This window comes from Pteronotus mesoamericanus, unplaced genomic scaffold (genome assembly GCF_021234165.1).
Source record: "Pteronotus mesoamericanus isolate MK-2021 breed Mesoamerican mustached bat unplaced genomic scaffold, CSHL_Meso_final contig_78, whole genome shotgun sequence".
Taxonomy (NCBI): Eukaryota; Metazoa; Chordata; class Mammalia; order Chiroptera; family Mormoopidae; genus Pteronotus; species Pteronotus mesoamericanus.
This window is the reverse complement of record NW_026555258.1, coordinates 20,912,039-21,200,396: the sequence shown is the minus strand read 5'-3', so window position 1 is coordinate 21,200,396 and position 288,358 is coordinate 20,912,039. Positions and strand designations below refer to the sequence as shown.

Genomic DNA, 288,358 nt, shown 5'->3' with positions numbered 1-288,358 from the left:
CATTGTGACAGCTTTCCAAGGCTACAGCAGCTAACTGGCTGTTGAACTGAAAGCAAACGTGTCACCTACTGGAACCACAGTTTTGTTTGCTGTCAAATAGGTTTTCAGGGGTACTCTGAGGAACAAATGTCAAGGTTCCTTATATACTTGCCAAGCAGGACAAATGTAAAAGATTGTTGTTGTCAATATTATGATTGTGGATTTCAGCACTTTTATCAAGGAAGATACTTGGAGATAGAAAGAATCTCACCCACCTCAGAGACTAAAACAGCTTATTTGGTGAATATTGCAATGAACAGCAGGCTCAGGAAGACGATGCTCCAGAGCCGAAATGCCAGAGATCACATGAGCCCTTTCTCCCCATCCCCTGCAGTACAGAGTGGTTACACTATACTTAAACCTGGGCTCTGACATGCAGCCTGACTGTGGAAGGCCTTTCTAAGAGGTACATGTGGCCTTATTTGCCAGTCCCTCCATTCCTTTTCCCTAATAAATCTTTAACAGTTGTTTTTTAACCCAGGTCCCTTGAATCCTTGAGCCATTTCTTTCCTGAGAATCCAATATGGGTTTACAGGGACATCGTCCTCAGATGACTTCAGGCAGAGGCACCTTTCTATGGTGTTCCCTTCAGGTAGCTGAGTGATGGGGAGCTGGGAGTAGAGCGATCTGAATTTGTTTACTCATATACCAGTGGGCCCTGTCTGTGTGTTTCTAAGCCCTCTTGATAAACAGTGGTAGTAATACAGCATGGCTTTGGTGGGAATGGCTAAAGACCAGTCCCATCATCTCTGCAACACCTCTCTGTCCCTGTCAACACAAATAAATGCACATGGGGCATCAGAACAACATGCTTGCAGAAAGAGGTAGCATTATACATCCTCCTGCTTCTTAAGCAGTGAGAATGCCACCCCCTGCCCAGCTCTGTCTACACAGAAATCTGGAGCTACCCCTTAGGACAGCCATCTCTAAACAGTCAATGGGCTGCAGTTTAGAGGAAGAAATGGAGCAGACTGGTGTGGCCCAGATTTAAAATTTCAACAAATGGGTGGAATTTTTCAAGGGAGCAATTATGGCTCCTCCTACAGGATGAGGATTTCAGCAAATCAGGTTGCTGGGGAGTATAGACACAGAGATTGTTGAGTATGGTTGGACATGCACTTCACATTTTATCAGTCACATCTGAATATGTTTGGGAACTTCTCCCACACAGAGCCAATTTTCATGGAAGAAAAATTCATTTAGGGAGTGTGATTTCTTTTAAGCAGAGTATTCCACTATTTCTAAGGCCTGGGAATGAACTACAAATGACCTCCACTTTCCTGTAGACAGTTACTGTCCTTGAAAGGTCTTTGAATAATATATGAAGGATCTTCATGGTTCTTCTCACTTGTACCACAGGTGGTTGGATGGTTGTGTTGATGATAATGACTCTTTTATAAATGCTGTGCACATGCACGCGTGTGTGTGTGTGTGTGTGTGTGTGTGTGTGTACACAAAACAGTGGATGGATTTCTGTTGTACTTAACTGCTTGGAAAAATTTTGTCACAACTTATGAAAAGATACACTTCCTCTTATTCTGACAGTCTGATAATGACAGAGAGGTCACATTCTGTTTCCTTTTTCTGTTGTTGTTGTTTGGTCTTGGCTAACAAGAGTCTGCTCGATTTGATCCTCATCTGTAGCAATTGCCTGTGAATAAAATTTTGTTAAGATTGTTCAATTTTCCCTCTTCTCCAAAGGCTTCTGGGTAGAAAAATTCCTATTGGAAATCTGGCAGAAATTGAATGGATAAGTAAACCAAATAAATAATGAAAGGATAAATCACATATAAAATGTTCTACTGAGCTGGTCTCTCAGAATTCCAAGTTTTATGTTGGATGGCTTTACTGGATTGTTGCCTATTACAGTTGCCTAAACTAATAGAAAAGGTTGATATGTAATTCAAATTCATTTTGTCTCAGTTTAACAATGGTAAAGTAGGATAATAATATCTGTACTTTCAGAGTATATAAAATATTGTCAGATTCAATAAGTACATGTTTACAACCCTAGATTATACATATAACTTCTATTATACATTTTCTTCTGTAGGGTAAAAATAAACATCCTTGTTTCCTGAAAAAAGAAACACCTTCTTTTATTTTTTCATGATGAGTAATAAGCATGTCAAATGTTCAATAAATTTGTGCCTCACAGTCTTTGTTGTCAACATAAAATTTTGCAAGGCCGGATACAAATTTTGCAGTAGCTTTGTGAAAGAAGATGGGTGTCACTTTGGTCAAACAAATCAATTTGTGTAATAAAACATTCTATGTTTGATAAGCCTTTGTCACCAACACATCTTGATTAAATTATCATCATGCAAAACATGACCTGGCAGTGCCAATGCCAATATTGATACTGACCTCACCTTGGCCCTCTAGCACAGAAGAAATTTTCCCTTTTATTTGACTTGCTACTTTTTTTTTTGTAAACATGGCCCTGTACATATTTACTCTTTTACTCTCCAACACCTCATACCCACAGATACTGAAAATAATCAGACAATCCCATTTCCTCAATATTCATCCAACTCTGACTAACTTATTTATAAGATATGGCATTTATGTGAACAAATCCACTACTGACAAATAATGATCATGCAAAAAATTAACTTTCAAAATCACCTCCTGTTGTATTCAGGATGGCTTCCAAGACCAAGAGTTTAATTGGATGAACCATATGATCGGACAACACACACAACATGCACACATACACATGTGCTGTAAATTTGTAGATAATTTTCTCATTTGATTGATCACTGAAGTAATAGGATTGGTAAAAAATTGTATCCACTATAAATTACAAAGGGCAGTGTTTTTAGGTGGGTTATTTTATTCAATTTCAAATAATTAAGATTCATATTCATGAATACTTGTAATTTAAATTCAGAGAAATTATGTATCAAGATGAATACCTACCCAAAAAGAGATTCAGTTGTATTTGCCCCAATATAATTTCAGGATTCTATTGGCCAGAAGATTAAATGCCAATTGCTATGCTTGACACCACACACAATTTGTAAACCATAGACAGCCAGAGGTTATTTCATGGGATGTCATGAAGTGGAACAATGTCCTGTCACCAGAGGCACAACTATAAGACACTGACTCAAGGTGAAACTATGGACTGTAATTGATCTTCAATGGTCTTGAAGGTAGAAAGCCTCAAACAGTCTTTACAAGTCTTAGGTACCTCATTTGTAAACTGTGTAGATTATATCTACTACATGACTGTGGTGATCAATGAGAGTGTGTTAAATACTTAGTACCATGGTTGTCATATAATAGTAATATAATACATGTTATCTTCCTTTCTTAATTAAAGATTTAATAGACTCAACATGTCTTACCGGCCTTCAAATAGACAAAAGATCTCTTCACAGGTGGTCTTAGTACAAAAGGCACCAAGCAAGAAGCCTGAGTCCTGGGTCCTGGCTCCAGATTTTAACTTCTGTGAGAATGGGATCACCTCACTTCCTCTCTTTGAGTTTGTTTTCCCATCCATAAAATGTGACCTCGACAATGTCACTTTTTCCATCTGGTCTGGTCATTCTGGGCCATTCATTCTGTGTTCCTGAGAGTCTTCCCTAGAAAAGAGTGTGATTGAAGTGGATATTCTGGTATTGTCTAGCCCCAGCAGAGTTCCTTAAAAGAATTATTTGCCCTGGCTGGTGTGGCTCAGTGGATTGAATGCTGGCCTGAAAACCAAAGGGTTCACTGGTTCAATTCCTAGTCAGAGCACATGCCTGTGTTGCCAGCCAGGTCCCTGGTTGGAGGCACGTGAAAGGCAACCATGCACTGATGTTTCTCTCCCTCTCTTTCCCTCTCTCTAAAGATAAATAAATAAAATCTTTTAAAAAAGAATTATTTACTACCAGGAAAATTAATATCCAAACATCTTTATCTCCTCTGGAGTTTTTCAGGAAAACTATGCTGAAATTGTGTAAGTCCTAGGAGCAGGACAGCAAAAGACTAAATCTATTATCTGCTTAGGTTTGTTGTCCATCATTCATCCCTAGTCCTCTTCCTGGCACCTCCTTCCATATCTTTGTTGTCTGATAAATCCTTTTGGAGCTAAACTCTAAACTGCATTATAAGAAAAGAAGGTATTCCTTCTTATGTCTCTCATGCTATGTTTGCTATCCCTTCATCATCCCACACCTAGTGCCTGGTCTTTATTAAGCTTTCACTGAAAAATATTACATAGCATTGGACAAGTAGTATAATCAGGTTTGTACATTAAAATGATTATTTGGGTGGCAGTATTGAATAGTACCTGAGTAACAACCATCTGCCCAGTTTTCCACTAAGCACTCAGGGTAAAATGATGACTAGCCAAAGTCTCTGCTCTCAAGGAGCTCCCAGTCTGCTGAGAGATCAGGCATCCTCAGATAATATGGGGGAATGCACCGAAGAAGAGGAAATTCTGTAAATCACAATGCATTCCCTATCCTAAGCAATGAAAACTCATTTTCCAAGGAATTTTTTCCTACATGATCTGGTGTGCTGCAGTGATTCGTGAAGTCTTTATTGAGCCTAGAAACCTTTAGTCAACCAAAAGTTTAGGTAGAACAATAACAAAATAGTTAAGGAGAAGCAGAAGTAGTTCTGATAGTTCTGAGGTAGGATAAAGAGGCAGAAATCTATCGTTCCACGATCCAATCCCAATCCTGCCTTCCAGTCTGAGCCTGCCCTTGCTCCCGGCTGACGAAGGCAGTCCTGTTGAATAGGATCTGGCTGAATTTAGTTACAGGCTATCACAAGCTGCATTCTTTAACAGACTTGACATTTTTACCCTTCCTGTAGCAGCCCATGGACTGTCTACCTGTACGGGCAAATCACTCTCATCACATCTCAAAAGATCCTTTTCTTTAAGTTCTAGTATTTTATGCTGTCCCCTATATACTGACATCACTCCTTGGTTAAATGCCCCTTCTTCTGGAAGAACTTTTGTCATTCCATAAACTGGTATAAGTATTTGGGTGCACCTCTTATTTCCTGAACCTTCCAGCACCATGACATCCTTTATATTTTGTCATTTCTGGTTTGTTGTTTTTTAGTTTTTGAGATAGACAAGCAAAGAAGCCATGTCTTGAACACGTATTTGTTTATCCCTAGTATCTAGTACATTATCTAAAATGTTAAAGGCTCTGAAATATTCATTTTTTTATTGAATGGTTACTGAGTGAATAATAAATAAATGAAGACGATAACAACAAAGTATTTACTGGCCATCATCCAGACAGCTTTAAAATTTCTCGACTCTCTTTGGAATTTGGAGGAAAGGAGCTGAACACTGTGCATGTCTTACCTTATTGATTCTTGGATAAAAGCTCGAGGGTGAATCTTTCTATTGAAATGGGAAAACTGAGGTGAAGCTCACCCTTTGAATCAATGGAAGAGCTGACATTTCAACCTGCATCTCATGGGCTTGAGGTTGTGTTCTCTCCACTCACGACATCACGTTGCCTCCCTACTGGTGAGAGAAGAAATAACAATGCCCTGTCCACTTGTATAGTTATTTAGAGCATCAAGGCACTTTCACAGCCAGAACCTCCTTTGTGCTAGCATGGCAGCTGTCACTTGGGTGATGTGCTGAGCCCTCTGCTCTGTGACAGAGCCAGCTGCACAAGGCACAGCCAACAGCTTCCAATCAAAGGAAATCCTGAAAAAACAGCTTCAGGGATCTGCTGTGGATTCTCCCCGTCACAGTGCTTGAAAATAAATAATACATGAAAAGAGATCGGCTCATGCCAAGGTGGACTTCAAAGAGGGTCGGGTAGCAAGGTCGGAACTCTGCATTTGGCGTCTGTGTTGTCCATCCATTCCAGAAGTTAATTCACAGAGAGCGGGATAAAGGGAATGCCTCCTCCCACTTGGCCCCCCCTGCCCTACTGATTCGTGGGAACACTGTGCCTGCATTAAGAGGAAGGAAGAGTAGCTTGCTAGTCTTTAAAGAACATTTTCTCAGCTCTAAGCCTTAGAGCTAGGCCTTGAACCGCTGCTGTGACATGTGTTCTGAGCTAGTCCCAAACAAGCGCAAACACAACAGCCTCCACTGATCTATGCAGCAGGACTGAAGGATGGAATCCAAAGCATGAGCCCTGAGAACAGAAAGTCCCAGTTGCTCGCTCTGTGCAAGCTGCCATGAGCTCCAGCCACACATCCTGCAGCCAAGGATGGGTGGCCCCCGAGCAGGAAACTCTTTGGCAGCCTCTGCTGCGTGCTTTGCCTGCTGACAAGAGCACACCCTGGCCTCAGTTATTGCCCTTATAAAACAGCTCAGAAAGGACGTGAGCCAAACGTTTTAAATGTGCCTGGAAGAAAAATGTTAACTATGAATCCATGTGGTAGAACAGTACAGTACAACTGCAACAACACGCAGCGCTGCTCTCCGAGGAGGGCTGAGGAGGAAAATGCAGCTGCTACCCAGGCAGCCTCTGGCTTCCCCTTTTCCTTAGGCAGCAGTTGCTGGGGACACAGGCTGCCTTCACATATGCTCTGCAACAGGATCTGAGAAATGGGTCCTTTTCTGGCTCTGATTAGAGAGTCATTGAATTTTCAGAATTTTCCCAATCAGGAAAATTTGCTTGTAAATACAGGAGGAAATTGAAGTCCACAGAAGTCAGCAGCAAGGCCTGGATTTTCTTATTAAAATTCATTCTGCAGATTTCCCATCCACATTTTGCAGAGCAAAACTGCTGTGGACAGGATGGCTTCCATGTCTTGCGACTACTGTCAACCAGGTACTGCCCTAGGTACTTTTCCCATATCTTATTGAATCTCCAATACAGTCTTATAAATCTCCAACACAGTCTGAGAATATTATTGCCTATATTTTATTTTATTTTTTAAAGATTGATTTATTTTTAGAATGAGGGGAAGGGAGGGACAAGAAGGGGAGAAACATCAATACGAGAGAGAGAGAGAAAGAGAGAGAGAGAGAGAAACATCAATCGATTGCCTCTTGTACATGCCCTCTTTGGGGACCAAACCTGCAACCCAGGCATGTGCCCTGATGGGGAATTGCACAGGCGGCCTTTTGCTTTGCAGAACAATGCCTGACCAACTGAGCCATACCGGTCAGGGCTGTTGCCTAAATTTTAAAGAGCAAAAAAAACTACAGGTGTTTGTGCAAATTGTCTATCCAGTAAGGGCTGGAACAAACATTCAAACCCAAGCGCCCCTGACTCAAAAGCATATGTTCTCTCCATTGTACTAAAAGGCCACTCATATGGCATAAAAGGTGCCTGGTATATTTATGGGCTATGGACATGCATTTTTTTCTAATAATTTAATTAAGATATTCAGAGGAGGTAATTGGAACAATCTCTGAGTACCTCCATGAGGAGAAAACCTACTTTGCCCTACTTAATGGTGAAATACCAGAAGCATTACAAAGAAAAGGACAAGGATGCCCATCTGTGACATTAATACTTATTATTTTTCCAGACATCCAAAACAATAAAGCAAGAATCAGAAAAATAAAGCAAGAATCCTAGGGAATAAGGAAATAAAATGATTATTTTTTAAATAGTTGACTATATAGTGTCATTGTGACATTCATTTGAGTTAATAAAGCATATGTAATACTATAATCATTAAAACAGGATCATAATGTCATAAGATTAGACAACTGTATCAACAGAACATTACAGAACATTACAGAAAGTTCTGGAACAATCTTAAAATATTACATATAGAACTTAATATACAACAACAATGGAAGTAGCTTTAAAATACAGTGGAGAAAAGATAAAATATTCATCAAATGATATTGGGGAATGTGACTAAAAATATGGGGAAAAATTAATCTCAGTGATTCTCATCTCACATATCCACCAATTCAAATTCCATATGTTTTATGGATATACATATATATGAAAACAAGGGAAATTATTTAAAAAATAAAAATAACAGTAAATGTTTAAATTATCTTGAGAATAGGGCATACATTTTAAATAGGAAAGAAATGAAAAAAACCATGAACAACACATTGAACGCATAATACTAAACATTTTTACACAAAATGTATAAAAAAGAGAAATAAGAAACTGGAAAAGCATGTTCAACAAATATAAACAACAAGCGTTTTACAATTAAAAAAACTATAAAATATTTTATAAATCCTTTTTCTCTAACACCACTAGGATAATCATGATGATAGCAACACAACAGTCCACTCTCACCAAGCACAAATATTCATCTCATTGCTCTGCATCCAACCTTTCATCTATACTTCACTCTGTGGAGTAGGGGCTTTTATTCATGTGTACAAAGTGAGACTATCGAGGCAAAGAGCAGTTATATTATTCACACAAGGTCACACAGCTAAACAAACAAACAAAACAAGACAAAAAAAACCAAACATATCTCTATAACATCCTGATAAAAGTGGCCAGAGGCAATGAACATTTACTTCACAAAGGAAGAAATATACTTGGTCAATACATATAATAAATACTAAATCTGCTCGTAATCAAAAACATATAGGAGATACCATTTTTAGCTATCAAATTGACCCAAAAATGAGAAATAAGAAGAAAAACACTCAGTGTTGGTGAGAGTAGATTCCTTAAAATTTACAAGTCTTTCTGGAAGGGAATTTAGCAAGATGAATCAATACTCTTACCCAATGACTCCACTTCTAGGAATTTGAACTGAGGAAACCATCAGAGAAACTCATAAAAATGTTTTCGTTTATCAGGAAACTCACTGCAGCAGTTTATAAAATGTAAAATAAAGACTTACAAGTAAAATTAAGTTGTGAAACATCCACACCATGAGTATAGTAGGCTGAAAATGTACCCTCTGCTCCCCAAAACCATGCAGATCCTAATCCTTAGAATTTATGAATATGTTACCTTACCTGACAAACAGAAATTTGCAGATAGCATTAAAATAAGGATCTTGAGATAGAGAGATCATCCTGGATTATCTGGTGGGTTCAGTGTAATGACAGTGGTCTGTGTAAGAGGGAGACAGTGGGTCGGAGACAGTGGAAGCAGAGCGGGAGGAAGCAATATGATGATAGAAACAAAGGTTGGAGCGATGTAGGGCCACAAGCCAAGGAATGCAGGCAGCTGGAAAAGACAAAGAAACAACTTGTCCCCTAAAGGTTTCAGAAGAAGCACAGCTCTGCCAATGCTTTGATTTGAGCCCACTGAGAATGATTTAAGCCTTCCAACCTCCAGAGCTACAAAAAAATAAATTTGTGTTGTTTAAGCCACAAAGTGTGTGGTAATTTGTAACAGCAGCAATAGGAAACTAATGCTAATAAAAAAACACCATTAAAAATCATATTTTCAAAACCAAATAATGATACAGAATAACTATCAAGATAAACGCTATTTGAAAACAAGGATTATAAAAGCTGGCATAAATGTTAAATCGTGAGTTTCAAGTGTCACTAGATTCAACAGATACAACATTTAAGTGAGGTACTAAATCAAGATGAAAATTTCTAGAGGAAATAGTTATAAAAACGGTATGTGACTCTTTAATCCCTCATCCACATCTCCAATGTGAAAAGTTTCCAGTTTGAGAAGTTAAGAAAGAAGAATCAGGGCAAATTTCTTTGGAGAAAACCATTGCTGTGGTGTACCTTCCATGCCATGTCCACAAAGTGTTTAAGTGTGGGGGGGTTCATGGAGAAGGGGAGAGTGCCTGAAATTTATCTCAAACTGACTGAGAAGAATTAAAACAAGACCACCCAGAAACTTGAATGATGTTTCCTGAACTGGGGAGTCACCAGTAGAAAAAGCCAGCTTGGCCACCTCTTCTGCTGGTGGGAGTGAAGGAGAGGTAGTTGTGTTGGATGACAAGCACTCCCACAGGAGCAAAGGATGTGCATTTCCCACAGAACAAATAGCAGCAGAGGGTGAGAGAGAACCAGTGTGGGGTTAGAGTCGCAGACAACAGGACTGCTGGAGGGTAGACAGTCCCCACTGGAGAGAAGCTGGAGGTAGGGCTGGATTGCTAGGGGGCTGAAAAGGAGTAAAATGAGCTGGAGAAGGAGAGTACGTCGCCAACATCCAGAGAACTGCAGAAGGCTTGATGTGGGGGCAAGAGTGTCTTAAAGAACATGTTAAAGGTCAATGAGAGTGCAGACTTTGGACATCTACCTGGTCCAAGGAGTGGGCAGCCCACCTTGGAGGGTGCCAGTCACTACTAAAAAACTGCTAGCTCCTCCCTTGACTCTAAGTCTGGAAGGGTCAGAAATTGACAAAACTAGGGGTGGAGAGCAAAAGCTGAGGGCAGAAGCCAACCATATCCTTTGCCTTCACGTTTTCCCGTGCTGGCCAGCTTAGCTGGGGAATTGGAGAAGCAACTGTAAATCAAAATTTTCATTACTGTAAGAGGCAGGGGACTGTAATTTTTAAAATGCAATTGTGTTTGTTGAAAAAGGAACCACTGGCCCTCTTACCACTTAGGCATGATCATAGGAGTCAGGAGACTCTTAGGGCAGGGGAAGAACTCGTTCTTCTAATTCATTTTAAAAAGACAGTGGAAGAGATGAAATAATTTTGCTTTGTGATTCTATCTCAACACTTGTTCCTTCCAAGACACTGGTTATATTATATTTTTAAAAACCTGTGGAAAGAAAAAAGAAACAAAGAAGGAAGGAAGGCAGGGAGGAAGGAAGGAACGGATGGTGGAAGGGAGGGAAATATACCAAAATGTTAATAAAGTTCTTTTGAGTTGGTTCGGTGATGCATGAATTTTACTTTTTGTTGTCTCCTCTTTTTGATATTGTTATATCTGTATAATGAGACAAATATTTTTTGCATGCATCCACCCTCCCATGCAAAAGATCTCATCGCTGGTATCTACATAGCATATGACTTTACTAAAAGAGAGTTCCAAAGATGAAAAAGTCTTGGTTGGCCATTAAGGAACTGGATGACCTTCATATCTAACTATCACAGTTTCAGATCAGTGTGTTACAGGAGTATCTGATGTTGTAGAATGCTTAATATTAGATTGATGCTCATTACAGGAAGAACCCACACATAGTGGGCAGGAAACAGTTGAACAATAAAATACTAGTTGCAAAAAAAAAAAAAATCTGGCAGTTTTTAGCTTTAGTCCATAAAACCAGGGTGGCATTACTTAATGGGATTCAGAAAATACCCAGAGAGAAAAGAACTTCTGGATAACAGAGAGACAGTGTCTTCTAAGTAAACCAGAGTGTTAGAGTCACATTTTTTTTATTCACCCCACGATAACTACAGCATCCACCCTAAAACACCAATGTGTAGAAATGCAAGCAAGAGCTGAAATATAATTTGGTAAACCCCTACCTCCAACAGGATTCTTGGGATGGTAAAGTGCAGAATATATTTCCAATCCAGTGCTTATCTCACTGTAGGTGCTTCATAAAAGTTAGTTCTCTTCTCTTCCCCAGCCCCCTCCTCCTCCCCAGCCCCGTCCATAAACATATGGGCACCTCACTGGGGTGGTTTGGCACCAGATGTCTCCTCCTCTCTGCTTTCTTTATTCCATTTCAGACTCTTGGGTGAATTGTCATGCCTGATATGGTTGATTTCAAAGCCAAGTTTAGACGATGTGAATAATTAAAATCATGAAACTTAAACTCTCAAATGAAACCTACACACAGAGGAAACTTGAATGTTGAATTGGAAAGGAGAAGCCAAACCGCAGCCAAACGAAAAAGGCTACAAATCCAGCATTTTAGGTACCACAGAAAATTAAGCACAGCAGGCAGAAAGGCAGCAAAGTTTATCTTGAGTCTGGGCCAAGAGTGAGCCAGGAGGAAAACAGGCAAACAAAAACTCTCCAGTGAAATGTATTATCCAACTAAGATTCAGTGGATGCCTGGTCAACCTTTGAGTTGATCTCAGCGAGGCAATGATCTGTCTTCCAAGGCCACTGAGCAGATGAGCATTTGCAGATACGACTACGCAAGGGCATGCATTGTCTTTAAATACAATAAAGGTCTTTGTAAATTAAAGGTCTTTGGGGAGGCCCAGAATAGTTCACGGAGGGTTCTGTGGTTAGACTGGTGCCTACACTCTTTAATTCTGCAAATGCATGTGCTGAAAACGTAACAAGGATCCCTCCTGATAGGCATGTGGCTCTTGTGGGATCTAAGAGCTCCTTCCATCAGAGCAGCACATCCACAAGGGAAATACACCCACACTTACCCGCACACATGCACACATGCACACAGACCCGCAAGTTTACTCCAGCCAGGCGGGGATCCATTTACACGTTCTGGTACACCAACATTCATGTACACAAGGGCACATACTGGCATATACATGAGATTCAAAGAGGAGGTACAGAAATTCAATGTTAAAAATAAAATCCAAGAATTTCCTGATTAACTTTTAAAAAGTGATCTGAGGAAAAATCTGATCATAGCTTTAAGTGTTCTCCTCCCCCCACTTTGGTTCCACCCATTGCTTCAGTGCACTTTGCAGTATTTAGCATAATGGCCTCTGTTGGAACTGGAAAAATTCAAACACTTATGCTCTGGAACTGCATTTCCAGAAACACAACTCAAGAATGTATGTTGGAGTAGGTTCAGAGTAGGGTTTCTCATCTATTAAGTTTACTCCAACCAAAAAAATAAAATTAAATAAAATTAACTTCAGGCATGATGTCTATTATCTCCAGTGGCTAATGAAAAAGGAAAAAAAAGGGAAGATCGTAGCACAGTTGCCAATAATCTTGCTTCTTTAAGACAGCCAATGTCTATTGTACGGGCTACTGCATCAGAAGGTCTATACGACAGTTTTTGGAGTAAATGATTCTTTGAGGGCTCACTTATTCAATATCCTAAATGTCTTCTCTTCATGGTCGGTCTCCACTGTAGAAGCTGCAGGGTCTTCCCTCCAGCAGCTCACTATACACTCTCATCCAGAATATTTGTCCTTACAGCGTTTACCAAGGATGAGAAAGAGGGATTGCTATTTCCCCTACTTGGCAAAAGAGGAAATGGAAGTGAATCACTCCGGAAGTAAGAAGATTCAAAGGCATGTTGGAACTGGCCTAAAAGCTCTGTTGGAACAAACTGTTCTTGCGCTGTGCTAAGCTCTCTGTACCACGTGCAGGACAGAAATACTCACTTACCAGCTGGAAAACGGCCTGGAAAGTACATGAGCTGCCTCGTTAGGCTTAACCCTCATGGCTTCAGCAGGGCTTCACGTATCCAGGACTGGCACCACTTTAGAACTGTAACCAACATTTAGTTTTTCCTCCCCTTAATCAACCAATACAAGATGTTCTGTGGTTGGGCTGTAAAACTACACAGTAAGGCTGAAAGGGGTGCTTCTGATTTCAGCATGGGGGCCCACTGTGAAGACTTGCGGCAGCGCTGGTCACTCTGAAGCAAACGGGTGGTGGCAGCTGGAGGACTCTGCCTGGGCGTCGTGCTCAGTGGGATCCCCTACCCCACATCCTGGAAGAGGAAGCTAATGCACCCAGCATTGCCCTGTCCTTCTTCTCATGTGCTTACACAAGATAAAATCGAACTGCTGATTCACCTCCTCAGATAGATCTCAGGGAGTACTCTATATCACCAATAGTATGTTCATTTTTGATGCTTAGCTACCAGGTTGTTTCAATATGGTCCCCAAAGCCATGTCTTAACCACAAACTACTAAATCTGTATGGTCAGTCATAATTTCATGCCTGAATTCCAGGCTTGTATTTATAACTTTATGCTAAACATCTTCACTTAGAACATTCAATAGGCACCACAAACTCAGTACATTAACAAAGAGAAGTTGTTTGTCCCAGCTTCTACCCCAACATCAAAAAAATACCATATTCTGTAGAGCAAGATTCACCCAACATCTTTTTGTAAAATGCTAGTCCATTTTCTGTCTCTGTAAGCCATATGGTCTTTGTCACAACTCCCTGACTCTGACATTATGGTGTGAAAGCAGCCACAGACAATATGTAAATGAATGTATATGGCTAAGTTCCAATAAAAATTTATTAACAAAACAAGGAGTGGACTGTCTTTGAACAGTCCATAAATCACCTACTCACAGTCACTTAAACCATAAACTCCTAAGTTATTCTCAACTCATCTTTTTCCCTAATCCTTCACACCTTCCAATCATTCAGTAAATCCTACCAGTCTGTAACTCTTAAATACATTTCAAAGCTCTTTTCTTTCATTCTACCACCAATGCCTTAAGGTTAATTACAATAATTTGTGCTATTTTGAGCACAGCCAACAGTTATGGACAAAAACAAAGCATAAAGTACGGCCACTGCCCCATGGTCACCATTGTTTTTACTTTTTAACTCAGGAAATATTTACTGAGTTCCTACTATGTACCACACATTATACCAGCTGCTGAGGGGTCAGTGACAAACAAGGAAGGCGTACTTCTAACCCCCTATGGAGCTTCTATAAAGTAAAAGGAATATTATTTTAAAGACTATAAAATATCACAATCAATCTCTGAAAGTGGCTTGATTCTGTCTACATATCAAAAAGTTCTCCCAAATTAAAATCTAATTTAAAAAGAAAATTTGTCAGTAACTATGTATGGTGCCAGGTGGGTACTAGACTCATTGTAGGATCCCTTCATAAGTTATATTTATGTCTAATCACTATGCTATAGATCTGAAAATAATATAATATTGAATGTTAACTATAATTTAAAAATTTTAAAAAGAATTTGTCAAATATTTACTGAAGAGAAATAAACTATATATATACTATATTTGTATATAAACCAGCTGTTTAAAGTAAATAATATGAAATCAAAACCATCGTACTTATCAAAAGAGTAAGGTATTCTTTATCCTGTAGTAATTTCTGAAGCATGTGTTAAAGGATTTGGGAATAGTCTAACATCACCTCTCAGCATCTCTGAGTATTCTAAATATCAAACTTAGTTTGCATTGATGAAATTGCTATATGAATTTAATTCACCATAGAAAAAAATCATGCTGTCTTATTAAATCTCAAATAAATTTTCATTTTTTGAATTATAACTCCAGCAGTCTAAATAAAAGGGGACGGCTGAATAATAATATACAAATCTTTTTTTATTGAGGATAGAAGATTCAGAGTACCATCTAAAGAGAATATTGGGTTGTTTCTCTAGACCCAGAAAATTGGGTCATTTGGGTCCTAGAGAAGATAAGAACTAGAGGGCCATACCCTTATATTAAAAAATTAGGTTGGCCAAAATGTTTGTTTGGTTTTTTCCTGTAAGATGGCTCTAGTAGCGCTCAGTTGTCTTTAACTTCATTCAAAACAATTATGTTAGATTGTATTGTGACAGCTGCCGTATCAGCATGCATTCAAAAAAAAAAATCAAAACTGGTGAATTTTTGTGTTGCCATTTTAATATTGAAGATGTAAGAAAATACACATTTTTGGCATATTATGCTTTAATATTTTGAGAAAGGTAAAAATGCAACTGCAATTTAAAAAAAAATTTGTGTAGTGTATAGAGAAGGTGCTGTGACGGATCGAACACATCAAAAGTGGTTTGTGAAGTTTCATGCTGGAGATTTCTAGCTGGGCAATGCTCCATGGTCAGGTGGACCAGTTGAAGTTGATAGCAATCAAACTGAGACATTAATTGAGAACAGTCTACATTATACCATGCAGGAGATAGCTGACATACTCAAAATATCCAAATCAATAAAGTTATTGGTGAAAATGAAAAATTTGTCTTTTATTTTATTGTAAAAACTAAACAGACTTTTTGGCCAACCCAATAAAAAGCAGGGATAGATAGGTAAGTGTATAGAGTTTATTATGTTACATATATGACCATATATAATATGTAATATATACTACACAATGCAATATCCATAAACAATAATATATAAATAGTATATAAATGGAATATAATACATAAAGGATATTTATGCTTGTATATCACATTCTTATATATGTATATATTTTATAAATATATACAAAGGATTACATTTATTTTAAAACATAGCCCCAAGAAAGGAAGATTTGGAAGAGGGCTTCAACTCCAGGCAGACCCTTCCAGCAGTCAGAGCTGTCCATATATGGATGCTCTCCCAGGTAGGAAATTACCAACAAGAGGCTGTGGCCTCCTGGTAGGATTCTATAACAAGGATGCCAGGATGCCAGGACGCCAGTATTGGCAGGGAGCTGACTTTGCTGTACTCTGAGGCTCTGACTTCCTTGGGAGGCTATGAGGTCTCTAAGATGTTTTTATGTACAAGGAGCATCAAGTGACTCTTCTACCCAGAAAGAGATGGTGTGCAAACTACTAATGTGCTAGTGGTCCCATGGAGGAGACATTCAGTGATGCTGTGAAATAGCTAGCCTAAAAAGTGTGAGTGCATGCTTAACACAATGGCATTCTTCACAGAAGCAAAAGAACAGATTCTCAGGTTCAATCTGGGTTCCAAGGACATTTCCTAGCATCTGATCACCAAGAAAGGAAAGCAGATAAGTTGAGTGTGTTTGCTTTGGAATCCCACTGAGTTCAAATCCTGCCTGCAAAATTCACTTGATCTGTTACTGTCCACAGTAGATTACATTTGTTCAATATATACTAGGCCTTCCCTGATGAAGTTTCTCACTGCCTGCCTCCTTAATGCCAGGCTTGGTCATGTCATTAGCTCTGGTCAATGAAGTTGAGAGGAAGTACTTGTGTCCCTCCTCAATCTGTAGCTTTAAGAGCCATTGTGTTTTCTACTGTCCACATATTTTATCTGCTAGGACAGAGGTAGGTGGTAGATTAGGGCTACTCTTCCAGTGTGGTTCCCAGAGAAAAGAACCGACGTCAACTTACAATGCATGTATGACATGAGAAAGAAGGAAGTAAAGCTTTACTGTTGTAAGCCAGTGAGATCTGGAGTTGTTACAGCAGCATCATTTAGCTTATACTGTCTAATATACAGTGTAAAAAATCACTCTCAGCTTACCTCTGTAACACAAGGGTAATGAAAAAATATATTTTAGAAAGCTGTTGGAGAAAATGAATGCATTCATGAAAATCACTTGGAACAGAGACTGGCACTAAATAAATGTTACTTCTCATTTTAACTGAACTTCATAAAAATCCTGAGATTAATGCCCACAATTTCTCCATGCGTGTTTTCCAATAATTGTCTGCTACACTAGGAACAATCAGCAGTAACAAGGACTATCTTACTAATAGATTAATAGACAGACAGACCTGACTCAGATTTTATAAAAGATGTTTCAGCCCCAAAAATAATGTGCAAAGGTCATGGGTACCACTACCCTGCCGGGAATGAAGCAACCCAGGCGTCAGACCCTCCCACTCAATGGGCTTCAGTTTCCTCCTCTTTGAATAAGGGGGTTGGACTAGATGGTTTCCAATGCCCTGGGAACTTGTAAGTCCAACTGCATTCTAGCAGAATACATTTCAACATTACAAACGACACATTCAGAGAATGAAATAGTAGAAGGCAGCCCTGGGGGACGATTGTTTATTCCGGTTCAGCAGTGGTGGAAATTTGAATTCCAGGTGTCCAAGCAAAGTTTTGGAACCCAGAAGGACTCTATAGCATGCCCAGAAGAAGCCCTTCCTTTCATGGGCTCCCAAGCCTTGCAGGGGATGGCAGGCAAAGAGCCAGGCCTTTGTATTCCAGCTTTGTCGACATTTTGTGGCCGAGTCTTATGGGAACTCTGGCTGACGTGTTTGACAAACATATTCCACTCATTTGGGTCCCTAAAGCACTGGCATGTGGGTAACAATCCAACACCTGCCGCAGAGGGATAGATCAAACTAAAAAAGCCACTGACATCTCCAATTTTTTTTTTTTTTTTTTTTTTTGCTGTGATTTCATAGTCAATCTCTAAGAGTTAACAGAATAGCAGAGTGGTTACTTTTCAGCCACACTTCAATTTAGAGAGAACTTCCCTTAAGAGTTTCAATTTAAAAGACATGAAACAACCTATTCTGCTAAGTTTGTAGTGAAAAATGGCTTATGAAAATACTGCTGGTGGCAGTATAAATTGATAAAAAACCTTTTTGGAAGCAATTTTAGAATATCTACCAAGAACAGCAAAATAGTTCATTTCATTAGACCGAGTGACTCAACTATGGGAAATTTATTTTAAGGAACTGGTTCCCTTGAAGGGTAGGGGGAGGAAACTAAATGCAAAATTAAATTTATCGCAGTGCCTTCCCTAATGGTGAAAAATTAGAATCAACTTTAAAGTCCCCCGTTAAGAAACTGGTTAAATAAATTGCACTATATCCCTTCAAATGAATCTGATGCAGCAAATAAAAATGTAATTTAAAATACGACATATTCACAGGAAATGTCTATGACCTAGAGTTAAGGGAAGAAAGCCAAATATATCATGACTCCATATTAAAAAGAAACATTTAATGTACTTGATTTACTCAAAGGGTAAAATAATTTGTGATTCTCTCTTTTATTAATTTATTAATTTCTGGCTTATGCTATTAGATATTCAAGAAATAAATCACCATGATTAGAAAACATTTAACTGTCACATTGTTCTAGTCTTACATTCAGGGTGTTCCTTGCCCCATTGCATTCAAAGCTTATACTTGTGTATTTTCTCTAGGGAAAACTAAAGATTTTAGTACTGTATGTAAAGTATTACAGAACTATGGGTTTTTAAAATGCATTTGGTGTTTTTCTGCTTGCAGTTTAATTGTACTGCAGTTTGAGCATTTTAAATAATCCAACACCAAGGCAAAATGGTCAGGATTTACAAAATGCATAACAATGCTTGTATACATAGAACCCTGGGAAACATCACACAGGCAGAAGGAACCATCGAATAAAGGCAAATTGTGTCACGTAATCTGGGGGTGACCATTAGTTTCCATGTGCTGTGAAGAAAGCAACCTTGGCCAAAAGCAATGTCACTGGCCAAGCCAGCCTCACAGGGCACTTGCTTTTCCAGGCGGGGTGTGGTTCAGCCCATGCTTGCCTCTTGCAATTCGAGACCCTCTTTTTCCTTTTTCTGCCAATTCCCACTTCCTGAAACAAATCCTCAGTTTCAATTTGCAGCCGAGATTCCCATTCTCTTTGCCAAGAAACCTGTGAGAGCGATGCTTTTATCTTTAAAGGAATGTGCCTGTGCAGGAAGCCAACACCCATCAGAGTAACATTGACTCAGTTCTATTCAAATTTGCAAACACACAGAGGAGGCGTGGCATGGTGGAAGGGCTTTCTGGGTTACACAGACAGGGGGTTAAGCTTGCAGTTCTGCCCCTTGTTGGGTTTTACAGCCTTCACCAGAGGCACTTACATCCTCTGAGCCTTAGTTTCTTCTCTTGAAAAATGGTAATAATTTCAACCAAGTTGCCATGATGACTGAGCAAGATAACATATGCAAAGCATCTGACTCAGTAACACTGAATAAATATTGTGTTATTATTATCTCAGGTATTTTATTTAGCAAGCATAACTAGTGCAATCTACCTGTTAATATATATATGAGCCAACCCATGTGACCAAAAAAATATAAACCGCATTCATTGCTTCATTTTGCCTTCTTTTTTCCCCTAGTGACTTTTATTGGCCAGTGCGTAGCTCTTTATATAACATACATATGTTGGAAATTACAAGGACAAATAGGTACAGAAGGAGGAGAAGAAATAATAAGAGGGGAGCCCTAACCTGTGTGGCTTGGGTGTTGTCCCACAAAGCAAAAGGTCACTGGTTCGATTCCCAGTCAGGGCACGTGCCTGGGTTGAGGATTCCACCCCAGTCAGGGCATGTATGAGAAGCAACCAATCAATGTTTTTTTCTCACATCAATGTTTCTCTCCCTCTCTTTCTCTCACCCTTCCCTTCTCTCTAAAAATAAATAAAATCTTCAAAAAAATAAGAGGGGAGGTGTGAGACAGGTAGCTTGTAATTTATCAAGATAAGATGTGAAACTGGAATTTTATTTTTTAAAAAATGATCATAAAATTAAATGCCACTTACTTTGCGACTCGAAGCAATGTTTCTGTTGGTTTTGAGTCACTTAACACTTTTGGATGTCCATTTAATTCTGGTATTTGAATGTTAATCTTTTCTCAAGACATAATTGATGTATCGACAAGTTTTATAGGTAAATGTATTTGGGCTGCCTATCATTCAAATCTCCTTTCACTGTGGGAAGTGGGAGGTGAGGAGCATTTCCTATTGCATGTTTTCTTGATAGCAAATGAAGGGAAATCTCCCTGTCCCTTTGGCAGCAAGGGCACAAGCACAAAACCTAGGCTAAGCCAAAGATACCTTCCGACCAGGAAATTGGAAGGGAAAGCAAGAGATGCCAATAAAGAAGCAAAGTTGGAACTGGTTGTGGTATCACAGAGCAGCCATGGTGTCCAAGGTCAGTGTCCAGTAGTGGCAATGATGACCTACAGTGCAAAGCAATGTCTAACAGCAGTGGGAGCCACAAGTCGTGGCTGCAGTGGTGTCCAGCATTGGTGGTTACGTGGTCCTGGTCAGGTTGCTATTGCTGCCTGGCTTCCAGACACTCTTTGAATCTTGTCTGCTTGTCAAATCTACTTCTTCAAGCTTCCATGAATTATAAAAACTCTCTTATATCCCACAGGAGTTGGGCGCTGTTGTTTGCAACCGAGGAGTCTGGCTGGCACACCATTCTTCTCCTTGGGAGCCATCTCTAACACCTGCGTCTTCATTCCCTGTGGATCCTGCCCAGCCCAGATTCTTTATATAACAACTTCAGCCTGGTCTCAGATTTCAGTCTCTGTTGGCCTCTCCTCTTGAAAATTATGGCTGTTAATTTCACTTAAGGGGCTGCTAAATGGGCTGATTAATTTTATATGTTGATCTTTACCTGTGCTTTCTCTAGACCTAAAGGCTATTTGGCTCTGTGTCTCTTCACTTACAGTGCTCTATTTGTCTCCACCCACCTGTTTACAATTCCTAACTTCTACTCACATGTACCATGTTTGTTGTGTACTAGGGTTTAGTTGTGTACACTAGGGCTAAAGCAAAATTCTTTTAGGGCATTCAATGTACAACTTTGTTATACATTTGCAAGCATAGTGCACATAACTTTTGGGGGAGTTTTGTTTCAGTTTTGCAGAAGTCAACCATCGTGCAGTACTTACCACATGTGGCCACCCTGCCAGAATGAGCGTAGGACTTGTCCCTGTGAGTAAACACAAAGACCATAGTTCAAAATGTCTGATTGACAAGAGGTTCCAAGTGGGGCCTTTCATGAATGCAACTGAGTTTAATTTGGTGGAAAATGATTCTTAGAGATGCTTTCTGAATTCTCTACTCTGATCTATAACCTGGGATATATTATTCACTCAAGAATATTAGAAAGTAGTTCCCCTACTCTTAATTCTATACCTACAGCTTCCACCCCTAACCCCAGGGAGCAGGAAAGACTTCTCTGAATAGCCTTAGGTCTCTCCCCGCCCCCCTGCCCTGCGTTGGTTAGCATCAGCTTCCTAGTAAAGAAAGGTATATGTGGATCAGGGCCCAGCGGTAGATCTGGAGGCCCAAATCTCTCTGTTCTTACTCTGAGGTCTTTCAGGTATGTGGTGGCCATGTTTTCTTGTGGCTCACCTGGCTGGTTAATTAAGCCTGCTGACTGAGCTAAGGCAGCTCTTTCCGAAGACTTGAGGACAAAGAGGAGGAAGCCTGCTCAAGCCACATTCTCTGATCCAGCATTACCAGCAAAAGAACAGTTATATCATCTCCCTCTCTGACTTCTCTCTCAGTTGGGTTCAAACACAATGTGTAGGCATGTGGATATACACATGCCCTGTGACCGGGGGAGAAGTATAGTAGAAGATTCAAGTAACTTGGGAGTATTAAATTTCAATTCTGGGTAGAACTGTGTAGATGTCATTCCAAACTAAGAGAGGAAAAAACAAAAATAGAGCTTTTGTTTTACTTTTGGTTTTTAAAAATTTGTTCTTTCTTTCTCTGCAATGCCAAAAATTCTATTCTATTTTCCTGCATCATTTGAGCTGCAAGAGGACTTTCCTCAAATGACATCTATTAACATCATTTATTTAATTGCATTTAATGTTTAACTCCTATCTGCACCAGGCACTGAAGGGGACTCTGGCACTGTCCCTCAGAATACAAAGCTGGAGGCAGAGCAAAGTTTGGGCTGGGAAGGAGGAATGGACCACTTAAAGACCTTAAGTAAAGGACTGCAGCACGTTGGCCGAACCCAGAAGTTACTAGCTACTTGATATCTCAGCCACCTACTTAGTAAAGCAAGTCTGTTACCTGCTGACACTCAGAGCTCTGGGACGTCACAGCTGTCGCTGTTACTTATGAGCCCATCAGTGTGAGGGATAGGCCAAGAGGGCTGTGAGCCCTACCAACTCCAATCAGTCACCTGAATTTTATATTGATATGGTGCATAAGAATTCTTCTGAAGAAAGGACATTTTGGCTAAACCAAGATAAAAACCAAAATTTTATTTTTAAGGATAAAGCTAGCGATTTACAGCACTTCTATTGAGTACCTAACGGTAAAGATTCAGCTTAGTTTATATGTAAGAGTATGAATCTCAATTTGTACCTCCAGATGTACAAGAAATGGCACACTTCTGTCTCTTCTTTAAATCAAATTAAATATGACTCTGACTTGTCATTCTACCAGGTCAATCTCAGTTATGAGGGGTAGCCCCTTATTCCTAAAAGGCACACTAAAATCTGGAAGCCTTTTTTGGTTCCCCCAGAAGAGGAGGGCTCTCTAATTTTCAGTCAATTATAGTCACTATGAACACCTTCTAAGCCTAAAGTAGCCTCTTGAAGTCCAGCTGCTTCCAATGCCATGGATGTGGGCTCTTTGCCACCCCAGTGCTCCACTTCCTGACTTCCACTCATACCAAGCAGCCAGCCACTCTCAGGTTTGGTCAGCCTCCTAGAGAGCAAATAGGGCAGGGCCTGAGGCTGGGCTAATCATTGGACCCATCCCATTTCCCATTGCTTCCCCGCCATCAAGGATACCTAGCACAATGCTTTCACTTAAGGCTTCAGCAAAAAGCAATAAACCAAAACAAAAATATTATGATCTTCTAAAGGCTTTTGCTTCCCATATTGCAAAGTTTCATGAAATATGAAATTAATTAAAACCTGCTACCTGTTTAAAATAGAGGTTGAAGAAAACCTAAGGGACACCATTGCATGTTAACACTTCAATAATACGAATGCAGGGTTTTGTATTTAAATAACTTGGTAAAATGTTGATTTTGTCTTTCTAATTGCTGACTCCTCTTCCTGGAAAGCAATTCTGAATAGCTGAGGAAATTACTTTGCTCAGCATTTAGTCACCCTAGGGACTTGTGACCTTTTCCTTTTCCGTTTCTAACAGGGACAGAAGTCATCTGCCCAAGGGAAGCCTTCACAAAACTCCAAAGGCCGAGCTAGCCTGAGGCCACACTTTGCGGTTTAGGAAGGGGTCTCCCTCTTCTTTGATCCAGGGCTCTGACAGGCATTGCATGAGGCTGGGGGGCACCTGAAAGTCTATGTTATTCCAGTTCCTCACAGGCTGGGTGGGAACTCAACCAGCTGTGACACTGTTCTCTTCTGGGATGACATGGGGGCTTGAGTTCTCAGCTGTGGAAAGGGGTTGGCTGGGAATGGCCTGCCTGCAAAAGCATAAAACCAGGAATTATGCAAAAGCCCCATTAAGAGGCGAAGCAAAGCATCAATACAAGCTGGGCAGACAGGAGGAAATCAGGTATGAGACAGCTAAAGTAACACCACCAGGACAGGATGAGCGGCTTCAGAATGCCCGCTGCCTTTCCGTTGGGTTCCCCGCGTACGGGTTGGCCGAGAAGGCTGCAGGAACAGGATCCCGACAGCGGTGGGGTGGTAAGGTCAATGACTCCAGGGACAGCCACAACCTGGCTTTAGTCAGGGCTCACGTGTCACAGATTGTGTCATCTTGGATGTGGGCCACCATGAACACTTGGCTCTTGCCTTGTGCCTCACTCTACCTAATGAACCTGGGGCAAATGACCTCAATGGTGAGCCACAGCCACTGATCTCAATGACTAAAGCTAATTCTCTCAAATATCTTAAAGTTGTCAAATGAGGTCTCTTTCTTTATCTATCTCCACATGGACTAGTGTGAAGGAGGCCTGAGGCCAAACAAATGCCTTTCCCTGTTTAAAGGAATTGCCTCCAAGAACAACATGACAGAAGAGTGAAGAATGAATTGCCAGTGGTTTCCAGCCAATCCCAGGGGCTGAGAGAAGTGCCAGGATCATCAATAAACAGTAGTTGCAGTATTGTCACTTTATATGTGACTTTGTTAGTCATTTTCAAGGAGAGACTCCCAAGGCAACATTCGTACAAAGAACACACGATTTGCAAGGGAGCATAGCAAATTCACATATATTAACAATCTTCTATGTACCAGGGTCTTTACCTTTACCTTGTCTCATTTGAACCTTAAAACAACCCTGCAAAGTAAGCCTTATCTCCATTTTTACAAAGGAGATGGATGGTTTACTCAATATCACTGTATGGTAAATGACAGGGCTGAAAACTGACACCCAATACTTCTTCTTAAAATTTTTAAATTTATTTTCTACTTTCAAATTATAGTTGACATATCTCAAGGATGCTGTCATTTTTATATGTGCATTCAGGTGTGTTAATAAGAAGAAATCAGTCCTACTGATTCATAGTCACACTTTATAAAAATGTTCTAATTCCAGCCAAGAGCCTGGAAACATAGGGACCAAGCTACTCATCATCAAATCAAAAGAAGGGCTTATTATATCTCTCCCAAAGAAGAAGAGAACATGATTATATGGCTGCCTACTTATTCCTCAAACCCCTTTTTGAGAGTTGTCTTTGAAATTGGTGCAAACTATTTTTAGAAAAACCCCAAATTGCTCCACTCTTGGCTCGAGGTTGACAACAGGACACAGATGGGCAGCACGGCCAGTTTGGGTGGTCAGCCTTCCCCCTGGTGGCCTGTAGGCCCAGCAGCTCGCCTGTGGCCCACTGAGCGGATGGCAATTCATGATGTCACTGCTTTTTTTCAACCTCTGGAACCACAGGGACACATGAGTTCAGAACAGAAAAGACTGTATGACCACCAGAGAGAGTTCTTCCCCAGGGACTGCAGAGAATTTGCTGATTGACATGAAATTAGAGGCAGCCAGAGAATCACAGAGAAGGGTGTCAGCATTTTCCCTGTGGGCAGAGGGTCTTCAAATTTCCATGTCATATTAGATCAGATCTACGATGGGAACATGAGGATCCCAAGGGAGGTGATTCATTCTCCATTCATTCATTCATTCATTCATTCATTTTTCCTATACTTTCAGATCATTTGTTTGTGCTAGCTTCTGAAAGTATTGAGACTGCAATGAACAATACAGATGAGCAATATATAGTCACTGCCCTGAGGGTCTGGCACATAGGAGGCACTCAGTTATTATTTACTGAATGAGAGAATGCCTTTAACAAAGAACTGTAGTATTTTAGAGAATGCTACGGAAAGAATAGACTATTTGATTTGTGTTTTGAAGGATGAATAGAAGTTTGAAAAGCATACGAGAGGAAGCGAAATCTAGATAAAGAGAATAATATGTACCCAGACATGGAGGTGGAAAAGAGGATGGTGTGTCTGGTCTGAATGCCTACCAGCATCCCTGTGATACAGGATTGTGCATGCATAGGGGCAGTGAGTTCTGCAGGAGTTGAAGCTGGAGAAATCAGCAGGGGCATACTTCTAAGCTAAATACCCTGGACTTACTCTATAGATAAAGAGGCAGGGAGGCCGTCTGACAAACATATGTTGGGGAATGCAGCTTCAGAACAAACATGGATGACTCAGCACACTCTATTAGCACTCCCAGAAGCCATGCTCAGCCCTCTCCTTGTGCTAGTGGGTGGGCACAGTGTCTCTGAGCAGGAAGACCACCCGCCTGGTGTCATCGCGCACACATCTGACTTCCATGGGGATTTTTCTAAGCCCCATGACATGAGGAAAACTTATTCAGAAATCTGGAAGGCAAAATTCTCCTCTGCTTTGACTCATACTTCTGTTCCTTTTTTCCATTTGGTTCACATTCTTTTATTATTACAGTCACAGAAAGGCTTCTTTCTGCCTCTTCTTTAGCTCCCCTACAGAGTCACTATCACCCTGAACATCTCTTTCACTAACTGGAGGATAATTCTATCCACACTTCAAAGCTCAGTCAAGCATCACCATGCTCTTTGTTCAGCAAACATTTATTGGGCATTACCACAATGCCTCCTGACCTCAGCGCTGCCACAGAGATGGGCCATTTTCATCTGATCCTCACATTGATCCCTCCCACCAGCCACTCCACACCCACCTCTCTCCAGACTCATACTGTGGTTAATATCATCACCAAACCTTCTCCACAACACCCCCACCCCACATTCACCTTTACATGCTATGCATTGTCTCAAACTTTGATTAAAGGTAGCAAAAATATGAAAGGCAAAAACAGAAAGAATAGAATAATAAGTACAAAGAATAGCAACCAATTATTCTGTGCTAACTCTGAGGCATCCGTTGCTCTAAGAATTTTCATATTTATTAACTCCTATTGGGATAGACAGCAAAATAGAGGGGCTGAACAGGAAGAAGAGGATATAGGAAAGAGAGGTGCCAGCTCTCGGCATTTCCTTTCCATATCACGTAGCCTACCTAAGCCTCTGTGCAGTAATGGTCTCCCATCATCTTCCATCTACCAGGATTTTGTTTCCAGTGTTTCTATTCTCATTCCTCTTCCCTACCAGAATCTGGAATAAGGGGGAATTGAGTTCATTCAAGGTTTATTCTGCTGGAAATGCCCATCTTAAACAATACACATCTCCTTAAAATGAATCTTGAAAGCAAGCGGAAGCCACCAAAGTTGTTGGGAGAGGGAGTAACATCTGCAGGGGGTGTTTTAGGATTTGTGGCAGAGGCTTTTGGTTTGCCTTGAGCTTCTGGCTTCACCTGCTGGCAGAAAATTCTACGGGAGAGCTCAAAATGGTAAGAAAACAACTGCAGCTGGCATTGTTCATAGAGTCCTATGCACGTAGGACTCTGCCATAGAGTTGGCATCACGCCTGTTCTGCAGTGAGTTTGAAAGACTGCAAGCTCCTTGAACCAAAACCAGTCTGCCCCATTGCCTCCCCATCTCACCATCTTTCACCAGACTGGTAGTCAATCACAGGCAATCAGCAATTTCCCAGCTCACTGAGTGTTTGACGTGGAATTGTAGCAACTTCCCTACACTCTCTTCAGCCCACCCTGAACCTTCTTGTCCTCAGTCCTAGAGCCATGCTGTGTCCTTATGAGCACCTAGTTGTACTGAGCCAGCCAGTGGCCTCCTTCATCCTCAGGACCCACTGACTTCCTTTGCTGACTGCCCCTCCTCCTCTGGCCACTCCCTCCTCTTGTCAGGCATTCATTCAACAAATGACTATTTAGCACCCACTGTGTTCTGAGCGCTCTGCTAAAGGACCAGGATACGACTGTGAAAGTGGTCTCAGAGATCCTGCCCCCATGAAGCTCAAGAAGAAAAGTAAACAAACAGATGTGTGGAAGGGGATGTGATGGGGAAGAGCTAGGAGGTATGGAGGCAGAATGTCAGCCTAGCATATCATCAACTCCCCGCAACATGAGAACCAGAGATATCACAAAGTTTAGACAAAAACTCAGCAGATACCATGAGTGTGAGTGTGAATTTCATGGTCATTTGTCTTCAAAGAGGGGTGAAGCCAAAACTTTAATGAAATTTAATTAAAATCATGGGAAATTTAGTATTTTTTTTTTAAATCTGTATTTGGCCAATTAAAGATCAATACTTGGTCAGCCCAAGGTTTTCTCTTCCTCTCTTTTTTTCTTCCTCTCCCAGAACCATTTAAGTTGAGGTAAAGATGGAGAAGTGTTGGGTAGCTGCCCAGCACTGGTGTGGAGCCATATCTGAGCCATAGCCTCGTCCCTGCCTCTCCCCTGCCTCTTTGGTTGCCCACCTCCTGCCATGTTGCCGGGTCCACTCCTATCACACCTGAGTCTTCTCTTCACTCTGTCTCATAGGGTCCCAGACTCTACATTCCTGGATTCTCTACCTCTAAAGAATATAGAGCATAGTTAACATTCAAACAAGTCTTTTCCTAATCAGGACCCCTTTTTCCTTATATGCAGAGCAATTTATCTTTCTATTTAGGTCCAAGGTCTTATATTTGAATAAAAGTAGCCTCATCAAAATATTTTTTACAGCAAAACAGCAATATGCCTCCAAAGATGAACTCAGCCATAATATATAAATAGGTACCGTTCTTTAAAAATGCGTTTTTCTTTTATCCTGCTGCTATATGTAAAAAAAATTAGGTTCGAAGTCTATTCTTTTCCCCCTGAACCATGTAGCCTTTCCAAACACAAAGCCCACTTTTCTACAGAAGGATGTTGGTTTTGTTTGTTTGTTCAGTCGCCCCAGGTTCCAAGGTGACAAAAATAATTGCATGAAATATGGGAGTAAATTTGCCTACAGATCCTTAACAACAGTTATGAAAAGACTTCATCATACATAGACTATTTCGCATCTTTCCAGATGTACATGTTTTACCAGTTGTTCCATTATCACAATAAATTCAAAATATCAAGGACTCGAGGGGCTACGTACCTTGCTGCATTATCCAGACCTCTGCTTTTCCCCTTCAGCATAAAAAATGGAAGTTAGCTCTCTCTTTACTATTTTAAGAGAGCATCTCTTCAGGGGCCTTTAACAAGCTAAAGATCAGTTGACAATATAAATAGAGGAGAACTCAAGACCTGTCTATGGCTAGTTCTATGGTTAGTTTAAAAACAGAAGGCATTGATCCTTTTTGGATACATCCTCTCACAAACACATTTGGGCTTCAGAATATACCCATTGATTACATTTCAAGAGAGGTGCTCTACTTCCAGTCCCACTTGCACAATACGTATTCAGGATGAACAGGTTACGCTGGGAATAGGTAAATCAAGGTGAAGAGCTGCTTATAAAAACAACTCTGGGGTGGAAAGGATCCTAAAACCAAGGTCAAAGAGGGAAGGATGTTGCCCAAGGCAGGTTGGCCAGGTTGTTAAGGTTTTGACCAAGAGACCAAAGGCTTTCTGAGCATCAAGACAAAGACGGAACAGCAGATCATGTAGTAAAATCACAGACCATAAGGTATGTATGGATTGCTGATGAGGACAGTGCCAGGGTAAAGACACTTTGCTGATCTCTAGTGAGGCCTGGTCTAATGTTGGTGCCACCGAATACATTCTGCTGGTGTGCCCGCCCTCTAGGAGCCAGGCTAATATGTGGTCTCTCCCAAAGGCATATTGAAAGGCCAGTCCAACTTTCCAATGAAGAAACAGGGAAAGCACATCCTACATGTATTGAGCATAAAGCCAGTTGCATTGTTAGGGCCATGTGGTCCCCATCACTCCTCGTCCCTCTTTTCCAGGGCTGTGCTGAACTATAAATTTTTTAGAGAAAGATTCCAGATAAACACAGGCTCCTTGTTATTGGTGTAAGTTCAGAGTCCCTTTAAAAAACGGCGAACAAATTATTTCCTTGTTTAGCCGCACAAAACTCAGCAGTTGTACTCACATTTCAGGATTGCAAACTGAGGTATGCAGGCAGTCAAACCAGGCTTTGATGTGTGCCCTCAAAACAGTAAAAGTTTATACTCCACCTTCCCAGAGGTAACTGGTATTCTGGATGGGAAGCAAAACATCCCTGAAACTCCTTTCCTTGAGCCATGGGCCCCAAAACATTTGGTTGTGCCTGAAACTCATTTGCCCTTTATCATTTAAAGAAAGAAAAGGGAGAGGGGGAGGGGACTGTACCACATTCATAATCTTATCTATTTCTTTCAAAAACAGGAATTGTAGCAGTATAATCATTATAAACCCATTTTATATGTGATTCTTCCAAGATCACACAGCTGGTGTTCTGGATTTAAAATTTAAACCCAGATCCCCAAACCAAACATCTCCCATGCATTATATCCAAAAAGTCCTGCCAAAAGGAAGGGAGGGGGAGGAGAATGGGGAACATGACATATTTGCCAAAGTCCTGGGATATCAGGATTTCACAGATTTTCAAAGATGGTGCTAGAATCTTTGGTAGAGTATTTGGTTCTTTTGAAGTAGAGCCAGGGTAATGGAAAACACTAAATTTACTTTGTTAGAACCCCCTTTTCTTTGGCTCTTCCAAAGTGCAGCTTTTTCAAATAAAGTGACACATTAAAAGCATTTTTGCTTTGCTGAGTCTGAACGGCCCCAGTGCGGCAGCAGCCAGGAGCATGCTGGGAAGAGGCAGTGTTCCAGGCTATGCCAGTGACCAAGCATTGCCTCCATCCTGACCAGGACCTGCTGCTGCTGAGGCTAAAGATGAGTAACTCTCCCTCCAAACCAAACAGTAATTGAGAGAGGATGCATTTTTAGACTGCGGAGGTCTGGTACTCTGCTGGCAGCCTTTGAAGGTTGTCAGAGTTCTGTGAAGGGAAAAGGGAAGGGACTATCATTCATTGGTTGAATGGCTATGACAGACTGGGCACTGTGTTAAGTGATCTGCATACTTGGGGACATTCCACCTTAACAGCATCCCTGTAAGATAAGATTCTTTAGCCTCACTTTTTAGGATGATGATAATGAGGTTAAGAGAGAATGGACATGCTCATCAGCAAGTCTCCTGAGCTGGGTCATACAGCTTCTGGAATTTAACTCCAGATCGGTCTGACTTCAAAGTCTATTTTAATTTTACTATACCAATTCTTGGCAGGCAAATTTTAATGCCCTTAGAATTTTTCATGTGCTCTAGGTTCTCATTCCTCAAGAAAATAGATGAAATCAATGGAAGGCCAGGCATTCCATATTAACAATGCCCAGCGCATGTTTGTTCTTCACCATTCAACATGTGTCTCTTCCCCTTCAGAATCATGGGCCTGCCTTGAAATGGAATTTGTGGACAAGACTGTCTGTACTCTTCCTGAGCCATGGTAAGTACAGAAATTGTAAGTAAAAGTTTATAGCTACTTGACCGAGTCATTTTGTGCAGGGAATCAAATAAGATATCTGGGCTTGCATTATGGACATCTCATTTTATTTTATTTGTCTAGTAATTCATTTTTAATGTGGCTTACAATAATACCAGTATGTAAAGAAATGAAAATTAAAGAAATAAAACTCGTTCTTCACCTCAAGTCTGAGAAGCACTCTCAAAGTTTGAGAGATCTTTGAAAGCAGGGACTGTCTTTTAGTATCCAGTAATTGATGTTTTTGTTTGTTTGTTTTTATTCTCACCCAAGGACATTTTTTTATTGCTTTTAGAGAGAGATGAAAGGAGAGACAGAAACACTGATGTGAGAGAGAAGCATCAGTTGCTTGCCTCCCATACTCACCCAGGCCAGGGATTGAACCCACAACTTAGGTATGTGCCCTGACCAGTTATCAAACCTGTAGCCTTATGGTTATGGGATGATGCTCCAACCAACTGAGCCACACTGGCCAGGGCTAAATGAATGTTTTGATGAAGGTCTGGATACCTGTGGAATCTCCCTCTTAACGGATGGCTTCTTGCTGAAAACTATTTCTGACTGATACCACTCACCACCTCCAGCTTTTCTGATCTGAAGGAAGGCAAACCAGTGAGGCTATTAGAAGCAAGGACAGAGGAGTGAGAGGACATTACACTTGAATCCCGAGTTGACAGCTTCACTGTGTGATCTTGAGTAAGTTAGTTTTACTGTGACTCAGTCTCCTCCTCTATAAAAAGAGAGACATACATTAGGGAAATGCAAATCAAAACCACAAGAGGCCAATTCACACTCATTAGGACAAAAACAAATGGATAATAATAAATGTTGGTCAGGGTGTGGAAAAACTGGAAACTTGTGCATTGCTGGTGGGAATGTCAAGTGGTACAGCAGCTGTGGAAAACTGGGGGTTCTCTACAAAGTTACACATCGAATTACCATATAGTCCAGCCTCCCACTCCTAGGCTTACACCTAAAAGAACTGGAAACAGGGGTTCCAACAGATACTTGCACACCCATGTTCACAGCAGTGTTATCCACCATATATAAAAGGCAGGGGAAAAAAACCCTAATGTCCATTGATAGACGAATGGATAAACAAAATGGGATATATACATGCAATGTAATATTTTTCACCCATGTTAAAAGATAATGTGAGGTATATTAAAAATGTTAAAAGTTCATCTGAGCCAAAATTAATTTAAAGTGGACAGCGCCAAGTCGTAGATGATTAGGAGCACTCCGCAACAGTAGCAAGGGGGCTTTTAGGGAGAAGGTATGGCAGTGAAACAAGGAAATTATTTGATTGGCTATAATTAAGTGGTTGTCGCATTTGCGAAAGGCTGGCTGGCTATTGGTGAGTGGCTGTGCTGAGGTTTTGATGCCGTAACTCTGAGGCATTTACAGGCTTAGGTTCTGGCTTGCTTACGTAGGCCACCCAGGCATCTGAGTGACCCTGGTCTAATGACCTCCTTGTTTAATGAATTCAGCACCCTTAACACAGAGGAAAAGTCTGATACTTGCTACCACATGCGTAAACTTTGAAAACATTATGCTAAGTGAAATAGGCCAGACACAAAAGGTATGATTCCTCTTCTATGAGGCACCTAGAATAGCAAATACATAGAGATAGAAAGTAGAATTGAGGTAACCAGGGGCTGGGAGTGGGGGAGAATGAGGAGTTAGTGCTTAATGGGTATAGAGTTTCAGTCTGGGATGATGAAAAAGTTCTGGAAAGGGATAGCAGAGATGGTTGAACAGCATTGTGAATGTACTTAATGCCAGTAAATTCTATACTTAAAAATAGTCAAAATGGTAAATTTTGTGTTATGTATGTTTTGCCACAATAAAAAGAGAGACAGAGACGGCCTTTTCCCTTCTATCCTACTTACTCTTAATTGCTGTCAGCATGTGAGTCGTACTGAGCAGAGATTGGAGGAAAATATGCCAAAGCCCTCAATGGGGGGCTTTGCAATTTTCTGTATTTTCCAAATGTTCTTTAGTAAGTGAGTATTCCTTTCATGGTTGGGAAATAAAGAATATGTAAAAAATCTTTTTCTGTTGTTGTTTGAAAGTAGGATTTAAAAACCAACGCTCTCTCTCGTCAGAACTGAGAGAGCTTTGTCTTTGCTGTAGGATCAGGCCACTGCATGGCTATTTTTAGAGGCATCCCCACAAGCAGCTAACCCCAGCCACATTTTGTGTGTGTTCAATGTCTTGGGCTATTTTTCAGACATTTAGATGATTGGTGAAACCCCAACGGCGCTTGTCTGGAAGATTCTGGCTCTTAATTCCTAAGGTAAATTCAAGGCACATGTATTACCGTCTCTTTTCAGCCATCTGCCTTTGAAGTGGGCTTGCCACTGAGCTTAACTTCAAGGTTTCCCCTGACGCTGCCTTGGTCTCCCTAAATGACTGCGGTTGGTGGCAGAATTGCAGGCAGCATCGGGAGGGTGCAAGTAGACGTACTCATTCAGCAAATTCTAATGAAGCAGCTATGGGGTCCCAGGCGTGAGGGGGGCAGGGAGCCCTCAGTGAGGTTTCTGCTGATGAGGAGCTCACAGTCGATGGGGAGAGACAGACAAGGGAGCAAATGAATAAATGCTATGTGACGGGCTGAATGACGGAACTAACCCAGGGTAGTAAGAGCGCAGCCAGAGGTGGTACAACTCAGGAAACCTTCCTGCGGACCCGCCCCATCTTTCTCTCCCACCCCCACCTGTCACTCTATGACGTATCCCCTGTGTAATCACCTTCATCATTAAAAGCTCATATCACCCTGTTCTGTGGCGTCCATGGAAATGAAAGCTCTGGGAGTAGGGGCACCTAGTCACTCTTGGCCATCAATGTATGTCTGTTATCTGCAAGACTGCTCAGTGCTAGACAGTGGCATCTCCAGAGTTTCTACCCAGGAGCTGTGTAGGGACAGCAACCTGTGTGGAATGGGAACAGGACTAAAGTTCTGCTTTCAAGCAGCCCTATGTTGCTTGTTTCAGCGATCACACGTTTATCTGGCATGGCTTTGGAGGGGAGGCTGTTTAGGATTAAGGAAAAGCAGCTCAAGACACCTCCCTCCTGCCGCCCCCTGTGACACCACTGCCCTGTGGCCTCTTAGAACTCCACAGGGCCCATAATCATTTATTTTAAGTGTCTAATATGATTTAAAATGAAGCAATGCCAGAATGAGATTACAAAAATCAGGCCGTGTTTTAAATGCTTGCATGTAACAAATGACTGTTTTAAAATCACAATGCAATGTTATTCTGTTAGTCACAGAATAACTCAAGTATTTTTTTTTAAATTGAGTTATAGTCCACCTTGGATAATGTGTTTCAATAATGGGACAAAGATTCTGAACAGTATGATAAATGAGATGCCTTAATCCTGTTGGTAACCTCACTTGGAGAAAATGCCTCAGGCCTCAAGCTATTCACCTGAAACCCATGCCAAGCACTCCTCAGGCCCCAACCCCACTGCACTGGGCTCTGTTGGCCCTTCCTGGCACACAGTAACTGCTCACCAAGTGCCTTATAAATAAATGCTACATGAATGCATGTATGAAGAAATGAATGAATAAAGTCAGAAAAGGAAGGTACCTGGGTCAAATCTACAGAGATGGGCAGCAATCCCAGAAGCATGGTAGCAGAAAGATAAAAAGCCTTCAAGGCTGAGGCAACAGGTGCGCAAAGGTGTGACACTAACAAAAAAAACCATGTGTTCTGGGAACTGCAAACAAGACAGAGCTGCAAATGTAGGGGGTAGAGTGTATCCAGCGTGAGAGCTGGCAAGGGGCCAGATCCACTGGACTTTGGGAAGAGCTTAGAGCTGATGGGGAGGCACTGAATGTCTTTAAGTAAGAGAGCAAATATGATTCAACTTGCTTTTTAGAAAAGATCACTTTGGCCCCAGCATAGAGCATGGGTCAGCCAACCATGGCCTGTGGGACAAACCTGGCCCTCCACCTGTCTTCATAAGTAGAGTTCTATTGGAACACAGCCATGTTCATTCATCTGTGTATTGTCTGTGCTGCTTTCACACTGCAACGGAGTGTTGAGAGGCTATGATGGAGACCACTGGGCCCACAGAGCCAAGAATATTCACCACCTGGCCCTTTACCGAAAAAAAAAAAAAAATACTTAACCCTTGGCCTAGAAGAAGAGGTAGAAGAAAATGAGTCCCAAAGCAAGGAGAGCAGTTAGGAGCCTGCCAGGAGCCAGTAGAGTGAGGATGGAAAGGAGGGACAGACACGGAGATGTTCAGGGAATAGAACTGGCAGGAGTCGGTGTTTGGTGGGGGACAAAGGAAGTGTGCTCAGAATGCCTCCCTGTTTCTCTCTTGGGGAACCAAGTGGATGTTGCCTCATTCACTGAGAAAGGAAAATAGTTCTTGGGACAAGGGAGGACGATACTGATCTTGGTTTTCAACATGTTGAGTTTAAGGCTCCTAGGGAATACCTAGGTGGAAATATCCTCCAGGCAATAGGATAACCAAGCCTGGAACAGCCTGGTGCAATGAATCTGGGAGGCTGCAGTGTGTTACAGGAGGTGCAGTGTGTTAAAGCGGTGGAGAAGCATATGTAACCCTCCACAGAGAAGGGTTGTAAACTGAGGTTGGAGCTCCGAGAACCCCTCAGAGCTCAGCTGGGGGCAGACAGAGGCATGAGGAGCCCAGGGCCCTGGGAAAGGCTACCTCCTACCAGGAAGTCCAGTGCCCCACTTTCCCTCCCTCTTCCACCAAGAAAGAGTGGGGCTGGGGCCTAGGGGGAGACTTCCTTCACATCCCAGCTCTGGGAACACCGTCATTTCCAACTTAGAATAGCCGCATCCTCAAACATCTATGGGAGTCAAATCATTCTCTTTTTATTACCCCAAATATTGCTCTCAGGTCATGTCAAAGCGATGCCAAGAACCGGGAGGAAAAGTGGATTGTTCCACAAGGTGCTTGGAAGCATGAGGTGATGAACCAGGCATCTCCCTTTATATCCAGGCAAAATAACATTGGTGGGCATGTGCTCTATCAATGCCCAGTTAAGAAACTATCTATACATTTTCTTTCAGAGACATTTCAGTCTGGTCCCTGTCATGAGCTCATGACGTTAGCTGTGAGTTTAGAGGGATCGTATATATGACATACATACACATAGAAATGTATGTGCATGTGATATATATCATATGCAAATGTATGTCATATAACATATGATATGATACACACACAAACAACACACACACATTTTTTTTTAATCCAAATGGTAAACTGATGCCAAAATGGGGAAGGTGTGTGCAAGTAGGCCAAGAAGTTTATAGCAAAGGTAAAAATATCCCCTGTCTTCTGACTCTAATCCTGGTTTCCCCTCAGTGTTCCATAGGCCTCAGCCATCATGACAGGGATTTGCAAGCTATTCTCTCCTTCCTGCATCTTGCACTAGAGCCACACCTTGTCAAGGAAGGTGTCACATAGGCACACAGGCATAGTATTAAGGCTTCAAGGAGTAGAAAGCTCATCCTTCACGCTGCTGAATTTCCTGGAGCACTTGGGCCTCCTGCCCTGCCCTGATTCTTCCTTCAGGGACACCGTGAGTCCCCTGGTCGGTGGGACAGCTCTTGCTGCATGGCTCCCTAAGGGTACCTTCAAAATGCGGAGCATGGGGATTTGCTCAACTTCCCTCCTTCACCAGTGACTGTGAGGCAGGGAACATGGCTTAGTGGGTCTGCTCCACAGACTCCAACTTTCTCACAGTTTAAGTGTTCCAAGGCCAGGATCACTTGGCTCTCACACTAAACCATGCACTCCAACAAGGTTTTATCATGTTGAAAGCCATCTCTTGATGTCCATTATGCCGACTCTTGCATTTGCTTCTCAATCTGTGCCAACTGTAGGTGGAAATCAGGGGGTTATCCACTTTTCAGAACAGGGAGGCAGGGGTTGTCAAAACAAAAACAGTGTATCTGTGTAAGGTGTGGAGAAGTGGGGTGGGTTGGCTCTGATGATTTGTCTTTGTGGTAATTTTGGGAGACTCACGTGCTTCACCTCTCTGAGAGAGAGGAGGTCAAGAGCTGAAGATGCTGCATTTGGTTGGGAATAAGGCCCATTACAATCTGGCTCTGCCTATCCTGGCAAATTCACTTTTCCCTCAAACATGATCCAAACCTTTCAGCCTCCTGGCCTTTGTTCACATGCATCTTCCCACATCTCCACTTGCAATCTTAGTTTGAGCCTCTGAGCGAGAGACTTTGAACCAGGTCTGGAGGAGACATAAATAAAATGAGCAGCCCTGGTTGGTGTGGCTCCCTTTGTTAAAGTGTCGTCCTGTAAACCAAAAGGTTGTGGGTTTGGTTTCTAGTCAGGGCACATGCCTGGGTTGATGATTTCATCCCTGGTTAGGGTGAATACAAGAGGAAACTGATTGATATTTCTCTCTCACATCAATGTTTCCCTCTCTCCCTTCTCCTCCTCCCCCCACCCACCAAAACAGCAACTGGTCCTGTATGAGTTTCCTGGGCTGCCCGAACCAAGTACAACAAACTAGGTCACTTAGCAGAAATGTATTCTCTCACAGCTGTGGAGGCCAGAAGGGTGAAATCAAGGTATCAGCAGGGCTATGCATTCTTTAGGAGATAGAACCCTTCCAAGGATTCCTAGCTTTTGGTGATGGCAATATTTGGTGTTCTCTGGTTCACAGCTATTATCACTCCAATCTCTGCCTCTCTTGTCACATGGCCTTCCCAGTGTGTCTACAAGAGCCAGTCATATTAGTTTAAGGGCCAACCATAATGAACTGAACTTGATTGCAACTTCAGAGACCCTATTTCCAAATTAGGTCACATTCACAGGTATACAGAAGTAGTATATCTTTTTGGAAGACTCACAGTTCCCATTCATTTTTCAAGGCTTGGTCTAAGATCCTTAGGACCTGTTCCCTTATGCCCTAACCAGATAAAGCCCATTCTTCCTCCACCATCTCAGGAATCACTCTCCATCTTCTGGGGCTCATCTTATACTTCCTCATAGGAATGTTAATTTGGAGAAAATGACCCCAAAAAAGGGGGGGGGCTGCATAAGGAAAAGAAAACGTTGATTTGGGCCCAAGATACTCTCATGCTTGCATAGCCTCTTCTAGACGGTAGAGTTTCTGCATTCATTCTGTGGCCTAACCTGAAACTGCATAATGATCTGGCCTGAGGAAGCTCCTGCCAGAGTGCAGGATTGAGTGGGGACACTGGCACCCACAGACTACAGCTCCCAGGAAAGCCCTGGCTAACGGATACCCCATGATCTTTCTGTGGCATGCGCCTCAGCCTGCCTGCCAGCCAATGTGTCCTCTCACTGATTTCTCTGGGTATTGCCGAGTCCAGAAAGCAGGCTCTTCAGGGGCAGCATGTGGCTTGGCTGAGTCAGAACCACTTCCTTTCCCCACCCTGGTATTCTTCACTCCCTGCAGCAGCCCCACTGGTAGGCCTAGCCTGCTTCTAAGCCTTCATTGCTAAGCCACCGAACCTGGCCAAGGTAAATACCTGCAGACTTTCCTCCAGTGCTGGAGGGAGGTTTGCTGCCCCTAGAGAGTCCAGCAAGTAGACCTGGGCTGAATTCTCAGTATCCACAAACCTCCATGTTGTGATGATCACAGGGCCCAGGCCACAGGACGGGATGACTTCATAATATAGAAACCATCAAAATGAGATACCCCTGCATTCCAAATCCCAGCTCTGTCCTTTAGGAAAAGCTCTGTTCTTGGACAAAGTCATGGAATTCTCTAAGTCGCCGCGATCCATCTCATGCTGAAATGGGTTTAATGACAATTTCCTTGCAGCACTATTGAACGGCAGCCCAATGCTTATGAACAGCGGTTCTGAAGTCAACAACCAAAATTCAAATGCAGTCCATCAGCTCGGAGCAAATCACTCACCCCATCAAGCTTTAGTCTCTTCAGCTAGGCTATTATTAGTCAGGACAACTGTATTCCTTTCCAATGGCAGCTCTAACAAATTATAAACTCAGTGGCTTCAACGACACAAATTTATATGCTTATGATCCTAGAAGCCAGAAGTCTGAAGACCATTTTCCTGAGCCAAAACCAAGATGTCAGCAGGCTGTGTTCCCTCCAGAGACTCTAGGGAAGAATGCATTTTCCTGGTATTTTCAGCCTCAGGATTTCCTCACCTCAGATTGTAGCCACTCTGTCCATCTTCAAAGCTGGTAGCGCAACACCTTCAAACCTCCCTCTGCTTCCACCCTCACATCGCCTTCAGCCTTCTGTGTCCAATATTCATTTGCCTCCTGCTTAAAAGGACACTTTTGATGCCACTTAGTTGGTTACTCCATAATAATTTCCCCATCTTGAAAATCCTTAAACTAATCACATTTACAAAGTGCCTTTTGCCGTATAAGGCAACATCCGGAGTTCAGGGATTAGGACGTAGACTTCTTTGGGAGCTGTTAATCAGTCTATCACTACAACATTAAAAACACGTATCAACCAGGATTGCATGGCATAGATCCCTCAGAATGGTCCCCAGCTTTCCTGCTCCATGAGATGGGCAGAGGCATCAAAAGGGTAGGAAGCCTCTTGGGGATATCAGGTCACACTATTCACTAGCAAGATTTGAACTATTTTAATATTTTAGCAGCCAGACATAGCAGCTAAATATGAGCTCTTCTATTAGTAAATATTGGGTTGGACAAAAAGTTTGTTTTTGTTTGTTTTTTTCTGTAAGATGGCTCTAGTAGCACTTAATTGTCTTTAACTTCATTTGAAATAATTTTGTTAGGTGATATTGTGACAGCTGTCATGTCAGTATGCACTTAAAAAAATTACCGAAACTGTTGAATTTTTGTGCAGCCATTTTAATATTGAAGATGGAAGAAAATACACCACATTTTTGACATATTGTGCTTTATTATTTCAAGAAAGGTAAAAATGCAAGTGAAAGACACACACAAAGATTTGTGTAGTGTATGGAGAAGGTTCTGTGACTTATGAAGTATGTCAAAAATGGTTTCCAAGGTTTTGTGGTGATTTCTTTCTGGACAATGGTCCATAGTCACATACACCAGTAGAAGTTGATAGTGATCAAACCAAGAACAATCAACATTATACCACATGGGATATAGCTAACATACCCAGAATATCCAAATCAATAAAGTAATTGGTGAAAATGAAAAATGTGTCTTTTATTTCATGGAAAAAACTAAACAAACTTCTTGGCCAACCTAATACTTCAGAGAGCAATCAACATGATTGGATTCTACAATCCATGTCAATACTCAGTGTAATGCCTGGCACACAATATGTTCAATAAATGTTAGCTATTAATATTGCTATTAATAGTGACATGGTGCCTCCAAGAGGCCTGAACTCTTGGGAGTCGACTAATTCCACCAAAAAACAAATGCCCTCCCAGTCTCTCGGCTGTCCCTTCCGGTAACAAATAACGCCAACATTCCTGGGTGCCAGTCCTCTAGGATTCAGCTCTCCCCATCTTTCTCAACTTTCTCTACCCTTTTCCCTGAACTTGCTCTCACTTTCAGCTTCCCCCAGATTCAGAACTCAACCTATCTTGTGCAGCTGGCACTCCAATCAGAAAGTTGGGTCAACATACCCATTCATCAGCTCTCAGTTTGCCTGAAGAATAAATTATGCTTCCCACTTCCTCATCTACATATTATGTACTTGGCCAAGAATGTACTGGAAGCTTCCCACTGCCTGGGGGATGGCCAGACATCCTGGTCCTGGAGTTTGTACACTGGAGCCAGACTCTGACAGTTGCAAGATGTCTCCTGCTCAAAGAGGCACTCCTCTGAGCTGATTGATTGGCTGAGGCTGGAAGAGGGCCCGGCCACACTCATCCCTGCAAACTGACTTTGTGCCTGCTCACAGGCCCTAAGGTAGTTGCCTTCCCATTAGGTTGAGTAAATCCCAGCCCAGTGGAATCCCTTCTACAAGAGGAAAGGCTCTAGGTTTCCCTTGGTGTTCAGGGCTAGCTAATCTTTGAAGTTTAGCTCTCCAATTACCTTTCTTATCTTTTTCCCATCGGATACTTAGAGTGCCCTCAGGACCTTTGCCACATTCTAGAAGTCCAAACCCAGTGATAGTAGTTACTGCCTATGAAGTGCTTGTTATGTGCTCATGTGCGTGCGAGAAGCTTACACCAACCTTCCAATTCTAATAAGGTGATTAAACTGAGGCTTATATAGGTTAAGTAATTTGTAAATCCTATTGCCATGTTTCAACTCAGGGTGTCAAAGTCATGTTTTGTTTTGTTATTTTCTACAATACCATATTGCCTATGAATAACAAACAATCCTTGCACTCAGAAGGTTCTCTGTAGTGGCAGCACATTTCATAATTAAATAACCACCCCCTCCTACCTTCTGAGCAAGAAGGTAGGAGCTTGGAAAATAGAGGACCTCTGTCCTAGGCCAGAGGATGAGCACCAGTAATGTCGTCAGAGACCATCTGATTTAAACCCCCACTGGACAGATGGGGAAACTCAGTCACCGAGATGGACAAAAACATCCTTCCGGAAGGCCTCTCAGTGAACAGAGAGAAAAGCTAGGACTGGAGTCCAACCTCCTGCAGCCCAGCCCACACACCTCTCCCACTGCCCCTTCCCACTGCCTCGGCCCCCAGGGGAAAAAGGAATGAGAGTTAAGGTGGGCAGATTTAGTTAAAAGCAAAACACGGTGCCCAGCTCAGTTTGAATGTCAGATAAGCAACAAATAAATGTTTGTGTATGTATATCCCAAGCAATATTGGGGACATACTCATACAAAAAAAAAAAAATCCACTGAGTATATGGAATTCAAATTTAACTAGGTTTCCTGTATTTTATTTCACAACTCTGGTTGGAAGGGATCCCTGGGCATTCAGGGCTTTGGGAAGGGGAGGGAAGAGAGCAGCATCCAGCCCTTGGTTGATTTACAGCTGATTATGTGAAATTCAGAGAAATGATCCAAGAAGCCAAAACAGGAGGAAGGCAAGGGAGAGTTCTGGGTAATGCAGCATCAGAATCCGCAGCATCCAACCAATCAGAAGATCCATATCACAGAAACCCTCCAGGGAGGGATGGCTTAAGGGACATGAAGTGACTGGCAATAGGAGCACGAAGGAGGCAGCTCAGAGGAGGAACAGAGGGGCTCTGCCAGGGTGGAGGACTCCTGGACAAAGGAAGAGTTCTCAGAAGAAGCAGTGCTCTTCTAAAAAGTGGGGTTAACCAGGAGGATGGGGTAGACGTGGCAGAGGGCAACCCAAGCAGAAGGAACAGTTCAGAAACGCCTCCTGAATTCCTTATTCCCTGTGCTAGCCTTCCTAGTGTCTGGTAGCTTGCTACAGTAATAATAATTTTTAAAAATCCAAGATTTATCTTAAGAATTTCCAGTCGCATTAGCACCACTTCACAGCTACGTGACCTGGACACGTTTAGAGAGCACTTCTGAGTGTTTTCCTTCATGAAATGAGATTCACAGAGCTGTTGTCCAGATCAGATAAGGAAACGAGGATACAACTTGGTAGGGTTGGTATAAACGCTAGCTGTTACTGCACTCAGTGCTCACTCGGTGTCTACAGAATGTATGAATGCTGTTTTTGTATTTCCTCACTCTCCCCATCAAAAACACGTTAGGATCTTAAAGCAAATCCCTTTTGTGAATTGGGTCCTCCGCTGCTTTATCATTCCCTGCTCTTCCAGCTTGAGAAGAGAATAATTGAATGATTTGAGGCGTAAAGGGGCCAGGTCCCCCTGGGCCCTTGGTTTGCACTGTCATTTTGAAGAGCTGCCTTGGCTCTCAGCAGTACACGGGGCACTGTTAGATAATTTCCTGGAGCAGTTCGTAGGAAATGGCTCCTTAGTGCGTAAAAGTTTTGGGAATGAGGTCAAGGATTACTGGTGTTAAAAAGGAATTATGTAGAAAGACAGGGGTAGGAGCTGAGACAATAGGGAGCCAAGAAAAGGAGGGAAGAGGGGGAAAGAGGTACAGGGGGAGGGGAAAGAGATAGACTGTTAGGGTCTGGTTTCTCTCTGTTTGCAAGTTGGCACCTTTGGGACTAGAGCAAATGATTGGAGCTCCCCTAACCATTTTCCTGACATATAAAAAGAAGAGACTGTACTTACATATGTATTGAGCTGATAGTTATTGGAATACATGGGACATTTTGCTAATGTTTGTGTAATGCCTATTGTACAATATAGTACATTCTGATCGATCATCCTACTTGAATCTCAAATGACAGGTGAGCAAGATAGGAACTGTTGTCTGTGTTTCACACTGAGACCCATGGAGATCGAGGATTTTCTCAGTATCGTCTGGCTGATAAATTGCACAACTGATTTCTGTTGGACTAATTGCTATTCTCAGTGACTGTGGTGTCCACAGAGCTGGGCCTTGTGGTATGTGCTGAGAGTGAGATCAGCCGAACCAACCTCTTCCCTGACTTCAAGGGGCCTACCATCTATTGGGGAAGACAGACATTAAGTAAATAACCACGCAACTAAATATGCAATTACACACTACGGTAAATGACACAACGAAGTAAAATAACAATCTCTTAGAGAGTAAAACGGGGGTAAAACGGCTATGTAACTGAGATGAGGAAGGGTGGAGGAGAAGGCCTCTCTGCTCTAGAAAGTGTAGACTGAAACTTGCAGTGTGAATGTGATTTACCCAGGCCCAGAATGAGGCATTCCAGGCAGAGGGAAGAACATAGTTAAAAGCCCTAAGGTATAAAACTGCAAGGACTCTGTCATGATCAGAGCATATTTTTTCAAGGAGGAGAGAACTGTAAGATTGGGTAGAGTTAAGAGGGTCTCCTAGTGGTCCTTCATTAACTAGGAAAAGGGGCAGAAGTCATGGTTTCCTGCTTTCCTGAGATTTCCAGTGCACATCCATTTACTAGATGGCTTTGAGGTGCTAAGAAACTTGTTTTGTCTATTACTGCACTTTTAAAAAAAAATCCGTGTTTGTTTTCTAAATAAGATAATTAGTTAGAAAGGCTTGACATTGTATAATTCCATAGATATTATGTTGCTCACTAGTTACAAAAATAATTGAGTATGCCTCATAAAGATGACTTAATTTTACAAATGAGTTGTACTCAAGTAAATATTTACTCCTAAATGCAATTTTGTTGAAAAACCTCTCAGAACACTTTCATTAAGCTCGCATGATGCATCGGCTATGTAGTTATTAAATCATTATTTAGAGGAATGATAATTTTTAAATAAAGAGAAACACATGCTTTCAATGCATCAAACACTTATATAGGGCTACTTACATGCCAAGTCTTGGGGTGACCGCAATAACCTTGCTTTCTGGCATTAGCTTCTCTCTCTCTCTCTCTCCCCCTCCATCATAGGCAAGTCCAAACAAAGCCATGATTTCTTACCTTCTTTCATTTCACTGCTCCAACCCTGGTCAATTAACTCACAGGGATCCCTGCAGTAGGATCCTAATTCATCTCTTGTCGCCTTTCAGTCCACTTCCTGCACAACAGCCAAGTGAACTTTGTAAAATCTGAACCATATTAGAACACTCACTCTTTTCATACCTTCCGATGACTTCCCAAGTTACTTAGAATGAAATCTAAACTCCTTACCACCGCCAAGAAAGCACCAGTCCCAGGACCCCATCACTGCCCACCTGCCTTGCCCTGGACACAGGGCTCCCCCTTTTAGCTCTTTAGCCCCCACCTGCATTCGACAGTTCTCGCTGCCTCGATCACTCAAGCCAGTTTGGGTTCTCAGGCCAGGCATTCTCTGCCATCACTCTCCCTTCTCCTGAGAATGCTCTTTCCCTACTTCTTTGCACACTTGCCTGACACCTTCTTACCATTCGGGCCTCAGGAGGAATCCCCTCCTCTGAGAGAGCTTCCCTTCCTTCCACTCACTCAACCACATAACTCCATTTTATTTTCTCACAACACTTCCCTCTCACTGTTTGTATTTAACTCGTCTCTTTGTCATTTATTTTTAATTGTCTGGCTCCCTTCTCCACCCCTTCTGGACAAATATCTCCATAAGAAAGGCCTGGCTCCGCCTGTGCACAGCAGTATCCCTGAGGCTTCAAGGAGATCCTAACCCATTATAGGTGTTCAATAAGATTTGTCGAATGAATGCACTGAGACACACGGTCATTCATTTGTAAACTTAAACTGGCTACAAGGCAATCTGAGACAAGCACTGCCACCGGGGTGAAGAAGTCCTAGCGCCTTCCCTTCCCCAGTGTTGTCCCCAACCCTTGATTGGAATGAGAAAGTCCTGAGGAGTCCTGCCTCCCTCCATTCAGTTTCCACAACGCAGCGAGTGTTCAGCCCTACCCGCAAGCTCTTTAAGGATAAAGTATTAACTCACTAGCATCCAAACAAGCTCAGTACTCCACTTCTGGCCTTCTCCCCCATGTGTCCTTCCATCCTCGGACACCGAAACAGAGATCCCAGTACCCTCGCTTTGCCTCTCCTTCACGGTATTAACATCCCATTCTCTCTGCCTCCAATCCTACTCCCCGCTTCTTAGCTTAGCAAACTCCTATTCCTTGTTCATGGCTCAGCCCAGGTGACTTCACTTCTGGAAAACCTTTGCTGTTTCTCCCTTTCCCCTTCACCTGCTATTCCAGCTGGTGTGGTGCCTCCTCCTTACTCCTGCATCTCCCTGTGCTCAGCTCCACCCCAGGACTCAACTACACCTGATCATTTTGGCCTTTTTATGTCTCTGCTTTTGCCATAAGACCAAGAACTGCAGGAGGAGTCTGACTTATCTGATTTATCACAGAATTTTCAGTATCTAACATAGTACCTAAGAAACATTTACAGAATAAGTAATTGAATTAATGAATACATAGAAGAAAATTCGCAGGGGCCAGGAAGGAGGGTGCACTAAAAAGAGATGAGGCTGACTCAGGGAGGCTTCAGAAATGTGGTCACTTATGAGCAATTAATTCTAAACCCCAAAGCTCTGACAACCAATAGTTTTCTTAACCCATTAGGTGGCAAAACCGCACTTGACCCATTTGGTAGCTTTATTTATTCCACTTAGCATGACTACTCCTATGTTTTCCTATAAAACATTAGCACATTTAAATGCAGGGTGCTGCCCTAAACTCCACTGAAATTATTTTGTAATAGTCAGTATATGAACTCTATTACATTTCTTACATGCAAAAATGTTCTGGATTCCAAAACACACCTGGCCCCACGGATTTTAGATAAAGGATTATGGCCCAGTAATTGAACTGTCCTAAAGAATGGATAGGATCCCAGTACAGGGATCCTTCCTGGACAGAACTGTACAGGAAGAAACAACGTGCAAAAGAACAGCAGCAAGTGGATTAGGAATGGTGATTTGTCTGGAGTCATCTGAGGAAAGAATGTCTGAGTTGATAGGGAGATAACACTGGAAAGACGCTTAGGTCTGATAGAGTCCTTAATACCAGGCCATGGAGACTGAACTTGCTTCTGTAATTGATGGGAAGCCAGCAAAGGATTTTTAGCAAACAAGTGAGGTCACGTAAAGCATCTCTGACAGTCTGGTAACAACCTGTATTCATTGTCTTCATTAGGCGGCAGTTAACTACTCCGAATGTCAATTGTTTCACCAAAAAAAAAATGGGGATACTTTGTTTTTTTAAAATAAACAAAATTTTTACTTCTAAAAAGATTTTATTTATTTATTTTTAGAGAGAGGGGAAGGGAGGGCGAGAGGGAGAGAAACATCAATGTGCGGTTGCCTCTCACACGCCCCCTACTGGGGATCTGGCCTGCAACCCAGGTGTATGTCCTGACTGGGAATCGAACCAGCGACTCTTTGGTTCTCAGGCTGGAACTCAATCCACTGAGCAACACCAGCCAGGGCAAAATGGGGATGATCTGAAATGCAAATCAAATGAAGACTGCATCTAAAATATTTTCTAAATTGTAAAGTTCTTTTAAGATACAAAGTATAGTTATTATTAACTGACAATGAAAACCGAAAGGGTGAGGGGCAGGGTTCAGGAAATCAGTGTTGTCCATGCTCAGTTTTGGGATAGCTCAGAAACAAAATCCGCTAGCCAGGTGGCAGGCACAGGAGTTGGGCATAAAAGCAAGTGTGGAATTTGTTATAACAATGCCCCTCATAGAATCAAAACTGTCCTGTTTTATTTGTATGAACTGTGACATTGTGTTCTCAAATTTTAGTTTCTTTGTAAAAAAGGTTAAGGAATTAATTGGTAAATGTATAAAAACATCTTTGAGAGGGTGTATTAGTAAGGAGCTGCAACACTGAAATCGGCAATCCCTTCATTGGGGGAGCTTTGGAGCTATATTATTTGCATTTTTTTGAAAAAAGATATTATGGGAAGTCATTGGGTAATAAAGGCACTGTTGGAATTTGTGTCTGGATTTTTTTTCTTACCTAAATGAAAGGACTAAGGGTTTGTTCTGCTTCTTCTAAATTATTTTTTCCCAAACTCCACCTTGGAGAACACTATGAAATTTCATAGACTATAGTAAGTGGAAGGATCATTACATTTAAACCCCATTTTATAGATTGAGTCTGAGGTCCAGAGATGGGAAGTAATCTGCCCATCATTGCACCACAGTCAGCCTAAGAGGATGGTCTGAAGGCCATCCAAAGCCTTTTCAATTTACAGCAGGGACAGAATCGATTGCATGGCTGGAGATGATGGCATTAGCCTGGACAGAGGGAAGCAGATTGTGTCAATCATCCCTCTCCCCGACTCAATGCATGGGCCAGTGTTTCCATTCCCCCACTCCCCCGGCTGTGTCTTCCAGCCTGACTGCAGCCTTCTCCTAAAGGGTGTCTCCAGTCCAGGTGCCCGTCGTTCCCAGATAAAGAACAAACACCTGACAGCAACAGTCTTGCCCCTAGAGGGAAAATTCTAGTGCATCTTCATCTCCTACCATCAAAAGAGGATGCGTCATTCTGCCCACACTACTTTGATGCAGGCATTAGACACTCAGGGTGGCATATGTGGCAATGAGCTGCTCACCCAGCACCGGGTGAGGATGGACATAGAGGGATCTGAGTTGTTCTGGGGGATAAACGGGTATGTCTAGTTCATCGGGGAGAGCACCGTCCCAGACCGGACTGATCCCAATCAGAGCAGTGTGTGAGAGCTTGCAGTGTGCAATTATGGAAAGCAAGTCTCAAGACCATGATCAAATGGCAATTCCAAGGAAGGACAGAGAACATACTCAAAGAGAGTAGAATGGGGAGAGCTCCTGGAGTTACCCCTGAGGTGGGCACCAAGCCTGTCAGAACACATGTAGGCAGATAATTCCGAAGAAGCACAGTGAAGGCTGGGGGGCGTGGCCAAAGGAAGACAGGAATGGGCGATGGCAGGATGGCTCAGAATCTGAACTGCCGGCTTTGGTTTGCTCTTTTTATGTTCCTTCTTAGGGGCCCTGACCTTGTTCTTAATGCAGTAGACCATTCCTGAGGAAAATGAATGGAAATCCATCTGTGTGTCTCTTTTCTCTCACCCAGTCTCCTTTTCAAGCAATGACAAAAGAAAGTCTACTGCAGGTACCTGGGGTGGTTTGAGCATACACTCCAGGTTACACAAGGAAAAAGGACTCATGGACATGGACACCAGTGTGGTGATTGCGGGCGAGGTGGAGATATAAGGAGACTAAATGGTAATGGAAAAAAATACAATAAAGATAAATTTAAAACAGTGCTTGACCAACCTATTATTAGCACCATGCTTTCAACAGCTGAGTCAATTAGAAGCAACCCTCTCTGAAAATGTGTTTGTTTCCATATATTATGCACATGACACCTGCTCCCAAACACTTTCTACACATGTGTGTATATATATTTTTCAAGTTGTATAATAAGTCATTCATTCATTCATTCATTCCATCAATGTGCATTTACTGAGACTTAACTGGGTACTGAGAATACCATGAGATGAATATTTACTATGCTATATTTCCATTTTGAAGAATCTTGGAGGGTTTTTCTTTATTGTTGTGCGCATGTGTCTTGTCTTGTTTTTAATCACCGTGATGGGATAAGAGAATTGAGCTCCTAGCTACCTACTGCTCTTTATTTCTTTGCGGCATTTCATAATCAGGCCCCTCAATTTGCCCAGAGATGGCTTAGTTTCACTTTTTCCAAATTGCTTTATCAGGGCTGTAATGAATCTTCCTTCCTTTATGGAAGTATCTGTCTCTTGTGAAGCTTTCCTTGCCCTTGCCCTTCTCAGTATCAATCATTAATAACGTCTTTCTCAATGCCCCATAACAACACCCCTGACACTGCATTTAACTCACTTGATTGAGATGTATTTGTTTCCATGTCAGTTGTGAAATTTAATTTCCTTCTGAGCTCCAGCACATAGCCCGGGGCCTGGTACACAGTGGATGCACAGTAAATGTGGTCCTGAATAAATCTAATCAGGCACAAATGTATTTGCCCCACTTAAGTCATTGTCTTATTCCAAAGGGCACACTGGAGAGTCTGGAATGACAGGCATATCATGCCAGCCTGTTAATCACCCCAAATGGAGGAGGTACGCCCTGCCTTGGTAAAACAGCCTCATGGAGATAGATGACCTACCAGCTATTGTTGCTTTGAGCCCCACTCTTAGTCACCATGGGGAGGACCCAAAATGAGCCCCAGATCTGAGTGAACAAACGGGAAGACATTAATGAGTGGCCTGGATGAATTAAGACAGGCCTGGTTTGCTTCATACTCAGCCTGATCCAGTTTCCATGCATCTTAGGAAAATAAGGACAAATATTTAGGTAATGCTGCAATCCAAATAAAACAAAAATGTTTTGTGATGTATGTGGGGATCAGTGAGGGTGCATATAGAGTGCATACTGAATGCCCGTCTAGGGAATCCTTGCAGGGAGAAGCGAGATGTCTTAGAAGACTTGGCAAGATGACAGCTGAGAGCTGTGTGCAGCCCATCAATGCATCACGATTCTATTTCTCAGCTTATTTAGCACAGTGGAAAGGGCCCCTCAGCTTCCTCGCGGAGGAGAGTACGGCTGACAGGCGTGAGTACGGATCATTTCAGCTCTGCTTATTATTCCTGCCACTCCTCATTGCTCTTCATGAAACCCACAGGCTGGCAGGTTGTTTACCATCTCACAAAATGAGGTCTTGCCAGAGGAGAGCAGTCTATGGCCAATCTAACAACTCGTTATCTTTACTGTGCGAAATGTTAGGAACCTGAAATACACGGGAGAACCAATAGCTTGGACACATATTTCTCCATCAACTCATTGTTTATTCATTGTGGCTCATTGAATACAGGGGGAAAATACTAAAAGTAAATAAAACAAAAGAGATTCTCCCTCTTCTCCTTCTCACCATTTCTTAGTACATTTATAGAAGCCTCAAGAAGAGCAGAGAAGCTAAAAGTATATTTTCTTGATTGCAAGGAAACACACTGAGCTGTTTTCAATTGTGGATTTGAGCAGCAGGCATGTGATTTCTTTTCTCTCCTAACTGCTATTCTTTTTACATAAATGAAGGGGTTTATAAAATGTTGTTGAATGAGTACCCATCTACCACTACCCAGGTGGCCTTCCTGATCATGACGCCCACCCCCGACTCTTACGGTAATCATTTTATTTACCTTCAGTGTATCACTATTTTTCCAAATCTCCTGAAACAATATACTCTTTGTCTGTTTTAAAATTTTATATGAATGGACTCAAGTTGTATGTATTATTTCGAGTCTAACTTCTTTGATGCAATATTATATTTTCAAGATTCATCCATGGTACTGTATGTATCTAGAGTTGATTTGTTTTTATTGCTATACAATATCTCATTATATAAATACTCCATGACATATTGATCCATTCTACTGTTGATGAATGTTTACATTGTTTCCAATTTCTGGCTATTTGGACCAATGCTAATATAAATATCTGTGTTGGAATTTCCTAGTACATATGTGCACACATTTCTTTATAGTATATATTTAGGATAGAGACTGCTGGATAAATGGTTATGCATATCTTCAACTTTAATAGACATGAAAAGCATTTTAATATAATATTGTATCTTTAATAATAAAAAGGATTTTCTTTAATGGGGGGAAACAGACTTAAAAGTTTCAATGAACAGATGATCTAAGCTTAGTCTGAGAATTTAGGACAAAAAGAAAAGAAGCACAATACCTATTTTACCATAAAAACAGTGGATTGCCCTTATTACGGTGATTCTCTTAGCCCCTAAAGCTAGGGGTTCAGGAATGGAAATGGGGGGTCATGAAATGGAAGGCATTCCTGTATTTGTTACTTAACTAAGAATATGTATTTCTCAGACTCAGGATGAAAAAAGTTAACATTAGTCTTCTAGTACGCATGCTATATTTAATGTTCTAGAATGAATGAAAGCATTAAAAAACTTGACAGATGGGAAATACTTGGGGGCGGGGGAGGATGAGAAGATAACATGTATTCTGGAGAAGAGATAACTCAGAGAAACAGGAGCCCAGCACTTCAGTCTCAGGGAAGAGCAAATGGTCTTACACAGCAAGACTTCCAAAGAAATATATGCATTCCTCTAACAAACGTGGTGCAGTGCTAATTCTCCCGGTCATTCTAGACCCTTGAAAGGGGTCCCAAGGAGGCCGATGTCAGGTGAATGTGCTTGCAATCGGGACAAACTGCCTCACCAAATGGCGATCCCTTGTCTCTGGAGATATGGGGGCTCAGGCAATGCTGGGAGCTATGTGAAATGATTCCCACACAGAGGGCAAGATTTGCTCTGCCCTTCCTAACTTTGTGGTCATGGGCAAGTTACTTTACATCTCTGGGCCTCAGTTTTACCACCTACAAAATGGGACGAGAGGGTTAACAATAGCGCCTTCCTCATAGGGTTGTTGCGTTACTGTGTGTACTTGGATATGTACATATAATGCTTAGCATGATGTTTGACTTTTATGTACTCAGTATATTAGCTGCCTTTATTTGCTATTGTTATTGTATCCGATGACTTCAGAGGTAACATATTCTGTATTTGCACTCACGTAGGGAACAGAACACTTTCTTTGACAAAGGCTGGGTCTGCATTCTGGCTGCTCCAAGTACAAGCTGCATGAGCTTAGGCGAGTTACCACCTTTTCTGAGCCTCTGTTCCTTCATCTGTAAAAGAGGAGTAGTCGTCGCTCTGCCAAGGGTGGCTGGAGTGATCGCTGGGGCAGTGACTAAAAGTGGAGCAGGAGTGACCGGCCTCTGCTCTCCCTGTTCCTTGGCCAGCTCCTTTAATTCCTCTGACATTTCATTTCCTTTTGGTAAAATTAGGATAACAATACCTGCTGCCATTTAACACAAGTCAAGTCCCTGGCCCAGGGCATGACCTGTAGTAAGGCCCCAAAGCCTTGCTTTCCTTTCTGGGATTTTGTTCACACTTCTGTGAAATGAGGAAAGTGGTATTGCTCTTTTCTAATGCATAGGATTCTTGTGAGGATCAAAATAAGATAATGGAAGTGAAAAAGCTTTTTAAACCAGAAAGTGCCATGACAATAAAATATCAAATGAGCCAGAACCTAAATTAGCAGGCCAGGACTGATAGTGCCTAGCTTTATTTGCTAAAAGAATATGAAAACAAATGTTTAACATTCAAGATCCTTCTAAATAGTGTATTCACTTATGTATTCAACATTATTTAATGAGTATGTGCTACATCAGAGTATTTTCCTATTAGAATTAAAAAAAAATTGTTCTGATCTAGTTCAAAAGATGATCTCATAACAATAATTGGAGAAAGATGGATAAAAAATAAAATGGGGAGAAATTGGGATTAAATAAAAACCCAAGGCAAAATAGTAAAATGAATCCAGAAGCAGGATTAATCCTTGAGAAATAAGATACAATTTTATTTTGTGATAAAGATGGGCTTATATGTTTTACTTATAGAAGACAAGGCATAGAGAAAAGCAATTGGTTACTGAGTGTTCAAAGTGCCTATTCATTGACCCGGTATCAGAATAATCAAGGTGCTTATTTCCTTTTTCTACTATCTGCTCACCTGAATTTCATATCCGCTCATTGTATCTGTGAACAGTTTACAAAAGCCCTGACACCTGTGTAAAGCTGCCCTACTTTTTGAAGGTGAAGCTATATGAAATGGTATCCATAGTCACTCCTGGAATTTTGGAAAATAATTTTGCAAATGTGGAAAAAATGCTAACCAATAATCAAAACTGTTACATATTTTCCTTATGAAAGTGATTCAACCAAAAGAAAAACAAAGGCCAAGGGAAAAGATGGTCATTGCAAGTCTATGACTGTTTAAATTGAAAACAACCTACTTATGAAAAATGAGGAAATAACAAGGTAAAGTATAGAATATCTTTTCCATTGATTACATTTTATGCTCTGCAAGAATAAAAATGATAATCATACTTTGCCAAATTGGCTCAATTTCTTCAATGAAACTTGGAGGGTGAAATTCAAAATGACTGCATTAATGCAAAATAGATGAACTGAAGTCTAAAAAATAAAAATCAAAACATCATAACGTTTTCTTATAGATGGATTATAGATGATTTTGTTTCACATTTTACTGTCTTCCATTTTACTTTGGTTTGGTTTGGTTTGATTTGGCTGTGTGTGTGTGAGAATGGGGCATGTTTATCATTTCCATCACCATGTATTATTATAAAAATTAAGAGTTAAGCTTTAATTATTTCCACTCCTCTCTTTCTAGGCAAGATGAAGGTGAGAGTAAGTAGTAAGGGGAATAGAAAAAACCTTATGATATCACTGAGAGAATCAAGAAAGGCCATGGAAACATAAATTCTGTTCAAGAAGAGTCACAACCCTCAACGTCGCTTGGATTTTGTTAAAGCTTGCTTTTCTTGGCAGATGCATTTATCAGCATATGTGAAAATATTATCCAGGGTGCTTTCTGTATTTTCAGAAATGTGACATGATAACATCCCTTAAAGAAAGGGATTTGGTGGTGAACATCCATCAATTTTCACTCATGGGACTCCCTCAGGCAAGACCTTCCGTGTCGTGTCAACATTTTTTCCTTCTACCAGCAAAACTGGAAGATGTAAGGAGAGATAGCATCTCAACATCTTGTCATCATTGCCTTCCTCACCCTCATTCCGCCAACCTCCCTCCCCGGGTACAGGCCAAAATGACAGGAGGAAAAAATGCTGCTGTTATTGCCTTTTTTTTCCTTTAGAGAAATAATGTCAATGATAAACAATGTTTATAGATTTAACCCAAATGTTAGTCATAAAATGATCTTCCAGTGCTTGGATGTGTAATAAGGCCTCTAGTGCCAAGTTAATACTGTCAACAGAAACCCCATCCAACTTTCTAAACTGTCTTCATCTGAACTGGGGGCAGCTCTCAGGATACCATGAGGGATAATTCTATAAACCAAGTCACAGGGCACATTTCACTAGGTTTTAGGCTGCCAGATGCTGATCTGAGCCTCTCCCGTTACAAAGGAGTATAGAGTTCTTTGGGCAATGGTGTCAGTAGAGTGGGGACCCTTGTTTGGGCTTCCTTTCCAGGAAGACTATAGCATTTGCATTGGACTGCTCTTTTCAAGACCAATACTCTCCTATCTGAAAGGCAAATGAAACTCTTCGTTTAACCACTAAAATATTGGACATGATAGTCATGTTCCAATCGATAACAGTGCCAAGAAAAGACACACACTGGGGACTGTGTTATGAGATTCCAGAGTCTCAATACTTCTGAACCTGGGGTGAGTAATGGGGTTTCATAGAAACTGGAATGTTTGCTTAGTTTTCTTGGGGCAGCAGCCTGAGCTTAAGTAATTATCCTTTCGCTGATTAGCCTAGCTCTCATAACTTTCTCCCCCATTCAAGAAAATTTCAGAGGCTCTATTTGCTGCCACTCAGTATGAAATATCTCAATTGGCCAAAGTTTCCACCAAGACATCTCTGAAGTAGCTTACCTCCCTACAGCTTATCTTTTCAATCAGCTAGGTTCAGGAGCAGGGTTTGTTTTTCTCAAAACATACTGGGGCAATCACAGTAGTTGATGTGGAAAATACTCAATTTAACCCTTATCCTAAGGAATCTGTGCATGTGGAATTTTGGGCTCCACACTCTCTCCCTAAAATCTCTGAATTCTAGGGTGATGGTTCTCTAGATCCAAAAGGGTGCTCGGATGGTTGGTTATGTTGCAGACTCTTCCATGCATGCATGTGAAGGCTCCCTGTCCCCTTTGCTGCACTGCTTATAAAACAGGAAGGGAAAAGGCTTGTTTCTCACTGGAATAGTGTGGGACAACTACGAAAACTTCTTAAAGTAATTATAGTAGTCATGCTGACAGCTTTTTGTCTTGTTGTGTTTTGTTTTTCATAGCACAGTAGAATAAAACAATTTAGCCAGGACAGGGCCAATATTTAAATGGATTTCTCTACTTATTGCTAGGACAAACCCGATGGGTAGAGAGAAGAATTTGAAAAGCTTTAGAGTCCTTCCCAATCCCCCCCCCGCAAATGGTTTTCAGTGGCTAATGGGAATGCCCATTTCTTTGTCTATTTCCTTACAGCATTCAATGCCCTGTTAAAATGCAAATATTAGCCAAAGATATCCGAATGAGATGGTGACTTCAGAAGAGGATATGACTTCTCCATTCCTACATCACTACTGAAATTATCACAAGATCTTTAAGAAAAAATTAGGAAAATCCTACATTTGTGCATCCTAAGGAACAACCCCTATATTATAGGGACCTCTGCTAGGTGGGACCAAAAATTAAAAGGAAGTTGGTGGGAACTAACTTGTCAATCCTACACCTGAAAAAGCAAATAAGTGCAAGAGATCCATGCAGACCCAAGACATTTCCAAAAGGAAAAGGGCCAGAAGACACAGGACAAACAGGAAGCTATTTTATGGTAATTATCCCAGTTTGGACCAGCAGCTTTGCCAGAAAATTAGCAAAGGAACAGACTTTTCCTTTATTCACCAGGCTGTGGTACCTGGCTATGGCCATACTGTGCACCTGGACAAGAAGCAAAATCAGATGGGAAACCGGATGCAGAAGGCAACTCTTAGAACAATGATTTAAACAAACATAGAGAACAGCACAAGGGAGATGGCTCAGAGTCCCAGCTCTCTTCCTTCTTCCCTCTGGCTGTTTAATCAATGGACTGGAAATAAACACATCCACTCACCCTCCAACCTATGATATGAAGAAGCAGGTGAAGAGTGAAGGGGAACAAGGATCATCCATTCACCAGCATTCAAGGATGAATGAGAAGCAAAGGCCGTTCATTCACCAAATGCAAGCATGAACAAATAGAAATTGAGAATGGTCCCAGTGAAATAAAACCTGTACTGACAGCAATGGGTCATATAGCACTGCAAAGAAAGAGTATGTATTTCGGAAAAAAAAAAAGTATTTCTATATAAAGAAGAACCATATCTCCTTCTTACTCTTAATAAAATTCTGGGAAAACTTGGACTATGAAGCAAAAGATAAAAGATAAGGTAATAAACAGTCAAGTATACTGTTCCTCATTTGGAAATGTTAGTACCCTACAGGGATTGCCTCCATTCAATTGCTTTCTCAGATATGCGTATAGAATCAGGCATAAATAAATGGGAGCCGGACAAAATAAGACGACCATAGAAGGAAATTAAAATGCTATAGCAGACTAAAGTTTGCTTCAGGAGCAGTAAAGGAGAATCAACATTGTATAAATTCCAGGCTATAATGTGGAAAGCAGAGAAAAAAATTTTTTTTTCAAAAAGGCAGAAGAAAATAGGGAAGTGGGAGAATGATAATTTAAAAACTAGATAACATATATAGGGCAAAGGAGAGCAATACTTTACTAGCATTTATGAATTTAAAAAGGAGCAAATAAAAGAGAATTGATTACTGAAATTATAACAAAAAAAATGAAGATCAGCAGCACGCTTCACCTGGAAAACACCAAAGTGTTTGTATAACTGAGGACATTTTCTAAGAACACAAATTTCATCTCATTTGTCCTAGGATAGAGTGGGATATTGGCTAGCAAGAACTGAAATGGAACAGTGGAATTGAAAGGAAAATGCCTTTGAGCACAGGCCTAAGTAGGTCACCCTGGATTTTGGTTTTTGTTGGTGATGTGGGATAGCAGACTATATAGTCATGGATTATAAAGCCTTTCTGGGCAAGAGAATTAAGTCCTATTGCCCTAAGTCATCTATTGCACATAGTGAATGAACTTCTCCCTGCATGTAGAATGAACTAACTAGAAGCATCTTTGGGGAAGTTGAAATAATGGCCATTCAAACCATTTTATATATTCTGTGGTTCAGATGGGGAACCCCAGTTAAGAAGGACTGCCTAGAAGGACGAGTTAATATCAAGGAACAGAGATAATGTGGTCCAAAAAGCCAGGCATCTGTAGCCAGAAGACCCAGTTTTGAGCTGTGTGACATAAACTTCTCTGAGCCTGTTTCCTCATCTGTTAAATAGGATAATCACACTACTGACCTTATAAAGTATGTTCCAAATGAGATGACATTTCTAAAAGTGATTTGTAATCCATCCAACATGGTACAGGTGTGAGCATCTTCTGTGAACTAGAAGAAATCTCCATGATTAAGCCTGACTCTCAGGCAAGTGTTTTAATGATAAGGAAAAACTCACACATCTTTTTTTTTCCTCTCCCGCCTAACAAGTCACACATATGCTTATATCTACACACATAATTGTACATAAAACCAAGTACTGAGAGCAAACCATGACAGATTGACCTTCTCTCTTGTTCAGAGAAGCACCAGGAATGGAGGGTGCAGGTTTACGTGCATATCTTGAAAGGTATGGTCCATTAATGAGCAGTCACTGTGTAAGTAGGCAGGAGTGGGGAGGAACTGTTCATTGCAAAGAGAAATCACAAAAGGCAAGGCCACCAGACGAAGTTAATAAGTTGTATCCTCCATAAGGGTACTCAGCCAAGGGTGTGAGAGGACGCTGAAAACAGTCCATTTTCCTCTTGCCAGGCCGCGTGCTCTAACTTGGGGCCAAATGTTGCCTTTTTCTTTGCACAAAGATGCAGCCTGTTAACTGAACTTTATCCTTGAGGTGGTGTGGTTCATTCAGTGAGGGGAAGAGCCATCGTGTGTGTGCGTGTGTGTGTGCGTGTGTGTGTGCGCGTGTGCGTGCACGTGCGCGCGCAAAATATGGGCTATACCCCTGACAAAAGGCAAAAATAAGAATAAAAGAGAAAGTTAGACAGAGACAGAGAGACAGCAAAACTCCAAAGAGTTGATGGCACATATCCCTTCTCAAATCCATGTTCAGTGACCAGGATGGTGGTTAGAAATCAGCATAGTGGAAGTATTTTTTAAATTAATTAATTTGTTTTTTAAATGTTTATTGATTGTGGAGAGAAAGGGAGAGAGGGAGAGCAAGAGAGAGACAGAAAGAGAGAAACATCGATCAGCTGCCCCTCATTCATGCCCTGACTGGGGATCAAACCTGCAACATAGGTATGTGCCCTGACTGGGAATTGAACTCTGAATCTCTTGGTGTACAGGACGATGTTCCACCCACCTGAGCCACGCTGGCCAGGGCAGCACAGTGGCACTTTTTACAGCATGGAAACAGGGAAGGCTACAAATCAGGGCTTCCCCTCCTACCCTTTGGAGAGACAGTTGTTAAATATTTACTACCACTGGATTAAGAAACAAGCTTTAAGAGGAAGATGAGGTCTGAAATTTATTAAGCACCTTTAGCATGATCCTTGATACCCAGGCAACCTTGTGACATAATTATTACCCTACTTTGTAGAGTAAGTAGCTGAGTCTTCAGTTAAAGTATTTGCTCAAGTTTCCACCCAGCTAGAAAAGAGGCAGACCTTGGACTCAAACCCAGCTTTGTCTAGCTGACTGCAAAGCCCGTGGTCTCTCCACCGCGCTATGCAGTCCTGCTCAAATCCGAAGTCCGTGATTCTGAGATGGCTCACTGACAGTACTTGCTTGTCACATTAATTCTCCTTAGCATTTTTATTTCCCCCAGTGACACTCAGGCATTTGAAAGGCCACTGCAGCACTTCCAGCACATTCATCAGCCTTGCTCCCATGGCTCCCAAGTCAGCCTCCCCATTAAGATTCTTCTTCAAAGAAACCATTCCAGAGGCAAGTGAGTCGGAGTTCAGTAACCACTCTGCATTTTCTGACATGGGGAAGATATATTACCACACTCGGGTGACTACAACATTTAGAACGGCTTTGAAAGAGTATTGTATCAATTATATTATCCCTCTGGGAGTCTTATTAACATTAAAATGTCTTATGAGACCAGCTAAAGACTTGAACAAAGAAAACCTCTCCTACAAAGGCTTCCTCATATTTTATAGTTGTTAAGGAACAAAAAAAAAAAAAAAAATCCACCTTGCCTCTCCCTTTGCACATGGCATTAAGACAGATGATTCTTCTTGGACTACTTTAAGCAAATTATCTTAGAAAACAAGGGCCCATCTCAGAATAAATTGCTTTAGACCAAAAGCAACTCTGTGTAGGAGGGGATGCAGAGACAGCATGGGCAGTAGTCACACATACCTGGGTTCAAATTCTGGCTCTCCTACGTAGAATATTAACACAACAACAATGATAGTTATAATTTACTGAGCAGCTATTAGGGGTCAGGGGCTTTCTATAATCCATTTTGCTTAATTCCCACTTCTATGGGATGTGGATATTTGTCTTACTTTAAACCTGAGGAAACCAAGGCTACAAAGAGGCTAAGTAAACTCAGCCGACTCAGGCAGGTAGTGTGGTAGGCAATTCTGAAATGACTTCCAGTGGCTTCCGCCTCCTGGTAGTCACATCCTGTATAATCTCCCTCCTTGATGTGTGGGCTGGATCCAGTGACTTTCTACTGGTAACTAGAATACAAGAAATGAGATAGGCTGTCACTTTCAAGTTATAAAAGACTGGCTTCCATCTTGCTTGTGCTCCCTCTTCACAGGCTTACTTGATGGAGCCATACGACCTGTCCTACAGAGAGAGACCCATATGGCAAGGAACTGAAGGCAGCCTCTAGCCAACAGCCAAGCCCCAGTCCAGCATCCCACCAAACAGACAAACAGACACCTAAATGCTACCATCAGCTAATGAGGGAGGTTGGAAATAGATCTCTCCTCAACTGAACCTTGAAATGACCATGGCCCCCGTCAATACCCTGATTACAGACTTATGAGAGACCCCAAACCTGAAGACCCAGTTAAACCCTGCCTGGATTCCTGACCCACAAATGCTGTGAGCCAATAAGTGTGTGTTATTTTAAGCTGCTATATTTTTGGGGTAATTTGTTATGCAGCAATAGATAACTATTCCTTCCCCTGGGATAACTGATTCCTTAAAAGCCACATGACCTTCAGCAAAGCACTACAAATCTCTGAACTCATTATATACATGAATAAAACAGAAATGATGCCCACACCACAGTGCACAGAGCAGTTTAAATCAGATAATGTATTTAATGCCTTTGGCTTCTATGTCAGTTGAAATATGAAAGAGGAGAAAACAATGCAAACTTACCAGAGTCTCCTTATACTGTCTTAATAATTCCAGACAGTATATAGTGGTGAGGAGCCTGAAAAATAGTTATAGTACAGGCTTTGCAGACCAGCATCTTGGGAAACACAGCAGTTACATGACTTCAGTCCAGCCATGTCACATCTCTGATGCTGTTTCTCATGAGCTCAACAATAACAATGCACATTTCATGGGGGTGCCCTCCAGATTTAAATGAGATCATGTTTGTAGAATAACTGGAACAGAACCTGACATATAATAGACACTCTATAGAGTCTAGACATTTCTATATTACTTTTCTAGTCAGTATTATTTTAACTACTAATGATGGCATTTCAGGGACCTGTCCATAGGTAAGTGAAGAAGAATTTCTGCATTGAGGCCTTTTCAGTAAACCTCCGATATTTTGCAGTTTCTCTCTACTCCTTGAAAGCATCAGTTAACTCCAAAAACCCACACTGGGTGCTCCATTGCAATCTCCTGTCCCTTTTCTGTTTGTCAGATCCTATAGTAGGTCTTCTCCACCAGGAGTTATGCCCTAAAAGAGTAATTAAAAAAAGAGAAAACCACTATCTAAGATATGTGCTTGATTTTCTGTTCATAAATTCTTCTGAGTGATTCATCTTCAGTCATCTGGTCTACTCAAATAATGATGTCTCTATAGAAAATATGTAAGGCAAATAGTAGACACTCACAGTGACCTACTTATCTGTAAGAATAATAGCAGAACCCATATCTATCTTGTTTATTTTCAATGCCCCCAATGTCTAGCTAGCACAAGGCCTGGCTTAGACTAGCTAATTAATATTTGCTAAATTAATGAAAGAACCCTCTTGATTTTTAGTTATTGTCTTATGTCCTGGTAAATCTGGTTGAAAAACACAGGAATTTCCCTCCCATATACAGACTTAGTATCTGCTCAGTTTCCCATGAAAAGAAAATAAAGGAAGACAAAAAAGTGAATGAACAATAATAGCAATAACATGTATTTTGTTGAGCTAAGTGTGGGGGTTTACTTAGACACTGAAGCTACACAAGACAGTGTTAGCCAAGACACGTTTCTGCAGCAACAAAGGACTATTTCACTGAAGGCATGCATGCCTACTTGCCTTGTTTTTAAATCTCATGGATAATTTGGACATATTTAAAGATGTAGTATCTCATATCATTAATCTGACACTAAATAGCCTTATGAATTTATATAAATCACTAATACCACTCTAGTCTCAAGGAAGTTGATGAGAAAATTCATTGAAACTGAATTGTTCGTGCAACCCATTATTTCCCTCAGATCAGTCATCAAAACAAACAAATATGTAAACCCAAACAATTTATGCAGATGATCTAGATATTGTTACTTTATAATGGTCGCAATTTCACTTATTCCCCCTTTTTATGCATTTGTTCAATGGGACAAGGTTGCTCAGGAGTTAAAGAAAGAGAAGATTTATTCAGTTAGAAAAACCAGCAAGATGTGAACCACATTTTAGAATTAGAAACAGCAGTGGTATTGTAAGAAAAAAAAAAAAAACCCACTAGACCTAAAATTTAAAATGTGTGCTTATAATGTATGTGCACACACATGTTCAAATCCTTGGTCTCCTCTAATTGGCTGAGTAAATCTGAATAAATCACTTCACCTCTTTGAGACTCAATTTTGTTTTCTGTAAAATGGACAAAATCATTCTGACCTCACTCTGGTCCTGTTGTGAGGTTTAAAGAAAACATTGCACATCAAAGTACCTAGCATGGTCCCAGGCAATGAGCAGACATGCATTAAAAGTTTGTTAAATCTCAATATAAATGGGAACAGCTGGCCTCAAATGAATTCTAATTAGAAAATAATTTCATAAGCCAAATGTTTGAATTGTTAATAATGAAAATAAAAATATATTTTTCTCTTCTGTTCCATTTTTCATTTAACATCAACTATTCCTTCAAAATTAAGGGCCAGAACACAGTGAACATTACTCCTCTAGAAACAAGAACTAGGTTTCTGCCCTGGCTGGTGTGGCTCAGTGGATTGAATGACCAGTTTGATTCCCAGTCAGGGCACATGCCTGGGTTGCAGGCCAGGTCCCCAGTAGGAGGTGCATGAGAGACAACCACACATTGATGTTTCTTTCCCTCTCTCCTTTCTTTCCCCTCTCTGTATAAATAAATAAATAAAGAAAGAACATAAAGTAAAAAATAAATAAAGAAGTAAAAAAATAAATAAATAAACATTAAAAAAACAAGAGCTAGATTTCTAATAACAATAATGATGGTGAAAAAACAGTTATTGCATTCACAATGTTCATGTCATTTAAATTAAACTCCAATTCTGAGGATTTTGCTTAAAAAATATTAAAACTGCCCACTCCAAGAGCAATTTTATCTTTTCAGGATACTTTTATGTTCTCCATTGTTGGACCCCTTAGCATTAGCACACTCAGATAAATGATGGTTTATAATAACTTTCACAGGTCCTTCTGCCTACTGTTTTTCATCCCCAAAGAGAAGTTGATCCATATTTCTTAGAAGACAGGGCAGCTGCAGACTATAGAGGTGACCTGGTGTTCCTGGGCCCTGCCTCATGCAAAGCCAAGTGTTTTCTAGGAGTCCCCCCTGCTCCGGCAACTCATGCACACTGCTGTACCACGTGGGTCTGTCTAGGACTCTATTCTCTCTTTATATGCTTTGCTTAACCCAATGGTTTTAACAGCCTCTGATATGCCTATGTATTCCAAGTCACCATCCTGGCTGTCATCCCTCAGGCACTTCCTGTGTGCAGCTATGACAGACACTTGTGCCATGTCCCATCATGTATGAAACCAACATAACATAGCTTATCCTTTTCTTCACAAACTCTGGTCCCCTTTCTCCAGGAATGTCACCATCATCTACCCAGGGAACATGAGTCAGGAACCTGGGAGTAGACTTAAACTCATCTTTTGCCTTCCCCACTTCCCAGATTCTAGGCTTACTTATCTTATCTTCTAAATTTTCATGAATTAGACCCATCCTCTCTCTGTCTACTATTACTGTCTTGCTACAGGACCACAGAATCTTTTACCTGCTTTACTGCAGTATTTTCCTAAAAAGTCTTCTTTTCCCTAGGCTTTCTCTAGATAGATATAGATATAGATATAGATATAGAGATATAGATATATAAATATAGATGATATAGATATAGATATAGATAGATATACATATATATATCCTCACTCGAGGACATTTTTCATTGCTTTTTACAGAGAGAGGAAGGGAGAGGCAGAACATTGACACAAGAGAGAAGCATCAGTGGGTTGCTTCTCTTATGCACCCAACAGGGGAAAGTACGCACCCAAACCAGGGATTGTACTTGCCTGGATTGGGGATGGAATCCTCAACCTAGGTGTGTGCCCTGACCCCTGACCAGGAATCTAACCCACAAACTTTTGGTTACGGGGTGATGCTCCAACCAACTGAGCCATGCCAGCCAGGACCATAGTGACATTCTTCAAAAGCAAGTCTGACCATGTCACCCTGCTACCTACAATCACTCCACATTACCTCTGAGGTTGCAGGCTCTGTAACTTAGTATCTTATACATTATATATATTCCTACTAGGTTCTCTATCCCTTAGCTTCTACCACTCTCCTTATTACAATAATGCTCAAGTAATACTAAATTCCTTAGAATCGTTTTCTCTACAGTTTCTGCTACCTCACAATCACACGCTATTTTGCCTCAAGGTCCTTGACATAGAATGTCTTTTCCTCTTTTAGTATTCCTTCAAGACTCAGCTCAAGGATTGTTTCCTTCAGGAATCCTTCAATGAACCTGCAAACTCCTGCAACATCACATGACCACCTTCATTCCAGAACTAGTTAGTAAGAATTAACTTTCCATCTGCACTACCTGAGGTCCTTTGAGAGCAGAAAGCAAAGAAGCATGTGATCTTTAAGAATATGGGCTCTGAATTCAGAACTGTGGTTGGAATCCTGTCTCTACAAGTTATCAGTCAGTTTACAAGCCAACTAGACTACTTGAGCCCAAGTTTCTTTATATTTTCAGAGCTGATAATAACACTAAACTCAATTAATAATTATCAAAATTAAATGAGCTGAGACCTGATGAACAAGAAGGAGGTGGCCATGCAAAGACTTGGGGATGCTCCTTTAAGGGAGAGAGAATAGCAAGCCCCAAGGAACAGCAAATAACACTGGGCACTGAATAATTGACAACCAATAGCCCCATCCCTCCTCTAACATTCACTCGGTGAAGTTCCTAGAATTAGCACGCGGTGCTTTGCAGAATGTTAGTTCATTTGCTTCATTTCTCCTGCCCTATCTGGATCCTTTCCAGACTGTACAATCACACTTAAACCTTGGGTGAGACTTTGAAGCCCTCAGACGTGGTGAGAGGGCCACATTGGCAGGGCCCACGGGATGAACACAAATGCTGAGTGCAGCGCTCCAGTAAGAGAAGCTCCATGGTGTGCCTCTGGTGACCACTGCAAAGCACAGACATTCCAGGAATGTGGACTTCTTGTCAAACTTGACAGCAGGTTTATTTCAGCACGAGATGCATTTGCCAAATGACCAGAGATTCAAAGATCGCACTGGTTTTAAAAATGATTTTTGCTTTATAGCAGAGAAATAAAATGATTTATGAGTTTGTCAGGGAACGGATGTTGCCTTTTGGAAAAAAAAAAATCCTCCCCTTTCCAAAGTGTCATGAATTGCAAATGAACCAACGGGTGATGTGTATGTGTATGTGTGTACGTGTGTACGCACACATGTATTTTAGTGCTTGTCCTCTCTCTTCTTTGCCTCTGCGGTTTGGAAGCCAACTCCACTGTGTGCCTTCACTGACACTGCAAGCGAATTGTAATTATAATGTTGAACGGTCATTTCCAAGACAAACCAAATCTGTGTTCCATTAAAGTCATGGAATAGTTAAACATTATTTTTTTTTTATTCCCAACCATAATAAAAAACACGTTCTCATTCCATCTGATGCTCCATAAGTCAGAGGGTTCCACATGGTCCCTTCCATGATATTTGGAAATAGATTCTGATGGTGTCCCAGGCATAGCAGCAGGAGGTCAGTTTAACTTATGGTATATCGTGCTCACTGTGGTTTGGACAGTGCTTTGTGGAAGTCCTGAAATGGTAATCGATTTCCTCCCTGAGATACTAAGCCTGCCTGCCAACTACTGAGCATATTCCCTCAGTGTGGAATCACAGAAATGAGAGCTATACCTTCTATGGAACTAGGGATGAGGAAATGCTGCTCTTTGGGAGTTCTTGCAAAAGGAAAAAGAAATAATGCTTGAGTTTTTCTTTTCATCAGCTTACAAGAATCAGTCTGATGATGATTTTTGTAAAAGTGTCTTTGAAAGGAAATCTTTCTAATTCACCAGTTATTGTATCCCAATGCTCTAAATTTATGTGCATTCAGGATGTATTTTAATGGAAAGTAAGTCTTTAAAGGATATTTGGCTCTGATTGGTATGGCTCAGTTGGTTGAGCTTCGATTTGCAAAGTGTAAGGTCACCGGGTTGATTTCAGGTCAGGGCACAAGCCTGGGTTGCAGGTTCAGTCCCTGGTTGGGGCGTGTTCAAGGAGCAACTGATCTGTGTTCCTCTTGCACATCAATGTTTCTCTCCTTCTCTTTCGCCCCCACCCTTCTCCTCTCTAATGGGTAAATAAATAAATAATCTTGAAAAAAAATTTGGGTTAAAAAAGTGTTCCAACCTCCTCTAGCAAACATTTACTTCCTATAGAAAGGCTAGCTTTTGTTCACTTTCTGCATTCTCTTCAACATTTTGCAATCCTGTTGAAAATCACCAATAGATTTAAAATTTCACTTTAAAAAGGCTGTAATCTTTCTGCCAGTTGGTCACTCAGATTCATGCTACTCCTCCAGAGTGGGGGATCCTGCTCTATTTTGGCTTATAAAGATTTTCCTAATTTTCTAACAAGCTCAACTGTGCATTTAAGCAGTGGGTTTCACATTCTGAGAGTGACTCACATAAACATACACATTTTATATTGCAACCCAGTACACATACAAACTTATAATTCATGAAATAATATTTACCCTCACTACCTAACATACCCTGTAATATTTTTTCTACCCTATCCCATCCCATCCTATCCTATGCCATTTTTAAAATGCTAGTCACAACCCACTAAATTGATTAGACAGGGCTTGAAGTTTCAAAACCACCAATTCATCAATTTAAAGGAATGTTTCTCCCTCTGCTACTCCTTCTCCTTCTTCAATATTTTAACCAGAAGTTTTATAGATCTTGTAGCATAAGGATCTTCAGGTTGTCTAAGTTACCATGTTGACTCTTAACATTTACAAGGCTCTTTATCCTCATCTCTAAAATGAGGATAAACATAAATAGTATCCATAAACAGGACTATTGTCAGGAGTAAATGAGATCACGTACAAAAGCACTTAGCTCAGTCCCCGGCACATAGAATGTTCCCAACACGTGGTCATTAATGAATCCCTATGGCAGACCTCTCATCTTACCCTTTTTGCCCCACAACAAATAACTCTAGATATGATCAAAAGAGAGAAAAATTAGTAGAATAAGCCTTCTAGCTCTCCAGTTGATAGTTTATACTGATTAATATTCTTCCCTATTTTGTACTCCACATAGGGAGTGAGGCCATCACTCTCAGAAACCACTGAGCTCCCCTCACCAGTCTAAGTAATGTCTGCCAGTTCTTTTGGTGAAGTAATTAAATAGCACAGTACAGCCTGAGGAATGTTTGACCAGTTATTTATTAAAAGGGTCTAAGAAATAGCCAAAAATTGTGTTGAGTGGGCCTTGGCAGAACACTTTAGAACCTCTCTCTTGTCTCTATCACTCTCCCGCTTTCTGACTTCCATCTTCCCCTGCACGGCCTCTATCCGCTGCATTTTCCCACCCCCTTTTCTTAAAATGTGATGAAATGGTCCCAAACCTTTATGGCTCCTTCTTATGTATTTGAAACTCTGCAGTTCTTTCTTGGCAACTCAGTTTCTGCTGGATGGTGGCTGACTGTGAGGGATGCTTTCATTCCAGTCTTTTGGATGGTTTTCTCTCAATTCTCTGATTTCAATACAATATGTAACTGAGGATTGAGTGCCTTCTGTAAACCACCTTGTCTAGTTGACATGAGCCTTGCATAGTCCTCCTTTAGCATGTCCTCGACTATATTCCCTAAGAAACTATAATCCTGGCTTTAGGATGCTAAAGGCTCCACTGCCCCTTTCCTTCCCGAGCTTCTCTGGAAAAGCAGCAATGTCAACGAATATGCCTCTCTCTGCCATGAAGATAAATGACATCATACTCAAACAATCTCCATGGGGCTTCTTGGTGCCACGTGGAAGGGCTGATTTTCTTATCATGGCTCCCAAGGCTTTTATGATTTGGCTCCTGCCTAACTTCCCCTCCTTATCTTCTGCCATAGTTGTTCTCCTCATACAGCATTTATTCTTTCTGTTTCTCTATTTCTGGCATAGGGACTGATTCACCCTGTTTCCAGTTTGCTAGAATTTCTGGTTGTCATGCCTTTGTCAAAGCTGCCCTCTTGCATGGAAAACTTTCCATCCCCCTCTACTTACTTCATCTGATTATTGTTATTTATTCCTCAAAACTCAGCTCACATCTTACCCTTCCTTCCTTGACTCCCCAGGCTGTGGCAGGTCATCCACACCACACTGTGCACCTTTTTTTATTACAGCATTTACCAAATAGTATACAACAAGCTGTTTCTCCCAATATCATACACTCCTTTTCATTTCTAAATTCTGAGAAATGAAGAATGGGTATTTAGTGGATATTGGTTGGGCAATTAGTTAACTTATTAATTAATCTCAAGTCCAGCCTCTTATGTTGCTCTCAAGGATGACTCACTTGAATTCTCTAGACCCACAGAGGCAAAAAAGGAAGCCCCTTTCCTCTACCCCATAAAACTTTCTTGGTGTTCCTTTGCCTCAGAGTCAGTTTCCTGTCCCATCAGAGAGAATTCTTTCAGTGACATTCTGGATTGCTTCAGTGTGGTCTGAATTTGAATGGATATGGTTGTGTGTGTACATGTTTGATATTGCTGCTTAAAAGAGTGTCTCAACTTTTTTTAAAAAAATCTCTTTTTTCACTTTATTTTTATTGTTGACACTTTTGTGGATGGCCCCCTTTCCCCTCCTTTGCTCACCTCCACCCAGCCCACACTCCCCCTTCCCTCTGGCCATCACCACACTGTTGTCTGTATCCATGAGCTATGCATATATGCTCTTCTTTCTTCTTCACCTTCTTTCATCCGGTGCCTCTCCACTCCCTTCCCTCTGAGAGCTGTCAGTCTGTTCCATGTATTCACACTATTTGCTTTTAGATTCCTCAGTTTGAACTCATGTCCAACAAGTCAGCTTATCACCTCCTGAAATATTTATTGACATTTGAGGCAAAGGAATGTGATCCAGATGGGGTTTCCAACTAATGCGAAAAGTGCTTTTTCAGGAACTAGACCAGAGTTCCAAAACTGGAACCTGTGGAGGGTGCAGAATTCTTCAGCTGTCAAAGAGGCTGGCTCACTAGCCGTCATTAGGTGGGGTCAGACTCACAGACTACATATCCATTCACCAGTCATTGAGTGTGCTGCAAGGGTAGTCAGACACAGGTCTTACCATCAAAGAGCTCAAAGTCTGTTGAAGCAAAGACTGGTAAATAAATCATTAGGATGCAGTGTAATAGACAAAGGTATAACTAGACTTGATATAAGGAAATAGAATGCAATAGGTCAGAAAAGAAGTAAATACTTTTCCAGATAAATCATATGAAAAGTGATTTGGGAATACTCAAAGTTGATGAGGATCCAGACTTTTGTCCCTATTGGTTTGATTGCAACTTGAAGCCAAACTGCTTGATACAGTCTGGGGAATCAGCTGTGTGTATCAGCTGTGAGGACAGCTGAGCAGGTTGTAAAGGAATTCAGCATAAAGGCATGAATGTCTATAGAATAAACTGCTACTTGGGAGACTTCCTTGTTCACACTACAGGCTGCATGTTGACGCAGAGTGAAGGGAGTTGAGCAGAATTCAGGCCCAGTACTTTGGAGCAGTAGCTAGAAACCATTCCTATTACTCTATATCCCCTGGTCTTCCTACTTTCACCATGGAAAAAGTGGCAAATAGGGTGGTGAAGATAGAAGCAAGATGACTCCCAAAGTTGCTGCCGTGTAGTCACTACAGTAAGACCCCAGTCTGACGTCAGGACCTATTTTGTGGTGATGAAGGGGAAATTTTCAAAAGCAGAGAAATCAAGATGGGATGATCTATGGCTCTTGATAGACCTGAATCTGTCCAGCAATTGTCCTAAAATTGTCATTGATCTTACTATTATCTCTTGAAGAGTCCTCAAACATGGCTTAATACAGCTTGGTCTTGAGGCCCTCTCTGGTTTCTTTCTTCTTTGAACATGGCCTTCTCTTGTGATCATTCATATGACAATTTCTACTTTGAGTTACAGGTTACCTGAGCTGGATGCAACCCCTCACTGCACTCAGGTGGGACCTTAAACCCAAAGAAAGTTAGTAGAGAGGTACTTGACTAAGACCACACAGTCAGGGGCAGGCTTAGTCCTCCCAATTACATTGCCTTATCTCTTGAAGCTAAGCTTTCATTTTAGGAGATCTAGTCTACCATCTTTAACATCCCCGTCTCAAAGATGGCAGGACAGAGGCTGGGAGAGGGCTTTATACCTTGCCTGTGATCACACAAATACTAAATAATAAAAGGAACCATTGAGGCCAGGAATGTTCAGTTGTACTTCTACTATTTTTTTCTCTCTCTGCTGTTGTATTGGGAAAACCTAGGGAGAACAAATCAGTGCTAAGAATCACTCATGTCTTCTGAGGGCTCAATTGTTCACATTTGAAAGCTGGGAGATTTCTCACATGTTTCTGCCATTTTGACAGTTTCTGGATTGAAGTACCCAATGACAAGCAATACTTTTGCTTCCCTAACTGGCATATCATGGAGGGGGGAAATGGGAGTTTCTATCAGCCATTAACTGGATAGAGCAGAGGATGGCTTAGATGACTCTGTTGACAGGGTCATGAGGCAGGGCCATAAAAGAATCTTACCTGAATATTGACAGGTCACAGGAAGGCAGAGGCTGCTGTCATTGATAAACTCTAGGCACCAGTGAACTATTTAATGTCATATCTGAATAAGAAGGAACTTGGAAGTTCATCTAACCCTGAATTGATTTTAAAGTTGAAGGAGACTTAGGGCTGATGAGAGTCTTCTCTCAGGTTATAAAGAACTGACAGAATTTAGGACTTCTCTTGACCCAAAATATGGGTCTCTGGTTTAAGCATCTGTATGGGCTAAGTGGGGTCTCAGTTACAAAGAAGTAGCTGAGGCAATAATCTCATAAATTGTGCTTTCACAGGATTTGCAAACAGTTCTCTTGGCTCAGGTATGCAAACATTGTTGACTGTCTATGTCAACTGCCATACCCCACTTCTCCTTGGCTAACAAAACTCTGAATTTATTCATGTGATCGTGTGCACAAGCCCAGATAATCAATCATGATTGATGTGAACCTGTCAGGACAGTCCCATTTCCTTTCATCAGTGATTTACTCAGACAGAGTTCAGTAGGCAACCCAGTTCTGGCCAATGAGACAAAAGAAGCTGTCACTGGGGAGCACATGACACAAGAGTTGAGGCAGCCACCTTGTGACCATGAGGATAGACATGCATATAAACTAAGGATGGTAGAAACAAAGGCCCAAAGGACCCAGAATCCTTGATCGCACAGTTTAGCTGGCAACTGAACCTGGGTCCTCATACCTCTGGATGGCATGCTCATCCAACAGCACATGGCCTTACCATTTAAGCCATTCGTGCTGCTACTTGCAGATGCCCTTATTTTAAAGACATATTAAGGAAATTTCCAATCATGCTTGAAATTTTGAAAAATAATTTATTCATTAATGGGACAGTATACTCTTCAAAAGTAGGGGCTGCTAAGTCTTTCATCCTTGTATTTTCAAGGCCCAGAACAGGGTCTGTCTTCATGTGTATGTACAGTAAAGGTATGAAGCATGTATATATACACATATGTGTATATATACGTGCATGTGTGTATACACGCATGCGCACATGCATGTGTGTGTGTACATACACACACACAAACACACACACCTACATAGGCAAACAAACTGCAGGGTAAAGTTTGGACGGGTGTGAGTTCACTTGAGAATTAGCATTTGTGACAGCTAACAAGCCAGCCCATATTCTAGTGGCTTTTCCAGTCCTTGAGTTACCAAGGTCAGTATGGTGAGCTGTCTACCCCAGGTATACACAATGGGGGGGGGTGCCTTGTCCATAAAAGATTTAAAGACAATACTAAAAACAGACTGAAAAATCTGTCTGCTCTTTATTATCGCCATGAGCCAGAAATTCTAAACAATGTCTGTGATAAAATACTCACCCCTGAGAAAAACCTTTTGTTAGTCTAAATTCTAAACAATTGTGGTTCCCACTGAGTTTTAATAATATAAATGTAAGCTTTAAATGAACACTTTTTGTAACTTATCCTTTAATAAACAAATACATTTTCTACACAGACCTTAATTCAGAGAACTCGCAGTTATGCAGGCAGCCCCCAGGGGCACAGAGCAGCTATGGTCAGTCATGTTGTGACTGTTTGGAATCATTCTAGCTCATGCCAACAGCAGTTCACATCCCTGGCACTGTGGTGTTACCTACATCTATATTTAAGTGGGTGATTCTGAATGAATATCAACAGCATAATTATTGAAAGGATGAAGAAACAGAACTAGAGTTATTTTATTTCTGACATTCTGGGTGACCGCTTGCAAAATTAATTTGCATTTAAAATTTTTGGTGAAGAAAGTCAATTTTGTATAGTTTATTTCAGCATAAATAAAAAATGTGGATTTTGTTTAACAAATTTAAAAGAGAGTAAAGGTACAAGGTGTTATTTGGGGCTGGTCAATGCAAACTTTAGTTCATAAATAAAATATTGTTTTGAATTTAAATTTTTCTGGTGTGAATTTTTAAATAAGGTTAATTGGACATAAGAAACACTATTCACAAATAGTAGGAACCCGCCTAATCAATGTACCTTAAAACACCATGTTTTAAAATTAATCCTTGAAGTTCACATGTAGAAATTATGGAAAAGTTCATTGACTCTATAAGAAGATGTAAGAAAATGGTTATTTTGCTTAAAAATTATTAAAATTTCAAATAAAAATGCAGAAGAAGCAATAAAAGATGCTGGTCTTACATTGTTAGAAGAAACCAAAGCGGCAGAAGGGTGTCAGACTGCCTCTTTCATTTTCTCAAGGAACTAAAAGCTTGTTCTAAAGCAACTGATCAAATAATTTCAATATTAGTTATCATAAAGTTTTTTTCCTTGATTTTTGCAGAAGATATTACAAAATGTAATAGACATTTTAAAATAAATCTTTTGAAGTTATTTTAGTGGATTTTTTAACTTCAGAGACATTTGAAAGCTGGTAGAATTGATTCCAAAGAAACAAAGACATAGCCAGTACAACAATTTCTGAAATTTACTGTAAAATGGGACTTATGAATCTGTCAAACTTATTCTGTGTACAATATTTTTCTTAACTGTGTATCTGTTAAGTCTTGTGAAAGAAATTTTTTCAATTAAAATTAATAAAAATAAGGAATTTTTGGTCAAGTATAAGGGAAGGTAGATTGACAAGTCTGGCTATCCTGTCTATTGAATGTAAACAGGCAAAGAGGGTCGAATTTGACAAATTCACAGACACATTTGCACAAGGTACAAAAACAGAAACCTGAAATGTCATATGAAAATGTAGGTTGAAGCAATTTCATCTTAAAAATATACATCAATGTAATTAAAAATTCTTTGTTCCTTTTTATAATATAATTTTTATTGGCATGACTATGTATACATTCATAGAAAAATTTTACTATCTGTACTTCCTCTCATGCTCCTATTATTATTTAGCTATTTTGTGATTGTTATTGAAGAACATTTTGTCACTTAGGGGCGGGTGGGGTGTTGTTTAAAATAATCTGTCTTCATGTGTCTTCATAGCTTCCTAGCTCACCGCTCAGCAGCTGTGTTTTACAAATGAGAAAACAAAGACTAAGCAAAGTTAGTTGTTCAAAGCCCCCAGTTTGAGAACTGTGCTGAGAATAGACCTTGGGGATCCAGATGACTTCCATCCTCAGGGCCTTCAGAGCTCACCCATTCAGCCTATGCTTGAGGGCAGCATGGGGTAAAGTTAACCATAAGCTGTTAGAGAGACCATTGTAGTGGATTCCATGTGTATTCATAAATTTTACTTGACTATAAGACCACTCACTCTGAAGTCTTTCACCCAGAGTCCCTTGCTTCACCTAAACAAATTTTTCCACTAAAAAATAAATATCAACTGTGAAACAGCCTATTTATGTAAGCAAAAACATTATCTAATCCCCATTTATTATGATTCATACATATACAATGTACTTGATTATACTTTTTGGTAACGTTACATTTCTAGTAAAGTTTATTAAAAACAGAACTCCCCAAGAGATGCAAAGGGAATCACTGCGAAAACCCACAATAAACCCCATACTCCCAGCCTCATTCCCCTACTTAATGTTTTTTTTGAAGATACACACAGGAAAGGCGCATGGAGCCCCTTCTCAGTTGTGTTACACTATATTCTGTTTCCATGGGAATACATACTAACAAGATGAAATCATGAAATACTCTAGAAGGTGCTAATATCTCAATGGGCATAATAACCTGCTTAAAATATCTACATTCACATAAATATGGCAAAGGAGAATAATGGAAGGTTGGGGGAGGAGAGAGAATGAGCACCATAGACATGGCAGACCAAGGAGACACTAACGCCACCTAGGTTTGAAGCTGTATTTAATAACTGAGTCACCTGTAATATTAAGATGCAATTTAATTAAAGGTAGGGTCAGTGTTTACCTTCTGTTTATTCAAGCACCTCTCTCTCTTTCAATCCTTCTCCCTCTCTCTCATAAAATTTCAACTCAGTGAATTTTTTTCCATCCTTTTTTCCTTTTTTTAAAATCATGTTTGTTCTATTACAGTTGTCTCAATTTTTCCCCCCTTTGCCTTCCCCACCCATCCCACCCCACCCCCCACTCCCAAAGTCAATTCCCACTCTGTTGTCCACATCTATGGGTCATTCATACACATTCTTTGTTCAGTCCCTTCTCCTTCTTTCCACCATTGTCCTCCTTCCCCTTCCCCTCTGGGCACTTTCAGTCTGCTCCATGTTTCCTAGCCTGTGGTTTATTTTGTTTGTTAGTTCATTTGTTGAATAGATTCCACTTATAGGTGAGATAATACGGTATTTGTCTTTCACTGACTGGCTTATTTCACTTAGCATAATATTCTCCAGGTCCATCCATGATGTTGCAAAAGGTAGGAGTTCCTTCCTTCTTTCTTTCTTTTTTAAATGCAGATTTTATTTATTTATTTATTTGTTTGTTTAAGATTCATTTTAAATATTAAAAAATTTAAATCTATTATAAAGTCTCCTCAATTAAAACAGTGTGAACCAGCAGAGAAATAATCCTGTAGATCAATGAAATAAAATGAGCATTGTAGAAACAAATGTATATATCTGTCTAACAATGAAATATATGATTAAATTGATTTTTCAAATCAATGGGGAAAATGAGGCTTATTCCACAAAAAATGTCCATGGACCACTATTACTTGAAATACAACAAATATAGAGCCCTATTTCACACATTATACAAAAATTACTCAAGTAACTTAAAAATCAATATGTAAAGTCTAAGTAGTTTTAGGAGAAAATACAAAATAATATTTTTTTACCCTGAAGTAACATATTCAAACCTAGAAGCTATAAAGTAAGATATTGACAACATGACCATATTAAACATTTAAGAATAGTAATATATGTACAAAAAAGTTAAAAGACAAGTAAAAGAATATGAAAGTATTTGCAACACATTTAAAAAAGGGTTAAAAGGTTTTTGGGTTTGTTTTTTTTTTTAGGGAAAAAATTCTACAAACATTTAATCAAAAAATGGATAAAGAATACCAAAAAGTCATTTAAAGCTTTTTTAAAAATAATAGAAATAGGCAAGAAATATCCTAAAACAGGTTTAGTTTCAACAAATAAAGTAACAATTAAAATAACACATCATTGTCACATCAGATTGAGTATTAAAAATATTGATAATATCAAGTATTGGTGACTGTGAAAGGAATGAGGTATTCATAGATTCTCTTTCTTCATCTTCTTAAAGAAGTCCCTTTAGCATATCTTGCAATGCTGGTTTGGTGGAAATGTATTCATTTAGCCTTCTTTTGTCTGGGAAACTCTTTATTTTGCCTTCCATTTTAATTGAGAGCTTTGCTGGGTAGAGCAGTCTTGGTTGCAGGCCTTTGCTTTTCATTCCTTGGAATATTTTTTGCCATTCCCTTCTGGCTTGTAGTGTTTCTGTTGAGAAGTCAGCTGCTAGCCTTATCGGGGCTCCCTTATATGTTATTACCTCTTTCTCCCTTGCCTCCTTTACAGTTCTTTGTTTGTCTTTGATATTTGCCATTTTAATTATGATGAGTCTTGAAGTAGGCCTCATTGGGTTCTTTTTGAATGGGACCCTCTGTGCTTCGGTCTTTTGTGACTTTTTCTCTCCTCCAATTAGGGAAGTTTTCCATCATTATTTTTCCAAACAGGTTCTCTATCCCTTCCTCCTCTTCTTTTCCTTCTGGTATAGCTACTATATGGATATTATTACGTTTCAGGTTGTCCTGCATTTCGCTCAACTCCTCTTCTTCTTTTTTTTTTTAATCTTTTTTCATTTTCTTGCTCTTTCTGGGAGCTTTTTTCTACCTTATCCTCCAGTTCGCTGATTCGATCCTCTGCTTCACCTAGCATGCTTTTCATTCCTTCTACTGTATTCTTCAATTCAGAAATTGTATTCTTCATTTCCTCTTGTCATTTATTGATAGTTTCTATGTCCTTTTTCATGCTTATATAGTTTGCAGTAAGTTCCTCATAGTTTCCCTATAGTTTTTTATCGTTCTCTCTGAGCTCACTGAGTTCATTGAGCTTCCTTAGAATTGTTTGGATCTCAGTATCTGATTGTTTACTTGCTTCCATTTCATTTAGTTCTCTTTCTGGGGATTCCTCCTTTCCCTTCAATTGAGGGGTCAGCACATTATTTGTGAGACTCTTCTTTTTTGCTTCTGCTTCTTAAATTGATGTCTTTATTTCCTGACTTTGTGGTGTAAACTTCTATGGAAGGAGACCGCTGTTTTTTCTTTCTGGATCTGCCTCTGATAATGTCAGATGTTGACCCTGTCTGACCTTAGGCAGTCTGTTCAAGACTTCCAGGAATCTGCTGTCTGTGGCTGTCTTCTTCAACTGTTAATCTAGCCACTCTGCACTTAGCAGGCTGGCTTAGAGACAGGACAGGGCAGAGTCCTTCCTGGGAGTGAGGTTATTGGATCCTCTCAGGCTGCTACTGCTAAGGGGTGTTGTCAGCCTGAGCCAGATGGCTGCTGCTGTCTGGGGGAGGAGTTAGCACCAGAATCCCATTGGCTACTCTCAGTTCTTGCCACAAAGCCTCCATCTCCAGTCTCTCCTCAAGAGTCTCTAGACCACTCTGCGCCCCCTTTAGCCAGAGATCTACTATCTGTGGCTACCACTCTGTACTCAGCAGGGCCAAGTCCCTCCTGGGGGTGGGGCTATTGTGTTCTCTCACTCTGTTGACCCTCAGGGGAGTGGCTGCCTGAGCAAGATGGCTGGTGCCATATGGGGGATAAGTCAGCACCAGGATCCCGTCGGCTACTCTCTCAGTTCTCTCCCCAAAGCCTCCTTCCCCAATCTCTCCTCAGGCATCTCTAGCCCACTCTTCCCCCACCTTTGCCGAAGCCCAGGGTAAATGGCTGCAAATAAAAATTTATGTGTTGGCCCTCTAAAAGGCTCTTTGTGTCTCCAGCTGCCTGTCTCTGGCAGAGAGCAGCCCTGCCACTTTTCGCAGCTGGCTGTTATCTGTGTACTTTTTGAGCTCTGGTGCTGCAGACTGGAGATCCCTGCTTTCGGGTTAGACCCCGTTCTTTTCAGGGGGATCCGACTTGCCATTTCAATATCAGTCTGGTGCTGACGCCCGTGGGCGCCCCACCCGCCTTCTCTAGTCTCTACCACACTCCTTACCAGTGAGGTTGTGCTAAAGCTGATTCTTCTGTCTGTCCGAGGATATAAGGCTCCTCTCTTACTGTTGTTCAGTTGTTCATTCCAGGTGATTTCTCCTTGTAGTTGTAATTACACATTCGTTCTGAGAGAGGTCAGTGTGACTTCCACTCACTCCTCTGCCATCTTGATTCCTGCTCCATCCTTTTTTCTATCACTGTCATTATCTTTATCTTACCAAATTTATGTCAGTTACTGTGACATAAGTACCAAGAGATTTACAAAGATTATCCTGTGTATATTTCAGAATGTGTTTATCACATAGAATTTTTTTTTCTATTTTGCTGCTGAGGAAATTGAGAGTCAGAGAGGTCTGCACAGCTCCTAACGGGATACAGAAATCAAACTCTGTTCCCTTTGATGCATTCTCCATGAACCCCCCCTTCCTCACTGATGACCCTGGTGCCTGAGGCTCCTAATTCATTCATTTCAGACTCAGAAGCTTACCAATGTCCTATGAAATTGGACAGTTTCTTGAAGTGATAACAGGAATCCCAGTTCAACTGCAAGTTGTCCTAGTACAGCTAATCAATTGGGAAGAAGGTGTCAAATGCAATTATGGTTAAGCTAAAAGATCAAAAATTTAGAGTCTGTGTACCTAAGGAGAAGGCAGAAGAGGAAGGGATACTACTACAGTGAATGTATCTGAGAATGTTCCCACCTATGCCCCCAGCACTAGATATGAGCCCTGTGGAAAGAGGCTGTGGCACCGGCTGAAGGAGCCCTTTTCATGAAGGTACATGGGCACAAGCTGTGCTGACTAGGGTACAAAATGCAAACCATAGTTGGAGGAGGGACACTGGCCCAGTACTGCATGGGAAAATATACAGTTTGGGGGTCAGTTAGGGTCAATTGCCTGCAATAACAAGTAGACTAAAAAATATATAATGGCTCAAGCCTAGAAATATTTCATATTCTTTGCTTTTGGCTTTTTTTTGTTATGCTCCTGGGTGTGTGGGTGTGTGGGTGTGTGTGTGTACACTCAGAAATACTCCAAGGCAATTCTAGGGTGGCAGATAACTCTGGTCACAAGTCATTCAAAGATCCAGACTCCATCATCTTCAACACATTTTTCAAGGTCAATGTGGGCATTAATATCTAGCCAGAGGTTAGAAAAAACATAGAGGACAGCCTATGAAAGGTTCCATGGACCAGGCTTGTAAGTGGGGCCCCTCAATCCCACTCAGTCCATTGATTTAAAATTGGTCACAGGACCCAATCTAACTGTGAGGGAACCTGGGAACTGTAGTCTTGCTGAGTGCTCAGAAAGGAAAGGAATCAGCTAACAGACTCCAGCAAACTCCAGTATAGGAAAGGTTCCAAGACAAAACAGCTGATGGATAACACATCATTCACATCTTCATATTTGGTTGCATTACCCTAAGAGCATGCACATTTAAAAATTTTAAATATATCACCAAATTTCTTTCAAAAAAATTCTACCCACTTCCCTTGGCAGCACATGGATGCTGATTCCTATAGTTATGAAGTCTAGATATCTTTATAACTTTTAATATTTTCCACCAAAAAGCAAAAATGAAACTCCCATTTTTATTTTAACTTGTACTTCTTTGATTATTAGTACAGTGTGGTATCTATTCAAATGTTTTCTGGTCATCTTTCATTTATTGTATTTGAATATCTGGTAGCCAGTGTCTTCACTAATTGCTGTTCCTTTTCAGAAAGTTTTTACTATGATATGCGTTTTTTAATAAAAACTTATTATTTTGGAAAAAATAATTTAATAAAAAAATTTTAATTGAGACTTTGTTATACATACAGGTTTGTTCAATGAATAATGATATCACTAGAGTGAGTATTCACACAAGAACCAAGTGTAATTCTTTATTTATTCTCCTCTTTTTATGATCTTTGATGCGGTTTTATACTTTTCTTCATTGAAGTTCTAAACCTTTATTTTTTCAGTTTATTCCTAAGTATTTTATATATTAAGCTGCATTTTGTATCAGAATGTTCACCATTATATTTCCCTTGCACCTTCTTGTTAGATAAGAGCTTTCTGAGTTTTGCATATTTGTTTTTTAACTGGCCACTTGACTGGTTTCTCTTTTTATATCTAAGATTTTTTAGTTGGTTTCTTAGGATTTTATGAAATTGGAAATTTGACTTTTTTCTGTATTTACATATTTTACTTTATGTTCTTAACTATTTTCATGACTAATTTTTCCAAAACAATGCGAAATAACGGTGGTAATCACAGGCACGCTTGAAGTGCATCTGACTTAAAGGAAGTGGTGTCTCGCCCACGTGTGTGTGTGTGTGTGTGTGTGTGTGTGTGCATGCACATGTATGTGCATCTTTGAAGGAAAGAGCATCTTAATTCTGTTCCTTCTAGATTTTAACAAGGAATAATTGGTAAGATATTAACTTTCTTTTTAATATCTATCTAGAAAAAAAATTCTTAATGCTAGATTTTGCATTTGGCAGGAAGTTTCTAAGCAAAAATAGGGTAATAACTTTTGTTATATTCTATTCATTGCTTATAACAGAGAAGGACAAATCTTTAGTTCTGGAGACACATCCCCAATAATTTCAAGTTTACCCAAATGTTACAAAGATAATTTCAGTATACTTTTTAAAAATAAATGATGACATACAAACTGTTTAAGGAAAGCAAAATTATTGCCATGAAATTTAACAAAGATCAGGCAGTTATATGGAAAACCTGGATTCACATTACCTAAGGGGATTACAGGGTGGGGCAAAGTAGGTTTACAGCTGTTTGTATGAAAAGTGATACAATAATTAATAAATAATAACGCAAGAATAAACTGTGTTTCATATAATCACAACTGCAAACCTACTTTTGCCCCACCCCGTATAACACAAAACCAAAATAGAGATGCGCATGAGCAGGTAAGAGATAGGTATACAACTGCTTCATACCTCACAAACCAAGCAAGTAGTTGCTTTTAAAAATAGACCTTTTTTGATTTCTGAGATCCTTCATGGGAATGGAGTTGATCTTTAATGTCCATTTCAGATCTGCTAGGCCAAAATGAGGGACCACCAGAAATAGAGGCCACTAATAGCCATTGGAAACATGGCAAAGAATGTCAGAGATTTTGGAGGAAGAAGAGGCAGTTTTGTTTTGAGCTAAATAACCTGGACGGACCCAGCTTCTCAGCAGGGAGGGAAAACAGAATTGTTATTTTCTCCAGGAAGCCTTTCCCACTCCATCCATTCCTAACAAAATTGGATCCTTCCCTCCTTCCAAGTCTTATACCACTTAGCCTGCCTCTCTTTGGCATTTTTTTCTCCTAATTATTTATGCACATATTTTTCCCACCTAGCAACTAAGACCATGAGAGGCAAAATTCGTGTGTTTTTATCATTTCCACCAGTACCCAATAGTACCCAACACAAGATCCTGTAAATAGCAGACATTGTGCGGTAAATACTCATTGAATGGACAAATGAGTGATAAGCATAAAAGCTTAACACAGAGCCCTTAACAGAATTGCTGCTGATAATCAGGAGAATGATAACAGCTAATTTTTATGAAGTGCCTAGTATGTGCCAAGGCTTTAATATGCGTTATCCCTTTAATCCATATAAGGGTCCTGGCAGGCAGGTATCATTATCCACACTCAGGAGCAGAATAAATGAGTCCCAGAGATGTCACCCGACCTGCTCACATAAAAGGGACTGGCAGGCCTTTCTGACATCAAAGACCAGGCTTTTCCCAATGTGCCAAGATGTCAGGTGTCGTAGGAATTTCAACCCTCATCACATGAACCGTTTGGTGTTCCTCTTCTGCAAAGATTACTTTGAAGATTTTTAGAAGAAAAAAATATGTTCAAATGTGGGTGGGACGCCCAATGAGTTTTGGGATTGGACACAATGTATTGCCAAGCACTAAACAAACACTGAGTCTGTTTTATGAGTTAATGGATTAAGTCGGATTTCAGTGGCATTCCTACATCATGCACAGCATACACATGCTCATGCCTTGCTCCAGAGCTTCGGAGCAGTTGGTGTTGATCACAGGCACTGCCAACTAGCTGGATTGTTGCAGAAGAATGCTACACACCAGGGTTTGTATCTGAGACTGTGGCTTATCCAAAAAGAGTTTGTGGAAAGCTTTTTGACAGCCTAAATGGTCTTCCTGAAAACAGAATAAATGGTTCCCTAAAATAGCTTTTCCTTGTTTAAAATATAAAGTTTTTGAAGGCAGGAATTCTGCCTTTTACTTTCTGTATAGAGAATAAGCTACTTCTCACACATGCTCAATAACTATTTGTTAAAAAATAGGCAAAATTTAGCCCTGTAGGGTTTAAACCCATCTACACTGGTTATACTAGTAGATACTACCAAATCTGGCTTTCTTCTAAACAATTCGGAAAGTCTTGTGAAATGAGAGGCGTGAGCAAAAACAGAGGAAAACAAATAACACCCTGAGTGCCAGCTCACGAAGGACCTTGTATATCAGACCCAGAGGAAGAAATACCACCAGAATAAGCACACTGAAAAACTGGACAACTAGCTACAAAGGCTGATAAAATTTAAAGCAAGGGTGGAATACTGTTTTCAAGTTGTATTTAATACTGAACAGTTGTTAGTGGCTCTCTCACCAGAGCTTCTTGCTGGGAAGGGTCTGAGAGCAGATGCAGGCTCAGGAAGCAAAGGGTAGCCCGACCTACTCCTAATGTCTGATGGTCACGGTCACTGGTGACAGTGATGGGGCACCTGCCATGCATGTATTTAATACCCTAGGTTTAAAAACAAAAGAAGATAAAAGGTTATGACTTGAAAAGATACTTTGGTCTGTCAGAGTCCTTTATTCAGCTTTAAGACTTAGTGAAGAAGCCATTAGTTTCTTTAAAAAAACAATAAACAAACAAACAGTTATTGAGAACTGAATTGCTAAAGATACCCTTTCCTTTATTGAAAACTAATATTCTCTAAGCCTATATACAGACCAGAAAAAGACATACATGAAAAACTCATTCTGATCCTTCTACTAATCGTGTAATGTGGTACAGAGAATGACAATTTTATTCCTGGGGTCCCACCCCCATATCCAAGACCACACACACGTTTGCATGTGCACATGCATAGGCAGAAGTGAGAACAAGCTAACCAATCAGAGCTGAATATTAACATACGGAAGTCAGGCTGCAGAGAACTCTGAAGTAACACAGGCACAACTGTGAGAACTCTCAATGCCAAACCACAAATAGTTTATGAAGAAGAACATTGGTACTGTGGTCCTCTGGTTTTCACACGCTCAGAGCACTGGAAGCTGGAAGTTTCCGTAGAGGACAAAGGAAACCCCAAAATGTTGTCCAATAGCACTTTAAATATTGTGAAAGAAGGTGTTTGATCTGAACCTAGCTGTGTGCATGTCTTTAAGTCTTGCTCCAGATTTTATCTGAAATTTGAAAACAGCTGTAGATGCTTAACGATATGTGCTTTCTCATTTAAAAAAAGTATTGGCTAAATTCTGTGTTATCCCTGTTTCTCACAGTTATGCATAGCAACAAAGAATCTCTCTTAAATCTGTTCACTCTTTTTGTAAGTTAGTTTTTGTCGAGTGGCAGAAAGTTTAAGTGACATAGAAAATAGTAAAAATAGGTTATGTTATAATCATACCTACAAGGTGCCTCTTTAACCATCTGACAGCCTAATAAGTATAAACATTGTTCTAGGAAATAGAATACTAGGAAAGTTCACTAACAGAAATAACTAATCAGAATTGTAAATCAAAAATAACACATTTGTGTTTCTTCATCTGTGGCTTTCAAGGGTTTTGTTGTTGTTGTTGTTGTTGTTTGCATGTTTGCTTTCTGCCCAAATCAAGGAAACCCCCCTTATTTTCCACTTTATTTAGGTTATCGCTGGGCTTTTTCATTTATTAAAAGCTGCCTTTTTAATAAATGGGGGGGGGGGAAGCAAAGAACAAACCAAAACAATACACCCTAATCTTAGCCAACAGCAATTGGTCATAATACCTGTTTCTGAATGATTTTCACTATTATTGTATCGGAGCTTTCTACTGTAAAGTGTTTAAAGTCTGTTTTTAAAATACTATAGTCAGGATATCAATAATTTAAAAAAATATAACATAATTCTTTCCTACACCTTCTAACTCCATTTCCACCACAGGATGGCTGATTCTGCTAGGCTCTCTTGAATGACCTTGAACAGAAAATGAAATGTTATTCTTGAACTAGCTCAAGGAATGAAAAACTATTTCAGCTGTGTTAAGTTTTTAGCGGTTAACTACCTCCTTTAGCAACCACCCAGGAGATACAGTGCCACACAGAGTTGCAGCCCTGGGCCCCACTGAAACTGGGTCCTACTAGCCACCAGCAAAGGCCCAAAAGCGTATCTGCACTTTGGCCCGTTCTAGTCCAGGCTTGCCAGATGGCCCCATCACACACACAACATTCAGACTCTTCCCCCAAGCTTCATCTCATGAGTCATGAAAACAAATCTTCTATTTAAATCCACCTACTAACTATTTTATAACTTTAGAAGCCTTGATCCTGATAATGGTATGATCCAGGATAATCCAGTATTATCCAACTCACTGGTTTGACTTGGTTTTAATGAATGTTTCAGTGGAACAGAGTAACTGCAACATTTTATGCTGTTCTTCAAATAATCCCGATGGTCACTGATTCTGTCTTTAGCTTATGTATACCTTCCACTGGGGTGCTGGGTATTTCTCTTGGGTCCAAGTTCTAAAAGGACCAACCTACTTTTCCTCATGCCTTCTATGCTCATTCCTGTTTAAAGTGATCTTTCTTTCATTTTGAATTTTTGTGTGTTTTACTCTGTGCTCCCTTTCCTTCTTTCTTTTTTTTAATTAAAGTTTTTAAAATACATATACATATTTTATTGATTATGCTATTATAGTTGTCCCATTTTTTTCTCCCCTTTACTCTCCTCTGCTCTGCACCCTCCCACCCGCCAGCATTCCCTACCCCCCAGCCCCCCACCAGTTTATACCCATGGGTCATACATACAAGTTCTTTGGCTTCTCCATTTCCTATACTATTCTTAACCTCCCCATGTCTATTTTGTACCTACTATTTATGCTTCTTATTCTCTGTACATTTTCTCCCATTCTCCCCACTCCCCCTCCTCTCTGATCTCTATTTCTGTGATTCTGTTCCTGTTCTAGTTGTTTGCTTAATGTTTTTGTTTTTTAAGGTTTAGTTGTTGACAGTTGTGAGTTTGTTGTCATTTTACTGTTCATACTTTTTGATCTTCTTTTTCTTAGATAAGTCCCTTTAACATTTCATATAATAAGGGCTTGGTGATGATGAACTACTTTAACTTGACCTTCTCTGGGAAGCACTTTACCTGCCTTTCCCTTCTAAATTATAGCTTGGCTGGATAGAGTAATCTTGGATGTAGGTCCTTGCCTTTCATGACTTTGAATACTTCTTGCCAGCCCCTTCTTACCTGCAAGGTTCCTTTTGAGAAATCAGCTGATAGTCTTATGGGAACTCCTTCGTAGGTAACTGTCTCCTTTTCTCTTGCTGCTTTTAAGATTCTCTCCTTATGTTTAATCTTGGGTAATGTAATTATGATGTGCCTTTGTGTGTACTTCCTTGAATCCAACTTCTTTGGAAGTCTCTGTGCTTTCTGGATCTCCTGGAAGTCTATTTCCTTGGCCAGACTGGAGTTCTCCTTCATTATTTTTTCAAATAAGTATTCAATTTCTTGCTCTTCCTCTTCTCCTTCTGGCACCCCTATGATTCAGATGTTGGTACATTTAAAGTTATTCTGGAGGTCCCTAAGCCTCTTCTCATATTTTTAAATTCTTGTTTCTTCATTCTGTTCTAGTTGAATGTTTATCTCTTCCTTCTGCTCCCAGTCGTTGATCTGAGTCTCTGTTTCCTTCCCTTTATTGTTGGTTCCCTATATAATTTTATTTCACTTTGCCTAGCCTTCACTTTTTCCTCCATTTTGTGACCATACTTGACCATTTCTGTGGGCATCTTGATTTCCAGTGTTTTGAACTGTGCATCTGATAGGTTGGCTATCTCTTCATTGCTTAGTTCTATTTTTGGAGCTTTGATCTGTTCTTTCATTTGGGCATATTTCTTTGTCTTGGCATGCCTGTTACATTGGAAGGGGCGGAGCCTTAGGTATTCCCTAGGGCAGGGCCACCCAGGTCGCTGCACTGTGATGCTGTATGTGCGGGAGGGGTCTGAGAGAGAACAATGCCACTTGCTCAGCTCTCAGCTGTCTTTAGGTCACTTCCCCCGCTTCCCACAATCAAATTGGGTCCTTCTGGTACTGATTCTGGGGAGGGGGGTGCTGTGTACATTCTTGTACTCTGTGGATCTCTCCAATGAACTCTCCTGTCAAGCTGGGATTTCTCGTGCTGCCACAACCTCCAGAGGTTTTTACAGCCAAAGGTTTTCAAGCTTTCTTTCCCCATACTGGAACACTGGGTTGCAGGGTCTATCTTGCTCCCCAGCTGTTCCTCCTGGTTTATCCACATGCAAATGGGGGACCACCCAGCCTGCCAGCCACGGCCTCGCCTGCCTGGTCCATAAGCTGATGCCTTGCCACGTGTCCTCTCTGCCCCCAGCTGTCCACCTCTGCCCCTCCTACTGGCCTGGATAAATGTTTCTTCTTTAACTCCTTGGTTGTCGGACTTCCATACCGTTCTATTTTCTGGCAGTTCTGGTTATTTTTTGTTTTGAAATTTATTGTTGTCCTTCTTTTGGTTGTGTGAGGAGGCAAAGCATATCTATCTATGCCTCCATCTTGGCCAGAAGTCTCCCTTTCCTTTTCTCTTAACGTATAATATAGTTTTTAGCTGACTGTCTTAACCTCCCCAAAAGACTGTAAGTTTCTCCAAAGCAGGATCATTGCATGATTCGTTAGGTACCAAGAACCTAATAAGAGCTCAATAAATTATTTATTTGATCTAAGACTAAATAAGAGAATACACTTTTAAAGTATACTATTATTGTATATATACTATGTTGGTAGATTATGTATTGCTACTAGGACTGACAGTCAATATTTAGAATTTTTAAAGCAGTTAATTATGGTTCCCAATCTTTTTAATACATAATATCTTCCTATTACTTGATTTTACAGCAGCATGTCTCCCTAATCTGGAAGATAATTCAGGGCATTTTAAATTATTTAAAATTTGATTTCTATTAACATATTTCTTTGGATAACTAGCATACAAAGTAGGTGTGAGGATCAAAGGCCATAGTCAAATAAGACACTTAAAGTCATGAACATATTCATTCTAGGCTGTATTGGTTCCCTATTGCTGCCATAACAAAGCATTACAAACTGAGTGGCTTAAGGCAACAGATAGTCATTCTCTCACAGTTCTAGAGGTTGGAAATGTGAAATCAAGGTGTTGAAAGAGGATAATTCTCATACTTCCACACTGGGCCTTAGGATTCCAATTTGTTAATTTTGGAGAGACAAACATTCAGACCATAGCAGTGCCCATATGGCCATTTTCCCCCTTTGGTTGCATAATACGATATTTCACAGCAACAGTTTTCCTAATATGGAATTATTATTACATTCCTTTCAAAAATCCAACCTGCATATGATGTAAGGTTCCTTTAATATTCTGCTCAATTTATTTTACTAATGTTTTATAGAGGAGTTTTTAAAAGTTTATTTATATTGGAAATAGTATAAATTTTTTGTTTCTACAGTTTTTGTCAGGATTTCAATATTACAATTATGCTAGTTTATAAAATTAAGTTTTATCTTTTTTCTAGGCTTTGGAACATGTTTTATAGAATTTAATAAGAGTTTAAAATCACATAAAATGTTTAGAACAGAAGCCTTTTTTATGTCCAATAATTTAATAACACTTTTCATTTCTTTCCTGGTTAGTGGTCTATTTTCCCACTTCTTGAGTTCATTTTTTTCTAAGTATTGTTTTTTATCCTCTACTTTAACTTGATCTTGTGTTGCTAGTATAACTCTTGCTTTCCTTTTAATTGTATTTTCTTCTATATATTTGCCTATCGTTTTTTTTTTTTCATTCTGCATTATTTGGTTTAGGTGTGTCTTTTTTAAATATCATAGGCTTTCATCATGGGGTAGGTGGCAAGAGCCATCTGAAAGTGTCTTTGTTTCTTCAGAGAGGATTTTGGCCCTTTTATATTTATTTTATTTTATATATTTTGCTTTAAAAAATAGTTTTATTCTGGCTTTAGAATACATTTTAGTGGAAATATGTTTTCTTTTTTTTCCCACTCAACAACACATTTTTTTACTGAATTTAATACAGTGACACCAATTAATAATTATATAGGTTTTAGTGTGCAATTCTGTAGCACAACATCTATACACTGTATTGTGTGTTCATCACCCAAAGTCAAGACTCCTTCCATCACTGTTTATGCCCCCTTTACCTTCTTCTACCTCCTCACACCCTCTTTTCCCTCTCGTAATCAGCATACTCCAGTCTACCTATGACTTTGTTTTGTTTTGCTTAATCCCTTCACCTTTTTCACTGAGCCTCCCACTTCCCTCCCCTCTGACAGCTGTCAGTCTGTTCTCTGTATCTATGTTTATTTTTATAAAATATTTTTGTTACTTTGCCATTTTTAAAAGCTTGTGATATTAATGTTTATTTACTCTGTTAAAAATATGTTAGTATATGGATTGTTTTCTCTGATAATTTTTTTTCTGTTATGCTTAGGAAGGTAGAGAAGTGACTACACATTCTGGATCTTGATGGCGAGGAAGCAGATTGATTCAGCCCTGGTCTGGGAACACAGCAGCTCATTTCTTTCTTTGACAAATAATAACATCAAAACGCAGCAAGGCTAACTGATTACTCTTAAGTTCCATAACTAATTAGCAATAGGGTTGATGCCAAAATCTTGTGCTCTTAGCCTCAGGACACTAGTCTCCACTGCCTTACCCTGTCCAAAATTTTTGCCTATTTCATGTGGATAAGACTTTTCCTCGTGTCAACAATTCCTACCCCAGATGTTCACACTTTCTTCTCATAGAAGAAACATTTTTCTCAACATATCAATGTTCTCTACAATCTTAGCAAAAACAGAAGGCTTTACACACACAGAGAAATGCAAAAATAATGTATTAGTTGGAGTTGGAACCCAATGAACTATCAACAAGCCATTATATTTTCAAAGTCCCTTTCATTTCAACTTAATATTGGAATTGGTTAAAAACACTTTAGGCATGGTTTTTGACATTAAGGAGCTCACTCCGTGTTCAAGGAGGCAGATGCATGAATAAGTAACTATAATATATGGCAGACTCTAATGGGCATTACAATTTGGAAACATCTTGACATAATAAATGTGACATTGAGTGAGGTTTACGTGTAATTCCCCCTCATGAGCATTATAATTTGAAAACCATCTTTGACTTAATAAATATGGCACTCAGTGAAGTTTACATGTAATTCTCTCATGAGCGTTATAATTTGAAAACCATCTTTGACGTAAGAAAGATGGCACTCAAGGAAGTTTAAATGTAATTCCCTCTCATCATTTCTCTTTGAAGAAAATGAGTAAGTGTTGCAAAAAACTTTTAATGGAGATTAGTTTACTCATCGGCCTTATTATGGGGTTGGTATTTTTCATTGACATAGAACACATACTTCCCTATAAAAGCATCCACACAAATACATACTCAAAATTTCAAAGACTAGGTTCCTCCATTTTACCTATTAGCAGAGTGGTTCACTTGCTGAGGGAAAGAAGAAAGACAAGCAGGGACCCAGGAAGGCAAGGAGGGAGAGAGAGGGAAAAGGGATAAAGGGAAATATTCTTTTTAAATAGAAGGAAGGAAGATGACTCAAGAAGGAAAGAGCAGTACTCATCTGATCTATTTTATTCTGTGTGATTTCTGAATGAAACTCTTTTCAAGGCTTGTGTGGATTTAAATTAAACAAGACAGCAACTGGAGGCTGCTGGCATATGGCAAACCCTCAGAAATTAGTCCAGTAGATTATTGTATTAATTGAGCACCTACTTGGAGGAAGCTGCCTGTCATCTCATTTTGCAGCATTAGCTGCTTAATTTATCTCAACAAATCTGGTCACAATAGCTTCCTAATGTTGCAGACACACACATAAAAAAATGCTCAGTGATTGAAATTTTTACTTTTTGACAAATCCTCTTGGTGGCATTGACACAGTTCCTTTTGGTTGCACCTCTAGACGTATTTTCTGAAATTAACTCGCATTGCTCTATGCGCAAATTAAATCCCAGTAAAAATGAAAGTGGCAATAAATCAACCCACCAAATTTTGCACTTCAGGGATGATTCCATAAATCACGTTAAAAGAGACTTTGTCTTCAAGAAAGTTCCATATAGCAGAGAAATCTTATTAAAAGTGAATAATTTATGGTTAAAGCAGGTATTGAGCCACCTCTTAAAAATGTATTCACTGCCTAATTATCACAGTAATCTGGAGGTGATTCAGGCTTATGCTTAATAATGTCTTTGAAAACTGCCTTATGATGCTGCATAAATGCCAGGCATTATCCTGGCTGCTAAGCGACAGCCTCTTTTTGTGGATGTTCTATTGTCCTTGCTGTAGGATGGAATTTTAATAGTCCTTTTTCTCCACAAACAGATTTTCCCCATGTGTCCTCTCTTACCGCTGTGCTAAAAATTTCATGAGAAAGCTGCATAAATATTCCAGATCATTATAATATTTTCTTAAATACTAAACTTTCATTTTTTAGAATAATATTTGGTCATTTACTATAAGCTGGGCGTTGTGCTAATAATTTTAAAATTTATTTGGATGTCAAGTGTGCCAAGAAATTTACAAATACAGGGGTAGCAAAAGTACGTTAATAATAATAATAAATACAATAATAAATAAGTAAATAATAATACTAGAACAAACTCTGTTTCATGTACTTTTGACTGTAAGCATACTTTTGCTCACCCCCGTATTTTCTCATTTTGTCCCCACAGCACCTCTGGTCATGGTAGATACTATTCTTACCATCATAGCACAGGAAAGGACACCATGACCTAAAGAACTGAAGTAACCTAACCAAGTGCTTATAATAACGGAACCAGGACTCAAGCCCTAGTTGTCAGAGGGCAGAAGCCAAGCTCTTGACCCCCGCTGCCTATTGTCTCCCGGCTAGCCATGACCTACCCAGGCATACGAGGTAGGATAATGTCCCCACCCCTGGCCTAATTTCCAGAACTTGTAAATGTATTTCCCTACATGCAACCATTTATCAAGGCCATTTCATTGACTACTGTGCTATTGGTATCCCATGTTACCTATCTGGCTGCTGTGCCTATTTGGATGTTATTTGCTCTTCCACTGCTGGTGTTATTTGTTGCAGTTTACTCATGAGGATACTGAAGTCTGAGCAAAAGAGACTTGTCCATTGCCAGGTACTTAGAGACAGACATGGATCCAGGAGAAATATCCCATCCATTCTTTTCATGAACATTTATTGATTATCTAGGATGTGTAAGACTCTGCAGCAGCCCAGCGTGTGATTCTCCCTGGACCCACCTCCTCATCAATGATTCCTAATACCCAAGAATTCCTCCCGCTTGTCCCCATAGCATGGCAATGCTTTGAATGATTCTTATTCTTATTCACTAATGACATACAGGAAACTCAGAACCCCCTTTATTGATAAATTCCTTTCCTCATCATGGGAAAGCACATAATTTGGGGCAAGTTGTTCTGAAGTTTGAAAAGGACTTGAAGGTCAGCCCTTTGGGGCCCAGAAACCACAGACCAGGAACAAGGTTGTTCTGGGGTGGATCACTAAATCCTGATGTCATAGCTGCCTCTTGAACCATAAAGCTAGCAAGGGCTGCTGCTCATTTGGGTCATCAAATATGAATACATTTTCATTCTCATTCTCTCTCTCTCTCTCCCCATCTTTTTCTCCCTCCTCCCTCATTTAGATAGAAGTATCATCGCCTAGAACCCCCGCCCAAATGTTCTAAGGAGAATTAAACAAGTTCCACACTGATTAAGATTTGGGGATTAAGAAGAAAACAGGAGAAGACTGTGATGAGGTACAAACTGCCCTTTGGAATCTGAGTTACTGTTTCCAACCTGCAAGAACAGAGATGAAAAAAGCTCAGAACAGCAGCTGGGAATGGAGGGCAAACATAATCAACCCAAGGGCTGACTTGGCATTTTAGGATTGCTCAGTGCCATGTTACTCATGCCAGGGCTGGTGCATGAAACTGAGAAGGGAAGTTTTCTTTCCAGAAGACAAAGGTGGAATTTGCTTACCTTTGGGTAAACAAAAATGGTTCAATTATATAATATTGAATGAATGAATAAACAAATGAAAGAGAGACCACTGATTATTATGATTTTGCCAGTCTCTATGATGGATACTTTTCATATGTGGTCTGTATTAATCCTTGAGACAACTCTATGAAACCGACATTCATATCCTCATTGGCAGATAAGGATATTGATAGAAAGAGTGGTGGGAGGGGCCCTGTTATATACTGGACACTATACACTATATGCTAAGGAATTTTTCATAAAATTTTCATTTTTAATCTTCATTAAAAAACAATCAAGGAACCATATTATTCCCATTTTTCATATGCAGAAAATAAGGATGCGAAGAGATACTATAAATAGATAGCAAGTTGTCATATGAGTCCTAACTTTGTGCTACTATCCAGCTGTGTATCTCTGGGACATCTAAGTAGGGATGCCTAGCTGAGAATTTTAAGTATACACCAAAAAAACTACAGATAGAGATGTGATACAGAGGCAAAGTGAACAGGGGAATTTTAAGTTAAAGTGGAGCGCGAAATGTTGAATTGCTTTAACGTGACCAACTACATAAGGGGAGAAATGGTGGTGATAACGTGATGGGGTTGTAATAAATGATGGTGACCAAACATGACCTTTCTTCTCTTTTGAAAATCCCGGCAGATCCAGTGAGCCCTTCATCTTTTCAAGTGTCACTTCCTGCAACTCAGTCTCAACTCCCTCCTTGGAAATCGCAGTATCTTCGAGTCATGGACTCCTCTGTCACCACAGATTCACAGTGAACATTCCTGAAGCAATAGCCTACACTCATAGTATTTACTTCCTGACCTCTCATCACTCCTCAATCTGATTGAACTTTTATTCCCATCATGCATCTGACACTGCACTCACCAGGGCCTCTACCACTCCCATACGCATTGACTGACCCTGGTACATAGACACATTTCAGAATTGCTTTTGCTCAACACTGCTGACTATCAAGTCATTCTAGAAACTACTTTAATTATAGGTTTTGGTGATGTCATTCTCCCATGTTTTTCCTTTACCCTTGAGTTAATCTTTCTGGGCTTTTTCAAACTTTTTTCTCTGTCCATTTTTTAGGGTCCAAAAGAGAAGCCCAAAAGCCCAAAAGAGAAGATGTTCTTCTCTTTTTTCTCTGTTGGCATCTCATTACCTCTGATGACTTCAACTATTACCTAACCACATGCCTGTAACTATGAAAGCAATATCTATCTATATCTGTATATGTCTATATGTGTGTATGTATATGTGTGTGTATAAAACTTCCTACCAGACATTTCAACCAAGACATCCTTTAGGCTTCTCAAACTCAACATGATGAAAGTTAAATCTGCATTATTCCCCTGACTCCACCCCTACTTCATCACTTGTATTAGTTTCCTGTTGCTGCTACTAACAAATCGCCACAAACTTGGTGGCTTAAAACAACACACAAATGTTGTTTTTTCTTACAGTTCTGAAGGTGGAAGTCCTAAAATCAGAATGCCGGCAGGGCTACATTCCTTCTAGAGGCTCTGAGACAGAATGTTTCGTTGCCCCTTCAGCTTGCATCCCTTGGCCCATGGCCCCTTCCTGCATCTTCAGTGTCAGCAGTGAATTATCTTCAAATCTCTCTGTTTCTCTCTCTGCATTCTGCTTCTGTCATTGTGTCTTCGTCTCTGACTTTACCCCTCTTGTTTCCCTCTTATAAAGACCTTTGTGATTACACTGGGCTCGCCCAGGTAGGCAAGGATAATCTCCCTGTCTCAAGGTTTTTAACTTAGTCACCTCTTGAAAGTCTCTTTTGCCCTGTAAGGTAGAATGTACAGGTTTCGGGGATTAGGATGTGGACAGCTTGGGGGGAGGCATTAGTCTACCACACCATCTCTGCTTGCTTTCTCAGTAATGACACTATACTTTATCCAAGCTAGTAACCTGCAGTTACCTTTGACTTTTTCTTTATCCTCTCCCCCTCAACTAGGTCACTGTCAAATTCTACAAGCCCCACCTCCAAAACCTCCCTCCATTACTCTCCTCCACACGCACTTCCTCCAGTGTCCTCTGAACATTTGCTGCTCGGGTATACTCTGCATAACTCAACTCTAGTACTAAGCTTTGAGATAGAAATACATATACTTTGGATATCTTTGGGATTTTTTTTTTTTTTTGTAATTTTAATAGGAAAGAATTGCCACAGAGATCTAGATAAATACTCTCTTAAGAGGATACTGTGTCAGAGTAGCAAGCCCCGTGGATGAGGAATCAAAAAGCCTTAATTTTGAATTAGAGCTTGCCACTTCCTAACCCCAGGACATCTGATGTGTTTGTTAAGTTTTCTAATTCCTGGTTTCCTCATCTGTAATGCCTAACTTGAAAGTAATTCTGAAACTCAAATTACAATGACATAGCCATTTATACTGTTCATATGTAGGTTGTTAGTTACACACTTTTGATTCAAAGAACAAGTCATTATAGAAGCATGGTCATTTACAGCTTGGAAACATTTTAATATTCAAAAACTCAGCCTTGGCAGTCTCAGGCCAACAAACATCAAGTTGTCTGTCTCTCAGTGGAGCTCAGCTACTTATAACTAGGCAGAAAGCAACTTCCTACTAATTCTTATCCAGGGTTAAATTCCACTTTTATTTTAATACAGTTGGGGGGTGACTTTTAAGAAAAATAACATATAAATTATGGATACAACATACATTATAAAAGAGAGGATTTATTTGGAATGAGAAATGAAATCACAAAAAATACAAATATCTTTCTTTGCAAATATAAAATCACGTGAGCATGTGAAAAACGTTTGGGCAAGTAAGTAGCCAAGAAAATTAAGCTTTAGCAGCTTCACAGTAAATCTTTTTCTGCTTTGTCTACTCTTGTATAAAAACAAATCCACATTCTTATATTCTTAAACATCACAGTTACTCCACCCCCAATGCATGTAAAATAACTTCCCCATTTGCAAAATTGAAGTGCTAAATATACTACCAACAAATGTTACAAATAAGTGTCACATGGAGTCTGTGGCTTGCTAAGCATTAAACATTTCTGCTACAAATTCGTTTCAGTCCCGCATTAACAAAAATCTGACTGGTATGGGGATTCATACTAAATTCCAAACAGAGTCATGAGGAACAGAAAATGTTTGTCCCTTAAAAAACTAGATGCACGTCCCAGGAAACAGTTGAACTTGTGAAATGGCTACACATCCTGGGAAGTATGATTGAAGTGAACAGATAATAGGTCTACTATTTTTTTTAAATAGAACTTGTGGAGAGAAGCGCTGTGGGTGCTGTTATACTTTGCATAGATCCACTCTTTAGAGCCAAAGCACCATTCCCTGGAGGATGGGAATATCAGCGACCCCGCTCACAGCAGTACCCCTCTTTGGGGCTTGCCCTTGCTTCAGGAAGCTACCTCCGGCATGGCTGCATTCTTTCCCGTCGGGCCTGCCACCAGTGCAGGGTTACGAACGCCCAGCCCCTTGCCTCAGTTTGGAGTAAGTTTGAAGAGCCATCCTAGCTCATGTTCCCTTGGGGTGAACTGAGGCCTTACGGGGCGGGGGGGGGGGGGGGGGGGGGGCAGCTCCTCTCTCTTCCCAGCCCTGCCTGTCTCGCTCTGTGATTACAGGTGTAACTTGCCCAGTTACTCTTATCTCAGATAAGAGCATGCCCAGTCAACTCTTATCTCAGAGTCTATTTTCAGAAAACCAGCCTAAGGCAATTGACACTAGAAGTGGTCCTAAAAGGCAGGCTCCAAAAATGAGATAGGCAGGTGGGCTGGTTACTCAATGGCCAGTTGTAGAGAATGTTACATTTTTAGCCCCAGAAGATAAAGATATTTGTTTAGGAGATCTTTGTTTGTAAGATCTCCTTAACAAAATAAGGGTTGAAGAGGAAAGGAGTGCCATAGAGGCAGGAGGGGGCTCTGACTGAGCCCCACAGCATGGCCTCCAACTCATCAAGGGTGATCCAGCTATTGCTACTGCCAAGGCCTAGTAACAGAAATCAATGCTGAGCCCCTAAGGAAGCACCAGCCCTCAAGAACAAACCAGACACTTCAAGGCAAGTTAACTACATTGTTTCACAGCTTATTATATACGATTCTACCCCTTCCACTATGGAAAGACCAGTGATTCATGCTGACGGGTTGACCCATTTTTCTGTCAATAGGTTTGCCTGCCCTGCCAGCAGAACCTTGGCCAGCAGAATTATCCAAGAACTCACAGAATACTTAATGTCCCAACGTGGGATCCCATACAATATATTCTCAGACCAAAGGTCCTGTTTTCTAGCAAAAGAGGGACAGCAGTGGGCATATAACCATGGGAATCCCTGTTTCACAGTGCATGCCACCCAGAAGCCACTAGCCTCAAAGAATGGTAGAATGACCTCCTGAGGATGCAGCTGGGTGCCACCTTGGAGAGGATGCCCTGCTAAGACGGGGCACCATTTTCAAGGAGGTGGTCTACACCCTAAATCAATGATCTTCACGTAGTGATATATTCTCAATAGGTAGAATTATGGATCTAGGAGCCAAGAGATAGAAGCAGTAGACCCAATTACCATGATACTCCCTGACGCACTGGGAGGACTTATGCTTCCCATCCCTGAGGTCTTAGGCTCTATAGGTCTAGAGATTTTGCTTCCCAGAGGGTGAATACTTGCCCCTGGGAACACATTAAGTGTCCTACAGAACTTCAAGCTCTGGCTGCTACCTGGTCACTTCGGGATCCCCATACCAAGAGAACAGCAGATCACGAAAGAAGTCACCAAAACTTAGAAGAGTAATTGATATTGATCATCAGCAGGAAGAGGCTGCTGAGAAGTCAGCTATCAATCTGTCAATTCTTGGTTGATCATCTTTTCAACTGCTTTAAAAATATTTTCTTCACCTCTGCCACTCTGAAGTTTTAGGTGCAGATATCTTTTTATTAATGTAGTTAGAGATTTGCCAAAGCCCCTAAGATGGAGTACTTGCATTTTTCACCAGTTCTATTCTCTCATCCTAGAACATCAATTAAATACATATTGAGCACTACAAACTTGGGGCCACATTAACCTAAATTTATGTTTTGGGACTTTTAGGCCACAGAGATGGAGTGAATTCTAGACACTTGGGTATAGATAGGCTTGTGGTTAGACATTCTAAGAGGAAACATACTCTCCTCTCCAACTCCCTGCCTGACTGTTCCACCAGGAGCCAAAGCCAAAATTTTCAATATACTGCTCTCCCCTCTGTGGGCAGCTTTTATTTTAGGTCACACATTGAGGACATCTTGGAAGATCCCATATATATATATATATATATATATATATATATATATATATATATTTTTTTTTTTTTTTTTTTTGCAGTAAATTTGTAATCATACCCCAGTGTGCTCAGGTCCTGGACTTTGTCTCCCATGCTCTGCCTCCTTGGTTCATTAAAAGTAAGAATGTAAGAACTGCAAAGTCCATCAGGGCAACCTGCACTTATTTATACCTCTGGCATTATAGTCTCCTACATTTTTCATACTTTACAAGCTCAGTTGTACTTTCACAAAATGATTTCTCTAACTCTCTAGGTTACCTCTCTATAAATGGATGTCTATAATTCCTCATTTTTGTATCATTTCTGAAATGTCCAACTAATCTATTCTGATCTTCAGAATATCTGACTTAGAAACTTAGTTCTGCCATTTCCCAGCTCTACAAACAGGACATTACTTCACTTGTCCTTGTCCCTGCTCCCTATCCATAAATGGAAGAGAAGATGGTCTTACTTCACAGGGCATAGTGAGGACTAAATGACCTAATGTCTATACAAGTGCAAACTAGGGACACAATCTTATTTACTCTGAGCTATGGTGTTGGAGGAGAAGGAACTCTGTGTGTCCGCCCAATGCCTATTGACCAGCCTCCCTCTCTAGCCATTACAGACCTGTTGAGCTGCACAATGACCTCTAACCACTCACTAGAACAACTAGTGGAGGGGTCACCATGGCATATAAAGTAGGACCCTAGCAGGCCACCCTTGGCAGAGGGCATCTTAACTTTCCCAAAGGTGAAAGCAAGTGAGGGTATTCCAGGATATTTGTGAAATGTTTGTCGACTTTGCAAGTTTTTCCCAAAAGTATTTTTTTGCAAGATTCTATTTTTTCTTTAAAAAAAATACATTAAACAGCTGAAGTTACACACATTCCTTGTATGTTTTCAGAACTGCTAAAGGTTCATTCTCATGTTATGGCTTGTTGGTGCAGAAATGACCATGCTGTTCTTTTCAAACTAGGCCAGCCGATTCCCATATCAAGAGCCTTCATGGAGTGATTAATGCTCCCATTGCATCATCTTGACTTAGTTCAAATATAGATGAATGTTAAGTACACGCAAGGGCTTTTTATTCCCTAAGACTCAGCTTAAAAGTCAACTCTTCTTTGCAACTCTCCCTGACCTTCCCTACCATCCCAGACAGAGCTAGTCACCTTCTCCTCTGTGTTCCCACAGGATTTCATGCAAACAGTATCTTAAAAGATCTTACCACTTGGCTTGGTGACCTGCACTATTTGTTTGCATGTCTTAGGAGATATTCTGTCCCTTAGGAGGAAGGGCACTGTATTCTTCTTAGCATAGTACCTACCACATAGTAGATGCTCAATAAGGGGTTTATTGAGTCAAAAAGATTTTAAAGTTAAATTATATTACATGTCCATGATAACTGAGTACTGCTTAACTTCAATGAAACTAAAATAAAAAATATCAAAACGTAATTATCAAATTCTAGTTGAAATAGTACTTTTAAAAATATACCTGGGAGGCTTTGAGGTATATAGTTCCTGAACTCTATTTAGTATTATTTAGGAAGCTTAATAGTGAAGTGTTTTGTTTTTTTTTTAAGATTTTATTTATTTATATTTAGAGAGAGGGAAAGTGAGGGAGAAAGAGAGGGAGAAAAACATAGATGTGTGAGCAAAACATCGATCTGTTGCTTCTTATATGCACCCTGACCTGGGACCGAACCGGCAATCCAGATGTGTGCCCTGACCAGGAATTGAACCCATAACCTTTTGGTTTATGGGACCATGCTCCAATCAACTGAGCCACACTGGTCAGGCTGGGGTGTTTTTCTAAAGAAGGAATTAACTTCATTGATCAACACTGCCAATACAAGAAGAGGATTTTGAAATCATGCAACTCAGCGATGTCTATTTCCTTTCCCTGCTTTGTCTCCTTCAGAGTATTTATCATGAGTTCAAATTATATAATTTTAATGTGCTCAGGCTCCTTTCTGATCTCAGTTATTAGATTATAAGTTTCAAGAAGGCTGAACCCTTGCTACCATGTTCGTTTTGTGCTCCTCCCTCCTGAAATAATTCCTAAGGCATGATATTTTCTTAAGAAATATTTGTTGGACGGATGGGTGAATAGATAAATGGATGAATGAATAATGAGCGAATGAATGACATGTGCAGGGGTGGAAAGAGACTTGGAGGACTTAGATTCAAGTATTCTGGTTCCAGTCCAGGATCCTTTTTATCCCAGAACACTGTCCCATCCTTATGTGAAATGGCACAAGTCCCTAGAATTGCACCTCAAAAATCTCTAACTTATTCCTTATTTGGAATTTCTGTTGTACATCCTTATTAGATGTCAGTGTAGGATGGCATCAGCCAAGCATTCGGAAGCATGGAATAGAAGGTCTTTTTCTGCACACGTCCTCAACCCTAAAAAAAAAAAGGACAGGAGCATCCCACCCACTCACTTATCCAACAGATATTTAGTGACTGCCTGCTATTGATACATGCCAAGCAACAGTTCTAAGTACTAGGTTACTTCAGCAAACAAAACAAACAAAAAATCCCTTTCTTGGTGAAACTTAAGTTCTGATGCGGGTGAAGGGGACAGGGAGATGGACAAAAATAATAACAAATAATAAGCATTATATAGTTGGGTTAGACAGTGATAAATGTTATGGAAAATAATTGAGCAAAGCAAGGGTGGCTGGGAGCACTGAGAAACACCATTTTACCCCGGCCACTGGGTAATGAGCTGTAGAGGAATGAAGGCACAGACATGGAGACCTGTAGGGAAACCCGAGAAAGTTCCTCCGCACATACCACACATGCACACACATGTACAAATGCCATCCCTACAGGAGACTGGATTGTGTCACGTCTAAAAGGAAGCCCTGTGAGTTGCAGGGACCATACCTGCTCCCTAACCAACTGGCTGTGCACCCCCTCCGGTGACTAGATCCTTCTTAACATCCTGCCACAGGGAGAACCAGCCTCTTCTCACACAGTTCGGGGACAGGGGCCTCGTCCCTATCCAAAGGAGCTGCCTTGATTTTTCGACATCTGGGATAATTCTTCCTTTCTTGAGTTAAACTACTGGAAGCCTGCCTCCCTCATTCCTTCCCACTGCCCTGGTCCAACAAACACACTGGAGTAAGATGGAAGGAAGATTAGCCTCGGAGCAGTCATGGCCTGGGTTTGAGTTACAGCTCCACTGTTTCCTAGCTAAGTGACTTTCTGCAAGGCACAATTGTTCCTGAGCCTCAGTTTTCCCATCTATAAAATGGAGATAACGTAACGTATCTTCCATAATCTCTGTGATGCCTGAAGTGTTGGTTGCATTGTAGGGCTTCATTCAATGTTAGTTCCTTTACCTAGGCACGAATCTGATACCATATTTATCAAAATAAATGAAGCACGGGCCCTGCCTTCAAGGGGCAAATCTGCTCTTCTGAACATTGCCTGCTCCTTCAGTAGTTTAACTCAAGAAAGGAAGAATTATCCCAGATGTCGAAAAATCAACGCAGCTCCTTTGGATAGGGATATAATGGGATGAATTATTCTTGCCTTTAGACATTGCCAGCTTTGTCTGCATCTACTTCTCCCATTATCTGGCCTTCCTCCACTTAGAGTAATTGGGTTTAGGAAGCATCTTTTTGAAAAACTGCCTCTAAGCTCAGGTCAGATAGGAACAGCTTGGGTAATGGGACGATCTAGACCCAGATTCTGGAATCCATGGGGCCCTGGTCCAAACCTACGCCCAGTTGCCCCTGCAACCTTGGTCAAATTGCTCTTTCTTGAGTACGTGACTGCCCTATTTGTACAGTGAGTTTGTTCAATGAAATGACTTGGTGTACTTTCTGAGTTGTAGCTCAAACGCCCTGAGATTATAAGTTGGGTGTGGCGGGAGAGGCAGAGGAGAGGGGATCTGTCTGGAACCCCTACAGGGACATAACGATTCTTTGAATAATTGGCTCAAGCTTCAGCTCAGCTTCAAGCAGAGAAGTGTTTTGGCACTTTTATAAGTATTCTCACTTTATTAATTTGAAACTTCAAGAAGATTTCTAAGTGGTAATGCAAATGGCCTCTGATTAATACCGGGGAACATTCTTTGAGCTTCCCATGCATTACCATCTGTAACTGTAATTGTCTCTTCAAAGAAAATGTACTTCTTAATTACAAGGTCATGCACGGAAAAGTAAAACTGAATCTAGCATGTGGACTGAATAAGAGACGTGTGAGTGCCTGAGGTGTGTGTGTTGTGTGCATGTCATGTGCATTTGTCTAATTTTAAGAAAATGAGTCAGGAGCTATTTAAAATCCTTCCCAAGATTGCATGACCAGAATTATACTAATAAGTTTAATAAAAACCCACAGTTAAGATAACCTAGCAAGATCAATTTCCAAAAGCTGCTTTTGCAGCTGAAACATTTCAACACCTGTATTTAAACCTCCAAATGCTCATCTGAAGTGAGGTTGCCAAGTGTTTCTTCCCCTGAGAAGGGAGTGTGGGGTCCCCTTGAGGAGGGTACCCAGGGGTAAATGAAGCCGCATGCTCTGGGTGCCTCGTCCATAAGTGAATGAGAGGAAATCGCAGCACTACAAGTCCCTGAAAGTGTCCATGGGAAAATAACTATAGAAGTATTTTGGTTTGCAACCTTCCTCTGTACCGTAGCCCCTCCAAAAAAGAAGTGGGGGAAGAGTAGGTCTGGGACTGAAAGCAGGCCATTTCCTGCTTCTGGCCTCGATTTCCTCACCCTTGGTGGGGACGTGGGGGGATGTCGTGAGGGACGTGATATGGCTTAATCTCAGTATTAATGAAATGTAGGGGAGCAACTCTCAGCAGTGAAGACTGCGGAGGCGAAACTCAGCCCCTGAGGTCTGCAGGATTCACCTTCCAGGGCAAGGAAAAGGCGCATCCCTAACAGGAGGGGAGGGTTGGCACACCTAAGATTCATCAGGGAATTGGGTGAGTTCACGGTGAGTGGGGGGGACATTGGGTGCAGCTGTGAGGGCGGCCCCACCGTCCCCTGGACAGGGACTTCAGAAGAGGGAGCCGCACTGCGGGAACCTTCCAGTGGAGCTCTGAACTCACTCTTTGGCCCAACAGACCTACCTCCTCTCATTTGCTGAGCCCTATCTTTCTACCCCAACTCATCGCCTTCCAAAATCAGGGAGCAACGTTCGTGTGAACCAAACGGGTATTTGACAGTTGCTACCACCGAGTTTGAGTTGGAGGAAATGAACATGGCCTGGGGGCTCCTTCGGGGAGTAAGTACAGTGGAAAGACAATAGGGAGTTCCCTTCTGTCCCCCCCACCCCCTTTCCTATTCTGCTAAGGGTTGATTTCATAGGTCTCGAAGGACTGACTCAGACTCTCCCACTCCTCCCCTCTTGGCTCAGCCTCCTCAGTGACAGCAGGGGGTCGAGGCTCTTCTTGATGTTTTGGGCTCCAGGACTGCCAGGGAGCAGAGCCAGGACCAGGGAACAATGCAGAGTCCTCGTGGTGGGTGGCGGGCTTGGCTGCCCACCCCCCTTGTGGGAGTTAAGTCAGGCCTCTCCGAATCTGCCAGGGGCCCCAGAGCGACCTCCCTGGTTTGTGTTCACACTGGGAAAGCCCGGCTGTGAATGTTCCAGAACAAGAGAAAGTGGGTTCCTCTAGAACCGAGACCTTCGAGAACTTGCACGAGAGACTCTAGCGCAGTCAGCGTCTGGCCTTATCTCCAGGCCCAGCGCTGCAGCCAACCTGCAGGTTGGATTATCTGTGAAAGTGCGGTGGGTTTTTCTGAGTGGGCCTGGAAAAGGAACTGAACTAAAATGACCAGATGAAAACAGATGCTGGTTTTGATCCATGTGGTAGTTTTCCAACTGGTTCATCTGAAATTTTTGTTGCGTATTTCCCCAACTTCAAATTTACTCTTGAAGGATAACTTTTCTATGTTCCCGATGATAGACATCCTGCCTTAAAGTGGCTCTGAAGCCAATATCAACCAGAGATTAGGAACACTGGTTTTGATTAATTTGAAAATGGGTTGAGCTCGTGGTCTGCTGCCTTTATCCTGCTCTAGAAGACCCCTGACTTCTCATCCATTATTCTTCGGAATATGACTGAGTATATGGTCTTTTATGCCAAACCTAATCTAAAGTATACCAGTTCCTTTAGTTCTTCCTCACATTATTCCTTTTAGAGCCATTCATTATTTTTGTCAACCCTTCCCTAGATCTTGTCTAAATTTCTTATTTTTGAGGTCAAAGGATCCCCAAAAATAAATCCTATGGCTAAAATCAACTGTATGAAAATCAGAGCTCCTAGCAATGCAAAAATCTCCACACTGTGCCTCATAGATAACTTGTGATCCACTGTGCCTCTGAGCTCTTCTTATTAAGTAAACAGATTTTTCCTCATTCTGGAATGATGACTTTGTACTTTCCCTCATGGCCTTCACCTCTCCATCTGGCCTGCCCCACGAGTCAAGAGAAGACCCTAATAAGAACTCAGCTTTTCCCAGGGGCTTGTTCTCACATCAGTTTATATCAGAGAACCATTTAATGACTTTAGCTGGTCATTCAGGTATCTAGGATGTTAATTAAATTTCTGAACATCCCAACTTCCTCCAATTCACTCGAGGGAGAAGAGCCCCTGAAGAGCCGCCAAGCACCTGACCAAGTTCAAGCACAAGTTTCTGAGAGCCGTGTGAGCACATGAGCAGCTCTGGAAATGAGTGCTTTGGTCTCAAGGCCCAAGAGGTGAAGGGGAAAGTTTGACTAGCAAGAAAGAGGAGGTGATCTGCAGAGGGTAAAAAGGACAGGTCACTTCAAAATTGTCCTTTGACAACTAATAACAAGCAGGGCGACGTGATAACATCCCTCTACATAGTATTATACCAGGAGTCCTTCCCTCTCCTGGGAACCTTAAGTCTATTTAGTCACTTCTGTAATTAAAGAGCCAGCTGATCTTGGGTAGATAAAGCACTGACCTTGTCTATTTTCCAGTGCAACTGTTCTTTAGGGCTGTGACCTTGGACAAATCACCTTATCTCTTTAAGCCTCAGCTCCTTTATATGGATGGTGGATATGATAATACCCACATCACAAGGTTGTTGTTCTGCTCAAATGAGACTCAGGACACAAAGGCACTTTGGAAAGTAACGTGCTACACAAACTGAAGGTATTATTATTGCTAATAACAGTTATTATTCCATTATCCCTGCAAGGCATATAAAGGGATGACTATTATAATACCCATTCTACAGATGAGGAAACAGAGGTGCTGAGGCCCAAGAGACTGTAATGTTGGAAAATATCATGATTTTCAGAATCAGGTGGACTTGAATCCCATCTACTAGTTGTTAGACCTGAGGGTGGTTACTTAACTTCTCTGGACTCCCATTTTCTTCTATAAAATTGTTTGTATTTTTTTTTTGAGGGGGAGGGTTACTGCTTGAGATAACACAAGGAAAATACCTGCTATATTATCTAACACTTGATGACTGTTTAAGAAATCGTAGCTGTTGTAATGATTGAACCAGGGCTATCCTACAAAGCCCTTGTTTCAGCCATCCTTAGTTTATTGAAACTTTTAGAACTCTCTTTAATTAATCTATTTGGCCATTGTTTCTGAAAGATCATGATGTGCACAACCCTCAGCTACTTTTGAATCCATGTTTTTTTCTTGTAAAACTCTAATAAAAACTAGAGAGACAGTTGCATAGGAGAAAAATTAGGAGATTGTGCCTGAGCCTGACAAGCATGCACAGTTTTTCCTTCAGATAGCCATGGGCTCTACAGCAATGTTTAAGGGCCAGGTTAATTTGTATTGACTATATATTAAGTAAAACAAAAGGTTTCTCCCCACAATTTTTTTTTTTTTTTAAGGAAAAATGAATGTGACATGAACTATGGCAGCTGCAGTGGGAAGGTTTGGAACTGAGTGACAGGACCTCCCAACTCTTCCTCCTCTGATCTTCCCAAAACAACAGAAAGAAAGGAAGACCTTAGCTGAGACTGGATGAGGGTGCGTATAGCCCACGGTTCTGGGCACTGTGGCTCTCCGGTCCCATCGTTTGTCTCCCTGGGTTTCCCACACTTGCGCCATGCTGGTGTGAAGGGGTGCTGCCCTTTGTCAGAGGACTCTGGGCTGCCAGTGAGAAAACTTCATTTAAAACTTATCCTGAGCTTCCTGGAGAAAGAGGGCCTTAGGTGTCACACACCTAGACACAGCCCAAAGAAGGGAGCCCTACTCTGGGCAAAAGAACTGTGTGTCTCTATGTGTGTGTTTATGTGCATGCTTGTGAGTGTCTATGTACATGCACGTACATAGAACATTTTCCTCACTTATAAAAACGAAAAGCATAAAGTCTTTTCCATCTGCCTCATAGATAAGTTACAGGACTACGAAATCACAAAATCAGAATGGACTTATAGCTGCTGAAAACATTCTTCTTAGGAACTCAGGAGGCTGCAGGCCTTAAGCACAACTCTGTGCCCCCAAGTTTCTGATTTAATTGGTCTAAAGAAAGACCCGGGCGTTGGAATTTTTAACAAGCTCCTCAGCAGTCCTAAGGTATAGCCTGGGTTGAGACCCATAGGCTTTCTACCTCAGAGAACCTCAAGTGGAGTCCTTCCTGTCCTCTGCCTTCAGTACCTCCTTGCCCAGTGGGTATGGGAAGCCTACAAATAAATCCTTACCTTAGAATGTGCCAAGGGCTGAAGGGCAATTCTGTATTAGAAGCTGTAGAATTAAATAAAGAGAAGTGAAACTTTCTCTGCTTGAGCAGGTTGTTCAGGGACAACTCTACAAAGGCTGTACCATGAGTTCCACTTCGACATGCAAGTGGAATTCACCAGGGAGTGCCAGGGAGTCCTACTGGCCCAGAGAGCAAACACCCAGTCCGAAGATGCGGTGTTACAAGCAGGGAAACAGATTGGGGAATTTTCCACATCTGAGAGCATCAGTGATATAGGCTGCAAGGTGATACAGAAAATGATACCGACAAGGCAACCTGACTTGCATTCTTGCTCAAGAGGAGAGAGGCACTCCCAAATACTTTATGGAGGAAAGGATCCGAACAACGGCCAACTGCAAGAAATAACATCCAAGACAGTTAACATTATGGACATCCTGGACTCGAGCAGCTGGAGTGGATCGTTGAGACCAGTGGTTCTCCGGGTGTGGTCCCCCAACCAGCATCAACAGCACCACCTGCCCGGGAACTTGTTAGAAACACAAATCTTTGGGTCACACTCCAGAATTACTACATCAGAAATTCTGGGGGTGCGCCCCAGTCTTCTATGTTTTAATAGACCTTCCAGGTGATTCTGATGCATGCTACAGTTGGAGAGCTACGTACTGGCTTACGGAAAATCCTCAAAGGGAGCTACCCCCTGCCCCGCTGCAGGGTATAATTCACAGAGGCTGATACAAGAAGGGTTTCTTGCAAAGTATATTTTACTTATTGGCAAATAAACTTGAGTATTGACATATTCAAGGGGCCTTAAGTCTTAAGGTGATTTCCCTTGTGGAAGACTGAGCTTTGCCAGCAAAAAGTGCCTCCTGTTACAGGACAGGTGCTTCTCCTGACACTGGAGAGTAGGAGGCCTCGTGCAGGGCACCAGGGCAAGCCTGGGACCTCCCCCAACCACAGCCTGCCAAGCATGCCTATGGGTCTGGAAATCAGGACAAGGCAAGATTCCCACGTACAAAATTAGATCTTGGAAACAGGTTAGTTATCTTGGACACACTTAGTACAGAGGAATGTTATCACTGTACAGATCTACACACAGATCTATATGAAACTGAACTGAAACCATACAGTCTCTCAAAGAGAAAGCCACTGGCCTGAGAGAATAGAGGAATTAACATGACGCCTGTCGTATTCCTTGTACAGAAAAGCCAGGATCCGGGTTCCTGTAGATTGTCTGAAGGTGACCTCTCCCTCACCATCGCCATAGCCTACTTTCCCCTCCATTCTGGGTGTATTTGCAGCCTCTGGGGGACACTTCCAGCTGCATAGGCCTTTTGCAATCACCGGGGGGAAAGGAAGCCATACAAAGCCCAAGAGCCAGCAGTCAGTTGAGGTATTTTATTTTTTAGCGGTGGACTATAATTATCCCCACGAAATACATGAATCAGCAAAGCACTATGGTGTTGCATGACAACTATGAAGGAAGCCCTAGATGTTGTGTAAATATTCTTTTCCTTCAGCTCAGTCATTAACTTTTAGCGCCTCACTGTTTTGCTACCTCCCTTCCCACGTTAACCTCCAGCCACTTCTGTGGCATAGGGGGAAAACCCAAGAGGTTTAGAACTGGATGGGCGTGCTTGGGTCCATCACTCTCCAGTTGGGTGACATTGGGTCTTTTCATGTCTCAGAACCTCACTTATCCATGGAACAGGGAAAATAAGGACCTGCCATTTTCATGAGGATCAGGAGAGATGGTTTTTTTGGAAAACCAGGAGATCAGTCCATGGGGTTGGTACTTTGCCCTTCTTCAAGGTTAGGACCATGATCTGAGATCATATACGTGAAACATGCTTTATATGCGGTGAATGGATTACACAAATGTTGGCTATTACTGTTCTTTCTCTTCCCTTTCCTAATTTTTACCTCCAAGCCTTTGTTTATCGCAGTTTTAGTTTTTACAGGAATTACACAATGTTGGCTTCTAAAAAACCACCCACCAAGTATCCTGCCCCCAGCTGGGTGTGTCACTTGCATTATCTCATTTAATCCTCAGGGTGATTGGTTAACTCTCCTCCTGTTTTTTACAAGTAAGCAAAGGCAGCTCCAAGGAGTGGCCTGTGGGTCTGAGGGGGGCTCCATAGTTGATCAGTGTTAAGACTAGCCTTTTAGCCCAGCTCAGTCTGATGCTCCATCTTGGCTTCCTGGAGAGCCCTTCAGATGCTTACAGCCCAGTTGCCACGTGGTATATCCACAAGGGACTTCTCCAAGGTCACAGACAAATGCAAATTACAGGAAGTGCCAGGGATATAACTCCCCCCTCCCCAAGCTCCAGCTCCAAGTGCTCTGCTCCCACGTGTGATTCAGTCACACTTTCCTATCCCAGGAGAGCCAAGATCTAAATCATCCTTTCCCAAACCATCACCCAGGAATCTCTAGTTTGACAACAACAACAACAACAACAACAACAACAAACACCCCAAACACAAAATACCAAGAAACTTCTTGGAGGAGGTTATTTTCTTTGAGCAGTTTCTAACCCCAGAGTGGGATGGAGAGAATGGTGGGGGATATGTGGGGGCAGGGGATCTTCAGGAGCTTAGATCCTGTTTATCCACCTGTCATTCTTTTCATCCCTGAGGGTATATTATCCATTTAGAAAGATTAAAACAAATGGGACAATGGGATGGAGGACAGAGAGAGGGGAGCCAAGGGGAAGAAGGGGGGCGAGAGAGAGAGAGACAGAGAGACAGAGAGAGAGAGAGAGGAATTCTCTAAGCACTTGAATAAAGAACATAAGACATCACCCACTCTCAAATAGGTCTCACTTCTTAAATACGAGCTGCTCCTTGGGAAATCATGGGCAGGTGAAAGCAGCCTGGGCAATGTGGGGCTTTTGGGGGGTTGTTTTTTTTTTTCTTTTTGTCCATGAACCTGGTTTTTCTTTCCAGCATTCTCAGGTGCACTGGAGGCCCTGGGAAGAGAGAGGGCTTTTTCAAAAGCAGCTTCCACCTCCTAATCCCTGTGCCTACAAACCAAATATTGATCTATTTAGTAAATCAGCCTGTGGGAGGAGAGATTGTAAAGCCCTGTTTACTCAGCAGTTATGCCCCCCTGACAGCTGTTCAATGGGGGATTATGATGTCACAGTGGTGAGTACACTATAAACAAGGGATAGGGGAGAATAAAGCATGAAAGGAAGCTGTGGGGCTCGTTACCAGGCAACACAAAATATGTAATCTGAAACCCGACAAGCATGTAAATTTCCTTGCAAACCTCCCAGATGTCCTCACTTTATGGCCAACACACAGTTTCAGTTTCAATTTGTTTATTTGCCCTTCTTCAGTCACAAACGTGGGAGCTGAGAATGTTGAAGGAGCGGAAAGCAAGCAAAGAAAAATGGGGACAAGGGGGCTTGTGTTCGCTTCCTTGGATGTAAGCAGTCAGGAGAAAACTCAGAAGCTTGATCTCTCTTTTCAGAAAGATGAGGTGGTCATTGTCCAGAAGAGAGCTAAGGCAAGTCAGTAAGCCAAAGGCAGCTAAGAAAGTGTGCGGGGCGGGGCGGGGGGGGGGGGTTGGTTTGGAGAGATCAGAAAGAAGTGAAAAGATGAAACTGGTTAAATGGGAGAAAGAGAAGACAGACTCCTTTGCAGAATCGGTCCCCAGAAACTAGAGGGGCTCTGGAGTCCCCACTGCCACAGCCCCACCTAGTGGTTGCCCCACATTGCTCATACCTCGGGCGATGAAACCTTCCATAGCCCCCAGCAGCCCCTGCCTTTCTTTGGGCAGCTTTATCAAAAGGTTCTTATGATGAGCTGAAACCATCCTCCCTGTCCTAGACACTTCCCCTCACACGCCAGACAAGTTAGTCACAGCCCACAGAGATTTGGAAACAAAGACCTGGATATCCTGTATTCTTCTTCTAGATTCTCATCCCAGCAGTAGCTCTCCTTCCCAGTGTTTTTTTTTCCCCCCTAGATGAAATTGTTTCTTGTTCAACACCCTGAATAGTTTTCAATTTGTCCATTTTCATTTGCCCATGATTGTTCCTCTTACAATCTAGGATTAAACTAGACACACCCTCTCAGGTGAGATCTGACCTCACAGAACTAAGAAGGATCAACCACAACTCTCCTCCCCGCCTCCCCAGCCAGGCCCCGGAGTTCCCTCTCTGGAGAGCTACAGAGGTGTGCTGGAGAAGGCTGGAGCAAGCTCAGGACAGCTGACTGTTAAATTTTCAGGAATTCTGCAAGCTGTTTTTTAAACTGTTGACAGCTTGAAATCAACCATGGTGACAGTATTTACACCACAGATATTGGCAAACATGACAGATCAGGACTTCCTGGCCAGCCCTATCCTCCAGAGAGCCAGTTTACCAGTTCACTGCTATTCCTGGCCAATCCCTTCCAACTTCTTTGGGGATTCGGTGATTCCCAGAGGATCTGCAGACCCTGTACTCAGAGAGCTCTACAAACCACAGACCTCCATCCAAGAGCTATAAAAGAAGGGTCTGTTAGAGCTAAAGAACATGGAACAGGATTTTAATTTCCCTTTGCTCCACAGTGATCACCTTTGCTGACTGAGAACAATTCTCTTGGGACGGATTCACACTATGGCCACATAAGCTTCCACAGGACACTACAAAGACAGATGCTGAATGACCAGGCCGAAGGGGAAAAAAATGGTTTACTGAACTGAATTGTGGAGGCTGCTGTTGCTACTTGCATGGGTACAAACAGCAGCTGGGACAATCAATGGCTTTTCTGCAAACGTGGGACTTCTGTCAAATTTTTTCCTCCTAAATTCTGGTAATAACTGTCTAGAATGACAGTTTGGTAACAAGGCTGAACTCCAGTCCTTGGCTACTCCCTTCGTGTTTGACTGGAAGCTCCGTTCTGTCGCTCTCTGGGCCTCAGTTTCCCTATCTGTCAGCAGTGAGGGTTGAGTCCCAGGAGCTCTAACTGCAGACGACATTTGCAGCTGGCTCCAGCACGGGACGCACCACTGATAGATATTCTTACAAGCGTTGTGAGCAGAACTCAGCTGTGGGTGAGCAGCGTTTTTCCACAAGTTAAATCTCAGTGTGGACTTGCTTGCTGCTTCCACTCCTCCTGTTGTCCTGGGGATGGTTTGTTTGTTGTGACTCTCCCCGGATGCCCTACAGATGCTGATGAAGTTGTTCTCAATATTGCAGCCCTGGGCCATGTTATCTCCCAAAGAATCTCACCCAAGTCCGGGCTAATTTTAAGTCACTTCCCGAAGCCAGACAACCAAGCCTCAGATATAGCAAAGATCTGGGGGAGCCTGGAAAGCCCCCATTCCTCTGCAAAAATCTGCTCTTTGGCTCTTTCCTGAAGACTTTCTCAAGAGAAAATGGAAAAAGGATGTTTTATTATGACAACAATAGGACAACCTAGAAAGCCTCCCAGTGCTGCTGTCCTGCATCCTCAGACACTTTCCTTTCCAAAGCCCAGGTTTTGAAGAGCGTTCAACATCACTAGCCAGCCCACTCCGATCACCTCTTCCATCATGGCTCCAGGCATCTTGGCCTCCTGGTCAGCATCTCTACACTTCTCGCTCCTACTTCCAGATCTCTCTCCCCAAGCAAGTCCCTACAACTTGATTCCTTTGAGCATCTGTTCAGATCTTACCTCCCAGGCTTCCTTCTGATTACTTTTCTAAATAAATAGCAACTCCTCTACCCATCCCTCTCTAGTCTCCTCCCAGTTTAATCTATCCATATAAATTGTGATTATCTGACCACGATGTATTTACCTGCATTTAACCGTCCCCAGAATGTTAGATCCATGAGCACAAGCTTTGTTTTGTTTAATTCTAAATTCCTAGTGCCTGGAACAGTGCCTGGCACCTGATAGATACGTTATAAATATTTGCTGAATGAATGAATGAACAAGTGAGCGATCCTCATTATTTGCTGATTCTATATTTGTGAATTCACCTGCACCCTAAAGTTTATTTGTAACCCCAAATAAATACACACAGAAATTTCATAGTCATTCGCAGACATGTGCAGAGCAGTGAAAAATTTTAGTTACTAATGTGCCTGTTTCCAGGTGAGGTTGAGCAAGGTGCTACTCCATCTTCTTGTTTCAGTTCTCATAGTGTAAGCAACTATCTTGTTTGTGGTCTATTTGGTGCCATGTCTTTGATATCTTTGTGCTTTTTGTTGGTGATTTTGCTATTTAAAATAATCCCCAAGCATAGTGCTGAATTGCTGCCTAGTGTTTCTAAATGCAGGAAGGCAAGGCTGTGAAATCCCTTGAAGGGAATACGCATGTGCTAGATAAGTGTTGTCCAGGCATGAGTTATTGTGCTGCTGGCCTAAGTTCAATGTTAATGAATTCATAATATTTATTAAATAAGGCATTCTCAAACAGAAATACAAGGTTATGTAATGATTGGTTGATAAAATATGCTGTGACCAGAGGCTCACAGGAGCCATGGTTAGTATCCCCTAATTCAGTGTTTGCAGACCTTATAGACCATACTTACCATGAATAATGAAAACCACTGATACCTGGGTTAGAATCTTGAGCACAAACCCATTCACAAAAGTGGTGGTCTGGTGAGTGACTGCCACTCTCTGAGTCTTAGGTTCCTAATCTATAAACTGGTAATGGTACTACCTATCCTCACCACTGTTCAAAAGAATAAGTAAGATGATTAATGTAACAAATGGCTAAGGATAGCATCTGACCCATGGAGGGCATACCACAGACAGTCTCTCCTCTTACCTTTCACTTATTCATACACATATTTGCAATCCACAAAGCACATATAATTTGCTTTCTTGTGTTGTAAAAAGCATTTCTCCATGTCATTCTCAGGACTTTGAAACAGCCCCTGACTGTCCTAATTTATTCTTCTACTGTTGAACACTGAACTGGAATCAAATTTCCAATTAAACCGTGAGCAAACTTTTTTTGTTAATATAACTATAACTATTCCTCCTTCTGAAGGAGTTTATTTCTTTACAATAAACTTCCAGGAGTGGAATTACTAAGTCGATGAGTACAAACAAGTGTATGGCCCTGAGAGTAGCCTTCAATAGTGGAGATAAAAAGGTGCTTCTTGGCAGACATTCAGTTGGATGTGTGTTCCTGGGACTTAGAGGTTTGCCATGTGACCCACCCATCTTCCTGTGGCTTTCAGCTTCTCATAACATTCAGACCTGGGAGAGGCCTTGGTGATCACCTCATCATATCAAGGAAGAAAGCTGTGACTTGAGAAAAGAAGTGAGCTGTCCAAGGTGATATGAACAGTCAGTACCAGACAAGGACCAGACACCGGGTCCACTGGCTCTCAGATCAGTGTTCTTCCCCATACCCCTTGGCTAGATGAAAAGTAATGTGTTCCCAAAAGGTGTAGTTATTGCTGCTTCCTCAAGCTTTTAGGATCCACTGGCTCAAGGGGAAAAAATGTGATAGTTTGTTTTCTACTGAGAAACATAAACTTTTTTTTTTATTTCCTCCCTTTTAACTTCTGTGTTGACATAGTGACAAGCAGGCTAAAGAAGAGACTCTGTGCCCTTCAATATCAGAAAGACCAGAGGCAAATCTAAAGCTGACCAGCAGAGCTCTCTCTCTGCACCTGTCATTTAAACTCTTTTTACCTAACTGTTTCCTGTAGGAGGGACAGAGACTGTAGCTTCTCCCATGAGATGGTGAAGCAAATACTGAGCCATATTTTTCTGATGTGAAGATAGTAAATATATACATATAAACCATCCTGACAATAATTAATGGTTCCTGGAGAAGGACAGCATCTTGAGGGGTCATAGGAGTCAGCTGCTCTATTAGTACAATTTTCAAACCACTGTAAAACTTAGCCGTCAACTTTGCCTTGAGACGCTCCTAATGGTGTCAAAACAGAACAAAATAGAAGTAGAACAGTTCATATTTTACCTGGAGCTTTTCTGATTTCAGAAGAGACCATTCTTACTCAATACCAACCAAGAAAAAAAATTCTCCAGACATTCATGGAACCAATCTCCATCCCGGGCCAATAAAGCCCATGATCCTCAGGTTGACATTGCATAAGAGAAGAGTTTCTCAGATATGTGTGTCTCACTTATTATAATCTTGGGTTGGGATGAGATGGCCTCATCTACTCTAAGAACTGTACTGACATAAGAATAGATTCCCCAGTTTTTCTTTATAGAAGTTGGCAGCCTCTGTTTTGCCCAAGACTGTCTATCTTCATAGGATAAAGGAAGGAAGGAAGGAAAGAAGGAAGGAAGGAAGGAAGGAAGGAAGGAAGGAAGGAAGGAAGGAAGGAAGGGAGGAGGGAGGGAGGGAGGGAGGGAGGGAGGGAGGAAGAAAGAATATCCTTTGAGTTCCACAGAAATTTGTCATATATAAGAAAATATACATTGACCATAAAAAGAAATACATATCCTATTTCCTTAATATTTCATAAAAAATGTTTTCTATTAACCAAAATCAAAGCCTTCTTTTCTTTCCATTTGGATATGATTAACTGTCTTTTATTCCTATCAGCAACCGTCACATATGTCTTGGATAAGGGGTCAACTTCTCCATGAAGCCAGTTCTGATTTTTCCATGACAACGCTCATCTACTCTAACATTGGTACAAGAATATTAGCCAAGATTTTAGCTATGTTTAATAAGGACCCATCAGCAACTATGTATCTAGCATCCACTGCATACTTAGCCCTCTGCTAGGGAAAGAGAGATGTACAAAGACTTGAACAAAAATTTCCTCAACTATGATATAACTCTTACTCTATGACAGGAGAAATAATTCCACCCTAGATCCTGCTCTTGATGACCCCAGAAGGGAGATGGACAGGAAAGCAAAAATAACATCTCATGCGATGTGATATAGCACGAGTAAAAAGAGGTCTAAGTAATAGAAATAATACAAGGCATAGAATTATCAGGGGAGTGGAAGTGATCATAGAAGACGCCACTGAGGAACTGGCTGCTGACTTACAAATTTTGAAGAGTAATAACGAATACTTTAGACAAACAACATGGAAGGGGAAAGGATGTGGCAGCCAACTGGAACCTTGAATGTAAAGGCCTTGAAATGTCATCCATCAAGGGGGAGTACAGGAATGTTAGATTGGAGATATAGGTTGAGGTGAGACTTTGAGAACTCTGGAAGGTATACTGAAGGGTGCATAGAGATAAGGACATCCTGTAAGCAAGAAGAAGTCTTTGCCTCATGGAGTAGAAGTAAGAAAGGGAGAGCAGGAGAAGCTATGTCAAGGCACTCGACCACAGAAAATTGCCCCAAAGTGAGAATTTTATATGGCAGGTCAGTATTCCTTAGGAGAGATCAGGAGAGATGTTAGCAGACATCAGCCCAGGCTGAGCCTCACTGCATAGCAAGTGCCAAGGTGAGACCTCATGGACACCAAGGACTCCAGGTTGGTAGCTGTCAATTAGAAGGTGGCTGTTCATGAAAGTATTGAGGAGCCAGGGGCATGGGCTTCTCCCTCTGTGCTGCTAGTCTACACTGCTAAAGGAAGGTGAGCACAGAATGCTTGCTTGATGGCCTTCCTGAGAGGAAAAAGTGATGATACCACAGGAGCATCCCAAGGCTGTGTGTGGTGGGAAAGCTTCCACTTGATCTGTGCCTGGCTAATTTAGCAAATTATGTGTGCCCTCCTGAAAATGCGCCTACTGGAGAAAACTGGAAAAGGAAAAGTACACAAACAGGGGACCACACACCAAATATGAGAGGAGGGATGCAGTTCCTATGACACATATACCCATATCCCCTCTTCTTTATTCTGATTAGTTCTATCAGATGTCTCCCTTAAGAGGGAACAAGCAGACAATCCCATTCATAGCACTGAATCAAAGAGATTGAGGCCTTATAAGACTAGGGTAACCTCATGGACCCTGCTGATTTCTGTCCTCCAAGTTCAGAAGGGCGTGAGGATAAAGTGGCTTTGGTAAACAATAGAGTAAACAATAGGGTAAACAAATAATGTGGTTGTTGAGCCATCATCCGTGATGCATCATAGAATATACTGGGAGCATTGTTAAATTTTTTATTAGACCAGTCTTTGAAAGAGCATGCCTCGTTATTTCAATTTCAATTATTGTAACTCACATCACTGGATTCTTGTTATACCAGCCCTGCTACTCAAAAACATTTACAACAATTGGCGATTCTTTTACTTGAAGATCCACAAATTACACTAAAAGAATCGATAACTTCTATTAATCACTTATTTTGAACAAGACATGAATGGAGATAAACATGGAAGTGAAATATCTTATGAACCTTTACATTCTAAAGGACAGATTTATTATCACATGAAAGCACAATGGGTAATTACCAGGTGGTTGAAATGACAATTAACTCCATCCTTAATAATTATAATTTGACAGACAATAAACCAAGATGGCAGCCATCTGTAAATAAACGCCCACAGAACCAGCTGAACTGTATTGCACAATAGTTTAACCTTGTAAAACTAGCAAACTAGTTCTAACTAGTGAGCAAGGAAATCTCCTAAAGACCAGAGAGAAGAAAATTTTTGGGTTACCATGTTCTTCCACCTGTCAGCTGGACACAACTGAGGGCCCAATGTTGTTTTATTTTGTTTTTTATTTGATTTTTTTCTAGGACAATCATTGTTATTTTCCATAAAAAATTGTCTCATTCTAAAATATGGCATTATGACTTTTTGATTCAAGTGAAACCGTTTTCTGAAATAGCTCCACCTCAGGGCCTTATATACTTCTTAAGATGTTAGCCTTGACCACAGACTAACATCTACAGAGTTTACTCCCCCTCTTCCTTGAAACCTGCCCTCACTTATTATCCACTATGTTCCCATACTTCTTCCATTTTTCAGGATTCTTTCCTGGATTTGATAATAATAAAGGAGTTAGCACCAACAACAATGACCTATATTCTTTGTTACTTTCTACTAATTGATTTCTATGCATTCTATTGATTAATCTTTTTAACAACCCTCTGAAGTGGAGATCTTTTCTTACAATTACCCTTGAGAATAGGGAGGGCAAGAACCATCCAGCCACTTCCCCAGGGTCATAAAGCTAGTAAGTAGTGGAGCAAAGATTTCTAACTCCAGTCTGAAATCCCAGTCATTTGCTCTCAAGTCTGCTCCTTGATCTGCACAGTCTTTAATTATTATTTTCCCAATTTCTATGTTGTTCTTTTTCTTAATTTCACTACATATTTTTTTCCTTGGTTCATCTTAGCTACTCCCACACATCTGTCACCTCATTGTTGAGGATTCCCAAATCTATCTTTAACCCAGATCTTCCTCCTGAGTACCAGATCCTTATAGCAACGCACTGTTATAATCCCCACCTGGATTCATTCTTTTATTCAGCAAATATCCATTGAGCAACTTGTGGCAAGGCACTGTTCTAGGTGCAGGGAACACAGAGGGGAACAATGCAGAAATCGATGTCTTCATGGAATATATACTTTAGACTCACGGGGGGCCGGGGGGTGAAGACAAACAATAGATAAAATCTAAAGGTATAATGTAGGGTATGATAGATCGTAATATGTGCTATAGAAAAAAAGTACAGAGAAGTAGGGGAGAGATTAGGAGGTCAGAGGTACAAGGTTGCTGCCAGTGTAGACAAGGTAACCCGAGGAAACAGCACTGAGTAGGTAACATTGAGTGAAGATCTGAAGGTGGTGAAGGAGTCAATTAGGTGGGCACCTGAGGGGGAAAAAATCATTCTGGGCAGATTAGCAGTCATTTGACAGTCTCATAGGCAGATGTGTAGCAGGCATGTCTGAGGAACACTAAGGAATCCAATATGGCAGAGTATTGACAGAGAGGGCTGGTCTAGGAGAAGTCTGAGTAACAATGGGGCCAAGGGATGGGATGGTTGGGTCATGCAAACCAGCACTGTCAATGCTTCACATTTTACTCTGAGGAAGATGGATGTCCTTGGGAGGCGACGGACAGAGGAGTCATGATCTGGGTTCTTTATAAGAGGACCACTCTCGGCTGCTGTGTTAAAACCAGGCTGAAGGAGGGCAAGGTGGAAAGCAGGGAGGTGGGTTAGGAGATTATTTCAGCACAGACTGACCTCTTTTTATTGTGCTTTGCTTTACTGTGCTTCACGGATGTTGTATTTTTCACAAACTGAAGGTAAGACCCTCCACCAGCAAAAAAAAGTTAACCCACTTTTTTGTAATGCTTGCTCTAGTATGGTGGTCTGGAATCACAATACCTCCAAGGTATGCCTGTAATCCCATAAAAGATGATGGATTCAGTGAGAGTGGTAGCCATGAAGATGATGAGGAGTGGTCATACGCTAGCCAACAGAATTTGCTGAAGGATCAAAAATGGGATTTAAGAGAGAGAAATCATGCAGAACTCTAGAGAACAGAGTTGCTCAGACAGGGAAATTTGCCAAGAAATAGGTCTGGAGATGGGATTGGGGACAAGATTAGGAGCTCAGTACTGAATATTCCCAGATGACTTTTGTGCACATGTATACAAAACAGACACCTATTATTTCCGGTTCATCCTTGCATCCCTGGGATGAATCCCACTTGATCATGGTGTATGATCTTTTTAATGTATTGCTGGATGCAGTTTGCCAATATTTTGTTGACGATTTTAGCGTCTATATTCATCAGTGATGTTGGCCTGTAGTTTTGTTTCTTTGTTGTGTCTTTATCTGGTTTTGGGATTAGGATGATGCTGGCGATTCCACACACACACACACACACACACACACACACACACACACACATATTCCTTCTGTATATTCCTCATCTCCATTAACAACATCACTGTTCCATCCAGGCATTCATGCCAGATTTTGGAACCCTTTTTGATGCTCCCCTCTTCCTCACTCCCACATTTAAGCACCCTCTAGTTCCCCCCTCTCAAGGCTAGACAAGCTCTCATGTGTTGAACACACCTTGTTTTTCTGTTACAGGGCACAAATCCTTCCCTCATTCTAGGTGATCCATCCAGTCACATTCCACTCCAACTTGCTTGGCTAGTATCAACTGATTCTTCAAGATACAACTTAGATATCTCTTCTTTGAAGCCTTCTATGAGTCCATCAGTAAAATTAGCTGCCCACTCCTCTTACTCAATCATTACTTATTCAGCAAGCCAACAGAACTTTGTCTACTATGAGCATGTGCTGGCACTCATTTTATATCATGCACATAAGAGTGAACAGAGATGAAGCCAGAGGAGGAAAAATGAATGAATTCATGAAAGACCTTGAATGTCGGAAGGGTGTTGTACTTTGTCCTGAAGTTGACAGGGAATAATGGCATTGCTTGAGGAAGGTGAAGGGCCTGGTTTAATGTGAGTCTTCAAGGATTCACTCCAGTGACTATGTGAAGGGTGAGCTCAAGGGTAAAGCAAGTAGACAAGACCTGCTGAGCTCCTGAAGTAAGGTAGGGAAAACAGGGATAGAGAGGTGAAAGAGATACATGACTTTCCCAAAGTAGACTCCATGGGCCTTGGAGATAATCATATGTATTGAGCCTTGCTATTTATCAGGCACAGTTTTAAAAACTCCTGTATTAATCCATTTAATTCTATCAACCATCTCATGCAGGATATGGTATCCTTATCCCCACTGTACACAGAAGTTAAACTATGACAGAGAGAGGTTGAATAGGTTGTCCAAGTCACATAGCTATTAAGTAATTAAGCCTGGATTTTAATACAGGCAGTTGTCCCAGGACTCAGGCCCTTCTCCCCTAGTCTATACTTTCTACAACATAGTGAATTAATATAAAACTGTATGTAGCTGCATGAGAACATTTTTGTAACCTATAGCAATATAAACTGAATGCCTACTTCAATATTTTTTCAAAATCACCCTTCCTGCCCTGGTTGGTATGGTTCAGTGGATTGAGCATCAGCCTGTGAACCAAAGGGCTGCCCGTTCAATTCCCTGTCAGAGCACATGCCTGGGTTGCAGGCCAGGTCCCCAGAAGGGGGTATGTGAGAGGCAACCACACATTGATGTTTCTCTTCCCCTCTTTCTCCCTCCCTTCCCCTCTCTCTAAAAATAAATAAATAAATTCTTTTTTTTTAAAAAAGATACTTTAAAAAAAATCACTCTTCCAAAATACATCATTCACAAACAGCACATACTATAAGTTGTGTTTGTATAGATGCTTAGCCACTACGTGATGTTTCTCTTAGTCTTTTTTCTCCTTCAGTCAAATGAGGGGAAACATTTCGCATATGGAAGCATTTCTACACTGCAAGTTACACTGAAGGGGGATATTATACAATTTGCGAAGACTGTCAAATGAAATATAAATATGCATTAGGAAAATGATATGTGGAAACAAAAATATCTTTGTATTGATGATTCATTCAATCAGTTTTTCATTCAACAAACATTAAAACAGGCACCCACTTTATGGTGGAGGCAGTGGTTAGCAGTGAGAAAGCGAGAAACGTGTAAGACTTACTTACCTTTTGTCATAAGGAAACTCACAGCCTTGTGATTTCATTTTTAAATGGTCACGTCTGGTAAAAATATTGCAGTTAACCCTCTGGAACCTTCATAAAGATAAACAGATCTCTGTGCTTTAATTCAGACAGAGCTGTGGTCTCTAGCTCAGCTCTACCTCTTACCAACTGGACATTTCAACCCACCTATCTGAGATAAAACACTACCTCACAGGATGGTTATGAGAATTAGGGATTATGCCCGGCACATAAATGCTAGCTTGAACCAATGCATGGCTAAGTGAATGACTGCTGTGGATTCTTATTTTTCAATCACCAATACCCTTTCCAAGGGTCTAGCCCAATTTCACAAGTAACCAAACAGCCTCCCCTGTTCTAAAACTATCATACAACAACATCAAACAACAATAAACCAAAACTTCGTTGGATGCTTCAAGTAGGAAGAAGATAGCCCTAATTATCAGCAACTGAATTGACTAAGTTCTTACAGAAGCAGTTGAAGCTTGTCAACAGGCAATGCACAGCAGGAGAAAGGACACGTTTTTGAGCATCAGCCTGTATATGGGGAATTAAACTTGCTAAAGAAATGGTCAAGGAACAGTTCTCTAAGAACCAGTGTCCCTGTGGAAGAGAGAGAATTGGAGATCTGAAGATGTCCTAGAGGTTTTCTTCAGAAAAGTGATACCAGCAAAATGGTTGGTTCTTCCCTGACAAGGGGATCCCAATAAACAAGTTTCCAGGAACAACACAGTCACGCCCATGGCTCCAGCTATGAGTCAACAGGGGACTCCCAGCGAGAACCCAGTAAAAGAAAAATGGTCAGACTGGTTCTCCCACCTCCACATGGCATGCATCTCACCATATAAGGGATAACTGATGGAGGGTGCACTGGAGGAAATCAACAAACACCAAATCCATTTCATGGGTCAAGCCGTGTGCCAGGCTTTTCTTTGGTCAACTTGTTTAGTATTTGCAATCACTCAATTAGGTAGGTCACTATTATTTCCTAATATATTATTATTTCCTATTATTATTATGAGAGGTAGTTACTACTATTTCCATTTTACTGGATCAAGGAACTGAAACTCAGAGAGGGTAAGCTGGAACTCTCCTGAATCGGTCCAGCAAAGACCCAAGACCTTACCATTAGTAGGAGGAATTTAAATCCAGATCTTTCTGACATCAAAATCTATGTTCATTCTGTTATACCACTCTGTTCCTCAGAGTAAACTGCGAAATCAGTGTGCATAAGCTACCCCACGACAAGCCTCTGCCCTCGTCCGGCTGTCTGTCATGGGCCCCCCGGAGGGTGCCTGCAATGATGAGTATTCCCAACCTCCCTGCCCTCTGCCTTCCAGCTGGGCTTGGACAGACGGCAGCACCAGCAAGTGGCCAGAGGAAGCAAGGAGAGGGCGTTGGGGGCATCTCTGCCAAGCCTCACTCTCCTGAGTCATGTTGCATTCCTATGGCTGCGGGTCCCATTGGGCCCATCCTCTTCCAGGGCTCCAGCCTGGGGTAGTAAGGGCTTCCTCACGTTGACAGTTCCTGGGTGCCTCACCATTCCTTGCTGATTCCCTTAACCATGCCCGTGCCTCATAAATGCGTTCTTTACAATGTTATATTCAGCTGAACCCTTCTGAGTGTGCCGTTTTGTTTCCTACCAAGACTCTAATGCTATATAGTGAGTTAAAAACTACTGTATATTTAGTTCCACCATAGTTTAGATTCTTAAGTTGGTCTTTGGGCATCTAGTAAGTAGCATCAACTTGCATCTTATGGAAATGAATCAGTTGAAACTGCAGGGAACACATTTTGTTTGGATTTGATGAGCTCGCTGGAGGGACAATAAACTCCCCACATGTTATTGGCAACCACTGTGGTGAATGAAACTTCCCAGTCATACTTGGAATGTGCTGTTTTTCCATGAAGCTGTGCTACAAAGATGAAATCCAAAGAGCATGGAAGCATGCTTCACAGAGCCTACAAGGAGGTCCTCTAGAATGTATGCAAAGTGGAGCTAAAAGCATCTGTGATTCTGTCATAGAAAGTGGGCTCCAGTAGGAAAACCTGACTGAAATCACAGGAGCTCAGCTGTCACTGGCTTTTGGAAATGATCAGTGAGCAATTGGAAATTGAACTGAGAAACACTTTTGCCTTACTGGCCTTATTCGAGTTTTCACCAGCACCTACACACTAGGAGGTGGTTCATGAAACACCAGTCAAAAGGGCCCAGGGTTGGGGCTGCAGTCTTACCTCAGTGTCTCCTCTAGGTGAAGGGTGAAGCTCTGTTACAGTAGAAAAATGAGATTTTTCGCTCATTGTCCCTAAAAATAGGCCCCTCTCCCAAAAGAAAGTGCATAGAAAAACAACTGCCAGCTATCTGTCCTGAAAATTATCTGCACAATCGCCTCGTTCCCTGCTGTAACCTGAACATAGAGACCAACCTCATGGTTAGTTATAGGCATGGTGCACAGGAAGTGCTTCTCTTTGGGAATGTTTCAGGAAACAGCTTTGTTGTTGTTGGATTTTTCTGTCTTGTGGCCTTTAGCATTGTTGCAAACATGGTACTTAAATTTCTATGCATACTCCCCTGCAAAACATGTTATAAGAACGTGTTATAAGAGAGTTATTTTTGCGCTTCTATACCCAACTATGAATTGTTCAGTATCTACTGTTCCTCTTTCCCCACTGCATGTCATTACAGTTTCCCTGCAGAGCCCTTTCGGACTTTACATCCAGAGTGGAGCATGCAGTAGATGCTCAAGCACTTCATGAATCTATTTCTAGTCTGTGACAACTTTTTTTGTGGGGTGGGGACCAGGGCTCTGTTAAACATAATCAAGCTCCTTATGCTTTCAACATTGGAGGTGCTCTTTTTTCATCTAACTCCCAGCTGTGTGGCTTCAGAGAAGTCACACAACATCTCTGGCTTTCCCCATCCGTAGACGAGGGACATGAACACTTGCTTTACTGCACCGCTGTGAGGATTCAATACTATAATCTTTGTGATGGGCCTAGCACAGCAACAGGCACAGGGAAGAGCCTTCCTAAAGTCCAGCTCATGCCATTCCTTCTGAACTGATATCATGAATATACCATGTAAATAGCATGAAGAAGGATGGAGGGCATTAACAGGGGTTCCCTATTTGAAGGAAACCTGGATTTAGTGGACAATCTGACTTTACCTACTCAAACCTTTGCTCATGTATCAAACTTTGTTTCTACGCATCCCTTTTTAGGCTCCCCTACAGGACAGGTACTGCAGTACTGATAAGCAGTATCTTGTTACTAGGTATATTTCAGATGAAAGTTTTTCATTTTATCAAGTTTTTCCATCGCTGAATCCTCCCCTAGCTCTGGAGCAGATGCCGTTTGGTCCTTGATAGTTTATTGTCCTTAATACTATGTGTGTTTCCAACACCACTTGACTTATTGCCTCATTCTCCTATTCCAACCATCATGTATAAGCACTTCCTGTGTGCCAAGCACAGTGGTAAGGACTGAGGTTGCAGTAATGAATAGGACACAGTCCTTCAGCTAAAAAGAGTTCATGTTCCATTCAGGAAGGCAGACCAACAAATAAATTCTATGGTACAGTCATGATGGTGGGATTCAGGAGATGCTGAATGCAGGGCCAGGATAGAGTGAGGCAACTGAGAAGCCTATGCTGCAAAATTTAAGGAGGCACTCACAGTCAGGGACAAGGGACTGGCAGAGTCAGCACTTGTCCCACTCTAAGAATGAACACCTCCTTAAATCTTATGCCCAAGGCACCTCACTTGACTCACCTTTGCCTTGGTCCCAGGAGAAACACCCAACTTCTCTCTGTGGAATCTAGGAAAGTTTCCCAGAGCAGATAGATGACTTTGAACCTGAGCCTTTGAGAAGGGGCAGGACTTTGCCAGACAGAGAGAGGTGGGGAAGGGGTAAGCAAATGCATGACTACAGAGGTCAGAGAGAGCATAGCTCACTGAGGCTATAGATTGATGCAGTTAGCTTATTGCAATGTGGGAATGGCAGCTGGGAATGTGGGTGGCAGGACAGGGAGTGACTACGGACACCTCATAGGAGAACTTAGGAGAGAAACATGCTGTATATTTAGAAGTACCAAATAATTCATCATTGAACCAGGATACCTTTGAGGGTGAAAAGGATACTATCTATTATTGTTGATCAGCAAGATCAGACTGGGTTATGTCTGTGTTTAATGCACAAGCTGATGTCTCCTGACTTCATCCTAGTATGGTGTTCTCCTTCTCTCCCAGGTGTTGGAGAGACTTCATTCCTCTATGTATCCAGAGCAGACCTAAGATCTTCAGACTTCTGAACAATCCTGCCCTTCTGCACATGGATATGTTGTTTGAGTGTTGACTTTTGAGTATTTCTGTGCACGGTAGTGAATAGGACAAGAATGTTAAAAGTTTATTTCACCAAGCGTGATGCCAGCCTGCTAGATTGCATCCATATTACCCTCCAAGGGGCTCAGAGATCTCTGAGCTTGTCTGATATATGGCTGCTGACTGCAAAGAGATTCTCTGGACTTTAGTGAGGTTCTGTTTCACAGACTGGAAGAACATTGTTGTGAAACGGAATACCCATTTACTGAATGATAGGTAATACAAACAGGTCTTTCTGGACTTTATTTCTTACCCTCACAACACTGTAATATAGATATGATTTTATTTATTTCACTTTTTATTATTAAATATATAACAGTAGAGAGAATAGTATTCAACAGCCATACGTATATCACCTGGATTTAAATCACAATAACACTTCACTGCATTTTAGTTCATATGGGTATGCACACATATACACACACAATTTCCAAAGTATAACAGCAATTTCCTCCAAATGATAATACCTCATAAAGTTAACAACATCAACAGTTAATCCCTAACATTATCTACTACAATTCAGATGAATTTCATATTTCATATTCACATTTTCCCAGTGGTGCCTTCAAGCTTGTACCAAGCAAGAATAATGTGTTGCGTTTAGTTATTATGTCTCTTAACTCTTTCAAATCTAGAGCAGGACCCACTCCCTGGGCCCATTGGAGAGGCCAGGCCATTTGTTACGCAGATGTCCACTTTCTGGACTTGTTCTTTGTGCCTTTGTTTCCTCATCATGTCTACTCCTTTTGTGTCCAGTAAGCTGTTTGGTTGTTCCAGTTAAAAGTCCATGGCAGAAATATATCACAGACAAATCACTTTACTTCACATTATATCACATTAGGAAGTATATTATACCTGATTTCCCATGAAGGATATTAGCAATACTGACATCAATTAAATTGACTTTATTTAGAGAGGAAACCCCTGAAGCTGGGAAGGTTAGTAATGTGTCTAACATATGCAGTTAGTAAGAGACTGAGGCTGAATTTAATATGTTATCTCCCTATATACGCTGGGGAGGGGAGGGCTGAGGTGCAGATTCTCAAACTATTCTAAGGGGACAACTGGAACTATATCATGGAGCATAGAAGGAAGTCTGTAATGCATCCTCGTGGAAAGAGAATTATCTTTAATAGCAGTGGATGGAATAGAGCTCTGAGTTGTGAATGGGCTCAACAAATGACCTGACCAAAACTTAGTAGGAAACTTTCTTTTAAAACCTTGTACTACAGTCAATCAGTCATTAGAAATAAAGTAAAATTTTTAATGCTTTCTTACAATCAGATTTGTGTTACAATATTTGAGAGAAGGCAGTCCAAGACTTGTATTATTGAGAGTCATCCTCAACAGTTTATCTGGCACATAGGAGGCAATTAATAGCTATTTGTTGATTGAAGGAACCTATTAGTGTTGAATGTTGATATCTCATTCTGCTTCAACCCTGACAGCTAATCAGTCCCAGGGACCATTGATTCTAATTCTTCACTATCTCTTGACTCCATCAACTCCTCTGCATCATCTCTTCAATTGCTTTAGGTAAGCCACCATCTCTCCTGAGCACCCTGCAACCGCCTCCCAACGTGTTTGCTCTCTTCCACTCCTGCCTCTCTCCAACCCATTCCCCACAGTTTTTAACACTGCAAACCATATTTAAAATTAGGCTCCACCCCTCTTATTGGTTTCCAATTACACTTAGAGTAAAATTCAAGACCCTTACCTTGTCTTAGGAGGCCCTGCATAATCTGCATCCCTTCTACTTCCCCAGACTCACCTTTTCCCTCTATATCTTATTGTTGCATCGATCTAACTCATTGGTCTTTTTTTATTCTCTGAACATGTTAGTCTCTTTTTGCTTCTGAGCCTTTGCAAAAGCTGTTCCATTTGTCTGGTATCCTTTCCCTCACACTCTGCCATACAGCACAGACATCCTTATTATTTCACCTTGAATAACACTTTTTTAGGGATGCTTTCCTTGGCTCTCAGATGGAATTAGCTCTCCCTACTATGGCCCTTATTTAATTCCTTACTTTTACTTTCTGGGTCTAATAAAATTTGTGATTAAATAACTGCTTGCATGTGTGTATATATGCATGTCTTTCTCACTAATAACTTCCAGTCTGTAAGGAACCACCACCTAGGTCTCAATCATCTTTGTAATCCCTAACACTCTGTGTAGATTTAGCACAAAGCACTTAAACAATAATAATTGAAAGTTTAAATGAATGAATGCCTGAGTGAGTGGATTTATCACTTGATACTTCTAATCACAAGTCATTTCTAAGACTGGTTAGTACTTTTGGTCCTTGGTCCTCCATACAGTGTTAGCTTTGTAAACCCTCATCTGTCAACCTGGATGCCTGCAACATGAGGGTCGTGCATGTCAGGAGATTTGGGCTCTCAACGTAGCTACAGAGCTGTTCGTTCCCTCATTCATGTCAATGGCAATGTGGAAAGTTCCGTAGTAAAGGACAGAGGAAGAACCAGGGAAGCTCAAAGGAGGTGTTTCTCCAGCTCTGGTATACAGGAAACAGAGATATCAGGGGCGAGTTCTAAATTAAGCAGAATTATAGAATTGTTCATGAGTTGGCAAGGAACAGATGGAACAGGCATGCCAAGCAGATGAAAAAGCATGTCCCAAAACACGGAGGGAAGAGAAAACATGGCATTTCCAGGACATTGCAAGCAGTCTGGTGTGGCTAAAGAGTGAGCAATGAAACCAGAAGCTACAAAGATAAGTGAGGTCTGGATCAGGAAAGGTTTTTTAGCCATGCAACGTGAAGGAGCTTAATAAACTTTATGAAAAATGTGATGGGAGGCCATTGAAGGAGGAATGGCAAGGAGTGTAAGGAGTGGATATAAATTTTTAAACAATTGCACACACTATGGCTCAAGTAAAGAAGAAAGACACACACTACAACTTCAATTTGGTAAGTGTATTGAATTCAGTTTGATAATTCTTGACTTTGTCAGGACATGTGTTTTTGTGCTCCTTTTTCAACTTGCCAAATCAAACATGCCTATAGCACTGTGTAGAAGTAACATAATCTACTACTTAACCCTTTCTTTCTCTAGTGCAGGGAAGGTTGAATTAACGCATTGCCTGATTACTTACACATGGGCAGAGGCCCCCTTTAAGCTGTCCCAGATAGTTGGGTCCTGCTGCTGGTTTTGTAGTTTTTATTTATTTAACCAGAGCTAGAAACATGGAAAACAACCCTCTGAGCACGTGGATGGGTTTCCTTGCAGGAGTCTGAGCTGGCAGTTATTTTAATTAGCAACACATTTTATAAGGGCAGAATCAGAAATGGAAACATGTCAAGGCCTCTTTAGCTATTGAGTTTGGCAGACTCACATGAGTGTGCCTGGGCACGGTAATCAGCCCTTGACTACCCTCCATCTCTCCCAGGGGAAGCCTGAGAACACGCAGCACTCTCCATGTGCAGGGAGCCCCCCATTGGTGTTGGAGGACTTATCAATATCAGACACCAAACGCTGAGTACTCAGGAGGCGGTTCTGGAAAATTCAGGCTTCTCAAGGTAGGCCTAATGTTGTTCCTCTTCTATGTACCCACAGACCAATTTCTATGTTCTTACTTCGTGTCAAGAACCAACCATTCTAGACATACATCCCAATGCACGAAATTTTTCTAACATCTACTTTGCACTTGAAAAATGATTTCCCCTTTTTATTGCCACAGTGGTTTCCCAGAATCTTGAAGATATGCATACACACACACAAACACATGTGTGTGTGTACACACGTATGACTTGAGATATATCAGAGTATATTCATACCATCTAAAAATGACTGGCAACTAGGTATAAACTGTTCTAATAGAAAATTCTTCTCAATGCGTGACTTCAGGTGTCTGGGTACCATCTCTATTGACAACATATTTCTTTAACAGTCACTGAACGTCTTTCTGTGCCAGACATACGCTAAGTGCAGGGGGTAGGGATAAAACAGGTCTGTGACTTTGAGAAACTCTCAGTTTAATGGTGGAAAGTGACCCATGGGCTAGTTTGAAACAAAGTGGTAAGGATGGTGACAAACATATAGACGTGGTTCTTTGGTTTCCAAGTGACAGAAACAAATCTGAAGCATCTTAATAAACTGGAGAATTTTGTGGAAGGAGAAGAATATTGCATTAAACTCAAAGTCACATTTCGGGAGCAACCAGACTCCCCCACCTGGGATGGGCTGGTCGACCTCAGACACAGCTTCTCTCAGGCTCTCTCTTCTCCTTAATGTCTCCTTCATTCTTTTCTCCCTGCTGACTGTTATTCTTTGCCCCTCCCAAGCTCCAAATATTTAACCATTTAAATTCAAACAAATATTTCAGGCTGAAATTAACCTTTAATCACAATTCAGAAATTTCAGGGCAGAGAATCGCATTGGATTATGCATCCATCCCTGGTCCAAGCAGCTGTGACCAAATGGTAAATTATCTGCCACAACTGGTAAGTGGCATTTATCCTATGCAAATGCAAATCAATATTCTAAAAATCAACATATGCAATCTCTAATTTGCTGCCAAGAGGAACAAAGAATATTTTCATATTTTACGTTGCTGTTCTCTCTAATAACATTAAAGTCAAGAGATACCTTTAACATGATTGACTGGATTAGTCACAATTTTTTGAGGGAAACAAAGAATCAATTGCTCAGTTTAAAAATTTTAAAAGACAAAGAGATGAGGGAGGGGAGAGAGGAAAAGAATTTCTTATATTCTAAAAATTACAATGTATTACATCTCTAATGTAGAAGGCAGTGTTATGTATATTTGACAAAATACTGCCTTGTAGTATATGCATTTTTTAGGCCAGAGACGCCAAGACTGTGGCTCATCTGGTGAGGATGTCTTAGCACCAATTGGCAGAGGCTCATAGAAAATGGTATGGTTAGAATGTACTGGAATCCTACCTCCATAATTTCTAGTTTAAAACAAGCCTTTGTCCTGCCCCACAAACACCTCCTGAAACCTACAAAGCATTTTCAAGGCCATCAACCTGAACACCTAACATATTATTTAAAAAAATAAAACACGTAAAATAAAATAAAAAAACACAACTCTCCCATTCCATCTCCCAGCACCACAAATTATTATGATCTGTCACAATGCCTCAGAAACCAAAGGATTAAAAGTGCTCATTAATCCATTTTGGAACATATTTTGGTCAAAATAAAAGAGAACAACCTTCACTTTCAGGCACATGGCATCTAGTTTAATATCTGTCATCTTGATATTAAAAAACACTTTTTAAAATTTAGACTGCTTTTCTTTGGAACCCACAGCCCGAACTGCTGGCAGGAATTGAAGTCTTCCTAGGAGGTGAATGCAATAAAAAGTAGAGATGGTATTGGCTACAAACTTCACTGTCACATTAGGTGAAGTCCACTTTCATTCATTTTCAAGCATTCACATTAGGTGGAGTACATCTTCATTCATTTTCAAACATTCATTAACCCAACATGTGGTTCCTATTGAACCCTTCCTGCCTGTGAGGTTCTGTGAGGAATCCAAGAATAGGCAAACCACAGCCACTAAACACATATTGCTTTCTGCCTAGAAGGAGGAATAAAGGAGAACCCCAATAATCCAACAGTGAAGCAGAAGATGAAAAACAAGGTACAAAGTACTAAACAAGTTTTGAAGAGAATGTAGTAGATAAGATCTCCTGGCTCAGGAAAGTTAAAAAACTGAGCTTTAAACACCAGACTTGCCATTTCTAGCTTTTTGACCCTGGTCAATTTTTTTATTATCATTTAACTTTGGTATTTTCATCTGCAAAATGAGGATAATAAGAATATTCAGTTCATAGGGTTGTGGTGTATATAAAATTAGCAAAGATTGGAAAATAACTTATTGTATGGAAGAAATGGCATATATCCTAAGTCTTAAGGAATGGTTTCTATATTTGAAAAATAATGTGAATAATGTACTACAAAGGTAATACGTAATAACTATACAAAACTTAGAAATGTAATACGAGTTAAAGAAGGAAAGTAAACTCCATTCTCCATTTAAAGCTCCTTATGGTTCATTCAGAGAGGAATGTTGTTGAAATTTCAGTAAAGCTCTATCTGGTCTTCTTTCTTCTCCTATGTTTTAGAGTCAAATAGACTAGTTATTTCTTTTATAATTTGTATTTTAAAATTATATTTTTGAAGGCCTCCTCCATTCAAAAATGTACATAATGTATTTTAACATACACTATGTTATAATATAGCATCGAATAGGACTCCCTAAACTCCCTTTCACCATTCAAACAGGACAAAAGAAAGTAACAAACTATAGATTACATAAGCTAAAACACAATAAGAAAATTATGCAAAAAAAAAAAAATAAGAAAAAGGCATATGTTGAAAAGTGTGAAAAAAAGTTGCTCACCCATCACTTCAGATTTTTGCATGCCTATTGTACTACGTGCTGCTATGCTAGGCTCTAAAGATTATACAGCTGAATTAGACCTAAGAAGACATGGGCTTTCAGTGAACTTAACCTGACCTAAGGCAGCTAAAAATTCTTACTAAACTGTATGGCAAAGGGAAGAGAGAGGAAACCAATGAATATTGAGCTTCTGCCCCGCACTAGATGGTACCCCATTCACATTTCATGGCAGCCCTGAGAAATGGGTATGAGCAGCCTGTTTCACATGTGAGAAGACTAAGGGCAGAAAAGAGGCGTGACTTGCTTTAATGAGACCTGGAACCAGCCAGCCTCAGGGTGTGCAACCTGCGCAGTCACACGGGGCCTGGTGCTCAGAAAGGCCCGACTGTCACCACCTTGAAATTTTTAATAATTTTATCTGTAAATTTGAGTTTTCTAAGTGAAGCCTGATAGGACAATGGTGCACATTCCAGGAGCCTGGAGCCCCCAACCCTATGAGCTCCCCTCCCCCATCACCTCCCTGTCTTCTCAGGTGGGTTCCCGGCCTTCTGCTCCCTGACCCTGACTCCCGGCTGCTCAGCCTTCCGGCCTCCACCGCATAACCCGCAGGGCCCTCCATCCAGGACGGCAACAGGGTCTTGTTGGCAGGAAGAGGCCTGCCGTGGGCCCTTGCCCTCCACCCCAACAAGGGCCCATGGATCTAGGGCGGGCTAGTGTCAGGAACATACACGACAGCATCTCAGGATGGGGCAAGGCAGTGACTGTTCCTGCCATGGGCTAGCATCACCACAACACATCCAGCAGGCGACGCAGTGGGGACCTCCTACGCACATCCCGAGGTCGCAGTCCTTTGGAAGGTGCCTATCAACCACTGGGACAATGATTCTATGGCATGTTCAATTCCCATGGGATTTTCCAATTAGGTAGCCAGTCCCATCCGGAATTCAGACCAGAATGACCTTAAATGCTTTGTGTCCTTCAACGTCCCATACGTTGGGGATCCTGCAGAGGAGTGTGAGTCCAGAGCTCCTGTCGGAATCCCAGGCAGGAACTGGGGGCCCCATGCAGCACCTCTGGGACGTGGCACCAGCTGCTGGGGAGAAGAGCCACCATTCCTCCTGCCCCAGTGGCAGCTTCAATCATGCCACGGTCTCCCTCCTTCCTACTCTCCCCACAGGCACTTCCTCCAGTTTACTCTGCAGAAGTCACTCTCCCCAGCTACACAGTACTTCGGAGAAATCATCCCAGCACTGACTAGTGGGGATGGTTGCGTGGAGACAGAGGGGAGGGGTCTTCAGTGTGCAGTGGGAAGGCACTGAACCAGAGGAGGCCAAGGGAAGAGACAGGTTGGGGGGGGGGGCGGGGGCGGGGGGGGGGGCGGCGAGGGCGGGAGGGAGGATGGCCAGCCCGCCCGGTTTTCACAGAGCTGAGGGACCTCCTGGGATGTGGAACTTTAAGTGCTAAAACCCTACAGTCTGGGGCAAACTGGGATGCTTGTTCACTTCTGAGGATCAAATCACAGAAAGAGTGGCAACTAACAGTGCCAGCGTTTCACAGATTCTACCACTCCTTCCCTTCCATGATGAGAACGTATTCATTCAGGTAACAACCAGGTGAGGAGGGCACAACAGGCTACCATCCCATTGTATTTATCAAGAAACTGGAGCTCAGAAAGCACGAATGATTTACCCCAAATCAAAGAGTTAATCAGTACTGGAACAAGACTGCTAATCCGTATCAGTTAACAGAACAGGAATAATGAGGTCTGATGGCTGATTGAGCGTGCTGAGGAAGAAAGAGAAAAGACAGGCTTTGGAGATGACTGGGAACAGAGCACTTTCTTGAACAGAAATAGGGGAATTAAGAAATTGGGTTGGAGTATGTCATGCTCTGAAACCGCTGAGCAACACAAAATTCCTCAGTGGGTCAATGTCTTGAAAATACTCAGCCAAAATCATGTTGGCCTAATCAGTCGATCTGTCTTGGATGCTGCAAAGCTCTGAGACACACCTTGGCAATGACTTTCCACTTCTACTCAGGAAATATTCTGGGTCACCTTCCTGACAAGATAAGCACAAGAACTGGCAGTAAATTACTGTGACTGTACAGTGGCCAGGAAGTAACTAATATGTAGCTAATTCTCTGTAAAGGACTAAGTATGGGAACCACAAAAGTAGCTCAGAAGTGAAAGAGGGCAAGAGGTTGGGATGCTGTCTTTAGGATTCTTTTTTTTTTTTCCATTTACTCATTAATTTATTTTTTAGCAATTAATTTTCTGGAAACTGTGCTACATTCAGGGAATCCAAGCCACAGCTCTGCCTTTGTGAAGCTCAATTATCCATTGCTGAGGTGCACAGGCTGTGCTAAGTGCTTTAATACAAGACTATCAATGTTTGGGGGAAATTTCCAGCCAGCTGAAGTCATACAAACAGGGCCTTGAAGAATGAGTTAAATTTTTGTTTAATTCAGGGAGAAAGGGACAGAAAAGTGCAATTCATTCCCTTAGTCATTTATCCGACCAAGATTTATTTAGTATCTACAGTGTGTGCCTGTCCTCTTCCGTGGCTTGTCTCTAGATACACAACTCAGAGACAGAGCTCAAAGCTCTCTGCCTCCAATTTCCACTCTATTGTGACTCCTCCTGAGAGGACCATGACCTTCTGGAAAAGGGCAGGGGCTCAAGGCCAGGGACTGGGGGATTGGGTTCAGAGGTAAATTCCCTATTGTCCTTTGCTACGAGCTTACCTCAAGAGTAGATACACACACAGGTAGAGAATTTGAATGGATATGACAAACATAGAAGCCACCATTCATTTATATACCGTGTTCTTGCACTGAGCTATAGCATATTTTAAACTCATTTTAACTTTGCTTCTGTGCCAAAATGCAAACTCAGAGAGGTTAAATACTTTACCCAAGGCCACAGAGCCAATAAGCGAGAAAGTCCAGTGTCTTTCTGACTCATCGCTGATGCTTTTACCGTAACACTGGATGGTTCACAAAGAACTATGCAATTCTCAATCCTTCATATCTTACATTCCACCATTGCTCTACTTTTATAATTACCATTATTCCTCCTACTATTGTAAAAATTAATTACTAGCAAGTGGGAATTTTTTATGACAATCATATTTCACAATGGAACTACTTCTGGGCTCTACTACGCTCTTCCAGTATGGACTAGGTAAATGTAATTAATTATTGGGTGAGCTGCAAGATCTCTCCTGCTTTTGAAAGGCCGATTCCCTGAAAACTCCTGAATAACGCTTGGAATCAATCTTGTTGAGTATCCCTGGTTACCAACACATTTGAAATTTCCCCTCCCTACTCTCCCAATTTTTTAGTATGTTTGTTTTTCCTTGTTTGTTTGTTTCACTGTGCATTTGTTTAATTCTCCCAAAATGCTAGTAGAGGCTAGTAAAGTTGTGCAAGACATTACATTATCAATCTAGGCTATTCAAAGCATATGCTTACACTGACTGTTTTGTGGATATGATTCCTCTTGGTTACAATTTATGACAACCAAACAGAGCTTTTGCTACAAACAAAGTTGCAATTACAAATTAAAAAAAAAAAAAACATATCTGGGCAAGCACAGAGAAAGGCTATACCTCCGAAATTGATTTGGGTTTTGGAAGGAGAAGTGGGGCAGGGGGAGGAAAGAGGATTATGCCTCCTAAATTCAGAGATTCCATCCAGAGAGCAGCCCAGCCTCACTTCTGTGGCCGAGAACTTCGACTCCAGCTTCCATCTGGTTTCCATAAGTCAGGGGAACTTGGCGAATGGCTGGCCACGTAACTGCAGCACGTGCACATCCTGACCACGAGCACCAGTAAAAGGAGCCAAAGAGAATGAAGAAATTTCCCTCGGTCCCTCTGTACAATCTAGGGCCATAAAAGTTGCTTTCGAGAGAAACAGAGAGCTCTGCCACCTTGCTGGTGGCAGGCTCACAAATAACTAGGCATTTAACTGCATTCAAAAATGCCCAACCACTCAATGATGTGGTGTTACAGATTATTCTAGAAATGTCAGGTGAATGTTCTAACACCACTGCTGCATCTAATTCCACAGCGTGCGTGCAGAGGCGGCAGAATCTAAAAGAAAGAGCCTAAACTTGGATCCAAAGGGACATGACAATTCTGTTATTCACTAACTGGGGAGCCTGGAACAGATTACTTAAACTGTTTAAAAAGCATGCATAGTATTTCTAATTTATGAGATCTTTACTGATGATGTATATAAAACATCCTGTACACAGTGGATGTTTAATAAATGGTTAATTAATTAAGGTTGAAATAATGTTTCCTTCCAAGATTTGCAGTTATTAAAACATGCTTACATTGTGTCCTGGCCCTAGGATACTGTGCATACATTGTATCTGTCACCCTTTTAAACACAATTTAGTTGTTTTTAATTTATACAGCTTAAAGAGCTTCAATGCAAAGAATCATGGAAAAATCTATTTGAAAGGCATCACCAGCTCGCTCACCTGGCAGATGAGGATATTAGCGTTGTCACAGCAGGAAAACAAAAAAGGCCAACTGATCCCCAAGATGTACGGAGAGTCAGTGGTAGGTCCAGGGCTACTCCAGTGTCCCGACTCTCACTTTTTCTACTATTTCACTTGCTCTCATAAACCTGTCTGAAGCAACAGTAATTCCATTCATCCCTCTAAACGATTCACCATAAAATCACAGAACTGGGATAGGTGTGAAAATGTTCCTCCTGCTATAGATGCAGGGAGGTAGTCTGAATAAAGTGGCCCAAAGATGCCTAATCCCTGGAACCAGGGACTGATCCCTTATATGAAACAGGGACTTTGCACATGTGATTAAGTTAGGACCTTGAAGTGCAGAGATTATTCTGGATTATTCAAATGGGCCCCATATAAGCACGAGGGTCCTTAGAATAAGGAAGCAAGAAGAGTCGGGGCCAGAAAGAAGGCCATGTGATGATGAAGCAGTGGCTGAACCGAGTCACCTAGAAGATGGAGAAAGGGGCCAAAAGCCAAAGTGTGCGGGTAGCCTCTTGAAACTGGAAAAGGCAAGGGAATGGATCCTCCTCTGGAACCTCCGAAAGGAACCCCACTGATACCTTGACTTTAGCCCCTTGAAACTGATGTTGAACTTCTGCCCTCTAGACCTGTAAGAGAATATATTATGTTGTTGTAAGTCATTCAGTGTGTGGTAATTTGTTAAGCAGCAGTAAGAAACTAATAGTGTAACGTGATACCAGAGACATTAAGCCACAGCTGAAATACCCAACAACCAAGAATGAAGTACATAACTTACAGTGGAATACAATGCAACCTTTTAAAAAAAGTGTCGGTTTGTATGTATTGAAATAGGAAAAGGTATATGTTATAATTTTAAGTAAAAAAAGCAGTTTATAGAGGACTGGAATTATAAATTCAAAATTATTTACAGTGATTATCATTGGTGGTGAAATTTTTCTGTGTTCTATGTACTTTTCTGTATTCTCCAAATATGATTAATATATTGATTTTAGAATTAGAAAAAGATTTTTTAAAAATAAAAATCTACTTTCCTCTAATCCTTTTATTTTATAAAACAGGAAACATATGTGAAGCACAGGAGGAGCCAACTTAGGAAAGGGATAGCTAGACTACATTTCTCAATTCAGAATTTGGAAGCTTATTCATTTATAAAAAGTATAGGAAGCCCAACACTGAATCATCCCCAGGAAAGCCCACAGAAATGACACACTCTTCCTTCTCTGCTTTTAATTCCCCTTCTATAGAGTGCCCCTTTGTAATTAGGAAGATTAACAAAAGATTTATTCCTTAGACAAGTCACGAAAAGCAGTAGAGAGCACAATTACATGCGGCACTTCACAGATTTGCGTGGAATCTCCCCTAACAGATTCCACTCTGAGCAAACTGATATGTAAAGAGACTATGGTATTATGGGCAACTTATTAAGCCATCAGATTTAAGAGTTTACTAGTTCTTTACTACTCATTTCTATTCTGCTCTTATGAGTTTTTTGACTCTTCTTTTTCCCTCACCTCTGTCTCCTCAGAGTGTGGGATATCCCTTAATCAATCTTCCCTTGAGCTTTCTTGCCATAAATACTGTTTCCTGTGTAATTCTTTATAAAATTTTCCTGGGTTACTATAAAATTCCAAAGACTGTACAGCATTCTAGAGTTACGAATATTAATAAAACACAATCCCAGCCTCCAACTAACTTCCAATTTGGTGGTACAGATCAGCACATGGAAAGAAGTAAACCTCATTGAGGGAAGGTTTATTAGAGACTGTCATAGAAATTAAAACAGCACAGAAGAGAGACTGGGACTTAGTATTATTCCAACAGAAAAGGAATGATTTCATGGAGGGCATTGCTGCTAGGTTTTGCCTCTTTGCTCAAGGATCTATTCCTAGACATTCCCTTGTACTGCTCTGATCACAGTAAGGTTGATCCCTGAAAACTACATTTCCCAGGCTCCTTGCTAACTAGCTTCAGGCTTGATTTAGCCAATGAGAAGCTCAGGCAGGAGACTGGAGGAAGCCAGGAAGCCAGGGTGTGTATGTCTCTCTCTCTCTCTCTCTCTCTCTCTCTCTCTCTCTCTCTCTCTCTCTCTCGCTGTGGCTGAATCTCCACCATGGCTCAGCTCCTGTTGGATGGTAAAGCTCCTGGTCTCCAGAAACACCGCCTCCCTCTGTTTTCCCTCCAGCCTTAGCCATACCCAGGCTAGCTAATGCTGCTGCCAATACTCTCAACCATCTCACCATGCCCTGTTGGACTTTTAGCTTTTCCAACAGCTTTTAACTAGTTTCCCAGGGTAAATGTCCTTTATTTAACTACCAGCTGTGAGCTCTGCCTTCTAGACTGGACACTGAGAAGGAGTTTGGAGAACGAGAAGACTCTCAATAGGCAAAGTAAAAACAAACAAACAAAAAAACAACAAAAATTCTAGGTAAACATGAGAGCATGACCACAATCCAGAGTGAAGAAAAGTGATTAGGGCAATGAAGCTATGTTTTGGGAGTCATTGGGGAATATAATGTAGAATATGATAGGCAATCTAGGGAGACTGGATCACAGAGATCCTTGAGTTGACTAATTGAGGAGCATATGTTTTACCCCACATGCCTGGAGAGTCGTTGAAGGTATTGAGTGCAGTAAGATCGCCAGATTTATTCTCTAAGAAGAGCAACCTGTAAATGGCAGGAGAGTCAACAAAGTGATGTTAAGGAGAGCCTAACGCAGGGCAATAGCAACGCAAATAACAAGGAGAGGGTGGTTTTGAACAGAGCCAATGTGAACTGGTGAGAAAGGAATCAGAAAAAAAGGAGAGGAAGGGAATGTGGGAAATGACATTGAGCCTGAGTAACGAATGGGGTGGCCGTCCTAGTGACCCAGGGGAGAGTGTGCAGGGGAGCTTGATCTGGGCTGAAAGTGCGGGTTTGAAGGTCATGATTATTTTATAACCTCTGGGGGAAATTATTTTAAAATACATTCTCACTCCAATGACAAATCAGTTTGTTGGGTCGAAGGCAAAATTTAGAACTTTTACGTTGACAAGAAGCAATAACCTTGATTAAATTAATGCATCATAGTTTTTTAATGCCGTCATTTTATTCATGGCAAATTTGTAAGAATATGGCATCTTCATGACATAATGACTATATTATTAACGTCTCTTTATTAGTATTAAAGGACTTCTAATATGAAATATAGCTTCATATTTTCATGAACTATATTTTAAATACTGAAATGAGATCATCAGCTTTCACTGATGATAAGAAGGAAACTCAGTCTGATCTTTTCCCTAAAAGTGCAGGGTTTTTGGAATATTTTTGGAATATGTCCTCCTTGACATATTCCAAGCCAGCTCAAAGGATGCAGATGTACTCAGTCTCCTACCTGCGTCTGTCTTTTTAGAGCCTGAGGATGTCTACGACATGAACAATTCCCCAACATCATTACATGAGTAAGCACCTTAATTAGATATTAAGTGACAATGATTTGCACTATGAAAAAGTTAGCATTTTTAAAAAGGAATGATTTATTTCCATTTAGGATCACTTGAACATGATCCTAAAGGCATAAAGAACTTACGTTTATTTTTAAAAGAGATTTGTCAAAATCAGTGTACTTTAAAGGCATGAACACCTATCTAGCAATCGGAGTTTGCTTATGTGATTCTGAGGCCTTGGATAATTCCTGGATGAATCCATTTGTCCCAAGGGTCACAGGTACTTTCTGAGAAGCAGTGCTGGAAGCCACCATTGAGGTATTTTATTCCGCTTCATGGAGTAGTAAACTGAGACCTTCAAGGAGCCAAATACATTGCCCAAAGTGTCACAGGTAGTCTCACTGTTCAGCCTGATTTCCTATTCAGCACACTTGCCATTACCATCACAGAAGCCACTGGCCTTCTGTGTAGCCTTTGGCACCACTGTGCATGAAACCAGAGCCTGTTAGCTGAACCAGGACAGGGAGCCTCCCAGATCCATCAGATTTCCTGCCTCTGATGACAGGTAGGCCTCAGAGCGTAGCCAAGTCACTCATGTTTCACCTTTGAGAAGACAGGGTTTTGTTAGCCTTGTCACACACTCACTGCTCTGGTGGCCGACCTGCAGGTGTCTGCACACGGCTCACCGGGCCCCAGTGGGTCTTCCTGCTAATGCCATGTCTAACACTGGCAGACCTGGGATGACCCTAGCCACCTCTCTGGTGCAAGCATAATGGATTTTTGTTTGAACACACACATGCCACAGAACATTAAAGGGATACTGACTTGTGACAAGGTGAGCAAGTGCTTGCTAATACAGCGGTGTGGGTGTGATGAAGAATTGCACCCCTCCCTATAGACCTACAACTACCTTCCTTCCTAGAAGTTCTTTCTTGCAAGTTGTACATGCCCTACATTTCTAGAGCTGTCACTAAACCAGTAACGATGCTGTTTCCTTTTTCCAAGTAGCTCTTTCAGGAGGACCTCTATATTTTGCATCTGTAGCATGTTAAGATCTAAGGAGAGGTGGACGGCTTTCCTTCCCTGTGCCTCCTCTCACACACCCTGAGTCTTTCTTCTACTCAGTGACCCTGGGGGTCGGGCTCTAACATAAACCATGCCTATCTGCCTGAGCCTTCCTTCTGCTGAGGAAGGCAGGGGAGAATGGATGTATTAGCAGATCACTAGAGATGCTCAGGTCCTCAGAGGGTGTTACAGACTGAACCGTGTCTCCCACAAATCCATATGTTCAAGTCCTAACCCCTAGTACCTTGGGATGCAGCTATTTTTGGAGACAGGGACTTTAGGGAGATAATTAAAATTAAATAAAGTCATGAGTGTGGGGACTTAATCCAATATAACTCGTGTCCTTCTAAGAAAAGGGAGAGTCACCAGGGATACCCACACACAGAGGAAAAACCATGTGAAAACATGGCAAGAAGAAAGCCACCTGCAGGCTAAGGGGAAAGGCTTTGGGAGAAACCCAACACAGTGAACATTGATCATGGATTTCTACCCTCAAGAACTGTGAGAAAATAAATTTCTGTTGTTTAAGCCACCAGGTCTTTGATATTTTATTATGGCAGGTGGAGCAAGCTCTTGCATTGGGCAATCCAGAGTTACATGGAACTAGACATCGACGCTAGACCCCGGGACTCAAAGGGTGCAAGGAGCTTTATGCTTATGCCATTTGACATGATCAAATCTGACCAGTTTCCCTGTGGAAGAAGCATAAGCCAAGGTATAAATCTCTCAAGCAATGGCAAGGAAGAACGGTGGCCTCACAGTAAGGTGGGCTCCTTGTCGGCAGCCATGGGCAAGGGCCATCTTTCATGGAACAGGCTGTATCCTAAGATTATCATGTCCTCAAAAATGTGCTATCAAACATCTTAGTCTACCCCTTCAGTCCTGACATATGTAGTAAAAGATCGCTCAAACCTACCTATTTGAATTTTGTGATAGAAGTTATGCTAAAAGTTTATACTAGGTAATCTATCAATGAACTTCAAGGAAATGGTATATTTACTTAGATCAGCTTCAAGTACATTAGAAATATGCATTTGCATGTAAATATTGAGTGCAGCCAGTCAGAAGCATTCGTTTCTCCTCACAGAGCAGCCCCCTCCCTTGCTCTCTCTCCACAAGAGCAGTTCTTAACCTTCACTTAATTTGAAACCCGACTTAGAGAAATTAGAAGGATGAATCAAAACCTAACAGAACCCATAGGAATGAGAAGACAAGACCATTATGATTTATTATATGGAAACACCTCCAAATATAGCAAAAATATCTGTCCTACAGTAGGCATTCATTTCCATTCTCCTTTCCCAAATTAATCTAAAAAATAGGTTTTACTATTTTTTATTCATTATAGTGATTGATTTTGGTGCTGAAGGATCATAAAATTTCATGAACGATATAAAGCTGACATGGAATTAGAGATCAACTCCAACTCCTTTATTCTAAGAGGCAGAAACAGGACAACAGAAGTTAAGTGACTGGTTGAAGTTTATTCACTCATCAATAAATACCTTCTGTGTGGCAAGTGCTAGGCTGGTCACAGAGTTGGTTGTGACAAAGTCAGGACCAAGTCCCAGGACCTTTGACCTTGAAACCCTTCTTCTCCTACCCACAGTGCGGCCCCTGAATGACTCGATTCTCCTCCCTTGAATGTGGTGAAAGAAGATAATCTAAAACAAATCTTAAATATTAATGGGATTAAATTTAGAGAAGAGTGAAAATAAAAAAAACCCTACAAATGCTATTTATGGTATTTGAGAAAGCCTAAGAAGTTTTATTGATGCTCAAGGAATACTTGCTGAATGGAATTGAATGAAAAATTATCATCAAGAAGGTGGGGATTTTCTGATAGCAGTTTTACTAAAGTGGTGGAGGTGGGGAGGTGGGGAACACACTGAGATTATTGTTGAAGAATGAATAAAAGTTCTGAGAAAGAAGAGAGTGGTATTCCAGGCAGAGGGAGCAGAATAAATATGAGCATAGGAACCTATGTTTAATGAGGAATCTGAAAATGCTTTAAAAAGTAGAAAGTAGGATACAAAAATATGTCATTATTAATAACTTGCAATCCTCCTGTCTGAGAATTTATGGAAATAAGTTATTTTCAGTCTGATTCATTTTGCTTGTAAAGTGGCTTCTTCAAGCCTCCAAAAGTGCCTTGAATGCAAATGCAACAACTTTGTTGAACAAGTCAATATTTACCCTTTTCTGTGCTTTCTAATTTAAGCTTGGTCATTCACTAATATTCAGCAGCACCTCAAAACTGGTCATAGGGAAAGTTCAGATGCTTCCCTGGCTTGTGAATGAACCAAACATAGACAGTATTATACATGCTAGGCTCACAAATTATTCTTAGTTTACTGATGCCAAAAAAAAAATGATAGTGCTAAATTTCTTCAGAAAAAAATTTATGAAATCCAAATCCAGCATGCACACACACAATCTGCTCATCTGTTTAATGCTTTGGAATTTAACAGAGACCAAAAAAAAAAAAAAATGATGTCTATTTTGCACAGAGTCCATAAAACATTTTTAAAAGGAGAAAAATATCAGATCATAAAAATATACTTCAACTTTCCCATAGTTACTATTAAAAATGGAACCTTATTTCTTGTTTTGATAGAGTACCTGGTACCAGACTAGCTCTCCTACTGTAAACCTTAAAAGTAGCATGCAAGAATTAGAAAATTAAATTTAAAAATACTATTTGAAATAGCATCAAAAAAATTAAATTATTAAAAATAAATTAATAAAAGATGTTCAAGACCTCTACATTAAAAGCTAAAAAAATTCTGAGAGACATTTTTAAAAATCTAAATGAATATATAAGTTTATGGATCAGAAAACACAATGTTTTAATTCTTTAGAAATGGATCCATAGATTGAATGCAACACCAACTGAATTCTAGCAGAAAAGATGATTAAAAAACATACGGAAATGCAAAGGGCCATGAACAGCAAAAGCAGCATTGAAAAAGAACAAAAACTGGGTGAGTTGAATTACTTAATGCAAAGATTTACCATAAACTTAAGCAAGACAACTTTCTATTGGCTAAGTGCATAGATATAGGTCAATGAGAAAAAATTCAGTCCAGATATAGGCTCACACATATTTGGCCAGTTGATTTTTGACAAATGAACCAACATTATTCAGTGGGAATGAAAAATCTTTTCAACATAAGGTTCTGAAACATCTGGACAACTAAGTGCAGAAAACAAACAAACAACAGAATCTCAACTCCTTCTTTATGATATATACAAATTTAAAAATTTAAAATGAAATCACAGACATAAATATTAAAGGTAAAATTGTTAAAATTTTAGAAGAAAACATAGGAGAAAATCTTCATAACCTATGGGTAGGCAAAGATTTCTTAAACAATACACAATAAGTATAGATCAGAAAAGAAAAATAATGACAGATTTATCTTCATCAGAATTAATGTTCTGCTCTTTAAGAGGCACTTAATAAAAAGGTCAGCTACTGGCAGAAAGAAAATATTCACAACACAGACATATTGCAAATAACTACAATATAAAAAGAACCCTTACAGTGGGATATTAAGAAAGGAAAAAATAAAAGAAACAAATGCATCAAAAATTTGAACAGATACTTAATAAAAGATATTCAAATGACCATAAGTACATAAAAAGGTAGTATACATTGTTAATCCTCATGGAAATACAAATTATAACCACAGTCAGATCCCATTTTATACCTACAAAGAATAACTAGGATGAAAAGACTGACAATGCCACCCATTGATGAAGATGGGGCTGGGGGCACTCAGACATTGCCCCTTAGGTCACATAATGGTGTAGCTACTTCGGAAAGCCATTTGGTGGTTTCTTCTAAAGTTAATCATAAACTTAACATTTCCTCAGCACTTTTAATCACAGGTATTTGCCTAAGAGAAATAAAAACACTTATTTACAAAAGATTTTATGTGACTATTTAAGGTCGCTTTATTTATCATAGCCCTAAATGGGAAAAATCCAAATGTTTATCAACTGGTAAATAGATAACCAAACTGTGGTATATGATGTATGCAAACAGTGGATTACTACTCAGCAATGAAAAGAAGTAAATTCCTGATAGACACAACAACATGAATGAATCTCAAACATTATGTTGAGTGAAAGAAGCCAGACATGAACAAGTACGTCCCATATGACTCCATTTATATGATGACCTTGATCAATAGAAATAGAAATCTGGTAAGTGTTTGAGGCAGCAAGTATCGGGGAATCAACGGCGAAGAGCAGTAAGAGAAGTTTCTGAAGTGATGGCGATGTTCTGTGTCATATGGAAGCGGCGGTCACCCTTGTGTATACATTTGTCAAAACTCATCAAAGTATACACTGAAAATGTAAGCATCGTATTGTATGTTAATTATACTGAAAGAAATTTGATTTTAAAAAGAGAAATCATAAAATAAACAGAAACAGCACACTTCTTTACAGTTTATAAAGACAGTTTCATTGTTCAGTTGACCTTCTTAATCCTTATCACTACCTTGAAGAGTAAATACACAAATAAGATTTTCTTGTAAAAAAGTCACAAAATCATACACTCTGTTCACAAGCTACAGCGTTTCACTTAAGCCTAGGACTGACGCACACACATCTTGGAGGAAAGAGACCAGGACTCCACTCCCTCATGCACACAGTATAAAAACTGCTTAGGTCTGCAGGGAGGGGTGCTCAGAACAATAACGGTTATACTGAATACTATTTATTTATAAGACCCTGCTATGTGCCAGACATTGTGGCAAGCTCTGTTCAAGAAATTGTCAAAACAGTCCTGGGAAGTGTGCATTATGTTTTCCAAACACAGATGAGGACAATGAGCCTCAGTGAAGTTAAGGGATTTGCCCAATTCACACAGCTAGTAAGTGGCTGAGCTGGAGATCCAGGTCTGATGGTCTCAAAGCTGCAGCTCTTTCCATACAGAGCCCCACACTGGCTCTGTATTTGAGATAAGTGGAGTGGTTTCCTCCCAGCAACTAGTTACCCAAGGGAGCTGTCTGGGAGTGGTCCTTCAGAGAAGATTAGGTGAGGTTAAAAGAACGTCAGGACTGGAATGATGGGTTTTGTTTTGAAACCCAAGGGTCATGTGAGTGTCAATACTCCTCTGAAGGCATTAACATGAGTGGACACTGAGCTCCGATGGCAAGGGAGGCATCACTCTGTGATGGAACAGGAGGCGAGCACCTGTGTTGATCACCTGGGCAGCGAAACACTGGTCTGAACAGGTTGGGGAGATTTGAGCAGGCCAGGCAGGCAGTGCACTCTGGTGTGACGTAATGTTTCTCATAGAAGACCTGGAGCCACAGAGTTCTTGACGTAAAGTATTGCGAGATGGAGTTAAATGTCGGGAAGTGGCTCCTATTTTTTCTTTTAGAGAAGAAAATTAGAGGGGCATCAGAATGCAATGGATTATCATGAGAGATCTGGGGCTGAGTGCCAACTCTAACACTGGGTGAAACTGAATGTAAAGCTAGAGGATACCGAGTTAAAATCCAGATTCTGCTGACTCTGTTCTTACTAGCTGTGCAACCTTGAGTAAGTCGCTTCACCTCTCTGGGCCTCCCTCTGCTCAGCTGGCAGATGAAGACAAGGGCACCTACTTCCTGGCACTGATGGTAAGACGGATGCTTGTGCAGTGCCTATGTCAGCATCTGGCACTGGGGGCGTTTGACTCACCCCTTTTCCTTTGGGTAATCCATCTGGAACCTTACGCTTCAACTTTATCTTGAATCCCTGAACTTCATCCCTGGTTCTACTATCTTGCTTGTAGCCCCACCTTCCTCCAGGGAATGAAGTCCGCTGGCGCTCAGTCTTCTTTCCTGCTGCTTCCCCCACTCTCTCTCTTCCTCCGTCTTGCATTCCTCCCGCACCCCAGGCTTAATATTTGTCCACTCCTTGCTTCTGGATCTCTTGGGACTGCCCAGGCTTTGCCCCAACTCTCTGTCATCAACCTGGCCAGAAAGGCTCCCTAGTGTCCTCTGGAGCTGGCTAGATGAGAAAGGAAGGAACAAGTTACTGTTCTAGGAAAAACTCAATCACAAAAACCCTAGGCCTTTCCATGGAATTCTCTCCTAACTGAACTTAATAAAAAGCAATTGTGACCATGTCATGTTCTTGATTACAGTCTGCATTGTTTGCCCTCAAGATGAAGTCCAAAGTCCTCAGCAAGACCAGCAAAGTCCAGCAGGACATGATTTATGACAACCTCTCTAACTTCTTCTTTCACCAACTTCTTTCTCCATCCGCCATCACCAGTCCCGCAAGCGTTCTCTACCTGCCAGACAGAGTAAACTGCGGGCACTCGCCAAATGTCCCAGGGACTCTTTTCTTGCCCCAGGAACTATGTATATTCCATGTCTGTTGCCTGGAATTCTTGTCTCCCATTTCTTTTGATGCCCTGTGCCTGGATTTTCTCGATTCGTCATGAATCAGTTTGGCCATCATCATCCAGGAAGTAATCTCTGATTCCCAGGGCTCATTTTGAGTTTGTCTTATGTGCATTCCTAGATCTCTGAGTTTCTAGTATAGGCCAAATCACCATCAGCTGACTTGCTACGGCTTTCCCACCAGACTGTGAGCAGTCCTGTATTCCCAGCACCTACCAGGATGCCTGGCATCGAAGAGTCCCTGAGTGAGTACTAGTAGAATGAATGAAAAGAACTAAAGCAAGTAAGGAAGAGCAAATGACATTTGAAGTAGGCTGTGGGTCCTGGAAAAGATATCCCCTAGAGGAAAGAAAGCAAAAGTGAGAATTTCTGCAATAAACTTGCTGTGAGATTTCCCAAAGGATCCTAGCAAATGTAGCCAACTGCAATCCAAGACCACTGGACCACCCTGGAAAAGCAAAGCCTTCTCTTCAGCATTGCATGGGAACCCTCTCCGCCCACACTGTGCTTCCAGCCCACTCAGCCTGGAAACAGAGTGTCACATTTTTTGGTCTGTGTTATATACAGGCCTGCTCCAAAGCTGAAGGGAAAGGGATTCTTTAGGGGCAAAGAATGCACCCAGACCCACTGATTAGAAATATATTTTTATCCCAAAAAGTTTGGGAAGAGTTAAGTAGCCTGGAAGCTTTTAGAGATCTGTAGCAAATGGGATTCAGCATGGAGACCTCCCAGGATGTAGAACTTGTCCCAGACAAGAATCAAAGCTGCCCCAGATCTGGTACAGATTTCTAGGGGCTTAAGAAATTGCCAATGATCTATTTGCAGCAGGTCTCCAAGGGGGGCGCTAAGACTCCTAGCGTCTGTTCTCATGTCACACCTGCGAATGCAGGCTTCTTTGTCCCAGCAGATGGGCAAATTTTGGCAAATACAGACTTAAATGAGAGAGCATAATTGGGTTCCTGAGACACAGTTGTATAGAAAGACATCAAACCAATTTCTGGTCTGGCTATGACATGAATTTGTCACTGATGACTGTCTCCTACAAGCTCCATTTCTTCATCACTAAAATGCAGACCCACTAACACTGTGTTGGTGGTCCCAGGAGACCACAAATCAGAACAATGACTAGTAGTGGCGTGAAACTGCACAGCCGTTGAGAGGCGGTCCCTGAAGTCTGAATGCCTGGATTGAACCCTACCTCCATCACTTGCGTGACTTGATTTCTTGACTTGCAAGCCTCACTTTTCACATCTGTTAAATGGAAATAATGAGAGGAGGTATGTATACGAGTAAGGATTCAGTAGAGTGAGAATTCAATAGAAACTTCTTGCAAGCTCCTGGCACACAGTACAATCAGTAAGTTTTGACCACCATTTGTCAAATAGGATGACCATTTGAGGTACGTGGTAGTCACAGGATGGACCAGGATCTTTGCTCATGCGGTTCGCCCTCACTGCATTGCAGAAGAACCCTGTAGCTTCGACTACAGGTGGTCACACAGTCTCTGTTCCAATGCACACATACTTGCTCAGATTATGAGTGCAGCCGGTGCTATGCTCTGAGGCTACAGAGATGGAGGAGGAATGGTCCTAGCCCCTTCTGATCTCGCTCATGGGTGGGACACTGAGCTCTGAAAAATGTCATGGTAGAATAAGATTCATCTCATTACGGAGTGATAAATCAAATGAGAGGGGGAGGCCGGGGGGCTGTGGGCCCACAGAGAAGGGGCCTAGGGTGTGTGAAAGGCTTCCTAAAGGACATGAGGTGCAAGGGGACACACAAAAGAATGAGAAAACGGAGTTCACCCACTGAAGAAGGCAAGGGAAGCACTTTCAAAGCAGGAAGGCCAGCCAAGACAAAGACCCAGAGATGCCCCGCAGTTGGAACTGCTGGGAAGAGTTGGAGTTATGAGAGTAATTCACAATGGCTGGAAGCCAGCGTGGGGGAGCAGTGAAGAAGCTGGAGCTTGATGAAAGTAGAACCTTATCAGGAAGATCCATGGGCTGAATCCAGGTTTCTCAACTTTGTCACTATTGATATTTTGGCAGGATGACTGTTTGCTGGGAAAGGGGGGAGGGGCGGAGCTGTCCTGTGGATTGTAGGATGTTTAGCAGAGTCCCTGGTTTCGACCCACTAGATGCCAGTAGCACACACACACTCTCCCCAGTGTGACAACCAAAAACGTCTCAGACATTGTCAAGTGTCACCTAGGGGGTAAAATCGGGTGAAGAACAACTGAACTAAACTAAGGACTTGGAAATGTATGTGGGGTTAGAGGCTCCAAAGGGTGAGGCGGCATGGTCAGGTATGCTTTTGATGTAGATTGTTTTGAATTAGCAAGACAGCAAAACGCCAGTCTGTGACGACTGCAGTGGTCTAGGAAAGGGACTGTAAGTGACCATGAAAATGCTAAAGAGGGGATATTCTCCCTCTCTTTCTCTCTCTCTCTCCCCGATATGTGTGTGTGCGTGTGTGTGTGTATACACACACGTATGTATACAGAGTACATATACAAATATATACTAATTGATAATTAGTAAGTGTACTAATCATTACTAATATATTAGTGTGTACAGATACTACTAGCCATACATTAATATATAATCGTGCATGTATACTAACTGGCTTAATAAGAACATGGGGGGCTTTATAAGTAAAAGGGAGAAGAGGATAAGGTGTCCTTACTACCGCCCCTAGGAAAAATAGGAAAGTGTTTTTTGAACTGTTCATAATTCTCCAGAAAAATTATAAATAGCACCATTGCACTTTAAACTCGGTAACACCATTTCACAAATATTAGCTCATGAAATTCTCAGAATAGCCACCTGAATTGGATTTTAAAATCTCCCTATAACAAATGAGGAAACTAAAGTTTATAGAGTTAGTGGTTTACCCAGAGTTACACAGCCAGTAAATTGTGGCGCGTGGACTCCCTTCTTGAGTCCAAACCCCATTCTCTTTCCTCTGTAGCATTAACGGTGTTTCACAAACATGAGGCTGATGGCATTCTGACTCATTGCAATCAGTTCTCTCTGGGCGTTTCAAAACTGACTCCATCTAGTTTTTCAAACAATACATTTTTTCAAGCACATGCTCTCATAAAAATACATAGTGAAGAGAACCACAAAAAGTTCTGGAAAGTTTTGCATAACTTTTCTTTTTAATGAGCTTTCTTTCTTTTCTCCCTCTTCCTCATGGTGTTAATTAAGAACGTGCTGTCCCCTTTTTTTTTTTCACTCAGACCAGGCTTTTGTAACTACAGATCCCAGGCCTCACTGAAGTACTCGCCCTGCTTGTCCCCGGAAACGCTCCAGGTTCTGAGAATTTCGTGCCTACAGTCCATGTGCCACAACCAGGCCACTGCGGGGCCGAGAGAATCAAGCTCTCTACTTAATTCGTTTGAATTTCCCCTGTTGCTGACAAATCTTTCTGTTTTATGTTTAGAAGGAGAAAAAAAAATAAGTGTTCTCTTTCTGCTTGGTGCAAAGTTTACAGCTGATAAATCTGTCTAAGTGTTGTTAACAGGTCTGGTGCACCTGGGGGCCAAACATGATTTCGCCAGACCCGTGAAGAATGTGTGCGTTTTTCCCCAGCTGTGCCCACACATCATTTGTTACAGTATTTGAAAGGCTTGGCCGGTCGTGTACCCAGCCTCACTCCCACTCCCAGTTATAAAGCTTGCTCCGTTTACAGAGTTTTCCAGCAAATGTAAAAGAAAATAACTTGGGAGGAACATCAGTATTATTCTGTACACTGGGAAGAAACAGAAAAGTTTACAGAAGTATTCAAACTGCATAGCTCTTTTCAACTTTTTTTTACATAAATTTGTTTAAGAATTGAATTGAAAGTCAGAGAGCTAATTTAGCCCCTGGAGGTGAAAAGAAACTAGTATTTATCCAGACCTCTTCATGGACTAGGTCTTATTCCAGCCTCTTTGCCTGCTTATCTCATTAATTCTCATCACAATCCTGTGAGAGATCATCCCTTTATCCTCATTTTCTAAAGGGAAGCTTGGAAGCTAAGAGAGTATGAAAGACTTGCCCAAGACCACTTGGGACTGAAGTTAAAACCAACAATATTGATTCAACGCATTCAACCATCTGTTGCATGGTTTGCCAAGCACTGGGTACTGAAGATCCATATCTATGAACAAAACAAAGACCTCTGCCCTCATGGAATAGACAGTCGAATCAGGGAGACAGATAATAAACATGACAAATGCATAAAGTATACGGTATGTTAAAAACAAATGCTGTGGTACTCACTGATACTGTTCACCAAATCTTTCCTTGGCTTTCCAGGTGTCTCGCTGTATCTAGGAAATGAGTTGCAAGCAGTATCACTTCCGGACTAGAGTATGTAATTATGTTAGAGTGAGATGCTCCAGAACCACTCTCTGTCCCTTGCCATGGTCACAAGCAAGGTTCCAAGTGGTGGTCACCCCATCAGCCTGAGTCCAGGTAAGAGCAAGAGATTTCAGCTGCAGGAAAGAAGGGCAAGACGATATGAAAGAGAGAGCTTTGACTGCAATAGGTGTGAATAATGAACACTTAATTGGGATAACTATGAGGCCCTGTCCTGGAGTTCAAAACCAATGGTACAAACAGCCTGGATTCTAGAATCACAGAAATGGGGTTTTACAAATCACATTCCACAGCCTGAAGGAGCACGGTGCGACCGAGGAGGTATGGACTGTGAGTCAGAGAGACATGGGTTCAAATCTCACCTGTACCATTAGTCAGCTAAACAAAAACCTTGACCTTGAAACAGTTAATACTAGAGCCTCAGTTTATTTGCAAAACATAAATAACAAAGTAAGGTCAAGTATATGAAGTCAAAGAGCTTGGTCCAGAGGTCATTACTGTCAGTGTCCCTGCTGTTCTTGTCTCCCTACCCCAGGGGCCTTCTTTGGGGACTTTCTCCTTGGAATTAGAAGTTGTGTGTTGTCTGCATAAGGCTACGAGCATGATTTTTTTCTCAGTCAAATGGCTGCAATTAGACAGTCTCTCCTTTCTTAAAGCCTAGCTTTTGTTTTCCACATTTTGTTTTGTTTTGTTTTGTTTGTGTGCTTTCTTTTTTTGGCTTCCTTTCCTCTGTCTTCAGAAAATTATTTATGTATCCACTGTTTAACATTCCAAAGACTGAACATCCTCTTCAAGATTTATTTTATATTGCATAACAAATAATATTGATTCTCACTTCTTATGACAGCTGCTATATTCCTTCTCCTCTCTTTGCTTCTTCTCTAGTTCCAAAGAAAAGTGAAGAACACGGCTTCCTAGATCCCCTGCAGTGCTCTCTGCCCCATGTATCATCCTCCCCTCTCTGGGGACCCTGTCTGTCGGTTAAAATATGTAATTGGATTAAGCAGGTTTATGTCTCCATGTTCTGTTTCCTATGTAATTTATGTCCTTCACCACACACCATTAAGGAAAAAAACAAAACAAAACTAAGTGTCTTCCTCTTCACAGAGAAAAATCAATTATCCTCCCTTCTAAAATGAAATCATATGTATTTATTTGGTGGGAAGTCTTCAAAGAAACCAGAGGAGCCCTCTAAAATACGCAGGCCATCTTCACAACCCCCTGGAGTCTGGTTTAATGTTTTATTAACCAAAAGTTTATTGGTTACTACCTAAGCACTAGATATCAAATATAAAGAAGACGTGGTCCCTCTCTCTCCCCGAAGGAGTTAGTCTAGAAGAGAAGAAGAACCAGACATGACACTTGACACTGCAGTGTGATTCACAAAGTGGTAAGAGTCCCGCGGTCCGGGATGGCCCAGAGGGAGGTGTGATGAATGCAGTGGTGTTTGGGGTGGGGGGGCAGGGGCATGTGCAGGGACAGTGAGATGGGAGACAAGGTTGGTGCGGTCGCCCAGACCAGGTCATAAAGAACTCCAGTTCTATGGGGGGGGGGGGAGAGAAAAGACTTTCCATGTTTTCTCCCAAATGGGGAGGATCAGAAGCTTGCAGATAGGGAGGCTGATTGCACAGTGAATTGGGATTGGTTCTAATTTAGACACAGGAAAGGGAGAGAAGCAACAGAATGGAATTAATTAGATCCTGTGTTGGGAAATTAAATATGTGATCTTGATCCTCACAACATCCCAATAGGTACCTACTTCAAAACAAGGTATCATTATTTCACCCATTTTATACACTAAAAGACTAAGGTTCTGAAATATCAAATAGGGGAAGGAGCATCACCGCTGTGCTTCCTGCAGGGCCCGCCATTGGGACCAGCGGTACGCATCACTTGAGGTTTGATGTGCTCAGGTACAGTGGGCCAGGCCCAGGTGCCCAGCACCTGCCTGATGGGCTGGCATTGCAAAGCTCTTCTAAGTGCTGGTTGGGAAACCAAAATACATCCTTAACACATGAGTTATCTTTGACAAATTTGTCTGCTCCAGTGGCTTTTGGTTTTATGCTTATGGTTTCTTAAATCCAACAGAAGCTGGATGTTAGGCTACAGGAAACAATGGTAGCTGGAGAAAAGATAAATGCCCCCCAAATTGTAAAATTATCAAAGATAGGATATCCCTTGATAAAGCTCTTTGGGCCTCTGAAATACTTTTGCTCTCTTGCATTATTTTGAACCTCAGTATTGACACAGAAAAGAAATTTAGACCCCTGGATATCACAAGTGGATGAACAATGTTTGCATAAAAGATGTGTGGTCATCATGAAGCTTTTGCTTTGGAACATAGCGCAGCACTTCAGGGGGGAACAGTGTGAACCACTGTATCATCACCAACCAACCCAAAACTGTTTCCCACACCTCCCTCTGACAGAGGGGACAGAAGGTGGTTCTGGGGGCTCCCAACAACTCCTACAAGCAGGCACTATCTTCAGCAGGCTTCCTCCCTTGGGAAGACTGTGTGAAAAAGGAGACCCCCTTATCTTTGCTTCTATGGGGTCCATTAGGAGGAATTTACCAATAAACTTGGTCTTTGAAGTCCACATTTTCAGAAAGTATGGTGATTTTATTTTGGGTAGTTTGATAGCTTTCAGGTTCACCATGGCCTGCCACCAGGCAAGGGTAGTCAACAACAGGATAGGCAGGACCACAGCAACTGGAGCAAGTACTTGGTTCTCTAGGAACTAGTCAAACCCATCTCCCCAGATCACATGTGTGATAAAGAGCTACCAAGCCGAAAACTTGAAGAAACTCAGACACATGGCCAAAGGATCACTATTAAATGTTTGGAAGGTTAGGCTTCCAAAAAGGGCAAAACTAGTCCAAGGAAGTGTGTGAGGGGTCAGGGCAGGAGGGTCTGTGTCTCCTCCTTACAGCTCAGCCTCCATCAAGCCCACTTTCATCAGATGGAATGTAAGCCCCTTCTTTTTCTGTTTCTTTGAAAATTATTGCACAGTTGACCAATTCTTCCCTTCACAATGTTTGGACAGAACTGATTCTTTGGCTCAAGTATTGAAAAGCCTGAGTTCCCTGGGTTGCTAGCACTCTTAGTCTCCCTTTACCCCTGTAGCAACTCCTGATAACATTCTCATTGGGAAGGACGAATACAGTTGTAATTGGGTCTCCTCAAATAAGGCATAAAAAGGTTATGTTTTGTCTGGCCAGACCAGAGAGCCAACATTAGTGTGAACAGCTCTGAAGCAGACAACATGCAGGCACCTCATGGTTCCTCTGCCCTTTAGTCCTGTACCACCCACAATTGTAAAGAGTTGCTGGTGACCACAGTGTACTATCCTTCAGTCCAGGATCTCATCCCACACTCAGATCCTGCGAAGGAAGTCTGGTAAAAATCCCCAAGAACCAAACTGGGTTCCTTTTGCCATCATTGTGTAGTTGGCCACAAAACCTCCAAACCTTTATATATATTAGGGTTTAACGTTAAGATTTCTGGTCACTGCCTCGTTTTTCTAAAGTCAATCATGTGACATTCCATCCAATTTCCTTGTCGCTTCTAAGTTACACAAAGTGAGTCTATTGTCGAATGACAATTATGTTAAATGGAAATGGTACTTACTTAAGATGATTTGATGTGAATAAATAGGCCACTTTCTCTGATCTTGCGGGTCTCTGGGTATGCTAATGTCTTTGGGATAGACAAGGTATACTGAATGAGTGTGCTTGCCCATGTGAATTCTCAGGTCAAGACCCATACTGTGTAACGCCAGCTCTCAGGGAGAATGCTCCACTGCTGATCTCAAATTGCTTATTGTTAATGCATGCCATTAAGATTAATCTTTGCTTTAGCTGTCAGTTCTTATTTACAGACCCAAATTTTCTTTGCTGCAGTTAATTCTAGTTATGAAATCTTCCCTGATTCTGAGGTCCTCATGCCATCTTAAATTGAGTGGCCTTAATTTGAGGATTGAGTGTGTATGGAAGGGATTAAGACCCATTAACTGAATTCACAATTCATTTAATAGAGGTGGAGCCTCCTTATCTTATAGATTCTTTGAGTGGAGTGTCAATAGTGTGGAACCCAAATTTTATTGGACATAAAAATCGTAATTTTCTTGGTCAATATAGATGACAAAAGGGAAGAAAACTACCCTGACTGAACACCTCCTACCATACATGGACACTATGTGTACTCATGGCTTTATGTACCTTTTTTCATTAACAACAGTTTGAATAAATTAATATTTTATCCAAATTAAAAATAAGAGATATAAATCTTAAAAGAGATACAGTAGCTTACCCAAAGTCATAAAGCTATTAAGCACAGCAGCTAAAATGTTGAAAAGGGAGTGAGGGACTTCTGTTCTGCTAGTATTCCCCTCATAATAACACATAGAACACGAATTTTGATCTATGAGTTCACATTATTTAGCACATAATACTAAATAGCTGCATCTTATATATAGATCACGTCTATTCCAAAGGACAGAAAGAATTGGGCAGCTGATTCATTAGGGTCCATTTTCTATCACTCAGCTCAAGACTAATTATTCATAAGTATCAGCTAAGGGGGTTCTCTTTTCACCATGTCAGTCACTCTCACCAAAAGCGATCTGAGTAGGAATTTTCAACACAGTGAAAAGGGTCTATTTCACTACTTCTACTGCCTACAGGGACCTGAAGCTCTCTACATTTAACGAAGATGGACATGCCTGGATCCAAGTCCTAACGAAATTCGCCAGCTTAACTATAATGCGTAAGTGTGACTCCTTCTCCATGTCAGCAGCAGTTTGGTTAGCTCTTAGCATAGCAAGCAATGGGCTGGCATCAGGAAAGAGCAGAGCTATTTTTACCCAAGCCACAGATACGTAGAGTCAAAGCACCAAAATGGCTTTATAAATACAAGGTCTGGCATAGCATAGTTATGCATTCATGCTTATGGAAAAAAGAGGCAAAAAAACAAAAAGGAGAGAGAGAAGAAAGACACAGCAGCTTCACCAGATACCCTTTCCCTTGGAAAAAAACAAATTTTACTTCTACTTAAAAATGTTAGGCTGAACACGTGTTTAACCCCTTCTTCATCCTTTCCAAAAGTCTACTTAAGTGTCATTAAGCACTATAATGTTTTGGTATTGCTTGTTTGTCTGCCTGTCTGTCTGACTGTGTGTTTTAAGATGGAAATACACAAGGGCAAAGAAAACAGAAAGAAGCTAAGTACATCAAAATTTTGAAAGGTTAAAAGTAACTGGATGAGTAGTAAGAGACTTAGCAGAATCCTAAACTGGAGGAAGGTGTAATTTCAAAAACAATTGAGAATAAAGAAGATCCTACAAGTTTGCAGACAAGAAACACAGTTTTTGTATAAAGCTTAAAGACTTATATTGGCATTACAGTTCTAAACAGAAATCTTGAAGCCAAAATAAAATTGAGCGATGCATTCAAAATTCTGAGGGAAAATTATTTCCTACACAAAAGACTACCCCCAAGGAAGCTATCAATTAAATGTAATGGGAATAAAGCCATTTTCAAACATATAGGCTTAAAAAAATTATTTTCCATGTACCTTTCATTGGTAAACTAGTGGAGAATGCTCCCATCAAAAGAAGAGAGTAAATGAAAGAGAAGGCATGAGATCCAGGAAATAGAGCATCCAACATAACACATCAAAGGGAATCTCCAGAATAGTAGTGAAGGGATATTTCAAGAAAACCCTGTGCAGAAGCCTTAGAGAGTGACAAGTTGCAGCTGGGGTTCTCCAGAAGCAGATGCAAAGAAGGAGTTTGGCATGTGGGGTATTTATTAGCAATCAATACTCAGGGAGTAGGAAGAAGGGAGAGGGAAGAGTCAAGACTGAGCAAAAGCAGAAATTGAATTATGGCACAGATGCAATAATGCCTCAGCCAACCATTCAGAGAACTCTAGGGCATTGCAGCCCATTTGAATTGTCCCATAGTGGGTGGAAGTGACAACTCTCTCCCCACTCAAAAGCTGTTTCCATGCAACCAGGGGCCTTGCCTGTCCTTTTCACTCTGTATCCAGGTACTTAATAGGTGCTCAGTTAATAGATACTGAACTTAAAAACCACTGAGCTTCACAGTTAACATGGTCAGGCAATCTTCTGGCTTTTGGTTGTATTTCAAAGTAGTTAAATGTTAAGTATGGCAGCTCTTTGATTTAATCACTGCAAATATGTGAATAAGCACGTAATTGAGTTTTCAAGGCCACTATACAAGTAAGAGCTTCTGCATCCCAAACCTTGCCTTCCTGAATTCCAAAACTCCGAGCCACAGTTGATAATGCATCATTCAGTAAGTGCCACCCATTCTCCCAACACAGGAATTGGCAGAGCAGAAAGCAAAGACATGAACAAACTATTACTAACATGTGTTGAGCCTTTATTACACACAAGGTGCGCAGTATATTTCTCATCCTCCTAACAATTCTGAAAGATAGTTTTGTTTTAACACCACTTTAAGATGGAAAATAGAGACTCAGAGAAGTGAAGTCACTTGTCTAAGAACACTAAGCAGGTAATTACCTGAGTGTTGAATGAGAAGTCAGGTCTGTCATTTCTAACACCAGTGCTCTTTCCACTATAAAATGTCATTTCTAAAGTCTAAATTTGTATTTTTTCACATCCCCAGAAGATCAAACCACAGTAGCTAAAACTGTGTCATTATAATAACACATTCTTTTTATAAAGGAAAAAGCTAGGAAACCAACTTCTCTAGTTTGTCATCAAGAAGTTTAAAGAAATTTTTTGTTCTTGAAGCACTTACACAATTTTATGTAATGACTCTGAGAATCATGGCTCAATCATTGAGTATAAATCAAGGGGGGAGGGTGTAGATGATAAATGTCTTTGAGCTAATAGTGGAAAAGTACCAAAGTCTTCAGGAGGTTACAGGTTAGCAGGAAAAGATATGAAATGTAAATGACAGTTCATTTACTGTAAGAACAAGGTACAAATGTTCAGAGTAATTTCTTTCCACCATGAATTCCTAATGAAATGTTGAGATCAATGTCAAACAGGTTATTGAAACAGGACAGGGAATAGATATCAAAATAAGTCAAACTGAGTGAAGTAAGTTAGAAGAAACAGAGCCATATGATCCTTTGTCTTTGGTTTCAAGAACAAAGAATCACTTTTTTTTTTCTTCTCTCAAAAGCAATAGCATTTAGGAACTATTAGTCATGATGAAAATGCCAAAATTTCAAGGTATAGTTATAGTTTTTAAAGATGTTTTTAAACAAAAATAAAACAATCTCCTCCTTAACACAAAACTTACAAAAATAATTTTTAAAGCAACCTTAATTTCAAGTTTTCATTAGTTATCTTGATAGCTATACCAAGATAATTTATACAAAAAAGCTTATAGAAAAAAACTTTATCAGAAAATCTCTATTTTCAAGACAATTATAATCACATATTTTCCTAATTATAAAATACATGTCCATTATTTGAACATGAAAAATAAGAAAGAAAATCCTCCCATAATCCCATACACTATACTTTTCTTACAAGTAGAAACATGTTTATATATTATGTATATCATATATATTTTATGCTCCGTTTTAGAATGCTCATAATCTTTTCCCTACCCTCGGCTTTGGGGATTACCTTTCTCCAAGATGATACTGACTATATGAAATTATTTTTTGAATTAAGGTGGTTTTATTAAACACATGGTTGTGCATGATTTGATTCATAAGCCTCCAAAAAGCTTTTTATATAAATACATTTAGGAGTCTTTTGCTGGATGGTTTCTTCATAGTGAATATAAAAGCTATGTTAATTAAGATCCCACAACCATCTACATGCTACCTATGTAATCAGAGTCACCTTCTTGCTGGCCTTACCCAGGACATGGGTTTAGGGTGTCAAACTGCTGTTAGTGAAGCGCCACCTTGCTGTCCTCTCTCAGCACCCTTTCCTTTTATCATTGTTCAATAGCCATTTACATAGAACTCTGTTTCAGAATCTCACATTGTAATTACCTGTAAAAAAGGAGTGGGTTTCCCTGTTGCTCACTGTTGTCCTAACACCAGCCCAAGGCTCCCTCTTCTAGGAATAAAGTGCTTCTCAGGACGTCCTGGCCCTCAGTGTGGCTGGTTGGTTGGTTGGTTGGTTGGTCTGTGTGCGCCTTTGTTTTGAGGGGGATGTATAGTTGTACCAAGCCATGGGGAAGAGGTCAGATGGTACTTCTCACAGCTCAGCAAGGTCTGGGGCTGAAGACGCTACAGAGGATCTCCAAGTGGTCCCTGCCGTCCTTCCCACAGGTGCCCATATCTGTCCCTCCATCTCATGCCACCTGGTTCTGCGGGTGATTTCTCCTCCTCCCCCTAAGCCATGCTCCTGCCACATGAGATAGAGAGCTCTTTCAAAATTTCGCATGGGCATGAAGTTTATCCCCTGCTTCCCTTGAGCCTGCCTTTGCAGGTTTGAAAAGCCTGTGTTGAAGGTTGACAAACAAAACAAGAGAGGCTCAATCCTGTTTCCCCAGAGTCAGCGTGAAAGCCACTGAGGAACGGTCCCATAAAACGGGGAAGGGCAAAGAGGACACAATGGTTCATATTCCAAACCATCCTCACACTAATTAATTCAATTACCGGCTGCTCCGCGATGACTGTGAGCAGCCTGAGGGCAGAAGCGCGGCTCCCGAGGCCTGCCCCCCAGCGCTCAGCACCACTTCCGGCCCAGCTGCGCAGCCTCAGGAGCGAGTCACTAAACGGACACACGTGTGAGCGCTTGCTATTTTGATTATCAGATACGGAGAAATTTGGCTGCAACAAACGATATTCTTAACAACTTCCAACTGTGCAGTTTCAATCAAGCAGAAACACGCTTTACTTCTAAATGGAATACTGGAGTACTTACTGTATACTGTTGAATTAAACAGATTTATGATAGTTCTGCAAAAGTGAAAGTTTACAAGGTGTTTTAAAGAAACTGATATCACAGGCCATATAATTTCCACAAGTATTTCAATGTAAGACTGTGTAATTCCTCTGCATCTGAGGGTGATGTAAGTGCAGGCGTTGAACACTCAGGCCTCCACCCCCAGTCGAATGGGATGACCAATGGATATAAAATTAGGGAAAAACGGCATCAGTGTTGGAAAATAGGAAGGATGCCATACATATGCCCGACACGTTAGGGAATGTATATTTCATAGAGGCGGATGGCAACGAACTGAAGGCACGCTTCAGACAGAATAGTGAGGAAGTGGAGGGACCCAGACAATCCCTGCATGACCAACTAATTTGCAGGGGGTCAAAAGAGACCTTGGGACAGGAAAACGCTACAATCAAAATGCTACTTCTGCTGCTGGGCTTTCCCCTGGAGCCCGGGAGAGAGGGCTCAAGAAGGAAGTGCTCGAGACAGAAACGAGAAGCCACTGCGAGAGATGGAGGCCACCCAAACAGGGGCGTTTGGGGGGTTCTAGGTCCTGAAAATGTGACGCAGGTCCAAGCAAGAAAATCACCTTGAAGAGATGAAATGCTTCTTCTGAAATGTGGGGGTGGGCAAAAGTAGGTTTACAGCTGTGCACACACGAAGCAGTTTATTCTTATTTCATTATCGGTTGATTATTGTATTATTTTCCATATGAACAACTGTATTTTGCCCACCCCTATATTTATTCTAAGAAATAAGAAGGCAAATATGCTAATTCGTTTCTCAGAAAGATCGTAAAGGATTTCTGAATGAGCCCCTCTAACAGAGTCAACCAATGGAAATAAAAAAAAGAAAAAGCTGTTGAATGTGGCATAGATGGCTAACTGTCAACCAAAAATTCATGGTCTCCCTTCCATTATCCTTGGGAGGCACCTGTCCCCTCACATTAGAGTACAGCCATAGGAACAGTTCCTGGCGAAGGAATCTGAGCAGACCTGAAGCTCCCCTCCTGGGCCGGGGTTCCTCAGAAGCCAGGGTGCCTTCCCAGCACATCCGTCCACTCTGGCTGCCTGGAGAAAGGGCTCAGAGGGCCTCGGAGATGGAAGGAAACATGTACCCTGAAGCTTCAAGCAGAGGGAAAGAAATGAACTTCTATTTGTTACATTTGTACTGGGCTTTGTTGGTGGGGTAGGTTATTTAATGGCTGCAAATTCTTTCCCTCCCGGCATCCACACCCCTTTGCAATGTGACTTTGCTTTGCCGTCCAAAGGAAAAACTCTATTTCCTCTCTGCGCTCTCTAAGGGAAACTGTTTTTCCATACTCTACTACATTCACACCAATACTTCACTTCTGACACCAAATGTATGTGGTTTTCTTCTCCACACTCAGCAATTCTCCACCTTGCTGTGGGCACCAACTGGGTGTCCTACAATTCAACTAAATTCTGACACTCCCTACCTGAAGGTATAGCATCAGATCCCACAAGTTAAAGGCTCAGTCCCACAAGACTGTTCCTACTTCAGATGCTAATCACAAGTCAAGGTTGTCATCGGTGCTTCTGACTGAACAGCTATAAATCAGGGGGTTCCCACAACCACCTCCTTGGCTTCCATAGTTTATTAAAATGGCTCATAAAAGTCAGGAAAACATTTCACTAACTAGATTACCAGTTATTATAAAAGGGCACAACTCGGGAACAGCCAGGAGGAAGAGGGGCGTAGGGCAAGGCCTGGGGAGAGGGGCACGGAGCCTCTATACCTACTCTGGGCAGCACACCCTCCCAGCACCTCCATGTGACCAGCAACATGGAAGTTCTCCAAATCCAAGCAGGACTTTTAATGGAGGCTTCATTATATGGACACAATTGATTAAATCATTGGCCATTGATGGTTGAGTCAGCGTCAAACCCCATTCACCTCTGAGCTCCAGGGCTAAGGCTGGAATTTTCAACCCTTTAATTATGTGGTTGGTTCCCCTGACAACCACCCCCAATCCTGAGGCTATTCAAGAGCCATCAGACATCAGTCACCTCAGTAGCGCATGAAAAGAAACTATCATTTTGGAGATGCCAAGAGTTTTAGAAGTTCTGTGCCTAGAATAGGAATGAAGACCAAATACAGATGCTCCCATAGTTACCACGGAGTTACGTCACAAGAAATCCATTGTAAGTTGAAAATATCCTAAGTCAAAAATGCATTTAATACACCTAGCCTAGAGAACACCATAGTTTAGCCTACCTTAAAGCACTCAAAACACAATATCCAAAAATGCTGGCAACACAGTACACTGTAGAGTACCAGTGGTTTACTCTTGTGATCGTGTGGCTCACTGCTTCTACACAGCATCAGAAGAGTATCATACCGCATATCGCTAGCCCAGGGAATGATCAAAATTCAAAATACAAAGTACTGAATACATAGTGCTTTTGCACCACTGTAAAATCAGAAAATCCTTTAAGTCAAACCACGTTAAGTCAAAGACTGTATACGTTTCTTATTATTAGTCACAATATCACACCTTTTACCAAAGGAAGATAGAACTTGGATGGTCTTGTGACTTGTTTCGGTCAACAGAATGTGGCAGAAGTAACATTGTGAATTCTAGAGCCCAGGCCTTGAGATCTTGTTCGCACCTATTGGAACACCCCCTTCGCCCTGTAGGGGGGCCTGGGTCATCAGAGAAGCTGGATGGAGAAAGACCCTGTAACAGCCAGTACCGGGGCCCCAGACTACACATGACAGCATCTCGGACCATCTTAGACCCTCTAGTCCCAGGTGAGCAGCAGATAACTGTAGCCAGAGAAGTGAGCCCAGGAGAGGCCACTAGGAGAAGCATGAAATGTAAAATTAGGGGAAAATACTAAAAATACAATGGAGATAAAACAGACCTCTCTCTATTACCAACTTCCAGAAAACAACAGAGTGAAACCCAGAGCATTCTGAGAGGAAAAGATGTGACAAAGAATCATACAAGTAAACAATTACTTTATTTATATGAGACTGAAAGATTTATACTGAGGGTTATAAGACATAGAAATTAAGTGATCTGTGTATGCCTTCAGAAAAGCGTAGACAGATAAAAATTACTGGAAGACTGAATCAAGACATAAAGCAAAATTTTAAAAATCAAGAATGTGGAAGTCATGGTAGAAAAGCTTCAGTGGTACAAATGAAACTACAAAAAAAGTTGTTTAAATAATTATAAGTATGGCTTAAAACTTGATACAGATGTTAATAATAATCCTTAAAAGGGAAGCTACATGACGAAAATGATAATTTGGATCAAAGTCACAAATTATTACCAATAAAATGTAGGACATATGGGAAAAGTTATATATAAGTATGTTAAATTCCTTATACAATGAAAATAAATATTCTTTAATTCTCATTATCAGTAATTATATAAAATATATTCAAATATATTTTTAAAAATTAAAGGGGAAAAATAGAGGTCAAATAAAAATCTTCCAATTTTATCCATGAGACTTTGAGCAATGTATCCCCACTCTAGTGATTTCTTAAAATTATATATAAATACATGTACTTTTTATTGTATGCACATATGTATGTGTATGCATTATATAATAGCCAAGTGCTGGAAACAGCCTAAGTGTCCATCGGGTAAAGGAGCGGATCCAAAAACTGTGGTACATTTACACAATGGTATACTATGTAGCAGAAAGAAAGAAGGAACTAGTACCCTTCACAACAGCATGGATAGAACTGGAGAGCATTGTGCTCAGTGAAATTAGCCAGGCAATGAAAGACAAATACCATATGATCTCACTTACAAGTGGAACCTAATCAACAAAACAAACAAGCGAGCAAAATAGAACCAGAGACATTGAAATAAAAAACAAACTGACAGTGACCAGAGGAGAGGGGGAGAGGGGTAATGGCAGGAAGAGGGTGAAGGGTCATCAAGGAACATGTATAATGGCCCAGGGACAAAGACAATGTGGGATGCACAACTGAATGTGGGAGGTAGGGGTGGGTAGGGTGGGCGAGAGTACCGGGGGGCAGGGAAATGGAGACAACTGTAATAGAACAACAATTTAAAAAAGAACATATGGTAACAGAATCATCAAAAGAGTGAGATAAACCTAAAATTAACACTGATTTAAAATAAATTTGATTGCATTTATTAATAACAAACAACTATTTTCTTTCCCCAAAATAAGAATAACTTTTAGTGGAAACAGAATGATTTAATTTGCTCTCACTGTTTTTGAAAATGTTGGTTCTATAATACAGCAATTGCAAGGCATTACCAGGCATTCATTTTCATTTCAAACTCTGTTTCATTACAACAGTAGAATAAGACCCTTCACAGACACAGAAAAACTCAAGGCTATGACATTGGCTACACCTAAAAGTCAAAACATTTATATCCTATTCTCTTCACCGATTATGTACTTGTTATTGTTAATATTTGGTAGTAAATTTCCAGTTTCCGTGATATCATTGAAATTTGGTAGTAAATTTCCAGTTTCCATGATATCCATCAATTGTTCTTAAAATAGGAATCAGTACATGTTATATTTTTACGCTTCAACAAATGGGTTTAAATTGTCTAAAACTTTTAAACAGGATAAAATTTCTATTTCAAGTTTTTTAAGTGTGTTGATATGAGAGATTATTTTTTATAGGTGTAACATTTGTATCATTTTCAGCAATGTATCAGATAGCAATGGAAATACCAGGAAACATTTCCAAACATCCGTTTTGAAAACACTCTCTGTTACCTCATAATGTGGCTTATGGTGAATTCCTGCCAGGAAAAAGGAAAGTATTAGCTAGGACTTTTGGGGGGGGTGGGGGGTGGGGGCGGGGGAGGGCTAGGAGGAGGGAATGGGACGAGGGAGGAGAAGGTTGTTATCATTGATCTCCTGTATTTGCATCAAGGATATGACTTTAACCTGCATTTTTTTTTTCAGGAATCATTTTAAGATCCTTGCCAATTCTGTGAATTAGCCTAGATAAAAGTGAATGAGGTAACCCTAAAGTCCACTTAACTTAAACTCCAGTGAGCCACGGAAAGTGAACAAAGGGTAAAAGTGTCACCGTAATTCACCCTGACATCTGGAAGTCACTCTCTTCTACTTGCTACCTATGAATAAATGGCGGGCCTGCCTTACATGTGGACCTGAGTAACATACCAGCATCAACTTACAGTAGGTATTAGTAGAGCATCATACCTTTTTAAATGTTCAAGTAAAAAAAATAATATTTTCTTCTGGGTCTCCAAGGAATGATCTTGTACAACAACAGAGGTACCTGCATCCCACTTCGGAAAATGAGGGTCTAATGCAGTAAATCAGTATGGAAGCATAATAGACAGAAGACCACAGAAATGAGACCAAACACATCAATTGTGACAATCTACATGGTCAGAATTCAAAACCAAACTCTAAGAGACACCTCTGAAACCAGAGGACTAAATTATTTTAAAAGACTAAAAATGCAAAGAAAGGAAAAGGCACACTTCTGTTTTTGCAAGCCCAAACAATGAGGAAGGAGGAGCCACAATATTATTTTCAGGCCAAAGAGAACGTGAGGCAGGGAGCATGAAGCAGAGCAGGGAATGCCCTCACACGTCCTCAAAAAGCACAGTCCACAGAGATTTCAAAAATAAATACACGTTTGTGTTTGAAATACTATGCAAAATGCATTGAAACACAGCTATTGGAGACTTGAAAATACCACTTCAACCTTGCTCATTCAGGTAGGTAAAAGACAACCCAGGATACGGAAGATGTGAATAAGAGAGTTGCCTTAATTTAGTTTATACATAGTGATTTTAAGGGGAAGAAACAGATAACATACCTTCTTTCCAAGATCTTCTGGAACATTTACAAATATAGATCATATAGTTGACTGCTAAATAAAGCCAAAATCAATTCCCCAAAGTAGGAATTATATAGGTCACTATTCTCAGAGCACAATGCAATTGAAATGTAGAAATTAATAAATTACATGGTGTCACTGGCCTTTTACTATAAATCATTCTCCCCAAACCATAAGCTTTACATCAAAACATCAGAGAAATTTACTTTGCTCTAGAAATATATAAATTTATTATGCTCTTAGAATATTTCTCTTTTCCCAACCTTCTGGAAAAAGATAATTGAAGGCTTAGACCACTTTAGGATTGAAGAAATGCACGCATATCGTAAGGAATTCTGCCAATCAAAAAAAAAGGTGCAAAGAAAAAAGTCACCCATAACCACACTGTCCAGGGGTACTTTTGATTTTACCATTCCAGGCTTTTCCTATACATCACACACTAACACACATACAAACACTCACACATGCCACCAAATGCTTTTTCTCCCCCACAAAATAGGGTCATAGTTTAAGTTTGTGATTTTCTATTTATTAACAAATCACAGGCATATTTCCATGCTAATAAATAATCGTTAACACTGTCATTTTTAAAAACTGGTTTTCCACAGTGTGTGGATGAACCAGTTATTTCACCAACCTCTTCTGAACTCTTTAGTCATTGACATATGAATAATATTCAACCACATATGCTGCTTGTATATGTTCCAGTTTGTCATTTAATGGTGGTAATTTACTGTGTTTGTTTTGTTGTTGCTTGGTTGGTTCGGGTAATTTTCTAAATTTGTATTTTTGTTGGTTTGTTTTAGTTTGGTTGTTAATTTTAATTTTTATACAGTCAGATCTATCATTTTTTTCTCTTATAATTTCTGATGTGGATGTCATTAAAAATGTCTCACACATCCTAAAATTACAGAAAGGTTTACTTATATGTTCTTTTAGTTTTAAATACTTTTTAAACTTTAATCCATTTGAAATGTATTTAGGTGCACAGCATGAGGCTGGCAGACAGCATGGCATAGCGATTAATAACATGAACCCAGACTCTAGACTATCTGGGTTCAAATTCCAGCTCTTTTCTTGACAAATTGTATGACTTTGGACAAATTCCTTAGCCTGTCTGTGTCTCAATTTCCTCATCTATAAAATAGTGATAATAATAGCATGTACTCATGGAATTCTTGTGAAAGTTAAAAATATTAATTGGTATGAAGAATGTAGAGCCAGGCTCAACACATAGCACTAGCTATCATTGTTCCAAATAACTAGCCAACTATGCCAACCCATTCACTGAATATCCTCTGCTCTCATTTAAAATTTGAAATCCCACTTGTATTATTTACTAAAATTTGGTAACTATCTGTCAGGCCCTATCCCTGTGCCAATACTTTTTAAGTTACTTTCACTTTGTAATGTGCTTTCCAATGTCATGGTGCAGATATGCCTTAATTATTCCTCTTTTTCGAAGTGTCCCTGATTCCCCTTTCTTGATATTTTTCAAGAACTTAATGATATCTTGTCAAATTTCAAAACGAATTCCATTGGAGTTTTAGCTGGGATTTGGTTTAATTTGTGGATTAATTTAGGGCTAATCAGTATCTTTATATCAAAATAATTTTAATGACAAGAAGTTTAAGTTTTCCAAAATACTTTGGGAACATTGTGAAACTTTAGACTCAAAAACAGATTTTATCTGGGCAGGTAGGCATTGCTTCCATTTAACAGACAAGTAACAAGGCTTAGAAAGGCTTGGGATCTCACAGTGGAAACAAGTGGCACAGTCAAAATTTATACCAGAATCTGTTAAGTTGTCCTCTACGTGAGTATGCCATTTAGCTTGTGACCTATGATCATTATTTTGAATAAAATATATTCAAATATAATTTTAGGAACTAATATTTTTTACCAACATGTTCACATTTTCACCCATTTCCCTAGGCTTTCCTTTTCTATTCCATGGTGTGCATTCCAAAAGCAACATGTAATCTTGGATGTCAATAAATCCTACAAGCAGTGGCAACGTTCTTTTTTCTACAGCGTGACGGTAGGCCGAGAAGTCTCATTCAATGTTGACATTTATTTCTCCTTAGCAGTGCCTCTAACCTAGCGACAATATGCAAATATACAAAAGTTTTTTTCTCATTATATAATGTATGTTTAACAGAAGAATCGCCCAGTGTTATGAGCTTTTTCACTGTTTGTTTGCTGCAAAAGCCTTTGACAGTCTAATATGTGCCAGCATTTGTATAGGAACTGCAGTAAAGAGATGAATAAGCCTCAAGAATGCCAGAATTAAATGGTTTTACATATATACATATACACCAAAATTTTAAATATATTTGGATAATATTATTATATCTCATTTCTTAGAAATATGGACAAGACAGGGGGAAGGTTTGTAGGAACGAGGAGCAGAGGACTCTAGGCCCACTGAGGCTTTCCCTGAGCATGGGATCTTACCTGGGTTTTGAAGAATAAGTAGGAATTCATCACTGATCAATGGGAGGGAGAGAAATCTAGGAAGAGAGAAAAACATAAGAATTGTGAGGTCAGAAAAGGAGGTCGTATCTGAGAAACTGCACATGACTTCCTATGCTGGTGTCTCAGAACTTCAATATATGAAGACAATCAGACCCCTGTCACCTCACCAGCCCTTCCTTTTCCTCAAGGTCACTTTTTTTTCCACACCAGCAATTACTTAATGTTTCACCTCTCTTCCGACTTCTTTCCTAATTTTCTTCTTTTATGGGCAAATAGATTCATAAACACCTTCAGCTTCTCTTTTCCTGGGATAAAAAAGGCCTGACCCATTGGTACTAGTCAGTTGATAGGTATGGTTTGTGTTGTACGGCATTGACACGCCCTTCGTGACGGTAACAGGTCCCTGTGTTTTGTTTGGGAGCCTAGCCAATTCCCAGCTCCCAGGGTTTCACCAAGCTGGATTCAGGGCCTGAGTCTTTGCATCGTCTCTGTGAGGAGGCAGCTGCTGGAAGAAGAAATCCATCCATGCTTTGGAGGGTGAACTTGGGCTCCAACCCCAGGTCTGCTATTTGTTCTGTGTGTGATTTTGGGCAATTCAGTCATCTTTCTAAGCTTCAGTTTCATCACCTAGAAAAGGGGATGCTTTTGGATTTGCATATTTGGGTCTCTATGAGGAACGAGAATAAAAATGTACATAAAAAGTACGGATAAACTCAACTTTTTGTGAACGTCTTAAGGCCTAAGAAAAATGAGGTCCTAGGAATGAAAAAATTAGATGACCTCCAGCTCACTAACATTTGCCAATCTCTGAATGGACTTGACTTTACCCATTGATAAATCAGTTTATGAAATTCATCTGCAGCACACACCACATGGTAGAAATCAAAATTCCTGGGCAGCAAACTGTATCCATGATGATTCTATAATTAGAAACAACAGGTTTAGGAAGCAGAGACCGAGCACCTAATAATCGCTAAAAAATAAACAAATAAATAAATAAATAAAATAAGAAAACCTTCCAGGAATCTACCACCCTAGGTCATCCTATGGTCTAGGCTAAATCTCAAAAGACAAGAGTAGAGGCTTGAGGATATTTCATTGCAAGAGCTTGTATTCTGTCTATGCTGATGAGAGTCATTTATGACTTAGTAGCGCTTCTGTATCTGTTTCCTTTTCTGCTTCCTTTTGCCTCTCTTATCTATCAGTGAGGCCAATATCTAAGGCTTCATTCCCAGACTCATTTTGGTAAGATACGCACTTTCATGCTTCTAGTCTCATGCACTGAAGGTCCTAGCCAGAGCAATAAGGCAAGAAAAAGAAGTAAAAGTTCTATAGATTAGGGAAAAGAAGTCAAATTATCTTTTATTCACAGAGGACATGGTTTTTCATATAGAACATATATAAAAACCTACCAAAAAAACCCCAAACCAACTATTAGAAAGAAGAAGTGAACATATTGAGGTCATAGGATATAAGGTTGATATATAAAAATCAATTTTTTTATATACCAAATAACGAGCAATTAGAAAAAAAACTTTAGAAAGAATGCCAGTTATAATAGTATCAAAAACATAAAATAATTAGAGGTAAATTTATTTTTTAAAAAAGAACTTTCTGGGCAAGATGGATGTGATATATTTCAATTAAATGGTGATTGCACTGGCCTTTACATTTGTCAAAATTCTTTAAGCTCTATACTTAAAAGTGTGCATTTTATTCTGTGAATTTTGCCTTGAAAAGGAAAAAAAGGTTTCCAGATTTTTAAAAAAGATATCTCCAAATACAATGTTAAATGAAAAAGCTAGATACATAGGACTCCATTTATATGTAATACCCAGAATAGATAATTCTGTAGAGACAAAACAGACTGATGGTTGTCAGGGTCTGGGAGGACAAGAAAGTGGGGAGAGGCTCACTTTGGAGTCATGGAAACGATTGGAAATCAGATAGAGGTGGTGGTTGTACAATACTACGAATGTACTAAACACCACTGAGTTTGTCCAATTTAAAACAGTTAATTCTGCATTATGTCAATTTCACTTCAATAAATGCTTTAAAAACAAATGAACATAAAAATGGATGTGTAATTAAAAAGTCGACATGAGTATGCTTGAGACCCAGAGTCAGTCAAATGCCACCTCTGCTCCTCGGCTCTTTTAACTACAGCTTTGCGGCACTGGCTGTGTGCTTGGCTCTGCCCTGGATGCTCTGCATGCCTTTACTCAATCAACATTTTACAGATGAGGAAACTGAGGCTTAGAGAGGTTGAATAACTCATTGAAATTCATACAACATTCCATCTGTATAACAACAAAGCTCAGTTCTGTATCTCCCATCTCTTGAAGTACTAGCTTTTCTAGTGGTCAGATCAGTAGACACCCTGGACCCCTTCGAGGCTAGAGAATGAGTGGGCCTCTGAGACCCACCAAAGGCGGGAACTCTGAGGGAGCCTTGTAAAGACAAACCATGATGGACTGGACCCTGAAAACCCCTCGCCTCATATCAAGTATTTCCAGCCACCCTGGGCTACAGACTCTATAGTTGTGAAATTCCAAGTATCTATCCTTTCCAGAAATTAGAGCAAAGAGGAAATTCTTCAAGTGTTTTCCCTGCAATTACATGTGGAAATGAAAACTCTATACTAAATAACGAACGAACGAATAAACCTACTTCACTCCTTTGAATTCCCTTTTATTTTACAGTGAGTGACTTGTCTGCAAGCTTCCACTTAAGTTCCTTCTTCCCAAGCTTGTGCAGTTTTCCAGTCTGCAGCCTATTCATTATTCCTTGCAAAGTCATAATAACAGGTTAAATCCAAGCTCTTGCAGGGTTGGTGCCAAGACGAGACTTGTTTTTTTTAAAATCATATCTAAATTACTTCATGAAATAACGTTCCTATCAGCCTCCAAGCTGCTGTCAAGGCTGGGGCCAAAAGCTGTGCTAAGAAGAACAGAGCAAACTGAGCCAGGGATCTCCAGGGAAACAGTGGAGTAGAAACCAGCTCTGGGGAGAGCCCTCAGTAGACATCGTCTTATTTCACATTTTCCTCCAAATCGTGTAGGTGTTACCCTTACAAAGTATATTTCCTCATCAGGCTCTGATTCTACAGGGTTAGAAGGCCCCAAACCACATACCCCTGGCTCATCTAAACTTCTATTGTGAGGAAAATGAAATATGAGAGAAACATCTCAGGTTTCTTAGACTAAGTAACCTGACCCTTAATATAAAATTTTGTCATTCATTTATTTAGCAAACATTCTCTGAATGCCTGCTGAGTTACAGGCACTCAATATAAACATGTACATGAAAAAAAATTAGCCCCTGCTCTTCAGAAAATCACCCTCTGACAGGAGGGGTGACCATAAAAACACACTACAGTACAAAGTGATAGGAGGTATTATTGTCCAAGGTGATTAGTGATGTTTGGGGGTCAGTGGTATATTGTCCTTTTTATTTCCATTTGTTTATTCATCCTTCATTCATTCAACAAACCTTTACCAAGGAACCACAGTATGCAATATGTTATTCATTGCTCTGGGGTCCACAAAAGTGAATTGTATAAAATTATGTGCACAAAAAGCCTTTATTGACTTATTAGACAATATATATCCTAGATATTTTCTGCTGTTCCTCCAGATCTGTCATCTACCTTTTTCACTCTGCTCTGTGACCCACAAAGCTCATCTTTAATGAACTTCAGTGTTGATGAATTTTCCTCCAAAATATGTTTCCTATAAGCAGACCACTATACCATTGGAATTCTATGGTAAATGTTCTTTCTAGCCAAGGGAAACTATATATATTTTTCAATTTTAATATTTTCTTCAATATGTCCACAGGGTCTTTTCCATATGCATCACAATAAAGACATTTTTTTAATTTATCAGTTTTTTCCTCCTGTGTTAAATTTTACAAACTATACTTTCTGCCACTATAATTGGTTATTGTTAAGGTTATTTTACCAAGTCCAGTTTTAAAAAAAAAACAACTCCGATTAAATGTTGCAGATAAAAGCCTCATTAAGGTAATTCAATATTTTGTCAATTTTTAATCAATAATGTTTAAATATGTATACATATATATTTGTTGTTATCAATATGTGGACTCTCCCTCTGCAATATTAGTTATGATTTTATTACCTAAAAATAAATACTTTTTAAAGCTGTTCAATTTCAGAAGAACTTTTCATTTGACATTGGGCAATGTCAAAATGATGAGGTCAAAATATTTTACTTTACATTGTTCAGCTTCTTGGATCTGTATGTGTCTCTAAAAGCACTTAGCACAGCACAATGAGATTCATGTCTGCCTCTCCCAGGAAAGTGTGAGTTCCTGGAGGGTAGAAATGAAATATTACTCTCCTCCGGGAAGCCACCGCCTTGCCCGGCCTGCCCCAGATGGCGTTGAGTAATTGCAGGTTGATTGTAGAGTCATAAAATTTTTGGTTTTCTTTGTACACTGTTCCATGTGTATGGCTTTCCATATGTGTCATCTAAAGAAGGACCCCAGCATCTGCCAATGTTCTCAGGTGCCAGGAATCCTGAGGTAGGGCCCTGGGATGTACTTACTTTGAGTAACTCAGTTCCTATTCTTATCAGGATTTGGGCTCACTTATCTACACCCTTTCCCAAACCCTGATTACATCTAGCCTTTCACGCCAGGACATCTGGTCTCTGATCTATTGCTCCTAGTTTAGATACCAGCCAACCAGGATCTACAACAAGAGCTGAGAGCAAATAGGTGTAAGAGAAAAAGGTAGGAAGGAGCCAAAGAGGAAGACAGAGAAGAAATGCTGTGTCAGGGTGTGTGTACTCATTAGCCTACCTATTGAAAGCTCCATGGAGGCAGCAGCTTCCTTTATTTCATTCACTATTGTGGACTCAACTCCTAGAACACTCCCTGGCACGTAGGAGGTGCTTAATAAACATTTTCAATGAATGGGAGATCCAATAAAAGACACTAAATTTTCCTGAGAACCCACTATTTGATAGGTTCTATGCCAATGACTTTCACTCATAATCTCACCTTAAATATTCCTTAAGTATCACCTCTTTTACAGAGAACACTAATCCCTTACTACTGTATACAAGCCATTAGTAACTCACAGATTAGGCATCATGGAGTAAAAGATTGGTCAGAGTGAAAAGGAATTTAGAGATGATCTAACCCAACCTTCTTATTTTAGTGATGGATTTAAAAAAATAAAACAAAAAAAGAAAACCCTTGGATAGCTGAAGTGATTTTGCCAAGGCCCCACAAAGATCATGGCTGGAGGCTGGACCCGAACTCAGATCTCCCACTTTAGCCGGGGACGTCTCTGCTCTGCCTGGGTACCTCTTGCTGTTCCTATCACTGTCACATGTAGAGAAGACTGGAAACCACCAGCCGTACAGTTGTTTAACCCCACAGAGAGCTAATTCTAAGTGTTCCTTAAATCACATTCCACAGTCACCCACCACGCCACCTTCCAACCCCAATCTGTCCCTGAACTTTGTTTGTCTGCCCAGGGTGGCCTCGCATGCAGCTCTCGGCCGTTTACGCCCCAGCTCTGTACATGGCCCTGAAAACTACAGAACTTATATACTTGGCAGAGAAACATCTACCAAAGAACGGGAAGTGTTCTGTTTCATGTTTTAACTTGACTTTATTGTTCACCAAATATATTTTTCCTTCCATGAAGTATCACTGAGCATTTTATGACAAGATCTAACATTTAAACCTGTAATATAAAAATTTCTCTTTGTCCCTGTATTCTGACAGTTTGTCAAATAAGGCTAATGTAGATTGCTAAAAGCATGACTACATTATTAGATAATTCCTCGGGTGAGCTCTTTGCATCCATGCATGTTGCAGACGACAGAAATCAACAAGAGGAATGGGGATCAGGAAGCAAAGGAAGGGGAAATGCAAATAGGAGCCTGTGCTTCCCACGGGCCCCAGCTCTTGCTGCCTGGAGGGCTGCAGTCCGGACTCCTGAGGCCAGCGTCACACACCGCCCACCTCGTGTCCTCGCCACTCCCCTGCTCTGCATCTCAAGCCAGCACTTCCCTACTGCCCTCACTTATGTGCTTCTGTATTGGTCTAATAAAGTGAGACTATTTGCCATTCAGAATGTGCAGTTTGATTCTACATATAATACATAGCATGAGCAAGGTGTTTTACCAAGCAAACGTGATGTTAAGTAGAAGCAGGAGACATTGGTCAATAGCAAATTCACACCTACATCCTCTTCTGGGTGGGCTGTTGTTGCAAGAGTCTCCTGGTCAGTTTTCCCACTTGGTTCCTATCTCCAAAGCATAATCTCAGAGTGATCTTTCTAGAATATAAATCTCATCTCATGTCACTTCCCTGCTTACAACCCTTGAATATTACTTTAAAACCTACAGAATGAAGCACCAGTCCATCAACAAGGTAGATAGACAGGTGCTTGAAAATCTGGCCCCAACCTACCAGCCTGATATGCTCCACCTCACACCACATTATCTCTACTCCAACGTTTGCCAACTTATTTTTCAACAAGGCAGTCTGTTACTTTGCAAGGATTACTGTTGTGCCTTTTCTCTGTCTCATGATCTTATGTAATTAGGTAGCATGTGAGGGAAACTTTTGAGCAGCCTGGGAGTGGCCAAAAGTTTTACCTTGGAGTTGGGTTCTGCACTTGGTTAGATAAAAATCACAGGACTCATCCCAGCTGAGGGTCATAGAGATGAAAATTTGCTCCCAAAAATTCATTACTCCCAACTAACCATGAGAATATCATTACACAAAGCAAAATGAGGTACTCCTCAAAACCATCAAGGCTCTCAAAACAAGGAAAGTCTGAGAAACTGTCACAGACCAGAGAAGGCTATGGGGAAGTGACAATTAAATGTAGCCTAGGGCCCTGGCTGGTGTGGCTCAGTGGATTGAGTGCTGGCTTGCGAACCAAAGGGTTGCTGGTTCGATTCCCAGGCAGGGCACATGCCTGGGTTGCAGGCCAGGACCCCAGTAGGGGGAACGAGAGGCAACCACACATTGATGTTTCTCTCCCTCTTTCTCCTTCCCTTCCCCTCTCTCTAAAAATGAATAAAATCTTTTCAAAAAAATAAAAAGAGAACATAAGCTTCTGGAAAAGCCCGAGGATATTAGGGAAAAGCTAGTGAAATCCAGATAAAGTATGGAGTTTAGATACTTGTAATATAGTCATTAATGGTTAATAGTAACGTACCAGTGTTAGTTTCTTAGTTGTGACAAATAAACATAGTGATGTAAGATGTTAACAATCGGGGAAACTGCACAAGGAGTATATAGAAACTCTGTACCATCTTGGCAACTTTTCTGTAAATCTAAAACCATTTCAAAATTTTGTAAAATAAATAAATTCAAAAACAAATTCCCACAAGCCTTGCTGAAATTGGCTCAGTGATAAAATCAACTTCTAGGACACAGCTTTGCAAGAAAGATAAACATTAATGGGCTAGTAAAAAAAAAAAAAAAAATCCCAAGTTCAAATCCATCCTGGGACCTCACCAGTTGAGTCACCTTAAAAGTCTATGAGCCTTCATTTTCTCACATATAAAACAGGTTTAGCAATACTTGTCCTACCTACCTATTTAAAAAAAAAAAAAAGCGGGGCGGGGGGAGACAAAGAATTATATGTCGCATGCCAAATCAGTGTCAGGAAGACAGCTTTCATATCTATATCATTTTTAATCCTCACAACCATAGCAGACACTATAAAGCCCATTTTATGAACTAAGGAGGCTCAAAGAGGCTAAGTAACTTTCCGAAGGCTCTATTATTAGGAAGTGTTAAAGTCAGATTTTGAACCTAGGTTCTACACCCTTAAGTTTCTCCCTGCTGCCCATCCTTCCTCCAGGCTGCCTCCCATGAGATATAAACACAAAGGCTTTGTAAACTGCCACCCAAACTCTACACTCCTATGTGATCAATGCTTCCATCACGAACGTCTGAGAGCCCAACTGAGTGTCTGAGAACAAATGTCAGAAAGGTTCTCTAGTATCTGCTAGTATCTAGTTCTGCTAGTATCCAATAAAGAGCTCTCCAGTGGGGAAGGGGTACTCGAGCAAACTCCTGAGGCACCATGCGCCTGCCTGCACATCACCTGCGAGCTCTCATGTTCTTTTTCTAGGTTTTGGGGGACTGCCCTGGGGAATGCTCAGCCCGCCTTTGGCAGCTTCCCAGGCTCCTCCCCTCTGCCGCAGAATGCTTTATCTCAGGGGCATCCAGGGCAGGAGCCTGAAATGCACATTGGTAATACAATGCGATACAGTGCATTGAATTCAAATTGCCACTTCTGCCAAATGGAATTTAATTAAGCGCAAAAGTGGGTTCCTACAATGAAATGCACATGTGTTCTTTAAAGTGGTGCGTGCCTTTGGGTATTTGAAAAATACCCTAAGTACATGTTATTACAGGAATCTTGTTATCAGCCAGAATGAAGGTTTTAGATCCTAGGTATATGTTTTGAAATATGTAAGCATCTTGGAACTTCAGTGTAATTTGTCAGTTTCTCTGCATGAGATAAACTGCATTTTGTGCCCAGGCCAAGACATAACCTTCCCTCTCACTAATCAAGATACAATGGATTTTTCTAGTTTAAAGTTTCAGCTTTGCTTGCAAATCCAGGCCATGCTCTCCAAAGATCTAGGGAACTAAGAGAGTTGCTATTACTATTTTTGCTCTTTTTAAGGACACTAACTGCCTTTCAACACAACCATTTATTACCATGCATTCATTAAAAAATCATAAATGCCTAATCCAGAGGGCTACTAAAGATCATCCTACTCAAGCCCTTCCTTTTATAAATGAGGAAACTGAGGCCCAGAAGGGTGACTAACCCAGGACAGCATAGTGGGTCAGAGAGCCCATATATAACTCAAGCTCTGGGCTGGTGGCACACAGCTCAAAAAGATAAAATATTTGGGACTAGGGGACCTATTATCAGATTATTAGCTATATGTCCAAGTCTCTTTTCAAAGTCATTCATCCAATGAAGAGTGAATAACATGAATCTAACCAAGGAGAAACATCAGACATAACCCAAATGATGAACATTTTAATTGAACAAGACAGAAGAAATTGTATTCTCCAAAAATATTAGTATCATAAAGACAAAGAAAGCCTGAAGGACTCCTACTGATGAAAGGGGATTAAAGAGATATGACAACTAAATGCATGACTAGATGTGACTATACTAGAGAAGGAAATGGTATAATGACATTATTGGGTTATTTGATCATTGAAATATAGACCATAAATTGGATAAAATTGTCTCACTGTTAAACTTATTGCGGTTGATGACTGCACTGTACTGTGCTCATAGAAGAGAATATCCTTATTCCTAGGAAATGGATAGTGAAGTATTTAAGGATAAATGAACATGACATATAACTTATTCTCAATGTGGTGAGAAAAGAATAGTATAGATAGATAGACAAATAGATAAAACAAACTGGGCAAAATGTTAGCCACAGATAAACCTGGGTATAGTCTGTAAGAGTGTGCTTTGTTCTATTTTTGTAAGTTTGAAATTATTCCAAATAAAAGTTAAAAATAAATTAAGCCAAGCAAATGATTACACCAGCACCACAAAATTATAACCGCTCTCTGTTCAAGAGCAAAGGAAGGCATTTTAAGAACATCTCCAAAAATACACAGTCATGCATATTTACTACAAAACCAAAATCTCAGTAAATGAAGAAACGAGCAGGGTCACCTCAGAAGGCCTCCTGACTTGGTGTTTCTGCCCCGACGCGGGGCTGGCACTGCCACTTCTGGGACCACTGCCGTGCGCCCATTTTGTTATGATCTTTCATAGTGGAAAAAAAGCCTTTCTATCATTCTAAAAACTGCAATGAGAAAGTTGATAGCTACTGAGTACAGCAAAATCATTAACCCACATGCTCTCTCTCTGAGAAAACAAAAAGCTAAAGGTTACATTTCTGGCTATGAACAGAAAATGGTCACATCAGGCCATGATGAGGGTCCTGGTTCTAACGAGGAAAGACAATAATCATTTCCCTCGTGACTTGAACAATCAATCATCTTCATGACTCGGTTTTATTTACATACCCACTATTTACGCTGGCCCAGAATAGCAATGTGTGCCCACCCCAGTGGAAAGCAAGACCTCTTCCCTGAATGTGCCGTCCGATTCTAGGCAGCGCCTGTCAGTTGTCTGCTCCATGAGCCTAATCCGGCACGAACCGCGTGGCATGGGTATTCCCTGAGGATAAAAACAAATCCTGGCCACCACTCCATTTCCTTGGGTACTAAGAGAAGGTTTTCGGACATTTTCTGTTAACAACAGGGTAGGCTTTACTAAGGAATTCACAGATAAATTTATACCAGTAGGTCTTGCCCAGTATGTTTGGAGATCTTGGCCTATGCTCTGTTCTGGAGAAGGAACTAAGCCCAAAGGCGGATCCTGACCTCAGGAAGCTTTTAATGCACTGGGATGGCAAAGAGCACACAAGGCAACCACACAGCCAGCCACACAGGCCGTGTACCCAAGAGCCCAAAGACAGAGCTGCTCAGCGCGGTAACCCTGACACAGCAAGCACTTACACAACATTTGTACCACAGTGATTAGCCACCTATGATGAGCAACCCAATGTGCCATGCTCTCTGGTGCCTTCCGGCCATTGTACCTCCTGTTCCTTCTGCCTAGAACATTTTCTCCCACAGCAACCCTCACCACCCAGTACCCATCTTCCTACCTCCAGTCCGCCTCCCTTTCTTTGGTTAACTCCAACAGCTTCGAGTTTGGATGTTATCACCCCTGAAAAGTTTTCCCTGACCCTTCCCTTTTGGCCTGGCTTAGAGGTCCTTCCTGTGTTCTCCCACTTGGCCATGCATCGGCCCATTATATCCCTTATATTGTATAGCAAGATGCTCACAAGGGAGCCTCTAGCAGGGGTGTCCAACCTTTTGGCATCCCTGGGCCATGCTGGAAGAAGAAGAGCTGTCTTGCACCACACATTTAATGTTAAATACACAAATACAAACACTAATGAAAACTAATGAGGAAAAAAAAAGGTTTTAAGTAAATACACGATTTTGTTTTGGGCCCCATTCATAGCCGTCCTGGGCCACATGTGGCCCATGGGTCGCAGCTTGGACACCCCTGCCACACTGCATAGGTTCAAATCCTGGGTCTACCGCTGGATTTGAAGCTTAAGTCAAGTCAGCCAAGTACATAATTTCTCTGTGTCTCCTATGGCTTACTATCTCATTTAAGCTCAAGCCAATTGTCTGTGTGGGTGCCACCCTCACTTCACAGGTAAGGGAGCTGAGGCTCAGATAACACACCTGGGGAGTAGAGATTCGTAAAGCTAAGTCTCAAGGATATGAAAGACATCAGTTTTAAGCACCATCCCAAACTTCCTCAATCAAGTGGTACTAAAAGTTCTGCTACTCCCAGGGAGACGTCCATGCAGGAGCTGGAGTCTGCCTTTCTGGGAGAGGGCAAGCAGAAATGTCAGTTGTTGGGAACTGACACCCCACCCCTGGAACTGTCTTCTAGGAAGGGAACCTCAGGTGACAATTCTAAGAAACTGTTTGAGAAACACTAGTTAATTTTAATATCACATTTAGTCAAACAGTGTCTGTGTTTTTCATTTCTATTTTCTTATATTTTATTTAATCTTTACTGTATTTTTCCCCATTATCTTTTAGTCCCCTTCTATCCCACCCCTTCCACCCCCAGAAATCACCACAACGTTGTCCATGAGTCCTTTTTCTTTTTTGGTCAATCCCTCCACCCCCTAACCTCATCCCCGACACTAGCTGTCATCCTGCTCTCCATCTATGAGTCTGTCCCCATTTTCCTTGTTAGTTCAGTTTGTTCCTTAGATTCCATATATGAGTGAAATCATATGGTACTTGTCTTTCTCTGTTATATTCATTTTCATTAGGAGTAGGAGAGAGATAATGAATTATGTTGACAGTGGGTACTGATCACTCCTTCCCACAGGAGCTTGGAATATGCTCCCCATTTCCCAGAGCACAGAGATGATAAGAGTTACATAGAAATCCACAGGAAAGTTATTCACAGTTGAAAAAGGAGGCTTAACACCATAGGTTTTAGAGTTAGACAGAGCTCAGCCAGCCACTGATCGCTGTGTGACCCTGGGAGAGAGAATTTAGAATCCAAGTTTCCTCTAACCAGAGTTAAGCTAAGTATTACAAGTCAATGGGCATGTCAGCCAGATAATCAAAGACAGGGGAAGAGGAAGTGCAAGGACGAGGAGGTGCGGTGTGTAAAGACAGCTTGTCCTGTCCATCTGGAAGCACCTCTAAGTGGTGCTGGAAGTACCCCACTTCTATATATGTTAGGATGCCTCCACTTCTACTTCACAGTTGACCCTGAATCCTTCACTAATAAACATGTTGCTGTAATCTCAGCTGTTTGTTTAGATTTCAAGTGCTAAATTTTTATTTTGAGGTCAAACTATCCTTTAACAATAAATAGTTTCAAGTTGCTTTAATTCATGCAGCAACTTAAAGGAAATAGCCAATATAGTGTTACAAGTTTCTCTAGCGCAACACTAGAGTCCTTTTAGAAGACGTCCTGCCATCAATAATAGATCTCCGGGGATCTGTATTTTAGTCACATTCATTTTCTATAGTTTTAGAATCATGGTTACTGCTGAAAGAAGGAAAGGGAAGGCAAGTGCCTTTGTTGGCTTGATGTGTAATCCCATTTTCTGAAAGCTGGCTCGTGAAAGAGACTCCAGGAGGGGAAGGATTTAAGATGAGGCTGCTGGGATGGAGTCACAGGTGGACTTGGACCCATAGGAGGGCAGTGCCGGGCAGGAAGTTCTGGAGATACAGCAGAAGGCCCTGGCAGGCAGAATCCAGGCCTTGAGTCCCTGCTTGACGGTGAGGCATTGGCCAGGCTCCTAGATATGATGGGAACCTCCGGGAAGCCAGTATATTCCATTGAACCTGCGTTAGTGCTTTTAGCATAAGTGTCACTTAATATTCCTGAGCAGTTGGGTGGGACGGGGCAGTTTGAGAAGTACTGGGTCTATCCACCTTCCAATACCATCAACTATAAATGAGAAAAACTGCATGAGTGATAAAATATTTTATTTCTATGCAATTGCCCCTATTTGGCACCAAAAAATTACAGATGTACAATAGTCATAAACATGGAAACATTTTTATTATTATTTTTAATTGTGATGTAGAAACATTTTTTGGTATGTAAGATATTTTAAGTTATTACATAACTGGCCAGCATTTCAGGTGATGATAGCACCATTTTTTCTTTGTAAACCTGTTTATTGATTTTAAAGAGAGAGAAGGGGTGGGGGGAGAGAGAGACATCGATTGGTTGACGCCTGTAGGTGCCCCGACCTGGGATTGAACCCACAACCTTTTGGTGCATGGGACGATGCTCCAACCAGCTAAGCCACGCAGCTGGGGCTGGAACCACTCTTTTTCTATCATCAAACAAATACATAAGATCTTGCTCAAATTTACCATCAGTTTTCTACATAGAGTTGTCCTGTAAGAAGTCCTTCCATAATTGATGCCTATGGTTTGATGTACCAGTGAAATGACTGCTGACTTGGGCTCAGAGTTAAAATGAGCTCTCCCCTCGGTCCGCAGTGAGTCAGTCTGGACTGGGACTGCTTGGTGCTACAAGCTGCCACACTAGGACCAGGACCTCTCCCGGAGAAGGTCGAAATGCCACTTGCCCTCGATTTTGAGTCAGAGCTCCCCAGACATAGCTTTATATCTAACAACAATATAGTCATTTCATAGGACACATTTAGAGGAGGGAAAACCCCAAAATTCATTGTATTCCTACAGATCCTTTTAGGTTAATAAAGTTTGTTTATAACTTTTGTCCTCTTCGCTATGAATTGTTTGGACAGAGCAACGGTCCTTATTGATACAGCAAACTTGAATTTGAAAACTGTTTACATTTTTATTATAAAAGCAATAACAATGTGAAAGGAATTTTTAAAGAAAAACCTCATTTCTAATCCCAACACTCCATCAAAAAAATTATTTTTACTGTATCTCCTTTTCCTATCTTTAGTTTACATAATTGCAATCATAGAACACATAAATTTTCATGATCTGGTATTTCACTTCAATTTCAATTGCAAATATTTTCCATGTTGAGACACATAATTTGTATTTCTTATTTCATTTTTTTGGTACAAAATCTACAATTTTTCTGGCTGCAGAATTCATCAAATACTGTAACTTACATAGTCAATCCTCTAGTAATCTACCCACTTGATTTGTTTCCAATTCTGTCTTATTTTTACAAAAAAAAAAAAAAAGCTACAGTAAGTAATATGTAAGTATAGTTTTTCCTTCAAATAAGTGCCCAGAATCAAGATTTGTTAGATAAAGGTAAGACCATTTTTGGCCTTTGACCCAAACCATTTATTGGCTCTGGGTGAACCTCTGGTGAAGCGCGTTGCCCTTTCTCCTCTCCCAGCTCTGGGACAGGACCCCTCAGAGCTCCTGAGGTCCTCTTGCCTTTTCCCGCCCCCCGCCCCACCCACTACCCCTGCACTCCCAGACCCAGCTCTGGCAAATGAAGGATGCAGACCGGCATTGGGAGATTTGGCTAAGCAAATCCCAGTCAACTTCACACTTCATCACTTTATCTCTGCCCTCCCTTCTTTCTAAAGAAATGCCGTATCTTATAATGAATGGGGTGTTGATGAACCTCGGTTGTCTGGGTGCACTTTTGAAAATTCATAACTATGGCAACCTAGCAAGTTTTCTAAACTATGGATGTAAACCCATGGGGCTGATGCTACTTCATAGTATTGAACAGGGTTTGGTAAGGAGCAAAGATAAAATATGGGAAAATGTTTTTCTACATAGCAAAGAAACATGCAAAAAGTATAATCACTACAAAGCATCCCTAAATTTACCTTTACATGTGATGTATAATGAGGAATACATATATTTGGTCTTTGTCTCCATTGTCTGGCATAGAGCTCCTAAAACACTAGGAATTTCCTGAGTGATAGGAGTCTCTTTTGTAACAAGCCCCTGTAACCAATACCTGAGTTTATGCTAATGAGGTGACACTTTAGGGACCCCTTGATATCTTTAGGATGGAGAATGGCCACCAGAAAGACCAAGCCATGATTAGAGGGCTGAAAGTTTCAGTTCCAGAAGGGGAAGGGGGTCTGGAGACTGAGTTCAATCACCAATGGCCAATGATTTAAACAAATGTGCTCACATAGGAAAACTCCCATAACCTCCGCTCAAAGACAGGTTCAGAGAGCTTCGGGGCTGGAGAACACGGGGAGATGCTGGAGGGTGGTGTGCCTGCAGAGGGCCTGGAATATCTGCACCCCTTCCCACATTCCTTGCTATATACATCTCTTCAGTATAGCAGTTCCTGAGTTTTATCCTTTAGAATGATTTAGTAATAGCAAATATTATAAAAAGCTTTCCTGAGTTCTGTGAGTCATTCTAGCCGATTATCAACCCTCAGTGAAGGTTGAGGGAACCCTCAAATTTATAGTTGGCCATGCAGAAATGTGGGTAGCCCGGACACCCCATTTTCATCCAGTGTCGGAAGTGGAGGCAGTCTTGTGGGAATGAGCCCTTTCACCTGTGCGGTCTGACACTAACTCCAGGGAGATAAGGTCAGAGTTGAACTGAATTGTTGGACATCCAGTTAGCATCTGGAAAACTGCAGAATTTGTGTTGGAAAAGACACCACACATTTGGTGTTGGTGGCAAAAAACATCTCAACATGAATAATTGGGTGATCTTGTTAAAAAGCAGGTTCTGATTCAGAAGTAAGTCCTTCTCACTGTGTGGTCTGTGGCTCGGCAGCATCAGCATCATGTGGAAGTTTGTTAGGAATGCAGAATCTCAGACCCCATCCTAGACCTACTCAGCTGGAATCTGCATTTTAACCAGAGCCCAAGGTGAGTCATATGCAAAGTAAAGTTTGGGAAGAACTGGTCTGGGCCTCAGTTTTCTTGTTCTAAAATGTTTTGTAGCGGGCATGCAGTACACACTTAGTGAATGGAAGCCACTATAGACATTGCTCCAGTTTCAGAGTTCAGATTTAAAAGAGTATTCCTTATACATAATTGAACAAAGAGTAACTGCTGATGGGCGTGAGGTTGTGGGCAGGTGCTGGATGGGCTGTACACTTCGTCCTCTGAGCAGGCCCTGCAGACTCAGCACCGGGGGGAGGCTCTCTGCAGAGGAAGCTGCTTGTCTTACGAGGAAAGGGCTGTCCAGGAGTCCTATTGGGCTGAACATAAAGAATGCCCTTCTGGACACTGTGAGGTGAAATTAAGCTGCAGCAGTCATGCCTGAGACATCAGCTCATATCCTGAGTCCCCAGGAAGACGAAGCTGGTTAGAGATGGCCTGAGCCTCATGCCCATCCCCCCACACCGGGCCCTACACCAAGATGCTGGCCAGTGAAAGGCACATTCTCTCCATCTAACCTCTCTCAGCCGCTTCAAGACTTCCAGAAGCAACTGTCACACAATGACCTCTCTTTATTTTTATTACAATAATTTTTGGAGGAAAATTCTTTCCCAGAGTTGAAGTTAGAAAATAAATGGCACAGCCAACTATAATCTAAGGCTTTAGAACTCCAGTCCTAGCAACCTAACCTCCTGTATACACGCCTGGGCCATGAGACCCGCATCAGCAGGCTCGGTCATACACAGGGTCCAGGACCCATCCTGATTTGAAGAGGGATTTAAACAGCCACAGCTGAAAAATAGGAAACATCAAATATCCTCTGTCTTCTCCAAGCCTCAACATTGGAACCAATATAATGTTAGAGTCAGACAACTATGGTTTTACATGTTGGCTTTTGCCCATTCTTATTGTTTGTCCCATGGAAAGTTACTTCACCTTTTTACAACTTAGTTTATCTCACCTAATAAAACAAAGACAATAGCTATCTCATAGGATTGTTGCAAGATTTAATGAGAAGACATAATTACAGTAGCTAACACAGGGTGTAAACTGAGCCGGACTGTGGTACACAGCTCTTGACGTGAATTCATTCATTCGCTCATTTGATGCATATTTATTGAATGCCTGCTTTGTATTGGACACTGCTTTCTGGGGTCTGGAATAATAACAGTTAATATTATTGAATGCTTACTATGTGCCAGGCACATTTCTAAGCAAACATTCTCTCTTTTTTTTCCGGCTTTATTAAGGTCTAATTTGTATACAAAAAAAAAACTATACAATATTAATGTATACAATTTGGTGAGTTTGGAAATACGTACATACTCACATTACCACCACCACAAACCAGGCAGTAAACATGTTCATCACCTCCTAATGTTTCCTTGTGTCCCTCTGTTGTATAAATAAGTTAATTGTATACAGTTTGTTCACATTTCTAAGCAGATTAAACCTTCACGGCACTCCTATGATTCTCTTTAATCCTCACAATAATCCAATGAAGTTGAATACATTATTTCCCCAATCTTAAAAGTCGGGGAAATGAGTCATAAGGGCTAAATCGGTTGCTCAAAGTCACACTGCTAGTAAGTGGGGGACTCCACAGATCATACTCTGTGAATCATACTATTTGGATATACTGTGGGATGTATGAAATCTCCAATATTCCAGCATTATTGAGCCATACAAATGGTAGCTTTTTCGGGAGATTTTGGAGACCTTAAACTTAAGCAGCCTGCAATAAAAGGGTATTTGTGTGCTCTTTTGTTTCTGTTTTGCTTTGCTTTGCTGTGTTTATTAGAACTGCCCTTCCGCCATATTTCCTAGACCCAACATTGACTTTGTGCTTCGGGTCTGGTATCAGGCCTCTGCCATGCTCCACGTCCCTGCGTTGGGCCCCGGGGATGGGTTTCTACCTTACGCTATCCCATAAGGCCTCTTGACTTGGAACTTCAAAAGTTAGCATCTCATGAACTTTGTATTAATACTAACACCATAATAATACATATATAAAGAACTACTATGTAGTGAGTGCTTACTCTGTAGCAGGTTCTAGTTTAAGACTTTTACATGCATTTATCCATTTAATCCTCACAACAATCCTATCAGGTAAATGCTATTATTTTTACCTCTTCACAAATAAAGTAATACAGGAAAGTTAGATGATTTGGCCACATTTGCTCCCTTCAGGTAGAACTCCCTTGGCCAGATGCATTTCCGGACATCACTTTCTCCTATATTATCATCCTTCATCACTCTTACTATCTACCTATCTGAACCTCTATATCCACAGGCTTGGATCCTCTGCTCCTGGATCCTCTTTCCATTTTTTGCCTTTTTCTTTCCTAGCCACTGTGGGTGTCTTTGAGAATCACTCCCAACTCTGCCTAACTCCACTTGGCCAGTTCAGGGCACAGTCTAGAGCCCCAATCAAATCAGACCCTGGGCAGTTACCGAAAGTCGCCAGGTTTTATCCTGAGTAACTCTTCAGGACTTAGGGTCTTTGTAGCTTTTACAGATTAATGCTAAAATGTAAAATGTTCTGAAGTCTTCAGGAAATATAAGAGGTCTACTATTAAAAGAAGACTCAACAGCCTAGATATACAATATATTTCTGGGGGGAAAAGGAAAAAAAAGTTTTTATAACTCTTTTATCCATCCTTCGATTGAAAAGAAATCTACTCCACCCCAGGCCCAAAATGAAGTGCTGGGAACACTGATATAAATAATAAACACAATGGCTGTCCTTTAGGAATTCCCTGTCTAGTGCGGAGAGGCAGATTTGGGAACAAAGCATTTCTACCTACTGTGATAGGTGTTAAGTGCTTTAATAGAACAGGGCATGAAGTACCTGGACGCCTACGAGAGAAAGTAAATCACTTTGTGGGATACCGGGGAGGTTTCTCCAGAAGCTAAGCCTTGAAGATGAGAAGGGCTATCTATCTACTGACAAGGAAGGTAAGAGAGAAGAGCATTTAGGCATTGGAGAAGGATGGTCCGGGTAGAGGAAACAGCATGAGCAAGGATGGAAAGGTGTATACAAACTGGTAATGTAGGTGAGGCAGCAGGTCTAGAACCTGCAGTTCAGAACGGAAGAGCTGGAGAAGCCAGCAGGAGCCACATTGTGGCGGGCTCTGTGTGGCGGGCTCTGTGTCGCGGGCTGAGGAGCTTTGGGATGAGGGAGAGAGAGTCTTTTTCAAATGGGGCAGTTAAACCCCCAGAGCTGCGTTTGGGTACAACCATGGGAGCGGCATGAAAGGTGAACAAGAGGGAGGGACTTTGAAAGTCATTGGAATAGTTCAATCAGCATTTGCTGTGATAAAAGCCAGAACTGTGGTCTGGCTGTGAGAAGGCGGGGAAGGAACAAAAACACCTTTAGGGGATATAATCCACCACTGTCAGTGCCCCCTGGGTAGAGCTTGAGTGAAGGGAAGAATTTGGGGAAACTTTTTTTATGCCTGTGAGTGCCTCTCTATTTAAATGGAGAGAATCTGATTAGTCAGTCACTGGAATCAAAAATCTCTCAGATTAGCCCCAGAGCATCCATTTAATTGAGTCATAGGACAGGCCTCAATTTATCTAAGAAGGGCGAGTCATGATTTTCTCATAAAATCCCAGACCTAAGTACAGGTTAGAAAGGACCTCGAGGTTATATTTTTTTCTAATCCTTATATTAGTTATCTCTTGCTGCATAACCAATTACCCCAACACTTCGTAGCTTAAAACAATAAATATTTATTATCTCATAGTTTCTGTGGGTCAGGGGTTCAGGAGCAGCTCATCTGGGTGGTTCTAGCTCAGAAGGTTGCAGTCAAGATTTCAACCATGCGGCAGCCATCCAAATCTTGACTGCAACTGGAAGATCCACATCCAGGATGACTCACTCACACAGCTGTAGACTAGGTGCCTCAGTTCCTTCCTGGCTATTGGCAGGAGGCCTCAGTTGCTGCCCACGTGGCCTCTCCATCTTGCTGCTTGAGTGGCCTGAACAGATGGAAGTTGACTTCCTGAGAACAAGTTTTCCTAGCCTTGAAAGGGACACGCCATGATTTCCAAAAATAGTCTGTTGGCTGACCCAAGCCAGCCCTATTCAGTGTAAGAGAGGCTCCGTCAGTCATGAATACCAGGAGAGGAAGCGAACGCAGGCCATTGGGGTGGCTTTACAGCACGCCCCTTAACTTCAGAGACGTTATCATCATCAACACCATCTCACAACTGAAACAGCAGAGGTTAAGTATGAAGACAATGTACACAGTGGGAAGAACACTTGTCCGGGCCTCAGAGGTCTGAGTCTCAGCTCTGCTGTTATCTGTGTGATCCCGAAGAAGTCAGTTCACTTCCCAGGCCTCAAAGTCAACAATAAAATGAAGCCAGTGTGATTTACTTCCTAGGAGAAGAATCCTGGGGCCTGATATTTGTGGGCCTGGAATGTTAGTGGAAGAGGTGAAGCAGTTATTCTGTGAACAGCGGGTGAGACCTGAAGGTTTTTAAATGGAGGGACACAGGACACAACTGTATATTTTGAGGACTACTCCGGAAGCAGTATGAAGAGTTAAGAAGAGGGACTGAGACACGAGGTAAGCAGACCAGTGACACAGGAGATGAAGGATGGGGCCCAGGAGCCCATTCTCAGGTAGGTGTATTAGGAACGAAAGCCCAGAATCAGAAAGGCTCGGGAACCCACCAACCACGTCATTGTCTTATTTCTGTTTGTGCAGCATTTACAAGGAAAGCTCTGCATAGTGTCAAAAAGAGTGTAAATCTCTATCCTGCCTTTGATGTTTTCTGACATGACAACCTGTGTGTTGATGAATTTCCTGGTTTCATAATACCATTCATCTTTGCCTTAGGACACAGGATCCACTGAAGGATACAGAACCAGCACAAAGACGGGAACGATAAACAAGGTTGTGCTCATTGGATGGTCTGCATTTCACTTCAGACTCAGGGGTTTTACTATAGTCATTAAAGTATTAAAAATAACACCATTCTAAGTGGCAAAAATAAGTTATGTTCATCATGCTGGTAGAAGGGGCACAGGGAAAAAACAGAAAAATAATACTCTGAAGTTCTAGTATCCACTGAAAGTGTACGTCTATTATTTTTCCCCCTGATTTCAGAAAGAGTTTCAGTATTTGCTATGCATAAAGTACCAAAAGTGGTATGTGTTTTAAACATAATGGAGACAAATATGAGTTCAGAACTAAAGCCTTCACCACAAGTACAACTAGTATTTTATCAGTTTAGTTTTTTCTTATTTTTAATGTACATAGGGTGGGGGGAGGGATATAAGCTGCTTTAATAGCTTCTCTTTGAATGACAGGAATGTTTTCTACTAAATGCAACTCTGAAAGATTAAAGAAGAGCCATAAAAAATAATTTTAACAGCCACAATCCCCTGCCCTCCCACTTAAATAAACTCTGTCTATTCTATTAATTATTGTATTACACCATAAACTACAGAGCTAGGAAACTCCCACTCTTTCCACAGATTCAGTCATGCATAGAACGTTTGTGATTGATGGACCAGTGAGGCTGAGATGTGCAAATGGAGATGAAACATCCCAAGATTAAACATCTCCCAGGTAGGGGATTGGCACCTTTCCAGTGCATGAAGCTTGGCCCAGCTATGCAGGGATGAGTACTCACGGTCTCGGCTTGGTCGCAGCCACAGACTGGAATAATCCCTCCCCTTCCTAAACCTCTAAATATGCCCCAGCAAGCTTCCTCTTTCATGATCTACATTCATTTACTCAGCAAATATTGAATGAGGACCTGGAGAGCCCACTCAGAGCCAGGCCCTGAGGAGGTACACTGTTAGTTAAGAAGGGTTCCAAGATCAGAGGAACTTAACAGTCTAGGGTAGTGTTTCTTAGCCCTGGATGCACAGTAAAAGCATCTAGGGCTTTAGAAGAGTAGTGGTGGGCCCCACTGCTAACTATTATATTTTAATCACTAGGGTGAAGCCCAAAATGGTGCCAAAGTTGAGAATCACTAGGAAAGAAACAGACAAACAGGTGACTGTCATATGTTGTTATGAAGGGAAATACAACGTCTACTGGAGTCTAGAGGAAGGACCCCATCCCAATTCTGATGGAGTCAGAAGTTGACTAGAAGTCACCTGACAGCTAAGGTCATGAGGGAAGAGGACAGGAGATAGCAGAGGAAGGCAGGGTAAGGTAGGAAGATTGAGGGAGTAGGGTGTGCAAAATGAGAGATAGTATAATGTTCTCCAGAACTGTAAGATGTGCAGGGTAGCTGGAACAAAGGGTTCTGTGGAGGAGAGATAAGTGGTAAGACATGAGATTATAGACAAAAATCAAATTGTATTCACCTTGCTCCTTGACCTTTTTAAGATAGATCCAAACAAGGAGTCTATACTTTATACTGAAGGCCATGGGAATTAATGAAGGGTTTTGGTTGGGAACAAACTAATGTCTCAACCAGATTTCTATTTTTGGATTCCCCTGCCAGAGGATGAGAAGTGATGGGTGGAAGAAAGGTATTTGAGAAGAGGTGAGGAATAGAGCAAGGAGGACAGTTGGGATTTTGGTGATACAGAGAAGAAGACAGATGAGTTGAGGCTTAACTATGGCAGGGAAGATCGAGGAATAAAAGGAGTGGATTTGAGAGACAGTAATGGAAGAACAGATAAAACTTAATGACTGATTAGATGTGAAAGTAAAGCAAAGAGAAGACTGACTGCCTGCTTCCTGGCCTGGGTGACCAGCTAGAGCAGAGAGGGGAACACTTCCATCCTTCTGGCACCCTGTCCTACTTTGGCCACCCTTTCTCTTTGACCACTTCCCAACCTCGTCATGCCTTCCACAGGCATCTGAGGAAAAGGTATACAGATTTTATTTCTGTAGATACTTCAACAATGGGAAACCTATAGATGGGTGCTTTTAACAGGTTTTTATTTCTTTAAAAGAGGTTATTACGGCCCAGCCCTCCCCAGGGCCTCACTATCATCAGCTAGGTCAGGCACCTTCTCCCACTCCATTTCTTGTTCAGTGGGTTAGAAGACACTCCAGAGATATGTGGGAGTCCGTAACCCTGGCCAAGGAGGCAGAAGGACAGCGAGTTTGTCCTCTCCGTAAGCAGGGTGGAAGAAGTGCAAGGGAATGGGAGGGCAACTCCTCCTCAGCCTTCCTTGCTCCAATAGAATAGATGCCTTCTATTTGGGGATCTCAGATGATGCAGAGAATGAAAAGAGATAGATAAAATTATAACTGGTTTTAAAGGTTAAAAAAACATATTACCTAATACTTTACGACCAGCAATTTCATTCTTAGGTATACCCTTAAGAGAGAAAGGTACATATAGGTGATAATATATACCAAAAGGCATGTGCTAGGTTGCTCGTAATAGTATAATTAGTAAAGCTGAAAGCAGAAAATTACCCAAATATCCATCAGTGCCACAATGGGTAAGTAATTTAATGATCTTCAGGTACACAAAAAAATCTGGATAAATCAAACATAATGTGAAGCCAAAGAAGTCAGACACGTACCGCACAATTCCATATACAGAAGGTATAAAAACAGGCCAATCTAATCTTTGCTGTTAGAAGTAAGGACAGTGAGTGGGGCTCGGGTGGGAGGGGGGTTAAACAGTGACTGGAAGTCAGAGCCAGCGCAGATCCCAGAGCGCTGGTCAGGTTCTCTTTTTGAACCTGAGTGCCAATGATACGGGTGTGTTTAGTTTTTGAAAAGTTGTTGAGCTGTACATTGATAACAGGTGAGTACAGATGGGTATTTTCATTCAAAAAAAGTTTTTTAAATCTATAGCTGGGTGTTATAACTAGGTTTTTCTTGCCCTTATTTTGATAAATAAAATTAAGAATTCTATGTGTGGGGGAAAGTAGACAGAAAGGATAATGAGTTCAATCTTGGAAAGTCTGAGTTTGAGATGTTTATGAAATGCTGAAGTAATGGCATCCAGTAGGCATTGGTTAAGTGAGATGGTTACTCAGAAGAATGGTTTGTACAAGAGCTTCATGAAAACAAGAAGGAAACTTGTTCTCGCTCCCTTTCGGAAAACACACTTGCCCAGAACCAGCACACAAAGTTAATTATCCCTTTCACACTCGTGTTTGCCTCTTAGTAAACCTCATTTTTAATGTTCCTCATGGGCGTTTCTGCCACAGGGTTTTCCTGATGACAACAACTCCTAGTTGGCAAGGTGCTGGCTGCTTTAAACAATTATGTACATTCTCTCATAGCTCACACAGGCCATTCTAAATTCTTCATGCATTCGGAGACTAGCTAGCTGTTCACCACACCCATTTCCTCTTTGTTCTGGGCATACAGTGCATTGCCCTTTCCTGATCTTCCTTGCAGTTAGACATGGACATGAGACTGGGTCGTAGATGGTGCAATATCAGTGGAAGTGATGGGTGCCACTTCCACATCTGACCGACATGTGCCCCTCTCTGCTCGTTCCCTTTCTGCCAGCCTGAAGCAGACCGGCAGGGCGACCTTGTGAATCCTGTGATGAACGGGGTGGAATCAAAAGATGCTTGGGGCCTAGGTCCCAGAATATCTGCCAGCAGAGAGCCACTCACTGACCAGAGACACCTATTTTAAACTTCATGAGATGAAGAAATAAACCTCAGATGCCACCTTCTCCCATTACACTTTCCAGAGATTCCCACATAGAGAAAATCTCTAAGGAAACCTTCTACCCCAGATTTTGCCAGCTCCTTATTTGCATTTCTGTCACTTTGGTGCCTTCTATTTCGATCAAGCATACCCCTGCCCAATCGGCTAACAGTTATGAGTGACAAGGATCATAGTACTATTCTTATCCACCTGGGTAGTCTGCGGGCCCTAGACCAGTGACAGACTTACAGTGTATGTTTAACAATATTTATTAAGTTAATGAATAAGTGCATCGTGACCCTTTAATTGCCAACTGAAAGACTAAGATTTTAGTCAGCCATTAAATCGCGTAGAATACATAAATAAATGGATGTATGTTTGGATGAACTCAATCATGAAGAGAGGGGTGGAGATGAGTGGTAAGGGAAGGAGGAGATTCTGCCTGAGATGTGAAGCCCGGCAAAAATGAAGCAAGCCGTAATGACTAACAGAAATAAGGAAATCAGAAAGTGGAGGCCAATCTCTGCGTATTCATTCACTTCTACATCCCCCTGTCCTGGCATCAATCCCTCCACTCGCCTCAGCTTCCTTCAGTGAAAACAAACTGAGCAACGTGCATAATTTAGGAAGAGGTAGCATTTGTTGAATATTTATGTATGGAAGATTTCACCAAGCACTTTGCAGAGAACAACTCCTTAAACCTCCATAACAACCCTGTGAGGTGGGTGTTATTATTTCTCCCATTTTATAGACCAAAAAAAAAAAAAAAAATTGAAACTGCAATAAGTAGCTTGTCAAAGTCACACAGCAGTGAGGCAGAAACTCAGACACAGACAATCCCACTCTCGAGCCCAAGCATTCAATTACTATGCTACAGAAATTCCTACAGGCCAGCCATGGTCTTCCTCAGCGGAATCACAGAGAAAAATAAGGAAACATACTTCTCCTTTAAAACTCATCATGTAATAAACTGGTAATCTCACTGTGACGTCTAGAGTGACATATTACTATGGAGGAGTCGCCTAAAATGCTGGGAAAGGGAGTGGCGCAGGAAGGAAAGCTTGGGTGACTTAATCTAGAAGGTGACATTTGAGCTGGGCCTGGAAGATGAGTGGGGCAGGTCAGTGCAAGATGAAGGGAGATGCAGGAGAGAGTCAAGCAGGCGGATTAACAGGAGTCAAGGCTCATGAAGACAGTGTTCCTATGAGCAACAGTATCTGATGCTTGAAGTTGGGAGGGAGTGAAAAGAAACAAAACTTTAAAGGAAGTTTGCGTCCAGATTATAAAGATTCTTGATTTCCGAGTTAAAGGCTTGCTCTTTGGCATGTAGGTAATTAGAAGTCACTGAAAAGTTTTAAGCAGAAAAATGGCATGATAAAATCTATGTTAAAGAAAATTCTCCTGTGCGCATGGGGCAAAAATCATAGAATGAAGGGGCATGAGATGCAGGGTGTAGTGGTATGAACAGTGCCCTCCAAATGTTCCTGTCCACTTAGAACCTCAGAATGTGACCTTATTTGGAAACAACGACTGGGCAGATATAATTAAGGTCAAATCCCCTACCCCTCAGTGCTGGTGTATCTCTCCACACCATACCCTTCTCCTTTCTTGCAGAGTGAATAAAAACTTTACTCTCTATGCTTTCTTCTCTTTTTGAACTCTTTGATAGCCCGTGTCACTGACCATCCTAACAGCTAGGACACAGAGAAGAAGATGACATAAAGAGGGAGGCAGAGATTGAAGGGATGCATCTGCAAGTCAAGGAACGCCGAGGATTGCTGGCAGCATGAGAAGCCAGGGATGGTTTCTCCCTCAGAGTCTCCTGACACCTTGAGTCCAGACTTTGGCCTCCTGAATTGAGAGAAAAAAAAATTTGTTTTAACTCATCAAGTTTGTAGTGATTTTGAAAATGACAGCCCTAGGAAATTAAGACACAGGGAGATTAATTAGTTGGTTATTGTTCTGGTCTGGAAGAGAAAACAAACCCTGAATTAGGATGAAGGGACCTGAACCAAGAGGACAGGCCAGACTGAAGAACGAAATCAGTCAGGAGAGACAGTAAGTAGTCACTTGCGGGTTGAGGAGAAAATGAGGGGAGAACTTCAGAGGCAGTTTTGTGGCTTTTATTTCAGTCATTAATCAGAACTCAGAATATAAGAAGAAGAATGATGTAAAAGAAGCAAGCCACACTCTGAAAATGAAATTGATATAGTTTACTGTTCTTTAAATTCTACATTAAAAGTTGGGGCACATGTCTAGGTTGCAGGCCAGGTCCCCAGTTGGGGGCATGAGAGAGGCAACCAATAGATTGGTTGGCGATAGATTTCACCATACCAATGTTTCTCTCCCTCTCTTTCTCCCTCCATTCCCCTCTCTCTAAAAATAAATAAGTAAATTGTTTTTTAAAAAATCACATAGGTAGTCTATTAGGCTTTCCCTGTGTACATAGATTAAATAGGAAAGGGAGAGGAGGGGAGGGCAGGAGAGAGAAAGGAAAGGCAGGGGAGGAGGGAGAGAGAGGGAGGAAAATTCTTCCTCCCCAGGAAGGGAAAGATAGTTCTTTAAATCTCTGCAAATTATGAGGCAATGTGGTATAGTTTGAAAAACAATCTCAGGCTCATAGCAGGCACTCCTGAATGTCAAAGCCAAAGTCTAGAAGCCAAGCTATAAAGTTAAATATTTCAAAAGAACAGGAATACCTGGACAACTTCCAATTTCATTCTCCAAACCAACCGTAAGTATAGATTACATGTGAGATGTACCTGTGTCATTGAAAATAATAATAATCATAGCATCACTGACATATTTAGAATAGCACACTACTAAAATGAGAGTCAGAACTCCATAAAGGTCATTGTGGAGAGAGGTTACCTGGCATGGGGAGAAAAGGGCAGCAAATAACTGGCCAAATAGTGTGAAGAAGAAAAGGATTAATGGCCTGTTAGAGAAACTCAGAAATGGATAGGAGTCTGCTTTTCAGACTCAGAAAAACTGGGTGGATTAAAATACTCTTGCTCAGCCCTATTTGTGTCTACTCTCCTTGGACACTTATATGACTGTCCATGATTCATGCAAACACAAAAATAAAAAACCCAAAAGATAAATTATTATGATAATATGTGTAGTCAACATAACTAAGGGCTTCTTCATTTCAGATATATTTTAACTCCACTCCACAAATCATATTCAAAACCTGAATGACTCAGCCCATACTTGAGTATGGTTTTCATGAGCGTCGTAAGGATTACTATGGAAGGTCATGCCAAAACTACTTTTTATTCATTATTTTTTTTTTGCATGTGACTAGGTACTAAAGTATATATTGGGATGAATAATTATGAATTTTATTCCCTTGGACATATGATAGATTTGTACAGTATTCTAAATTGGAAACGTTTACAAGATTAGTCTTTTTTTTTCTTTCTGGCATGAGCCATACATGAATTTTCCTCTTGTGACTACTTGCTCAGAAATCATAAAGATAAAAAAGCATTTTCACCAAATTGCAAATGCAGAACTCGTACATTTATAAAACATAAGTTGCAGCCAGAGAGAATTTTTTTCTAAATCTTCTGCACTAATCTGACTCCCAATTTAATGGCATATATTTTAGAACACAAATTCATAGATGATCATTATTTCTGTTTAATTACAATTCTTTGTTAGAGTCCAGACCAACTGAATGACAGTTAAAGTCTTTGCTATTTTGTTTTCCCCAGCTTCTTCTTATATACAAACATAATTCTTATATTAAGAGAAAGTGCTAATAACTACAAGAAACCCTGTAATTTAAAGGTTGGTCTAGAAAGAAGATTAAGTCACTTTATTTCTTATTCTCTACCATTTAACCACCCCCACAAACATACTCGCACATACATGTGCACTGCCACAAACTCACAGCACACACACTAGGATCCAGGTATGACAGGGATAGAAACAGTTCTCAGGACATAAGATTTTCATTGATAAAACGAGGAAATCCTGAGTGAACCAGAAACCTCTCTAGTCACCCTAATACACACACACACACACACACACACACACACACACACAACACACACGACACAATAGGAATTTTCCTATAATTTTAATTGTTTTAAAGTGCTATAACTACATAAAACTCATTCTGTATTCTACTGTCCCCATTCTTATGCAGCACTGTATTAGAGGTCCTGCCAAGGCAATAAAGAAAGAAAAAAAATTAAAAGGAATAAAGACTATAAAGAAAGAAAGAAAACTGCCTCTCTTCAAAGACAATGATTATCTATGTAAAAAGTCCCAAGGAACCCTTGAAAGAGCTACTAGAATTAGTAAATGAGGTTAGTAAGATTATAAAATAGAAAGTTAATATAATGAAAATCAGTGGTGTTTCTATATGTTAGCATTGAACAATTATATATTAAAATTGTAAAACAATAGCATTTTAAGTATCAGAACGTATGAAATATTGAAGAATATATTTAACAAAATATATGTAATTTTTAAATATGGAAAATAGCAAAATGCTAAAAATCAAGAGCTAATCAAATGGAGATACTTTGTTCATGTTTTAGGAGACTATGCAGTTGGGATGACAAGGTACTCAAATTGATGAACAGATTCAAAGCTGTCACAATTTTGGGTTGACAGGCAATCTTAAAATTTATATGGAAGGGCAAAGAAACAAGAAAACCAAAGCAACTTGGAAAAGAAGAACAGTGTTGGAGAACTCACATTATCTGATTTGGAGTCTTACTTAAAACTATAGAAATCAGCCCTGACCTGTGTGGCTCAGTGGGTTGGCTGTCATTCAGTGGGGTGAAGGGTCACCAGTTCGATTCCCAGTCAGGGCAAATGCATGGGTTATGGGTTCAGTACCCAATTGGGGCGCATACAAGAGGCAACCTATTGATGTTTCTCTCCTTCTCTTTCTCCCTCCCTTGTCCTCGCTCTAAAAATAAATAAATAAAACCTTTTAAAACACTAAAAGTTTCTGTTCTTTAGAAGACACCATTAGAAAAATGAAAGACAAAAACCATAGACAGAGAGAAAATATTTACAAAATACAAATCAGATTAAGGACTTTTGTCTTGAATATATTAAAAACACTTTTAAAATTCAACAATAAGAAATAAACGATCCAATTTTTAAAAATGGGTACAAATGTAAAAAGACACTTTACCAAAAATAATAAATAAATAGAAAAACATCAAAAGACGCTCACTGTCATTAAAAAAAAAAAAGTTAAAATCATAATGAGATAGGACTACACAGCTATGATGATGTCAAAAAAAAAAAGAAAGAAAGAAAGAAAGAAAAATAATTAAATAAAACGCCCTGACAATACCAACTGTAGGAGAAGTGCTGATACAAATGCAAACATTCAGAAAGCTCTTACTTTGCTGGCAGGAATGCAAACTTCTACAACCACTCCATAAAACAATTTGTCAATTTTTTTATAAAATTAAAGATACAGTTTCCATATGACCCAGTAAACCCACTTCATGATATTTCTTCAATACAAATGAAAACTATATTCATACAAAAGTGTAAATATGAATGCTTATAGCAGATTTATTTATAATCTTTCAAAAACTGTAAACAACTGAAATGTCTTTAAGCCAATGACTAGATGAGTAAACTGAGACACCACTGTAAATGAAATACTTTTCAGAAAAAAATTACTGATATATCCAACAACAAAGATGAATCACAAATGCATTATTCTAAGCAAAAGAAACCTGACTCAAAAGACAATAGGCTCTAATACTCTATGATTACTTATGTGACACTCTGGAAAAAGGAAAAATGGTAGAGATACAAAACCAAACAGCGGTAACCAGAGGCTAGAGGTTAGAGGCGCTGACCACAAAAGGACACAAGGGAATTTAAGAGGCGTGGGGCGATGCGGCTTCCTTAGGTTGTGATTATAATGGTGGTTACATATGTTAACTACAAGTTATCAAAACTAGTAGAACGGTACACTCAAAAAGATGAATTTTACCTTTAAAAAACCCTTTGCGTTATAAAGGTGCTTTAGATGGGAATTGTCTTGTTAAATAGTTTGACTGTTTAAAAATTAGTGCCAAAGAAAGGAAAAGGAAAACCAACGTAATTAGCTGAAACTCCTCTAGAAACAGAATGTGATCAGCATACACCTATTTTCATTTTTACCATCAGCAGATTAGAGTTTCAGTGTCATGAGTCCCTTCATATTAATTTTTTATTTTCCTTGTTACAGAAATGCAATTATTATAGAGACATTTACCATTTTGGCAAATGGTGGTCAATTAATGAGGAACTGTCTCACTAGAAATGTACAAACATGCTACACTGAATATAATAACGAAAAATCTACAGACAAGTTTAAGAGAAAGAAAAAGAAAATCCAAAAAACAAAAGGAAAACTCAAAGCCTAACCTGTAAGGTTCAGCAGGCACTTTAATATTCCATGAACATTGAACCCTGAGACAGGCCATACAGCCAAGAGATGGGAATTTAGTGTCCATGTTGAGACAGGTAGAGAGGCACTTGCATTAACTTTGGGCCCTCAGCAGGCTGCTCTTTTCATGAAAGTAGAATTAAAAATGTTAAACAATAACCCTCAGATATATCAAGGGAATTTTGCCCTATGCCGGGGAGTTAGAAAATGGTGGACCAGTTTTAAAACCCCTCCTTGGCTTGGGATTTCTGTAAAATGTGGGTCAGGTATATCTGGATGCTGTTGGTATGACCAGGCTTCCAGACTGGCCTGGGGCAGAGTGGGTGTCTGAGCCAGAATTTTCAGGCCTCAAACCAGGAAAGTATTATAAGTTGGTCATCCTACTATTATACCCATGTGTGATGTGGACACAGAGCCTGGATTTCTTAGAGAACCTTCCCCTCCTCTTTTTTCCTTTTCTAATTCCCCCAGATTAAGTTGTCAGATAAAATACAGCGCACCCAGATGAATGTGAATTTAAGTTAAATAATTTTTAAGTTGCAATTTGGGGGCATACTATATTAAAAATTTAGTTGCTGTTTTTCTGAATTTTAATTTAATTGGTTATTCTGTATTTTTATTTGCCAAATCCAGCAACTCTGCTGCTCCAGAGCTAAGAAACAGCAAGCAGCAAACAAACATGGAACCTGGAGATAAAGCCACCTGGAAAAGTTTAAAATTACACAATGAGCCACTATGACAGATAGTATGGCATAGCAAATGCAATAATTTGCACTCAAAAAACTAGATATTATGAAGCAAACTCAGACACTACAAAAAATACGCTTTGAATTCTTAAGGAGATGAAAGAAGGAATGGAAACTATAATTAAAGAACAGGACACTAATGAAAAGAACGAATGGATCTGTAAACGAACCAAATAGAACTTACTGAAATGAAAAGTGTAGTCATTGAAACTAAAAACTCAAGATCTAGGTTAAATAGCATATTAGACAGCAGAGGAAAGCTATAGGACCTTGGACTAGTTAATTATAACCCCTCTGTGCCTCAGTGTTCCTATCTGCAAACAAAGATAATAATAGTACCTATGTTATAGGGTTGATGTATAAAAATAAACATAATGCATGTAAAGCACTCAGAATGTGCCTGAGCTACAATGATTTCCCAATCTAGCAATCAATAATTATTGTTCATTACTTAAATAAGTATCTAGAACATCCTCATATGGCAGCATTTCCCAAATGTGTAGCTCAGAAAGAAAAAAAAAAAAAGAAAAGAATAGCACTCCATTGTGAAATATTACGGGGAAGTACTGTGTTATTCCAGCCATCTCTTGGAAGGAGACATTTCCATTTTAAATGGTAATTTTAAAGGTCCTAGGAAGCACTGCTGCAAAGAAGACTGTTTAGCCTTTGGATAACTAAAAAGATGACGAAACTGAGGCTCATGGTGGTTCTGTCCCTTGACCAAGGCCCTTCAGCTGGTAAATGGAAGAACTGGTCTGCAAACCACGGTGGCCTGGCTCCAAAGTCCCTGATTTTGATGACTACACAATATTGCAAAGTTGAGCAGGAACATATAATAACCTCCTTCTTGAAAGAGGGCTTCTTTCCGAAAGTACAGAAACCCAAGGGCAAGCTGGGTCTGGTGCCCCTTCACACCAACAGCCTCAACAGCCCCAACCAGTCCTCTGATTCCGATTCCGAAGCAACGCTAAGTGCCTGAGGCACAGGCAGGGGACAGGCGCCCAGCCTTGAAGCAGTCCCACCCAGCCCCGTCACTGTGTTTCTTCCACAGCGCACAGCTCCTGTGGCTGTGCTGATACTGAGGACACCTCCGCATGGTTCCCCAGGCACATGTATGTTTGGGGCTCTTTCAAGAAACAGCGACTGAAAACAATATAACAAGACATGAATCTACTAATAGTGTTGATATGTTTCAATTCGAAAAAGAAATCATTTATGTTAGGTCCACGATTGTTGTGTTGTTAGTGCCAGAGTCAATGTCTTTTTTTTCCGCACAGACATTCAGGCACCCTACTTGAGGGAAACAAAGGAGGAATTTTCTGCATTTAACTTGATTCAAAGCAGGGGTTTGAATTTCAAAAGAACTGATAGGGCTTGAGCAACACTATTAACCAATTTCCATTAGAGGTTAATCCTGCTCCAGTTGAGATTTAAATTGGAATTTACATGCTGGGTGTATCACTTTTGTTTTCCTAAAATCTTACTTTAAATAATAAGGCTATGTTAAAACCTTTTGCACACTCAGAAGTCCCAAGGTAATCATACTTAACGACTAGGGCTCACAGGTATTACGTTGAAGTTAAAAAATATAACTAATGAATCAAAGATTCTGACAACATAGAAATTCTTCCTGAGTGATTCCTTAACATCTGTAATACTTGGATGGTTCTTTCATTAACATCTCATTCCTTTCAATTCACCAAAATTTTAAGTGACCGCTATTATTTATATCATATTTTCAATCCTCAACACAAATTGCTTTAGTATTTTTTAAATGCCAACTTCTAATTTTGGCTTTGGAGATTCTAATATTAATAAGACAGGTTTGACTTTCAAGGAGTATACTGTAGGTTAAAATAAATCAAGCAATTAGAAATAACCAACCAATTTCCTCACCATAGCAACATAAGTGGATCTTCAAATATATGTTACTCAGATAATTAAAAAAGAAGAGGTGTATAACAATGGTATTTATGTAAATTTTTAAAGCATCCATTAAAAAATACAATGTACGTTTTGCAAGAATGCATGCAAATAAAAAGATGCACCAAAAACGTATTTGAATGGTTGCCTGTGGGGGAGGAAGGAAAAAGAAGTGGAGAAAGGAAGAAGGAAAAGGGCAGTAGAGAAAAGAAGGAGGAAAGGGGGAGTAGAGAAAGGAAGGGAAGAAGGAAGACAAGAAATGAGCAACAGAAGAAGGAAAGGAAAGAAGCAAAGAATTGGTTTAACTTTCAAGCAGCTGGCAGAGCCACATGACACATAGAATGCTTATTCTTTGTATTTCAGTTTCTTCACCTAATCTTTGTCCTGAGTCTCTAATTCTAAGGGATTTTCTGAGTCAGAAAACTATCAAAATAAAGAAACAAACTATGCAACCATGTAAGTGGCTTGGCTTTAAATTTCAACAAGATAAGGTAACCTCCCAGGTAGGCAGGTGGACTGGTGTATTTACCAACTTTCTGTAGACATCAGAAACCCTAAGATAACAACCAGCACAGCAGAGCAAGGACAGCCGGCTGCCCCTACCCCTCCCACCCCCACCATGGCGGGGATGCTCATTTCCTAAACCAGTTTAACTTGACTCAGATGATAACCTGCACCCTTTTTCAGAAAATCAGGCCTTAACCCCGCTTCGGGTCCTCTAGCAATTTGGAATCTTCTTCCTTAAAACTTTAAGCTTGAGAGAGACCAGAGGAGAGTCTTCCTGAGCCAGTCAATCTTTTCTTCGCCTAGGATTGAACACAACCATCGATCAACATTGACTGTTTCTTTCTCTCAACGAAGGCAAGCTCTTCTGGTGGGTCCCCAAAGTAGCTTAACAGATGAAATATAGGATGCACAGTTTGAGTTTCAGATAAAAAAACAAACAATTTTTTACTATGAGTATGTCCCAAATATTGTAAAGTCATACTTACACTAGAAAAAAATGCATTGTTTCTCTGAAATTCAAATTGACATGGGCAATTCGTATTTTTTATCTGCTAAATTTGACCAGCTACCCAAAAGTAAGGGAGAAATGACTACAAAATTTGTTCCGTTCAGGGTTGCTGAGGCATACCCTACGGAGTAGTAGTAGGATAGGGTTAAATTCAAGAGCAAAAATAGTTCACATTATTTGTTTGTTTGTTTATTTTCATTGGGTATACAATTACAAATACAATAAAACAATATAGTCCTATACAATTCTTCCACATAAGATGCATCTGGAAAGAGCAGTGTGGAATAGGGGGAAAGCAATGACTGAGGGTCAGGAAGTTCTAATTATAGTCCCGGCCCTTCCTCTACCTACATCTGTGGAATTAGGCTACTTATGTCCACTGCATGGTCCTCGGTCTCCTCATCTGCAGAATGGGTGTAGAAAGGTTCAGTGATTTCTAATGATTCTTTCTGCTGCACCCCTCAGTGGCTCTAAAGTGTTCATCACAGTTACTTAAGTTAGTGAAAATGGTTTTGTTGCTCTTAATCCCTGCAGGAACAATAGAATTTAACATAAATGAGGATTTCTTTCTCTTACCATATTCCAGTAACAATTCCTCTATGAGGTATTGTGGTTGTTCCAAAAACTGAAACCAGAAGTACAGGCTCAATGAGGAGACCCAAGATTGCAAATGCCCTGTTACCAAAACAGAACCAGAGCAGACACGGGGGGAGTTCGAAAGGTCGGAGGCCATCTTTCCCTGGCTTAACTGAGAGGCTGCAGGCAGGAAGGCACCTTTACGTTCCCCCAGACAAGCCCTTATCTGTGATATGGGACTAGCAATTTCTTTAACTCCTCTTGTGCAATTGTCTTGAAGGTTAATGAGATAATGTTGATGAAAGTATTTCATAAACTGTGAAGTCCTTTACCAAGCAAATTATTTGTGTTATGATCTGGGTTCAACCCAATATAGACATTTAACATCCATTGGCCGTCCCTCATCTAGTCACCTGTCTTCTATTGAGTTGGTTTCATTTGGGAGAATCAACCCTTCTCTTGTTCTCATGCCATGTGGTTTGGAAAGAGCTACATCAACAGTCATTTTCAGAAAACGGAAGGTAGCCTAGGCCTTGGTCAATTAGTGCATTAGATCACTCTGGCTACAGGAATTGATTCCAGGAGGAAAATGTGACCAAATGCGAGCACGTGAAAACCAGGGCCAGGACCTTTTGTAGAAAAGGAGAGTTGATTTCACCAAAATGCAGAATTTTTACAGGTGAAAGCTGGGAGCCACTGGCAGCCCTTTTGTCACTATGAGGGAGGACTGAGTAAAAAACTGACACAAAGGAAAGCATAGAGGAAGGACAGGGAGAAACTTATTTCCAGTAGCATTGAGCCCCCATATCCAGTTTTATCTAAAGCCATGTCTACCCCTCGTTTTCTCAGTTGTGTGAGAGGAATAGATTTCCTCTATGTTTGGGCCAGTTAAATGTGATTTTTCTCTCCTTTGTAACTTAGAAGTCCTAACTGATAGAAATCCTACACTTGCTGTGTCTCAGTTTCCAGTAGCTCCAAGTTCTATCTCACATGCCTTGCACGGCAAGCAAATGCTTATTAAGGGACGCTAATTACAAGTTTGACTTAGAAGCCCATAAGCCTACATTTTGATAGTACATATCTTTTTTTTTTCTTAACTTACTAAACCACTGGTTTTTTGTAACAGGATACAACCCAGGTATAGCCAGATGGAAGAGATTCATAGGGTGGGGCTGGGAAAAGGGTGAGGAGCTACCATGCATGTCCCCTTCAGAGTATGTATCTTAACTAATGATATTTTAAATAACTACAGTTAGATCTGCCAATGTTAAGAAAAAAAGGATGACAAACTAAGTTTGTCCTAATATTGCTAGCCTAAATTACTATGTGTATCCCCTGAACGACATAATTTACCATAGTTTGGGAAAAAAATTTCCATCAAGAATATTTAAAATCAAAAACATCATGTGAGTGATAGGGATGTTTTAGTGATCTGTAAAATTACTCTATTCACAATAAATGCTTCCACGAACTGATTTTTTTATTTTTTAATAGCAGTAAAGATAGGTTATAATTAGGTCAATCATTGCCCTATAGCGGGAGGCATAAAAAAATGTATAAATTCAACCAATTTTTGATCACTATGCAAAGTAGTCTATTTTGGCCTACAGCTTATGAATGTAAAGACTTTTCTTGTGACCCAAATTTACTTTTTAATACAACTAAAACTGGTGGGAGACAGGGAACTAAGATGTCCCAGATGGCAGACAGGCTGTCACATCCACTCAAGACTCATTCTTTAGCCAACTACTGTGTTTCCTGCTCCAGAACCTGGTTACATAGAGAAAGCAGGCTGGTGAGTTGTGCCCGTCCCAATACAAATTTAAGTGAATATAAACAAGGACTGCCCTCTGCAGTCATATCTTCTTTTAAGCTGAAACCATTTCAACTCAGGGCACACCATTGGTAAATGCTATAGATATGCTCTATAGATTTCCCCAGTTCCTTCAGATCTTGTTTCTTTCACCTCAGATCACAGCAGTGCATCAACTATACTGACAAAGAAATCAGGAATGTGTTGTGCTCAGGAGTTTGTTTCTACATTGTCACATCTAGTGCTCAGGAGGCATATCACCTGCACTGAAATGTCTATATTAGGTGTAAAAGCCTCCTACTATGCAGAAGTCTCCTGTCTCAGCAGCTTCTGCAGACTTTATGGAAGACAATGGGGATAATCCATCACTGGATTATGTATGACCATCTTGCTTTCATATTTTCTTGACATAATTGGAAAGAGTTGATCAGACGGTTCTACCACAGATTCTGTCTCATTAATTTTAATTCCTGCTGTACTCCATAAGCATGAGAATGTCATTTAAAACAAAACACAATGCAATGGCTTCTTCAAACCAGGGATCTTATGAAAAAAAATATATTACCCATTTGTTGTCATAATGAGGTGAATGAAAGTATACCAACTTAGTTGGAATCCTGGCTCTGCCATTTTTTAGAGTTATTTTATCTCCTTAAACCTTTAGGCCCTTAACTATAAAATACATTAAAAAATATTTTTTCAAACACTTACTATATGTTCTGACCTGTTGAAGATCCAGCAGCGAATAAAACCAAAATTCCTGCCTTCACTAAGCTTACAGTATAGGAAGATATATTAAAATAAGTCAATAAAGCACAAATTTTGACATTACTTCTTATAAAAATAACATTTGGGGTATTTTCACATTACAATAAAACTTTAAAAGAAAAAGTAAATTAGAAAATCAGCACTTAGCAGCCACCATAGTAATAATTATAACAAAAACTATCAATGCATGCTAAAACTTGTAGGTGACGGTTTAAAAGGAAATAGGACATTTGTATGGTCTCAAGAATTTTCCCAGGAGATATGTATTAATTAAAAAGAATTAATTGGAAAGAGCTGAATCAAATCCATTCTCAGGAGAGAAAATTAACATAGACCTTAGTCATCCAGTAACATAACATTACTCTGGCCACAGTAGTTTTAGATTTAAGAAAGCTGACAGAATCCACTTAAACCAAGGAATCAAAGATATATCCCCAACAGTGGGAAATGTAGATATTATATACTTCCTGACAGGAAGCACTGATGAGGGCACAGAATTGTCTTCTCTGGTATTCCTGTCAAAAATGCATAACCTGAATGTAATAATGAAGAAATACTAGGGAAACCCAAATTGAGAGGCATTTAAAAAAAAAACAAAACTGACTAGTACTCTCTACAAATGTCAACATCATACTAAAAAAAAAAATAAAAAGGAACACTGAAAAAGTGTTTCAGATTAGAGACTAAAGAGACATGACAACTAAACTCAGTGTGTAATTCAAGATTAGATCCTAGATCAGTAAAATACAGTCTTTTGCTTTTATGGATATTAGCAGAAAACATGGCAAAATTACAAGATTTTTAGATGAGATAGTAATACTGTATTCATATTAATATTCTAATCCATGATCATTACAATGTGGTTATAGAAAAGAATGACCTTGCATTTAAGAAACACACACTGAAGTATATAGCAATAATGGTTCAGGAAAGCTAGAGAGAGAGGGAGAGGATGAGAGAGAGAGAGAATATTAAATAAAAAAGCAAATAATTTTAAAACAGTAATATTTGGAGAATCTCAGTGAAGGATATATGGGAATTCTTTGTACCATATTTTATCTTTAATGTTGCTCCGATCCAGCAGTGACCAACCTAACAATCAAAATTAGCACCACTAATAAGGGGACAAGCTGATATTCTGTGCCCTTCATGTGATGAAATATGAAACATACATCACTTACCATGTATTCTTGCCAAATATGTTTTACCTGAATCTAATTAAGTCTTTAGACATAATTTTCAATTTATAGGAAATAAATGGATAGAGGAATGAGTTAAATGATACCAAGAGAAAATAATCAGAGAAACTCAGAATGAGGAACATTCTATGAGACAACTAGCCTGGGCTCAGCATTATATAGAATATTAGGAGGAAAAAAATGTTGTGGGGGCAGGAGGGAGGTGGGGTGGGATTAATCCAGTTAAAGGATCTAAGAGAAATAACAACCAAAGGGACTGTGTGATCCTAGATTGGATCCTATTTCCAAACACATTTTTAAAAGCTCCAAAAAATATTTTTGGGAAATTGGGAAAATCTAGTGCTGGCCTGAATATGAGATGACATTTTAAATTATTGCAAATTTTCTTAAGACTCATAATAGTATTATGAATATGTAGGGAGTTGTACTTATCATACATAGGAAATGTCTGCTGTAATATTTAGAGATTGAGTGTCATGATGTCTACAAGGTACTGAAATGATACAGAAAATTTTATGGAGCAAGAAAGAGAGAGAAAGCAAATAAAGCAGCATGTCAATAATTGTTTAATCTAGATAAGGAGCATTTAGATGTTTATTATACTATTGTTTCAACTTGTTATGTGACTTTTTTTATACAAATATTGAGAGAAAATAATATAATACTTTTACCTTCATGATGTATATCCCCATCAGTTTTCTTTTAGAGGGTTAAATATTAAAATGAACAAAAGAAATGAAAAGATAAAAAGTTCACTATGTTTGGTTCCAAACTGTCTAAATTTAAGAGGATTAATACAATTTATTTCAGGGTTGCGATTGTCACATTGACTAAGGAGGGGAGACCAGCTAAATGATTCTCACAGTTGCCAGCAAGGTAGGGAAGGGGGTGTTACTGTGGCTGCCCCAAAGGCAACACCCTCCAAACCTGGGGTTTGTGGTGGTGAGATTTTCCGATCTGACACTGTCTCCATGTCTGAGGTACATGGAAGCTTTGCTTATACTTCCTTTCTACTGGTGGAGTTCCATTTCTCGACATGAACCGGTCCTGATCATTTGTCAAAGCCACCCATCTAAATTAAAGATTAATACCCTTAATTTTCAATGCTGTTGAGTACTTGTCTGTTTTCCTGTATTTTCATGAGTACTTTTCTTGTAGCAGGTGGATGGTTTTATCACCGGGAGACAAGGAAATGATTCTACTATACTCTTTGCTATCTAACTTATAGATTCATGGCATCCAATCATCAGTAGACTTTGAAAGAAGTGGAATTATTTGACGCTGATCATGGCATGCATCATAATTTACATAAGATCTAGCAGCAAAATCTGCACCTCATGTAATTCCTAACAGTTTATCTTGGTAATTGAATTTTTAACTGTGTTGTTGGCGCACCTACCATAACCACACCCCGTACGGCCACTCTAGACTCCTTTTTGTTTTTTTTAAGTTACCTCACAATGTGTATGACAACCAGTATGACAAATTAATAAAAATGCAATCCTTGCTTCAGAAGATTCATAATATAATTTGTAAAATTTGAAGTCGGCAATATGCTCATTGATAACTCATTGCACAAACTGATCAATTTCCAGAGACATACCATTTCTTGATCTTTAAAAATGGCTTGTTTCATTTCAAACACAAAAGTCCACCAGGCTGAGTTTGAACTCCAAAGAAAACATGGCATAAACGTTAACATGAAAAAAATGTTTAATCCCATACAAAAGGCACATTATATGGCTGATATAACCAGCTGCCCATGTCTGTTACCACTAGAAGCTGACTCTTCCAATGATTCAAAAGGTGTAGGGTGGTCATGAAGCCAAATTTCAACTGTCTTGCCCACTCACTGTTAGCTATTTCACTTGTTTCCCATGTGTGTGCTTCTCCCTTGGGGAAACCTTTTCATACTACAAAGGTATCTCTGTGGTTGTACGATACACATCACAGATGTGCAGGCAAACGGGAGAAAGCTGGATTTAGTTTTCATATCTGAAAAAGATCCAGACAAGTTTCATGGATCATTCTTTTAAGAGTAGTTAAATATTGCCAACTGTCAGAGCCCTAGTGAAGATGTGAGAGACTAATTATCCACTTCTAAGCCTTTTCAGTGGGTGCAGCCCATTGTCAACTGGAAGAATTAGAAAATTTACACAAGTTGTCCAAAAGCCTAAGCTCATAACTTGTCATCCCTGGATGAACATATGCCATCTTTGGCTAACCAGCATCTAGATGCTCTTCTTGTGTGGGGGCGGGGAGCAGAAAAGGGAATCAGCATAGGGTGAGTCTTCAGGTGAGGCAGGAACTTGACTCCACTGTTCATCAGCATCTCCTCTCATCTGCCATCCGCGTATGCTACCTGCATGTGACCTAATCTTGGTGTAGTCAATCAAAGGATACAATATGCCTCTCTGGAACACTGAATTTCAGGGGGTGATGCAAAGATGCAGCAGCATCTGGGAGGTTTTTCAAAATGGAAGCAAGAACCTTGCTAATCCTGAGACACAAAGGTGTCCAGACCGAGGTGGTCCCCACGGTGAAGGCCTAGGGAGACTGTTCCCATGCCTGGCCCCAACTGCCAATCCTCCAGGGTTCCTGTCCATCCTCTGAGTTTGATTCTTTAGACTTTCAATGAGCTTGTACCCATATTTATGGTCATCTGACTACGATTATAGCGCCAGGGTCTCCATTAAGGGATTAATTGGAGTTGTGCCAAGAGGCACTGTAGAAAGAAATAAGACATGATTTCTTCCTTGGAGAAACAGTGTGTAGTGAGGCTGATAACAAAACTAAAATTCAGTTCTGAGCCCACTCCCTCCCAATTCCCTATCCTCTTTTCCTGCTCCCAGCTCCCAGGTTCTGTGAGCTGCAGCCTTCTCCCAAAACATTTTGCTTTCTGATGAATTGTAGTTATACCTCGTCAGCCCCAAAGGACTATGAGTATATTGGGTATACAATTACTATAGGTTTTACTTTTAAATCATTATAGCACTCAGCCCAGTGTCTGAAATATATGAAGTTCTTCTCACAGAAACCTCTACTGACAATTGCCCTAAATATCCCTTATATTATAATAACAGAGCTTCACTACACTAGCCTACCTCTTAGAGAGCATATCAGATTCCAGACAATTTAATCATGATAGCACCATAAATGTCTTTGTGTTAGATACTAACTTTAGCACAGCTGATGAAGAGTCTCCCTAATCTGATGACCTTCTACCCCATAAACACGTCACACCGGCACCTCCTCCCTCAGTGCAGGCCCTGACCTAGGAAATGGGGATATAGAGACACAGAGAAGGGACATCGAGACTCCCTTCAGGGAGTCCAAAGTCATACAGAAATCAAGACACTGATAATGTTCCCTGTTCCCAGTTTGAGAAGCAGAATGGTAATGGAGTTTATTCCAATGGTCAATACAGAGACAGAACAGGCAAGCTGAAAATAAACAGTCACAGATACTTAGGAGGCAAGAAGAAACCAAGAACTTTTGAAAGAAGTCAAGTATTTGTTGTACATGAATGAAAACCAGGTACCAAATCTGAGATAAAGGAATCCTCAAGACTATGCAGAGACCAAGAGAGAACAAAAGCCTGGGATGATTTCATGTTCAGAGCTGGAAGGACCGGCCTGAACTAGGGCAAGAGAATGAGGATGGATAAGTGAGTAATAAATTGGGCATGTGTAGCAGAGTGAGCGGGTCACCAATGGGTCACTCATGGTTCTCTGAGTCCATTACCTGACATTAAGTATGATGGCCAAAGCAAAGACAAGATACTCTACGAGAACAATGGAAGAAACTTAACTTTAAAAGTAATATTTCAATTAAGAATGTATCAGGTAAATACAAGATGAACAGTCATCGACAGCAGAAGAAAAGTTTGGAATAAAGCATAGAGACTTGACAGAGTATCATTCACTGTGGGCATGTAGAAAAGTTACCTTGGCTGAAGCATAGGGACAGGAAATTCTCAGGTAGTGTGCAAGACAAGTAGTTTGAGATTATACTGGGAAGGACCTTGAAAGACATGCTAAAGAATTTGAACTTCATCCTGGAATCACAGAAAGTCCACTCTGGCTTTTATGTAGAGGGGCATTGTTATAGGTCAGGCTTCCTGGGTAGCCAGCTCAGAGACAGAGATGTGCATGCAGGGAGATGATGGAGATTTCCAGAAGACTCAGTGCTTATGGAGGAGTGAAGGAAGCAGCACTGAGCAGAGGGAGAAGCTGGGCTGAGATGACCAAGCAGTCACAACAAAGGCTTCAGCTGATCCCCCCAGTGCAGCTATAAAAAACCAACAAGCCAGTCACTGCTGGGAGACCCAGAGCAGGAGGTCACCCGTGCCCTCCTCATCAGGACAAACAAAACAATGCAGCACACCATGCTGAGCTCCCTCCGCGTGCCAGGGACTCTGCTAGGACACGCTTCATATTGTACCTTTATAATCCTCCCCAAATCTTATATATCATTTCCACTCAACACAGCAGACTACTAAAAACATGAGAAATAAACTCAGATAGAATCAGTGAAGAGGAAAAAATTTTGTTGTGACCACATGACAAAAGGATAAAGAGAGTGAGAGAGAACCCAACATAAATATTTTTTGCGGGATAACTTATTTGGAATCTTGGGTAGAAGCAAAGGGGTGGGAAGCTTAGGGTTTTCTTTCTGAAATATTTTTTTTGTTTTATTGTGAGAGTGAGATGCAGAAAACAAAGGAAACGCCTTTGCAAATAAACAGTTACAAACTGTCAGCTGGCTTTTTTTGTGAAACAAAACAGAACAACAGGAAAAAAAGATGAAGAAAAGAGAAAAAGCTAATCAGTGTTTTCGAATAGCTTTGGAGCCAGTCTAGGAGAGAAAAGAAATAATTATATGAAATTGCTGTCCTTCATTTTACTTAGATTTCTCCCCCTGCAGATATATGTGCATGTGGGTGACATGTGTTGTCTTGCCATAGAATTTAATGACTATGAATTTGCTGAGTACTTATTTTGTGCCATTCACTCTACAGAGATTTTTACATTTATTTCTTAATTTAATCTTATTGAAAAATAAACTGAGACATATTACAATTTTTAAGAGTTTATTTGAGCAAAAATCAATTTGAATTGGGCAATGCCAAACGAGAAGTGGAATACTCCTCCTACCAGAGCCAGGGAAAGGTTTATACTGTACAGAAAAATGCAGAGGCAAAGAAAGGAAATCATTTGATTGGCTATCGCTTAAGGCCTAGTTTGTGACTGGTTGTCATTAGCCTTTTGATTTTATAACCCTGGGCATTTACAGGTTTAGATTTCGGTTTGCTCACGCAGGGCACCACGGCCTTTAAAGCCACCTCAGTCTAATGCCCTCTTTGTTTAGTTACTTTAACCCTTCTCACAGCAACTTTGAGGGGTATGGATGTGTTTTTTAAACCATTTTATCACTATGGATATGTTTATTCACTATTTGTATAGATAAGGAGATCAAGTCTCAGAAAGGCTACAAAGCTGGCCCATCGCCCCACAGCTAACGAGTGGCTGAAGGGATTGATGCTTTTCTGACTGGAGAACCCACTAACTCAACCACTCTGCCATCATGCCTAGAACTCACCCAGCCCTTGATTCCTGAGCCCCTCACAACTGTGCATGTAGAAATGTCAGTCTGCCCTTCGCAGATGAGGCCCAGAGAACTTGAGCAACTTGTCCTGATCACACAGCAAGTGACTGGAGAACCCAAGGCTTGAACTCTTGATAACAAACACTGGGCTTTTGTTACATAAACCACAGGGATGCTATATTTAAGAAAGACAAAATAAGATATATGTTTGTTAGTCAGACGCTTTACAGATTCAACGATCAAACACGACTGACCATCAGCACAAGCAGATAATAAAAATACTTGGCTAAAACAGTCATTTCTTTGAGACATCAATAATACAGATCCCAGAGACACCTTGGGAAAAACAATTTCTGGCTGAAGGAGTTGGAAACCAGTACAAAGTTTTAGAAATGCTGTTCAGCAATATGTAAGGCCAAATGATTTTATTTCTGCTTTACAATGGCATCTGGCTGACAGCCCCGGCCAGAGCCGCTGTCATTAAAATGCACATGAAGTCAGGGTCGGCTGGGGGAGGAAAACCTCCATCAACACTAAAACGTAAGCCTGAAAGGAACAACCAGAAAATGTAGCAGTCCCACTCTGAAGCATGGGTGCTGCTTTTCGAAGGAACCAAAATGCTGGTTTGTACCTATCTGAGGACTAAAAGTCTAAGTAATCACATGTCAGGACGTGGGAGAGGGTCTGAACGTGGTGTGGGTGGCATGGTGCACCTGGAGCTGAAGCACCATTTGGAATAGTGGGAACCGCAGGCAGAATCAGGAAGAGGAGGGGCCAGAGAGCCCTGCCTGCTGGACTCCAGACTGTCGCGGCTGCCATCAGTTCCTAGCTTCCGAAGGCCAGGAGGTGAGCCTGACCTGACAGGCTGACTCTAGTTAAAGGCCAAATCCCCGGAGAACTTCCCTTGTGAGGAGAATTCTAAGGAAAGGTCAGCCTAGCACTGCTGAAAATTCCTGAAAGACCCAGAGAGACTATTAGCCATGTAGCTTAGAAAATAGGTTATCTTTTGAAATGCTTTATGACAGGAACCAGGAGAAAATTTTATAGAGCTATCTGCCATATTTTGTAGGATTTAAAAAAAAAAAAAAAAGAAAGAAATGGGGTAGGGGTTGGTAGGGCAGTAGGGAGAAGCCATAAGGACAGAGCAGAATGGGATGGAAAGAGGAAAGAATGAGACGAAAGGAAAGGGTTACAGAACACAGAGCAAGGTCTGCGGTGTAGGGAGAGGACACAAACTCGGAGACTGCGGCTTACACCACATCCAAATGTCGCTCATTCGGGAACCCAAGAGAAAAATAGTCTCAAGTTTGTACATTCTCAAAAAATACATATTTTAAATAGTATTTTTAAAGATCTATACCACCCAAAAGAAAGCTAAGAATACAAGGATGAAAAAATTAAGTTATAAAACAACCAGTGCTAACTACAGAAATGTGGCAAACACAGAGCTCAGTTAAAAGGTTGTAAATATGGTTATAAAACAAAGCAACTGTAAAAATGTATTCAAAAATATCAAATCTAAGGCAAAACTATTAATATCTTTAATCTGATTAACAAGTCTATGAGTATTTTAATAAAGTCCATGAATGTTCATGTATGAGAAGGAAAGCAAATTAGGGAGAAGTAAAAGATATTAAACCCTTAGTGTAAAGTGTCTGACTCCCAAGATGCCAACGGTGGGGGGGGTATCCAAGTTTAGTGACTCTTGAGCTGTCACCTTACAGACTAGGACACAAAGGTCCAGAAAGGGGAAGAGAGTAGCCCAATGTCATAAACCTACTTCAGGTATTGTGAAAAATGCACCTCCTTAATTTCCCACCTTTAGTTTAATACTGGAGTTTTTTATTAACAGGATTTCTGGAGAAGAAAAGAATAAGAAACTTGCTTTTATTGATTTCTATGAAATCAGTAAAGAAGTGTTAATAGAATGAGAAGTACTGACGTCAAAGTTAACAAACATAACAGGAAATGTTCTTCACAATTTAACTTTGCTTTAATTTAGAAACAGATCGGGTGAAACAAATGTTCCCACTATCCAAAATCTTTTAGGACCCAGCAAACATAATCACTTCTTTTCCATCTCCACTTCTTCCCCCTCCACCACCACATTATTGAAGAACACTTTCACTTTTTCTCAGATATTTCCTTTATGTAGGGAACATAACTTAAAATGTATAAATTAGCACAGGACCACTTAAAAAATAACATACATCCTCATTTGCTGAAATAAATTCCAACTGCAACTGTTATTTGCATTATTTGATGATCAATTAAGAACATGTAAATTAACCTGTATTTGGGGAACCATCAAATGGTCCAAGACTACTTCAGATAGTTCACGTCACTAAGTTTCTCATTTTCTCTAGTCCTTTGCTGGCTCTCCATTTTTTAACCTCATGGGGACTTTAAAAGACATCAAATACTGTAGTATGTTTCTAATTTATTTATACTTAAATCATCAAATGTTCTTTTGTAAGAGTCATTTGATGTCCAAGCATCCTTTTGGGGCCTTTTCATTAGCCTTGTCCCTGCCCCGGAAAAAAACAGGAAGTCGCAATTAGCCACAATTAAGACTGAGCCAGAAAACAAGGTTTGAATTCAGTTCCACATTAGTCTCAGAACACTGTTGCCTCTCTCCAAGTAGCCTTCTTGTTTTTCAAAGATGTCCCGGAATACAGCAGGCCCCTTTAAATTTAAACTTCATGAATGGAAGGCAGAATTTTGTAATAATTGCACTTGGGTTGTAGTTTACCTTCCCATTGTGTGTATGTGCCTGCATGTTGGGGGAATTATAATCCCTTCAAGCAGAAGCTTATATAGGACAGATAAAGAGTCTTAACTTCACTACTGTGGTACGCCAATTTCCTTTGAGCTGAGTCAAAGTGATCCATTGCTGAAATGAAATTCTAGCAACTGTATACTCGAGAAAAAAATTAGTAGAGGTAAGTTTCTCAACTTGACATTTTTCTCCCATGAATGGAAATTAGATCTTTGGCCTATTATCAACTATTGGTAGTAACCTAAGACACCGGCAGCTGATGAAGAGAAAATGATATCTTCTCTTAGTGTAGACAGAATGTCAGTCTTTCATAAGGTTTTGCTGCAACTACTATAATCTCCAGGTGTTCTGCTTCCTGAATAAAGCCTAAGATTGCCTAAATTATCCATCAGGATCCAATCAGGAGACTGAAACCACACCAGTTGTTTGAATAGAGATAATTTAACATAAAAGATTGTTAAATGGCATAAATTTAACCAGATAACAAAGAGAAGAAGAGAACTAAAAGGTGTCACAGACGTAGCAACGTCAAGAAGCAGCCATCACACCTCAAGCCGAGGTAACGCAGGGAGAGTTTGGAAATATTAAAATGCAGAAGCCCCAACGGGATGATACACGGACCCCTGAGGAGGGTTTGCTGTGGCCAGCACTGGTGTCTCTGAGCTCGAGGACGAGGTCTGGGCTGGCGGGCTGGTGCCCATATGTCTAAGGGGGCCATAATGAAGCTGGAACTGAGGGTGCTGGAAAACTGCAACTTGCATTCAGGGGCTGCCACAGGGGGAACAGCCGCTGCTGGGGTGAAGCCAGGCTGGGTGACACACAGCAAGCAGCAGGGGTCAGATAGGATGGAGTGAGTCCTTCCTCACTAGCCTCCCCTGTGGACAGAATCACTCACAGAGCCAGCTGGCAAAGCAGAATCAAGATTTGCAGACTCCCTACCCCTATTCCACAAGCTGCTGGGGTATTATAGGGTGGGTTTGAAGATGAGAGACAATACTTAATTTCCATATTTCATTTTTTCACTTTTCTTTTTTAATTTATTTTTGAGAGGCGATACTTAATCACCAATACTCTGAGATAGAAAGTAATTTAGGAGGATGCTTGAGCTACCTGAGAGTTATCATTGCCATTATAAAAAGGTAGGCTCAAAAAAGTGAGCTGTGAATGGGTCAAATAGCCAGTAATAATATCAATATTTACCACATGCTTTCATGTCACACAAGGTTGAAAGTGTCTTATATATGTTAATTCTTTATAATAGCCTTTAAGTCTTTACAATAAACCTGTGAGATAAATACTGTCATTAGTATACTTTTACATATGAGAGAACTGATACACAAAATGGCTAAGTAATTTGGCCAAGGTTGCTCAGCATATAAGAGATGAGCCCTAGCTGGTGTGGCTCAGTTGATTGGAGCATCATCCCATAAACCAAAAGGTCATTGGTTCAATTCCCAGTCTGAGCACATGCCTAGGTTGCAGATTTGGTCCCTGGTTGAGAAGAAACTGACCAATGCCTTTCTCTTGCATCAAAGTTTCCTTCTCTCTCTCTCCTTCCCCTCTCTCTAAAATCAATGGGTATATCCTCAGGGAAGGACAATAAATAAATAAGAGGTGAATGAGAATTTAAGCCCAGGCAGTCTGGCTCTGAAATTTACAGTCTTAACCATTACACAATGTCACCATTCTAATGCCTGTCTTCATGTATCACAACTCTTTGTTGAAATAGTAATAATAGCTAATTATATGGTGGAACTAATTAGCTACAGCTAGGCCCTATTTTAAGAGTATGTATATATTAAATAACAATTCTCAAAGCAACTGTATGAATTAAGTACTATTATTTTCTTTGTTTTATAAATAAATAAACTGAGGCATGGGGAAGGTAAGTAATTAGCCTAAAGTCTTGTGTCTAGTAAAGGCTGAGTTGAGATTGAGTCCAGACTGTCCTATCAGAGAGCTCATGATACCAGAACATGTGATGAATTAAGCCTCCATAATGAAGAATTTATAGCATCTCTTCTTGAAAACCCTTTGGCTAGTTGAAATAAATGGGCCATTTACTCCCATCTTTTTAGACAATCAAACTCCCACCTTGTTTAGACATAATCCATAATGCATATTTTTAACAATCAAGACTGCTCTTACTTTCAGATTCTTGATGAGAATTAAAGAAGCTTTGTTTTATGTCATGAAACTCCAAGAAAGGGAAGTTTCACGAAAGATTATGCACTTCAGAAAAACTGAGAGAGTCTGAATCAATGTTTCTTCCTCAGTCTCCTCTGCGCGCAGAAAATCAGATTAGAGCAGCAAAATTCTACTGATCCCACTACCTGTGGCTCTTCTCCAGGCCTTTCCCTGAGCCGTTTTCTGAGAACTCTGATGCCAAGTGAAGTAGCCAAACGTCCACCTCTCCAGTGCTGGGTAGCCCATCCCAGGGGAGGAGCCCTCACAGAAGTTCCTGTGTGATCCCTACTCTCAGAATTAAATGAAATGACCAAAATGCTCTCCCATCTATAAACTCTAATCTACCTCAATAAAAGACTCAGTGACTTTCATTCTAGCCTCTAGAACAATGCCTGGCCCATCGTAAGAGGTTAATAGGTGTTTCTTTGATGAGTTGAGAAAATTAATCAATAAATGGTCTTCCCAGGACCTATAAAACTATACATATTTCATAATTATTAGGTAAAAGCATATCTCTCATGGACTTCAACAAAGAGAGTAAAATCTTTGCAATTACAAAAGTATTCCCTGATAAAGGAGTGTTTTCTTCTGAAAGGAAATCATCTAGCTAAGACCTCCAAGAACAGTGATTTACTGAAGATCTAAAATGTTAGCATTACCATGACTTAGAGGAATGCTCTGTTTCTATCTCCCTTTAAAGAATGGTTCACTCTATTTTTAGTGGAGTAGTTAAAGACAGCCAAGATCTTCACCAGTTGACACATTCAGTTTTGTGATAATGCCCAGTTTTTTCAATGGTTCTTATTTAGAAATAATTTTAACAGAGATTGCTTTGCATGTTGTCTGAGCATTTAACATCTACCTTTTTCATCCCTTTTTATTTAAATGTAGATATGTACACATATTATCTGTGCACAGAGAGCTAATAATTCATTTTTTACTAAATTATACGTGAATTTCTATGTATTTCTGTTCTCTCTGATTATTTTTTATTTCCTTGAGCCACAGTACTACCTATTTTATAATGAAAAAGTGATCTGTGAAACTTTCAAGAAGGAAATTTTGTGACATCATTTCCTCTTCAAAGGAATTGTTTTTAATTGTTTTGCAAGGAGTGTATTTCTCTAAAGTCTTCTAAATATAATTTGTTAAACCTTTATTTACATACGACATATCCACTTAATCACATATATTCAAACAATAAAAATTAAAATATTTTTAAATGAAGAGAAGCATCCTTCTATACTAAAATGCAATGGGCAGAAGATAAGAACTACATTAACACTAAATTAATAAAAAATTTTTAAAAGATAAATTTTTTTATGTTTTAAAAGAACATAAGATTCCTAAAAATCAGTATTAAGACCATGTCAAAATACCAGCCCTCTTATATAGTGCATTCATTGTAGTGTAAGTGTTCTTTGCAGAAAAGTGAGAATATGCATTGTATTACAAAGAATATGAAAACATGAAGAGAGGAAGAGGAGAAAAGAAAGAGGAGGAGGAGGAGGAAAGTAGTGGTGGTGAAAACCACACATAGTCCAGAAAAAAACACTGTTGGAACATTGTAAGTGCCTTCTAATCTCTTGACTGTGCACACACATACTTGCACATAAATAAATGCATAGTTTTCCTTTTCAAAATTTAGCTCATACTGAACATACTGTTTTGTAACCTGCCAGGCCTTTTTAAATCCTGAGATTCATAACTGAAGCCCTTGAGGCAAACTCTGGAAGAAAGGGAGGAAGGGCTTGAATAGCAATCTTATAAGAAAAAGAAAGGGAAGGAAAAGTGGAAGGCAAATGAGATCAAAGAAGACAGAGGATATGGAGCTGAAAGGATATCACAAAGGGAGCAAAAGATAAAGACGGACTTTTTCAATTTAAACTCCATTTTCTAATTTTCTTAATTGCATCAACATTGCACTATTGTATGTTTTTGGAAATTCTACTCTGCAATTCAGTCTTCCTCTTTTCCTCTTCCTCCCCCTTCTCTGTGGCTGGGGTAGTTCACAGTACAGTGTAGAGATGCCAGCCACTGGAGCCAAATTCAATTCCAAATCCAAACATAAGCAATGTTTGCGAATCGAGACTCCTTTGAGGTTCACCCAACTCCAATTTTACCAATTCCCTCCAGGGAAAGATTTCCCTTTGAAGCTTCTGTGTATCCAAGTGCATTCTGGGATGCAGGTTTGGGGTTTTGGTATGGGGAATTTACGTATAGAATGAATATACTCTGTACCTCACCCTCTAGTTACTTTATGTGCGCACCGCCTGCCCACGACAATATATAGTGAAGTCAGTACTTGAAGGCATGGCTGGAAAACATTTCTGTTCATGTGCATCTAAATTAAAATTTAAAAGGCAAATCAAGAATATTGAATTAGCCCAGATGTTGTAAAGTTAATATTTCTTCAGAAATGCTATTAAGCTTTAAAAATGGGGGAGGGGGAGGGAAGGAGGAGAGCTTGAAATGAAACTTTTTTTTTTAATGGTAGTTTTAGAACTGTTAATTGTATCAAACATTGTCTCACAGATAAATGCCACAGGCCACAACTTGAAATGCTTAAACAAAACAAAAAAAAAATTTTTTTTCCCCTAAAGAAAATAACCTACTAAACTATGTGAGTCGGAGCATGTTTCTAAGTGTGCTTGGAAAAAGGGGAGTGTAATTGAGCAGGTTTAAGGGACTCTACCTGCCCTGAGAGGCCTGAAAGCTCAGCTGGAAAAATAAATAAGCTCGATCTTAAAGTAAACGGGGAATCAGAGGAGGGCTGAGGACTGTGCCTGTGCTGAGAATTACGTGCTGATAAAGCCCATGTACGAGCGGGGCCAGCAGCACGTCTTATCATTCTGGGGGTGGACTGAATCCAAGGAGAAATCTTTAAACCCTGCTTGGAACCAGAGTCCCTCTTCTTTTTCTGGTCTTCTGGAACCGGAGTCCCTCTTCTTTTTCTGGTCTTCTGAGAGCCATCCTCCCTATGCCTTTACATCAGGTCAAAAAGACTTGTGACAAAAAAAAACAAAACAAAACAAGGCATTCACATTTTCAATCTGGATCCTGGTCGAATCCATTCTTAATCCCCACTACCATGCCTACTTGCTTAAATGTGTCCTTTCAGATTAAATTTTGAGGCCCACTGAGAGTCTGGCTCTTTGTTTAACCCTTAGGCCCACTCCCCAGGGCCTCGTCATGATGTCACACACCCAGGGCGTGCTCAGGGAGCATTTGAGAAGAACAGCCTGCGTTATTGTGTCCTTCTTAAATCACTGAGAACAGATTTGGGAGTGGACCTGCAGAATTATCTCTTTTGGGCCTCTGAGAGTCTTTATTTTATACTCAACTATTTTGCATTATCCTGGGCCATTTCACTAGGTTGTCTGGACGCAAATAGGCACTATTTGGTTGACCCACCATCATGAACTTTTCCGAAATACATCAATATTTAAAAAATAAATACCTATTCTTTACATTATCCTGTTTCTCTTAGTATTTACTTGTCCATTTGGAATCTCCATCCTAACAAAAATTCCCATATTGCCCACACTGGCTTTTTCATTATTATTCTCCCTGGGCTTCCCTAAAAGAGACATCCTTTTGACAAAATGTATTATTTGTAAAATAATAGTGTGTACCTAGCATTTTATAAACAGATGTGTTGGGGGAATTGAAGTGTACTTTTATGATCAGGAGAAACATCACTCCTTAAAAACTATACTAAGCTTGTACTATTCACCAAGATGTAAGGTGAGGTATGATGAAAAAATAGGACATAGTCCCTTTGCCATCTTAAGTAGATCTTATGTACATTTTTTGCTTCAAACTAAAAGTCTTTGCTTAAAACTGCATCCATCATCCTACTAGAAGTTGGATGAAATTAGCATAGCTCCAAGTTTTACTGAAATTAGGCAAAAAACCATAGAGGACTGATGTCAAGACAGTTAATGAGCAGTAATTCTAAAGTATGAAGGAAGGCTGTTAGCCCCTGTAAGGGGAATGATAATACAAAATGTGGCAATCAGTGTTGTTCCCTCCACAAATTCACCTCAAATGAGACAGTTGTCAGAGAGAGGAAAGAGTGCCAACTTCAAGTCGGAAATCCTAAGTTCTCTCTGGTGTCCAGTCTCATGCACAAGGAGCTTGAAAGTCACCACTCCATTCTAGCAACAAGTAGAAAAATGAACAAACTGCAAAACCAGTAATTCTTCTTAGATCTCTCAGAGAGCAGAGGTCACAGGACAAACTATTGCCCCTCAAAATGGGAGAAACAGGTTGGTACAGAGAGTGACAACTTACTAGAGCAGAAACCTATGAGCAGAAACCTCCTTGGAAACTAGTGCCAGGACAGAAAAACCTTGAGCTGTATTTGAATTGCTGGCCTCAGTGTGGTCGACTCTGAGAGTTCAAATACAAGGGGGACAGTCACAGGGAGATCTCTACACTTGGGTGAGCTTTACCTCCCATAGCTCTACCAGGTTTTCATGGTGAATATCAGAGAAAATCCTCTCATGCTTCTAGCAGGGAGAAAGAAAAGGGACCAATTTGTTGAACGACACAACCAAAATTCACACAGGATTAAATAGACAATCTGAATAGGCTTGTATCTATTACAGAACGTGAATCAATAATTAATAACCTTTCAAAACTGAAAGCTCTAGGTCCAGATGGGTACACTGGTAAATTCTACTGAACATTAACAGAAGATATAACAATTTACTGCAATTTCTTCCAGAAAATAAAAGCAGAGGGAATGCATTCTAACTCTTTCTTTAAGAATAGCATTATCCTAATGCTAAAACCACAAGACATTATAAGAAAACTATATACCAATACTTCTCATAAAATAGATGCAAAAATCCTTAATAAAATATTATCAAATCAAATCCAAAAATGTATAAGAAGAACTATACACCATGAGCACTCATTCACGGAAAAAAAAAAAAAAACAACTCAGCAAACTAGAATAAATGAGAACTTACTTGATACGAAAAAAAAATCTATAAAACCCTAAAGCTAACATCATGCTTAATGGTAAGCTTTCCTGCTAAGATCAGAACATGGCAAGGATATTTCCTCTCACCACTGCTTTCCAACATCATACTGGACATTTTAGCTAATGCAATGAGACAAGAAAAGGAAATAAAAGGTATAGAGAGTGGAAAGGAAGAAATAAAACTATCTTCACAGACAACATGACCATCTATGTAGAAAAGCCCAAAGAATTGACAAAAAAACCTCTTGGAACTAACAGGCAATTATTGCAAGGTTGCAGAATACGAGATTAATAAAAGTCAATCCCATGCCTATATACCATTAATGGACAAATGAAAGTTGAAGTTAAAAATACATTACCATTTACATTAACAGTGAAAAAAGTTATATACTCAGGTATAAATATAACAAAATATTACAAGATCTATATGGGGGAGACTACAAAACTCTAATGAAAGATATCAGAGAAGAACTAAGTAAGGAGATATTTCATATTCATGGGTAGGAAGACTCAATGTTGTCTGTGTCAGTTCTTCCCAGCTTGACCTGTCGAATCAAAATCCTAACAAGTTAGTTTGTGGATGCCGACAAAATGATTCTAAAGTTTGTAGAGAGAAGGAAAAGACCCAGAATAGCCAACTCAAAACTGAAAGATAAGAATAAAGTTGGACTGACATTATTCTGATTTTAAGACTTACTATAAAGCTACAGCAATCAAGACAGTGTGGTATTGGTGAAAGAATGGACAAATAGATCAATGGAACAAAATAGAGAGCCCAGAACTAGACCAACATAAATACAATCAAATGACCTTTGACAAAGGAGAAAAGCTGAAACAATGGAGCAAAGATAGTCTTTTCAACAAATGGTGCTGAAACAACTGGACATGATTATGGGAAAAAAATAGAAAGAAACTAGATGCAGACCTTACATCTTTTAGAAAATTGAACTCAAGGTGGACCATAGGTCTAAGCGTAAAATGCAAAATTATTAAATTCCTAGAATAGAAAAAGGAGAAAACCTAGATGATCTTGGGAATGACAATGGTTTTTTAGCTATACCACAAAGGCACAATCTCTGGAAGAAAGAACTGAAAAGCTAGACTTCAAGAAAATTAAAAGCTTTCACTACACAAAATCTGAAGAGAGCGAGAAGACAAGCCACAGACTGAGAAAAAATAATTATAAAAGACACACCTGATAAGGAATTATTATTCAAAATATACAAAGAACTCTTACAGTCTGATTAAAATTGGGCACAAGACCTGGACTGACACTTCACCAAAGAAGATATACAGATGGGAAGCAAGCATATGAAATAATGTGCAACATCATGTCATTAGGGAGCTGCATACTAAACAACAACAATATACAATTACACACCTATTAGAATGGCCAAATTCTGAAATGCTGACCCCATCAGAACTGGTAAGAGCACAAAGCAAAAGGAACTTTCATTTTTTTGCTGATGGGAATACAAAAGGGTATAGCTACTTTGGAAGACATTTTGATAGCATCTTACAAAATTTATATATTCTTACCATATGATCCACCAATCACATTCTTTGGTATTTACCCAAAGGAGTTGATATTTATAGCACACAGATATTTATACAGATTTATAATTTCCAAGACTTGGAAGCAACCAAGCTGTCCTTCAGTGGCTAAATAAACTGTGGTTCATCCAGACAATGGAATACTCTTCAACACTAAAAAGAAATGAGCTATCAAACTATGAAAAGATATACAGGAAACAAATGCAAATTACTAAGTGAAAGAAGCCAATCTGAAGAGGCTGCGTATTATATGATTACACATTATGATATTCTGGAAAAGGAAAAACTATGGACATAGGAAAAGTATAAGTGGTTTTCAGGGATTAAAGGAAAGGGAAAAATGAATAGGCAGAGTGTGAAGGATTTTGGGGGGATACTGACCGTATTTTGTATGAGATGCTGCAATGATGGATCCAAGCCATTACGCATTTGTCAAAACCAGAAAACGTACACCACCGAGTGTGAGCAGTAATGTGAACTATCATGTTGGGTGAAAATGATATATCGAGGCAGGTTAATCAGTCGTAACCAATGTACCCTTCTGGTGCGATGCAAAGGATGCTGGTCGTGAGAACGCCAGTCCTTGTGTAAGGACCGGGGAGTATACGGGAAATCTCTGTACTTTCTGTCCATTTTGCCATGAATCCAATAATGCTCTAAGAAATAAAGTTTATTAAAATAAGGAGAAAAAGCCCTGAGTTTTTGTTCTGACTTTGCTACTTACTAGTTAAGTTGCTCTGTGCTAGTCAACTTCTTAGGCCTTCTTAAACTGCTGGTACAAGCGATATTTCCTTCCCAGGCTTGCCAAGAGACTGCAGCGAAACACGGGTGTGAGAACACTTCGTAAAATGCTATAGACCTGTGCCTTTGGCTGCCTACAGAGGCAACCAAACTACTTCTCATCATTTTCCACTGAGCAAGCATTCGTGGTTGCAGATGTGGAAATACCTCATCTTTTTACGATCTTAAAGAAATTAGCATGAGCTCCAAGAAAATCCCAAACAAAAGATGATGAAACTTTGTTGGATGCCAGGGAAGCAGCTGGCACCATAAACACTGGGAGAGCTTTGCTGGCATGCCTTCCCCCACTGCGCTGCCAAATGCTCTTGATGGGGGCACCTGGCAATGCAGTGGGGAAACAAACACAGGGCTGGAGGGGAGGCCATCCTCCAATTTGCCTCTGGCCTGAAACAGGAGGAACATTTAAAGGATCCTACCAAGTTTAAGGGCACATCCCATGTGATACACCTTGGAGGAGTGCAAGCTATGGCTCAGATCCTTCAGGATAAGCATTTAGGTAACATAAGTATTGTTTTGGTTTTAAGCATACTGTTAAATGCCATCAGTATTTCTTTAAATCTCTGGTTAGAAACATAATCTTTAATGCCCTTCTAAATGTCTGTTTGTTTGTTTGTTTGTTTTACATTTGTTTGGCTATCATGTTGGGTATTTTCGAGGCTATTTTTAATGAGCCTTAAAATGTTTCCATTATGAACTGATGGACAATAACCATAAAGCAAGTATTGCCAAAGGGACAAGGGGACAATGATTATTTTCTCATATTTAGGTAAACCTTCTCCAATTTCCTCCACTTTCCTTTATTATACTAAGGTAGGCTTTAGACAACCCATTTAGGACACCTCAAAAAATCCTCAATGCAAACAAGAGTGCTTTTGCCTTCCTGTGGAAGTGTCATGCCAGGTAAGGAGGGGAACCCTCAAATTGTCTTCACCCGTGGGGTTCACATTCCCTTGCCCAAGTTAAGAAAGGTGCTGTCCACTCAGACCCAAGCAGGGAGGCAGGCAGTCTCCTGGGCACCCCTCCTCCTGGCGCCTGGTCCACTGCTCGACAGATTGGGCCCCACCTGGGGTCTGCGCCAGGTCCCAGTCTCCCGTGCTCAGCAGTGCTATTATTTAAAGTGAAAACATAGGTGAGAAGGGACCCTGGCCTTCCCTCGAATTCTTTATAATAAGTATTTTAACGAAAGACCAGGAAATCGGTGTCTGTGTACATGGGGCCAGGGTGCATTCAAGGCGGAAATGATGTCTCTGGAGCTTGTCAGCTGGAGCCTTCTGCACGTGCTAACAGAGCAAGAAGTTTCACCTTCATTTCTCGGATTTGAAGGCTGGACTTTAAAATGTACAAAACGATATTCAGAAACATCTTCCGGGTCAAATTGATCCTCAAACTGAAAGGATCCCATGTCAAACAAGATACTCTGTATGTGTATTTTTTTAAATATTGACTTGTGTATTAGCTTGGAAACTCATTTAAGAACTTTAAAATTATATACAAGTGATATATTTTCCACTGTGCACCTGGGATGATGGTTTTTTCTATTTCAAGAGCATTTTTTTAAAAAGTGTAATTTATTTGTGGATCTCCTCAACCCCACAGTAGCCGGCATGACGACATCTCTGAACACAGTGGAGAATAGCTGAGTATGTGACTCTGAGGATTTTACATATTTATAGGTTCTTGTAAAAATATTTCTTGCCCAAAACTAAGGTCTACTGACTCATCAACAGCTAACAAAACACTGGGATATCAGTTAGATGGTAGACTGCCAATCCCACGAAGAAGGAAGAAAAAGTCAAAGAAAGATGGAAGGAAGGGAAGGGAGGGAAGGAGGGGAAAGAGTAAAAATGGCATCAATCCATGTGCTTCCAAGCATGGCAGTTAAGATTACTTTTCTGACTGATACAAATCCGACAAATATTTATGGAGTACATACTATATTGCAAGGCATCCTGGTGAAAAATCAGTAGCAAGGTGGTATCCTTAAGCCTGTCTTAATTAGATTAAACTTAAAAAAAAAAAAAAAAAAAAAAAAAAAAGATTGGCCCTGGCCAGGTGGCTTAGTTGGTTGGGACGCTGTCCCATACACCAAAGTGTTGCAGATTCAATGCCCAATCAGGGAGTGTATGGGAAGCAACTGATCGATGTTTCTCTCACACATCAATGTTTCTCTTTCTCTCTCTCCCTTCCTCTGTCTCTCTAAAATCAATAAACATATCCTCGGGTGAGAATTGAAAAACAAAAAAGATTAAACAAGCCATATGGAAATAAGTCGTACCAGTACATATGCATAATATAGACACAATATGGTGGTATAGGATCCCCTACAGGATTAAAGCTCTCAAATACACGGATCCAACAATTTCACCACGCCATTTTAAAATCCTATTTGTGGGAAAGAAAACACAAAACAAAACAATGTCAAGCTTTAAAGCATGAAGCATATCTGCCAACCAACCTATCTACCTTATTTTCTTCCTTCCATGTACCCACGCAACCCCTATGCCATATTCCCCAAAAGTGAGCCTATCACTCTAACCTCAGAAGCTAGAATCAACTCACCTCTTGAGTATTAGGGTAGAAACCTCATGGAAAACTAGGCGCTGTAGACAATTCTAGCTTTTACCACCAGTCCTCCCCAGCCAAGCCCCCACCATCACTCCACTGCAATGGCCTTCTCCCTAGTCTCCTCTCGTCCCTTTACATTCATCCTCACATACTAGCCAGGATGATGTTCTCAAACTCACTTTGTTAAAACCCTCCAAACTTTTCCCTGACAATAAAACCCAGAGTCCTCATCATGACATCAAAGACTCCACCTAGTTGGCCCCGCTGCAACCTCACCTGCACCTTTCCACCTCCATCACTATGTTCCACGTTTTCTCTTCCTTAAACATGCCAAGCCTTTTCCATGTTAACACCGTTTGGTCCTGTTCTTCCAGCTTTCCCAGCTCCCTCCCAACAGCCCCCTTGTCTTTCTTCCAAGAGGACTCCCCAAACACCCTGCCTAAAGTGAGCCCTGCTCTCTTCATTTATTCATTCTTTGTCAACTGTCCTTGTTCATTTTCTTCACCGCACTTATCACCTTCTCAAGTCATTTTGTTATTTCTCTCTCCCCTGTTGGAATGTAAGTACCACGAGGTCATTCAGTGTCCTCTGCATCCAACACACAGCCTGCCTTTGAGAAAGCAATCAGCAAACATTTGCTGAATCAATGGAGAAATCCATTCATTCACCAATGCTTTCCTGCAAGACTGTGAATGTGAACCAGGTGCTAGAGATTTAGAGATGAAATAATACAGCCCTCAAAGGTCTCATCGTTCAGTAGGAATTATGGGGGGGGGGGGGGAACAGCTGTAATCAAGCTGGGAAATTGCTACAATGGATATAGGTATGATGTGCAGTGGAGGAATATGCCACAAAGGAGGTAAACTGAGCTGAATCTTGAGGGATGAGCACTTATTTTTCAGGGGTACAAGGGCCAAGGGAAGGCTTGGCAAGGGCATTTCAGCCAGCAGGGTTAGCCATTGCAGACACATGGATGTGAGAAGGAGCACAGTGGACTTAGACAGCTTAAGTGTGGGATTATAAAGCTCTAGGTGTTTCATTATAAAATACGGTGGTAGAAAATACGTCTGTGTTTCTGATGCTGAACCCCTAGAATGTTGCAGAATGATCTTTACTAAGCAAGTGCCCATTAAGTATGCTCATTGACTCATTCATCTTTATTGTTATTAAATTTATTTTTAAATTTAAGTATAGTTGGTATACAACCTTATATCGGTTATATTAGTTTCAGATGTACAATATAGTGATTCATTCTTGTGCAAGAAATGACACTAAGTGGTAGATAAGAACCAGATCATGCACAGCTTTATACGCTAAAATGATGTGTTTTATTTTATCCAATGGGGAAAGGGAAACTACTAAATGACTATGAGTAGAGTTTTTTTGTTATCTTGTGTTTTGCCTTTGCTCTCCCTGGCAGCAAAGGGAGGGATGTTCAAAAGGGGTTGAAATTCAGGGACTATTTACGCACTCATAGACAGGGATACCATTACCATGGCTTTAAAACATCCCTTTGGAAGGATGTTATTTGTGTCTACTCATAAAAGATAAAAATTGCATCATTTAGCCTTTGTTTTCAGACCAAATCATAATTAGAAAGGATAGTTCTATGTGTTTCCTCATCTCCTTCAAGAAATAGTGGCTCATCATTCCAGACTGCAAAATTACCCAAAATGTTTTCCACTGGAAATTCAAATTATGGCTAGTTTATGTATGTAAGACACAAGCTTATACTCTTTTTTAAAAAAATTAATACACTTTACTTTTTAGTGTTGTTTTAAGTTTTCAGAAAGTACAGAGTTCCCATATTATCCTCCTCTCCTCTTTCAGTGTCTCCCTCTTATTAACACCTTGCATTTGTAGGATACACTTGTTATAATTGATGAACCAATATTCATACATTATTATTAACTACATTCTGTTAAGGTTTAATCTGTGTGCTGTACATTAAGGTTTAATCTGTGTGCTGTAAAGTCCTCTGGGCTTTTGGCAAATGCATAAGGGCATGTACCACTGTTACAGTATCATAAAGAACAGTTTCACTGCCCTAAAAATTCCTGTTTTCTATTTACTCATCCTTCTTTCCCTCCCTCTAGCCAAACCCCTGGCACTCAGTGATCTTTTTACTGTTTTGCCTTTTGCAGAATGCCACAGAGTTGGAAACATCCCTATGTATTCAGGCTGACTTCATTCACTTAACAATATGTATTTAAGGTTCTCCATGTCTTGTCATGGCTTGATAACATTTCTTTTTATTGCTGAATAATATTCCATTGTTTGGATATCTCACATTTTGCTTAAAGGATATCTTGATGGCTTCCAATTTTTGGAAATAATGAATACAGCTGTCACAAAAATTCACATAAAGGTTTTTGTGTGTGCATAAGTTTCAAATTCATTTGGATAAATATCTAGGAGTATGACTGCTGGATTGTATGATAAGAGTATATTTAGATTTGTAAATAGTTGCCAAAATGTCTTCCAAAGTGTCCATACCATTTTGCACTCCCATTAGCAATGAATGAGTGTGTTCCTGTTGTTCCACATCCTTGTCAGCATTTGGTATTGTCAGAGTTTTGGATTTTAGCCATTTTAATAGGTGTGTAATGGTATCTCATTGTTTAAATTTGTAATTCCCTAAAGACATGTGATGTTGCGCATCCTTTCATATGCTTATTTGCCATTTATGTAACATCTTTAACCAATGGGTCAAAGAAGAAATCAAAAGGTAAGTCAGAAAATACTTTGAGATGAAGGAAGACACTGCACAACAATGATGTTTGAATGCTGTGCCTACAGGGGAAGTTATAGCTGAATCACCTACACTAAAGAAGAAGGAGGAAGAGGAGCACGAGGAGGAGAAAGACCGTTCTCAAATCAATAACCCAACTTTCCATTTTAGGAAACTAGGAGAAGACAAGCAGACTAAACCCAAAACAAGTAGAAAGAATAATAATTAAAACCAAAAATATATGAAATAGAGCATACAAAAATAGGGAAAATTAATGAAACCAAAATTTGATTCTTGGGAAAGATCAACAAAAATCAACAACCTTTAGCTAGAATGACCAAGAGAGAAAGAAAGGTGACTCAAATTACTAAAAGCAGGAATAAAAGGGAGGACCTTATTACTGATTTCACAAACATTAAAGGATTATAAGAAAATGCTATAAACCACTGTATGCCAACAAGTTAGATGAGTTAGATGAAATGGGCAAATTCTTAGAAAAATGCAAACTACCAAAACTGACTCAAGAATAATAGATTACATGAACTTACAACATGTAAAGAGATTGAATCGTTAATTAATCTGATTTGCCAAAGATTCCTCAGTATTTCCATTTTTAAGAATTCTTCTCTGGTCAGTTGCGAAGATTTGCAAGATGTGATGAAAAATACTTTGTCCCCCTAGATAGGGGTATGGTTACCAAAATCGAGTGCTATACTGTGCCTATTTGCTATAACATTTGTATATTTTGCCCCTTCTCCCCAGAAAAAGAAAACAATAAGCATTTGTCATTCTTCCCAGGTTTCAGTACCTGAAATAATTCCAGATTTCTTTTGTTTACATTACCTGTGGGAAAGAGGACAAGTTTCTGAGGATCTAGTTCCTCATCCTATGAAACACTATAGGAGTAAAAATTGCTCTTTTCTAATGTTACTAGAATAATTGGGGTAGTATTTAAAAGTGTGTAACGTAAAGATCGATGTAGCAGATATTGATCACCTACTAGATGCCTGGCGCTGTGCTGGGGTTATAACTGCAAGCAAAACATGGCTCTTTCATAGAGGCAACAGAATTGTTGGGAAGATATTTTCAATAATAATTACCGTTTTTTCCTTAATTTCTGTTCTCAATGTAAAATTAATTTTTTTTAATTAATAGCACTGTCAGTCCATAGGCCTACCTATGATTGTGGCTGACAGTGAAAATGATTGATGATTTTACACGTGGCAAAATGCAGGCTGATACGGATTTTATTCTCTCTTCTGAGAGGGTCTTGAGTGTCTCTGGAGAATTAAGAGAGGATAAAAACACTATGAAAGTTGGGTTAAAATATTAATGTCTTGTACATAATGAATGAAACAAAATACATAGAAGGACATATATTTCCCAAAAAACTCTAAGTACTGAGTGAGATTTGTAGGATTGAAATCTTTATGAGCAATCTTGAAAGTAATTTAGCAACATATTCTGCAGCTCAGGAATGAGGCTATCGGGACAGGGAATGTTGGCTTCCAAAGAATAAGGATTAAGAAGTGGTCAGAAGGGTAAGTGGCAGAGACACCTTCCAAATGAAGTGTGACCTATGGCAGAGCTCAAAGATACAAAAGGTATGCCAAGATCTTCATGACCAGAGAAAATTTCAAGCACCTTCCACCACCAGGGAAAGTACTGCTGCCTGAAGTAAGTGGCAAATGATAATTTCTGGTCATAAGAAGAAATGCTTTCCTCAGAGGACTTCCAGATTTTTGAGCTGATACTTGCCCTAAGTCTGAACTATATCTAGCACCATCTAGTGAAATAACTTAGAATCCTTAAAAATTTAAAAACCAAAACTAAGAAATGGTTAAAAACATAAATCAATGAAGGTGTTTTAAAGTATGGTATGGGGGAAGTTTTTGCCTATGATTTTACATGAAATACATTTTTTAAACTCTTAGATGATAGGAGGGTGCTTTTGATTCAATCAGTCATTTGATACAATGACCATCCCAAGGTGTTGGTTTGGCATTATAGGGAGAAAAATGTTAGACTAAGAAAGAGTAAAATTGACTGGTTGTGGAGGTGAGAACTGGGACTAAGCCAAGAGCGTATGATTTCCTAACAGAGAAGAGAAGGCACAGTGGTGTGCTGGAGCCAGCGAGCCTCACCGCAAGAAACAGCAATTGTGCACATCTCTTTCCTCCTCCTCCTCTTTCTCCTCCTTTTCCTTCCTCCTCCTCCCCATCTTCTTCCTCCTCCTCTTCCTCCTCCTTCATGTCCTCTTCTTTCTCCCTCTTTTTTTTTTGAGATAACAATGGCTTATAGCATTATATAAGTTTTAGATGTGCAAGATAATAATTCAAAAGCTATATATACTACATTGTGCTCACCACCGAAGGACAGTTTCTCTCTGTCACCGTACAATTGACCCCTTTTACCCATTTTGCCCTCCCTCCATCCTCTTTCCCTTCTGGTAAGTCTTCCCAACTTCTTGCTCAGTGATGTCTCATTTGTAACTTAAAATTGGACAGGTGGGAGTATCTACACAATGGAAACTGGCCAATGATACAAATCAAGGCTACCCACCCCCAGAAAGCACACCACTTTAAAACTCCTCAGCACACCACTGGACCATACCAACCTCTAATCCTCCCAACTGACCACAGTCCTCATGGACAGAGGCCAGGAGGAAAGACACAATGGCCAGGGTCCCACTAGCCAAACAAATATGAATCTAATTGCTGTATGGAGGGTGTGATAACTAGTGGCTGTTAAGCCCTTGTCAAAAATGTCCAAATTGCCCAAAGTTATTTAAAAATAAAAACAAAGCAGTGCAGGCTACTTTACCTTTCAGAAAGCAATTGAAATTGCCTCCAGCACCTTTGAGAAGAGATAAATCAGGTGCTGAAAGAGTTAGCTAATTTCCATGCTGAGTGCAGGAAGGGGCTTGGAGACCCAGAGGTCTGGATTGGCTTGACTTTCACCAAGGCGTAGCCTTGGGCAATTTAGACACGGGGCTAGTTCTTCAGCTAAAAGTCAAACTGAGACCAGTGGGGTTTTCTTTCTTTAATTAATGGAAACTTATTTTTCAAATAACCTCTCACATCTAATACTGATACTCTATAGTAGGCTTTACAGTGTCATTTAAAAGGACAGTGCCTCTGGAAAATCCCCAGCCTTCTCCAGAGACCTCAGGACATGGTGTGCAAGCCATTTAATTAAACTGTTTCCAAGGGTCCATTTGCCCCTCCAGCACATACTCTAGACAAGAAATTCGCTATCAGACGCACTCCTCCCTGCCCCAACCCCCAATTACACAGGGGGCTGAGCCTCCTCCCTTTCTGCTCAGTCTGGGCGGGGGTTGGTGGGGGTGGGTAGTGGGGCAGGGGAGGAAGTGGCGTCAGGACACTGCTGATCTCCGTAGATGCCCTGGGGGCATGGGGGCGCCACTCCAAATGGGTTTTCAACCTGCAAATTGTTCCTCTTAGATGGGTCTTGAAGTCAGAACTTGATGCTGACAGAAATCATACCTGGGCAAGACCCCCCTGTCCCATTCCCAAAACTCACTGGTGTTGGGATTCATGATGCATAAATGGGTTTTCCATCCTATACTGAAGTGATCTCATCTTACATGAACATGGTTTGAATCCTGTAATTTTACCTAGAGATAAAGATCAAGGAAGGTTACATTTTCTTAAGCTTTTAAAAAAAAATTATTCATGGTCAAGAACAGAAAAGAGATTCGATCATTTCAGAACTAGTCTCTGTGGGGAGTTTGTGGCTTTTTCCTTTAAAGGTAATTATGATTCTAAGTGACCCACGCTCACGCAGATAGAGGTAGTGTCTCCCTGACACGGAGAGTCCCCAGAGGCCCACAAGCAGATGCTGGATATCAGAAGATCCACAGTGGTGGTCCATGGGCCAACTCTCATCTCCACAGAGTGCGAGAGTAATTTGGATTAGTTGCCAACGTCTAAAAATTAGAAAATGTCACATGAAAATTCAAGTGTTTGACTTTTCTTGGGGAAAACAAACAACATATAGCAAAACCTGGGTTTCTGCCTAGCAACCATCAGCTGGACTGAGAGCTGCCCTTCCCTGCTCTCCATGGTCCCCAATGTTAGTGCCTCCCACCTCAACATACACAACATCCACTTTAGTTACCTCCCTGCCCTCGCTTGAATTTGCACTCGCTGACTTAAAGCTGTGCGAGACTGAGCTGCAAGAGACACCGGACCTTTCTGAGGAGAATGAAGAGAATTCTTAGACACAATACATTGAAAGTGGCCCTGGGCCCTGTCCCAAAGGCCAGGAATGCTTGCAGGCAAGGCCATGGCCAATTCACATGTAGACTGAAAACCTGAGATGCCTTTGGAGACAAGGAAGGGAGTTTATGGTTGAGCACATTTATTTTTGAACTTAATGACATGGAGAACCACAAACCTGCCCACAGTATCAATTTTTCATTTAAAAGAAAAAAAGGGGAAAGTCTATTGAGTCAAATGTTCCAAGCCTGGTCCAGGGAAACCTCTAAGTATATTTATAGCTCGGATCCACAGACAGGAATGCCTTGATCAGTGAAGAAGAGTAGCGAGCTGCCCTCACTGAATACTTGTTCTGTGTTTTCTACCCACTCTCACAATCACCCAGTAGGGTTTTATATTTACAGGTGAGGAATTCAAAGCTCAGAGAGGGTAACTAAGGAGAAAGCCACACAGCTTGTTACTTAACAGCATCAGCACTCACTGCACAGGCTGTCTGCCAACCTGTGCTTTCTCTACTTTTCTGTGCTGGTGTTTCATATATAAAAATGGCCCTTTGTACTCTCCAATGCAGTTTCTTAAAGATTATTTCCCTTGAGCCCTGTTACAAGTTTATGAGGTAGAGGAATCATTATCCACGTTTTACACAAGAAGAGCTGAGGCACAAAGAATGTTAATTAAGTCTTAACTTAATAATTAGTAACTAAGAGCTAGTACGCAGGTTTGCTAACTTCTAATCAAGTGTTCTTCCCACTGTGTCGGACTACAAGCCTGCTTTAGGCTGCACGTCTGCGTCTTCCTCTTCAGATGTTTAATGTTCAAGAGTTGTAAAGTCTCTATATTGTCGAAGCAGTTTGCATTTCTTTTAGTAAAGGATTGTTTTTTAAAAGAGGGCTGGAAAATGAAGAACACAAAACTTCCAGATTATTCTACTCAGGAAAATAACCACGCTTCTTTTAAGGTAGCCAGTAAAACGTCTCTGTAACTGAGCTCTATTCATAATAGAGACAAATTTAGCCTTTTGTGGCAAAGGCCGTTGACAGGGAAAATAGGTCTGGGTAAAATACTTTTTTGTTTTTCAAAATAGTACAACCCAGTTTAGAAGCAATAGAAGTTACCAAAGTGGTGCCACAAGTTGAAATTCTTTAAAAAAAAAAAAAAAATGGTGGTAATGGGGCAAAGGAGCAGTGGGAGGGATCAGTGGTTTAAACAGATTGATTTTTAGTGTCAGAGAATATGTTTTCTTTATCTGCGAATGGGCTTACGGGTGAGACATTTCCACAAATAGAGATGAAAAAAATAAAAGGCAAACCTGAACACTACCGAAATGGAGTAAGTTGCTAGAGTAGCCTGGAGAATTCAGGCACACCAGGAGCATTTTATAATTTTCCTTGGTGTTTCCACTGGATTCATGGATCCCCCAAGTTGGTAGGAGCCATCTGTCCCACGCCACTTTCTTCTTTCATGACAACACTCAGACAGAAGATGCCTACAGGTCCAAATCCAATTTATTCTATAAGATGAAAAGACTTTTATTTCTCATATTGGATATGAAAGCTTTGAAATCCTTTCAAGAGGGAGGACATGAAAGGAGTAGGGTGCTACAGGACTTGGAGGGTATGGGGACGGCCGAACTAGAAGGCAGGAATGTGAGGAGGGACTCCATCGGGTGGGGGCCAGCACCCCTGTGCTAGAGGCTAGAGAGGTGGGTGAGAACGGGGTGAAACTCCATTTAGGAAGATTCTTACAAGGATGGTCACTGCAACAAGGAATTGGTAGACTTGGGGCATGGATTCATGGTAAGTTCCAGAATACTGAGCTACAATTTTTTAAAGCTAATCCATCCTTCTTCTGGTCCCAGAGATGCAGCTGGGTTGATGCTTCAGGAAGAACTCAAGAAGCAACAGGACAGCAGTAAAGGAGAGTTTCACAGATAGGAAACCAGGCAGGTCATTGTACTGCTGCAGATTCATGAAGGAGCAAAAGGCACTGATCTCTAAAGCTGACCTGACAAGGCTATCGGTTCCACAGTCAGGGAGCAGATTCACCAGAAGAGCACTGATACCCATGGTCACAGCAGGCAGCATTCATGGAACACATGCTAGGAACTAGGAATGGTTCTAAGACCTTCCCCTGTCATAATGCATTTAATCTTCATCCGACAAGGAAAATACTACTATTATCCCATTTTTCAGATGAGAAAACCAAGGCATGTAAAGAGTGGGTAACTGACTTCATTGCTAGTCATTAGGTCACATAACTAGGAAGTAGCAGAGCACAGGTGGGACCCCACTGTGGTAGAACCATGATGCCCCCAGAGATCTCCATGACTAAATTCCCCCAGACTGACGAATGTTACCTTACATGGAAAAGGGACTTTGATGATGGGATTAAATTACCCTGGATTACCTAACTGGGCCTGATGTAATCACAAGGGTCCTTATAAGAAGGAAGCAAGAAGGTCAAAGTCAGTAAAAGGAGACATGATGTTGGAAGCAAGGACCTGGAGTGATATAAGGAAGCAGCTTTGAGCCAAGGAATGCAGGCAGCCTCTAGGAGTTGAGAAGACGAGAAAATGGGTTCTCCCCTGACACCTTCAGAAAAAATGCAGCCCTGACAACACCTGGATTTTAAAAGACATCTCACCTCCAGAACTACAAGAGAATAAAATGTGCATTGTTTTAAGCCACCAAGTTTGTGAGAATCTGTTATGGCAAAAATGGGAAACAAGAAGCCTGACTCCAGAAACCGTTTTCTCAAATACTCAATATATCATCTTTCCAGTGTTAGATTCCAAGATTCCTAGAAAAGGAGTTGCACATTGGCTTTAGGGTTCTCCTTTAGTCCTATATCACTTAGTGTGCGTAGAACTTTAATTAGTACTTTAGATCGATGGTCACGTATGCAAACCTGATATTCAGTTCATACACACTGGTGTGGCACTAACCACTGTTAAAATGTTGTACGTATACCGTCAATTGATAAATAGCCCGTGAGATTCTCCCTGCTGTTCTGGACACCCTGGTTTCTCCCTTGGGCCCTCCCAGACCTTCCCACAACAAAGCCCCTGAAGGCGTAGAGCCTGACAGGAAGGGCTCCCCCCACCCCAGACCCAATTCTGCAGCCTGGGCCCATCCAGACGGTCCATGGCCGTACCAAAGCAGATGTCTAATATGCTGAGCATAACCCTCAAATACATACATGCAGACTAATAATGTAGAGTACCCTAGTTGCTTCCAAAGAATTTTCACGTATGACTAGAGTTTCAGAAATTTTTCTTTTCAGTGAAAGCAAATTATCACAGAGACCTAAGCAGCATCCAGTGTAACTACCTTTAGTAAAATGACTTTCTGTATAGTGCAACATTGAAACTCTCAGAAGCCTAGATCTAGGCCTCTAGGCTCCAAACCGAACCACAATGGCTTCAACTGAACAGAAGCCACTCCCAATAAACCATATCAGCAAATACCTCAAAGGTTTGACTTTAGCCAAGTGTCCCTTTTTCAAGCGAAACTATGTGGGCGTCACACCCCTTATCCTGTCCTCTTAACTAGGACAAGAGAACTTGAGAATCAGATAAGTACACTGTGTATGAAGTATTATGAAATGTCTTTAATTGCTTTTTTCTCTGACATCTCTGGTTTCACTGAAAAGGAATTTCACCTCTATTGATGCCTCATATTCTTAAGTCTCCTCTGAATAATATAGTTGGGTGAATCAGTGTTTTCCTCAGAAGCAGCCTGTTGGGTTATAGCCTAAAACTCTGCTCTACTGATAATTTCAGCCTGTGGAAAGAATCCTTTAAGGGAAATTGTTGAAGGAACACCTCATAGTTCCTTACTCTCCTAAAGAGGCACCCTGCTGCACTGGGCAGGCCGGGCCTCCATGGGGCTGCCTAGTCAGTGGAGTGGAACATCCGACTTTGGAGCCCCATCAACTTCCAGCCGCCATCCCTCATTCCACCACTACCAACTGTGTGACCGTAACACATTAGCTAACCTCTGAAATCCGTCACTAGAAACAGGGATAAGCGTTCCTTCTTTGCACACTGGTTGTAAGAACTAAATGAGATAATGTACGAAAATGCTGACTATGATACCAGTGACCTACCGTCTATGGATCTCTGTTAGTTCATGTCTGATTTTCCCCATATTAGATACAAGGGAGGAGCCTGGCTTCTTGCCCAGCATTTCCAGATTCCTACACCGTATTTTCAAATACTAAAGTATCAAGCATGACTCTCTGTGATAACCAAGTGTACTATCAAAGCAAGTAGAAAGCAAAGGGAGCAAAAGACACACATGTACCATGGACTTAAAAAAAATGTTTCATGAATACAGAGCTAAGCACAAGCATGTTCTTTCTGCCTCTAAAAAATGAGAAACATGCAAATGAAAAACTTGAGGTGGAGGTGGAGTCAATGTAAGTGAGAACACCCCAAAGCACCATCCAATAGCAATTCTGAAGGTAGAGACCACCATCCTTTCATTGCTCAATAATCAATGTGCCTGCTTCTCTGTCAACATTTTTTAAATTTTCCATAAGTTTGAGAAAACTTATGGTGGCCAAAGTTGTCACTTCTGCCACTTCTTAAGCCAGCCATTTAGAAGACTGATCACAGATTCTGTTCCTTCCTCCTTCCCTTTTTCTTTTTCCAGGCACACAGCAGGGATAAGATGGAAGAGCGGTTGCTCTGCAAAAAGATGGGGAACTGGAGCCCAGCCGTGACCCCCAAAATAGACATGGAGATACAGAGAATGTATTTTTCTACCCAATAGCCCAAGGGAGAACCTCTTCAATTAAAACCGCTTTTGATACAAAGCCAGACTGCCCAAGATGACCGCCTAAAAATATACGAAAATATAGGAAAAACAAGCTCTCCATCCTGGAGGGAATGTCAACGGAAAATAGTTGCTAGGCTTTTCCAGTTACCAGTAATAAAAGAAAAATAGGCTCCCCATTATGAGCCCAGAGCTAGGGGTGGGGGGCGGGGGGGGTCGTCCGCTGGTTCTGAGCCAGCCTCAGGATTTTCTGAGTGCGTTACCAATTACAAGAACAAAATATGGGCTTTTCACTCTAACCATGTTTTCTAAGTCAAGACAACTTTTATTCGGTTTACTTCCTAGTGGGCTAGAGTTGCAAAAGATGGCTCCATGTATGGATAATGTTTATAAGTTTTTAAAACACATACTTTTTTTTTATATTGAGCAGCAATCATACAATGCACAGAGACTTTAAATGAAAGAATTCAGAAAAGTACCAAAAAAAAGCAAATAAGGCATTAATCCTTTCAATCATCAAACATTGAAATATTTTATATTCTTGTCAAAATCTGGAATTTTTAAAAAGAGGGACTGATTAGAAAGCATTAACCCCAAAACACAAACTATATATATATACATATATATATATATATGTATATATATATTCCATATTTATTTTGCTTCCCATTATAAAGGTGCCTTCAGGAGAACCACAATTTAATATAAAACCCTAGTAATTATTAAAATTGCTGTAAGAAATAACTGTGAAAAAGGTTTCTGTCGCTGTAGGTCTAGTGATTGTGTGTTACTTTTCTCTGCTAGCTGACGGTGAAGTCTTTTGAACACAGGACCATTTCTTAGTCATTTTTTAATCTTTATCCCAATACACTGTCTGACATATAGGAGACATTCAATACATTTTGATGAAGAAATTTCTCTTTTGTGAGCTGCAGGCGAAGACATTTTCCATTAGGTTTTTCATTGACTCATATAAATATCTGTGTAATAAATTCCTCTTGGAGTTTAATGCTGAGGAGAAAAATGTCTCCTATGGTGTTCTTTCTGTTGCTGAGATATAATTAATGTTGGTCACTGTATGAGTGTCATCTGCGTGGCATAAAGGTTTAACTTACATATACTGTAAAATGATTACCATAGTAAGTTTAGTTAACATCCATCATCTCATACAGGTACAATAAAAAGAAATGGAAAAAAGAAAAAAATTCCATATAATGGGAACTTTTAGGATTTACTCTCTAAACACCTTCATACGTATCATGCAGCAGCGGTGACTACAGCCACCATGTTGTACGCGACATCTCTAGTACTCATCACTGGAAGTTTGTACCTTTTGTCTGAGAGTTTATAACTCTCCTAACATAATAATAAGAGCAATTCACATACTATGTTTCCCTTTTCTACCTGGCTTTCAGGGAGCTCAAAGCCAAGTTTAAGTTAAATTAGTCATTTTTCTTAGCTTCATATTTCTGATACAACCCTTTCCCTCCTTACTTTCTTTCTCTTTTACCTGGCTCCTTGTCTTTTATCCTTGTGTCACATAGCTTTATTTTAGGTTGTCTCAAATCACTGTTGCAAGTAAATAGTGAGTTAAAAATACTAAATTAATGAAGAACTAAGAACAGAAGTAAGCATGTTTTTCCCCAATCGTTTCTTATGTATGCTGCAGAAATACCCTCAAGATGCTATCGTGCTACACCCATGATCACTAAATGTGTTTCCATCGAAATGGGCCGAGCAAACCCAGCATGATACTGAGGAAAGGCTACTGCACTGGGGGAACAGCAGCATAGGCTAAAGTTCAACCTCTGCCTCTCACTACCTGTGTGACCTTGAACAAGGCCCTTAAAACGCATAAGCATCAGTTTCCTCATAGCATAAAATGGAGTGCATTCATTCTTTCAACATTTATTGAGTCCTTACTATGTTACAGGGACAGCGTCAGGTAAATAAGACAAGATCCATGCAATCAAGTTAGCGCATGGTCTAGTGAGAGAGACAGAAAGCAAACAGATCATGACAGTAAAATGGGATCATTGCTACACTACATAGGGTACAGAAAAAGCACAGAAGGAAAGCATCTACATCAGACTGGAGGCTTCCAGTGGATTTGAAATGAGGCGGCAGTTGCGTTGATTTTTAAAGTTGATTGGGAATTAACTAGATGAAAAATGAGACAGAGAAGGGAGAAGAGGACATTCCAGGACTCAGGAAGGGCACGTGTAAAATCACAAAGACAAGAAACAGCGTAACAAGAGCAGGGAATTACAAGTTGTTGGAAGATAATGTGTCCCACCTACCTCCCAGGGTGGTTTTAAGGATCGTTGAGTGGATGTATACATTGAAAGTGCTTTGTAAACTGTAAAGCACCATACACGTGTTCAAATGTAAAAGATTATTATTAGACATTCTTTTTTTTTTCTCCTCCAAATTGGAAACATTTGCTGAAGTAAACATTGCTGATGCATTAGCTGTCAGGATGGTGTATTATATTTGGAAAACATTTGCCAATGCCTGTTCGGTTTTTAAATTCCCAGTCACATGTGTTTTTGTTTGAGAAAATACATCAAGTAATAATGGATTTATTGTTAATTGTGCAACATTAGAGCTTCAAGGTTTAAGTAATCTCTCTTCCATCTTGACTTTATTCCATGTTGACTATAGAGTTTGCAGTCATTTATTTATTAATTAAAACTGATAATTAAACACCATTACCACCTTGTAGTGATCACATTTTATCAGAGGGAATTCAGGATTCTTAGAAAAGTGTGCCAATAAAAACAAATTCCTTCTATGAAAAGAAGGAAGCGAAGTGTGGTTACATCCACTTAAACAGATTCCCAAAGAGGTTCAATGGAGCACAGATCCAAATACTTATCTCCCTATTCAACACTGCAAAAACCAAACACTTCCTTCTTAGGGACATTTTTCTATGATTAGAGAAATCAACAAAAGCACTTTGGATAGAAAAATTAGGATGGAAAACTCATGTTCAAAATTCTTGACATTCATACACTATCAGTCACTGGAGAGTTTGAATCACTGCATTTAAAAAGTGAATTTATTTTTTACCCTCCTTCCTCTCTACCCCCCCCAAAAAAGAAGTCCTGTAAGACGAAGACATGAGGAAGAAAGAGGTAAAAGGATTTTTTCATGTTGCCAACAAGTTGTCTGAGCTTTAGTTTTTCATATTTAAGCTTTCAAGAAATAACCATATCCTGCCCCCTCCTTCGCCTTGCAAGAGAGCGATGTTTCAAGTATTGGAAGGTCTGTGGTAGTAGTGAAATCTTATATTGTCATGATTAATTAAGCCATTCATTAGCAATTTTGGTCACCAGGATCTAATACATCACACTGATGAACTAAGTAATAACATTCATTTATTTCTTCTTGTGTAGAACACCAAATCATAGCTCATCAAAGCTGGACAGGATCTGAAAGATTATCCTGTATGACATCTCATTTTACGAATGAGAAAAACCTGCAGAAAATCAACTCATTTGCTTAAGGTCAGGCAGCGAATAAACAGCATAATTAGAATTAGAAGATGATGCTCTTGTCCACCAGGGCAGTATCTCTGGACACAAGGCCACCATCCAGAGAAAAGACCTGGGAATTGCCGTGGCTTGGGGTGAGCGTCTTCAGGGAAGGGGTCCACCTGCTGCCACCACTTGAGGGGCCTGCCAAGTCCCTTCTTTCAAAGACTAGCTTGAGAGCGCCAGGGCTCCGAAGGCTTCTTGGAGCAGGCAGCGCCTGCTAGGAGGCCTGAGTGGCATCGGAGCTGTGGCAGGGCTCCCAGTGCAAGCAACACACCCCACTGTGCCTTGGCAAGAGCGGCGGCTGAAACACCAAGCTGACATGCTTTTAGAGACAAGCTGGGAAAAAATGATTTGTTGTAGAAATCCTGTTAGTCCAGTCAGCTCCCATTCTCTTGTGAAACTGGATTTGTAGGCACATGCACTGGCCAATGAGTCAGCCCTTAAAGAGTCATTCATAATTTATGTATAAACAAGAATAGCTTTTGTTTCAGAGAATTTGGGAGGTTTTTGTAGCCTGCTTTCTTCCAGTGCCATTTCTGAAGAACAGTTCCTGTCTCAAGGCGGTTCCTATAGGCCTATAAATACTTTGATGTTCAGACATCTGGAACTTATATTTGGTGTTGACTAATGAGTATTATTATTTTATTATGTATTTATATGTGATCTGAAAGAAATTTGAGGTTATATGCCACATAACTCTGTATACACACTGAACAATGACAAATTCTTTTTACCCATTACATTTATGATTTATTACTTGGGCAGAAGAAGTTCTGAGTCATTCAATTGACATATAATTGTGTTTTGGAAGATAGTAATGGGATAGAGAGAATGTAAAATTGCCCTTAACATATATTGTTAAAATAATTTGTAAGTGGACAAAATGGACTCCAGAGATATTATTTTTCTCATTTTAAAAATATCAAAGGATGGCCAATATGGCAACAAACTCCAGCGCTCCTTTTGAATGAGTAGAAAAGAGCATTGGTCTTAGAAATACATGTGGGTATGCTTGAAAGGGCAATAAACAATGCATAATGGATCTGACTTCAAAGAACGCCTATTGGAGAACCAGACCTATTTCAAAGTCAAATGCTCAATACCCAGTTTGCCTTGGTACCAATAAGCCACAGGTAAACACTAAGATCAAAGGGAAATGTGGGCGTGCAGAGGGGCCTATGATGATATTACTTTCTCCGCAAAGCATTTTCCCCAAGGGACACTGGGGAAGGCACCTTGTAACAGCCTGTGTTGTATATTCAGGAATTTATTTTAGAGGAGTGTCGGAGGTTTTTTAGTCTGTAAGAACTGCAGCGCTAAGGCCATTCAACAAGGGGCACCCTGAAGGAGGCACGCACTTGGGGAAGAGGACACTGAGCTGGAAAGGGATCAACGGCGCCTTTATGGGCCACGCTGATCCAAGCTTGCTTTCTTCTCCCTCCCACGAGCAGCATCAGTGTAAACTGGCTTGGCCCATCAGCAGGCCGTCTGGCCCTCTGTGGAAGAATGAGCCCTCTGTGCACCAGGCAGAGCAGTTGCCAACAAAGGCCCATTGGAGTGTTTAAAAGCTCCAACTTGCTGCTGAATCAAAGCATTTCCAGAGGCCAAAGCTGTGAACAGGATGTGCCATCAACAGTGAGAGGAGCTCTTCACAGCTCCCCCAGAGAATCCTTAAAATTGACTTATCTGCTTTGCCGAGCGAGAGTCCCCAGTTTCAGTGCCCACAGTGCAAGCAGCATTTATTAAAAGTCATTACCCAGCATTCTGTTAAGTCATACTAAACTGCATTTGGGGGGCCTTTGTCCAGGCGCTAGCTGACTCCCTAGTGAGGGGAAAAAGTCAAAAGGACCCAGGGGATCTCACAACAGAAAGAAGGAATCCTAAAAACAAAACAGACTCAGAGCCTGCCTTTAAGAATGTCATAAGATGAAGCAATATTTCCAGTTCACACAGATACACACACATACACCCCTTTTCAACAACTTCATGTTATTATCCATGATAAATAGATTAGAATATTGCTCAGAAACATACCCTTAAGAAGAAATGTTAGCCATACGTAGAATAGATGCAAACATCTGAGATGAAGGGATAAGACTATGGGGCTATGTTTGGATTACATGAAAATTATCTGTCCTATATATTTAAAAATGTGTCACAATATTTTTCTTTGACTGTCTTCCAGTGAATATATTTCTTGTCTAAAGGATTATGTGAGGCTCAGTTGATGAGAAGTAAACAAGAACTAGGTATCCTGAAAGTAAACAGAGCAAGAGATGAGTAGCATAAATCAACCTCATTATAAATGATGGAAAAGAGATGATGTCAGCCTCCGCCACTGACTGCCCTCATGCTTCCCAAAAATGCTCTCTTTCTGAATGGTTTATTCCTGCCCTACTGCCTAAGTTAGTGCCACTAAGTAGGTCAATGCATCAGCTAAATCTTCCACATCATACCCCCCCCCCACTTTATTACAGTATGATGGAACTTGGAATTAGGACATTCTTCCATCTTGGGTTGGTGAGTCCAGGTTACTAAAGAAATTATAACTAAGTTCCAATTCCCCTCATTTCAGGGCACCCATGTAGCTTCATATTGTAACTCTCAGTATCCATCAATCTAGATTAGCTCCATGCTAAGGATTGTGCTTTTGCTTCCTGTCATCTCTCTGGGATCATATCATTTGACCTGGTGGAGCTAGAGTTGCCCAACACCAGGTCTCACCCAATCTCGTGAGTCACTGGGACACTACAGGATTTTGCTCAAGTTATTTTCACACGACTGTATCCCAATCCAGTTCCCTTGAACTTAAGGGGCTATTTTGCTGCTCTCCAGCTTCATTCCTAAATTGTGGTCACTGCCTGGATTCTCAGAGCCTAGATGACCCAGATGAGATGCTCCAGGACCAACTGCCTCCAGAAATATTCCTGGGAGGCTGGGCCCCCTGGGGAGTTCTTCGAGGACTGCTCATTGACCTCTCCAAAGCCCATCATGCCCCTAGATTTGCCTTCATTCCTGGAGAATGTATCTTTGCCTAACCCTGGCTGTTCTCCATTCTCCATTCCCAGTGTTACTGAGCTTGACCCATAATGCAACAGGTCTGAGCCATCCTGAGCTGCGAAGGTGAATTATCAATAATGAAGGAAAAAAGACTTCCTTACAATTATTTTCAGTGCCCTCACGTTATTGCCAATAACAATGAAATCAGTGTGTTAGTCAATCATAAACCCCTCAAAAGGTAATCTTTATGTTCAATGAAGAAAGAAAAAAAATTATACAACAACCCACTCTGAGAACCTATTTCAAACAAAATAAAAGAACTGTAGAGGAAAAACTAGACAAACTTATCCAGACAAACTGATCCAGAGTGGTGAGGATATACATTCATTGAATATTTATTGAGTGCCTACTATGTGCCAGATCCCAGGTGCTATAGGTATAGAATTATAACATATTTAAATGTTGGCCCTCCTGAAGTTCACATTCAGAAAACCATTAGTTGCATGATTCTGATTAAGTCGTTTTACCTTTCTGAGCTACACTTTTCTCATACATAAAATAAGAATTTTGGTCTAGTGGGGAAAAAGATCCTTCAATTCTAATACTCTGTGTTTCTCTAAAAATGCCAAGTCAATACGGACAGACAATATATCATGACAACATGAAGATACCTGCCTGAGTGCATGTCAAGGAATGGTGGTAAATAAAATTCAACCTAACCCCAATAATATTCACCAAGCACATACTGAGTTAGAAATACAAAGATAAATAAATTATAAGCTCAGAACCCTGTATACTTTTGTTGCAAATCCCAGACATCCTACTATTTTACCTACAAATACATCAATGGGTATTTCTAAAAGATAAATGTCTTCAGAGGTTCCTCTTTAAATGTTGTTAAACTGATTACATTTTTTCATTTATCATTTTTGGGTTTTGTGATATATTCAGGTCATTCTCAAAGCCAAATTATTTTTCTGATACATTTATTACTTATTCAGGTATTGCTATTGTTCTGTATTTAACATTTAAATATATGAGCCATTTCAAAATTACCTTGGGACAAGAAACAAGTAGGGACGTATTACTATCTCTCTGCATCATTAATCTAAAATTTTCCCCAACTAATGTAAAAGCTACTTTTATCATATACAAAATTTTCCACATACATAAGAATATTTCTATACTGATCCCCTAACTTATTGACTGGTTTCTTCATTAGCAAGAACACATCACTTTAATTTTTGTCACTCCCAAAAATATTTTCATAACTGGTGTGTTTTTTCTTATTACCACTTTTCTGTAATTTTCTAGTTATTATATCTTCATTCGTCAAAATTAACTTTGAAATAATTTTACTCATTCACCCAAATCTTGTTATGAATTTAATTGATAATTGACCGGTATTTTAGATTAATTTAGGAAGAACCAATATTTTCTGAAGTTAAATTTTTCTAACCAGAAAGAAGTATCTCTTCATTTATTTGAATCTTCCTTTGTCAATCAATAGTGTTCTCCAGTTTTCTTCATATTCTATAATTTTCTTTAATTTTCTTTATAAGTTAGCTAGTTTATGCTTTCCTGCTATTATCAATCAAATGTTTCTTTTAGAATATTTTCTAATTGATTATTTATATATAGAGATCAGTTATATATACACATATACATATGCATATATAATTTATATATTATGCACATTTATTGCATAATGATATATAAGATTTATATATAACACAAATAGTTGTATATATAAATATAATGTATATATAAGATAAAACATAATGTATTTGTATATACTAATATAATTATAAAATTATAGTATTTGTATAACATATTTATATAATATATAACACTATATTTTATAGCTAGTCACCATACCAATTAAAACTATTTGTAATTTTTCATCTCTTTCTGATTGTGATATTCTTGTCCACCAGTATCATTAATAAGGAAGAGACCAGGGTTCAGGGCGCCATCAAGAGAGCAGAAGACAAACGGCCCAGGGAGAGGCACTGTGAGTTATAACTGTTGGAGCACAGAACATTAGTCAGAAGAGTTAGCTCTGGTACCCTGAGAGGCAGAGAGCCAGACAATAATAGGTCAAGATATACATAAAACAATGCATGAGGAAGAAAGGAGAGAACTCAAAAAGCTTCTCACAGTGCATTCCTTGCTTTAAAAATGCCAATAGTTGAGGGCAGCGCTGGAAAAGCAGAAGTAGCCTGGAGAGCTTAAAAGAGGGCAAAGGGAGACCTGCCCCGGGCTCCTTCCCTGCCTCTTGACTAAATTAGCCATGGTGGGTCCACGCTCAGCGCCCTTAGTGAAGCAGGGCTTCACTATACCCCGTGACGCTGAGGTGACACAATCAGGCTCAGAGCTAGAATGCGCTTTACAGCGTCTCATTCAAACTCCAAACTCCTCACTTAACAGAGAAGGGAGTGAAGCTCAGGCAGAAAAAGGGACCTGTTCATGACCACAGGTTACTTAGTGGCAGACTCGAGCTTTGACGGATCTGGACTACTCTGGGCCTCCAGAACTCAAGTCCAGAGCTCTGGTCTTTGTATCATGTTGTTTGAGGGATTTAGATCTCAACTTTCTGTGGATTCTTTAAGTTTATTTCTAGCTGTTGACAAGAAAATAAATTCTGAGATGTTCTAAATTAAAATGACAGTGGCCAGAGAATGAAAGAGACAGAACAGTTAGCCTGTTAATAATACTTGTGGACCAGCTCTGACAAGAGACCACTCACATTCCTGTGTATCTGTCGGAATTTAGGATTAATTACCAGGGGCTATTTCTGAGATTTTCTAAAAGAGAGACTAGCCAGGCGGCATAGAATCCCAGGAGCTTCCGCTTCTTATTTACAGATGAACTTTCCAGTCTGCTGCCCACAGCTAATTCACAGGAGCAGACGCTTCTTCCTTGCAGACCCTGCTGTGTCTGTCTCAGAACTGGCCCCGTTTCAGCTTCTCCCATCCCCTCCATCTATAACTAATATAAATCCTTCCAGAATGGCTTATATCTTTCTCCCCCCGACATGATGCACAAAAACTCTTGCAAAACTCCAGGATGATGGGTGTGTCTGTCTTTCCCATCTAGCTATGCTGCTGGTGGTTTAGACTCTATGTCCCAAGACCATTAGGCTAGCAATGGCCTAATAAACACTTTGTTTGAAAAAGACATTCAGCTGTGGAAGTTAAAATTTTTTATTTAATATAGCCTAGTATTCAGCCTAGTGGACCAGATTTTTCTGCCGTATTTTAATACATAGAGCCTTAGGTATAAAGAGCTTACTTTGCTCTATTTTATTTATGAACATTATTGGGAGCATATGAAAAAAGGTGGTTTCCAGGCAGAATGCAGTTTCAGAGCTTTCCACGTGACTTCTCTCTGTAGAGAGGGGAAAAAATGCTGAAGTCAGATACAATGTCATCAGGCAGCTCTTTTTGATCAATAGTGGAAACACCAAGGTGCAGTAGCTTTCAATGAAAGTGATAGATGTCCTGTTTTGTCACTTCGGAGTCATTTGCAAATCTTCCATTTGATGTGATGGAGATGGCTCTGTGTAATAGCATTCATTCATTTTTTGTGCAATCATAGAACTTAATAAGCCTTCCATTCTTACTGACTTTGTAAGTATGATATATGGCTACTGGGCAAATGGCAGTATCTTGGTGATAGTCTGGTTGAATTTGTCAGGCAATCTATTGATAGGGTTAATTGAGAATGACATCAATGGTATTTTATGTTAAGTAAAATATGTTACTTTTTTAAGTTAACAAAATAATTTTTCACCCTCTAATCAGGTAGATTAAGAAGTAAAAATGCTACACATTCAAAACAACAATCATTCAGATCCAGGGAATGAGCAGAAATAAAAGAACACTAAAAATAAACATGCCCTAACTATCATAAATTTAAAGTAATATATATTTTATTGACGTTGTAAGTCTCAAAATGTATTAATCGTATTGTATAAACAGTTCTAAAAGCTGCCACAGCCTATTCCACATCACATCAAAAGAAAACTGAAAGAGATCAGAATGGAGAGAAACATAAGAAGTGACAGGTGATAACTTCAGAGGAGAAGACGATGAAGCCTGTTGATAAACAACATGTGCAAGAACTCACAGAATGAAAGCGTCTGGGGCTGAGAAGCCCACGCATGCAGACAGTTGTGAAGGCCTCACTGTTCTGTTGTATTGCCCAATATTCATAGTGAGAACCCTGAGGCACGAAGGGAAATCAACTGCACTTACCACACTCTCTTTAAGAAAACATGTCATTAATTCAGTTTTGAACATCTTCCCTCAAATGATAACGTTTAAATTATTTTTCACTTTAAATTTAAGCATTTTTGTACAACTCTAACCAGTTCATTTCTTCATTAACTCAGGTTAAGTTACTTCAGTATTAATCAGTAGTATTTAAAATTATACTTAACTGGAACAAGATTTTAAGTAATACAAACTCTTAGGTATATTTCACATTAATTTATAAATAGTTAAAGATAATTTTTAATCCAACACTGATTCTGTTGCATCATTTCAGGAAAGTTTATTTGACCACAAAACCCTTTCGTCAGGGAGCATCTCAGAAATCAAATCTTCCTTTGAACGCACAAGAGAAACACTGCCCTGGTGCTCTATAAACTTTTCAAGCCCATATAAGAACTTAACAACCATCCCTAACTCAAAAACTGAACTCAGATTACAAATACATTCCATGTCATTTGAAATCTCAAAAACAAGATGAGGAACTGGTTCAAGCCAGTGAGCATTAAACGTATTCTAGAAAGAAAAGAACCAAGATTCTTTCTGTCAATGCAATATCCTTTCCTGCCTTTCCCTGTATAAAACCAAAATTTTTGATTCAAAGTGAATAGTAGATCAGTCAATTCCAAACAAGTGAGTTTCTGATCACCAACATGATATCTGAAAAATTAAAAAGAAAATACATTTCTACTTTTTCTTAAATAAATCAGATTATCAATTTATCTTAAAGATCATCCTTGGAGGCCTGACTTCCAGCTACTATGTGCTCCTGTGGACATCAAACAAATGCCCTGAGTACTTCCCTTTCATATTGTGCAGTTATGATCTAAGCCCATAAGACATTTCTGTAAATTCATGTTCCCATAGTTACATGGGACTGAATGAAAGGACTGGATGTGGGACTATGGACCACAGCCAAATTCCTAAGAAGTGAGCCAGAGCTGTGGCTGAGACCTAACCCTTGCCCATGGAATCCAAAGGTCAAGAAATGCTTTCTTGGCCTATTCAAAAAGGTGGGAAGCTTGGTGCCACAGTACCATTGGCAGCATCAACATCTTCACTGTAGTTTGTGATTCACTTATTCAAGCTGGACCCTGTATTCAAAGTCATTTTTCATATAGAAACCCACAAGATAGGTGTTGTTTCCTCCATTTTACAGATGGTAAGACTTATCCTCTGAGAGTTAAGAAAAATATCCAAGAACACACCGGTTAAATAGCAGCCCAGTCTCTCTAAGGGATGAAGGTAGATAATTGATTATACATGCCCATAGCACCCACCATAGTGGGCATAAGCTTGGCAGCTGAGACAAACCAAGTTATTTAACTACTTTTATTGTAATTCTACTTTGATTATATTATACTTAAAACTATACATTGACTTTTTAGTGTAGTTGTAAGTGTATGGTAAAGCATTAATTAGCTATTTATCTGCCTTGCAATATCTTCTCTTTGCTTTAGGAGGCCAAAATGAATTTCTCTTTATTCCATTTCCACCTATAAAAGAAATTTATTTAAAATGAGTTTTACTAGATGATTTTATTGTCTCTAGACAAGAAATAAATAGCTCTCTAGAACTTTCAATGTCTAGCATAATGTTTTGCTGTGGTAATGAGACATCTAATCTGACCTTCATTCTTTTCCCTTTAGAGAAGTGCACATGTTGCATGGTCTCAGTGAGATATATTTCATACTCCGAGTGTATTGTACCACGTTGTATTAATCATTACATAGCTACAGGGAATGAAAATAACCAATTTCCTTAATTAAAGGGTTCTAGTAAGACAAGAGATGCTCTATTCACCACTTTTCATTTGTCTTGGCTAATAGTAACAGCAATAATAATAATACCTTCAATTTAGATGGTTTCTTTCTTCCAAGAAGTTCAAAGCTCTGGTATGTCTAGTATGTCATGAGAACAGACAGATGAGTAGTGGTAAACTTGGCAAGGTGAAACAGATGCTATTTGTGCCAACTTAAAACACAAAAATGAGACCACAATTTATTTGATGAATGTATTATCTTTCTTAGGATGGATGCAGGATGGTGAAAGAAAGAAAAAAATAGAATTTAGATGCAGGCCCTTGTAGGTAAATCTTGGCTCTGCCATAAACCAGCTGGGGACTCACACTTAAGCAAATTTCAACCTTCCTGAATAAATCTCAGAGTTCTCGCCTGTCATGCAGAAATAGTGAGTCTCTATCTCATATAATTCTTACTAAGAGAAAATAAGAGTTGAGTAAGATACTTCATAAACAAGGAAGTGTTACAGTGTAAATGTTAAATTATTGTCTTCTCATGATGCTAGGAGGAAAAAACTTCAAACAAGCTAACCAGCATAAATGCACATCGCCCTCCACAATCCACGGGCAACTTCTCATTCTCCAGTCCCTTCCCTGTTATCTGGCACCCACTGGAATGCACATTGATGTTTGCTGAATTGGGATGGATTAAATCAAATGGACTTGATATTTTTTTATACAGATTCATAAAAGCAATAGATACAGTATTCTGAGTCCCAGGCATTTAAATTCTGGGAGATCAAATTTGTATCCCCAAGAACCAGCCAAGAAGAAGCAGCCCCAAACTGATTCAAGGATAAGAATTTTGGAGGCTACAAATTATTTAGGAAATCAATGGAACTCATGCTTTTAAATGCAGTGAAGTGAGAATTTTTTAAATGTTTCTCAGATATAAGTTATCATTCAAGAAAGAACTATGATTTCCCTAAATAGAAATTGGTATTTATAGTTCCATTCCTGAATGATTCCATGGACTATTAAAAGTAACTATCATCCCTTAGGAAAAAACATAGTTTTGCAATAGAATTTCAGCAAACATAATAATCTCCTGCATGTAAACATCGTATTGCCCTTAAAAAGAACTCTCATATCACTTATCTAATTTGATCCTTATAATAGTTCCCCATTTTACAATTAAGAAAACAGAGTCATAGACCGACTGTGACTAGATCCCAAGTTATGAGGCAGGAGTGAAAATTAGTTCTTCATTGGTTGAAAGAGCCACTTCAGTAAAAATAATAAGAGTAATAAAATAATAATAATAAAATAATAATAATAATAATAATACCATGAAAGGACACTCAACTCTAAGCATTAGAGGGGAATAAATAAAAGAGGGATTGGTTTATATTACTCTATAGCAAAAAGAGAGTGGCTTCACCATTACTGCCAACAAAAACCGAACAGAATAGTCTACTCTCTGAAGTCAGTCTGCTCTGTGCCTAAGAGAAAGTCTGGATGTAGGGTCTGATGGTTTGAGGACTGTGGTTGGTGGTGGTAGTGGGTTGGATTTTTTTTTTTTAATTTTGGTTTCTTTTTTTCTCTATTTTTTTAAATTTTGTTTTGTGGTTTGAAATTTATTTTTTTCCTATAATTGAATTAATACTTATTGCCCTCAAAAAAAATAACCTAAAACTACAAAAGGAGAGGACAGAAATAGAACAAGGAATAATAGCATTAAGATGAAAATATAATAATGGACATTAAAAATTGACAGCAAAAAGGAAACAATAAGGGAAATGGAATCCGCACATGTTATACTGTAAACAATTATGTGCTCTTAGAAAGCTGAAAAAAGGCAATTTATAAAATATTTAACCTCTTTTACATGATTTTTACTTAATTATTTGTGTTTCTTTTCCTGGAAAACAACATAACAAAATGGAAAATGAATTTTATATAATCATCCTAATACAAAATTTATTCTTTCTTTTACATTTGAGTCTTTCCAAACTACTTTCGGACAGATTTCATATACTCTTTCCAAGTCCTTGATGAAGGGAGTATCTGCTCTCTGGTTTATCTTTGTGGAAGTGCAGGCTCCCACGCAGGGGTTTATTTAGAATGAAATTTGGGCTGGCAACAGATCTCACGTGGGCTTCCCTCTGGCTTCTTACACGTTTCTCTGTGTAATGTCATGTAAAGAGCCAGACTGGGAGAAGTGGCTCCCTCTTCCAAAGAAGCACTTATAAAAGTATACATATCACAATGGTCTGTTACCCAAGGCTCATCAACAACCTTCTTACAACAAGACATAAAACTTCCTTGTAACGAAAGCTACCACTCATAGCGGGCTTCTGTTAGTCAGATACAGTACTAAGTGCTGTATATAATTTTTATTTTCATAAAACCTTACAACAACCCTGTGACTATGTATTATTATTATTCCCATTTGGCAGTAGGGGAAATTGAAACTGAAAGAAGTAACTACCCCAGATCAGAGAGCATACAAGTGTTGGAATTGGGATGTAAAACCTAAGTCTGCCAAGTTCCACAGCCTTTTTGGATGTGGCGACTGTTATAGAAGCAACGAGCACAAAGTCATGCTGCTGTCATCTGAAGTCAGGCCATTGGGAGCTAAAGTCCTACAGCCACTGGATGACAGCTTTCACTGGACTTGGCCTTGATCCTAGAAGAGAGCTTAGTGAATCTTGAAGAATGGTGGATTGCCACGTACTTCGGACTAGTCATCTCCTTTGTTAATCACTTTTCCAGCATCTCTTTAATGCCACTTCATCCCCTAGTCTATTTATACCTTCAATATTTATATAGAGAAGCAAGACCAAAATATGCTGTATCACCTTGCAGTGAGACAGTATGGAGGTGCAGAAAGAACATGACTTTAAGGGGACCTTAGAAAGCCCTGAGCCCCAATCCTAGCCCTGCCATGCACTAACTCTGTGGAAAGAAGTAAAAACAACTACAGTAACTAGGTGTGAGGCATGGTGCCAGGGCTTTACTTGTGCTATTTCATTTAATCTTCAGCTACTCTGTGATGTATTTATAGTCTCCTTACATAACAGACTAGGAAACTGAGGGCCAGGGAGCTTCCAGAGCTTGAATCCAGGCTCAGCCACTCACTACCCTACATGACCCTGGGCAGGTTACCTCGCCTTTTAAAGCCTCAGTTTATCACCTACACCAAACTCATAGAACTAGTACAATAATACAGTATAAACTTGGCACACAAAGGCTGCTTGTCTTATTCAGCTTGCTATCTCTTTTCAACATCTAATAGAGTGATGTGAAATAGCAGGAATTCAGTTATGTTTAATTTAGCACTAATATATGCAGTGGTTGATGTACAGGTGGAATGGTGTTGAAAAGATGATCTGAAATAAGCATTTGTGGATTCAAATCCTCAGGAAGCTGGAGAGCGGGTCAGGCCTCTTGAAGGAGGCCTTTAGCCCTCTTACCTGAGAGCTCAAATTTAGCTGTGGGTTGCTGGAGATGGGAGGGAGGGGAGGTGAAAGATCCCTACTCCGTGTGATTCCCCAGCTCCTCGCCATTAGCTCAAGTGCGAAACCCCTCCACAGTAGGGCTACACTTTGTGTTCTCCACCTCATGTAGTACCAGGCCTTTCTTCAAAAGTCATTCCAGATCAATGGCTTTTTTTTTTTTTGGACTAAGACCTATTTATTTGGGCAAATATGGAAAGCACTGTGCAACACATCACATGCATTATCTCAGCTCTTTCTCATGGAAGCCCTATGAGATAGGTATTGCATCCAGAGCCTACAGAGAACATAATCATTCTCAGAAAAACAAGCCATTTGTCCATGATTACACTGTTAGGGAGAAGCCAAACCATAATATGATCCTAACCTATCTCACACACGAGGAAGAACTGACAGAGAGATGCATGTTTTCAAAGAGAAGAGGAATGACTCCATTTTATAGTAACATGTAGTATCTGCGTCATCGCCGTCTAAAAAAAGGGTATCTGTAAATAATCTTCCAGTTTAATGACCCTGCTAAAATGTCCTCAGAAGTGGCATTATCAGTGATGCTGCCCAACAAGCCTTCGAAAACAAAACACACAACGAAATGGGACTTTATCTGCGTTTAGTGCAAATGACAGTTTTAGGATGCTAGCTTATGGCTATGCCCCGCACAAATATGTATAATAACGTTAGGTTCAAGGTTATCGCTGTAACAGCAAAAGACAGGAAACAGCTAACTATTCATCAGTAATAGATTAAATAAATTATGATATATTCATTAAATAAATTATGATATATTCATTCAACAGAATCTTACGCAGCCAAAAAGGAAAAGAGAGGCTTTGTTCCTTAAATACCGATATGGAATTAAGAAAAAAAAGGTCGGGGGCGAAGTCTATGTATGGTTTGTTATCATCTGTGTAAAAGGCCCCATGCACGCATGGGTCTGTTTAGGCACAGAATCTCTCAAAAATGTACAGGAAACCAGGGACAGTGCCTACCTCCAAGAAGAGGAGCTAGAAGCAAGTGGTGGAAGGGGCCCTTCACTCTAAATCACCTTCAAACAAGTGATGTATTCAAGCATTTTTGTTTAATTTAAAAAATGGGCTGATTATACATTTGACAAATTATAATGATAATTTTTGATTGCGGAAAAAAACCGAAAACTTTTCTCATGAGAATCACTACAAAGTTATAATGTACATACATTTTTAATGTGAAAGGTATAACATTCCCTTTACAGACAACTTGTCATTTATCCATCATGTAATGTCAAATGCATTTATAATCATTTAAGGTTTAACAGGTTTCCCTAGATTTTAACACAGTTAACTGGATTAACCCAGTGCAGCCAGCCTGGTATTACAGTGGGTGTAAATGTACGAGTATGCCCCCCGCCCCACACACACACACACACACACACACACACGCACGCACGCACGTGCGAAGAGGTAACTTTGTCCTGTTCTTCTCTGTACTCACAGCAACTACCGCAGCACCTGGCCCTGGATGCTTTTGGTATAGCTGAATGCAATAAACAAATGTGGTCAGGACCCCGTCCTTAACCTCCGCAGGCTGTGTGTTCCCCTAGGGACTGCCTTTATGTTCTCCATCCCCTCAAACCTCTGCTTTAAATATTAACAAACTCAACATGGCTAAGGTTTGCCCTCTCTGGCACTAGAAATAGGGTTGGGTTAGAATTGTTTTAATAGTGAAAACAGGAAGGTTACTGATGAATCATCCTTCTTAGTCACCACAGGGCCAAAGCTTAAGATACACTGAAAGGGATCTCTGCCCTTAACCACATCTGAAATGGAGAATGTCAACACGGCTCTCCACCCGCCATCCCTTTCCATGATTCTTGGGTCGGCTTTCATCGGAAGTGTTGCAGGGCTCTTTTCCATGGACACTGAGGTGGAGCATGGTCAGAACAGGCCACAGTAACGAAAAGGCAAGCAGGGAGGCTGCAGTGCCAGATCCTGAAGCCACGGTCCTGTTGTCAGCTGTACTTTCCCAGGGCTTCCGTGGACTTCCTATAAAAGTACCAGATGCTTGGAAGGCAGAGTTCTCACCCCCAACATTATTGTGTATGTATATCTGTCTCCTTCCCTTCTCCCTGCAGCAAGGAGTAAAGAAATTAAGAAAAAGTAACTGGTCAGCTGCCAGGAGTCCATGTGTATATATGGAGGGTCTGTCATGTGCTAGGAGTTAGGCACATGGGATACCACGGTAAGCAAATGCAGCATAGCCCCTGCTGGCATGGCAGACAGCGGAGCAGTGAAGGGTGTGGGCTCTGGAGCCAAACTACCTGTCTGGTCTGCCAACCAAATCTGCCCCCTGTAAGTCACGTGATTTTGAGTAAATTCATGCTTTCTCTATGCCTGTTTCCTCATCTATAAAATGTGATTGATAATAATGATATCTACCTCTTAGGGCTATTTTAAATATTACATAACATATATAAAGTTTCTAGGGTATAGAAAACTGTTGGCAAATTTTAGCCCTTGGTGTTTAAATTTAGTGAGGGACATAAATATCAACCAAAATAATCACAATTACATTGGAAACAAACACAAGTGGTATTATGGTGACAGTGAACACCATGGAGACCTGGGTTAGCCTAATGGTCGAAGGCTTCACTGGGGAAGTGTGTGGAGGAAAAGAGGGACTGTTCAAGGCAGAAGCTCTACGGTGAAGGATACAGAGAACATTCTAGAAACTGAAAAAGCAGAGAAGCTGGGGCACCTTCTGCAAGAGTTGCGGATCCTGACCCAACATGAAGTTAAGAGGTGAGCTCATGTGCCTTGATGAGGGTATGGTGATATAATGGAGGAACATAGCTGGGGTAGGGGCAAGGGCAAGGGGTCTTGGAAAATTACATAGTCAAAATTACTCTAGCGGAAGAAATATGAAACTAGGACAGAGATCCAAAGAGGATTTCCAGCAGGAGCCACGTCTTTGCTATGCTAAATTTTTAAGGAGGTTGGGGAAAAAATAAACTGTGGAGGGATTTATCCACATACCTTCGCGCCCTTCTTCTCTCTGCCTTTGCATCAGCATGTCGCCCCGGCACCAGAGAAGGCTGGTCAGAGAGACACTTGCACTCAGAGAACATTTACATGACACCAGAGGGGTTGGGGGCTTCAAATGTCCAAGGGACGAATCACTATGGGAAAAGGAAGAGGTGGAAGGGAGATGGGCATTTAGGAAAGGAGCTGTTAAAAGCCAGAGTCACTATCAAAAGGAGAACAGAATGCATTAGGAAGGAGAGAGTGCCCACATAGCACTCAAAGGGCAGGTCAACTCTGGGAGTCCCCAGAGGATGTATGGTTGAAGTAGGCAGGCATCTCCATACTCCGCAACATCATTGGGCTCAATTTTTTATCTAGGACTCTGGGTGGTTTGGCTTTATCACTGGAACTTTGCACCAAACCTGCTGAATTGTATTTAGAATATGTGCATGTGCTTCAGGGAGCAGGAGAAAGGCAGCACCAGAGTAAGGAGGAAACCATCCGATCTCATTCTTCCTGCCTCATCGTTGGCCACTTCCTTGCCTGGAGCCATCACCTTCCTGGTGGGCACCTCTGGGAGAAGGTTAACCCACAGGAAACTCTACCCCGATGTGTATGGGACCTTCTCTTTCAAGAACTGAGTTTCCTCCAATATAAAATGAGGAACCTGGATCAGCTAAGTTCAAAAGACCTCTATGAAGTTTCAGTTCTACTTGTAATTCTTTTTTTTTTTTTAAATCCTCACCCAAGGACATTTTTTTCATTGCTTCTGGAGACAGAGGAAGGAAGAGAGAAAAACATCGATGTGAGACAGAAGCACCAATCAGTTGCCTCATGTTTGCACCCCGACTGGGGATTGTTGTTAGCACCTGGACCAGGAACCCACAACCTAGGGATGTGCCCTGACCAGAAATTGAACCCACAACCTTTCCATTACACGGCAACCAAACAATTGAGTCACACCAGCCAGGGCTCTTCCTGTAACTCCTGACAGGACTCACTGCTCCCTTTTTCTACCTTTTCTGTTTTAGACTCTTGGATTCCCAGAGGCAGAAACACCCTTGCTTTACGTGCAGCAGATATGAGGTAAAACAGTATGCTAAGATTAGGGTGATGGAGAGGAGAGAGAAATATTCCTAATCAAGATGGATCAGCTGCAAAATTTGTTAGGCTCAACGCAACATGAAAATGTAGGGCTCTGTGTTCAAAAATTAAAAATTTCAAGATGGCAGCAACAAAACATTAACACAAACACAGGGGCCTTTTGAACACAGTTTGTATTTCTTGATTCTTGAGTGGGTTGCTAAGAAAGACCATCCAGATCCAACAACACAAGGTTAAATGGGGTCAATACAAAGTCCCGCTGTCAAGCGAGTCACAGCACTGACAAACACAACTGAGCTGCTACAGGGAAAAGGCCAAGGCTGAAGAGGTTGATTGATATGTGCTTGGTAAGAGCCACAGGCTTGACAAGACTGCCAGCTAAAGCTCAAGGTACCACGTGCTGGCTGTAACAACAGAAGTATAAAGGTGAAACAAGGAAGCTGAAATTCCATTCTATGCCAGTGTTGAGGGTGGGATGCAGGGGGAAGGATAGCCTCTGTTTTAAGCCCTTTACTGTAAAGGAGAAAGGGTAACAGAATGCAGGAGGGTTGCAGGTCAGGATGGAGAAAGATCTCAAAACGGTACCACCTGAGGAGCAGTTGCAGGAGGAGGGAGTTCTCCGCCCGAAGGAGAGAAGAGACAATGTCATGGGCATGTTTGGAAGGCTGTCATGTGAGAGCTGGGTGCAGCATATTCAGCATGGCTCTGGACATCAAGAGACTTCAGTGGGTCGAAAAGAGGACAACCGGACAGGCCCCTGTTCCTAGAAGTGGAGGCAATGGGCACCTGTGCATGCTATCGCAAACTGGGAGTTCTGCCGGGTGGGGCCACTGGGTCCTCTTCCAAGTTCAAGAACTCCAGAATCAAACACGTGAAAACATAGTGGGTGTCTTGGTCTGGAGGTGATATATTTCACAACCAAAAATCAACATATTTCAATCGTTTCATAATTTCAAGGATGGTAACGGGGAGGGAGAACACCGGCATCTACAAAGAGTTAACTGCAAGAGCACAGGTTGGACACTTTACAAATACCTTCCTGAGTGAAGCGGCGCCGAGACACTGCTACAGGCACATGATAGGTACTAACTCGGACCAGGGCCAGGACAGATTTTTGGCTTAACACTGAGTAAGTCATTCTTTTTACAATCACATAGTGCTTTTGTCAAGCCAGTCTGATTCCTTGTTTGTTTTCTTTGGATTACTCCACCCTGCTGTGGGAAAATTAACTCTTTGGCACATCCACAGGTATACAACCACGTAGACATCCACCCCCGGCAACATATCCTCAGGAGACCCACTAAGGCTACCAGGTTTAAAAAAGGGTTTAAAGTCTAATTAGAGTCTAATGAGCTGTGCTAATTGAGTTATTCTTGCAAATTGGTTAAAATTCTAATGAGTTGGCCTTAAATAGAACCTCCAGTCAATGTTTACCCTGGCTCTGCCCCAGTGAATTTGTAAGACAAATGCAGTATCTCCATCCTTGCCAGCCGCAAAGAAAATGGGGGATAACAGAACTGGACGCCAGATAGTCACAAGCATTAATCATCATTTTAGGCTGCTAAAATGCTGTCAGCTACTGATACAAAAACTGATACCGAACACAATGGGTGTCTTCTAGGAAAGAGGCATCCACCACGTACCAGGTGCTGAACTAAGGGCATCTGGAACTCAGGGCAAACACAGATAGCTACTTGCTTGATTATATCAGAATTTCCAAATTCGATGTGTGTTAGGAATAGGGGAGGGATGGCAGAGAAAGGGAGAGTTGTTCAACTGTTGCTCCCATTCAAATACCAAACTCTGTACTGCAAGACTTGAGATCCATTCACTCCAGGTCACTAGCTACACAGGAAATTTTTAATTGTAGGACTTCATAAAGACAATGAAAAGATTATATATGACTGATCAAGTGAGCACTATACACAGATTATTGATTAGTTGACTTGGTTCTGATGTGCACATACACTTTTGTCTAGTAGTGCCCACCACTGGAGAAAACATAAGAGCATTGCTGAATCATGGCCTTGGGATTCACAGACAGGGAATGAGTTAAGTATCCACCCCTGCATCCCCTAAACCTATAGCAGATACATGATAGCAAGCTTCATATAATGATTTCTTTGAATGTTCTCTCACTGAGATTGAGATCCACGGGGGAAGATAACTCTCTCTAAAGGAATTCGTCCTGGACGTTCAGCCTCCACCTCTTACACGGCTAAGAAGTGGGGACTGGCGAATACCAGCAGAACCAGATCTGCAGTCTCTCAGGGGGTCTGGCAGGGGTGGTCCAGTACCCTCCTTTCAGATGCATACCTAGGGTGTTTTTCTCCCCCTTCAGGATTTTTGCTGCAATGCCAATGGGACTGGAGGAATCACACGTAACACCCTGTCACAAAGATCTATGCTCCTCTTATTAGTCACAGGTCTTAGACACAACCAGGTGAATCTCTCCATTGAATTAAAGCAAAAAAGAGATTGTTTGAAATAATTTGCAGAATCTCTGGAGAAGGACTGAGATTCATTTTGGAGTATACCATGTCAGGAGCAGCACCTGAACCATATTGCCCAAGCACTAGGTAGAGATACCTCAGTCCCTGCCGTTGCACAAAGACACTATCATTTGCACCACCAACCTTGGGTCCTGGACACAAAGGATCAGCCATTGTTGATACCCAAAACAGATGCCATACCACCATCCTCACCAAAAGATGGAGTCCTAGCTGCTGACTAGACTTTCATGTGACTCTGAATGAAATGAAGTCTCACATGAATAGCTGTGTCTGTTGGAACCTGTGGTCACATGCTGGTGCCCTGAACATTCTGACTTCTACTTTGAGGAAGCAGACTTGGTCATATAAAATATTCCCCAGATGAAAGAAGGGTATTCACAGTTGGTGAGCACTCACAAACTGAGCAAACCCTCTTTCATTCATTTTTAACAAACACTTAGGGGAAGAAACAGAAGAAGTTGGGCCATAATTCACTGAAGCCAGGTCCCAAAAGCTACCCAGTTTCCACACCACAGTACCTATAAGAAACAAAATGGCTCAGCAAAGCTCTATGCTTTGTTTTTGCAGATTCTAGAAAGTCAGTAAGCTGGAAAAAAGAAGGTAGCCTCCAACTGTATTCTTGAGGCTGCCTTTCTAAGGCATCCTACTTTATCACTGATATAAAATAGTTTTAATAGCTCAGTCTCTCCTTGAAGTAGATTTCCTTTTTAGTTATCTATTTTCTTATAATTATCTCATTAAAAATAATTCAGGGTAAATAACTATATAGATTTTTATTGAGCTTTGTATTCATCAAAAACAAAGCTCTGTTACATGAGTATGATATTTTGCCTACACTTCAATAATTATAACAGTTAAACGGGAGAGAGAAGCATAGTTCAAATGCTGTAGGAGTTTGGAGGTGGGAGGTCATCTGACTGAAGAAAGAATGGAAGGCTTCAAATAAGAAGTGTCATCCGTTCCAACAATAAAAGACAAGTAGAATTTAAACAGTAGAAAGGTGCTAAGGGCATTTCCAAGTAGAGGAAGAAGTGTGAACCAAATAAGAAGAAGCCAGTGGGGATAAAGGTGTACAATGGAGGACAAGACTGAAAACAACAAGCCAGCTAGTTCAACGTCCAATCAGCAAACACGGGGAAGTCACGATTTTTGGTCATTCAACTAAACTAGCAGATCTGGGCTTTAAAAAGACAAATCTGCACACAATAGCCTGTAGGCTACATGAGAGCAGAGAGGACTGTAGACTTGGCCTGAAACAAATCTGACCAGCTTCACCAGGACCGATGTTCTTCAACATATTTCCACTGTAGAGAAACAATTGCCAAGATCAGGATGAAATTTTCTTAGTAAACAAACCACTTTGAATTAACTTAGAAAGGCTAAATAATGGGTCGTTTAGCATGTATTTGAGCACAGGAACCAGGACAGACATTTTAAGTTGCCATTACTATAAATTCCTGAGATAGAAAATGTTCAAACATTACTGCTGTAAAGTTGTTTTTGAAATGACCTCATCACCCCTTCATCTGACATGTGGGGAAACCAAATCCAGAAAGATACCACTTATACTCTTGTGGTAGCTAAAAGATAATGTGCCAATGACAGGGCCTACTAATGAGTGAATGACAACTGGCCTTCTCCTGTGCTCATCAGTCCAAAGACAGGGATATATGTTCTTTTTTTATGCAGGGCCTTATCATACAGTGAAGGCCAATATTCAAATCCCAGATTCTCCACCTATTTCCTGGGTGAGCAAATTACTATCTCTACCTCTGTTTCCTCTTCTCTAAAAAAGGGGATAACAAGAATACCTTCTTCAGAGGGTTGTTGTGAGAATTGAACGAGCTGATTTATATAAAGTTCTTAGAACAGTGCCTACCACAGAGTAAGTGCTCCTTAAATTTTAACCATTCTATCTCTCTTTTCTTATCCTCACCTGAGGATATGCTTGTTGATTTTTAGAGAGGGGGGAAGGAAGGGAGAGAACCATCGATGTGAGAGAGAAATATCAGTTGGTTGCCTCTCATATGTGTCCCAATCAGGGATCAAACCTGCAACCCATGTATGTGCCCTGACCAGGAATCAAACCTGTGATCTTTTGGTTTATGGAACAATGCTCCAACCAACTGAGCCACACCGTCCTGGGCTGCCATTCTTAACTGTAAGTCAGGTGACAGATCTTAAGGGAGATATTGACCAATTGCCATATATTTGGAGAAGCTCAGCCAAGATGTTGAAAAGTTTGAAAAACATTTCAGGTAAAGAACAGTTATGCGAATTGCAGTGTGGGAAAAAAAGAAATATAGTAGAAGGAATATGATATATAGTTGTCTTCAAAATCTGAGATTGTATCATAGCAAATAGGGTGCAGATTTTTTTCTACTGTCACTGCAGTAGGAACTAAGAACAATGGAAAATAAAAGAGGCAGATTTCAACTTATAGAAAGAATTGTTAAAGTAGAGCTCTTTCAGAATAGGAGTAGTTGCTTACACCATTAGGGTATGTTCTATCAGTGGGGACGGCTAAGTCCCAAAGGCCCAGTGCGACTGCATCCAAACACCAGGTGGTCTGGTTTAGGAGGTCAGCCTACCCTATGCTACGTCTCAGTCTTAGAAATAAGTTCAAAATGTTCAGTGTTACCACTCTGTGGAACAAACACAATAATGACTTAAAGGAGTTTATAAAGCAATTTCCCCTTCAGTGTTCCACTAAAACCATATCTTGCAAAGTAAGTCTTTCCCCATCGTATTAGGGGAATCTGAGATGTACAGAGGTGAAGTGACATATCAGAAGCCACACAGTGAGGGTCTCCTGCCTACAATTCCAAGCGTCTATCTCCTGCTTTACTCTGTGTGGCCATGCAAAGGTCACAAGAGAACTTAATCTTCTAAGAAGTATGACACAGACAAGGGAATCAAAGTGGTGTGCTCATAAGTGCACAGAAAACTATCCAGAAGAATTCTAGGGGCTTCTAGATTGGACAGGCTTTGGCCAGGGCATTGGAATTTTGGCAGCAAAAGAATCTTCTTTATGAAACTGTATCTTAACAACAGTAAATAGAAATCTAATTTGCATGCAAAGCTGTGTTTCAGAACAAAATCTAATAATTGGATTCTTATTATAAGTTAAGTATTTAACTATAATGTTTTGAGCAAGCTGTGGCATTGCTGGCTGTCTCTTTAATAATTGATGAATTTCCATATATTACATGATAAATTAAATCAGCTCTCCATTTTCAGGGACATAAAAGAGTTTAATTTGTTTGCATTTCAAAAGTCGCTCACACACACAAATTCCAAAAATGGCTCATGAATAAAGAAATAACATTACTTTGTAAGGTTCTTTCTAATTTATAGCATACTTTCCCATCCATCATAGCAACTAAACCTATAGCAATGCTGTATAGTAGGAATTGTTATCCTTAATTTTATGGTCAAGGACGCAAAAAGTTGGCTTGTGAATGAGACATCCAGATAATTAGGCCCAAACCATTGAAAATCTGCTGACTCTAAGTTTAATGCTTCTGTCATACAACAGTGCCATGATGAACAATGACATGAATGATCTCCATCAAGTTCAGGTTCATTTCTGGAATTACTCAACCCTCAGGGGAAGTTTATTAGGTATCCACGTCTCTCTGAGTTCTTTGGCCAAGTTACTATAGCATCCTCACTGGGTTCCACTGTCCTAACCAAGAGGAGACTGGTCTTCTCAATGCACAATGGATGGGCTGGCCATGTAAAAGAAGTTAGTGTGCTGCTGCATGCCAGGAGAAATGTGACCTGTGGCACTGAAGAGCAGAGGCTCAGAGGATGCCTGATAAGACCCAAAGGGGACCATTATCTTGGTCAGTGTGAAGCGTCCACTGCCTGGCCCCTCCCCTCTGGGGCTCATAAATTCCTCCCATCAAAGCCACAGATTTGACGGGACCCAGAGCACTGACTCACTCTAACCATGCTCACGGAGACATTCATCAAACTGGCTGCCAGATCTGCTCATTCACAATGAGGAAACTCACTGTCAAGAGATCGATGCTTAATAATGTCAGCCTGACCAGCTGTGGACAGGCTGCCTGGAGAGCCAAGTGGCCAGCAGGCTCTTTTGTGGGCCTGACCCTAATTAGAATTAGGGGATTAACTGGGCAATCTAAATGCTTAATGGTATTAGGCCAGGAAAGCATGATGATGCTTCCAGTTCACTGTGGGGTTGACATATCAGGGAGCTGGAGAAGCTGGCCAGTCTGACAGGCCACACCATCCCAAGCCTGCTGAATGGATACCCGCTGCCTCTGTGACTTTCCTTTAGGCACATCGTTGCTTTACACACTCTCTTCTGACATTCTGAACTGCATTTCTGAATGTCACATTTGGTTATGGCCAGGATTCATTCTGGCCTGTGAGTCATTTGGATTCTTTGAAGACATTCCACCCAACTCATCTCTGCTACTCTAACTGCTCATTTCTGAGTCGAATTCTCAGAGGACAGTCCTAGCTCCTTGTGTCCAGGCCTGCGGTAAGAGCACACTCATCACTGCCACCCCACGCCAGGGCATTCTGACTCATCGTTCTGTGTTTGCAAATAAAAATGTACAACTTTTAACAATTCTTTTTGGAAAACCAATATAAACACCACACAGAAAAAGTAGAAAACACATCTATACAAATACATATAAAATCTCCTCTAATCTCATTGACTTAGACATAGTCTTGATATTTTGGTGAATGTTCTGCCAATTCTCTTTTATGCACATAGTCTTAATAAAAATATTTCGAAGAGCAAAAGAAACTAGATACAAAAGAGTAAACACACACACACATACACACACACAGTATGGTAAGTGAAATAAGCCAGTCAGAGAAAGACAAATATCATATGATTTCACTCATATGTTCTAATGAACAAACTGAACTAACAAGCAAAAGAGAGACAGACTCATAGATAGAGAGCAGGCTGACAGCTGCGGGGCAGGGGGTGCAGCGGTTAGCGGGTGGAGGGATGGGGCAAACAGGAAAAAGGACTCACGGACATGGACAACGGTGTGGGAATTTCAGCAGGGAGAGGGCGTAGAGAGGGAACACATGGTAATGGGGAAAAATGCAATGAAAACTAAATTTAAAAATTTTTTAAAGACACTGGACTTGTAGTTAGTCTTGGGAGGGACAGTGACTAGAAGGCACACGAGGGGAGCCTAGGGCGCTAGTTGTAACTCTTAGCTCTAAGTTATGTATAGTATACTATTGGACACATGTTGTTAAGTAAATGGCTTTATTTTGCCTTTAAAATGTAAAAAATAACATTGTGGAAGTTGCTTTTTCACATAACATAGTGTAAGCCTCTTTAGTCGTTCACAAATACAATTCTACAACATCATTTAAATGATTGCCTGGTACTTCATTCTATGTGACATCAAAATTATGTAAGCAGTCCTCAATGCTTGGCTATTTAGGCTGTTTCCAACCTTTTCCTTTTATAAGTAGTACTCCAATGAAAATCCTTATTGTTTACAAATTATATTTTAATAATTTTTTAAAATTTCAATATTTTAATAAACTCTTTATTTTAGAATAATTTTAGGGTGAAGAAAAATTGCAAAGACATTACAGTGTGTTCCCATATATGCTATTGCCAGTTTCCCTTAACGGTAACATCTTACATTACCATGGTATATTTGCCACAACCAAGAACCAAATTTGATACATTATTATTAACTAAACTCCAAACTGTATTCAGGTTTCATCAGTTTTTCCACTAATGAACTTTTTCAGTTCTAGGATCCTGTCCAACATACCAGTATAGTTGAATCTTTATGCACACATTTGTCACTTCCGCTTATTTCTTGAAGCAGAATAAGAAGCTCCCGGAGGCGCTGGGTCCAAGGGCACACACATTTTAACATTCTTTGCTATGTGTCACTGAACTGCCCACCGGAAAGGCTGTACCAACACACATTCCCCCAACAACGCATGAGAGTGTCCATCTATGTGCTTCAACCAAAGTCAAGTGACAGAAAAAAACAGCCTGATTAGGGTTGAGGGCCCCATCTCTCTGCTGATCTGGCTTCATCCAGAAAAGTTTTAGCACATGGGAAGACTGGTGAGGAGTGTGTCCCTCAGGTAACCCTCTCAGGTCTTACTTGACAGCTCTCTAAGGCTTGAACAGATAGCATGAAGTAGGGAGCCTGGCAAGTTCCTCGTGGATCGTTTTCCTATTGCCAAGGAAGCAGCTGTCTTCAGACACCTCCAAGACACTTAAGCTGGGGAAAGGGTCAAGGTTCTCTAATATATCAGCTTTCAAACTTTTTAACCAGGACCCTCACTCAGAAACATATGTGACATCTCCTGAAAATTTATGTATCTCACTATGACCATTGCTTTCTAAAATTTGGCATTCTATTTTATTTCAGTGTATACACTTGCAAACACTAAACTCTGCTGTATAATAAGGTAGCCACTAGCTACATGTGGCTACTGAGATTTTGAACTGTGGCTACTCTGAACTGAGGTGTCCCAAGAGCGTAAAATAAGCACCAGATTTTGAAGCCTTGGCGCAAAAAATGAATGTTCACTATCTCACTAATAATGTCATGTTAATTGCATGTCACAATATTTTTTAATATAGTGGATTATATAAAATGTATTATTAAAATTAACTTCAACTGTTTTAATGTGGCTGATAGAAATTTTTTAATTATGTATGTGACTCGCATTATATTTCTACTGGAAAGCAGTGCACTAAACTAATTGCATGATGTACTAATGGGCTGAAAACCACAGCCTGAAGACCACTGGCCAGGAAGCATGTCACCTTCCACACGCACATGCAGCCCACCTGTCTGAGAGCCCCCTGCCTAGGGACCTGGTCAGAAAGCTCCTTGAAAAGTGGCTTTCAATTTTCTCCAAAGTCCAGAAGAATGGGTGGCCTGTGTTAAAAGATCTAATCCATAGGTCATGTCTAAAACAGTTTGGAAAACACTAGACATTTCTGAAAATATTCAAACTTATCAGTACATTTTAAAGGTTTAAATACCTCCTTCAAAACAAATTGATACCCAGGAGTGCGAATTTCAGTGATGGGGTTTCCTCAAACAGCCATTGTCAAGATGTTTTGTTGCTATTGTTTATAACTCCACACCATTTTGCATTCTACAGTCTGGAATATTATAATGGGTAATTGGTAAATACAGAAGTAGCTTGCAAACTGGCCAATGGGAAAAGATAAGACCTTTGGGATACATTGATTTTAAGATCTAAAACAAAATGTTGCTTATTTCTGACTTTTAGCTATATATCATTTAATCTCTAGTAAATTTGTATAGTCTCATAAATTCTATTTTAATGATGCTCTCTTTATATAGTTGTATACTGGAAAGTATACTAGAAAATCTACCTTGTTAAGAACACTATATTGAATGCTGGAAATTTGCCAAGAGAGTAGATTTCAGGTGCTCTCATCAAATACACAAAAAATGGTAACTGCATGAGGAGAAGATATGTTAATTAGATTGACTATAATAATCATTTCACTATATATGTCTATCAAGTCATCTTGCCGTACCCCTTAAATACAATTTTTATTTTAAAGAATTAAAAAAATCAAATATACTTTACACTAACACCATTAATATCAATAATATAAAATATATTGTCATTTTCTTATAACCTCTTTTATAAACTAAAAAAGGGACACATATTATACAGACACATTGAAATGGCTTGTTTTTTCTTTCAATCATTCTCACCTAAGAGACAGTCAGGATCTTTCTAGTTCAAAATCCATTTCTCTGTCTCTGAAATGAAAAGAAACTAATGACTCAGCATATACTTGGATCTAATCATTAGATATTCTCTGCTGTACAATAAACACTACCAATATCATTAAGTGGTTACCTTGATGAGCATAAAAAAACTTTATTAATGTGCTTATTGACCTTATTAAGTTCCCTTACAGATATTTTGTTATTGACTAAAATGTCTTTTTTAGTATTACAGCTTTCCTTAATTATGTAACTAATACAAGCCATGTAATATGAAAAATAGAGACATTTATTAAAGAAGATACACAATACAAGAAACATTGTATGTAGGACAATGACACCACAGTCCCCTTCAAAGTAGGCACCTTGGGAACTCATGCAATTCTCCCAGCATCATTAGCAACTGTAGCATGATGTTCCTTCTACTCTGGTACCAGGAGCTGCAAAACGAATTTTGCCACAACACATTTCATGCCAAGATTTTGCATCGTAATCTTGGACGCAGTAGTTTTGGCATCCCCAACTCAGCTCCTAGTTCTCGCTCTGTCAGTCGCCAGTCTTTGATTGCAGCCCATACACGTTCAGCCTTCTTAGGTGTTTTGCTTGTTGCAGTCCTTCCAGAACACCGATCAACTTCAACAGATTCTTGACCATCTTTGAAGGGTTTGTGCCACACTTTTTTATTTGTGTTGCGCTCATTGCATTGTCCCTGAAAGCCTTCTGAATCATCTGAATAGTTTCCACGGAGGAATATGCAAGCTTAACGCAAAATGTGATGCAGATTCACTGTTCTACTCACTCAGTCATTTCGAATACAACAGTCACACAGTACCCATGCTCACTCAGTGGCATCTACCACCCCCACCAACTAGTACAGTGAAGTCATCATTGTTTACATATGCGTGTTCCAGTTCACTCTCCTTGGCTGCCAGGTTACATCCACGTCAGGCAAACTGTTCTCGTTATGTTAACAATGGCTGGAATTTTTCTGGACAGACTTCAGAGAAACAGCGCAGAGATGTAGTGTAACCACTACACGTTACCCACGGAAAGGCATGCTGTGGCAAAACAGTCATGACTACTCTTTAGCAGAGTCAATCAGATCTCTCCTGGGTTACAAGATCTTGAGGGGACTGGGCATAATGGGGTTTTTAAAAACAAATAAAACTAAATTGTGTTATATATATTATGCAACTCTCTAGTTAAATTTTTCCTAAGTGTTATAATTTCTGTCATTCCTACATATTATATAACCTTGCTATACCCACTGCTAGCTCATTAGTATTCAGAAATGGCACTAATTTTGTATGTTAAATTTTCCTGTGTAAGTCATACATGTACACATCCCTCTAGACACTAAGCTCCAAAGTGCCAAAGACCCTTGTCCCTCTCCCTCCCCGGCCTAGCACCTGGCACAGAAGAGGCATTCAGTCAAGACGGGCTGACTACAGAGACTCTGAATGAAGACTGACGTTTTATGTCTCCCCTCACTCGCTTCTGGTCCCATCGCAGGGGTTCTCAGGGCATTTAGGGTCATGTAGACTCTACTGGGCCCCCACATCATGTCACGGAATCATGTCCCAACCACCTCTTTCCATCTTCAGTCAGCAAGTGCAGTGTGTTCTATGGGCTGGGCCCTGTGCTGTGTTGAGGGAGAAAACAGAGGTGAATCAGGGATCCTCTCTGCCTTTAAGGGACTCGGAGACACTTACTATTAAAAGGATAGAGAAGAGGAGAACTAACTGAGCCAGAAGACCGGGCGTTAGGTGTAGGAGCACAGGCTGAGTGAATTGGGCCTAGAATAAATGAAACAGGCAGTGGGGAAGGCCACAGACAAAGCCCGGGAAGAAGAAGGGAGGCACAGCGATGGACACATTTCACGAGGTGCTAGGTTCTCTGTTCTCCTACTTTTATCTAACCTTAATGTCAAGGCCTGTCAGAAGGCCAAATAGGCCACAAATACGACCAATCCGTCACAGATCCAGGGCTAGCCTGCAAGCTGGCTGAAGCAGGGGGAGCCACTTCTCTGAGGTAAAGGTGTGGCTCAGGTTCTGCTGTCGCGTGAGGCCTTCCTGGCCTCCGGGTGTGAGGGGAGGATGGAGAGGGGCAACACGAGGAGTTAACGGTGTGGCGGCATAAGGACGGAAGGACACACGCCCTCTAGACACGAATCACAACAGAGGGCCCGCCCTGGGTGCTCATGTCGAGCGCTTATGTTCACTATATAGCCTTTCCTATAAGCCAGCCTTTGGTCCCTGCTCGGATCATCGGGTCCAGGCCTTAAGAACGGAAAGCGCCGAGCCGCCTGTAGGACCCCCAGTCCTGCAGGTGACACCAGCACTGAGAAATAACAGGGAGCCAACAAAGGTGACTTTGCTATTCACCTGGATTTTATTAAGGCAGGTTCATTCAGCTTTTATTAGTGCAGATTTAATCCAAATCTATAGTAACCTAATAACAATACTAATCATTCAGGCATAAACAATAAAAACATCTAATGAGAGAATTGGGGGATAAGGAACCCGAGTCCAGAGTCTCAGTCCGTGGGTCTGGGAGACAGCACGGTGGGCAAGGGAGTTACCAGCATCTTGCAAGGAAGGGTCTCTGGAGCCAGGTGGGCAGCAGGGCAGGCAAAGTCCTCAGTCCAGCAGGGCAGAGCCTCCAGCACTCAATGCCAAGGGAGATCAGCGTGGCGTGGAGCAGCGCTCTGGTGTGTGGAGCCTGGCTGTCTCATCAGTGGTCTGGAGCCTGCCTCAGTTACACCTTGCAAGTGGGGTACTCCCTCCTTCTGGGTCTGTTGATAAGTGCCTTGGCCCCCCTGATGGCAAGTGGGGAATTTCCCCAGGAGCCTATCTGTGGGTGGTCCCCCTCTGCAGACACGGCTGTTCTGATCATGTGTGCAGATATCTAAGGTGTGTCCTTGCCAGATGCATCTAATGTGACTTACATAGTTTACTTCTTGAACCAGTGTCAGGGCTGACTGGCAGCCATCTTGGTTAGCATGAGTAACTCCATTTTGTTTTACATATTTTAGGCTCTCTTGACCAGACCAATGCCATGTTATTGGTCCTGCCCACCACAGCTCAGGAGTGGGAAACGGGAAGAACTACAGAGAAACCCAGAGGTTGAGAGGAGAATGAGGAAGCAGAAAAAATAATGGAGGTGGAAGTAAGGATTGTAGGGGCAGGATCTTGCCCGGCGCCAACCCAGCAGAGAGAGGATGCTGGGTTGGTGTCGTATGGCTGTGAGAAGGCGCCAAGACCCCCACTTCCTACACAATGCATAGAATCAGACTGGGCTCTCCAGCTCTTCAACGAAAGAAAGAGCTGAGAGGCCTCAAGCCACTGTAGGAAGGGGCGAGCTGGGGGTTTGGGGCAAGGTCTCTCTTCTCTCCATGATGCCTAAAGTCAGGTGGCCACAGGAGGTGACCATGACCTCATGTATGAGTCAGCCAATTCTTTCAGGTCACCACACACTTGTGAACATGCCTTCCTGTCTGTCTGGGCTGTGGTTTGCCTTCAGTTGACAGAAGGAGAGAGAAATTGCAGTGGCAAAGGCTGGCTTTTATGCTCCAGAAGTTTCTGTGTCATCTACAAAAAATAATTGCTCGAATGTAACAAAAAGCAAGTCAATCAGTAAAATCCACAGGCCCTTCAAGAATCGGGGCTGAGGAGATTCCTGGAATTTTGAGTGTCCCGAGCCAAAATACACAGGAAAAGCCTATCTGTCCACAGGTACGAGGGGAAAAAAGAAGAAAGAAGGTAAAGTAAAAGCTTATATGCTCTTGGCTTCCGTGTGCTATCATTAATCATTTTCCTGGGAATGGAGGATAGTTTCCTTGCTGTAAGAGGAAAAGAGAAACAGATCCCTTTGACCAATATGCTACCCAGATGTTCGCCAGACCCCAATATCTTTTCCCCCGACTTGATTTGGAAAGTGAAAGCTAAGATGACAATTGAGGGGAAGTGGTTCCTGAAGACAACATCACCAATCACTTCTCAGATGTGGCAACCATCTACCTTCTGCGGGGGTGGGAGGGAATTACATGACATCCTGAGAAGCTTTCAGGAGAAGCATCTAGCCATTTTCTGACAGAAGCCATGGAAGCATGTGGAGGACTAATTCTTTCCTGGATCCGCCATGAGTTAAGTCATCATACAAGATGGAGAGAGGCGTGTGTGAGGCCTCTTGCCCACAGCAGTGGCCTCCAACTGAACTGAATTGACACACCCCACCCTCGCCTGGCTTCCCACGGCACCATGTATGCTTGAGGAGTTCCTTGCCACAAGGAAGAATTAAGTCGCATATTAGGTGGAAATGATTCCCAGAAGCTTCAAATTGGAGGGACAAAGGCAAGAAATGAAAACTGTGAGGTGAAACAAATGGACCGCATTTTAAAAAATGGGGACTGTGTCTTCATTTTTCACCATTGATTTTCCAGCACTTGAGACTCTGCGGGTCCCAATTAGTGGTATTTTCCTTTGAATTAACTTAGATTTGTATTTATATAAGTGTTTGTAAGTGGAAACCTTATCTCACCACCTTAAACAGAAAGGGAAAAATCCCTTGCCACGTGTAGATGCGGCCCATGAAAAATAATCACAGCGACAGCAGAGGCATTATGGGACTCTTCTGAGAGAGAGGTTGCCGACAAAAGGTTTTGAGCCTGGGGTTTTCTTTTTATTTATTTATGAAGAAATGAATAAATAAAGATGATTAGTAAGTAATGGAGAAGTGATAAGGACATTCTGGCTCCAAATTGCAGCTCATCAGAAGGCTGACGAAGAGAATGCTTCCCAGTATGTGAGTCAATGGTACTGAGCATTGTAGCCACACACACCTCACAAAAATGACCCCACATGCCACCAGGGGTCCAGTCTCCCACTTTGGAAAACACCAGACCAGATGGTCCCTAAGGCCCTTGGAACTCCAGCATTCAATAATCTAGGTTGTTACAGTGATGTCTTTTAATTATGTTAGCAATAAAATTATCAATGTGACATAGATGTGACTATATAGAATGGATTTTGGAGGTGATTTACCTGATTTTCCCGCTTGACTTAAAAAAAAAAACTGTTTTACAGTTTTACAGCTACGCTTCTCCCTCGTTGTGCCGTCATGCAATGGGGTCCCACGTGGATCCGTAGCTCCCCAAACTATAGCTGTTCATGAAATGAGCCTGCAAAGCACGGGTAGTTTTTCTATACCCTAAAGCACAGTCCCCACAGAACCTGATGAGTAAATAAGCTGGAGCACCACATATCTTTGTCTAAATCTTTGTCTCTCTAGAAAGAGTATAGTATCTCTGGAGTTCCTTATTCCCCGCGTTACTGTCAATGTGAAAAATGCCCCGTTAATAAAGACAAGCCAGGCCGAACACAGATTATAGGACGAATTCTAGAGAATGAACTGAGCTCAGAAGTATCTTATCCAAGATAATCCAAGAGTCTATTGTCATGGCACAAAAGCCATGATTAGGAGAATACAGGGTTAAGAGACAAGCTGAATTGTTGTTATTCAGGGATACCAGCTATAAGATTGAGGGGAAGTTTCAGTGGGAAACAGCAGCAAGGCAATTCAGGGGAGACTTGAGGAGTGAGGAAAAAGGAGACAAACTGGTGGTGTAAGAAATAAGCTGAAGAACAAGACTCCTGTTCCAGAATGTTCCATCTATGTGGCGCCTGCTGCATACTGCCAAGGCAAGCATGCAAAGTGGGCAAAGAAAGAGCCACTTTGAAATTCAATGGCGGCTTGTGTGCTTGGCATGCCTGCATGCCTGCAAGCATGTACCACCCACCCACGCACATGGACCCCTTCCAGTCTTGATTTTGTGAGGCTGTGCCGAGGCGGGGGTGTGGCGCAGAGGTGAACAGAGTATAAATCAAAATGCTGAGAAAGAAAGAGAAAGGGGTGGGGGAGGGAGAGAGGGACAAGACAAAGGAAACTAGAGCACTTCAGGCAGAGTGTCCAGCCAGCGGAGAGCCGGATGGAAATCACTCTGGGAACGAGGTCAGAGGAGGGTGGGGTCACAGCTGGCCGGAGTGGGGTGGGACTGGCCAATGCCTAGAGTTCTCCAAACATCTCGACCTCCTCCTGAATGAATTGAGGAATTTGCCTGGAAGTGGAGCTGCAAAGCAGTGTTCCGAAGGATAAGAGTTGGCCAGGACGGAGGTAACAAGGGGGTGCGGGTGGTTCAGGCAGAGAAAGCAGCTTGAGCACAGGCAGGGAGGCGATTATTTACAGCTTCCTAGATGTTTTCTAACCGCAGAAACCAAAACCTAAAGAATCTGTCAGCACATTCAGGGATTGCTGACTGAATCTTGAAAATTTATAGGCAACTGACATGGGAGGGTTGAACAATTCCTTTGATTGTATCATGGCAGCCGTGATCTTACATGGAGAGAGCAAGAGGCAAACACCTTAATGATTTGAAAAGACTGTCTTAGATTCTGCAATTTGAAAATCTTTTTGCAACATACTTTGACATGCTTATAAATAACACGTTAGAGTAAAGTAATCCCTTCTAGACCAGGCATTGGGTGTTAGGTGTGGGAGTAATTTCTTGAATTGAAAATTGGAAACTTCCTGGGGAAAAAATTGAAATGACACATATAAGGTACTTGGTGTCTGGTCACCAAGTTCAAACCACAGCTGGCTTTCAGGCCCCAAATATAGCAAGGTAACAGAGCTTACTGCTACTGTTAAAGAGTTATGCCCCTTAACCATATTAGTACATTGCAACTGAACCTCTTGATATTGGGAGTTGGAATAAAAGGAAAACGTTAATCTTGAGAGAAACATCTTAGGAACAGAATAAAATAAATCCTATCTTCTTGACTCTGAAATAAAAGTACTACGTTATTTGTTTTTTTTATTTAAAAGCTCTATTTTTAAATGAAGCAAATGAGACTGAAAGGAATTAAGTAAAAGGCTCAAGTGCGTACACCAAGCAAGGGCAGGGAGATTAGGGTGAGGCACCTCTAGCTCCCCTGTCAGCCTTTTACTCGAGCACTGCCCTTGGCCCGCCCACCCTGCAACTTCGCCCCTAGCCCTGGGGCCACCTCTGCAGGCCCCTGTCCTCCCCGTGGGCCCACAGGCTGCGCCTGAATTCTACTTCACATGGAATCCCCGCCTGCTTGCCGCCCCCAGGAGACAGGGCCAACCCCAGGAAAGCTCACTCTTCTTTTAGTCCTTCCCAATCTCAATAAAAGGTGTCATCGGTCACTAGGTACCTAAAAATTAAAAAAATTTAGGAGGGACTCTTGATTTCTCTTTTTCTGTATTAGTTTCCATCATTGTGATAACAAATTTACCACAAAGCTTGGTGGCTTAAAACAACAGAAATCTATTCTTAGAGTTCTGGAGGCCAGGAGTCCAAAACTGGATGGCGGAAGGGTTGACTCCTTCCGACGGCTCTGAAGGAGATTGGAATATTACAACTGCAAGTTAAGGAATGTCGTCTCTGCCTTCATCTTCACATGGCCTTCCCCTCTGGGTCTGCCTGTCTTTTTTCTTTCCTCCCTCCCTTCCTCCTGTCCTTTCTTCCTTCCTTCTTTCCTTCCTTCCTTCTTTCCTTCCGTTCTTCCTTTCCTTCCTTCCTTCCATCCTTCCTTCCTTCCTTCCTTCCTTTCCTTCCTTCCATCCTTCCTTCCTTCCTTCCTTCTTTCTCCTTCCCTCCATCCCTCCCTCCCTCCCTCATAAGAACATCCATCTTTGAATTTAGGACCTACCCTAATCCAGAATGATCACAGCTCAAGATCCTTATCTTAATTACATAAGCCGGATATGGTCTCATTCTGAGGTTTCAAAGAGGACATATCTTTCAGAAGCCATAATTCAACCCACTGCACCATCCTTCCCACATCGCATCAGTGCCAAGTCCCAAAAAATGTACTTCCACCGCATGTTCTGTTCTCTTTTCCTCTGTTCCGTCTTCTTTACCGCCGCTCAGGCCGGCACCACTGCCACCATTTCCTGAACCCCTCCTGCGGCAGCCTACCAAGGCTCCACACCCTGACCTCTCCATGCATTCTCGCCGCCACAGCCTGAATGACTTGCAAATTCATGTCTTATCTCTCCCCTGCTTACAACTTATGTTGTAACAAATGATTTATCACTAACTTAGAATAAAACCCAAACTCCTCACCACGACTTCCTGCGCTCTGGCCCCTGGCTATGGCTCTAGCTTCTACCCTCCCACCCTGGACCTGCCCCGAGTCTTTTGCTGTTCCTCAGACACTTCAGGCTTATTTCCGCTCAGGGCTTGTTCCTAGTGTTCCCCCTGACAGGCAGGCCCCTTTTGCCCCAGGTCCAGATCTCTGCAGAACTGACTCTTCTGTCATTCCAATTTCAGCTCTGTCCCACTCTCACTAGAATAGGTCTGTGTCCTAAAACCAGGGACTTTGTTCACTATAAAACCTTCAGTACCAGAACTCTTTGGAACATAGTAGTTTCTCAGTGAATGTTCGTTGATTGACCAAAAGAATGAATGAATGAATGAATGAATGAATGAATGAAAGTTCCAAATGCATAAAGACTATGATTTGAGACTGGGGAACAGGACACCACTGCTGAAGCCCTCTGATAAGACAAGGTCTGGCTGAATGAGTACCCAGAAAGAGACCACAGATCCCCTCTCAAGCTTAGGGCATGAAGAGAAATTAGGGGCAAGAGATCTCCAATGGCTAGAAGATCAGATCCAGAACCTTTGCCTTCTTACCTACACATAAGTAAACATAATTCAATGTTGGAATTGATTAGAAGATTTATGTAATTGAGGAGGACATAGACGTCAGTATTGGTTTTCGGTCCTAGAGAATTTAAAATGAAAACTAAAACTTGGTTTGGCTATGAAAAAGAAAAAATTCTTATTACAATTACAATGTGTCTTCTCATTCCCATGCATCATAATGATTACACATCTCATTCAATATATGTCACATTAATATAATTAGAAATGTTCTCAGTGATAACAATAAATTATAGACCTCTCTAGGGGGCAACAGGATGTGTCACCTAAGTGATCTGAGACCTACACAACCCTCATTAGGAAAAGTCAAAAACTGAGCCACAAAGTAGCCAGAGCAGCTTTGAAAGGAAGGCCAAATGAGGCACTGCTTTGACTGGTGAGATAAGAAGAGGAAGGATGGTGGTGAGGTGACCAACCTGTCCCTATTTGCCTGAGACTTTCCTGGTTTTAGCATTGAAAGTCCTGTTGACCCGGCTAGGCGGGAGATCCGTGACCCACAGACGACCCCAAGGATGGGCTGGGGGCTGCGAGGGGAGCTCCTCTGGATCAAGCTACAGTGAAAAATGTTTCAGAAAGGCAAAAAATGACAACAGTTGTAGCAGTTCCCAAAGTAGTGAGATCAGTACTAAGAGCAAGCCTGTAGACTCTAGCCTCTGGGGCCTTTCTCGATCCAGCGCTATTGCCAGCCCCGATACAGATTCCACCGAAAGCTCAGGACAAAGCGGCAGCGCCTCAGACACCTGTGCAGAATTTGAAATAAAATATGCCGGTGCCATCGAGATGCTGAAAGTCTCCGAAGGCAAAAGCCTCGAAAGGCCGCTTGACCTGATCAATTATATAGATGTTGCCCAGCAAGATGGAAAGTTGCCCTTTGTTCCTATGGAGGAAGAATTTATTATGGGAGTTTCCAAGTATGGTATAAAAGTATCGACGTCAGATCCGTATGACATCCTCCACAGGCACGCCCTCTACTTAATCATACAGATGGTGTGCTAGGACCCTGGTCTACGGGCAGGCAGGAGCCTGCTGGCTCTGAAGACCACCAACATAAGCAACAAAGAATACAGCCTGTGGGTTTATCAGTGCAACAGCCTGGAACAAGCACAAGCAATCTGCAAAGTTGTATCCACCACTTTCAACTCCGTATTGACATCTGAGAAGCCTTGAATTCTGCCACAAGTGGATGTCAACTGTGCGTGAACAAAAGTTCAGTTGTTTTCTCAATAGTTCTGTTTCCAGTCTGCTGCGCTGAACTAGCACGAAAATGTGAAGTGATTCCTTGCTCTAGACTTTCTGGGGAAAAATGCTATGTATAAAATATCAATAATTTGTTTTTCTATTAAAACATCTTATTAATAGTAGGGAAAAAAACAGTCAGCCCTGTGACCCTGAAATCCCTTCTGCCCTGGGCAAACTGAAAGGCTTCTCACCCTAAATGTTGAGGACTCAGGGCTGAAACCTTCTATCTGTGGAATTACTAACTCTGTGACCCTCCTTCATTCCTAGCTCAAAGGTTCCTGACTACTATTCACCACTGCCTCTCACGCTCTGGTTTCCCTTGCTTACTAATTATTTAGGACACTGTGTCTAAAATGTTCTTCCCAGCATTGCCAATGACTTGAACCTTGAGCTTATCTCTGGCTCAAGGGCCCCATATGCCATATTTGTCTGGAAACAGATGCCCCCTGTCTTACCCAACAAGTGGGGTCAACACATCTGGCGCCTGTCCCTGTGTATCCCTACTCCCTGCCCTGCCAGTGTCCCCTGAGCTTCCTCCAGGCCAGAACACAGGCTGACATCCTTGGTGCTGCTGTCATCTGCATGGTGTGACCTTCTCACACCCATCCCAGGCTGCTTTCATATTCAGTCCACACCCATCTGCTCTCTGTCTTCCAGAGGTGCTTCACAGTTCCTGATTCACCATGCCTCTTCTTTTCCTGGATCAGGTAGATATAGACTTATTTAAATATCTGTCTTCTCTATTATTTCCTCAGTTTGGTGACATAGGAGTGGCTGTAATATATAGTCAAGCTACCATTTTAAAACTTTACAGCTTGAATAATTTAATCCCAATTTAGGGATACTTTACAATGTATATAATGTAAGAGGTCAAAGAAGAATGCAAAAATACATAGCATAAGCAAATAAATGAAACACCCATGACCCCCAAATGGCTCAATAGCCATATTAGCTGCAGAGGGAGGAGCTAACTTCCTCTGATCTTTTGTTCTATCTCTTGTGTGTTGTTCATTGATTTTATGCCTGAACATCTCTTTTTCCTGTAATTTTAGTTACAAAAAAAAAACAACCAATCATAGGATCTATTCATGAGCTCAAAAGCTCTCCATATATGGGTTATTGAGGTAAAAGCAGTTGGTTTTTTTGAGTGGCTTAGCTAGGCAGTTGCAGTCAAATAGTGACAGGTGAATATGGTTCATTAAGGCTTCCAACATCTGCTCCCTGGGATGGATGACAGGTGCTCTCTGGGATGCTGAGGTAGGTACAGCCCAAGCCCTGCCCATGTGGAATCTGCCATCTGGATAGGAAGATGGGAACTCAGATAAGTGAGAAGACATAAAATAACATGAAATAAGCACACCCAAACCAGGACTATACGCATGCAGAGGAAAGACTGACTATCCCTGACTACTCTTAGTAAATCAAGTAAAGCTTTGTGACCCATCCTTGAAAAATGAGTATGAGACAGTGAGGAGGGTGTTGCTGGCCAGCGTGAGTAACGACAAAGATGCCTGATCTTGAAGGGTCTTGAACATCATGCCCGTGAACTTGGGCTTTACTCTGTGGACACATCATGAAGTACTTTGAGAAAGGATATAATGTAAAAGGAGCTTTGCTTATGTACGCTCATGGTGGTGCCTCTACACGGGGTGAACAGGACACAGAGATGAAGCAGGCAGGCCAGTTCAGGAGCTGCCGCCATGGTCCTGAGAAGACACAGGGGCCCTGACCAAGGAGGGGGTAGAAAGACTGCAAGACGGAGACTTCAGGACGGGAAAATCAACAGAGTTAAGGACTGAATGGAGATCAAGGCAGAGGCAGAAGGAGGAGTGAGGATGATGCTGGGGTTTGAAACAATGAGAAGAAGGAATTTTATACTTCTCATTGAAATTGAGAGCAAAAAAGATTGGGAGGGAGAAGATAATTTTGCTGTGGGTCATCCCAGCCTGGTGTTCATTCATACTTGGAGAAGATTACCAGAGCTGAACATCAGCTCTTCTCATGACCGCTGGGAACAGTAACGGTCATATTTTTTCAAATAGACAATACCTAGCACTTCCCTCGGGACGGGCCTATTACCAGTTCCTTCAGTGACTGGCTCTGATAGCAACAGCAACAGGACTTTCGAGCTTATCACCAGATGTCTGCTAACTTTCTCCAACCAACACACTAATCAACCCCTTTCTGTCACCCCCAAAGGAGACAATGAGAGAGAGGCACAAAGAACACAAGGCAAAAAGAACACAAGCTTTGGAATCAGACAGAAAAGGGCTCCAAAACCTGCGTGACCTTGGACAAATTTCTTCATGGGTCTGTCGGTACTGAGGCTCAAAATGCAACTGGGCTTTGTATTCTCTGTCATAGAGGGCTGGACAGTAATGGCTTTAGTGATCACTCAAGGCTGCCTTCAGAGGGAATGTTGACTTCAGCCATTATGTGTTTATCACAATAGCATCATAGTTATCAGATGTGGTAAGAACAGACCGAACACCAAGCTCAGGGCAAACAGGTGGATGAGCAGGTATCAGCTGATTCCAGGCAGTGAGAGAAGCCAGAGAAGATGAATCAGGCCAACCGACCAGGAGGAATAAGATGCTCCCTAAGTAACACACAACACTAGATTTGTATGTGCACCTACACAGCATCACACTACGAATAAGTCATTGTCATCATCATAATTAATATCTTACATCTATATAGCATTTAATGGTTTTAAAAGCAACTTTCTATGTGCTTTATTTGATCCTTACAGAAACAATCAGAGCTACAGACTTTCATCCTCATTTTACAGTTGTTAATAATAATTATGATTATGTGTGAATAATATAAAATGTTACTTACATTACATTTTTAATTAGTTACTGTGTTTCATGCATTATACCGAAAGCTAGCTTGCATTATCTCATTTACTTCTCATAGCTCCAAGTGGGAGGCAATACCAGCATCCCCACTTCATCAAAGACGAAACTCAGACACTGAGAAGTTACGTCAAGTGTCCTATACAAGGCTGCACTGCCTCCACAGCTCTCCCTGTTAACTAGTGGCCAGGCTGCTTTTTCTAAAAGTCGCAGAAGGCAGCACAGCATGGTGAAGAGCTGCTTCAGGTTTTTCAGGTTTAGTAAGTGCAGAGCTGTGACTCAATCTATGATCCCTTACTCTAGACGTTATGTTGCCCCTACTATCCTCTGCCTCCATATGTGCTTGGAATAACAAAATTCCCCTTACTCATGCATGAGATAGAGTATGAGAAGTGACCACTGGGTACCCACAAAATCCTAATGCCCTCACTGATACTATAACTGAGCTCTTCCTGCATTCAGACACCTCTTCCATGTGACCCTCTAACTGACCCCCTTGCTTGTCTTACTGGGGTTCATGGTCAATGACTTTAGTTGAACTCTCACAAGCACCTCAATTCCTTGACTCTCTATTGCCCAATCCATGAGCTCTATCAAGTGTACACTCAGAAACTGGTCAATCTTCCTAATGTTCTTGAGGTCTGTAAATATTCCTAAGATGATGCGAGGTTAACCGGCTTCCGTTTTGTCTTGATTGCCCTAAGGAGGCCTTGGCCTCTGAGGAGGAATCTGAGGTGGTAGAACAGGCTACTGTGATGGCCTCCTAACTGGGCTCTTTTCATCCCGTCTCCTTGCCCACTCCCTATGCTTCCATGACACAGGACAATCTTTCTACAACATAGATTTGATTTTGCTGCATCCCTGCCCAAAAGTCTTCACTGCTTCCTAGTTGCGTAAGGATAGATTCTAAACTCCTGAGCCCATATGGATTCAGAACTTGACCTCTGCCTTTTTCCCATCTTCCCTATCCATGACCATCACTGCAGTTATTCCCCACAGGCCCTGCGTGTTCTCACCCTGTGACTTTACTCAGGTTCAAGTCTGACTATCACTTTTCAAGGCCTAGATCAAAATATCACCCCTCCATTAATTCTTTCCAAAACACTCTTCTTAGAATACTTTCTTCTTCATGGTATTCCCAAAAATGTTATGTGCACTTATTATACAGTATGTACTATAAGCTGAGCTGGTTAAAATTAATTTTATGAATGAGGGTCATACATGTATCTATAGTCTCCACTTGATTAAGAAAGTAAATATTAAACATTTTGTCATTGTTTTCACACATAAAATACTGCTTTATAGGATATGAGCCTGATAAGATAGAAAGTGCGGGACTTGGGAGTTAGGAGATAGGTAGATAAAATGTTGGCGGATGCTCGATGACCATGAACTAACAGGTCCCTGAGGAGTAGCTCATCCTCTCTGGGTTTATTTCCATCCCCACCCTAAGCCCACGGTCCTGAACCCTGGGTATCTTCAGAGCTGGTCGGGGGTGAACACTGATCCCAGACCCCTCCCTCCTCACTGCCACGTCAGCTCCTCCGGCTTCTCATCGACCTTGGGCCACTACATAATCAGTGCTAGTGCCTTTAACATTGGCACGTAATAGATAACATTTCAATCACCACGCCAGGCCAGGCTTCAGGTGGACTCACTTCTCTCCCCTACTGATGAGCCCTGGATGAACAAAGTGGACACTGCTTTAGGAAGAACAAAAGGTACTAGTGGTTCTCATTTTCTCTCTCTCTCTTTCTCCCTCTCTCTCTCTCTCTCCCTCTCTCTCTCTCTCTCAAACTGAATAATGGACCAATGCTGATAGCATGATAAAGAATATCTTCCCTTTCATCTGAATTTTAGCAAGGAGAAAACTGATGACCTCAATCAAACTCATATTTAAAATGCAAAAACTGAGATTCCAATAAAGTAAGGGACTAGATCAGTCAGGAAAAGAGTGCGCAAGCTAGCCATAAAATTAGTCACAACGGTTTCAGAAGAACTTAAAAATCAAATACAGAATAGAAATTTAAACCAGAGATTATCAACATTTGAAAGCCACCACCATCCCAAGGGCTGGAAGAATAAAGGGAAGGTGATATCACCAGACCCCAGGAGCTGGAGTCACCGAAAGGCCAAAAGAACCATGGCAGAGCTGCCTGACCAAAGTAGGGACCACAGATGAAGGGGTTATCTGATGGCAGCTAAAATGTGCAGGAGACTCAACCACAATTGGGCACACTTTCGTAAGTAGAGAAGGGAAGAGAAATACACTGGCTTCCTCCACCCTCCCTCCAATCTTTCACCAAGTGCCTCGTTGTGGCTAAATCTGGTCAGAAGCCCGCTGGTAATGGTTCCTGGGAAATGCTGTTTGCAGGGATCAGAAAAGAATGACATCAAAAGAGCAAGGGAAGGATCTGAGTTCAAAGTGGCAGATGAATAGTGCAGGGACTTTCCAATATCATTCCTGCTTTACTTCATCTACCCAACATTTCTTGTGCTTACTGCCTGTTCCAATATTTCTTGAGTTCGCTTTCTGAACCATATTCCATGCAAGACCCTGAGCATCAAAGACTTATGTGAGACATTGGCTCTGCGCTTCCCAGAGGGCTGACGTCCCGAGAGGGAGACAAAAGCAAACAACCTGACTGTGCACAGTGCTAGGATAAGAATTAGCAGTAAGGGACAGACGCGCTGGAACCATCAGGAGAAGCAAAGACTTTACAAGATAAAGCTCTCCCAAGCACAGGGCGCCACATAAAGCAAAGCCTCAGAAGGCTAAAAGTACATTGAGAAAGCAAGACGGTAGAAGTCATTTGAACAAGCTAGTGAGATTCGTCAGGGAATGGTAGGAGATGAACAGTAGCATCAAGTAGGACCACAAAGTAAAAGGCTTGAATGGGATGCACTTCTGACTCTAGTGTGTAGGCAACAGCGAGTCCTCTGAGCTTTGTTGAGTCAAAGAGCTTATTTTGTATCAGGAAAAGGACAAAACAGGCACTTTATTCTAGGCTAGTTTTTCCTTGTTTTTTCTAGTTACTCTTCTTCTTTGGGTGTCTATTACTTTAATTTCCAATATTTTTTATGAAATGTTTCAAATGCGCATAAAAGTTGAAGGAAATTCATTGTGAATACCCATGATATCCACTGTTTAGGTTCTACACCAACATTTACTACACTTTATCATATGTCTAGCCATCTAGCCAGCTCTCTCTATCCATTAAGCCATTTTATTTCTAATGCATTCCAAGAAATGTTGTAGACATCAGCGCATTTTACTTTTAAAAACCTCAAAAGGCATATGATTAGAACTCAATATTTGTTTTCCATATTTGAGGTAAAATTTACATACAATGAAATGCACTGTACCTTTTCATGAGTTTTGGCAAATGCATTCCCTTATATACCCAAAACCACTGTTAAAACACAGAATCTTCCCATCGGCCCAAAAGATTCCCTGTGCCTTTTCCAGTCATACAACCCAAAGGCAGCCACTGGCCTGATGTTTTCCCACTAAAGCAATCTGAATGGAATAACGCGGCAGGCGCCCTTGTGAAAGTGCGCGTTCTTCATTCAGCATGATTTTGAGACTCATCCATGTTGCATGTGTCAGTGCCACTTGCGTTTTCTTGCTGAGTAATGTCCAGCATCTCTTATTGGACACCTGGGCTGTTTTCAGTTTTTGCCATTATAAACGAATTTACTATTAACACTCCTATGCAGGCATGTTTGTGGACTTTTATTTTCATTTCTTTCGTGTAAACCCCTGCCTAAGAGCAAGAGTGCTGAGTCACAGGACATCTGTGATAATCACACTCACCTTGTGGGCTGTTGTGGGGATTAAATGGGGTGATGCATAGAAAGCACTTGGCATAGCTCCTGGCACGGAGAAATCACTGTGATGATATGCTATCAAGTGCATTTCTCTGGTATTAATACATAACAGTAATGTAGGATTGTTTTATAGTATTTCATGTTTCAAAATAATTTAATATTACCATTTTCCATAACCACTTTCTCACTTTGTTTCATAGTTTGAAGAAATTACACACAGGCACGATAGAATGCCAGCTTCAAAGTAGTAGTGCTTCTTGTTTTAACAGATAAATTATATGTCCTTTCCTTGAAAAGGTGTACCGGTGTCTACTTTGCAGATTATTCTGAGGATTAGAAATGATTACTGTAGAGCTTGGTGCATGACAGGAGCTCAGTCAATGGCTGCTGCCAATGAGCATAGGGGACAGGTGGGACTAAACGCAAGCCTTCACATTCACAACAAATAACCCGTCACACAAATGAACTCGTGAGTGACCTCAACTCAGCAGTGAACAGGGGTTTAACACAACCCAACAGCTGATTGTCTCACAAACAAACTCACTTCCATTTCACTCTTATCCCTTTTCTCAAATGAAAAACCAAATATGTATAGCAATATACATTCATTCAATGGACATTAAATGAAAACCCTGTGCTAGGGGTAGGGTATACCAAGATGACAGGCAGAATTCCTGGACTGAACTTGCACTCATTCTAGTGGGGGAGTCAGACACAACATAAATAACTACAGATAAGGTGCCTCTTACTTGAGGAGGAAGGTATTTGGAGAAATTCTGATACCGTTTCTCAGAAAGGCTGATAACTCGCCTGGTAACACAAGAAGCCCTGAGACACTGATGCTGAGGTTCCCGCTGTTCTTAGTCACAGAATCAGAGCATGTCGGGATAAGGGGTAGCACACAGGCCTGCACAGACAGCTTCGAGAGCACAAGGCCAACTCATCTGCAGTCAAAGGCAGAGTTCCCTTGCAATAGGCAACACAAGCAAATCCATGGCGTCTAGCTTTTCATGTGAGAAATACTTGAGAAGAAAATGTGCCCCAAAAACAAAAAAGGGGAATATCAGAGAGGATGGAGGCGAAGTTGAGCAGGAACAAGGAAGAGGAGCAAAAGTAAGGAGAGGAGAGAAGAAAAGGAAAAATAATATGAGTGGAGGAAGGAAAAGGAGAAGGGAAGGGCAGTGGGATGTGAGCACCCATAGCAAGGAAAAACTCTGTCTACAGACATCCTAGACAAAGGGGCATTAGGGCTTTGCTTTGAAGGCTGAGTAAGAGTTCGAGAGAGTAAAGATATCCAGACAGTGTAAACAGGACATATAAAGGTATATGCTCAGTGTGTGAAAATGTTGGGTGCAGCTAAATACGGTGTGTTTTTATCAGGTCATGGACAAGGGTGGGGAGCACCACCAGAAAGAATGAAAGTTATGACCAGATTGTAAAAAAGCCTTGAATGCCAAAGTAAAGGTCTGGTCCTCCATTGGAGAGCCACAGAAAGATTTTCAGCAGCAGATGACATTATCAAACTCACATTCTAATAAAAAATAATCTTATTACAGAATGGAGGTAAGGGGAATGATGTCATGTGCCACCTGGATCCCACTTCAAGAACAAAGGACTTGGGATGAAGTTACAGGAATACTGTCAGCCCCCTGTGGGGGTTGCCTCAGCTACAGAGTCTCTCACCCAAGGTCATGCCCCTTTCCTGAGGTGACTAACTGACATGGGGTATAAAGGTCTAAGCCTGAAGAGCTCCAAAAGGTAATTATCCCATCTTCACAGCTCCCTG

At 40.8% G+C, this 288,358-nt stretch overlaps 1 protein-coding gene across 1 annotated transcript; it reads left to right on the top strand.

Annotated features, from left to right (window-relative positions):
• The first annotated feature begins 159,617 nt into the window (after positions 1–159,617).
• On the top strand, positions 159,618–279,811 carry LOC129079117 (integrin beta-1-binding protein 1-like). Its single transcript, XM_054584083.1, is given in 3 exon segments — positions 159,618–159,735; positions 162,552–162,665; positions 279,096–279,811. Coding segments are annotated over 3 exon segments (948 nt in total).
• The last annotated feature ends 8,547 nt before the right edge of the window (positions 279,812–288,358 follow it).